The sequence below is a fragment of the Lepidochelys olivacea genome (assembly GCF_965140295.1).
Source record: "Lepidochelys olivacea isolate rLepOli2 genome assembly, chromosome: 7".
NCBI lineage: Eukaryota > Metazoa > Chordata > Testudines > Cheloniidae > Lepidochelys > Lepidochelys olivacea.
The window spans coordinates 90,832,360-91,120,717 of NC_140417.1; the positions used below are offsets into that span (position 1 = coordinate 90,832,360).

The 288,358-nt window shown below is 41.2% G+C and overlaps 3 protein-coding genes across 4 annotated transcripts; 2 read left to right on the plus strand and 1 right to left on the minus strand.

Moving 5' to 3' along the window:
- Positions 1-3,779: 3,779 nt before the first annotated feature.
- On the plus strand, positions 3,780-100,195 carry PAPSS2 (3'-phosphoadenosine 5'-phosphosulfate synthase 2). Its single transcript, XM_084634843.1, has 12 exons — positions 3,780-3,896; positions 63,179-63,293; positions 65,623-65,858; positions 69,211-69,349; positions 71,968-72,086; positions 72,207-72,320; positions 73,518-73,629; positions 77,746-77,951; positions 83,718-83,853; positions 93,278-93,546; positions 95,929-96,158; positions 96,756-100,195. The coding sequence occupies exons 1-12, from the start codon at positions 3,870-3,872 to the stop codon at positions 96,895-96,897; spliced, it is 1,845 nt and encodes a 614-aa protein (XP_084490969.1). The 5' UTR covers positions 3,780-3,869; the 3' UTR covers positions 96,898-100,195.
- Positions 100,196-104,985: 4,790 nt separating this feature from the next.
- Positions 104,986-136,000, minus strand: ATAD1 (ATPase family AAA domain containing 1). Of its 2 annotated transcripts, none has more exons than XM_084634845.1 (10): positions 135,883-136,000; positions 127,401-127,574; positions 123,460-123,558; positions 122,883-123,003; positions 120,282-120,482; positions 115,571-115,677; positions 111,123-111,212; positions 109,180-109,230; positions 106,672-106,805; positions 104,986-105,580 (listed from the first exon to the last, which is right to left on the minus strand). In XM_084634845.1, exons 2-10 carry the CDS (start codon positions 127,560-127,562, stop codon positions 105,460-105,462), a joined length of 1,086 nt encoding a protein of 361 aa, XP_084490971.1. In that variant the 5' UTR covers positions 127,563-127,574; positions 135,883-136,000; the 3' UTR covers positions 104,986-105,459. The 2 variants fall into 2 exon arrangements, with proteins under 2 accessions (XP_084490971.1, XP_084490972.1); XM_084634846.1 differs by lacking the exon at positions 135,883-136,000 and adding an exon at positions 135,523-135,722.
- Positions 136,001-158,662: 22,662 nt separating this feature from the next.
- Positions 158,663-249,642, plus strand: PTEN (phosphatase and tensin homolog; the record flags this gene model as incomplete). Its single annotated transcript, XM_084633019.1, has 9 exons — positions 158,663-159,374; positions 185,237-185,321; positions 203,442-203,486; positions 212,540-212,583; positions 217,069-217,307; positions 235,448-235,589; positions 238,474-238,640; positions 246,454-246,678; positions 248,551-249,642. Coding segments are annotated over 9 exons (1,842 nt in total), but the record flags the coding sequence as incomplete, so codon positions are not given.
- Positions 249,643-288,358: the final 38,716 nt, after the last annotated feature.

Here is a 288,358-nt window from a genome sequence, read left to right on the forward strand (position 1 = left end):
AAAAATTGGATGATATCCAGGGTTGCAAGAGGGAAATGAATCTCCCTTCCCAAGTAAGAGATCTCACAGTGACAACATATCAGATGAATAACTTTCTTTGGTTATAGAAATAGGCTATCAATATCTATAATTTATATATGTACAATTACGCCACCTTGTAGGGCACCCAATCCTGTTAGCAGAATGCCGCAGGCATCAGTAGAAATCCCATGATTGCAAGCTTGGGCCTATATCTAATAATTAAAGCAACAGCCTAACACTCTTTTCAGTGACAGAATCGCTATAGAATCATTCCATATGGTTACATGATAAAATCAGAACTGTCACATGTCTCACGCATGGCGCAAGAGCCACGCATGGCGCAAGAGCCATGCATGCCCATTCATCCACTGTCCATACTGAATGTCATGCATTTGGCTATGAGGCAGGAATGGCTTGCAGTTGCAGTCTCGCAGTCTACTGAGCTGCAGTCCAGTGGCCTCTTTCTCATTACTTCATTTGTTAGATTTGAGCTGCAAAAGAACAGCACCACAAATGGTGGCAGGGACAGAAGATAGTGGAGGACCTCTACTGGCCTCAGGCTACCTCACTCAGCAATAAGCCATCCCCCACAGATATTGCCATTTATCTAGCCCTTAGAAACCCTCCAGTTCCTACAACATTTCCCTATTCACTTTCTCCATGACATTCATGATTTCATAGACTTCCTTCATAAGCCCCTCTTCATAATCTCTTTTCCAAGCTGTGATGCTTCTGAGGGAAATCTTTGTAAAGCTCAGAATTTCGTTGAGCAATACCAAATATACTGTGAAATCACTGACAGTGGCCTTCTGCCAACTTCTAGCAATGGGAAAGGAGGCCCAAACTCAAACTTCCCTTAGGCCAACAACTGTCAAGAAGAAGGAATGCTTTAAAATCATCATTACATCATGACACTTTTTTCCATAGAGGTTTTTTTATATTATCTTTTTACTTCAAGAACAGATTTTACAATCAGACAATTAATACGAAAATTAATCAAAGGAAAATGCATGATATATTAGTGAGTGCTCATTCCTGAAAAACTTATGGTCAAATTCATCCTGAATGTAACAGCATGGACTTCACTGGAATTATATCTGGGAGGAATTTAGCCCATAGTCAGTAATACACACTAATGGGTCACACACGTTGTCGCTTCCATAAACTGAGAACATTACACACAGCAGGACTCCTTGCATTTCTCCTTTTCCCTCACAAGTGCCCTGTGTGCTACCCTCCCATCTTACTCTGTTTCAGAGACTCCCTGCAAGCTCCCCCCCCATACTCTCCCCCCGTGTCTCCCCATGCCAGGTTCACCCCTTCTTTCCCATCATACCGGGTGGGACACAGAGTCCCTATCTACCCCTTTCTCCTTCCCTCCCATACCCTCACATTCTACCCTGCCAGGGGCTGTGCACTGTGTGCCACTTCCCCCTATGTCAGAGTCCTCCATTCTCCCTCACTGCCAGAATCTGTGTGACTCCCCATTCCTCCTACTCCCCATCATTCTTATTTCTTCCCTTTCTGCTTGGGAGAAAGGTCATTCACACTTTAAACCCTATTGAGAGGACAGGCAGAGCTGAAATGGGGTGGTGGTAAAGTTGTTTAATGGTTGTCATCAACTGGTTCTTTGATCTATAGATAGTTACAAACCTGTTTGAAGCTGCTGGGTCTACTAGCTAGATGCTAGGGGCTCTGCACTTTCCCCATTTCCCCTTCCAGTTTTCTGACTTTCACTGAAATCAATAGGGTTCTATGCATTGACACCTAGAACATTCCCTGAAATTTTGAAATTGAATAGATGTGACATTCAAAAGCTACTGCATTACATCTAACCAGCCAGAGAAATGTCATCAGGTTGAGTATAGGTCCTTGGTTTGCTCAGCCAACAATGGGCCAAATTAAATTATGACTTTGAGAACAGTTGTGATTGGGTCAGAAAATGGGTGGAAATAGTAACTATACAAACATAACTTAGAAATTGCTATACTGGATCAGGCAGTGGCCAGTTTAGTCCAGTGTCTTGTCTCTGACAGCAGCCAGTACCAAACACTTCAGCAGAAGATGTCCTGACCAGGTATTCATGGAATTTCCTGCCTTTTGGGCAAATTTCTTTCTAATCAGTTAGAAGCTGGCTTTTATCATAAAGTTTAAAGGTTTATAGCCCACATTTCCTAACTTCAAATGTTCTCCTCATCCATTCAAACATCCAATCCATTTTTTAATCCAGCTAAGCTCTTGGCCTCAAGGTTTTCTAATGGAAGAGAGTTGCACAGGCTAACTGCATTGTGGAAAAGTTAGGACTCATCAGGCATGAACCGAACAGGTCCTCCATATTCCTTTGTACTAATCAGGTAGATGTCCTCAGTTGGTAGCCATTGCATACTGCTATCTGATTTCAATTTTGAGGGCATGTCACAGCCCTACATTACCAGTTTATTTGGTGTATGATCAATGAGTGAATCTCCATTTTTTCCCCCCCCTCTCAGGTGAAGGGTAAGAGCAGGAGAAAGAAAGAAGCCAAAAACTTGCTCCTTTGGTCTAACACTTTATTAGAGGGAATGGTTTCAGCCAACACAGGACCACAAACATGCCAAATACTATGGAAACCTCTAGACAGGATCTCTTGTGCAGTTGGGGCTCTGTGGTTTTGGACAGATGGGCAGGGAGCCAGGGAAGGGGACTGCTGCTCCCTGTAGTATCATTCCCTTTCAAATCTGTAGTAATTTCTTTGCAAAAGACAATTCTGACAGTCAGTATTACCTTACTTTACATAGATTTCTACTTGCAGGAGGTGGCTTGAGCCTGTAATACCTTTGCCAGTGTCTTTCATTCCTGAGGCTTAATACACATCCACAATAGTGTTTTGCAACTTTTCTTCTCCAGCCGAGGCAAATGGCAGGGCACAAAGGGAGTGCAAGGAATCCTTGTGAAAAGAGGCCTCCTTTCTTGATTTATCCAAAGAAGCACCTGGCTGTACATGTGCAGAAAGAGAACAAGCCCTAGATTATAGGTAAAGGCTCATTTTTCCAGGTCTTTTACAAACCTGCCAACTTTCAGGAGAGGCAGAGATGAATGAGGCAGTGTGGTTTAGGAGCTAGAGCAGGGCTTGGGAACAGAGAAGCTGGGGCCTCTGCCTAGCTGGCCAGTGAATGTGTGGCCCCGTGTCTTACTCATTTGTCCACTTCAGGCAGGGGTGGAGGGAGGCAAAGGGCCTGATTCTGCAACCCGCACTGGAGTGAGTAAAGAGACTCGCACGATCGGGCCCTTTATGAGTTTGGGGGGCGGGGGGCGTGAAGGGCGGGGAGCTGCAGCGAAGTGCGGGACCAAGCGCAGCGCTGGGTGGCCGGAGCTGGTTGGTTTCCACCGTGAGCTGGGCGCACGGGGGAGGAGGGGGTCTGTTTGCCTCTGTTTCCCGGGGGCCCCTCCTGCTCCCTTTGCCTGTCAGGGACTTTTTGGAGTGTTTCACTGAGCCCTGGAACGACTCCCCGCTGTCCTGGCTCCTGGACGGTCGCCGCCGCTGGGAGCAGCCCCCAGCCCTGCGCCTCGTTCCCTGCGCTGCCGCGCGGCAGGGGCCGCTCCCTCCCTGCTGCTCCGTGGGGCGGCGGCGGGGAAGCCGGGACGCAGCCCCAGCGCTCGGAGCCCCGCTCGCCTGCTTCGGCCGGGGGGCGGAGGGGAGCGGGCGGGAGGTGGAGACGGAGGAGGGGTGAGGCTTGAGGGGCCGGTCCCGGGAAGTGCTACGTGTCTCCCAAGTCTTTATAGCGCCTTGCCCCCAGCGCCAGTCCTTGGAGCGCAGCCTGCCTCGTCCCCCGCCGCCAGCGAGCAGCGCCCGGCCGAGGGCCAGCAACATGTCCGAGAGCAGGAAGCCGACGACGGTAGGAGGCTCGCCTAGCGCCCGCCCGCTCTGGAGCCAGCGTGCGCTCTGCACCCCGGGGGACGCGGAGCCTTCGCTGCCGCCCGGTCGCTCGCAGCCTCTCCCGGCGTCGCGCTGGGTCCCGCCCTCCCCGCGCGGCTGCCGGGCACCGCGCTCGGCGTTCCCGGCTGCGCCCTGGGAGCCCGACCCGCAGCGAGCGCGGGGCTGGCTGCAGGGACCCTCCCCGAGCAGACCTGCCCGCCGCCCAGAGGGATGCCTGGTCACCGGGCAGCAGCGGGACAGTCTGGTTGGGCCGGGACCTTGCTGTGAGGGGGCTTGTTATGCGCGTGGGGATTGTGACATTCCCGCCGCTCGCAGAGCTGGAGCGAGTCACCACCTCCGCTCAGCTCCCCGCGGAGGAGGGGGTTGGCCGAGCGTCTACACTGGCGCGTCTACACTGAAGCGTTTGAAAGGAGCAGCTAGGAGGAGTTAGGGGGTTCAGAGCTGTGGGATTCTCCTCTGCCCCGTCTGCATGGTTACCTTGGGGCTGGCTCCTAACTTGAGTCTGGCAGGCAGCCATCCGGCAAACGGGCTCTAGTCAATTTACTGCCCAACTCTCTGCCCCTGTTGGACACCTGAGCCCAGGAAGCTGGTGGTGGGGGCAGGGGTGCGGGAACAATTTGTACAGTGGGGAGGCTGCCGAGAGCCATTTCACCGAACTGCAAACCCTGTATATTATGGAAACCACTTCAAGCCGGAGGGTGCTGCAGGACCCCTAGTTCCAGCACCTGTGCTTGAAGACCGGTGTGCCATGGCAGAACTGAAGGTGTGCTTTGCCTCCTCTGGCCAAAGACACTTGTTACAATTTAGGCCACAGATTTTGTGGTCCTTAAAGTCAATAGAAACGCGTCATATACTTTTGTGTTTTATTTTCACTATCTCCTCACATGATTTTCTTTTACATTTGAATCATGTCTCTGTTAGACCAGAGTTGCAAACTTTCTACTTTTAGTTTTAGCATTTGGCCCTCAACTTTTTTGCATGTAGGAGATGACTAGAGGAAAAAACAATTACAAAGCTTTATTCTCTTGTATGCCTTGGATATTTACCAGTGTAATTTAAAAATGTAGCCTCTCTCAAGATAGGTGGGAGTATTCAAGGATACATTCATGCAGATATTAAAGCTACAGTGGGATCTGTTAATGCCAATAAAAGAACAGCTATTTTTCTAGCTATTGTAGCAATTTGATCTGCAATTAATAAGAAGAAATCCCTGTTGGGAGTGCCTAGTGGCCAATGTTAGCAGTTGATGATTAGCACAGTTTCCTCTATATTGGTTTTTAAAACTATACCACTTTAATTATGAGTGATTCCATAAAATATATCTTAACCTTGCTTAATTATTCTCTATTTATTTTGTTTTGGACAAATTCCACCTAGCTCATTATACACACTTCTCATTTAGTCAAACCCCTGAAGTTTCCCAGCCCATCTCAAAGCACAACTATCTTTTATAATACATTCACTAATTAATTCTCAGAAGACCTTTATATTCTGCAGAAGGAGTAGAGCAATCCAGATGACCTGCACCATGGCTGTTATTTCCCAGGCTAGAAGGGAGTACGTTGGGGGTAGCATACTTTACTCTTGAATGCAACTTAAGTTATCACTTTCAGTCCTGCTTAGCTTGAAAAATAGGAGCTCATCATAGGACTTTGAAGCTGTGAGAATGTATGGAAAAACTGGAGGGATAATAATAAAAGCACTTCTAACCTTCAGAGCTCCATATGAACATTAACCAGTCTTCATAACACTTGTGTGGTAGGTAATCAAGTATTATCCACACTTTACAGAGTAGGGAAAACGGAACAAAGTTAAATGACGTGCCTGATATTACACAGTGAGTCAATAGCAGAGATGGGATTAGAACCCAGGAGTCTGGGACTATATTACTCTGCTATCATACTGCCTCTCTGCAAATCTTCAATGCTTCTGCAAGGTCACCGACACAAAACTTCTCCCTTTCTACATTCTTCCAGAATTGTAGAAAGGAAAAACAAATGTAAACCAACTATAAAATGATAAATTAATCTACAGTACAGTACACTTGGGCAGAGGCCGGTTCTGTGAAATGATTATCCAACTGCAGTTCTGCCATGATATTTGATACCCTGGTTACAATACAGCCAAGAGGGTAAGGATTTGAAAGAAGTGATCTTTCTTAAAATTGATCATCGAAGAAAACTTTTGTATCTCATTGACTTCCACTGTAACATCAATGATGTCTACATCCTTACTAGAAAAGGGTAAGGCAGTCTGACAACTCTTGGGGTTGTTGGCATTGGAGTCAATAAAGCTACACTGATTTATACTAGCCAGGCCCTGTGCTTACAATAAATTGTAATAATTTGTGTGCTAGCATTGGACACAACAATAAGGAAAAGCAAGGATGCCTTACTAGTGAAAATGATGATCAAGGACAGCAATTTAAAAATAGAAAGGAAAAAAGAAAATGAATGTTCCCTGCTTTTAATCTATGGGCTCTTTATATGATTATGAACCTGAGTCTGAGAAGTGTTGGGCAGCCACAGCTCCTTCTAAAATCATTCGGGAGTTGCATTTCTGTTTGCCAGGTCACAGTAGTAGAAGGATGGAAGAGGGACTTGGTTGGAAAGAACCTAAAAGCAAGGCAATTCTGTATATTTTATATATGGAAATAATAATATATGTGTGCATATATATCTCTATCTATTTTTATATATATATATATATATATATATGGAAAGAAGTAAGAGTAGTGTATAGCTATCTATAATCTAGTCAATTATTCTGAACACACATTGAGAATGCAACAGTGGTACAGCAGAGGGAGTTTAGAATGTTTGATTAAATAATCCCAAGAAGTTCACATACAAAAACTAGATGTACACTGTCAAATAGGTGCTCTCAGTAGTTCCAAGACCGTTGCTAAGGAACGATGTTAGCATAATTTCTGGTCCTATTGTGTAAGCACTCCAGGCACTAAATGTAAATGTAGAAATTTAGGCACAAAGAATGCAGACCACAAAGCTCATGAAAGCTTATGCTCAAATAAATTGGTTAGTCTCTAAGGTGCCACAAGTACTCCTTTTCTACTTACAGGAAGGAGAACTCTATCCTGGGAAGCAGTGACTCTGAAAAAGTTTTTGTGGGGTTATGATGGATAATCAACTGAACATGAACTCCCAATGTGACACTGAGGCCAAAAGAGCTAATGGAGTCCTGGAATGCATAAGTAGGAGTAGAGAGGTTATTTTACCTCTGTATTTGGAACTGGTCTGACTGCTGCTAGAATATTGTGTCCGGTTCTGGTGTCCACAATTCAGGAAGGATGTTGATGAAATGGAGAAGAGCCATGAGAATGATTAAAGGATTAGAAAATATGCCTTATAGTGATAGACTCCAGGAGCTCAGGTTAAGGGTTGACTTGATCACAGTCTGTAAGCATCTACAGGGGTAACAAATATTTCAGTCCAAGATATAACACAATCCAGTGGTTGGAATTGAAGCTAGACAAACACAGATGGGAAATAAGGTGTACATTTTTGATGTTGAGGGTCATTAATCAGTGGGACAATTTACTAAGGACTGTGGTGGATTCTCCATCACTGACCATTTTTAAATCAAGATTCTATGTTTTTGTAAAAGATATGCTCCATGAATTATTTTGGGGAAATTCTGTGACCTGTGCTATACAGGAAGTCAAACTGGATGATCACAATGGTCCCTTCTGGCCTTGGAATCTATGAATCACTGATGCAGGATCAGGCCCTCAGATTTATGTTCTAGGAGCAGGGACCTTGCCATTCATTCATCTGTAGAATGCCAAGAGCATAGATGGAAAAATACAAATAAATAAGTCGATGTGTGTTTTGACTACGTGAAATGTGCTGATAATCTCAGTCTACAGTGGATAACTGTCTAGGTTACAAGACCCACAACCATAACTAGCACTAATTGCCAGCAAAGCTGTCAATCTCTGAGGAAAGGCCAAGGACTGAATTATCAAGGAGACTGAACTGCTGTCTCAAACCTGAGGTAGCCTTTTCAGAATAGGATTGAGCCATATTGACAAGGTAAGTTGGTGAAGCATTCACTGTCATCTGGCAACTTTCAACATGGTAATAAAACCATATTTTAAAAAACAAAACAAAACTGTGAACTAAATAAATAATGGATGAAATTCACAGTACAAATGTAATGGATTCTGCCTGTTCCTAGAGAAGGGCAACAAAGATGTGACAAGATTATGACTATCAACAGATGGCTCAGGCAGTGGTACTATAAGGAGGGCTTTGGGATGTATGGCCACTGGGAGGCATTCATGGACAGAGGACAGTTCTCTCGGGAAAGACTTCATCTGAGTAGGGAATGAAATAGACTTCTAGGACTGAGGCTGGCACAACTGATTAAGAAAGCTTTAAACTAGGAATCTGGGGGAGATGGCTGGGAGATGTCCAGGTAATCTCCATGCCGGATTTTAGCATTGAGAGAGAAGAAAACGAAGTAAGAAAGGATACAGCCGTGGGTAGGAGAATAGATATAAGGAGGAAGGTCAGTGTGGATACCAGTTTAATAGGTTATACTGGCTGTAGAATGACTGTGCCTAATCGGGAACAGAATGTGAGTGAGGCCAAACAGCAAAAATTAAGATGTTTGTACACGAATGCGAGGAGCCTAGGTAACAAAATGGAGGAACTAGAGCTACTGTTGCAGGAAGTGAAATCAGATATTATAGGGATAACAGAAACATGGTGGAATAGTAGTCATGACTGGACTACGGGTATTGAAGGGTATGTGCTGTTTAGGAAAGACAGAAGTAAAGGTGGTGGAGTAGCATTGTATATCAATGATGAGGTAGAATGTAAAGAAATAAGAAGCAATGGAATGGATAAGACAGAGTCCGTCTGGGCAAAAATTACATTGGGGAAGAAAACTACTAGAGCCTCCCCTGGCATAGTGCTTGGGGTGTGCTATAGATGGCCGGGATCTGATTTGGGTATGGATAGAGCCCTCTTTAATGTTTTTAATGAATTAAATACTAATGGAAACTGCGTGATCATGGGAGACTTTAACTTCCCAGATATAGACTGGAGGACGAGTGCTAGTAATAATAAGAAAAGGAGTACTTGTGGCACCTTAGAGACTAACCAATTTATTTGAGCATGAGCTTTCGTGAGCTAAAACATCCATTACAATCTACATACCACACAGACTATGCTGACAGCTTGTGCCACATGCTCTCAAAGAAACTGCGGAATCACCTGATCAACATCCTCTACAGCAAACAGGGAAAGATTAAGAATGAGCTCTCAAAAATGGATACTCTCATAAAAAACCAACCTTCCACACAAACTTCCTCGTGGCTGGATTTTACAAAAACTAGACAAGCCATTTACAATGCACACTTTGCTTCTCTACAAAAGAAAAAGGACACTAAACTTTCTAAACTACTACATGCTACAAGGGGCCACAGCAGTGGTTCCCTCAACCCACCTAGCAATATTGTTAACCTATCCAACTATACTCTCAGCCCAGCAGAAGCAGCTGTCCTATCTCGGGGCCTCTCCTTCTGCCCCTCCACCCCCACGAACATGATACAGTTCTGTGGTGACCTAGAATCCTATTTTCGATGTATCCGACTCAAGGAATATTTCCAAAATACCTCTGAACAACATACTAATCCACAGAGACCTTCCTACCAACACTACAAAAAGAAGGATTCTAGGTGGACTCCTCCTGAAGGTCGAAACAGCGGACTGGACTTCTACATAGAGTGCTTCCGCCGATGTGCACGGGCTGAAATTGTGGAAAAGCAGCATCACTTGCCCCATAACCTCAGCCATGCGGAACGCAATGCCATCCACAGCCTCAGAAAAAACTCTGACATCATAATCAAAAAGGCTGACAAAGGAGGTGCTGTTGTCATCATGAATAGGTCGGAATATGAACAAGAGGCTGCCTGGCAGCTCTCCAACATCACTTTCTACAAGCCATTACCCTATGATCCCACTGAGAGTTACCAAAAGCAACTACAGCATTTGCTCAAGAAACTTCCTGAAAAAGCACAAGATCAAATCCACACAGACACATCCCTGGAACCCCGACCTGGGATATTCTATCTACTACCCAAGATCCATAAACCTGGAAATCCTGGGCGCCCCATCATCTCAGGCATTGGCACCCTGACAGCAGGATTGTCTGGCTATGTAGACTCCCTCCTCAGGCCCTACGCTACCAGCACTCCCAGCTACCTTCGAGACACCACTGACTTCCTGAGGAAACTTCAATCCATCGGTGATCTTCCTGATAACACCATCCTGGCCACTATGGATGTAGAAGCCCTCTACACCAACATTCCACACAAAGATGGACTACAAGCTGTCAAGAACACTATCCCCGATAATGTCACGGCTAACCTGGTGGCTTAACTTTGTGACTTTGTCCTTACCCATAACTATTTTACATTTGGGGACAATGCATACCTTCAGATCAGCGGCACTGCTATGGGTACCCGCATGGCCCCACAGTATGCCAACATTTTTATGGCTGATTTAGAACAACGCTTCCTCAGCTCTCGTCCCCTTAAGCCCCTACTCTACTTGCGCTATATTGATGACATCTTCATCATCTGGACCCATGGAAAAGAAGCCCTTGAGGAATTCCACCATGATTTCAACAACTTCCATCCCACCATCAACCTCAGCCTGGTCCAGACCACACAAGAGATCCACTTCCTGGACACTACAGTGCTAATAAACAATGGTCACATAAACACCACCCTATACCGGAAACCTACTGACCGCTATTCCTACCTACATGCCTCCAGCTTTCACCCTGACCACACCACACCATCCATCGTCTATAGCCAAGCTCTGCGATACAACCGCATTTGCTCCAACCCCTCAGACAGAGACAAACACCTACAAGATCTCTGTCAAGCTTTCTTACAACTACAATACCCACCTGCGGAAGTGAAGAAACAGATTGATAGAGCCAGAAGAGTTCCCAGAAGTCACCTACTACGGGACAGGCCTAACAAAGAAAATAACAGAACGCCACTAGCCGTCACCTTCAGCCCCCAACTAAAACCCCTCCAACGCATTATTAAGGATCTACAACCTATCCTAAAGGATGACCCAACACTCTCACAAATCTTGGGAGACAGGCCAGTCCTTGCCTACAGACAGCCCCGCAACCTGAAGCAAATACTCACCAACAACTACATACCACACAACAGAACCACTAACCCAGGAACTTATCCTTGCAACAAAGCCCGTTGCCAACTGTGCCCACATATCTATTCAGGGGACACCATCACAGGGCCTAGTAACATCAGCCACACTATCAGAGGCTCGTTCAACTGCACAGCCACCAATGTGATATATGCCATCATGTGCCAGCAATGTCCCTCTGCCATTTACATTGGTCAAACTGGACAGTCTCTACGTAAAAGAATAAATGGACACAAATCAGATGTCAAGAATTAGAACATTCATAAACCAGTCGGAGAACACTTCAATCTCTCTGGTCACGCAATCACAGACATGAAGGTCGCTATCTTAAAACAAAAAAACTTCAAATCCAGACTCCAGCGAGAAACTGCTGAATTGGAATTCATTTGCAAATTGAATACTATTAATTTAGGCTTAAATAGAGACTGGGAGTGGCTAAGTCATTATGCAAGGTAGCCTATTTCCCCTTGTTTTTTCCTATCCCCCCCCCCCCCAGATGTTCTGGTTAAACTTGGATTTAAACTTGGAGAGTGGTCAGTTTGGATGAGCTATTGCCAGCAGGAGAGTGAGTTTGTGTGTGTGTGTGTGTGTCCCCGGGAAAAAAAAAGGCGGGGGGGGGTTGAGAGAGCCTGGATTTGTGCTGGACATGGCCCACCTTGATTACCATGCACATTGTAGGGAGAGTGGTCACTTTGGATGAGCTATTACCAGCAGGATAGTGAGTTTGTGTGTGTATGGGGGTGGGGGGGTGAGAAAACCTGGATTTGTGCAGGAAATGGCCCATCTTGATTATCATGCACATTGTGAAGAGAGTTGTCACTTTGGATGGGCTATTACCAGCAGGAGAGTGAGTTTGTGTGTGGGGGGGTGGAGGGTGAGAAAACCTGGATTTGTGCTGGAAATGGCCCAACTTGATGATCACTTTAGATAAGCTATTACCAGCAGGACAGTGGGGTGGGAGGAGGTATTGTTTCATGATCTCTGTGTGTATATAATGTCTGCTGCAGTTTCCACGGTATGCATCCGATGAAGTGAGCTGTAGCTCATGAAAGCTCATGCTCAAATAAATTGGTTAGTCTCTAAGGTGCCACAAGTACTCCTTTTCTTTTTCCGAATACAGACTAACACGGCTGTTACTCTGAAACCAGTAATAATAAGAGGGCTCAGATTTTCCTAGATGCGATAGCTGATGGATTCCTTCATCAAAAGGGAAGAAGGAGGATCCTGGGAACTACAGGCCAGTCAGCCTCACCTCAGTCCCTGGAAAAATCATGGAGCAGGTCCTCAAAGAATCAATCCTGAAGCACTTGCATGAGAGGAAAGTGATCAGGAACAGCCAGCATGGATTCACCAAGGGAAGGTCATGCCTGACTAATCTAATCGCCTTTTATGATGAGATTACTGGTTCTGTGGATGAAGGGAAAGCAGTGGATGTATTGTTTCTTGACTTTAGCAAAGCTTTTGACACGGTCTCCCACAGTATTCTTGTCAGCAAGTTAAGGAAGTATGGGCTGGATGAATGCACTATAAGGTGGGTAGAAAGCTGGCTAGATTGTCGGGCTCAACGGGTAGTGATCAATGGCTCCATGTCTAATTGGCAGCCGGTATCAAGTGGAGTACCCCAAGGGTCGGTCCTGGGGCCGGTTTTGTTCAATATCTTCATAAATGATCTGGAGGATGGTGTGGATTGCACTCTCAGCAAATTTGTGGATGATACTAAACTGGGAGGAGTGGTAGATACGCTGGAGGGGAGGGATAGGATACAGAAGGACCTAGACAAATTGGAGGATTGGGCCAAAAGAAATCTGATGAGGTTCAATAAGGATAAGTGCAGGGTCCTGCACTTAGGACGGAAGAACCCAATGCACAGCTACAGACTAGGGACCGAATGGCTAGGCAGCAGTTCTGCGGAAAAGGACCTAGGGGTGACAGTGGACGAGAAGCTGGATATGAGTCAGCAGTGTGCCCTTGTTGCCAAGAAGGCCAATGGCATTTTGGGATGTATAAGTAGGGGCATAGCGAGCAGATCGAGGGACGTGATCGTTCCCCTCTATTCGACATTGGTGAGGCCTCATCTGGAGTACTGTGTCCAGTTTTGGGCCCCACACTTCAAGAAGGATGTGGATAAATTGGAGAGAGTCCAGCGAAGGGCAACAAAAATGATTAGGGGACTGGAACACATGAGTTATGAGGAGAGGCTGAGGGAGCTGGGATTGTTTAGCCTGCAGAAGAGAAGAATGAGGGGGGATTTGATAGCTGCTTTCAACTACCTGAAAGGGGGTTCCAAAGAGGATGGCTCTAGACTGTTCTCAATGGTAGCAGATGACAGAACGAGGAGTAATGGTCTCAAGTTGCAGTGGGGGAGGTTTAGATTGGATATTAGGAAAAACTTTTTCACTAAGAGGGTGGTGAAACACTGGAATGCGTTACCTAGGGAGGTGGTAGAATCTCCTTCCTTAGAGGTTTTTAAGGTCAGGCTTGACAAAGCCCTGGCTGGGATGATTTAACTGGGAATTGGTCCTGCTTCGAGCAGGGGGTTGGACTAGATGACCTTCTGGGGTCCCTTCCAACCCTGATATTCTATGATTCTGTGATTCTATGATCAAGTAGTTGCTGAACTGACTTGAGGGGATGCCATTTTAGATTTGGTTTTGGTGAGTAGTGAGGACCTCATAGAAGAAATGGTTGTAGGGGACAATCTTGGTTCAAGTGATCATGAGCTAATTCAGTTCAAACTGAACGGAAGGATTAACAAAAATAAATCTGCAACTAGAGTTTTTTATTTCAAAAGGGCTGACTTTCAAAAATTTAGGAAATTAGTTAGGGAAGTGGACTGAACAATGTATGGATCTAAAGGCAGAGGAGGCCTGGGATTACTTTAAATCAAAGCTGCAGAAGCTATCGGAAGCCTGCATCCCAAGAAAGGGGAAAAAATTCATAGGTAGGAGTTGTAGACCAAGCTGGATGAGCAAGCATCTCAGAGAGGTGATTAAGAAAAAGCAGAAAGCATACAGGGAGTGGAAGATGAGAGGGATCAGCCAGGAAAGCTACCTTATTGAGGTCAGAACATGTAGGGATAAAGTGAGACAGGCTAAAAGTCAAGTAGAGTTGGACCTTGCAAAGGGAATTAAAACCAATAGTAAAAGGTTCTATAGCCATATAAATAAGAAGAAAACAAAGAAAGAAGAAGTGGGACCGCTAAACACTGAGGATGGAGTGGAGGTCAAGGATAATCTAGGCATGGCCCAATATCTAAACAAATACTTTGCCTCAGTCTTTAATAAGGGTAAAGAGGATCTTAGGGATAATGGTAGCATGACAAATGGGAATGAGGATATGGAGGTAGATATTACAATATCTGAGGTAGAAGCAAAACTCGAACAGCTTAATGGGACTAAATCGGGAGACCCAGATAATCTTCATCCAAGAATATTAAAGGAATTGGCACATGAAATTGCAAGCCCATTAGCAAGAATTTGTAATGAATCTGTAAACTCAGGGGTTGTACCGTATGATTGGAAAATTGCTAACATCGTTCCTATTTTTATGAAAGGAAAAAAAAGCGATCCAGGCCTGTTAGTTTGACATCTGTAGTATGCAAGGTCTTGGAAAAAATTTTGAAGGAGAAAGTAGTTTAGGACATTGAGGTCAATGGTAAATGGGACAAAATACAACATGGTTTTACAAAAGGTAGATCGTGCCAAACCAACCTGATCTCCTTCTTTGAGAAAGTAACAGATTTTTTAGACAAAGGAAACGCAGTGGATCTAATTTACCTAGATTTCAGTATGGCGTTTGGTACTGTGCCACATGTGGAATTATTAGTTAAATTGGAAAAGATGGGGATCAATATGAAAATTGAAAGGTGGATAAGGAAATGGTTAACAGGGAGACTACAGCGCGTCCTACTGAAAGGTGAACTGTCAGGCTGGAGGGAGATTATCAGTGGAGTTCCTCAGGGATCAGTTTTGGGACCAACCTTATTTAATCTTTTTATTACTGACCTCGGCACAAAAAGTGGGAGTGTGCTCATAAAGTTTGCGGATGATACAAAGCTGGGAGGTATTGCCAATTTAGAGAGAGACCGGGATATCATACAGGAAGATTTGGATGACCTTGTAAACTGGAGTAATAGTAATAGGATGAAATTTAATCATGAGAAGTGTAAGGTCATGCATTTAGGGATTAATAACAAGAATTTTAGTTATAAGCTGGGGATGCATCAATTAGAAGTAATGGAGGAGGAGAAGGACCTTGGAGTATTGGTTGATCATAGGATGACTATGAGCTGCCAATGTGATATGGCCGGGAAAAAAGCTAATGCCGTCTTGGGATGCATCAGGAGAGATATTTGCAGTAGAGATAAGGAGGTTTTAGTATAGTTATACAAGGCACTGGTGAGACCTCATCTGGAATACTGTGTGCAGTTCTGGTCTCCCGTGTTTAAGAGGGATGAATTCAAACTGGAACAGGTACAGAGAAGGGCTACTAGGATGATCCGAGGAATGGAAAACCTGTCTTATGAAAGGAGACTCAAGGAGCCTGGCTTGTTTAGCCTAACCAAAAAAAGGTTGAGGGGAGATATGATTGCTCTCTATAAATATATCAGAGGGATAAATACCAGAGAGGGAGAGGAATTATTTAAGCTCAGTACCAATGTGGACACAAGAACAAATGGATATAAACTGGTCATTGGGAATTTTAGACTTGAAATTAGACGAAGGTTTCTAACCATCAGAGGAGTGAAGTTTTGGAATAGCCTTCCAAGGGAAGCAGTGGGGTCAAAAGACCTATCTGGCTTTAAGATTAAACTCGATAAGTTTATGGAGGAGATGGTATGATGGGATAACATGATTTTGGCAATTAATTGATCTTTAAATATTCATGGTAAATAGGCCCAATGGCCTGTGATGGGATGTTAGATGGGGTGGGATCTGAGTTACTACAAAGAATTCTTTCCTGGGTATCGGGCTGATGAATCTCGCCCACATGCTCAGTGTTCAGCTGATCACCATATTTGGGGTTGGGAAGGAATTTTCCTCCAGGGCAGATTGGAAGAGGCCCAGGAGGTTTTTCGCCTTCCTCTGTAGCATCGGGCACGGGTCACTTGCTGGAGGATTCTCTGCTCCTTGAAGTCTTTAAACCACGATTTGAGGACTTTAATAGCTCAGACATAGGTGAGAGGTTTTTCTCAGGAGTGGGTGCATGAAATTCTGTGGCCTGCGTTGTGCAGGAGGTCAGACTAGATGATCATAATGGTCCCTTCTGACCTTAATATCTATGAATTAAAGTTCCAATACTTATGATAAGTAAAAATCATCTTTCAATTGCCAACTGTTTTCCATTATTTCTTGGAATTTGAGGCTTGATTACAAACTGAATTTCCATATTTTTCCTGGTTTAAATCAGAACTATACGAGTCTTTAAACTAAACTCCTGTTAATTTAACTGGATGATTTCCGAGTATCTTCTCATTATTTGTCATTCTATAAACGGATTCACCATATTTTAAATGTGATGCAAGTTCATTCAGACCTTTATTAAATCAAACCCATGCACATCAAGTACAACTATATAGCAATATTAGCATTCTGTTCATATTGTAATAAAACTGGTGGTGCTCTGTTTTAAAGCTCTTCCATATGAGGTAATCCACTGCTTTGCTGTTTGCAAGCAGATAGTCACAGGGGAACTCCTTTGAGTGGAAATAAATCTCTGGAGAGGGGTCCACGTGGGAGTAGTGTAATTCTAGAGGTCATAAAATCTGGTTAGTTTATGCAATGTATATACAATTGTTTGTTTCACAGTGTTGAGATGGGCATTAAAGAAACCTAACGAAACAACATGGGCAGCGGGTATAACAGGCCAAGAAAGGCTAAGCCTTCCCTGGCGCAACGGCTGCTGACCCTCCACTGGACACCTGGGCCATGGTGGCCCTGCCTCTTGCCCAAAGCCCCAGTCCTCTACTCCAGCACCACCCTGCTCTGGAAGTCCCTGCTGCTTGCTGTGTGATGTGGCAAGCCAGAGGTGGGTAGGGGCATCTGGCAGGGGAGTGAGGCGGCTTGGCTGGACGCTGTGGGTAGGGGGCCGGTGGCTCGGCGGGGGGGGGAGGCGGGGGCAGCAGCTCGGATGGGGTGGGCCTTCAGGGGCGAGGGGAGCTGGTGGCTCGGCCTGGGGCTGGACCAGTGTTCGGGGGACCGGTGGCTTGGCCCAGTGCTGGAGCCGGCCCAGCTTGGCCAGGACCGGGGCGGGGGACCCTTTGGGGAAGGGGTGCTGTTGTCTTGGCCCAGCACTTGGCTTAGCCTGGACCAGCAGCCCAGCACTCGGGGGAGCAGCAGCTTGGCCGACATGGGGGTGATTTTGGGGCAGGGAGGGCGAGGGATCTTTTGTGACTGGGGCAGGCAGGCTGGGGCTCCTTCGGTCGAGGGGGGAGGCCTCAGAAAATTAAATATCCTAACAAGTCCCATTTAGTGTGGTAGTTGAGACTTTCCCTTCTTTTACTCCTCACTTAATCTCTTTCTCTACTTTTCCATGAGTGTGAATCCAAATTTTTCTGCTTTTTGGGCATTAATGAAATCCCGATTTCTTCCTGCTCTTCCATAAAAAGAAGCTCCTTACTGGCAAAATGATGCTTTAACTTTTCTCCAACAGACTATATCCTGTGGGGCTCTGTGAAGGCATACTCATGTAGCAGAATAGATGTTACCATGAATATGGACAGTTTGATAATGTGTCAGAAAAAGGAATGTATACATGATCTTTAGTAGTTATGAATTTTTAATCTTTTGAAATGCAGTGAGTATTAACTACATTTTGGTCAGTGAAACAAATTATTTGGTTATGTGACCCTTTTATGATAACTGGGTAGAGAGTCATATAATCCAAATATTTAAGAAAACCAAGATGTCGCTTTTGTGTTCATAAAATTCTAGCTCGGTAGTGCTTTCACTTTATACCCATTTAGCTGTGTAGGCAACAATAAGGCAATTAGAAGAACATCACTTTGACTTCTAGACTGTTAGCAGGGTCTGCACTATGTCATTCTCATTAGTAAATAATCTGTTTTAATTCAGATTAAGAACAAAATATTTTACGTACAGCAATCTGACTTTTGCTAGCTAGAATGAAAATTATTTTCTCTAGTTCTGTATATGATACTTGAGGAGGTCTGGAATTCTAATGGTAATTATACAGAGAAATGTCTCATTCAGCACATGCTCTGCTTTACTGAATTTGAAAAGACATCATTGATTTCCAGAGTTCTTTTCTAAAAGCAATAAATATTAGCTTTGAGGCGCTAAACGAGTTTTTTAGAACAGTGGTGTTTAATAATGACATTAACATTTAACCTTACTTACATAAAACTTCTGTGTTCTTATGAGTGAACTAATACTTTTGAGAACAAATATACTTGAAAATAATTGCTGTGAGTAATGTGTAACTGTAGACCTAACCTTGTTTATTATATGAGTTTTTGCACAGTGCAGCATTCATGACTAAGTAGACCTCACAACATCCACAAGCTTCAGACTTGTTCTCTATGCACCTGAGGCTTCATTGGCATTTCCTTAATTCAGTACAAAAGTTATCTTTCATAATCAAGTGGCCTTTTCATAACATGCATGAGAATACATATAATAAAATATTTTATTGAGAGAGAGCTTTTGGTAATAGATAAATATACAGATATGGAGGACCTTGCAATGGACTCCTCATTGACATGACTGTCTATAATGATCATTGGATACTGAGGGCCTGTCCTCTCATCCACAGAGATTGAAATGTCATCTCAATGAAACTAGATGACTTCATTAACAGTATCTTATTCTCTTTCAGTTACATTGAAGATACTGCATTTTTCCCCTTTATTTAAAAAGGAAATTAATATGTGACAATATGTACTGTTGGATTTTAAAAAACCTCTCCACGTTTATAAATTATTGAAAGAACACAAAAAAGTAATTGTCTAACATCTAAAGAGGCTCAGTTTCTTTGTTTAAATTACACTGATACATGAAAGAACGTTATATGGTTAACTCACATATAACTAGCTTATACAACTTCAATGTATTCTGATGTTAGAATAGCCATCTAACCATAAGAGCAGAGCTCACATGGATTGTGATATCACTTGCAGTGTGTAACAATAGCCTTAAAGGTTTTTTTATTAACTGAAGGACAACATAAAGATAAACATTTATAAAAATCCTATATAATGCATACTACTAAATCTTTTGTGTGTTCATTTTTGATAATCTTGTATTACAATACAAAAAAAGTTTTATAGGTGTATTATTTCAAGACAACTACTGGTAGCTCACTGCAGTGGAATTTTGACATCAGGGTAAATTGATTGTAGTATATTGGTGTATTGCAGTCCTGTTAGCTGAATTGCTCAAACATTTTTCTGATGTTTTATAACACTTTTAAAATAGTCATAGTTTACAACTATGATTACTTCACAGTTGTGAAATAGAGCCATCCTCTTATTGCCTCATAATGATGAAATATGACTGTTTTGCTATCTAGGAGCTGGACTTTTGCTCTTTCAAATAAAGAAATGCAGAGAATTACATCTGCATAGTTACACAGACAATAATATTGTTACAGCTGTTCCCCCAGTAAATATATCCAAATACGGCTGTTGGAACATGTAGGCATTTTTGCAGAAAGGATCTTTATAGGGGAGTATCATATTGCTTTTTAACTATTTCTTTAGAAGAGCAGTTAGTCTGTCAAGAATAACTCTTGTAAAGATGTACTTCAATTTGAAATTATACTTGGTATCCGTCAACTAGGTAGCTGTTCAGTTTGATTGTTGTCCATGTGCCCCACCCAAAATCCTTGCTATTCTCTTTCGTGGGGTTTCTTTGTTTCCCCATTTTGTAGCTTATTAACACTATCTGTTTTAAAGGGCTGCTAGCATTACATAGCTTACTGTTTGTATTTAGTGTTCTTAAATGTCAGTTATTGAAGGATAGGTTCTTGCCATCTGAAAGGAAGTGTACATGCACAAATAAATATGCATTTTTACATGATCTGGTAGACATTTTTCTGTGTCCCTACAGTTAAAATAAGAGTGGTTTTCATGTTGGTTCCATTTTTCTAAATATTCTCTCTTTCAGTGTATGATTATGGCACTCAGCTTTATAGACTTTATTGGAAGATGGATCACAGCAGAGACTAATATGAAATAAAAATTAAGGGTTTTTTTGTTGTTGTTTTTTTGGAACTCTGCGAGATTGGATGGTTCAGGGGACTGGTAACCAAACAGTTAAGTCTTTTACCTCTAAAAGAAAAGGAGTACTTGTGGCACCTTAGAGACTAATCAATTTATTTTAGCATAAGCTTTTGTGAGCCACAGCTCACTTCATCGGATGCATACTGTATGAATCCGATGAAGTGAGCTGTGGCTCACGAAAGCTTATGCTCAAATAAATTGGTTAGTCTCTAAGGTGCCACAAGTACTCCTTTTCTTTTTGTGAATACAGACTAACACGGCTGCTACTCTGAAATCTGTGTCACCAATTTAGGCCAAACCTAAGTATTTGGTTACTGGAAGTTATTGTGTAGTAGCTGTTTGGTGACCTGAGTTGGGTGGCCTTACTTCATTTCCTGGTAGACTAATGTTCACGTTATTGTGCACAAAACCCACCACATGTGGTGATAACAAGCACCCTTCTTAGCATTCTTGGCAGAGTAGGTTGGGATTGAACAGGCATGTAGACTGGCCCACCTTGATTATCACTACAAAAGGTTTCCCCCACCCCCGCTCTCCTGCTGGTAATAGCTCGCCTTACCTGATCACTCTCATTACAGTATGTATGGTAACACCCACTGTTTCATGTTCTCTGTGTATATAAATCTCTCCTCTGTATTTTCCACTGAATGCATCTGATGAAGTGAGCCATAGCTCACGAAAGCTTATGCTCAAATAAATTAGTTAGTCTCTAAGGTGCCACAAGTCCTCCTTTTCTTTTTGCGGATACGGACTAACATGGCTGCTACTCTGAAACCTTTAAACCACAGGGGACAAGTCAGGTCAGAGTTGCAGCTAGTTGCAGAAGCAGTTGCTTTTTCCTGTGTTGTACTAGATCTCTGCAGGCATGAGGCCTAGACTACACTGGAAAAGATTTTCTGGCATAGCTATACTTGCAAACTCGCCTGGTGGAGACACACCTTATACTGGCAAGAGTGTTTCTGCTGGTATAGCTTATATGAATTCCCCAAATGAAATAAGCTATACCAGCAAAAGAACTTTTTTTACCAGTATAACTGTGTCTATACTAACACTTTGGCCTGTATGGAAATGTCATTAAAAAATCACATCCTTAAGTGACATTACTATACCTGCAAAAGTTTTTAGTGTAGACCTGGCCTCGGTTTCTACACTGTCAATCCTGCACCTTTCACAAGCACTAGAGTCACACAGAAGAAACAGTCCTCAAGTTTGCTGGCATTATTAAGAATGTTTCATTGTCAATAAGATATCTATGTCAACACATTAATTTCAGGTATAGGTTTCTGCCTCTAGTTCTTGAGATGGCAGCCCCTGAAGTCAGATGTCAGGGAAGGCATGATGGTAATTAGAAGGCTATAATTGTAAGGTCTAATGTTGTATGTTGTGGCACAAAGGGAGCATGGCATGCATATGCTGCTCACCAGTGATTTCTGGTTTCATGGGTGCAGCAAAATGTGTGCCTGTCCCCAATCTTTGGTTTGCTTTGTCTTGCTCCGTACTTCCCAGGCCATACAGCATCCAGCACTGCTGATAGCAGTAATGTTGTCAGGCAGTGTCCGTTGGCATGGTGACCCCCGTGCTACTGATAGTATGGTCCTTATGGAATGGCAGTCGGGAGCCATACCACAATCACTCCAGGCAGCTGATGTGAGTGACTGTTCTGCAATGCATTGGACGTGTAAGGGGACCATTCCGAAATTGTCTTCTGTGCTAACTCAAAAGTATGACCAACCACTGTTGCATCTACAGCAGACAATGTGTAGAGAAGGGTCTCGGTTTGAAGACTACCTTCCTCCCTTGACCATGCTGACAGGCACACAGAAGCAATGGATGAATGTTGTGATTTCACAGTCTAGAACTCAGTGATTGTTTTTGAGAAACTGGAGTGTAGGCATATTTACTGTTATCACGGGGCTGATTTTGACTGTTGAAATATCTGTTTAAGTGGAAACACTGTTTCTGTCTAAAATACAGTGCTTTTGATAAGTTTGTATCTATACATCCGACAAGAAGATAATGTCACTTAACTGTCTATGTCATGAGCGTGATATTGGGTAGGATAACGTTGTTTACCTTGAACTAGTACTTCAGTAACAGTCAACAGTCCTGAAAGTGCACTGACCCTGGGTTCACTTCAGGATACTATCTGTTAATGTATTACTCCCAAGTACATGATGGGCCAAATTTATCCCTGCGGTAACTCCAAGTCATAGTTGCAGAAAGTGAAAGAGTAGTTCACTACAGCCCATGTAGTTGAATATTTTGTCTTTTAAAACTTTCTCAGAGTATAATATTAACAAAGGAAGAGCTATAGATGTTCACATTTCCGTGGTAGCATGCATTATTAGGCAGGATAACAGAAAAGTAGAAAAGTTTGTGGGGGATACCAAGCTGGGAGGAGTTGCAAGTGCTTTGGAGGATGGGATTAGAATTCAAAATGATCTTAACAAACTGGAGAAATGGTCTGAAATAAATAGGATGAAATTCAATAAGGACAAATGGAAAGTGCTACACTTAGGAAGGAATAATCACTTGCACAAATACAAAATGGGAAATGACTGCCTAAGAAGGAATACTGCAGAGACAGATCCAGGGGTTATAATGGATCAGAAACTGAATATGAGTCAACGTAATATTGTTGCAAAAAAAGCTAACATGATTCTGGGTTGATTTAACAGAAGTATTGTAAGCAAGACACAAGAAGTAATTCTTCCACTCAGGAATTGTAAGGCCTCAGCTGGAGTATTGTGTCATGTTCTGGGAATATCACTTCAGGAAAGATGTGGACAAATTGTACAAAAATGATTAAAGGTGTGGAAAAGACGACCTAGGAGGAAAGATTTTAAAAATTGGATTTGTTTAGTCTGGAGAAGAGAAGACTGAGCGAGGATTTAATAGTCTACAAGTACATAAAAAGTTGTTATAAAGATGAGGGTGATACATTGTTCTCCTTAACTACTGAGGACAGGACAATAAGTAATGGGCTTAAATTTCAGGAAGGGAGATTTAGGTTCCTAACTGTCAGGTGGTTAAGCACTGGAACAAATTACCTAGGGAGGTTGTGGATTCTCCATCACTGGCGGTTTTTAAGAACAGGTTAGACAAACACCTGTGAGTGATAGTCTAGATAATACTTATTCCGGCCTTAGTGCAGGGGACTAGATGACCTATCAAAATCCCTTCCAGTCCTACATTTCTATGATTCTATAATATTATAAGCAGGGCTGGTAGCACCACCTATTATTAAGGTTGTCTGACAGTTCCCATCATAAGACTGTGTTTTCACTTGCTTCTACCTTGCCAGACTTTAAGCATGTGGGCTGAAATGTGTCATGTGGGTGGGAGCCTCAGGCAGAGTTATTTTGGAAGATTTCAGCCAGAATGGTTAAGCTGTCTCTAAGAATGAGGCTAGGGAAAATACATTATTTGGCCCATGTTTTAAAAAATAATTCCTATGACTTTGTCTTTGACTAGATGTGTATTAACTGAGCACCATCCATCCTGTGCACTGAATGAGGCAGGGATTCTGTGCGGGGAAAATAGTATATGATCTCTGAGATATGTCTTGTCCTATGAGCAAAGGAAGACAGAAGGCAGAAGATTCTGGAAGTGAATCACTGGCAAGATAGGTTTAGTGTCTGGTGAAGGGTTTTGGTTTTGTGGAACATTGGTCCACCTTCTACAGGGAAAAGGAACCATACAGTTTGGATGGTCTCCACCTCAGAAGAAGAGGGATCAATCTCCTTGGGAATAGGCTAGTTAGAGTAGTCAGGAGGGGGTTAAACTAATAGCCAAAGGGGAGGATAAAAAGAGGAAAGATATGAGCACCCAAGATGAAATCAAGATACTGAAAACAAAATGAATCAAGAAACTAAAGGAAATGAAGAGAAGAAATTTCTGAATTGCACTATACACTAATGCTAGGAGCCTGGGTAACAATTGAGGAATTAGAATTGCTCTTTATGAGTGTAACTTTGATCTAGTTGATACTACTAAAACCTGGTGGGATGATTCACACCATTGGAATGTTAAAATCAGTGGTTATAACCTATTTAGGAAGGATTGAGCGGGCAAAGGGGGAGGGAGAGTGCTACTCTACACCAAATTACCTGATTTGACGTCACTGATAACTCAGAAGAAAGTGGTCTTGAGCACTTATGGATCAATGTCCTAACAGATAAAGCACAAGATGGGGCATTAGTTGGTGTCAGCTACAGAGCACCAAATCACACTAAGAATGACTACACCTCCTTACTCATGTATCTGTACTATATAGGAAAAAAACCTGTGAGATCATGGGGGACTTCAATTTGAGTGACATAAGCCGGAAGTCTCATGCTGCCAGTATTAAAACATCCTTGAAATTTTTAAACATCATAGCTAACAAACCTATGGACATATTCTAAATGTGGGACAATTATCCCCCCTAACCTCTCTTCTACCCTCCCCCAAACAACAAAGAACAAGCAAACAAAAAAGAGAGCCCTCTTCAAGGGTAAAAAAACAATGCAGGCAGAAGTCCAGTAGCAGAGTTGGAGCTATGCAGTTAATTGCACTGAATGCAGCATGTAGGATTACCTTCCCTGTGGGCAAGTGGCATATGTCTACATTCGGTGCAAACAACTCATGGCCCTCAGAGACTGAGTATGGGCTCTTGGTACCAGAGTGACTGAACTAGAGGAGCTAAGGGAGACAAAGAGGTACATAGATGAGACTTTCAGAAACACAGTAGAAGAGTACTACCCCCTTCTGATAGCCTGTGTGCTGTTGAGGAGGATGAAAGTCTTGGGGAAGGAGAACATCAAGCTGGAGTGAAGGGAAATGATCCCATAGTTGGGACCATCCGGATGTCATGGTATCCTTTCACATTGAGGATATCCCTCCAAGGGAGGGGAACCCAGTTATTAGCAAAAGACTGGTAATAGTAATGGGGGATATGATTATTAGAAATCTAGACAGTTGGGTTTGTGATGACTGGGAGAATTGTATGGTGAATTGCCTGCCAGGTGCAAAGGTTGCTGATCTCTCAAGACATCTAGATAGACTTATGTGCAGTGTTGTGGAGGAGCCAGTCGTCATGGTACATGTACATGCCAGTGACCTAAGGAAAGGCAGGAGAGAAGTTCTGGAGGTCAAATTTAGTCAGCGAGGTAAGAGATTAAGGTTCAAGATCTTCCATGGCAACATTGTCTGAAATATTTCCAGTTCCATGTACAGGGCCAGTTAGGCAGAACTGCAGGGTCCCAAAGAGCAGATGAGATGATAGTGGCAAGAGGAAAGATTTAGGTTTATTAGGCAATGGGATAGGAGGAGCCTATACAAGAAGGATGAGCTCTGACCTAAACCAAAATGGAACCGGATTGCTGGCATATAAAATTAAAAAGGTCAGAGAAGTATTTTTAAACGAAGGGCTGGGTAAAAGCAGAGAGTTGTGGAGAAGCACACTTTTTGGAGAGAGACATCCTCAGGGGAGGATTTATTAAAGGGGATACTCTATATCCTCAAAGAGGAGAAGAGAGGAGAGACACTGATAAAGTACAGGTAGGAAATGAAGAGAAACACTGAAGTGAAAAAGAGTCCCATTCAGTTATATCAGATGAAGCCAGACAACTAAATATTGACAAATTTTATAAGTGCATATATACAAATGCTAGAAGTCTAAATTCAAAGATTGGTGAAATTTAACACCTGGTATTAAATGAATACTTGTGGCACCTTAGAGACTAACCAATTTATTTGAGCATAAGCTTTCATGAGCTACAGCTCACGATGAAGTGAGCTGTAGCTCACGAAAGCTTATGCTCAAATAAATTGGTTAGTCTCTAAGATGCCACAAGTACTCCTTTTCTTTTGGCGAATACAGACTAACACGGCTGTTATTCTGAAACCTGGTATTAAATGAGGATCTTGATATAATAGGTATCACAGAAACTTGGTGGAATGATGATAATCAATGGGACACTGTAATACAAGTGTACAAAATATATAGGAATGACAGTAGGTGGCACTGGAGGGGGAATGGCACTATATGTAAAAGAAAGCAGAGTCAAATATAGTAAAAATCTTAAATGAATCAAACAGTACCGTAACATCTTCATGGATTGAAATTCCATGCTTGAATAATAAGAGTGTAGCAATAGGAATATAGTACCGATCACCTTATCAGGATGGTGACAGTGCTTGTGAAATGCTCAAGAAGATTAGAGATGTTACAGAAACAGAAAACTCAGTAATAACCATGATTTTTCAACAATCCCCATATTGACTGGGTACGTCACCTCAGGATAAAATGTCTACACACTATTAATGACTGATTCATGGAGCAGCTAGCCCTGGAACCCATAAGGAGAGAGGCAATTCTTGATTTAGTCCTAAGTGTCACACAGGATCTGGTCCAAGAGCTGAATATAGCTGAACAGCTCAGTAATAGCAACAATAATAATTAAATTTCACATCCTTGTAGGGGGAAAAAATACCAAAGGGAAACCCACAGTAGCATTTGACTTCAAAAAGGGAACTATGCAAAAATGAAGAAGGTAGTTACACAGAAATTAAAAGGAACAGTCATAAGTGAAATGCCTGCAAGCTGCATGGAAAATATGTATACCCCCAAATTAAAAAAAAAAAAAAGTAAGAGGACGAAAAAAGCTACAACAGAGTAAAAGAGGTGGTTAGAGACAAAAAGACATCCTTTAAAAATTCGAAGTCAAATCCTACTGAGGAAAATAGAGAGGAGCATAAACTCTGGCAAGGCAAGTGGTAAAGTATAATTAGGCAGGCAAAAAAATAATAATTTGAAGAGCAACTAGCAAAAGACAAAAAAAAAACTAACAGCAATTTTTTTTAAGTACATCAGAAGCAGGAAGCCTGCCGAACAGTCAGTGTGGCCACTGAATGATTGAGGTGCTAAAGGAACACTCAAAGAAAACAAAGGCATTGCAGAGAAGCTAAATGAATTATTTGCATCAGTCTTCACTCTAGAGAATGTGAGGGATATTCCCACACCTGAGCCATTCTTTTAGGTGAAAAATCTGAGCAACAGTCCAAGATTGAGGTGTCCATAGAGAAGTCTTTGGAACAAATTGATAAATTAAACAGTAATATGTCACCAGGGCCAGGTGGTATTCACTTAAGAGTTCTGAAGAAAGACAAATATGAAATTGCAGAACTACTACCTGTGGTTTGTAACCTATCATTTAAATTAGCTTCTGACTGGAGGATAGCTAATGGGATGATGACTTTTAAAGAAGGCTCCATAGTCGATCCTGGCAATTACAGGCCAATAAACCTAACTTACATAGCAGGCAAACTGGTTGAAACTATAGAATTATCAAGACACATCGATGAACATGATATGTTGGGGAAGAGTCCATATGGTTTTTGTAAAGGGAAAACATTCCTTGCCAATCTGTTAGAAACCTTGGAGGGAGTCAACAAGCATGTGGACAAGGGTGATCCAGTGGATACATAGTGTAGGTGGACTTTCAGAAAGCCTTTGACAAGGTCCCATACCAATGGCTCTTAAGCACTGTACGCAATCATGGGATAAGAGGGATGGTCCTCTTCTGGATCGGCAACTGTTTAAAAGATAGGAAACAAAGGGTAAGAATAAATGGTCAGTTTTCACAATGGAGAGATGTAAATAACAGAGTCCCCCAAAGATCTGTACTGGGACCTGTGTTGTTCAGCATATCCATAAGTGATCTAGACATGGGGTGAACAGTCAGGTGAAGATGGTTAAGTCCAAAGCAGACTGCAAAGAGTTAAAAAGGGATCTCACTAAACTGGATGACTGGGCAACAAAATGGCAGATGAAATTCAATGTTGATAAATGTAAAGTCATGTACACTGAAAAACATCCCAAACTATACATACAATGTAATGGGGTCTAAATTAGCTGTTACCACTCAAGAAAGATCTTGGAGTCATTGTGGATAGTATTCTGAAAACATCTGCTTAATGCGCAGCAGCAGTCCAAAAAAAAAAAAATCCCCAACACAATGTTAGGAACCATTAGAAAAGCAATAGATAAGACAGAAAATGTCATAATACCACTAAATAAATCCATGGCACACCATACCTTGAATACTGCATGCAGTTCTGATTGCTGTATTTAAAAAAATAAACTATATATTTGAATTAGAAAAGGTACAGAGAAGGGCAACAAAACTAATTGGGGTACGGGATAACTTCCATATGAGGAGATATTAAAAAGACAGGAATTGTTCAGATCAGAAAAGAGATGACTAAGAGGGGATATGACAGAAATCTATTAAATCTTGAATGGTGTGAAGAAAGTGAATAGGGGAGTGCTATTTACCCCTTCATATGCCACAAGTACCAGGGGCCACCCAATAAAATCAATAGGAAGTGGCTTTAAAACAAGGATAAGGAAGTACTACTTTATACAATGCACAGTTCACCTGTTAACCACGTGGCCAGGGGATGTTGTGAAGGCCAAAAATGTAACTGAGTTCAAAAAAGAACTAGATAAGTTCATGGAGGATAGGTTCATCCATGGCTATTAGCCAGGATTGTCAGGAATGCAACCCCATGCTCTGAGTGTACCTAAACCTCTAAATTCCAGAAGCTGGGACTGGATTACTGGGGATGGATCACTGCCAATTCTGTTCATTCATTCTAAAGTGTCTGGCGCTGGCCACTGTTGGAAGACAGGATACTGGGCCAGAAGGCCATTCTTATGTTCTTATGACAATTTCCTATCTGAACAATTGTTGCACCAACACAGGGGAATTTTATATTCGACCTTGTTGTAACTGATAAAAAGGAGCTGATCACAGCACTAAAAGTTAATGGTAGCTTAGGTACAAGTCATCATGACTTGATCACGTTTATAATGTGCAAGTAAAATAAAGTCCAGACCAGTAATTACATGGTGCCTTAACTGGGCCAATTTCACAAAGTTGAAAACAATTATAAGTCAAATCAGTAAGGGGGAAGAATTTAATCAGAAAAATGTGAATGATAATTGGGAATTATTTAAGAATACCTTCCTAGATCCCAAAAAGCCACAACCCTAAAATCAAAGATAAAGGCTGGTTAAAAAAATCAACCTGGTTTAGAGGGGAAGTGAAGTGAAGACAGCTGTAAAAATAAAAAAGTAATGTGGAATAAAAGGGGAAGTTGATAATAGTGAATATAAATCAGAATATAGGAATTGTAGAAAAGTGATAAGGGAAGCCAAGTGACACAAGGAGACATCCATGGCTAGAAGAGTTAGGGACAATCAGAGTTTTTAAAATATATTAGGGACAAAAAGAATTCTGATAATGATATTGGTTCTATACTACATGGAAATGGTAGAATTATCAATAATAATGGAGAAAAGAGGAAGTATTCAACAAATATTTCTGTTCTGTATTTGGGTAAAAACCAGATGATACAATCTCATCATGTAGTGATAACATTCTTTCCATTCCACTAGTATCTCTGGAGGATGTAAAACAGATGTTACTAAAGCTAGATATTGGCTGGAAGTTGAAGCTAGACAAATTCAGACTAGAAATAAGGTGTACATTTTAACAGTGAGAGTAATTAACCATTGGAACTATTTACCAAAAAGTCATGGTGGATTCTCTATCACTGACAATTTTTAAATCAAGATTGGATGTTTTACTAAAGTAATGCTGTAGGAATTATTGTAGGGAAATTCTATGGCCTGTGCTATACAGGAGATCAGACTAGATGATCACAATAGTCCTTTCTGGCCTTAGAATCTATGAATCATGGGATTAAAAAGTGTATTTGTATTACACTTATACAGCATACACAGAAGGGGGACATTCTGGGTGAATGAATGAAAACCTCTTGAGTGAAGACCACTGCTTTATATTTAGGCAGTAATGTGCTTAACTTCTTTTAGGCTCCTTTGAAAAATTCCATCCTTAATCAACAGGATTTCTAGCACCTTTTGACCCTTCTAGCACCCTTCACTGAGAGGCCTATTGGTTACAAAATAACACACTTAATCCCTAGAGCTGGTCCAAAGCAGACTGATTTAAAGGGCCCAGGGCTCGGCTGCCGCTACCGCCCAGGGCCCTTTAAATCACCGCCCCAGCCCCGCCGCTGCTACCCCAGGGCTCCGGCAGTGGGGCTCTGGCAGCAATTTAAAGGGCCGGGGGCTCCAACCATTGCTGGGAGCCGCAGGCCCTTTAAATTGCGCCTGGGGAAGCCGATCCACCCCGGTACGGCGCACTGGCTCTTGCCGGCTCACTTTCACCTCTGAGACTGTCCCTATAAAATTGGGACATCTGGTCACCCTAGACCCAGTTGAAGAAAATTGTTGATGCCCGCAACCCAACGGAGCTGGGGATGGAGGGTTTGGGGTGTGGGAGGGGCTCAGGGCTGGGGCAGAGGGTTGTAATGCGGAGGTGAGGGATGCAGGGTGGTGCCAGGAATGAGGGTTTCAGGGTGTGGGAGGGGGCTCTTGGCTGGGGCAGGTATTAGGGTGTGGGAGGGGGTCAGGGCTCTGGGGTAGTTCAGGGGATGAGGGGTTTGGGGTGCAGGAAGGGGTTCTGGGTTTTGGGGGTACTCAGGGCTGGGGCAGGGAGTTGGGCTGTCGGAGGGGGTCAGGGCTCTGGCCTGGGGGTGCAGGCTCTGGGGTGGGGCTGGGGATGAGGGGTTTGGGGTGAGGAAGAGGTCGCAGGTTTGGGAGGGCTCAGAGCTGGGGCAGGGGATTGGGGCATGAGGTTGGGTCACGAAGTTACCTCTGGCGGCTCCTGGTCAGCAGCTCAGCTGGGGTACAGAGCCAGGCTTCCTGCCTGTCCTGGCACCATGGACTGCACTGCACCCTGGAAGCAGCCAGCAGCGAGTCCTGCTCCTAGGCAGAGGTGCACAAGTGGCTTTGCACAACTCTCACCCGCAGGCATCACCCCTCCAGCTCCCATTGGCAAGTTTCTGGCCAATGGGAGTGTGGAGCCGGTGCTCAGGATGGGGGCAGCGCATGGAGCCCCGTGGCCCCCCTGCCTAGTCAGACCTGCTGCTGGCCACTTCTGGGGCGCAGCGTGGTGTCAGAACACGTAGGCACTAGCCTGCCTTAGCTGGGCAGCACTGCCAACAGGACTTTTAACGTCCTGGTCAGCAGTGCTGACCAGAGCAAGGTGATCCAGTGCCTTATATGGTGCGACCCAGTACTGGGTTGCGACCCATGGTTTGAAAAACACTGAGCTAAAGCATGCAGCCAACATTTACTTGTTTTGGGCAGTTCCATAAGATGTTTAAGAATGTACTACTTCCCCATATGCAGTCCCTCCAGTAAGCATCAGAGCTATCTGGGGACTATTTTGTTAAAGCAGTTATTTAATCATCGTCATTACTCTCTTGCTCATCTTCATCCTCTAATCCAGTGTTTCTCAAACTGGGGGTCCTGACCCAAAAGGGAATAGCAAGGCTATTGTAAGGGGGTTGCAAGATCACAAAAAATATTGCCTGAGAGAAGGGGATCTGGGTACAACAGCTGCCATTCTCCAGGCACCCAGCTCTGTAGGCAGCACCATTGCCAGCAGCAGCGCATAAGTAAGGGTGGCAATACCATGAGTATGCTCCTATGAGTATGTACAATAATTTGCTATCACTTTTTTTATGGGGGAGGTTGTCACAGACTGAAATATTTTCACAGGGAACCCAGCAAAAATATTTGAATCTGCTCTAAGCTATGAATTGGAACAGCAAATATACGATCTGAAATGTTTTTCTGATTCATCTTTGAAACAGTGAAGCATTGGAATTGGGGGATAAAGGTTCTATATGTAACAATGAACCAGTCAGAAAGAAAGCTTTTAATATTTTAAACATGGTCGCAGGGCTGTTCCTGTATTAATATCTTAAGCAGCCAAACTAAAAATAAAATAAAATCCAAAATAACGTTCCTCACAGGAAAGTATTTACTGTAAGAATTAACTAAAATCAGTTGTCCAAAAAGATGCAAAAAATTAACATATATCTTTAAATTTGTCTATAGAAACTCCTTCATAATAAGAATCCCTTTTGATCAAGTTTCTTTTTAACTGTCTACCTTCAGAAAAATAATAAGTTTCATTTACTTATTTCAGCAAATCCAAATCCTGTATTGGACATTTTTTTTTAAACTATCTTCTATACCAAGAGTTTAAGCTAGTCAAGACTCAGAATCTAACTTTCTTCCTCATCCAGCATGTTTACTGTCCTGGAGATGGGAAGGGAACTCTCTCTTGGAGCTCCCAGAATGAGGCTGTTAGAGCTTCTAGCTGAATTATGGGTAAGGCTCAGGAGCCCACAGGTACACCCAGTTTTCCTACATTGACCCACTCCAATTAGACTTAACAGAATCACCTGTCCCCCAAGTAAATCAAGATGAGTGTAGCAGGAGGGAAATACTTTTATTCATGCTCTGTACATCTGAAAATATCCAAAGTTTTTGTTTATTCTTCTTGATCTGAAGCATCTTAGTGGCTTGCAATAAGAATTTTCCTTGCTCATCTATTAACTGACCTCTGTAGTTTTGCTTTATGTTTTGAGGAACAAAGTAACATCATGCAATGATGATATTGGGTCAGATGCTGGTTTCATTGAAGTCAACAGCAAAACGGTCATCCATTTCAGTAGAAGGATTTGACTCCTTTTCAATACAGATTTGCCCCTTGTCTGCACTTGAGTTTTGGGCAAAATTTCCATTAACTTCCTTGGGAATTCTGCCTGTGAAATAAGGGTAGGATATGTCACAAAGATGGAGTGTCAGCTGTGCTTGGTGCACAATTCTGATTTTTAAACACAAAGGGCTAATTCTTCTCTCAATTATGATAGTGTAGTCCAATTGAGGTTAATTCCATTGAATTAAATTATTCTCTTTTAAATTATTGTTCCTACTCCAGAGAGTAAAGTTCAATCCTAAAGCTAGATATAGGAGAATATCCCTATACAGGGCCAGATTTTGTAACCTGACTCACGCTAAGTTGGTATCTTATTCCATAAGTAGCCCCCATTGAAATCCATGGTTCTTAATGTAAGCAAGAGTTGTACAGTCTGGCCCCCTTCTGAGTAGAATCCAAACTGTTCAGGGTACCGATGCTGTAATGGTTATTTACAATGTGTTATAGTGTAGTAAAATCAGAGAGATAAAAATACAACATGGAAACAAATATAATAATCTTAGCAATGCAACAAGCTTAGCTTGTACTTTTAAAAGTAATTTGTTTTATTTGAGAAAAAGCATATGTATTCTTCTTTTGTATGGACAGCAACTTTTACAAGTTAATAGAAAGGATGAAATCCATTCCAGGGCTTCAAGAGGCACAGAGTGCACCTTTGCTATGCCTAACGAAAAGATGGGATATATGTAGTGTAAAATGCAGATTAATGCTCAGACCATATGCTGAAAATGACCAGGGCAATTTCACACCTCACAAAAGGAGTAAAGTATTCCTGTATTTCAAACTGAATTATGATCGAGGAAACAAATGGTAGACTGACAGAAATCTGCTCTATGCAGTGTAGTTGTAGCCATGTTGATTCCAGGATATTGGTCCAATAAAAGATATTACATCACCCACCTTGTCTCTCTAGAAATCTGCTCTGTCATGCTACCTAGGAGAATCCCATATTAATAGTTAACCATGATATCGCATTTTCTTCTGATCTCTCAAGTAGTTTTGATTTGATTGCTTACCTGAATGTTGTCATAAAAAAGTTAATCAACTAACCACAAACATGCTGCCAAACTGATGTAGCCTTGGAATAATAGTTTGTTTGCAAATAATACATAGTGCTATGATTAAAGATGGACCAATCCATTGGCATGCTGAACCTCCCTCACTCAGCACTAAAATCAACAGGAGGGCAGTTAGCAGGATCAGGCCCTGCCTCTTTCCACTGAAGTACATAGGCTTCATTTACCTGCTTCTGTTTTTTTTTTTAGAGAAAAAAGATCCTTGATTAACAACTTGATACAACTGCTGCAAATAATAAAAAGAAAACTAAAAGTCATAACTGCTCTGATAAATAGCTGATCTATTCAGAGTGCTCATCGCTCAGCTCTGTTCCCAGAGGTGATATTATGAAGGTCGAAAAAGAATCTGCCTCTTGTCCATAACCCTAAAATACGAAAGAGCAAGTATAGAAACCCCAAGCATTTTAAACAGAAATTACATTTAAAATAAAAATAAAAAGCTCACCCCAGAACATTAAGGTTGCAAAGTCAAGCAGTTGGAATTTAGGAAATGCTACATTTCAGACTGCATGAGCAACTTAATTCTGTCCCATTGTGCATCCATTCTGACCACTGAATGAGGCAGGAGTTCTGTGGAAAAAAACAGAACGTGATTATGTAGTTACACTGTCATGATGCATGTGCTCCGGGGAGCTTAATTAAGTTTGCCCAGGCAACCATCATTTCTGAGGGCTTGACTTGCCAACCTAAATAATGTTCTTCTAACTCTTTTTTGTATCTAATTTCTTAAGGTTTTTTTTTTAATATGTGCTGAGTCTAATGGGTTCTTTCCATGGATCCTGCCCCCATGTTGCGCTTCCAGAAGTGGGAAATGGGCCACTGGGACCATGTGTCAGATCCTGGATGGGTGGAAAGTGCTGGGTACGGAGGAAGAATCCAGCCCCGCTCTCCCCACTCTGCTGCTGCAGCAGCTGCTCTCTGGATTCCCAGGATTCCCAAGGCAGTGTCTGCTGCTGCTCAGGAGGCAATGTGAGCTTGGCGCATTAGAATGTTCCCAGGCAGTTATTCTGGCAGGCTGTCAACGTTTACCTGAGGAATGCATGTGAGAGAAGGGAAATAGTTATTTTGAAAGTTTTTAACGCACCCAAAACTGGACAAATCTGGACCCTTGTCCTTGGGGCAAGTGATATGTACATCTTTAGCCCCATCGTTTTTTCCCTGCCAAATTTCAAAGACCTGCTGCAAACAATGAAAGTGTTAGAAACTTCTTGAAAAAAAGTTGCAGGAATCTTTTTATAATGAAAAGTATTAGGCAACCTAAATACAGGAATAGCTATTGGCTCCCCCTGTAATGACACTCCTTCCCATTTCTGCTTTTTTAACCTTTTTTCTGCTTCTCTCTCCATCCCCGCTCGAGCCATCCTTTACTAGTGCAGAATCTAACCGCCAGACAGAGTGGATGAATGGCTGCCATGCAGAACCAGTGACAAAGCTACTCTTACGTACTGAATAACAAGGCGGTGCATCTGTTTCCAGGATTCTTACACTTACAGGGTTCTGTGTTTGGCAAAATATTCACTGGACAAATCTTTCTATAATCTTCTTTCACACAGCCGCCTGTCATATTTTTGGGAAGAGAACAGAGTGTATTTATTAAATGACATCTGTCCATTTAATCCAGCCTTGTAAAATCATCCTGAAAATGAGAGTCCAAAATTTAGCCTTTGAAAAAGATTCAGGCCTGCTATTTTGCACAATGCAGAGTTGCTATCTCGCCTGCACAGTTCGGTTTTTAAACTAGGGGCCAGCTTGCTTTGCTGTAAAGCCACTAACATGAATGGAGTCACCTTGAAGCTGAATTTGGCCCTTTGTTTTTTGTGTTGGTGATATTGGCAAGGCAAGTTAAAAAAAAAATAAGTCAAATGACAGTAGTGAGCGTTCAAAACTTCGCATATTCAGCTGTGCCTGCTCCTCTGCTTTCTGAATTTCCGAATACTTGACCTCTGTTTTATGTTTCTGGTCTCATTGTTCTTCATGGGACTCATCTGTAATTCTCCTCCAAAAATCCGTTTTTGTAAATAAATAAAAGAAGGTAGTTGACCATGTTAGAATGGAGTGCATATTGCTCACTCCTTTAAATAGGCTGGTGCCAGGACAGACAGGTCAGAGTGTGCTGGTATAACTACACTGGGTTCTACAGCAGATACCTGTGGAGAGAATATAGAGCCTACCCTACCAGAACAGGAATATCAGGTTTTTGGTAAGAACAAGTGAACAATCCTAACCATATAGCTTGCCGCCATGTCATAGTAATCAAAATCCTTTAGTGTATTTCTTCATAGTTCAGGCTTTTGAAGACTTCAGATTTCCTTCAGATTTGGGTGGGTAACCTTACGGTATGTCTACACTACGAAATTAGGTCGAATTTATAGAAGTCGGTTTTTTAGAAATCGGTTTTATGTATTCGAGTGTGTGTGTCCCCACAAAAATGCTCTAAGTGCATTAAGTGCATTAACTCGGTGGAATGTTTCCACAGTACCGAGGCAAGCGTTGACTTCCGGAGCGTTGCACTGTGGGTGGCTATCCCACAGTTCCCGCAGTCTCCGCTGCCCATTGGAATTCTGGGTTGAGATCCCAATGCCTGATGGGGCTAAAACATTGTCGCGGGTGGTTCTGGGTACATATCGTCAGGCCCCCGTTCCCTCCTTCCCTCCGTGAAAGCAAGGGCAGACAATCATTTTGCGCCTTTTTTCCTGAGTTACCTGTGCAGACGCTATACCACAGCAAGCATGGAGCCCGCTCAGGTAACCGTCACCGTATGTCTCCTGGGTGCTGGCAGACGCGGTACGGCATTGCTACACAGTAGCAGCAACCCCTTGCCTTGTGGCAGCAGATGGTATAATAGGACTGGTAGCCGTCATCATCATGTCCAAGGTGCTCCTGGCCACGTCTGCCAGGAGCGCCTGGGCAGACATGGGTGCAGGGACTACATTAGAAGTGACTTGACCAGGTCATTCTCTTTAGTCCTGCAGTCAGTCCTATTGAACCATCTTATGGTGAGCAGGCAGGCGATATGGATTGCTAGCAGTCCTATTGTACCATCTTCTGCCGGGCAGGCAAGAGATGAGGATGGCTAGCAGTCCTATTGTACCATCTTCTGCTGAGCAGCCATGAGATGTGCATGGCTTGCAGTCCTTCTGCACCGTCTGCTGCCAGCCAAAGATGTAAAAGATAGATGGAGTGGATCAAAACAAGAAATAGACCAGATTTGTTTTGTACTCATGTCACGGTTCCTCCCCCACTCTGAACTCTAGGGTACAGATGTGGGGACCTGCATGAAAAACCTCCTAAGCTTATCTTTACCAGCTTAGGTCAAAACTTCCCCAAGGTACAAAATATTACCCCCGTTATCCTTGGAATGGCCGCTACCACCACCAAACTAATACTGGTTACTGGGGAAGAGCTGTTTGGACGCGTCCTTCCCCCCAAAATACTTCCCAAAACCTTGCACCCCACTTCCTGGACAAGGTTTGGTAAAAAGCCTCACCAATTTGTCTAGGTGACTACAGACCCAGACCCTTGGATCTTAAGAACAATGAACAATCCTCCCAACACTTGCACCCCCCCCTTTCCTGGGAAATGTTGGATAAAAAGCCTCACCAATTTGCATAGGTGACCACAAACCCAAACCCTTGGATCTGAGAACAATGAAAAAGCATTCAGTGTTTTACAAGAAGACTTTTAATAAAAAATAGAAGTAAATAGAAATAAAGAAATTCCCCCTGTAAAATCAGGATGGTATATATCTTACAGGGTAATTAGATTAAAAAAACATAGAGAACCCCTCTAGGCAAAACCTTAAGTTACAAAAAAGATACACAGACAGAAATAGTTATTCTATTCAGCACAATTCTTTTCTCAGCCATTTAAAGAAATCATAATCTAACACATACCTAGCTAGATTACTTACTAAAAGTTCTAAGACTCCATTCCTGTTCTGTCCCCGGCCAAGACGACTACAGACAGACACACAAACCCTTTGTTTCTCTCCCTCCTCCCAGCTTTTGAAAGTATCTTGTCTCCTCATTGGTCATTTTGGTCAGGTGCCAGCGAGGTTACCTTTAGCTTCTTAACCCTTTACAGGTGAGAGGAGCTTCCCCTGGCCAGGAGGGATTTCAAAGGGGTTTACCCTTCCCTTTATATTTATGACACGCCCCCCAAATCTCAGCTAGGGTGAAACACTGGCTGGGATTTCTTCCTGGAGCTCTAGGAAAACAGAGTTAATAAGACACATGCATCTCTAAATATACTACCAAGTACATAAAGACTAACAATATTTTCCACATCTCAAGGACAATTTTAACCAGTTGATTCTGGGAAACTTTCACGGGAGAGTGCATCAGCCACTTTGTTAGAAGCTCCTGAGATGTGTTGGATCTCAAAATCAAAATCTTGGAGAGCTAAACTCCACCGAAGAAGTTTTCTGTTAGTTTCTTTGACGGTGTGAAGCCACTTTAGTGCAGCATGGTCGGTTTGCAGGTGGAAACGCCGTCCCCAAACATATGGGCGTAGCTTTTCCAGAGCGTAGACAATGGCATAACATTCTTTTTCAGTGACTGACCAGTTGCTTTCCCTCTCAGACAGTTTTTTGCTGAGAAACACTACAGGGTGGAATTCTTGATCAGGTCCTTTCTGCATTAAAACTGCTCCCACACCACGCTCGGATGCATCTGTGGTTACTAGGAACGGTTTGTCAAAGTCTGGGGCCCTTAGTACGGGGTCAGACATGAGTGTCGCTTTAAGCTTGTTAAAGGCCTTCTGACACTTTCCGGTCCACTGAACAGCATTTGGCTGTTTCTTTTTGGTTAGGTCTGTCAGTGGGGCAGCGATTTGGCTGTAGTGCGGTACAAATCGTCTGTAATAACCGGCCAAGCCTAAGAAGGATTGAACCTGTTTCTTTGACTTTGGGACAGGCCACTTTTGGATAGCATCCACTTTGGCCTGTAGGGGGCTGATAGTTCCTTGACCCACCTGGTGTCCAAGGTAAGTCACTCTGTTTAGGCCTATTTGACACTTCTTAGCCTTAACAGTTAGTCCTGCCTCCCTTATGCGCTCAAGGACTTTTTGTAGATGTTCCAGGTGGTCTGCCCAGGAATCCGAAAATATGGCCACATCGTCAAGGTAGGCGACTGCATATTCTCCTAATCCCGCTAGGAGACCATCTACAAGTCTTTGGAAAGTGGCGGGTGCATTTCGCAGCCCGAAAGGGAGTACATTAAATTCATACAGCCCGAGATGTGTGATGAAGGCTGACCTTTCCTTGGCAGATTCATCTAGCGGTACCTGCCAGTACCCCTTGGTTAAGTCCAAGGTAGAGATGAACTGGGCCCTTCCCAGTTTCTCTAATAGTTCATCTGTGCGTGGCATGGGATAGTTGTCTGGGCGAGTTACAGCATTTAGCTTACGGTAGTCCACGCAAAAACGTATTTCCCCATCTGGTTTGGGAACTAGAACCACTGGAGATGCCCATGCACTTTCAGAGGGGCGGATTACACCCATCTGTAACATATCCTGGATCTCCCGTTCTATAGCAGTTTTAGCTTGAGGAGACACCCGGTAAGGTTGGACCCTAATTGGGTGAGCATTACCTGTGTCAATGGAGTGGTATGCCCGTTCAGTCAGTCCTGGGGTGGCTGAGAACGTTGGCGCGTAGCTAGTGCACAGCTCCTGGATCTGCTGTCGCTGCATACGCCCAAGGGTCATGGAGAGGTTCACCTCTTCCACACCACCAGCACATTTCCCTTCGTAATAGACACCTTCAGGCCACTCAGCGTCGTCTCCTCCCTGGGCTGTAAACTGACAAACCTTTAATTCTCTGGAATAAAAGGGCTTTAGAGAATTAATATGATACACCTTAGGCTTTCGGTTGGAGGTGGGGAATGCTATGAGATAATTAACAGCTCCCAGGCGCTCCTGGACCATGAATGGCCCTTCCCACGATGCTTCCATTTTATGGGCCTGGAGCGCCTTTAAGACCATGACCTGGTCTCCTACTTTGAAGGAACGCTCTCTGGCATGTTTATCATACCAGGCTTTTTGCTCTTTTTGAGCATCCTGTAAGTTTTCTCTAGCAAGGGCTAAAGAGGTTCGGAGGGTGTTTTGTAGGTTGGTTACAAAGTCCAGAATGTTAGTTCCTGGAGAAGGTGTAAATCCCTCCCATTGCTGCTTCACCAACTGCAATGGCCCCTTAACCTCACGGCCATATACAAGTTCAAATGGGGAAAACCCTAAACTGGGATGTGGTACAGCTCTGTAGGCAAAGAGCAACTGCTGCAATACTAGGTCCCAATCATTGGAGTGCTCATTTACGAATTTACGTATCATGGCCCCCAAAGTTCCATTAAACTTCTCCACCATGCCATTTGTTTGATGATGGTAAGGAGTGGCAACCAAGTGATTTACCCCATGAGCTTCCCAAAGGTTTTTCATAGTTCCTGCCAGGAAATTAGTCCCTGCATCTGTGAGGATGTCGGAGGGCCAACCTACCCTGGCAAAAATGTCTGCTAGTGCCTGGCACACACTTTTAGCCCTGGTGTTGCTTAGAGCTACTGCTTCCGGCCATCGGGTGGCAAAATCCATGAAAGTCAGTATGTACTGCTTTCCTCTGGGTGTCTTTTTCGGAAAAGGACCCAGAATATCCACAGCTACTCGCTGAAATGGAACTTCAATGATGGGGAGTGGCTGGAGAGGAGCTTTGACCTGGTCTTGGGGTTTTCCCACTCTTTGGCACACCTCACAAGACTGGACATAGGTAGAAACATCCTTGCCCATTCCCTCCCAGTGGAATGACCCCCCCAAACGGTCTTTGGTCCTGTTCACCCCAGCATGGCCACTAGGGTGATCATGGGCTAAGCTCAAGAGCTTGGCCCGGTATTTAGTTGGAACTACCAACTGTCTCTGAGGATGCCAGTCTTCCTGGTGTCCCCCAGAAAGAGTTTCCTTGTATAAAAGTCCTCTTTCTACAACAAACCTGGATCGATTAGAAGAGCTGAGAGGCGGTGGGTTGCTCCGTGCCGCCGTCCAAGCTCTCTGGAGGCTGTCATCTGCTTCCTGTTCGGTCTGGAACTGTTCCCTTGATGCTGGAGACATCAGTTCCTCATGGGATTGTGGACCTAGGCTTGGTCCCTCTGGAAGCGATATAGGGGGTGGAGCTGTTTCTGTTGACTGTGAACCGCTCTCCGCTGGTGCACTATGTTGGGATTCAGGCTCCGGCTGAGCCTCTTGTGTAGGGTTATCGGCTGCTGCCAGTTCAGGTTCGGTGGGGCCCTCTGGTGTTGAGGTTGCAAGTACTGGATTCAGTGCTGACACGGGGTCTGGTGTTGGTTGTTTGGCTGGTTCCGGTTCTGGGACTGGTTCCGTCTGGGTCTCTGGGACTGGATCCACTACTGCTGTTGCAGACATTGGCCTGGGGTCCAGGTCCATCACCTCTGACTGGGTCCTGATAGAAGTTTCCGGAACAGAGCTAGGCCTCACGGCTTGTTTAGCCTGGTTGCGGGTGACCATTCCCACCCTCTTGGCCTGCTTCACATGATTGGCCAAGTCTTCCCCCAACAGCATGGGGATGGGATAATCATCATAGACTGCAAAAGTCCACATTCCTGACCAGCCCTTGTACTGGACAGGCAACTTGGCTGTAGGCAAATTGAAAGAGTTGGACTTGAAGGGTTGAATCGTCACTTGGATCTCTGGGTTGATTAAATTGGGGTCCACTAAGGAAGCATGGATAGCTGACACTTGTGCTCCGGTGTCCCTCCACGCGGTGACCTTCTTCCCACCCACACTCACAGTTTCCCTCCGCTCCAAGGGTATCTGGGAGGTATCTGGGCCTGTGGACCTCTGGTGTGATTCCGGTGCAATGAACTGTAATCTGTTGGGGTTCTTGGGGCAGTTGGCCTTTACATGCCCCAGCTCATTACACTTAAAACATCGTCCAGCTGACGGGTCACTGGGGCGAGGAGGGTTGCTGGAGAACGGGGTGGTGGGACGATAAGGGGTCTGGAGGGTTCTTTGGGAGGTAGGTGGGGCTTTGGGCGGCCCCCGGTAATAGGGTGTGGTCTGGGGTGGTCCCTTCTGGTCTCCGCTCCAACTGCGACCAGTTTTCTTCTTCTCTGCCACCTCCACCCATCTGGCTCCAATCTCTCCGGCCTCAATTACAGTTTTGGGTTTCCCATCTAGGATGTATCTTTCTATTTCCTCAGGAACACCCTCTAAGAATTGTTCCATTTGCATTAGGAAGGGCAAATTTACTGGAGATTCAACACTTGCTCCTGATATCCAGGCATCCCAATGTTTTACAATGTGGTAGGCATGTCGGGTAAATGACATGTCTGGTTTCCACCTTAGGGCTCTGAACCTCCGACGAGACTGCTCGGGTGTTATCCCCATTCTGACTCTCGCCTTGGATTTAAACAGTTCATACTTGTTCATGTGTTCTTTAGGCATTTCAGCTGCCACCTCAGCTAAGGGTCCACTGAGCTGCGGCCTCAGCTCTACCATGTATTGGTCAGTAGAGATGTTGTACCCAAGGCAGGCCCTTTCGAAGTTTTCTAAGAAGGCCTCAGTATCATCACCTGCCTTGTAGGTGGGGAACTTTCTGGGATGGGAAGTGGTACCTGGAGAAGGATTGCTAGGGTTTGTTGGTATATTCTGCTGGGCCTTTATCCTCTCCATCTCCTCCACATGCTTCCTCTCTTTTTCCTTCTCCTCCTCCTTCAGCCGCATGAGTTCTATCTGTCTTTCATGTTCCCTTTGTTTTTCCTCAGCCTGAAATTTGGCTAATTCCAGCTGTAGTCGAGCTGAGGATTTGGCCATTCTAACCTCTCTGTTTTTAACTAACTTTACACCCGAGGTTTAGAAATAAACAAACAAAACTTGGCTGTAAAATTTTGCTGTGCTGGAATAGAATACCTATTCTCTGATAGTGATTGTCAGCCTACAGAAAAAGACAATTCCCTTGTCTCTGCTCTGGGCCCAAATTAAAGCAAAAAACCTCCAACTACTTGGAAAACTGCTTACCCAGCCCAAAGAAAAAAAAAAATTTCTTTTCAAACCTGTGCTCCTTGTAAAACAAAAAAAAATCAAAATCCTAAAAAAAAAACCCTGCCACTTTTGTCTCCAGGCAAATGGGTAGAGCACACACCCCCTATTTACTTTTAGGAAGAAAAGAAAAAAAAAAACCTCTGGGTTGGAAGACTGTGAATTTCCCTGCAGGAGTTAAGTACCCTGCCTCTAGGCAAAGAAAACCTGCAATTCACAAGATAATCCCCTTTTGTCTCTGCTTGGCCACAAAGCAGAGAGAAACCAAGCTGCTTTCAGTTTCAAAGCTGCCTTCTGGACTTCCTAAAAATTCCTTTTTAAAATCTGTATTTCTAGTTCAAAAAATCTCAACTGGATCTCAAAATGATTTCAGGTTAATCCCACCACTGTGCCACCATGTCACGGTTCCTCCCCCACTCTGAACTCTAGGGTACAGATGTGGGGACCTGCATGAAAAACCTCCTAAGCTTATCTTTACCAGCTTAGGTCAAAACTTCCCCAAGGTACAAAATATTACCCCCGTTATCCTTGGAATGGCCGCTACCACCACCAAACTAATACTGGTTACTGGGGAAGAGCTGTTTGGACGCGTCCTTCCCCCCAAAATACTTCCCAAAACCTTGCACCCCACTTCCTGGACAAGGTTTGGTAAAAAGCCTCACCAATTTGTCTAGGTGACTACAGACCCAGACCCTTGGATCTTAAGAACAATGAACAATCCTCCCAACACTTGCACCCCCCCCTTTCCTGGGAAATGTTGGATAAAAAGCCTCACCAATTTGCATAGGTGACCACAAACCCAAACCCTTGGATCTGAGAACAATGAAAAAGCATTCAGTGTTTTACAAGAAGACTTTTAATAAAAATAGAAGTAAATAGAAATAAAGAAATTCCCCCTGTAAAATCAGGATGGTATATATCTTACAGGGTAATTAGATTAAAAAAACATAGAGAACCCCTCTAGGCAAAACCTTAAGTTACAAAAAAGATACACAGACAGAAATAGTTATTCTATTCAGCACAATTCTTTTCTCAGCCATTTAAAGAAATCATAATCTAACACATACCTAGCTAGATTACTTACTAAAAGTTCTAAGACTCCATTCCTGTTCTGTCCCCGGCCAAGACGACTACAGACAGACACACAAACCCTTTGTTTCTCTCCCTCCTCCCAGCTTTTGAAAGTATCTTGTCTCCTCATTGGTCATTTTGGTCAGGTGCCAGCGAGGTTACCTTTAGCTTCTTAACCCTTTACAGGTGAGAGGAGCTTCCCCTGGCCAGGAGGGATTTCAAAGGGGTTTACCCTTCCCTTTATATTTATGACAACTCATTTTCTGCCCCCCCCCCCCCACACCGTCTAGGGGACTCATTCCTCTAGGTCACACTGCAGTCACTCACAGAGAAGGTGCAGCGAGGTAAATCTAGCCATGTATCAATCAGAGGCCAGACCAACCTGCTTGTTCCAATAAGAACAATTACTTAGGTGCACCATTTCTTATTGGAACCCTCCGTGAAGTCCTGCCTGAAATACTCCTTGATGTAAAGCCACCCGCTTTGTTGACTTTAGCTCCCTGTAAGCCAACCCTGTAAGCTATGTCGTCAGTCGCCCCTCCTTCCGTCAGAGCAACGGCAGACAATCGTTCCGCGCCTTTTTTCTGTGCGGACGCCATACCAAGGCAAGCATGGAGGCTGCTCAGCTCACTTTGGCAATTAGGAGCACATTAAACACGACACGCATTATCCAGCAGTATATGCAGCACCAGAACCTGGCAGAGCGATACCGGGCGAGGAGGCAACGTCAGCGCGGTCATGTGAGTGATTAGGACATGGACACAGATTTCTCTGAAAGCATGGGCCCTGCCAATGCATGCATCATGGTGCTAATGGGGCAGGTTTATGCCGTGGAATACCAATTCTGGGCTCGGGAAACAAGCACAGAATGGTGGGACCGCATAGTGTTGCAGGTCTGGGACGATTCGCAGTGGCTACAAAACTTTCGCATGCGTAAGGGCACTTTCATGGAACTTTGTGACTTGCTTTCCCCTGCCCTGAAGCGCATGAATACCAAGATGAGAGCAGCCCTCACAGCTGAGAAGCGAGTGGCGATAGCCGTGTGGAAGCTTGCAACGCCAGACAGCTACCGGTCAGTTGGGAATCAATTTGGAGTGGGCAAATCTGCTGTGGGGGCTGCTGTGATGCAATCAAAGATCTGCTGATATCAAGGGTAGTGACCCTGGGAAATGTGCAGGTCATAGTGGATGGCTTTGCTGCAATGGGATTCCCTAACTGTGGTGGGGCCATAGACGGAACCCATATCCCTATCTTGGCACCGGAGAACCAAGCTGGCGAGTACATAAACCGCAAGGGGTACTTTTCAATAGTGCTGCAAGCTCTGGTGGATCACAAGGGACGTTTCACCAACATTAACGTGGGATGGCCGGGAAAGGTACACGACGCTCGCATCTTCAGGAACTCTGATCTGTTTCAAAAGCTGCAGGAAGGGACTTTCTTCCCAGACCAGAAAATAACCATTGGGGATGTTGAACTGCCCATAGTTATCCTTGGGGACCCAGCCTACCCCTTAATGCCATGGCTCATGAAGCCGTACACAAGCAGCCTGGACAGTAGTCAGGAGCTGTTCAACTACAGGCTGAGCAAGTGCAGAAAGGTGGTAGAATGTGCATTTGGATGTTTAAAGGCGCGCTGGCGCAGCTTACTGAATCGCTTAGACCTCAGCGAAACCAATATTCCCACTGTTATTACTGCTTGCTGTGCGCGCCCCAATATATGTGAGAGTAAGGGGGAGACGTTTATGGCGGGGTGGGAGGTTGAGGCAAATCGCCTGGCTGCTGGTTACGCGCAGCCAGACACCAGGGCGGTTAGAAGAGCACAGGAGGATCAGAGAAGCTTTGAAAACCAGTTTCATGACTGACCAGGCTACGGTATGAAAGTTCTGTTTGTTTCTCCTTGATGAAACCCCCCGCCCCTTGGTTCACTCTACTTCCCTGTAAGCTAACCGCCCTCCCCATCTCCCTTCAATCCCTGCTTGCAGAGTCAATAAAGTCATTGTTGCTTCACATTCATGCATTCTTTATTCATTCATCACACAAACAGGGGGATGACTACCAAGGTAGCCCAGGCGGGGTGGTGGAGGAGGGAAGGAAAATGCCACACAGCACTTTAAAAGTTTACAATTTTAAAATGTATTGAATGCCAGCCTTCTGTTTTTTGGGCAATCCTCTGTGGTGGAGTGGCTGGTTGGCCGGTGCCCCCCCCCCCCACCGCGTTCTTGGGTGTCTGGGTGTGGAGGCTATGGAACTTGGGGAGGAGGGTGGTTGGTTACACAGGGGCTGTAGTGGCAGTCTGTGCTCCAGCTGCCTTTGCTGCAGCTCAACCATACACTGGAGCATATTGGTTTGATCCTCCAGCAGCCTCAGCATTGAATCCTGCCTCCTCTCATCACGCTGCTGCCACATTTGAGCTTCAGCCCTCTCTTCAGCCCACCACTTACTCTCTTCAGCCCGCCACCTCTCCTCCCAGTCATTTTGTGCTTTCCTGCACTCTGACATTATTTGCCTCCACGCATTCGTCTGTGCTCTGTCAGTGTGGGAGGACAGCATGAGCTCAGAGAACATTTCATCACGAGTGTGGTTTTTTTTCTTTCTAATCTTCACTAGCCTCTGGGAAGGAGAAGATCCTGTGATCATTGAAACACATGCAGCTGGTGGAGAAAAAAAAAGGGACAGCAGTATTTAAAAAGACACATTTTATAAAACAGTGGCTACAGTCTTTCAGGGTAAACCTTGCTGTTAACATTACATACATAGCACATGTGCTTTCGTTACAAGGTCGCATTTTGCCTCCCCCCACTGCGTGGCTACCCTCTCAACCTTCCCCCCTCCCTGTGGCTAACAGTGGGGAACATTTCTGTTCAGCCACAGGCAAACAGCCCAGCAGGAACGGGCACCTCTGAGTGTCCCCTGAAGAAAAGCACCTTATTTCAACCAGGTGACCATGAATGATATCTCACTCTCCTGAGGATAACACAGAGAGATAAAGAACGGATGTTGTTTGAACTCCAGCAAGCATACACTGCAATGCTTTGTTGTACAATGATTCCCTAGTACGTGCAGCTGGCCTGGAGTGGTAAAGTGTCCTACCATGGAGGACGCAATAAGGCTGCCCTCCCCAGAAACCTTTTGCAAAGGCTTTGGGAGTACATCCAGGAGAGCCGCGAATGCCAGGGCAAATGAATCCTTTCACATGCTTGCTTTTAAACCATGTATAGTATTTTAAAAGGTACACTCACCGGAGGTCCCTTCTCCGCTTGCCGGGTCCAGGAGGCAGCCTTGGGTGGGTTTGGGGGATACTGGCTCCAGGTCCAGGGTGAGAAACAGTTCCTGGCTGTCGGGAAAACCGGTTTCTCCGCTTGCTTGCTGTGAGCTATCTACAACCTCACCATCATCATCATCTTCTTCGTCCCCAAAACATGCTTCCGTGTTGCTCCATCTCCATTGAAGGAGTCAGACAACATGGCTGGTGTAATGGTGGCTGAACCCCCTAAAATGGCATGCAGCTCATCATAGAAGCGGCATGTTTGGGGCTCTGACCCGGAGTGGCCGTTCACCTCTCTGGTTTTCTGGAAGGCTTGCCTCAGCTCCTGAAGTTTCACGCGGCACTACTTCAGGTCCCTGTTATGGCCTCTGTCCTTCATGCCCTGGGAGATTTTGACAAAGGTTTTGGCATTTCGAAAACTGGAACGGAGTTCTGATAGCACGGATTCCTCTCCCCATACAGCGATCAGATCCCGTACCTCCCGTTCGGTCCATGCTGGAGCTCTTTTGCAATTTTGGGACTCCATCACGGTCACCTCTGCTGATGAACTCTGCATGGTCACCTGCAGCTTGCCACGCTGGCCAAACAGGAAATGAGATTCAAAAGTTCGCAGTTCTTTTCCTTTCTACCTGGCCAGTGCACCTGAGTTGAGAGTGCTGTCCATAGCGGTCACAATGGAGCACTCTGGGATAGCTCTCAGAGGCCAATACCGTCAAATTGTGTCCACAGTACCCCAAATTCGACCCGGCAAGGCCGATTTAAGCGCTAATCCACTTGTCAGGGGTGAAGTAAGGAAATCGATTTTAAGAGCCCTTTAAATCGGGGAAAAAAAGGGCTTCATTGTGTGGATGGGTGCAGGTTTACATCGATTTAACGCTGCTAAATTCATCCTAAAGTCCTAGTGTAGACCAGGGCTTATAGTAAGGGATATAGGAATTAGGCATAGAAAATAATGAGGAACCACAAAAACTAGAAGCTGTAATTCAAATCTTTGGATGGATATAAAGGTTCAAACTTGAAATTCCAGTTTAAGTATGTATGTAAATTCAGCTTCCCCTTTCCTCTACTTGGCGTGTAAGGTAACTCTGAAGTTAAAGCTTAGAAAGGGGAATAGCAAACAGTAAACTTACTACCTCTTGTAATTAAAGAAGGTGTAACCTTGTTTAGCTGCAAGGCATTTATCTTAATCTCACAATGTATTATAAATTAAATGATCTTTAAGGGACATTTGATGCAGGGCCAAATTCTATGCTGTCTGTTCTAAACAAAGCATTGCGTGCATTGCTATGATAAGAGATATCAGTGGTTTGTTTACAGTGGAATTGTGTAAGTCAAATGTTATAACTTTACATTAAGGGAAAGGTCATTACATACATTAACCTCATTGTCTTAAAATCCTTAAGGTACCAGAATCACTTTTTTTCTGTCTGATCCCTGACCCAAGACTACCCCTATTAGAGCTGAAATGCAGACCTTCCAAGTGCAGAGGGCACTTTTTTTTTAAAGTTCTCACTAGAGTTTTTTTTAAAACCAAAAATTAACAAATAGCTCAAGTTAAAGTTAAAATTTGTACCTCTATCTTATTTATTTTTCCTACTAAATTGTAAAAGACTGATGCACCATTTGCCGCTTTCCTAAGGAGATGTTTTTCTTTTGGATACACTATAACAGCTCAGTGACAAAGTTAGTTTTATCACTTTTAAATTTTAAATTTGTTTTCTTTCATTTACATTGGAAGGCCCCTTACTCCTGTATTATGTGAAATGTTAAATAGAAGTGCTTGACCGACCTTCTCTATTCTATTCTATTTTTTATAGATTCTTATACCAAGCTCATCACCACACAATCTGAGCACTTTTCACTAGTGTATTAAGCAGCTTGACTAACATGTCCCCTCTTACTATGCAATCACCAACTTTAACATTGTCACTTGTCCCTCTGGACCAGCAGGGACTTATTGAAACTGATCCAGAATATAACACATTCCAGACCTTAGACCACAGCAGGTTTCAATTCCTGAGATAAAATCTGTTATTTATATGAAGGACATGGGGTAACTATCAAAGTAGAGTTATTTGCAGAGCTAATTTAAAAGTGTTGCTTTTAATGAATAAGAAAAAAGTGACCCCATCAGAATTTGCTGTGGAATTTGTCAAACACTTACAGGGTTCTGTGTTTGGCAAAATATTCACTGGACAAATCTTTCTATAATCTTCTTTCACACAGCCGCCTGTCGTATTTTTGGGAAGAGAACAGAGTGTATTTATTAAATGACAATCTGTCCATTTAATCCAGCCTTGTAAAATCATCCTGAAAATAAGCGTCCAAGCACAAAAGTTACTCCCAATTTTACCACATTAATGAAAAAAGTAGTGTTATTACTGTCTCATAAGTAAAAAGTTCTGTGACTTGGGAGGGTGAGATTTAGCAAGGCTGATTTTAATCTCCTTTATTAGTCGATTTCAAGAAAACCCCACAATATGCTTTTGATTTGCAAGGTGACTGGAACACGAGGAGGTACTTTTTTCTTTCTTTCTTATAGAAATTAATTGTGGATGCATGAACACGATATAAGAATTCTTGTTACATTCAAAATTCGTGCCATGCTACAGGATCAGAAATTCTCGAAGACTAAAATATTGGAGAACACTGATACGAAAAACCCATGTGTTAGTACAGTAATTTTGGCATTTCAAACTGTCTGTGTTTAAGCTGAAAGGCTTCTTATTTCAGGTAACCAGGATGTCTTTGTTGGTCTCTTTAAAAGCCTTAGTGTTATGTTCTTGGTAGAGGAAAGAGATTGGTGTAGTAGTGCCAAAATTAACAAGCATAAAAAGTTAAACTGTGCCAAAGAACAAGTGTGGTTCCACTCAGTTCAGAGCATTGAATAAAAAAATAGGATCCCAGTTTAGCAGTTTACCTTGCTGTTGATGAGTAATGCTAACTGAGCCCCTAGAATCAATAAGTCCTTATGTAGAATGTGCTGTGGCATATCACTGTGTGGCTCAGTTAACTGTAAGGCAGCCTTTTAGCCCAGAAGTGATTGACAAGTAATATGTCCAAATTATCCCCTCCTCGTTTAGGAGTGGAGGGAATGAGAGGTGCACATATACTAGCCGAAAATGATCTGTAAATGTGTTAGGGAAGCAGAGATTGGAAGAATCTGTGCTGCTAGGGATGAGAGAGAAGGTCCTGGTAGGAACCAGGAAGAGCCTGTGCTCTTCAGGGCTTCCCCGTCCGTTGTAAGTGTCCTGAGGTAAATGGGATTTCCCCACAAATATTGGAACAGCTGTGTATTTGGAGGATCATGCCCTCTGGACCTGCAACTCCTGCCCCACTGGTAATGATGGAGCTCTGTGAACTGAAATTTGCAAACTTTTCAGTGTAATTTCATCCCTTCCCTAGGTTGTTTCCATGGGAGAGAATAAGTTTGATCTTGAAACGCTTACTTGCTTGTGTAGTCCTTACATATTCAGGTAGTCCCGTTGATGCTAGTGTTTTGAGAAAACAAACTTTTGGGTTGTCAGAACCATACTGAGTCTCCAGGGTCTGAGGTTTGGCCATAGTGACTGATTACTAGAGAAAGATTCAGTTTACAGTTGCAACAAGCAGAATTTACCCTTTGAATTTTAGCGCTTGTCACACCCTTTGCTGAAATATGTTTTATTTCAGCAGCACAGAGACATTTTGATTCAGCTTTGCAATTCAAAATTGCGCAAATGCATGGGCAGATGGCATTTGTTTTTTTGGGTTTTTTTTTTTTTGACATCGTGTAAATTTTTCAAAAAGCCAGAACTAGTTTCATTTTCTGAGCAAAACTTCTGATACAGCTCATTTTTGGAAAGTATTTATTGGATGGGCTTGTAGAGCTTGGAGCAGATTTCAGAAGGATAAAAAACTAACTTGGTACTTCACAAGAAACTATGGACTCAATCTTGAAACCCTGGTTCCTGTGGGTGTGAGCACTTGAGATAAAGTGCATCTCCTGGGAGATGCTGAGCACTCTCTTTTCACTGAAGTCAATGGGACCACTCACAAGACAAGGGCTGAAGGAGCGGCCCTGTTATGTTCTTAAAAGAAAATTATTTGCTTATTAAAATGTTTTTTTATTAATTTAATTGTGGGTTTTATTGGTTCTTGGATATGTGTGCAACATTATGAACACTCAAAGCTGCAAATAGTTCTTGATTAAAAATAAATTTAAATAGTTTCTTGATATATTTTTATGTTTAGTTTCCTTTTAGCCATAAATGTTTAAAATTGTATCTAATTAAATGGCTGTTTTTATTATTTTTCATTCAATACTGATTTGCTCAAACTGTTTTAAACTTTCTTTTTAAGTTTAAGACTGAAATGTGGAAAGGAGCCAAATGTAAAGTGCTTAACTGGAAAAAAAAAGTAGTCTTCTTATTAAATAACCCTTAAAGAAAAGATGCTTTTATGCCTAAACATTTATGAATAAAAATGCATCTTTCTCCAGTGGGGGGAAATCCAGTATGGGTCTGATTCTGTAAGCTTTCTGTATTCCTGTTAAAGACCATGCCAATTTCAAATGTCCACAAATTAAAGGAAATGAATCATTGTGGGCTTAATCCCGCTCCTATTGAATTCAGTGGAAATATTGTCTTTATCTCCAATGGGAGTTGGATCAGGATCTGTCTGCAATATCTCATCCATTGTGCTTTATCAGTTTGTTCTTGAATAACATTGCAAAATTAGGCCCAGATCCTGCAAAGACTAACACATATGCATATCTTTATGCATTCTCAATAGCTCTCACACACACTTGACCGTGTGCACTGTGAGTAGACCCATTGAAGTCAGTGGGGCTACATAATGTGCACAAAGTTAAGGATGAATATAGGTCTTTGCAGGATTGGGACCTTAAAATGTAGTTTTGCTTCTCTAATAAAAAGGCCACACAGTCAATGTTTGCACTGGAAAGTTTGCCTTTCAGTTTGCTCACAATTATGCGCTGTGACAGAGTCAGGCCAGATGGCTTCTTTGGTTTTTTTTTTAAACTGGAAAAAAATCCTTTATTTTAGTCTCTGAAACACAACTTTCCTCTTCTCTAAATCAAGCGGAGTAGGTATGAACTGTTGCTTCTTCATTACAGGAAGTCAGAAATGGTAGTCACATCAGGCTTGCCATCCAGCTGCAGCATAGATCAGCATAATCGCCTTGCTTCACGATCAGATTCCAGCAGCATCAGGACATCCCCCTCATGGACAGGCCCCTTTACGTTAGAAGGCAGAAACATTAGTCCCAGATTAAGCAGGTCCACTGCTAGAATCAGTTAGGGCAGGCTGGCTAATCAGGGCACCTGAGTTTAAAAAGGACCTCACTTCAGTTTGACGTGTGTGTGCGAGGAGCTGGGAGCAAGAGGCACTAGGAGCTGAGAGTGAGAAGGTGTACTGCTGGAAGACTGAGGAGTACAAGCATTATCAGACACCAGGAGGAAGATCCTGTGGTGAGGGTAAAGAAGGTGTTGGGAGGAGGCCATGGGGAAGTAGCCCAGGGAGTTGTAGCTGTTGCGCAGCTGTTCCAGGAGGCACTCTAGACATCTGCAATCCACAGGGCCCTGGGCTGGAACCCGGAGTAGAGGGTGGGCCTGGGTTCCCCCCAAACCTCCCAACTCCTGATCAGACACAGGAGAAGTTGACCTGGACTATGGGTTCCACCAGAAGGGCAGGTCTCTGGGGTGTTCCCCTACCCACATGGTGGATCAGCAGAGACTGCAGGGATTGTTCTCCTTCCTTTTCCCCATGCTGGCCAGTGATGAGGTTAGCTGAGTGAACGGCAGGTTTGAGCCACTAGCAAAAGTGGCCAAACTGAGGGCTGCCGTGAATCTCTGATCCGCCAATAAGCGCAGGACCCACTAAGGCAGAGGAGGAACTTTGTCACAGTGCATTACCAGTTACCAATTATGTGTAAAATGTATTCTTGCAAGGTTGATACTTTTTTCCCCTGAGATAGATGCACAACTAATGTGGTATTAATATTATGCTGCAAAGAATATTTCTCTGCTGGCCTAGTTCTGGGACAGCTGTGTAACAGATTTTCATGAGGGAGAGCTTATTTGGAATAGATTTTCTTAGACTGCCACTATTGTCTGGCTCCTTTCCAGGCCCTGCACATGAGCCAGATATAACATGCTGATATATGCAGAGGGGTATTACTGTTGGAATGAGGGAAATTATAGAACTGTTATACATTTTTTAAAAAACCCTATCTCTGAAAACTAATGAAAAAAACGTTTTCTAATTACAAATATTTTCCTTCCAAGATTAAAAGGATTTTTTCCACGGAAACACTTGTACTTTTTAGGTAACTAAACCAATATTGGATCTAGGATTTTGCAATGGGGATGGTGGACAGAGAGAGATGGGCTCACTATGAGCCCAGTTATTTCTGACACTCTGACTCCCATCGAATAGTATCTTTTTTTGAGATGGGACTTCTCATGAAGTAAGGTACTATTCAATGTGATTAAGGATGGCAGAAGTGGGCCCTATGCAGATTAGTTTATGAAAGACGAACTGTGCATCTAATGCTTCAGATCAGTGATAAGCTTCCAGGTCCAGACTGCCTTGCAAAGCAGCTAGTACATTTTCTTATGCATCAGGTCAACTCTCAATAAATATCAGAGGACTTGTTCAAAGATCCTCAGATATTGTAGGTGTATTAATCATTTGTCAGTGAAGAGTAGAATATTATTCCATTTGCCCTACTCATATGTCAAGTAGAAATTATCCTTAGCAGTATATGGATATTGAAAAAAAAAATACCCAACAACTCAGGAATGTTACCTCTTTTAACCATTTTGTTAAGAAGAGCTGGCAGTTTGCTTTGGGGACATGAGTTAAGAAAAAAAGATTCAAAATAATCAGTCTGAAATCAGCCAACTCTCAACTGGCAAACTAGCAAGTTCACTTTTAAAATCTAAGCCCCCCAGACATTTGAAACTTTGACATCATACAGTTTCTGCCATTGGCTTCTTGTAAATGTTAAATAGAATGGGAGGAGAAAACGGATCCTTATGGGTCTCCCCAAGTAAGCAGTTTGGTGGCAAAAGAGAATTTGCCTATTGGCACTCTGCAGCCTAACAAACGCACCATGAAACCAACGATACACCTGAGATACATCAATGATATTTTCATCCTCTGGACAAATGACTTATACTCTGTCATAAATTTCCACCACAACTTCACCAACCATTCATTAAATTCTGTCTAGAAAGCTCCCACACCAGCATCAACTTCCAGGACACCATGTTCAGGTTCAGCAATGGGACCCTGCACAAAACTATATTTAAGAAATCCACAGATCATCACACCTACTTTCATAGGTCCAGTAACCACTCCAAATATACAATGAAATTTGTTCTCTACAACCAGGCACTCAGGTACCACAGAATATGCTCTGAGGAGAAAGTCCAGGATATACACTGTAACACACTCAAAACTGCCTTCACCAAGCAAGGACACTCCACCAGAGAAGTAGATCACATCATGGAATGGACTACCCCATGAGAGAACCTGCTTCAAAACAGAAATAAAATCTTCTCCGACCACACACTCTTAGTTGTCACTTACCACTGGAACCTATTCAGGGTACATCAAACAGCTACAGCCCATACTTGATGGGGACCTCATCGTAGAAGAAATCTTTCCTCAACCCCCTCTTCTGGCCTTCAACACCCCCCAGCCTCTCCAAACTCATCATGGAAGCAAACTCCCCACAGACCAGGACACACCAACTCAAAGCGGCACTAGATCCTTCCAGAATAACAGATCCAAAACCAGCAGAAATATCTCCACTGCTACAATGATGAACACCCCCTACAACACACCTTTCAAGATCCATGGGTCCTACACATGCCTATGACAACCACTGCACTAAATGCCCCAATGACAACTATGTGAGTGAAACCTATCACTACACTCTTGCATGAATTTACACAGGAAAACGATAAAAGGAAAAAATACCACATCAACTGTAGGTGAATAGTTTTCACAAAAAAATCCCTCTATATTTGACCTCTCAGCCCTCATTCTCAAGGAAACCTGCACAACGCTTTCAAAAGACAAGCCTGGGAGCTTACATTTATAACTTTGCTAGACACTAAAAGTCATGGACTGAATAGACACTGGATTTATGGCTTATTACAATAATTTATAACCCACTAACTGCTTCAGCTGCTTCCCCCCTCTCCCTACCACCCTGCTTCCTTTCCTGCCTATGACTGGCAGGGGTGTTAACAGGCCACTTTGCCTTGAATGGCCGCTTGAAATATGTTAACTCCTTACAGTAAACGATCTTTTCCACCTTGTATTTAGCTGTGGCACTCTAGTTTCCCTGACCTGAAGAAGAGCTCTGTGTAAGATCAAAAGCTTGTCTTTCACCAACAGAAGCTGATCCAGTAAAAGGCATTGTCTCACCCACCTTGTCTCTCTTAAAAGAATTGGAACCATCTGTTCTTTTCCATTAATCCCTGTTGCATCTTTGAGATAGGATTATAGTAGATTATGATCCATAGCATCATGGACAGATCTAGTTGTAGAGAATAGATATCCATGGACAGGAGGATCTAATCTGTCAGAGTGAGCACTGTTGTTTCCATTCCATGTCCTGCCTGCAAGGGTATTATCCAGAGACATGTGAAGTTGGAGGTGGCACTTGCCAGCTTTTTTATTGCCTTCCTCAAATGTATCCAAGTTAGTCCGTCTCTACACAAGAAAGTTTTGACATGTTTGGATGTTACTGGAACAGGATGAATTAGAGATAACTGACCCAGTGTTAAACACAGGTTGTCCTCATCTACACTGACTACTCAGTCATAGGCAGCATTGTGTTAGCTAACTCAGTTGTTTGCAACATTATGCAAACGTGGTAAAATTGTTTAATACAGGCTGTGTGTCTTCAGGTCCCAAGATTGGCTCCTTGTGGTCAGGTCTCCTAGGATTTGAAGTGAGCAGCTCAGGTCCTCAACCCTGCCTCCACTATCTAGACTGTGAAATAAATGTTTAACAACACTGACATAAAATTGTCCTCCTGCAGTAGTTAGAGTTCAGAGTTAACACTGCTTAGAGATGATGATTAGAAGTTCATGCCTCTCCTACAGTTATTGTTTTGGGCTCTCTCTCTCTCTCTCTGCCTCAGCCTGCACTGCATAGGTTACCTCCGAGTCACATTTAAAAGATTTACTTGGCCATTTTAAGAGCTAGAAATGAAAGTGTTTTAAAAACAGCTTAGATTCTCATTAAACTATCTCTCTTCCCCACCCCCCACTCCCAAGCTGCACCACTGACTGCAACATAAGTGTCAAGAAACCTTTTTTGTCAGTGTCCACTTTCTGTGGCTAAAAATTTGGGTTTAGAATCTTTTCAAAAATTTGTTCTCAAGATATCAATGTTTGACTTCAGGCGACGACATTCTTGGTTTTGCTCTGGTTGTTAACGTTTCAGGTCTGACTTCCCAAGGCAGTTTTAAGATGATGAATCATTCTGAATTAAATCAGTATTTCCTGGTGAACAGTCTGTCTTGTCATGTCCTCTCAATCTACCCAACTAGGAAAAGTTTTGTATTGCTTTACTGTACTTGTGCTGTATTTACCTTTTGTATGTTTGACAGCAAGAATTTTACCCTGTGTGTGTTGAAACTCCAGAGGGAGGGATTACTGGGGGGACTTCAGAAGGGGAGATGTTGAATTCTCTCAACACATAATACAGTTTCTAAAAGTTTTTTCTTCTTTTTTCTCTTTAAGAATGAGTCAGCTCAACATGAACAAAAAATATATGCAAGACAAAGTAGAACAGGATTTTGGTCTCCGGCTGGAATTTCCTGTATTTACTGTAAATGGGCTGCAGGATTTTCCAAGTACGTTTCATCGTGCTTTGGGTACACAGTTCTTACAGAATCTTGGGGAGCAAAAAAATGCTGTTTGATGGGTATGCAGTAGAGATTACTAGCTCACCAACAAGCAATTTCTCCTACTTTTTGTTGTTACTTCTGTAAGATGTCCAGGAATCTACTTTAGTTCTTGAGCCTCTGTGAAGTATAGTCACCAACAAGGTTTGTCTCGAGCAGGATCGTTCTCCCATATTAACATGTTGAAAAACTATTTTATAAAATTGTGTGTAACAGACAAGCTGTTACTGAAGAGAGTGGTACAAAATTCTGAAGAACATATTCTATTTTGCAAAGATATTCAACATATTTTTTCCTCACTTAACTTTCACATGCAAACAATCTGTCGTGTCCCCTTCAGTCTGCAAACAATCCCTCACAATAGCTGTACTCTTGTTTTGGTGTAGGAGTGTTTGAAGTCTAGGTATGTGTAACAAGCTGGCAGACTAGGGCTACGTCTGTGTGTAATTCCCTGCTCACTCACATGCTTGTGGTAGCTCTCCTCTGAGAATGCTAAGAATAGCGTAGTAGCAGTAGCATGAGCAGTGGCTCTGGGGCTAGCTGCCACAGAGTTTTTGGGGGGTTGTACTTCAGGTGGCTAACCTGTGCCACTGCCTGGGCTGACATGGCCACACTACTATTTTTAACATGCTAGCACAAGTCTGTCTGTGTGAGCTGGGAATTACATCCAGCTCCAAGTGTGGACGTAGCCTATAAGACACTGTATAGGAGTGCAGGATTTTTCTGTTGAGTGACCCTAGGCTCTGTTGCTAAGTACAGTTAGCTGCAGTGAGGATGTGCAGGTTGTGGGAATATTTCCTTTTGAGTAAGAGGAAACTAGGGTTCTAGAATGGAGGAGGTCCTGAAACAGCCTGGCTTGAGGAGGAAGCATCAGCAGAGGTTTATGTTCTGGTTTTTTTTTTTTTTTCTGGGTTACCAGAAAAGCCAACCCCCAGAAAAGGGGTTTCTTTGGACACTGAGGGTCTCTGTGCTCTGTAGGGTTAGTCATTAGCAATTTGATTCGGCATTTTTAAATTATGCTAAATCATAAATACTGCTTTTTATCTTTGGTTAATAATTCTGACAGACTTCTCTCTTGGATACCCTGATGCCATGTCCATTTAGCACTTGCTCAAATGCTGCAGCCTGAAGCTAAGGGACGACCAAAGTTGCACTGCTATGGTACATTCTCAGTACTGTCAAATGTTATATATTCACAAGTAAGGCCCCAAAAACTCATTCAACTGGATTAAAAACCAGGATTTAAAAAAATACATTGTGAGTTCTTATATTTGCCTTCTGGTTCTTGAGCCTTAATTACACTCAGGTCACATTTTCAAGCTTTTCTCCTCAACCACGAGGGCTAAGAATGTGGTTTAGAAAAATGAAAACCTGAGATTCTCATGCATTCACATGACTCCAGCAGCTGGGGCTCTAAAGAAAAAAATAACTTTTATGAGACTTGTGCTATAATCATGAGAGTTGGTGAAACTGCTGACTACAGTATTGCCAACCCCAGGTGTTCAAAAATCATGAGTCAGGCTGCCAAAAATCACGAGGTTGGCTTAGAAATCACAAGATCTTTAAAAATAAAGATTATAATTTTTTTTTTACTTCCGGTTTCTGGGCTTTTTGGGTACACTCGGATCAGCCACATCTTCATGCTTCCCTCCTCAACTGTGAGAGCTGGAAATTAACTTTCTTTTTAAATGAAAGCCTAGGTTCTCAAATAATCGCCTAATAATAGGAGTTTGGGCTTTAAGAAAAACACCTCCATATTATGAGACTCATGATAAAATTGCAAGAGTTGGCAGCACTGTGCCTGTGTTTCAAATGCTGCCTCGCCTGCCCAGCTAACAAGCTCAGAATAAATCAATCCATAACTGATTGATTTTCTTCACTGGTGCCTTTGTACCCAAAAGCTATGCTGAACTGCTACCCTGTGTTCCAGGAGATGACGCTAGGTGAGGGCCTTATTTTGGAGCAACTAATGTGTGTCAGTGTAGGGCGAACCAGTGCATTGAATTGGCCAGAAGTTGGTTCTTGTCAGATGGCGGTGCTTGCTCGTTTGTCCCTACCACGGCTACATAGTAGCAGCAAAGAACTGCTCTTAAAAATGGCAAATGTACTTAGCCTGGGTAGTAGCAACAAAAAAACAAACAAAAAAGAACCCACCCTAACCAATGACATGATTGCTGAGTCAGTCTCTGAGAACCACTCTGCCCGCAGCAGCAGCAGCAGTTAAAATGGGAAGTGGGAGTTGAGGCAGTTGGGGCTGTGGATTCCCAGAAGGGATAAAATGTATCACTTGCTGTGGTTGGAACAGGAGCCCTCAAAACTTTTTAGCTTTGGGATTTCCCATCAAGATGTGATGGTGACATGGATGCAAGAACGGGAATGTATTACTTCTTCTAAATCTGGAGGATTTTTTTTTTTTCATAATTGGGCCTGATTTCCAGCTCTGCTTACCTTGGGCTGCCCTGTGTGAGGCTGCAAATAAACTTGGGGCATTTTTAGATTCACAATGGTATAGACACTCAATTATTGTCACGGGGATATTTAAGTACCTAATAGTACATGAAAAATCAGGTACCTGGAGATCTCGGTTCCCATAAGTAACTGGGAGTGCAAACTTGCAGCCACAGTTTTTAGACACAGAAATGGACCCCAATTTTTGAAAATTTAGATCAATACTTTTAAAATTAGCATGAAACTTGGAATACAGTAAATAAGTGTTTCTCTGTGAGGATGATCTCACTGGAAAGGCTGACCTGTCCCATGGAAAGCAATAGCAAGAACAGGGTAGCATGAATAATTTTTAACTTAAAATTCTACAGAAGCCAAAACCTCAGTAGTTTGGTAAATATTGATTTGTTTTCAATACATGCTTATTTGTTTGCTGAGTCCCAAGAATGTTAATGACCCAACAAGCAGGAACAAATAGACAGACTGCCTTGCCAATATGTTTAAAATACTCTTCCCATTTTATTCTCTCTCCCATTCCTAGTTTTTTTGTCTTCACTTACAACTTTTCTGTGGCAAGTGAAATGTTATTACTTCCCTTCTCTAACTTCAGGAGAAGAGTAAATATTTTTATAGTATGGGGTGGAATGTCATGGCAAAGTTTAAGAACCCGTGATAGTTCATATACCATATGTGTATCTCTCGTAAACCCAGCTATCGTGCAGAATTTGTTTGGGCAGAAAATATTTGTACTTTTTTTCCTATCAGACTCTTGAAGCCATTTCTTCAGCTGGATCAGTAGGAAACCAACTGTTGTGAGAAGGCAAAGCTCAGTGGTATCCAGACAGTTGTTTCAAATCTATTAGTTTACAGTGAGCCAATTAATAGAACAGCAACAAAGCACGTTTATACAGAGGATAAACAAAGGCCTAGTTTCTATAATGGCTGCAACATAGCCTCTGACTTTTGGTTGAAAGATAATATATGGACAGGAAGATGTTCTGGAATCCAGAGCCCTTTTTAGTGGGAGAGACATGTATTACACACACATAAACTATGTCAAAAGACTATTATTAAGGTTGCAACGTCAAGCACTCAAATGTTAGAAAATGCCAGAACTAAGGTTGCCAGTACGACTAATTTCCCCTTTCCTCCACTTGTACCTATGCATTGTGATAGTGTCTATAAGTACATGATCAGATACTATTTTTTCTCCTCAGGCTTCTCATCCTAGTCTTAGTGTGCTTGCCCAACAAGTCCTAGTCTTCCCACTCTGGATTCCCATCCAAATCTCTGTCTCCCTCCCTTAGTCCCAGTTCCCATTTCATTACCACTCTTTCCTCTCCCTCCCACTGCCTCTTTGTCCCCAGTCCTGTTACTTTCTAGTTCCAGTTCCAGTATCACCCTCCTTTCCTCCTGGCTCCTCTCCAATCTGACTCTGACCCCTTCCTGAGCTCCAGTGTCACACCCACACAAACACACACACCCATGCCATCACCCATGTTCCTCATCTCCACTTGCTTACAATCCCAGTTTCCATCCCCAGGCTCTTTGTCCAATCTTCACCCCTCCTCTCCAGCTTCTTGTCCTAGTCTCTTTGCCTAGCTGGTCCAGGTTCTTCCCCCATACCTGTTCCTCTCAGATCTGGCTACCCTCCCACTACACCTTCTTCCCCCCCTACTCTGCTGGTTCCTATGCATGGAAAATGTGAGCCTAAGTGGTTACAGTTTGGCAAAGTTATAAGTAACTGAAAACAGATTCTTATAATAGGAAATGTCAAGCAACTTTAATAACAGGCAGTAGTATCAGCCTATAATCACTGCCAGCAAAAGGTAGTTTAGTGTGTGTGTGTGTGTGAGAGAGAGAGTGAGAGAGTGAGAGAATGGGTGATGTGAAGTGAAATGCTTTTGCAATTTAACCAAAACTTGAATGTATGAATATTTCTAAACCACAGTTTAAGTATAAATGTGATTTACGCAAAAATGAACATTGCTGTTCAAAGTAAAATCCACCCCACCCTACCCTCTGAGCATAGACGATCCTAAATGCAACACAGCCACCAATATTCCATGGTAAAGTGGGCGCAGGCTACGGAAAGGCTGAGCAAGAGAACTCTTGACAGTGGGAAAAGGGGGTAAAAGCATGGCCAGTGGTTTCAGAATTATGCAGAGACACTGGCCAAAGAAGCAGCTCCTCTAGGGCCAGGTCAAGGAGGATTCTATCCGTTGACCTTAGCACAATAAAGTATTATTTTAATTGTTTACATAATGTAAACCATTTAAGCAGTTAATTTACTGGATATAAGTGTTAACAATTTAAGCTGTTTAAGTTTAACACTCATATCAAGTAAGTTGACAGCTTTAAATGGTTCACATCAGGGGTTCTCAAACTTCATTGCACCACTACCCCCTTCTGACAACAAAAATTGCTACACAACCCCAGGAGAGGGGACCGAAGCCTGAGCCCTCCCGAGCCCTGCTGCCCTGGGCAGGGGAGCCAGGGCCAAAGCCAGAGACCCTCCACTCTTGGCGGAGGGGCCAAAGCCGAATCCCAAGGGCTTAGGTGGGGGGGTCTGTAACCTGAGCCTTCTACCACACACACATGGCTGAAGTGCTTGGGCTTTGGCCCTGAGCAGTGGGGCTCTGGCTACTGTCCTGGGCCCCAGCAAGGCTAATGCCAGGCCTTGGCGACCCCATTAAAACGGGGTAGCGACCCACAGTTCGAGAACCGCTGGTTTACGTTATGTAAACAATTACACATGTGCTTTACACATGCACAGAATTTAAGAGAACTAAGACAGAAAACATGGTGAGTGTGTAGTTTGCATCCACATTTCCTTTTTTATGCAGTGCATATGCCTGAGGGCAAGTCAGCCACCTCAGAGCGCCCTATCTACAACAATCCATATGCAGATTAAATTTCGTATCAGCTTTAACAGGAAATTCCTGCTATACTCATAGTCAGAGGCAACATATGAAAATGCACTGGTATGGTATGAGGGGATCAAAGATAAAAAGCAACTTAAAGAAGAATTGAATTACAGATCTTAGAAAAACAATTGTATTGAATTAAGTCCATCTGAAACCAAAGACAGCCATCTTATTTGGTTATTTGTCCCCCCTTAAGTTCCATGTAAAGCTATCCACTATTTATTCAGAAACAGGTAGCACTGCAAACATACTTCCTTTGTGCTTTACTGTAAATAACCTCCTTTTTTATTTTGAATCTTCTGAATTTGAATTTTCTCCTCTTCCCAGTTCCCCTTGGATTTTTCTATTCTGCAATATGAAACAAGAAAACTTTTTGTTTTGTTTTTTGTGTAGAATATCCAGAGAGCCACTAATGTCGTATATCAAGCTCATCATGTCAGCAGAAGTAAAAGAGGCCAAGTTGTGGGTACAAGAGGTGGATTTCGAGGCTGCACAGTCTGGCTAACAGGTATTTTAAGCCTTATTGAGACTGCATATGGATGTGTGAAATGTGTTGCTCACTGGTGCTGGATGAGTATAGCTCGAAATTCATTTATGTATGTCAATAATCCAAGTAGAGCTTAGTGCATGGTGTAAAGCAGGGGTGGGCAAATTACAGCCCGTGGACCAGATCCAGCCCTTCAGGGCTTTGGATCCGGCCTGCGGGACTGCCCCCCATGGTGCCTTGGGCCCCGCACCGCTCTCAGAAGCAGCTGGCACCACGTCCTGGGGGGCGGGGGAGAGGGCTCTGTGAGTTGCCCTTGCCTCCAGGCACTGCCCCCCGCAGCTCCCATTGGCCAGGAATGGGGAACCACGGCCAATGGGAGCTGCAGGGGAGGTACCTGGAGGCATGGCAAGGGCAGCTCTCGGGGCGTGGTGTCGGATTCTTCCCGGCGCGGAGCCAGGGCAGGCAGGCAGAGAGCCTGCCCTGGCCGCAGTGTCTGCCGCTGCCACCCCAGAGCCGCTTCAGGTAACCGGCGCCGGGCTGGAGCCTGCACCCCTCCTGCACCCCACCCCCCTGCCCTGAGCCCCCTGTCGCATCCCATACCCCAACCCCCGCCGCACCCCTCCTGCACCCCAACCCCCTGCCCTGAGCCCCCTGTCGCATCCCATACCCCAACCCCCGCTGCACCTCTCCTGCACCCCAACCCCCTGCCCTGAGCCCCTTCCTGCAAATCCCGCACACTATCCCGCACCCCAGCCCCCTGCCCTGGCCCTGCATACAATTTCCCCACCCAGATGTGGCCCTTGGGTCAAAAAATTTGCCCACCCCTGGTGTAAAGAGATCTATTTCAACTTGACCTGCATACACTGATACTAATGGGACCTAGGAAACTCTTCTGACGTGGATACACAGATGAAATAAAAATAGTTTCCTAGGATTTAAAATATCCGGTTAAATGATATAACAGGGTGGGCTTTGTATATATAGAGAATAAATAATGCTTACAACGTAAGTCACATTGTATTTCGTTTCATGAATCTTTGGGGAAGGGATTACTTTTCCCCCTTCCTTCCAGGTTTTTTCTCTCCAGGGCGAAACTTCCCTCACAGGTTAGGGTAAGTCACAACCACACTCTGTACACGGTTCAGTTATGTTTACACAATTCTCTTACTACTTTTAATTGTTTATCATGTATGTTTGCTTGGTAACTCTTGGTATATTTTGTTTAGCAGCTGGAATATGGGAAAACACACATTCCATAATGTTTGGAGAATCACTTTATCTTATGTTCATATCAGCTTTTGTGCTGACCATTCTATTAAAAAAAGTTTAGTTTTAAAAAAGTTACTGAATACCAATCATTTAGGTGAAAGACTAAATTAGTTTAAGGTTATTCCTGAAGCTGAAATTCATCCAGTGCTGTTTATTCCCTTTCATATATAATTTATATGTACTGTATATGAAGCATTTTAATTTCATTTTGTGATATTTCTTCTTTGAAATATACAGGGATCTTACCATAGCTTTCTATGATTTTAATTTTTAAGGATTAGGCAATAATGGAAGTACATTTGAGGGTTTCTAGATAACTTTCCTAGATTATCAGTTAGTGACTAACTTTGTTGTCGTACATAAATTGAAGTGCTCCTGTCCCTAGCTAGACCTCCTGTCCTGACTCTGTTCCTGGAGCAGTCTCCAGTGCATGGATCTGAACCCTTCTGGAAAGAAAAGGGGTTTGGATGCCTCCACAGAACTGTCTTTCCTCCAACACAGACCCCATGGACTGCTCTTTGTGCAGTCTAAGGTCCATTCAGGGGATTGGGACACAAGGTATGGCCAGTAATGGGAGTATGATCTCGGCCCTTTGATTTTTCAGAAGACAGCAGGCTCCCAGGCCCTGTATCCCACCAACTGTCACAGCCCAGCGAGGGGTCTCCACGTGATGGCCTGGCCCCCTACATATCCCCTGGGATTTGCCAGGTTTGAGTGCATCTATTTCACAGGAGAAAAGAGGGGACCAAACCCTGTGTTCTCCCCTGAGAGAGAGATGTGAGAGTCTCCATGAGGATTTCCTCATGGAATTAGTCTGCTTGCAAAAAATCCCATTCTTTAGTTTCAGTACAAGAGATTAGCAGGTCCTAGGCATGCAACTGTTCTGCTATGGCTATTGTTGTCTGTCTCATGCCTCTAATCTACCTCAAATATCTAATCTGTTTTCTCAAATCTATATTTATATTTTAGGAGCTGATGTTTAATTACTTGTAACCAGTAATTAATTGGACTACTGTTTAGTTTTCTGTTTTTTTAATACTCCGGATGAACCTCGGTATGCCTTACTTGTCCTCTCTAACAGGTCTTTCTGGTGCTGGTAAAACAACTATTGGCTTTGCTCTGGAAGAATTCCTGCTGTCTCGTGGCATGCCTTCCTACTCGCTGGATGGGGATAACATTCGGCACGGTCTGAACAAAAACCTAGGTTTCTCAGCTGATGACCGAGAAGAAAACATCCGCCGTGTTGCCGAGGTTGCCAAACTGTTTGCCGATGCTGGTCTTGTTTGCATAACTAGTTTCATTTCCCCTTTTGCAAAGGTAAACCTATTTAAGATTATTCTGATATTTACTTGGCAAAATGGGGTCTCTGCAGAGAGTCCATTGGCTCTCTCACTACAAGAATTCATGACTAGAATTTTTAGGAAAAGAGGCGCTTTTAAAGAGTGTAATATATATCTTGTGCAGGACCCGGTCGAGGAGTTATGGAGTGGACTCACCACCAGCCGTATTTCAGGGTCTGATGCCCCTGGGATGTTTATCTCTGTTCCCTGCAAGCCATCTGTCTTTGCACACCACATAGCCCTCCAGCTGAGAAGCAGCTAGTTGAACCCTTTCTGGGGGAACAGATGTCACAGTGTAATCTAAAGTCCCCAAGAATCAACCTCTCTTCTGGGTCTTGTGCGCACCCCCTTTCCCGGGGTTCCATTGCCTCTCCTCAGCTCTGGTATCAAACACTCTTGATCCCACCAAAGTCTTACTGAGGCCTCCAGCCTCCAATAGTCTCTGGCACTTCAGCCCTTCACAGGAACTTGCCTTCCTATCTGCTCCCTCTAGCTTCCTACTTCAGATTAAACTCTTCTCCCTTTTATGGGGCCTGAGTGTCCATTAATGGACCTGAGTGTCCATTAAGTTATCACCTGATGCCTCCCAATCTTGCCCCCTGTGGCTGAGAAGCAGCTAACAAGGTACTGTGACAGGGTAAGGCCAGATGGCTACAGGAGAGTGTTCCTGTTGGGATCCAGGAAGCCCGCCCACTGCTAAAGGATCCCCCCCCCAGACTAAGAGGGGGATCCACAGGGCCTGGAGAGCCAAATAATTATGGGGGCAACTAATGAAAAACAGGGACAGGTGAAAAACAGGGACAGGAGTGCGGTCAAAGGGTCAAATGAAGGGAACCGGACGGGGACACCGAGCAGAGAACTCCGGACAACGCCCACTGCTCCTCAAAGGCGTCAAGGGAGTCAGTGGACGCCGCCCAGAGGAACTCCGCTCGGAGGCGTGAACAGACGGAGGATCGGAAATAGGCCCCGCAGTCGCAGGAGACTCCATCGGCCAACCTCCTCACCCTGGTTTTATAGATGGCCGCTTTAGCCAGGGCCAGGAGGAGGTTGACCAGGAGGTCCCGCGACTTAGTGGGGCCACGGACAGGGAGTGCGTAGATGAGAAGGTGAGGAGAAAAGTGCAACCAAAACTGTAACAAAATATTCATGAGGAGCCGGAATAGGGGCTGCAGCCTGGCGCACTCCAGGTAGACGTGCACCAGGGTTTCCCTCACGCCGCAAAAGGGGCAGGCATCCAGGATTGGGGTGAACTGTGCCAAGTACACGCCCGTGCTCACGGCTCCGTGAAGGAGCCACCAACTGATATTCCTGGCGGGCCTTGGGACCAAGGTGGAATATAGGCTGGCCCACTGGGGCTCCTCACCCTCCAGAGGTGGCAGGAGATCCTGCCACTTTGTGTCGGGACGGGGCATGAGGGTGAGGGCGTGAAGGGTGTGGAGCATGAGCGTGTATAGATGTTTCCTTGGCGTGGTTTGGAAGCAGAGATGCAGCCGGCTCACAGTGAAGGGCTGAGGGGGTCGGTTGGATCCATGGGGCAGGGGCCCAATTAAAAGGACTGGTGAGACTGGGGTAGAGGGTGGGCGGGGCGCACCCTCGTGCAGGACCCAGTCAAGATAAACCCGAGCAGCGGGCAGCAAAGCGGCCTTCACCGCCTGAAGTACGCGCAGGGGAGTACGAGGTCTTGAGAGCCCCATGCGCTGAGCGAGCGTCAGGGGATCCAGCCAGTCTCCCCGGTCGTAGTCCAGGAGGTCTCCGACTCTGGCATTACAGGAGAGTGGTTGAAGGTAGATAAATTAGTTCCAGGTTAAGCAGGTCCCTTTTCCCTGGGTAAGATAACATGGGCAGTTCCAGAACAAGAAGGAACTTGCTGGAACAAATTCAGGCAGGCTGGCTAATTAGGACACCTGGAGCCAATTAAAAAGCTGCTAGAATAAATTAGGGCAGGCTGGCTAATCAGGGCACCTGAGTTTAAAAAGGACCTCACTTCAGTTTGTGGTGTGCCTGTGAGGAGCTGAGAGCAAGAGGTACTAGGAGCTGAGAATGGGAATGTTGGAGGACTGAAGAGTACAAGCATTATCAGACACCAGGAGGAAGGTCCTGTGGTGAGGATAAAGAAGGTGTTGGGAGGAGGCCATGGGGAAGTTGCCCAGGGAGTTGTAGCTGTTGCGCAGCTCTTCCAGGAGGCACTCTAGACAGCTGCATTCCACAGGGCCCTGGGCTGGAACCCGGAGTAGAGGGCGGGTCCGGGTTCCCCCCAAACCTCCCAACTCCTGATCAGACACAGGAGGAGATGACCTGGACTATGGGTTCCACCAGAGGGGAAGGTCTCTGAGCTGTTCCCTGACCCACATGGTGGATCAGCAGAGACTGCGGGGATTGTTCTCCTTCCTTTTCCCCATGCCGGCCAGTGATGAGGTTAGCTGAGTGAACAGCAGGTTTGAGCCACTAGCAAAAGTGGCCAAACTGAGGGCTGCCGTGAATCTCTGAGGCAAGCAAATCCGCCAATAAACGCAGGACCCACCGAGGCAGAGGAGGAACTTTATCACAGTACATACATTGTATCTGTTCCATAATTAATTATTAACCCCTTTCCAGCCTGTGATGGGTTTCACCCCATCACACACTCACTTTATTTTTCCCCTATTCTTTTTTCTTTAAAAATCACAAGTATATAAAATAAGTTCCTTGGTCTCTTGTTGCTCAGATGCAAATTGGCCTGACACACTGATATTCAAAAATGTGTAGAAAACTAGGTGTCAGTTAATACGTGTTAAAAGTAAAAATTTCACTCGAGAGATTCATAATCACTAGTTCCCTGAAAAATAGAAAACTGGAGGAAGGCGTATAGGGCTTTATAGTGGTATAATTAAGCTGATATATGCTGTTCTAATAAGTTTTGATATCCTGTTATACTTATGATTTGGTTTGCTTCATAATAATGACCGTAATCTGCTAATATCAGGTCAATACAATTGATTATCAATAATTTTTGTTTTAAAGCAAGGATTAGTTAATAAATAGTCATTCAAAGTATAAGATTCTGCCAGCCTGCTAAGTGAAGATAGATGTTCTAAACTGCTGTTAAAAAGCTGAATCTAGATCAAACTAGTAATTTTTATTAAACATTATGTGAAAAGGAACTTCTTTTTCTTAGTAAGAATATATTTAGAATAGATAACATTTTACAATGGATGAATATGGCCTGTACCCTTCTTTTGGAAAAATCCAACTCTAGGCAGGTGTTGGTGACCAGATAAAACATTTTAGCAACACCCCACTGAGAATTCAATTGTGGAATTGCTTATGATTTCTCCCCTTGCTTCTTATAGGATCGTCAAAATGCAAGGGAAATTCATGAAATGGCTGGTCTTCCTTTCTTTGAAATCTTTGTAGATGCTCCTCTAAATATTTGTGAAAGCAGAGATGTGAAAGGCCTTTACAAAAAAGCAAGGGCTGGAGAAATCAAAGGTGAGGTAAACAGTTTGTTTAATGATATCTCAGTATCTTCTTTTTATCTGCCTCCCTTTTCTCTTCTCATCAACAGTGAACAGTGCTAATGAGAGCCAGCATTCCTACCTCTTTAAATAAAAGGAAAAAAACCCAGTCATCTCTTGGAAGGTGGTGGAAACAAGGGGCATAGAAACAGACTAATTTCTGCACTCTTAAATGGTACAAACCCCTTGAGTACGTTTGCATTATTAATGCTAGCAGTATTCACTTACACAGAAACTTATTATTATAAGTAACAATTTCAAAACTGTCAAAGTGACTTAGGGGCTAGATACACAAAGGGGACTTAGACTCAGCATCACAATGCCTAAGGTTTAGCCACCCTGCTGCCTTGGAGCACCCAGAGTCCCGAGTTAATCACCCAGGCTCCCTATACAATGGGAGAGTTAGGCACCTAAGAATGGGATCCACCACCCTAGTCATCCTGTGTGAGAACTGATCCATCAGTTCAGGTGACATAGGTGGGGAAACACCTAGTGTGAGGATCTCTTTGAGGTTTAGGTGTGAGCTAGCCACCTGAGTGTCAGAGGTTGGTGGCTGTGTTTGTGCCCAATGGCAGATGCTTAGGCCCCACGGGGACTTCACTAGCGGAAATGTAGGTCCTTACAGGGTTGGCAGCAGCAGATCAGGGGTTAGGGGGATCTAAATTTTGGACTTTGCCACTAAAAGTGGCAGTTAGGCACATAAATCCCTTTGTGGATCTAGCCTTTAGGAACCTAAGTCCCATTTTCAGAAGTTACCCAGGCACTTACACACATATGTCTCTTTAAACTGAATGGGACTTAGTCCTCTAAGTGCCCAAGTCACTTTCAAAAATGGGACTTAGGTTCCTGAGTCACTTAGGTGCTTTTTAAATTTTCCACTTTTAAAATTTACAATCCATTCAAGCATGCCTGCTAGATTTGATAATGACACTTTGGAAGAAAAATATGGACACATCCTTTAACTATTGAAATCTACTGAGCTAGAAGAGGTGCTTTTTTTAATTTTTAATGAAGAAACTGGTAAATATTTCACTGAAATATGTGTTTTGGGGAGTTCCTTTCACCTTAATTCATCTAGTCAATGTTAAAATCTTTACTTACCAATGTACTTATTCCTATGTTCTTTTAATGCTGGGTGAAGTCACACAAGATGCATTATAGCTAGTGTGGTTGGGAATCTGCAATATTCTGATAAACTAATCGAACATTTTTAAAGTCTCAAAGTTCTAACTTTCTTTTTGAACTCAACCCCTCTGTGCAGGGTAAGGGAGAAGCTCCAGAGCATAGATGCTGGAACTAGAGGTGCTGCCGCACCCCCTGGCTTGAAGTGATTTCCGTTATATCCAGGGTTTACAGTTTGGTTCAATGGCTCCTAGCACCCCACTATACAAATTGTTCCGGCACCCCTGCTCCTGAATGGAGTAAAAAGGGGGAAAAGACAATAAACCTCTCCCCAAAAGGAGCGATTCTCTTAAAGTGTGAGGTTTTCCATAGCAGGACAAGAAATCACATAATATATAATATCATACCCTACGTAACATCTGTGCTTAGAGTGAGGTTACGTTTTTTTGTGGCAAAGAGACTATTGTTGAATTGCCCAACAATAACATGCTGAGGAATGGAAACGTAGGCATGAGAAGGGTGAACAGGGGGTGAAACGTAGAACATCCGAATTGGGAAACAGACTAGTACTGAAAACAGGTGGAATTTCTACCTTGTACTGAAGAGAATATCCACATAGTCCAAACTTAACCTCTTTCTGGGGTTTGATTTTATTGCTATCTCAAATAAAAACCAAATGTAAACCTCAGCCTTAGCTTTCTCCCTAAGTTTGGTTGTTACTACAGTTTTCCCTCCAGGAAATTTCTGTCCAAAGAAGGATACTCCAACCTCTCTTCTTCCTTGATTTGAACTAATAAGATCCACCTGCTAGTATGATTCAGTTACACTTGTACTGCCCTATCATTCAGCGTTCAGGTATATGACATGAAGATTATTCAAAACAGGAGTTGTGCATCTCTATGCAGCTTGCTAGTCTTCCACCCAGTTACAACTATGTATTACAAGCCAGCTGAATCTTCTCTGCAACAACACTGCTTTAAGGCCTGAAAAGTAAAGCTAATGTTGACAAGTTTCTGTATAAAAGTGGGCATAATAATTTTCCCTTTTTTGAAATGGCAAATACATTTCCTTCCTCCACTAAACAACTGCTCATGGACCCTTGTTATTTGAAGACTACCTTCTTCTTTGTTAGGCTTCTTTACCCTCGCTCTCTGATAGTAAACACATCACTTTTTTCTCTCTGGCATTAAGGGCTGTATGACTGGTATTTGCAGTGTTGCCATCAACGCATCTCCCTAGATGGGCAAAGGAAGGTTGCTCCTGTAACATACAGCATCATATTGCTATAACCCTATTGTCAAGTCCATTATTGATCAACCAAACAGGAAGTCTCAATGCCATTGCTGAGCATGGGTTCTCTGAACGAAAAAATGTTTTCTTGCCATTTGTACACGAGCTAACTATTTTATTGATCCCTAGGCTGTTGACTATTACATTCACTAAATTTGGCTTGGGTTTAATTGTATGTAGGATTCACTGGGATTGATTCAGAGTATGAAAAACCAGAATCTCCTGAACTAGTGTTGAAAACGAACATTGCTACAGTGAATGAATGTATCCAGCAGGTTGTGGAGCTGCTACAAGCACAAGTAGGTTGTTTTATACCAAAAAACGCCTGCAGTTTGTAAAGTATATTTTCAAATGTTAGCCTTTTGGTATATTTTGTTCAAAAATGAATGTGGTAACTAGGATCTTTCTTTTCTTTTTAGAACATTGTTCCCAAAACTGAGATTAAGGATGTTCTTGAACTGTTTGTACCTGAAAATAAGATTGACCGGGCCCAAGCTGATACTAACATGCTGCCTATTCTAGAGATTACCAAGGTGGGAGAATAAAGAAAATGGCATTGTGTAGTACCTTGATAAACCCTTTTATCAAAGTACTACACAAGTTACAATAAGACATCTGCAAAGTGAGTGGAACCCTGTTGCTTTCTGATTACTGCAAGCCGTATGATTAATGCAAGCCCTAATACTACACAAATGTGAACTGTTCAAGGAGTTTAAAAACAAATTAAAAAGCAACACAACCCAGCAACATATAAATTATACAGTGCTATCTGTACAACATTTTTCCATTTGTTATATTTGCTTTTTGACATTAATAAATCAGGTACCACTAATGTTACATCATTAGTGTTTAGATGCCTTGCTCCTGACTGTAGGACTCCTTGTCAGATGAAATTGAGGACTTTGAAATCCAGATTTAGTCTGTTTGTTCTGATTAGCATTATAGAAGTGATTCTTATGGTAACTGTACTCCAGTCTTAATGTTATCTTCCGAAGATTGTAAAATGTCCCAGGAGGCATGTACTATATGTAGAAATATAATTTTACATTGCCACCTAACTGCAGTAAAACCCAGTTAATTAGACTTACAAAATAAGACTTTCAAAGAACAGCATATATTTCATCCTCTAAAAGTTTAAAAATCACTCTATTAGTATTATTTATAGCCAATACTCTTACAGTCTTTCAAATAAAATAGAAAAATTGGTTGTCTGTAATAGCCCTCTCTACTAAGACTTATTTTTATACTGAAATATAACTGAGAGATTATTTTAAGGAATTTACCCAATGGACAAATATTTGTGAATAGCCTTTATCAGACCATACAACTTGTTGTGTTTGTGCTATGGCCTATGTGCAACATGAAACTTCAGTAAATACTGTGGCCAAAATTTTCATCTGGGCTCAGCTTGGTGTCTTACATTGGATGCATTTTTGTCTCTGCAAAATTGGACCCATTCCTTTTGTGACTTCAAGTGGAGTACAGGTGCAAATGTTAGCAGCATCATTTAAGGTGCAGGGATGTAAGGGAGGTGAAGATTTCTGCTTAACAATCTTAAAAAGAAAAAACACTTTGGGAATCCTTCTGAATGAAAGATGTTTATAAATGTACTATATTAAAGAAAGTGGTAGCACTTATGTACAAGATTGTTCTTAGATTTCTTTAGCCTTCAGTTCTATCTTTGAAGCATTATCTGGAAATACAAGTAATATCTGATTCTTTTTTTTCAGTTGGATCTACAGTGGGTCCAAGTCCTGAGTGAAGGCTGGGCCACACCACTGAAAGGATTTATGCGTGAGACAGAATATTTGCAAGCTATCCATTTTGGCACCCTGAGTGATGGTATGATTTCCTGCTTCCAACATTTTTTTGTTTTAAAACTTCCAAACGGACTTAAAAATTGTTTGAAACATTTAAATGAAATATGATAGTTGTCAATTATATACCAAAGATTAATCTACACTTAATGTTTGTTTTAATTCCTCTCTCTTGATGAATGTGGCACCTGAGTAACTTTATAAAGTAGCTTTATAAAGAACCTTGAGAATGGCAAGTGGATGCATTTAACTGTGTGGAAGAATATGAACTGACAGTCTATTTTATTATGAAAGGGCTCCCAATGCCACAGGCACGGATTCCATTAACTGGCAGTTCAAATATTTGAATACCATTATGTAAACTTTCCTTGTTCAATTGTACTCAATTAAATATAAATGCAATATCAAGGCCAATGCCTAAGGATATTGCCAGATTGAGTTTGTAGTCCCCTGTAGGAAAGAAGACCTGTACATTGGAAACAGAAGCCTGTATATGTTTTCAGATGATATTTTTAGGTCTTCTTTCTTAAGGCTTAAAAGCGAAACCATGGACCTGAAATTTAATCTCTCATTAGCAATATACTGAAAGGTTAACCTTCCTTGGTTTTGGAGAAGGTAATCAAAGAGATGGTGGTGAAGGAACTAGAGTTACATCTTGGCCTGGGAACAGTAGATGGTCCTGTCCCTGATTTTAGATATGGGTTTAGTAGAGTCACTTCCTAACCATGCTTGCAGTTAAGATGTCTGTGTTGATTTTGTTAGATCTTTTAGCAGCTGTTGACATAACTGACCATACGGTTTTGTTGACTTGCTTTTGGAAGCTTGAAAGAACGGCTGGAGATATTGAATTTGATCTTTCGTCTTTGAGGCCCCAAATGCTCATGTAGAGTAATAACTCACTTTCACTGACTGAGATTACTCCCAGAGTAAGGTACTGCTCAAAGTAAATAAGGAATGAAAAATCAGATCCTGACAGAGTAAAAAGGGGGCTAATTAATATTAACTCTTCCACTGTAAAAGCTTCCCTCTGTGGAGTTCAGCATTGTCACCACTCCTGTTCGACGTTTACGTACCACCAACATTTTGACATGCAGCATTGCTAACATGCAGGTGACCCTCAAAACCATGTCTCCTGTTCATCAAATCCACAACTGTGGTCCTTTTGCTGATCCCAGTGCCTGATAAGCTAATTTGGTCTCATCAATATTTATGTTCAACCTCATGAGACAAAAGTGTTGAAGCTGGGAACAGGGCAAGTGTAGCTTTGTCAATACAGTTTGTAGTCTAAAGATCACATTGCTGTAATCCCTGCTTTTGGATTCCCAGGTGGCTCTAGTGGCACCAAGCGCCTTTTGACAACTGCTGGCCTGGTGGCTGTAACTCTTTCCCTCTGATGCAGACCTCACCGCAATAATCCACACCTCTGTAACTTCCAGGTTAAACTACTGTTTTGTTGCTACACTTGAATATCACCATGAAGCACCATTTGGATCAGATTGCAGTGGCTCATCACTTGAGTGGGATGCCCCATGATGAGTTCACAGCACCAGTGCTCTGTTGCTTGTACTGAATGTCTTGTTTTGTTTTGGTTTTTTTTTCGTGTTTCATACTGTTGGTCACTATGTGTAGAGCCCTAACTGGCCTGGGACCCACTTATCGCAGCACTTGCTTTTTTCATTATGTGTGTTAACTTCTCCAAAACAGGCAGCAAAGGTATTTTCAGTTGCAGTCCCATGCCACTGGCGTCTGCTGTCCCTGGTGATCTGAGTTTGGTGGTCACTGTGTATCTGTTGGGCTGGCTTTTGACTAACATTTCGAGAGAAGGAAGTGGGGTTCTCTGACTTTCTTTCATTGCAAAGCCCTTATTTCTTTATTAGTGGTTGTATTTAGTGATGTAAAGTGGTTAGGCGCAGAGGCAGTGGACACCATTATGTTCCTAAATAAACGTTTGGGACTGGACTTTCAAAAAAAGGCAGGCAAGTCATCCTGCCTGATTAGCATAGAGTTTGAACCCTCAGCCTAGGACTGACCAAAAAATAGTTATGTCTTGAAGGATGCAATCAGAATAAAGTGAGCAGTAGAAGCATTGGCACTTACCTGTCCAAGTTCGTGTTACCAGTTTTTACTAATAATACATTTTGAGTCCCATAACCTCTCAGTAATAAGTCACACTTACATTTTAGTAATTTGGCTATGTACAAAACCCCCGTCTTAAATATGTTCCCCTGTTTCTGTAGGGTATACTGAGGTGCCTTGTAAAGTATTTAACCTCTCCTGTGAAACAAGAAGTCACGTGTGGTAGCATAAGAGAGACATTCCAAACATGTATAAATATCTAATTTCATTTTATTTACCTTCAAACGGCTCAAAAGGTATATTAATAAGATATATATTAATTAAATCCGTGCCACACAGATTTATTGAGTGGTACTGTTCTCCCCTTTAGAGATGAGAAGTAGTGTGCTCCAAAATTATTAGGATAGAGTCAGAAAATACCATGACTAATAGGGGCTGAATAAAAATTTTCTGTCAAAAGTTCTTTGACAGAAAATTGGGTTTTCAGCTAAATGAATTTTTTTGTGACAAGTGTCTGCTTTCTGTGGAAAACGGAGTTTTTTGTTGGAAAAAACAAGTTTTCAGCTGAAAATGTTTGTTTTTTTTTTTAATGCAAAACTAACCCCCTCCACTTTTCAATCAGTTCTACTAATGAATTCTTTTGAATGCATGCAGCTGGCACACAGTTTGTCTTACCTGAATGTCTTACCGTGTGTGTGTGTGTGTGTGTGTGTGTATATATATATATATATTTTTTTTTTCTGACGATTTCATTATGGAGAAACTATACACATTCAACAGTTTTGGGGTGAAATAAGTGTTATGAGAACAGGTAGCAAATTAAATAAATAGCACTGAACCATTCAGAGTAACATTTAGTTGACAGCAAAAGAGAAAAAAATTGCCTTGACAATGCAAGGAAATATCCAAACTAAAAATTATGCAATAGCTGTTTGAAGTTTCAGATTGATTTAGTTCCTGAATCTATTACTGTAAAAGTTATTTTTGGGGAAGTTAAAAACATAGGTGTTTAATTACATTTTTATTCCCCTAGGAAAGGGTAGACTTGGTAGCTCTAGTTAGTATGTATTTAATTGTTTTCCAGATACTATGGAAATAATTACAATTAGAGATTAACATAAATTATATAAAATGCCATAGAAAAATAAAATCTAAATTCGGTTACTGGAACTGGCACCAAGTTGTTTATGATCCAACCAGTTATACATAATACCAGACCTCCAATACGCTGTTAACTAGGTTCATGAGAATACTAATATGCAAATACAACTTGCATAGTTATATGATATCAAAAGTGACTGTTCTGTGTATTGTAATTAAAGCTGGAAAACCATAAACCAAAATGATTTATTTAAGAAATTATTCCATGTTTTGTTACCACATTGGCTTTACTAATTGATCTCTGAGTATTGGTTGGTATTATTTAAATAAATAGACCTGATCTGAGGTTGCACTTTTGACTTTTTAAACATGCCTCTGAATAATTTGTGAAAGCATGTTTCAGTCAGGAAGATTTAAACAAAGGGAAATTTACCTGGTTGGATCACACACGACTACATTTTAAGTACCTGATTGTGCTTGAAGCTAATCTACAACTGCTACATATAGATGAATGATAAACCATTTTATAAAAAATGAAATGAAGAATGGCAAAATCCACATAGTATTAAAATCATCACATGAAAAATCTCCAGGATGCTAAATCAGCAGAATATTGAAAATTTGTCTTAGATTGCCACGTAATCACTGTCACAGTTACAACTGATAAATTGTTTAATGATTCTTTCTTATGAATTTTAATTCTTATAAGCAAACAATAGGTCTATTTCCAAGCAAAAACAAGGAGAAAAAACCTAAGCCCAGAGTAAAATCAGTATGGTCATGTGAGTAATTGAATGAGGTCATTAGACCAATTGATCCAGCATCTATGATCATTCATTCAGTCCTGGGTTAAGACTTCCTCTTTCAGAACATTTTCATAAGAGCCGTGTGTGTGTGTGTGTGTGTGTGTGTGATGCTTTAGCCATTTTAAGTATATTAAAATATGGTGGTGTTCTCATCACAGATGGCGTTATTAACCTGAGCATTCCCATTGTGCTCCCTGTTGCTACGGAAGATAAGAAACGGCTGGATGGCTGCTCTGCATTTGCACTTCAGTATAATGGCCAAAGGGTAGCAATCCTCAGAAACCCAGAGTTCTATGAACATAGGAAGGAGGAACGCTGTGCGCGTGTGTGGGGGACAACCTGTGTGAAGCACCCACATATCAAAGTAAGTGTGTTAGTAATTTCCCTGTTTGCAATAATAAGTCTTCAGGAATTAAAAACTAAGGCAACCTGTAAAGTAGAGAGCATGGAATAGTATGTTTCCTATTAGGAATATACATGGTGTTTTCTGTACTCAAAGTAAAATGCAAGGAACCATTCGCTGGAAAAGATTGCTTTAGGATCGCAAAGGCAAATTGATTTCTTGATGTGTAAATGGTCCCTGAACATCATGTTTGTTGGTTAACGAGAGAGCAATTTATTCCATCAACCTCATGGAACTCAAAATCAAATGCATGGGGAGGGATATACAACACATATAGAGGGATATGTGGATATAGAACACCACAAAAAAGCTGGAGAGTTTTCTACAAAAGCTCATTATATACATAAGTACAGTTGCTGGGGGTTTTTTTGTTTTTGTTTTGTTTTTTAGCTAAAACATGTTCACATTGATCTAATACTTTCACTCCCTAAATTTCCATGAATCAGTGTTTTGGTTTTCTCTGTGATGCTATTCAACATTCTAGCATGGCAAATCACTGGCTGAGAGCTAGAATTGAGGCATGAAACAAAACATAATTAAAATGAACTTTGAATGGTGCTTTTTACTTCTTTCTACTAATCATAGAAGAATGTTGGGATTTTTTAAAATTTTCTGCATCTTATCTTTACCCACCTCCTCTGAACAAAAACACAAATTATAATTTTCATTAGTATGTGGTACATATTAGTTAGTGTCTTTGCTTAAAATGAGTAGCCAACTTTGACTGACTGTCTACTTTCAAAACCAGCAGTCATGTCAGTTCTGCTTATGCATAATGAAAACAATAAGGTGTTTTGATCTGATAGTGCTATGTTTTTTTTATTTGTGGGAATTGGTGTAACAATGCCAGTGGCTGTGGGGACCACTGTGAAATCGCCAGGAAGAAAAGAACCCCATGAATACTGGGCATTTAATGCAGAAAAGAGAAACAAAACATGCAGTGTGAAGGCCAAGATCCAGAACATCGGCTGATGTAAATCAGTATAGCTGTAATTGGGCCCAGTGGAGCTATGCCAGTTGGGTGGCATTTGTTAAAAGAACGACAAGATACCAGACAAATACATGCTAGATGAAAGACTACAATACAGCACAATTCCTAGGCATTTCAAAGCTGCTTCAGTGGCACTTACCGGAGTTGACTGATACTGTTGTTCGTCTTTTGAGTTAACTTCAGAGTGCTATATAGGTCACATTTTGAACTCTAAAGTCTGCCAGGAACTCCACAGGCGTCCCATTGGCAGGAGTTATTGAAAGGACCCACTGAATGGAAACATTTTGGGTCACCCTTGCAACAGCCCCTCCTCAGCTAGTGCTGTGTGCTACTTGAACTTTGCCGGAGCACTACAATTCCCCACACAGAAGAAGGAAGACTGTTTGTTTCTACTTTTTATTGCTGCTTGTTTCCTCTCCTGGCAGACTTTCTACCATCAGGTTGCATGGAGCCTGAGGTGCATTTAACCTTGTCTGTTACATTTACGTAGTGTTTTACATCCTGACTTTTCCAAAAGAAAATGTATCCAGTAATTAAAACACAAAAACAAGGAAGATTAAATATATAAGCAGAATCATGCCTAAATAAAATGTTTTTGAAAGTATCATCCAGTATTTGGGTGAAAGTGATGAGGAAATGATAGATTTCATGATCTAAGGAAAGAGTAAGAGCAGCAGAATAAAGACAATGGACTTCAAAAAGCATACTTGAACTGAACTGGTAGGTATGTTGCCATGCGAAGAAAATCTAAGGGAAAAAGGAATTCCGAAGAGCTGACAGTTTCTTAAAGAGACCATATTACAGGCACAGCAGCTAACTATCCCAATGCAAAGGAAAGATAGGAAGAATAGTAAGAGGTCAATATGGCTCTATCAGGAGCTGTTTAATGATCAGAAAATAAAAAAGCAATCCTACAAAAAGTGGAGACATAAACAAATTGCTGAGGAGGAGTACAAAAGAATAGCACAAGCATGTAGGGACAAAATCAGAAGGGCTAAGGCACAAAATGAGTTACACCAAGCAAAGGACATAAGGTGATAAGAAGAGGATCTATAAATACAATTTGAGCAAGAGAAAAATGAGGGGAAGTGTAGGTCCACAAGGACATTTAGATAGATGCATTCAAATCAGCAGGGCATGATGAAATTCTCCTAGGATACTTAAGGAACTAGCTCAGAGGTGGGCAAACTACAGCCTGCGGGCCACATCCGGCCCGGGGAACCGTCCTGCCCAGCCCCTCCCCCGCTGTTCCTCCTCCCCCACAACTTCAGCTCACTGTACCGCCAGCACAATGCTCTGGGTGGCGGGGCTGCGAGCTCCTGGGGCAGTGCAGCTGAAGAGCCACGGCCTGACCCAGTGCTCTGTGCTGCGCGGTGCAGCTGCCTGTCCTGGTGCAGCTGCGCCGCCAGCCACCAGTGCTCCAGGCAGCGCGGTAAGGGGGCAGGGGGCGTTGGATAGAGGGCAGGGGAGTTCGGGGGGGGTGATCAGGGGTGTGGGTAGGGGTCGGGGTAGTCAGAGGGCAGGGAACGGGGTTGGATGGGGGCGCAGTCAGGAGACGGGGTCTTGGGAGGGGCAGTCAGGGGACAGGGAGAAGGGGTGGTTGGATGTGGCAGGGTTCCCAGGGGGGCAGTCAGGAAGGAGAGGGGGGTTTGGATGGGCTGGCATTGGGCAGTCAGGGGACACAGAGTGGGGGCTGGATGGGGCAGGGATCCCCGGGGCGGGGCTGTCGGGAGTGAGAAGCAGGAGGGGTCAGATTGGGGGGCACAGGTCAGGCCATGCCTGGTTGTTTGGGGAGGCAAAGCCTCCCCTAACTGGCCCTCCATACAATTTCAGAAACCCGATGCAGCCCTCAGGCCAAAACATTTGCCCGCCCCTGAACTAGCTGAAGCAATACTGTAACTATTTAATATTATCTTTGCACACTCATGGAGGATGATGCAGGACCCAGACAACTGGAGAAGGACAAACATTGTACCTATTGTTAAAAAGGGGAACAAAGAGATTCCGGAATTATTAACCAGGCAGCCTAACTTCAATATCCGGAAAGATACTGAAACAAATTATTAATCAATTTGTAAGCACCTGGAGGATTATAAGGTTGTAAGGAAGAGCCAGCATGGATTTGTCAAGAACAAATCATGCCAAACCAACCTATTTCCGTCTTTGACAGGGTTACTGGTCTATGGATCAGGGGAAGCTGTAGACATGATATATTTTTATTTTAGTAAGACTTTTGACACAGTCCCACATACCATTCTCATGAGCAAACTAGGGGAATGTGGTCTAGTTGAAATGATTATAAGGTGAGCGCGTAACTGGTTGAAAGACCATAAGTAAAAAACAGTTATCAATGACTTGCTGTAAAACTGGGGGACCTATCTAGTGGGGTCCCTCAGGGGTCTGTCTTGGGTCTGGTACTATTCTATACAGTAACTCCTCACTTAAAGTAGTCCCAGTTAAAGTTGTTATGTTGCTGATCAATTAGAGAACATGCTCGTTTAAAGTTGTGCAATGATCCCTTATAATGTCGTTTAGCAACCGCCTGCTTTGTCCACTGCTTGCAGGAAGAGCAGCCCGTTGCAGCTAGCTGGTGAGGGCTTGGAACCAGGGTGGATCGACAGCCCCCCTAAGTTCCCTGTACAGCAGCTGTCCCTCCCCCACACTGCCATGTGCTGCTCCTGCCCTCTGCCTTGGAGCTGCTCTCCAGAGCCTCCTGCTTGCTGGTGGGGAGGAGAGGGGGGCTAATGTCAGGGTGTCCCCCTCCCTTCTGCTCCTGTACCCCGCTTATCCCATATCCGTAGAGCGGGGGGGACGGGGACACGACAGGGCTCAGGATGGAGGGAGCTTCCTGGCAGCAGCTGCTGCGGTCTCAGCTTGCTGATTAACTTAACAAGGTAGTGTACTTAAGAGTGGTGTCTGCGTACTTAAAGGGAAAATGCGCATCTCTCTCTCACACACAGGGTGTGTCTCTGTCTCTGCCATGCTGTCTCCCCTCCCTCCATTCGTGCTGCTTTGAAGAGTGTGAGGCAACATTAAAAACGAGTTAACCCTTGAGGGCTCAGCCAATTGCTAGTTCATCATTTAGCAGTAAGGCATTCCCTGGGAAATATCCCACCCTCTGACCCCACCACCTCAACCAAGCTTCACAATCATCATCGCTGTGTACAGTATTAAATTGCTTGTTTAAAACTTATACACTGTGTGTGTGTGTAGTCTTTTGTCTGGCAAAAAAAAAATTTCCCTGGAACCTAACCCCCCCCCATTTACATTAATTCTTATGGGGAAATTGGATTCGCTTAACATTGTTTCGCTTAAAGTTGCATTTTTCAGGAACATAACTATAACGTTAAATGAGGAGTTACTGTATTTCCATTAATGGCTTGGATAATGAAGTGTAGAGTATGTTATGAAATCCACAGATTACACCAAACTGGGAGGGGTTGTAAGCACTTTGGAGGACAGGATTAGAATTCAAAACAACTTTGACAAATTGGAAAATTGGTCTGAAATCAAGAAGATGAAATTTAGCGCTTGTCTATACTGAAAACACTGCAGCCAACACACCTGTACCACTGCATCTGCACCACTGTAGAGCTTCAGTGAAGATGCTGCCTACTCTGACAGGAGGGGTTCTCCCGTCGGTATAGATAATGTACTTCTCCAAGAGGTGGTAGCTAGTATGATGGGAGAATTCTCCCATCGACCTAGCACTGTCTAAACTCGGGGTTAGGCTGATTTAACTGCATTGCTCAGGGGTGTGGCTTTTTCACACCCCTGAGCAACGTAGTTATACCAACCTAACTTCCTAGTGTAGACCAGGCCTCGGGAAAGACAAGTGCAAAGTACTTCACTTGGAAGGAAAAATCAAATGCACAACTACAGAATAGTAAATAACAGGCTAGGCAGTAGTACTGCTGAAAAAGATCTGGGGGTTGAAGAGAATTACAAATTGAATATGAGCCAACAATGTGATGCAATTGTAAAAAAGGCTAATATTCTGAGTTCTGTTAACAAGAGTGTTGTATGTAAGGCACAGGCAGTTATTGTCCTGCTCTGCTCAGTCCTGGTGAGGCCTCGCCTGCACTACTGTGTCCAGTCTGGGCTCCACACTTTAAGAAAGATGTGGACAAATTGGAGAGAGTCCAGAGGAGAGCAACAAAAATGGTAAAAAGTTTAGAAAACCTGACCTCTGAGGAAAGGTTAAAAAAACTGGACATGTTTAGTCTTGAGAAAAGAAGTCTTGGTTTAGGGGCAGAGAAGAGGGGGACCTGATAGCCTTTAAATATGTTTAGAGTTGTTATAAAGAGGACGTATTCAATTGTTTTCCATCTCCACTCAAGGTAGGACAAGATATAATGGACTTACTCTGCAGCAAGGGAGATTTAGGTTAGATATTAGGAAAAACTTTCTAACTATATGGATAGTTAAACACTGAACTAAACGTCAAAGGGAGGTGGTGGAATCCCCATCATTCTGGAGGTTTTTAAGAACTGGTTAGACAATCACTTGTCAGGATACTTGGTCCTACCTCAGCCTAGATGACCTGACAAGGTCCCCTCTAGCCTTGCATTTCAAGGAGAGAAACACTTAGATTAGATGGAGCCACTCGGTAAGTCACTGATAGTTGTACTGTGGAGGCATTTAATGAAAGAGAAAATGAATACAAATGTTTTAGTATTTAGCAGATATCCCGTGACTAATATATATGTGTGTGTGTGTATGTTTATGATTCGTAGATGGTGATGGAAAGTGGGGATTGGTTGGCTGGTGGTGATCTTCTTGTGTTAGAGAAAATAAAATGGAATGATGGACTGGATCAATACCGCCTGACGCCACTGGAGCTCAGACAGAAGTTTAAAGAAATGAATGCTGGTAAGCATATGACTTTGTGATATTACACCCTCTTCACAGTCTCAGCCGGGCTAGTGCCTAATTATCCTTTGTCTCCCTCTAAAAGAGCCTCACTTTGAGACAAATATCACAAGACTAATTATAATAAAGTGGAGCTTAAACTAGATAATTTCCTGCTAGGTAATTTTCAGCATGCAAACTACCTTAAAAAATTCTAATAGATCTGTTCCTGTTGCACGTGTGTGATGTGAAAATTAGACATTTCACAGACTTCTTGCATTGAATTATTTTGCTGAGGTTGATCAAAAAGTATGTGAATATGTGATGTTGCGCTCTAAATGATTTTATAAAAATATGCTAATGAGTGTGAATATAATGTAACCGGAATATGCTTCATGCAAAAGGTCTCTTGTAAGGTATCATTACAAAGCTTATAATCTACTGAGTGTGGTCATCCTATTTGTATAAATGTATCACTCTTGTATCTGAAACTACAAATATGAAATATAACTCTGAGGTCCTATTGTAGTTATGCAAAGCGTGGGCCATTAATGATGGTTTGGAATCTTAATGGCTCCCATCAACCAGGACAATTGACTGTGGATGGCTCTGTTTGCTTGCAGGCCTTCCTGTGAGTCAGGCTGGGAGGAATGAAGGCTTGGGGTCTAACAGTGACATGTGATCATGTCACCTGAACTGAAATCCATCTTTAACCTGGTGTTTTTCCATTGAGAAGGAGGGATGAGAACCCAGAGGGACAAAGGATTCCCGCCTTATGCAAAAGATCTATAAGTGGGTGGAACAGAACAAAGGGGCAGCCATCATGAGGAATCCCTAGCTACCGCCTGAGCTGGAACAAGGGCTGTACCAGGGGAAAGGATTGTGCCCAGACTAGGAAGGTGTCCAGTCTGTGAAAGAAATGTATTGAAACATCTCTAAGGGTGAGATTTTATCTGTATTTAGTTTTCTGACTATACTAGACTTAGACTTGCGTGTTTTATTTTATTTTGCTTGGTAATTCACTTTGTTCTGTCAGTTACTATTTAGAACCACTTAAATCCTACTTTCTGTATTTAATAAAATCACTTTTTACTTATTAATTAACACAGAGTATGTATTAATACCTGGGGAGGGGGAGGTGCAAACATCTGTGAATACCTTTCTATCAGTGTTATAGAGGGTGAATAATTTATGATTTTACCCTGTATAAGCTTTATACAGGGTAAAATGGATTTATTTGGGGTTTGGACCCCATTGGGAGTTGGGCATCTGAGTGTTAAAGGCAGGAACACTTCTTAAATTGCTTTCAGTTAAGCCGACAGCTGTTAGGGAACGTGGTTCAGACCTGGGTCTGGGTTTGCAGCAGGCTAGTGGGTCTGGCTCAAACTAGGCAGGACACTGAAGTCCTAAGCTGACAGGGCAGGAAAGCAGGGGCAGAAGTAGTCTTGGCATATCAGGTGGCAACTCCCAGGGGGTTTCTGTGATCCAACCCGTCACAGAATAGTTAACAGTTCTCTTTATGATCAGCCCAAAAATGAAATCATATTGTAGATCTAAATATAAGACTTGGTTTAGTCTTCTCTTCTAAATTTCTGCATCTAATAATAAATAACTTCAAGGGCTTTGCAGTTTTCTCATCATAGTGTAGATAGAAAATATTCTTATTAATACAAATAATAATATTTTAGTACTATATAGTTGAGGCTTCACTGGAAATCACAGGCTTGTCATGGAAAGGCATGCTATTTGTACCAAATTCAGTCTGATTTTTCCCCTATACATGCCTCCCTGGTTAAACAGGGAGCACCATAACAGCTGACCCCACTTTCTTCCTGCCACTGAGATCTGTTGTCACCCCAAATAAAAAGGGGGAGAGGATGGAACCTGTGTGACACCCACAAGACAGAACTTTCTTGGCAGATGAAGAGTGTTGCTATATTGAAGAAAGAAAAGGAGTACTTGTGGCACCTTAGAGACTAACCAATTTATTTAAGCATAAGCTTTCGTGAGCTACAGCTCACTTCATCGGATGCATACTGTGGAAACTGCAGAAGACATTATATACACAGAGACCATGAAACAATACCTCCTCCCACCCCACTCTCCTGCTGATAATAGCTTATCTAAAGTGATCACTCTCCTTACAATGTGTATGATAATCAAGGTGGGCCATTTCCAGCATAAATCCAAGTTTAACCAGAACGTCTGGGGGGGGAGGGGGGGAAGGAAAAAACAAGGGAAAATAGGCTACCTTGCATAATGACTTAGCCACTCCCAGTCTCTATTTAAGCCTAAATTAATAGTATCCAATTTGCAAATGAATTCCAATTCAGCAGTTTCTCGCTGGAGTCTGGATTTGAAGTTTTTTTGTTGTAAGATAGCGACCTCCATAGTGGCCAGGATGCCACTATGTAGAAGCCCTCTACACCAACATTCCACACACAGATGGACTACAAGCCATCAGGAACACTATCCCCGATAATGTCACGGCAAATATGGTGGCTGAACTTTGTGACTTTGTCCTTACCCATAACTATTTTACATTTGGGGACAATGTATACCTTCAGATCAGCGGCACTGCTATGGGTACCCGCATGGCCCCACAGTATGCCAACATTTTTATAGCTGACTTAGAACAACGCTTCCTCAGCTCTCATTCCCTAATGCCCCTACTCTACTTGCACTACACTGATGACATCTTCATCATCTGGACCCATGGAAAAGAAGCCCTTGAGGAATTCCACCATGATTTCAACAATTTCCATCCAACCATCAACCTCAGCCTGCACCAGTCCACACAAGAGATCCACTTCCTGGACACTACAGTGCTAATAAGCGATGGTCACATAAACACCTCCCTATACCGGAAACCTACTGTCCACTATTCCTACCTACATGCCTCCAGCTTTCACCCAGACCACACCACACGATCCATTGTCTACAGCCAAGCTCTACGATACAACTGCATTTGCTCCAACCCCTCAGAGAGAGACAAACACCTACAAGATCTCTATCAAGCATTCTTACAACTACAATACCCACCTGCTGAAGTTAAGAAACAAATTGACAGAGCCAGAAGAGTACCCAGAAGTCACCTACTACAGGACAGGCCCAACAAAGAAAATAATAGAACGCCACTAGCTGTCACCTTCAGCCCCCAACTAAAACCTCTCCAACGCATTATGAAGGATCTACAACCTATCCTGAAGGACGACCCATCACTCTCACAAATCTTGGGAGACAGGCTAGTCCTTGCCTACAGACAGCCCCCCAACCTGAAGCAAATACTCACCAGCAACCACACACCACACAACAGAACCACTAACCCAGGAACCTATCCTTGAAACAAAGCCTGTTGCCAACTGTGCCCACATATCTATTCAGGGGACACCATCATAGGGCCTAATCACATCAGCCACACTATCAGAGGCTCTTTCACCTGCACATCTACCAATGTGATATATGCCATCATGTGCCAGCAATGCCCCTCTGCCATGTACATAGGGCAAACTGGACAGTCTCTACGTAAAGGAATAAATGGATACAAATCAGATGTCAAGAATTATAACATTCATAAACCAGTCGGAGAACACTTCAATCTCTCTGGTCACGCAATTACAGACATGAAGGTTGCTATCTTACAACAAAAAAACTTCAAATCCAGACTCCAGCGAGAAACTGCTGAATTGGAATTCATTTGCAAATTGGATACTATTAATTTAGGCTTAAATAGAGACTGGGAGTGGCTAAGTCATTATGCAAGGTAGCCTATTTCCCCTTGTTTTTTCCTCCCCCTCCTTTCCCCCCCCCACCCCCAGACGTTCTGGTTAAACTTGGATTTATGCTGGAAATGGCCCACCTTGATTATCATATACATTGTAAGGAGAGTGATCACTTTAGATAAGCTATTACCAGCAGGAGAGTGGGGTGGGAGGAGGTATTGTTTCATGGTCTCTGTGTATATAATGTCTTCTGCAGTTTCCACAGTATGCATCCGATGAAGTGAGCTGTAGCTCACGAAAGCTTATGCTCAAATAAATTGGTTAGTCTCTAAGGTGCCACAAGTACTCTTTTGCTTTTTGTTATAATTCTTGACATGTGATTGGTGTCCATTTATTCTTTTACGTAGAGACTGTCCAGTTTGACCAATGTACATGGCAGAGGGGCATTGCTGGCACATGATGGTATATATCACATTGGTAGATGTGCAGGTGAAAGAGCCTCTGATAGTGTGGCTGATGTGATTAGGCCCTATGATGGTGTCCCCTGAATAGATATGTGGGTACAGTTGGCAACGGGCTTTGTTTCAAGGATAGGTTCCTGGGTTAGTGGTTCTGTTGTGTGGTGTGTGGTTGCTGGTGAGTATTTGCTTCAGGTTGGGGGGCTGTCTGTAGGCAAGGACTAGCCTGTCTCCCAAGATTTGTGAGAGTGATGCGTCGTCCTTCAGGATAGGTTGTAGATCCTTCATAATGTGTTGGAGAGGTTTTAGTTGGGGGCTGAAGGTGACAGCTAGTGGTGTTCTGTTATTTTCTTTGTTGGGCCTGTCCTGTAGTAGGTGACTTCTGGGTACTCTTCTGGCTCTGTCAATTTGTTTCTTCACTTCAGCAGGTGGGTATTGTAGTTGTAAGAACGCTTGATAGAGATCTTGTAGATGTTTGTCTCTCTCTGAGGGGTTGGAGCAAATGCGGTTGTATCGTAGAGCTTGGCTGTAGACAATGGATCGTGTGGTGTGGTCTGGGTGAAAGCTGGAGGCATGTAGGTAGGAATAGTGGACAGTAGGTTTCCGGTATAGGGAGGTGTTTATGTGACCATCGCTTATTAGCACTGTAGTGTCCAGGAAGTGGATCTCTTGTGTGGACTGGTCCAGGCTGAGGTTGATGGTTGGATGGAAATTGTTGAAATCATGGTGGAATTCCTCAAGGGCTTCTTTTCCATGGGTCCAGATGATGAAGATGTCATCAGTATAGTGCAAGTAGAGTAGGGGCATTAGGGGACGAGAGCTGAGGAAGCGTTGTTCTAAATCAGCCATAAAAATGTTGGCATACTGTGGGGCCATGCGGGTACCCATAGCAGTGCCGCTGATCTGAAGGTATACATTGTCCCCAAATGTAAAATAGTTATGGGTAAGGACAAAGTCCAGCCACCAGATTTGCCGTGACATTATCGGGGATAGTGTTCTTGACGGCTTGTAGTCCATCTTTGTGTGGAACGTTGGTGTAGAGGGCTTCTACATCCATAGTGGCCAGGATGGTGTTTTCAGGAAGATCACTGATGGATTGTAGTTTCCTCAGGAAGTCAGTGGTGTCTCAAAGATAGCTGGGAGTGCTGGTAGCGTAGGGCCTGAGGAGGGAGTCTACATAGCCAGACAATCCTGCTGTCAGGGTGCCAATGCCTGAGATGATGGGGCGCCCAGGATTTATGGATCCAGGTTTATGGATCTTGGGTAGCAGATAGAATACCCCAGGTCGGGGTTCCAGGGGTGTGTCTGTGCGGATTTGTTCTTGTACTTTTTCAGGGAGTTTCTTGAGCAAATGCTATAGTTTCTTTTGGTACCCTCAGTGGGATCAGAGGGTAATGGCCTGTAGAAAGTGGTGTTGGAGAGCTGCTGAGCAGCCTCGTGTTCGTCTTCCGACCTATTCATGATGATGACAGCACCTCCTTTGTCAGCCTTTTTGATTATGATGTCAGAGTTGTTTCTGAGGCTGTGGATGGCATTGTGTTCTGCACGGCTGAGGTTATGGGGCAAGTGATGCTGCTTTTCCACAATTTCAGCCCGTGCACGTCAGCGGAAGCACTCTATGTAGAAGTCCAGTCTGCTGTTTCGACCTTCAGAAGGAGTCCACCTAGAATCCTTCTTTTTGTAGTGTTGGTAGGAAGGTCTCTGTGGATTAGTATGTTGTTCAGAGGTGTGTTGGAAATATTCCTTGAGTCGGAGACGTCAAAAATAGGATTCTAGGTCACCACAGAACTGTATCATGTTCGTGGGGGTGGAGGGACAGAAGGAGAGGCCCCGTGTCATAAATATAAAGGGAAGGGTAAACCCCTTTGAAATCCTTCCTGGCCAGGGGAAAGCTCCTCTCACCTGTAAAGGGTTAAGAAGCTAAAGGTAACCTCGCTGGCACCTGACCAAAATGACCAATGAGGAGACAAGATACTTTCAAAAGCTGGGAGGAGGGAGAGAAACAAAGGGTCTGTGTGTCTGTCTTTGTCGGGGATAGACCAGGAATGGAGTCTTAGAACTTTTAGTAAGTAATCTAGCTAGGTATGTGTTAGATTATGATTTCTTTAAATGGCTGAGAAAAGAATTGTGCTGAATAGAATAACTATTTCTGTCTGTGTATCTTTTTTGTAACTTAAGGTTTTGCCTAGAGGGGTTCTCTATGTTTTTGAAGCTAATTACCCTGTAAGCTATCTACCATCCTGATTTTACAGGGGGGATTTCTTCATTTCTATTTACTTCTATTTTTATTAAAAGTCTTCTTGTAAGAAACTGAATGCTTTTTCATTGTTCTTAGATCCAAGGGTTTGGGTCTGTGGTCACCTATGCAAATTGGTGAGGCTTTTTATCCAACATTTCCCAGGAAAGGAGGGGTGCAAGTGTTGGGAGGATTGTTCATTGTTCTTAAGATCCAAGGGTCTGGGTCTGTAGTCACCTAGGCAAATTGGTGAGGCTTTTTACCAAACCTTGTCCAGGAAGTGGGGTGCAAGGTTTTGGGAAGTATTTTGGGGGGAAGGACGCGTCCAAACAGCTCTTCCCCAGTAACCAGTATTAGTTTGGTGGTGGTAGCGGCCAGTCCAAGGACAACGGGTGGAATATTTTGTACCTTGGGGAAGTTTTGACCTAAGCTGGTAAAGATAAGCTTAGGAGGTTTTTCATGCAGGTCCCCACATCTGTACCCCAGAGTTCAGAGTGGGGGAGGAACCTTGACACCCCGAGATAGGACAAATTCTTCTGCTGGGTTAAGAGTATAGTTGGATAGATTAACAATATTGCTGGGTGGGTTGAGGGAACCATTGCTGTGGCCTCTTGTGGCATGTAGTAGTTTAGATAATTTAGTGCCCTTTTTCTTTGGTAGAGAAGCAAAGTGTGTGTTGTAAATGGCTTGTTTATTCCCCCCCCCACCACCAGTGTTCCTCAGACGTTCTTGTTAACTCCTGGAAATGTGCTGGAAATGGCCCACCTTGATTATCACTTCAAAAGGTTTTCTCTCCCCCAACCCCACTCTCCTGCTGGTAATAGCTCATCTTAAGTGATCACTCTCCTTACAATGTGTATTTTTTCATGGTCTGTGTGTATATATAAAATCTGCTCACTGTACTTTCCACTTTATGCATCCAATGAAGTGAGCTGTAGCTCACGAAGGCTTATGCTCAAATAAATTGGTTAGTCTCTAAGGTGCCACAAGTACTCCTTTTCTTTTTGCGAATACAGACTAACATGGCTGCTACTCTGAAACCTGTCGCTATATTGAAGCTTCATTGTGTTAGTTCCTGGAAGGCTTCACCAACATTAGAGAGACTAGATGGGTGAGGTAATGTCTTTATTGGACCAACTTCTGTTAGTGTAAGAGACAAGCTTTCGAGCTACACAGAGCTCTTCATCGGGTCTGGGAAAGGTACTCAGAGGATATGTCTACAGTGCAGTGACGCACCCGTGGCTGTTCCTGGCTGGCTTGGGCTCACAGGGCTGTTTAATTGCAGTGTAGATGTTCAGGCTCGGGCTGCATCCTGAGTTCTGGAACTCTCCCACCTCGCAGGGCCCTAGAGCCTGAGCTGCAGCCCAAACCCAAATACCCACATCACAATTAAATAGTCCCTTTGCCCAAGCCCCACGAGCCGGGGTCAACTGGCATGGGCCAGCTGTGGGTTTTTAATTGCAGTGTAGACATACTCAGAGTGTCACAGCTAAATACAAGGTGGAACAGATTATTTAGCCTAAGTAGTTAACACATATTTTAAGGGGCCATTCAAGATGAAGTGGCCCATTAACACCTCTGCAGTCGTAGGACAAAAAATAGGGATTAGTAGGTTACGGATGGTTGTAATAAGCCACAAATCTGGTGTCTCTCTTCAGTCTGTGATTTTTAGTGTTTACCAAAATTATTTAGGCTCCCAGGCTCATCTTTTGAAAATGTTGGGCAGATTTGAGAGGGCAGATATGGAGTGATCATTTTGTGAAAAGAGTTCACCCATGAGTGATAGTGTTTTTGTCTTTTAACATTTTTCTGTGTGAGTTCATTTGAGAGTGTAGTGTTTGTCTCATTTCACCCACATAGTTATTACTGGGGCATTTAGTTCTATGGATGAGGCACATCACGTGTTGTGATATGCATGTGTAGAACCCACGGAACTTGAAAGGTGTGTTGCGGGGGGTGGGGGGGGATCGATCATCATAGCAGTGAAGATATGTCAGCAGGTTTTGCATCTGTTGTTCTGGCAGGGTGTGGTGCTGCTTTGGGTTGTGTCCTGGTTGGTGGGGAACTTGCATCTTATGAAATGCTTGTTGAGGTTCGGGGGTTGTTTGAAGGCCAAAAGAGGAGGTTCAGGAAACATTTTTCAGGATGTAGTCCCCATCAAGTGTGGGTTGTAGTTGTTTAATTACAGTGTGGGGTACAGTTCCAGTGTGGGGGTACCAAGTGACAAGTTGGGGTGTGTGGTTGGGGGAGCTTTTTCTTCACTTTATTGAAGCAGGTTCTCTTGGGGTATTTGGGTGGCCTGTTCCATGATGCAATCTACTTCTCTGGTGGTGTGTCCTTGTTTGATGAAGGCAGGTTTAAGTTTCTTAAGGTGCATATCTTGGGCTTTTATCCTGGGACCAATCACCAAAACATGTCCACACTGGGGAGAGAAGTTCCACAAGTCACCTACAACTCTGCATAACAAATTTGACCTTGTTTTAGAAGGTGGGTGCTTTTATTGTAGATTTTCCAAACTCCCTAAGCATTTTATTGAACTTTGAAAACAAACAAACAAATATTTTCAGAAGTGAAGTTCAGAGGATGATTGGAAATACACTTTCTAATGAGAAGGTGAAAAATACATTGGCCAGAGTAGGATGATATAACCAAGATCAACCTCAGAGAAAATGAGCACAATGAAAAGATTTCGCAGAGCACTTAAGAGGAATAATACATATGTAATTTAAATATTGTAGCAACCATTCCACGTGAAGATAAAGTTGCTTATTTTGTTTCCTTGTTCTGTGTTTGTGCAGCACCTAGCACAATGGGATCCTGGTCCATAACTAGGGCTCCTAGGCACGATGGTAATACAGATCATTCATACAAATAATAATATCAGGGAACATAAACAGTAGAGGTTGTCATAATTTGATGCTCATAACTTACAGAGTGTATAAATGTACTTCCTGTTAGGTGTTCCGGTTAGTGCCGTTGTTAATCATCTTATCAGACTTATGACACTGTTCTGAATCTTTCTTGATTAGATGCCGTATTCGCATTTCAGCTGCGCAACCCTGTCCACAATGGTCATGCTCTGCTCATGCAGGACACCAAAAGCCATCTGCTGGAAAGAGGTTACAAACATCCTGTGCTTCTGCTTCACCCTCTGGGAGGCTGGACCAAAGAGGATGATGTGCCACTAGCGTGGCGAATGAAGCAGCATGCAGCCGTGCTTGAGGAACATGTCCTGGACCCAAAGTCAACTGTTGTTGCAATCTTCCCCTCTCCCATGTTGTATGCTGGTCCAACAGAGGTAATGTATTTCTTAAGTAACAACCAACACCTTGAAGTATTCACAGAATTTTAAATCCATAAATATGGCTTTATTCAGAAAACTGACACAGTAAGTGACATCTGAGGTACCCTATTCATTCTTCATCAGTAGCTTCCATATCAACTCTGCTTACAGTACAAGTCCGATAAGATTTGCTAATTGACAGGATTAAAAGATCAGACCAATATCTGAAAAAGTCCAGCTGTAAATTTTGCTTCATACATCATCAGATTAGATTTTGCTGTACTGGGTCTGCAACCTGGTAATCTGGACATAATCTAAACACACATGACTGAAAAACAAGGAGTACATAAGAGCCATTTTTATTGAGCTATGTTTCAGGCAATCATTTTCATATAGTTACTTACATTTTTCCCCGCTTGTGCCAGTCTATGTTGTAGCTTAATTTGATACAAATATAAATACAACTTTTTAGCAAAGTAATCTAAAAGCAGACTTCCTAAATGATAAAACTGTCCCACTCATCTTTGAGAACCTGTGCTATCCCCCAAAGCATCAGTGAATGAGGGACTTTTTAATAGTCATACAATATGTTTACATATTTCCTTCAGTGTTCACCACATGAATGCACCTTTGTTTTATCATCACATTAGCCAGGGGTTCAAATTTTAAAAAGGCTAGACCTCACAGAAATACCAAGGTCTGCCATCTGGGCCTCCAGTACTGGCAACTTGTTAAGTCTCCCATGAGTTTTCCCTCCTTCTACCCTGAGCCATCTGAATTCCCCCAATAGGTCTATTCTCATTCCTACCCGCTTGCAGGGTGTAAATTCTTTACTTTGTAGTGCCCACCACTCAGTCTATCTGCCTTCCGTTCCTGCTTCGTCCCTCTACTCATTTTGTGCTGGACACTTTATTTGGAGGCAGTGGAACTGCTATAGATAAACCCATGGCACTATCTCCTGAGAGGTCTACGTTGGCAGTGACAGCTTATAGAACTGGCCTGTGCTGAAGGTGAAGGCTACACAAGGCATGGTGGAGATGTAATAGGTAACTGGGCTTTTGACTCCTTATTAATTTCCACTCCTTTGGGAGTTTCTGGTCATGGACAGTCATTACTTCAATTTTCCCCAGTAATTCTTTCCCTAAAGCTAAGGAATAAATATCCTGAGGTAGGCAAATGTGGAGGTTAGGGTAAAAGCACGAAGGAATCAGAACTTTCCTCACAGTTTCATATGCTTGTGCAGCATATACCTGTCTCAGCTGGGCAGTCACTTGGCTGCAGTGTAGGAACCTTCAGCCTCTTCCTTTCACATGAGCTTTTACAAAAGTTTGTGCCTCGTGGCTATTAAATAACTAGGAAATAGAACTACAGTATTATATAAATCCTGAGAGAAAGGAATAGTAATTTATTTGGGGGGGAATTACTTAGCCTTTTAAACTAGTAATTTCAGTAATACTAGCATTATTTACACAGCACCCCAGGGGTGCAGGACGTTTGGTGGTTATACATTTTTTACTGAAGATGGACTGTCTCAATTTCTATTTAAATATTGAGAGGGTGACAAAAGGGAAGGGAATATAGCTGAGCAGAGACAGTGTACAGATTGTGAGGCACAGAGAGTATATATATATCCAGCCACATTCTGTGCTGCCCCTTGCAGGGGAGACAACTCAAGAGAGGTCTGAGGTGCAAAGGTGGCTTTACTTTACCTTTGCATCGCTGGGATTCTAGGCCTAGCTGGGGTGCTCTGTCTGGCCTCCTGGAGAGGCTGGGGCAACTCTCATACGTAATCAGGACTATGGCAGTCAGTTCTTGGTGGTCCCAATAAAGAGAGGAATTAATATTAAAGTAATTAAGGATGCCCTAGTCTTTCCCATTTCACAAGAGGCCCCAATTATCCAGCCAGCCATACTTAAGTTATGGCATATATTCAACTATTAGTAAATAGAGAGACTTGTAAAGTGTTCACTCTTCAGCATTTTCCAGTTATGGCCTCTCAGTTTTCATGCATCATTTCATTTAAGGAGTTCTGTGATCAGACAGAGAGAGAACAAATGATCTCATGTACTCTTACAGCCGTAAAAAACAGAACAAGATCAGTTTCTCTCTGTACAATTTCCACTAGATGCATCCTTTGCAGAAATTTAATTTTAGACCAGTTTCATTTTATTTAAGTAGAGGAAGTGAAAGCAGTGGTAGATGAAAGTGAAGTGGGTAAATCTATAACCAGAAACAACAAATAGCCTGCTGAAGAGTGTCATTCTTTTCATGCTTGTCCAAATAAAGACATTGCCTAGCTTTTAAACATTTTTTATTAAAGCAAGACAAAAATATTGATGTGCTATGTCAAGTGTTGGCCTGCATTTAAATAATGGTATTTGTGTTGCACCTTCACAGGTTCAGTGGCACTGTAGGGCTCGAATGATTGCTGGAGCCAATTTCTACATTGTGGGCCGAGACCCTGCAGGCATGCCCCATCCAGAGACCAAGAAAGATTTGTATGAGCCCACACAAGGAGGGAAGGTCCTTAGCATGGCACCAGGCTTGGCCTCTGTGGAAATCATTCCCTTCAGAGTTGCAGCATACAATAAAGTAAAAAAGGCCATGATTTTTTACAATCCAGAAAGGTAACACAGTGAATGATGATCTGCTTTAAAGTAGCCCATATTATATTTAAATAATATTTAATATTTAAAGGATTTCTTAAGGGTTGAAGTTTAGCAGAAGAAAGGAAAAATTTTGTAGTATTTTAGATAACTTGGCTGTAAATGAAATAAAAGAACTAAGGGATGAAAACACCTATGTGAGGAGTCTGTTTGCCTGCCAGCACAGGACACAACACCCAGACGAAGGAGTTAGCACATATGAAACTAATGCTATGCTTGATCTTCACCAAAAAGGTTAAGGAACAACAACATTTAGGAAACAGTAGAAATACTTCTCCTTATTTTTAGAAAAGTATTTTATATTTAATAATATAATGTAATAGTGAAAATAGAGGTCCTTTATTTAATAGAGGTCCCGTTGCTTCTTATTGCTGCTGGTAAATTTGCACATGTAGATAAAAATTTGTGCCATTAGTGCTTACAGAGTTAGTGAAGACATTGCAATTTTCAGATTAAATTCTGAGGATAGCAGAAAAAATAAATTTGAAAAGATTTGGCTTTGATGCACTTAAGGAGACTAAATTTACTGATTTCATCCATATATCTGTTCTGTGGTAGGCACGATGAATTTGACTTCATCTCTGGAACACGCATGAGAAAGCTTGCTCGAGAAGGCGAAAATCCACCTGATGGGTTCATGGCTCCAAAAGCTTGGAAAGTCTTAACTGAATACTACAAATCACTGGAAAAAAAATATTAATTCTACTTTTCCTCAGAAATATGGGTATTAAGAGTGAGCTCTTGATTGATTGATTTACTGTATTACAGATCACTTAGTTTGCATTTTCAATATCCTAATGGTAGGTTAGAACATTTTCTAATAGGGTCAAATTGTTTTTGAATGTATGTATTTTGGGCCTGGCCCTTCTCCCACTAAATTATTGGTAATTTTCCTTTCAACCTCAAAGGGACCAGCAGCCAGTCTGTTATTTATTTGGATGATTGTCCAAAGCCATATTAGGACTGACCAGTTGGACATCTTTAGTGATGTCCTAGTGGTACACCAACCCCCAAAGGTACACAGTTTGACCTTATAGCCATGATGTAGTTACATATCCCTTATGCTCTTTAAATCAGTTACAAACTGGAAATAGGAAAGAAATGATTTACTATATTTCCCTTATTCCTTAAGAAGCCCATCTTCTGCAATGGGCAGAAGGATTTTCTTTCGCACATATCTGGGTTTCTCTTGTCCACCACACACCCCTCTCTTTCTAATGCCTCCTACTTAAACTTGGACGTTTCAGTCAAGAAACTGAACTAAGCTTTATTGCAGCTCCAAGTTTAGCTTTCTACATAAAAGACACAATTTAAAGCAGCCCAGCTTGAGTGCCAGTGTGAGGTTGGGAGAAGTGGTGCTTTAACTTTTGAGTCCTGCATTGAGGGCTCACAGTGGCACTTTCCCTCCCCACCAAGAACTGCAGGGGAGCTGGCCTGCTTTGACTGCAGGAAGCTGTACTAGGAGATGCATGAGGCCCTTAGACTACTCTCACTTCATCTGTTTTGTACCAGTGTAATGCCACTGACCACAGTGGAGTTATTTCTGATTTACACTGGTGTGTATGATTTACACTGTATGTGATTTGAGAATCAGGATCCGAGTTCAGCTTATTGAATAAAGAGGCCAAGTTTAGGAGGGGACAGTTTAAAATAGTCTCTTGACACCCTAGAATGTCAAGCTAGCGCCTCTTTCTTGCCACTTTCTACCCTCTTTTCTATAATAAAAGCTAATTTAGTCGAATATAATGCTTCCAGTTTCCAATAGAAAAAGGAAACAAACTGGCCACAACCTGTTTTGGAAAGGCCATTTTGGCTCCAGGAGGTTTGGGAAAGGTGTAATTGAGAGAGCTAGAAAAATTGATTTTGCTATACAGTAAAAATTTTAGATGTAGTGTTTAACACATGTTCCCTTGCTTATGCTTTCCATATAGGGAGGATAGCCCCCCCTCCCCTTCCCTCCCCTCCCCCACACACTTTGTCCTTCTGAAAGATTAGCTTTAAACATTTGTTTTTCAAATTATGCATATTTACTGTAACTGCAGTAAACCCCTCCAGGCTGTGCATTAACAGAGTATGAAAGAAGACACTCTCCCATCAGTTTCATGCCCATAATGTACAAAAGTCATGGATCAACAGCCTATTAATGCCCATCATGTTGCAGCTTACTGCTGTTCTAAAGAGAGGAAAGAAATAAGGCCCATTCGTTTTATCACTGTCTGCCAGAGATTGGGGTGTGGGTGAGGAACAGCTGGCTGAAGCTCTATCTAGAAAAAACAGGAATGCAAATGGCAGATGGGAAAATATGGTGAATTGTACATGCCTCCTTAATGGAGAGTGTATGTTGCCTGTTGTTGCTTCAGGTGGTAAGCTGGAGGCTAGGATCTCCAGGTGCTATTAGACTGGGATGTTGATGGTTTTTTCCCCCCAATCTGTATCTGGCCAGGAGGTTGCAACAAGTTTCTTTTGGACATGAGTCTGGCTTCTGTGATCACTTCTCGTTTGCCACCTTGTGATTACTAAAGTGAACTCTTCCTTGAGCTGCAGCATAAATCCACCTGGAAATGTAAGGTGGTGCAGGATGTGGCTGATCACTGGGGAAGCAGGCTCACCATGCACAGACTGTACTAGTCTTCCAATCTGCATTAGGTGCCATTGTGTTTTTGGGTGATATTGAGGTTGTTGGCTTTCATCTTCCTTGCACCTGCCATATTTGTAGTCAGCAGAGGCATTGTGTACACTGGAGACCCCTCAGTCTAGAAGAGAAGGAACTGTTAGCAGGTTGTCCGTGTGGGGACCCAGGCCTAGACTTTGTAACTCACTGTAGTAACTCCTCACTTAAAGTCGTCCTGGTTAACATTGTTATGTTGCAGATCAATTAGGGAACATGCTCGTTTAAAGTTGCTCAATCCTCCCTTATAACTTTGTTTGGCAGCCGCCTGTTTTGTCCACTCTGGCAGGAAGAGCAGCTCGTTGGCGCTAGCTGGTGGGGGCTTGGAACCAGGGTGGACTGGCAGTCCCCTTATCAGCTCCCCGCTCCCCTAAGTTCCCTGTGTGGCAGCTGCCCAGCAGGCTATCAATTGCCAGCAGTTCAGCTGTCCTGCCCCCCACTGTTGTGTGCTGCTCCTGCCCTCTGCCTTGGAGCTGCTCTCCAGAGCCTCCTGCTTGCTGGTGGGGAGGAGAGGGGGACTAATGTCAGGGTGTCCCCCTCCCCCTGCACCCCACTTACCCCATCTCCCTTAAGCAGGGCTGGGGGGGGGGGGTGAAGACACTGCAGGGCTCAGGACAGAGGAAGCTTCCTGGCAGTAGCTGCTGCAGTCTCAGCTTGCTGATTAACTTAACAAGGTAGTGTATTTAAGAGTGGTGTCAGCATACTTAAAGGGGCAATGCACATCTCTCTCTCTCTCACACACACACAGGGTGTGTCTCTGTCTGCCAGGCTGTCTCCCCTCCCTCCATTTGTGCTGCCTTGTAGAGTGTGAGGCTACGTTAACAACCATGGGTTAAGCCTTGAGGGCTCAGCCAATTGCTAGTTCATCATTTAGCAGTAAGGCAATATCCCACCCTCTGACTCCACCACCTCAACCAAGCTTGGATTTGCTTAACATTGTTTCACTTAAAGTCGCATTTTTCAGGAACATAACTACAATGTTAAGTGAGGAGTTACTGTACTTCCCTAGTGGCTCAAAAGCCCAAATCTGTTGACTTAGGCTTTGGAGGTGTGTTCTATCTACTTTCATGGGCTTCTAGGAAGAAGAAAGCATATGAGAGCTGCTGAAGTAATGGTTGGTATTTACTGGAGACTTGTAGGAGCTTATTACCTCCATGAACATGATATTGTGTTATTCATTTTCTAGGGAAAATATACACAGTTATTGTAGGAATTAATGTGAGTGATTTCAGTCTCTGATCTTGCAGATTTATTTTTATATATCTCAGAATACTTTAATGGGTGTCCAAAAACTGGTTAAAAGGTGTTGAAAATGAAATTAGCATTCTTCTCATTTTGCAGTTTTAAATGTAAAAAGATCTATATATTGTAAAACAATCATGCTTCTGCTTGTAATTTAGTTTAGTAAAATATATAATTAAGTGAAATTGTTTTGCTGTGCCCATTGTGCAATGCACATAATTACAGAAGCAATTCAAAATGTTATTTTAAAACATTTTACTTTTCAAATATTTCCAGCTTCTTATTGCTTTTAAAAATCTAGAGTAAGGAATCAAAAGTTGCATTATACCTCAAGAAATTAAATACTACAAATGTAACACAGGAAGCTAAAAATATATTAAACAATAGTGCCTTTTATATTCAGGCCCTCTGGCAGGGACCTGAAAGAGAAAAGTAATACTGTGACTTTTAATTAATATTTGATATTTTTAAAAGTGGTGTTGCATTTTTTTTAACCTTAAAACAAAGAAGTGGTCTGTGAAAAAGCAGTAAACCCAAACGGTTACAGCAAAACAATTTACTACACTATTTTAAAGGAATAATTTGAGTCCATTCGCTAGTATTTTTATAGTATATTTATTAAAGACAAGACTGGAATTTGTTCCTTGACTGATGCATCTCATGAGTCATAATATATTCTGAACTCGATACTCTGTTATTAAACATTCACTTTTAGTACAAATATATATTTCTATGTCTAAATATTTGCTTGTCATTTTGTGAAATTTTTTACAACCTTTTTTTGCTTTCTGAAATGTATTCACATCAAGACTTACCTGTAAGGGAATGCAGACTGTCAGCACTGAATTTACATGAGTTCTCCACTGCCATGCTACTCCTGGCCTTCTAATCTCCAGGGGTTTGGCAAGCATGGGAGAGTAGCCACTGAAACTGTGCTAGAAACTTATTGGATCAATACCAGCAGAACCTATTACAGCCAGTTTCCTGAACTATCCATGCCTTCTTATTACTTTCTTATAGCATGGTTCCAGCATGAGGATTAACATAGGTATGCAGGCATTTTATTTAAAAAATACCCCACACATAGGCCACACTATTTCCAACTTTTTAGTAACTACGTCAACCCCACATCACATATAAAAAGCAATTTGGGGCTATCTGGTTTGCTTAGTTTTCAGACTCTAACCTATGGGCACCTACATGCTGCTGGGATCCACTTCCCTATAAAGCAAGAATAAAATGGAGCAGTGGAAATCTTCACTCCCGTCTTGTAGAAGCGGTTGATGTGAAAAAAAATTGCTACCAGCAAGGTAAAGGAATCAAGTAATTGGGATTCAAGTGAGGGTCTTATACCACCCTCCTCACTGTTCCAAGCACCTTCCTGTAATAAGTTAAATAATGTAACCAATATCTGTCACATGTGGTTTGTTCTTGCTCTCATCCTTTACCGAGCGGTTGGGCAAAATTGTGTGTGTGCAGTGTAGTGTTATGGCACTTTAACGTTTTACTTTTTTTAATGTGCACGTTAGTGTGTCTAAGAGGAGGCAGGTCAAAGAAGGTAGCTTGAAATAGTGCACCTTGCCGTGGTGAGGTTTGTGATGGTCATTAGTACTTATGAAAGTTCATTCTAGTCTAGGACTAGCCCCTGAGAAAGTTTAGTCTCCTGCATGCATGCACTTTACCCTTATGGTGGACAACTCCATTATGGCCAAGGAACAGTTGTAGACTACAGTTCTCCTGAAGCTTTGGGCACCTTTAGATATCCAGGCCCAAGCCAGAGTATATTGAAGAAAAGGACAAAAACCTTCAACTTAATATTTTATGGGAAGGCACTGTAGAGAGCAGAGGCCAGGTTTGATGGGCTTAGAATAGCCAGCATTACTGAGGAGATGCCCTGCAGCATTGTGTACTAGTTGGAGTTTCCTAAGAGCTTCATGGCCGGCTACAGTGTATTGCAGTAACCCAGACAGGAAGTGATGATGTAACTGAGGCCAGGTCATCATCTGCTAGGAGAGGATAGATTCTTCTGGCCCACCAGGTATGGTAGAAAGCATTATGCACAGATGCTGGTGTGAGTTTAGAAGTGGTGAAGAAACCCAAAGTACCCCTACCCTGAAACTGACCAGCTGCAACCTTCACCTAATAAAGGCTGAATGGTGGCTGCAAGAGTATCATCGGTCATGGCCACACAAGAGAAAGCTATAATCTCAGAACTCTACTTTCTTCCCAAACAGACACACAAAGACATAGAATTGCTCCAGTCAGGATGCCAAGTGGCATTTTGCCCTCAGAGCCGCGTGAGGAAAAATCCCACCATGAAGGGCTCCCCTCTAGGTCACTGAGAAGTGCAAATTTGTGGGAAAGTTGCTCATGGCTAGATGGTGAAGCACTCAGCACCAACCACAGGGACTAAATTTTCGAAAGTCCTGGTAAGTGAACGGTTAAGAGTAAACCACTTTCTGCTCAGAGGATGAGCTGATACACTTCAGGCACCATGATCCCCTGCTTATTTGTGTACCTAGTTTGGGTGAACTGTTGTCCCTACTCTTACTCCCAAGTACAGGACGAAAAAGCTGAAGTTCAAGCATACTCTGAAAGAGAATCTTAAATAGCAGAAGGGCAATTCAAGTGGTGTTCTCCAGAGATCTATATCAGTGGTTTTCACTCTGTGATCGATGGAGCCTTGGGGGTCCATAGACTGTTTAAGACTTCCAAAGGTGTCCACACCTCCATTTGAAATTTTTTAGGGATCTGCAAATGGAAAAAGAAAAGTTGAAAACCACTGATCTATATGAATCCTTCACTGAATAGCAGGGTCCTTGTGAAAAGAAGACAACAGGATTTCTTCCTAGACTAGATCATTTGATCAGTCTTTTAGCTACAGACTACTACTGAAGCTATGATGGTTACTGAGTGGAGTAGGAAGAGACCTAAATGAAATCAAACACACATCACACAGTATCACGTTCAAGGGGACAGGGAAAAACAAACCATTGGGTCCAAAAGGGCCTGGTTCAGCAAAAGCATATAATCGTGCTTAACTTTAATTAAAATCAATGGGACTGCTCAGCTATTTAGAGTACCCCGAGGTTTAAGGTTAAGCATGTATTTATTTAAGTGCTTTGCTGAACTGATTCTAAAACCACAGAAGTTAATTTTAATATGCTGAGTGTTACTGTATGTAAGGTAATGGGGGAGGGGGGGAATCACAGTACCTAATGCTTCACTAAAACTATATTACTTCTGCTGCATTTTCCTCATCCACAAATTTAATCAAAATTCAAGAACAACTAAATTTGCCTGTCATTTGTTCCTTATAAATCCCTGCTGCTTTTCCTCTAGATGTTTACAAATTCTCTCACTGCTGGTTCTGTTTTTTTTTTCCTAAGGACTCGAGAGCTCCCCTTCCCGTAGGAGGAATTCTTTTAAAAAGGATAGAATTCTCTGTTATTGGATCTCCTCAACTATTGTTTGAGGTTTCTATAGTTGAAATACTTGAGATTAAAATGCCAAATACCCCAAATTAGCGTTCTTTACTGTGGCATAATCTCATTTCCCTTTCCCACTATGATTGAAAGCTATGTGCATTTACCCTAGAGCTTTCCAGTGTCAAAAAAGGAAACCAACATTAGACTGGAGAAACACAATCTTTGAGAGGAGGGGGTGGGAAAATGAGTTGCTGAGTCAAAATAACATCTTTTGAACAGCTGATATGTAACAGAGTTCACTGAAGAAGTTCTCAGAGAAAAGGGACTTTTTACATATTATAAAATACAGTGGTGATAAACTTGATGGAATTTCCATTTTTAGCCCTTTATCTCCTAGGGTGGCTGGTTCAAATTTCTTTATCTTATTTTTAACTTGTTTTCATGCTTATTTAACTTTCCTCTTATCAGTAGCATATGCTGGTTGTCCGTAACGTACTTAGGTCTGAACATCCTGGCTGTCAGGTTAGGAAGTATATATGCACGTAATTAGTGCACAGTTCATAGTGCTGCTATAAAAAATAAAGGTACACTTTGTTTAAACAATATTAAGCTTGGAAAAGTTTTACATCTTACATTATCGATCTCATAAATTTGTTCTACTGTACTTGTTGGCAACAGTTTAACATTGCTAATTCACAATGACTGGGAGACCCAGGTCGAGTTTCTCAGCTTTGCAAATTAGTGTATGAGGAAACAAAGAAAACCACCACAAAATATACTTCCCTCTCCAAGTTAAAATAATGCTTGTGATAATTCATAGCATCTTGTAAAGATGTTGAAATATTTTCTCTAAAAAAGAAAAGGAGTACTAGTGGCACCTTAGAAACTAACCAATTTTTTTGAGCATAAGCTTTCATGAGCTACAGCTCACTTCATCAGATGCATTTGAGTTATGCTCAAATAAATTGGTTAGTCTCTAAGGTGCCACAAGTACTCCTTTTCTTTTTGCGAATACAGACTAACACGGCTGCTACTCTGAAACCTGTCATATTTTCTAAAGAAAATGAAGTCATAACAACAGAACCCCTGACTAGTGTATAATAAATCAGAGCCATATTTTTTAGGGAATTAGAACATGGAGGGTTTAATGAAAGACCAGTTAGCAAGGTTATTCACTCAACTCAGAGAGTAAAAATGTAAAAAAAAAAAAAAAAAAAAGCCTAATAGCAGGATTTCATAAAAAATGAAAAATATTCAAACATTTACTCATTAGTTTGCTACCTCTACTGAATGTAGACTTAAAACATCAATGTGAAAGTCACCAATACTTCAAAGTTGTAAAATAAAATTTGAATTCAAACAGAATTTCTGCCTTTTGTATAAGTTTCTAAAAGTAAAAAAGGTAAATGTGCATTGAATACAATAGAGTCTTTTAATCTATACATCTGATTTAATTTCATTCAGTAATTAAGTAAAAAAAGATTTTCCATATTCAACTTATCTACAGATTATGTCTATATATAAAAAATGTGTGGATATATACACTTAATATAAACACACACACGTTCATACATATATACATGAACTGGTATTCAATCATTTTCCACTTCCCCTCAAAAACATGCATCAGCTTAGAACCTACTTTAAGGCCACTACAACATATTGGTAATTGGACAAAACACAAGCATTCACTCTTGGACTGGACTATATTGTTCCACTTCATGAGCTGTAGACCACATCTATTTCTGTAAGATTACCAGATTTCAATAATTTAGAATTCAGTGTATAAAACCCTTCTGGAAATGAAACATTTAACTCCCTTATTGAAAGAATATCCCTCCCCCCACACTCGTTTTAACTAACTGATTACAGCGCAAGTCACCAAACTAGGCCACATCAGAAACTGCAAACACACTGTTTAGTCTTAGTCTAAACTAACATGCATCAAAACATTCTGAAGTGTTGCATCTTTTGACTTCCTCATCTTCTCAATTGCCCTGTGCAGATCCAGCTGTTGCACTGGCCGAATTTCATCTTCATCATTGCTTTAAAAAAAAACAAAAAACCCAACAGTGATTCAAATGTTACATAATTAATCTGATTTACATGCTGTAAAATAATCCTCAGCTATACATACAGTGCCAGAAACTACAGAACACTCAATAGATAATGTCTGGCTATATCAACGGATGTAACTGACCTAACCAGGGGTAGGAGAGAAGTGTTCACAAGAGCTATTACTTGCTGCAAAGTTCTGGAATTACATAATGTAACACAGGATCAAGGTCTATGCAACACAAGGGTGTGTGGGTTCCTCTTTAGGTACCTTACTGTATTGTTAAAAAAAGTTCTGAAGTTGTGAACACTAAAATAAGGAACTCATTCAACAGGAAAGAAACCTATTTGACAGTCTAGTTTGGCTCTTTATAAAATGTTGTTTAGCTGTAATTTTTTAAGGAAACTCTGGACTACTTACTGTTCACTAATTTCTGGTTTTTATATATATATATGGAGAATTAGTTCTCCAACTAAACACATCAAATGTCTTTTGTTCACTTTTCAGTACTAAACCATGAAATGTAGCACTCAAGCTCACCTTGGATTTGGATTTAAGGACATACAAAAGTAAGCCTGAGGGCAGTGATTCTGTAACAGAGGCAACGGAACCTTTACATTAGAATGTATAGTTTAGTGCTTTGAGAAATGCAGGGGGTGCATGACTGGAACCTGTATAATTCAAGTAGCCACATTTACAGCCTATGATTACACACAGGGACCGATCCTCCAAACATTATACACAGTGTAACTTTATGCACATGAACAGTCCCATTAAAATCAATAAAGTTATGCCCCATCTTGTGTGTTCATCTTTTACCATAATATTTCCCAATAGTACTGAAGTAATTTTCATACTGATTTATTACATCCATAACCAAAATGAAGTGATTTATTCACTGAATTTGTGTGTGTGGAGTGAGGATTGGTGTAGAGAAAAACCACCACTGGTTTCCATCATTTGTTTTGTTTTTAAAGCTCCTTCTTAACATTAAAACTGAAGACACAATTATTTGTAGTGTCTAGCACAAAGGGGGCTTAGTCTCAGTCTCGCAGCCATAATACAAACACCAAGAAGCACCTTTCTTCACATGTAGAATTAACATATTCCCTGACGCACAGGAGTGCTGCATCACGACACATTTCTTTCAAATCACTTCCTGAAAATCCATCTGTTTCTTTAGCAATTTGCAGGAGGTCCACATGCCTGTCCACCTACCAGAAAATAAAGAAATGGGCATGAAAACTTCAAAGTCAGTAAGATATTTTACAAAATATAGAAAAGAAAGTCACTATTAGAGACTTACTGTCTTTAGATTTTATTAGGGTTTTGCCTTTGAGGAACTAAAAGGAAATGTTAGCAAAGTATAATCACAACATAAAACAATTACTTTCTACCTGGGAAGCAACGACATGATCAGTAAAACTAAAGTTTCACTAACAAAACTTTATAGTTATTAAAAAACTGGCAGCCACTGGAAGGCAGTAATTACCTTATTATTTCTCCTGTACAAATTTAGAGTGCTGATAGCTGAAGAGGACAGGATCCCCCTGACACAAAGTCTTGAAGAGCTTTTATGACCCTTTTTAGGGCTTGTCTTTACTAGCAAATTATGTCATGTTAGAACACAACTGTGAAGAGTTATAAGTATCAGCTCAGTGTTAAATATGACACAGCATGCAATATAGACAACATCCGGTAACTACCAGTGGATACAACGGAATCACAGAAATGGTGATCCAATTCTTCTACACCCACACTCCAACATTAGCCTTTCTTTACAAGGGGCTGATCCTACAAGGTACTTAGTGCACTCAGGTCCATATATATATATATATATATATATATATATATATATATATATATATATATATGTGTGTGTGTGTGTGTGTGTGTGTGTGTGTAATACAAAACAAGACCTAGGCATAGGCCTATAAGTATTATTTTATTTTATTACATGTCTACCAACACACAAATTTATTTCTCAGACATTGTTAGAAAGTGTACATTTAGCATTCACTTTTCATTTTAATGAACATTTTTGCCACTTCACACACTAAGTCTGAAAAATCAACTGACATATTAATATTTTCTGTTGGCACCTTTCATCACAGAATATCAAAACACATTAAAACCAATTAATTTTAATAGTGCTATTCTGAGGTGGTGAAGAATTATACCCATGTTACAAATAAGAGAGCTGAACCGTTGACAGGCAACATAACTCGTCCAAGTTCATGCACCAAGTCAAGCAGAACCCAAAAGCAACCCAGGAGTCTTGACTCCCTCTTGATAGTTCTAATCCAGATCTCCCAACTTTAAACAAATATTTTCCATCAGAAAATGGCGTCTTCTAGAAGCTAATCTTTTTACATAGATGCATCAGAAAAGCAAGTGGAATGTTTTTTTAAATTTCTTTATAGACAAATTAAAACTACAATGCTTCAAGTACATAAAAAAAGATCAACATTAAGGAACATGTTCAAATAAAAGGAAAAAATATTTCCTGAAAAAGGAACAATCTGCGTCTAGAAGATTAGCCTGCTCTAAGTCTAGAGGCTTTGATATGACCCATCACATTCCTTTCAGTCCTAATGTCTATAATTCTATGGATTTCCCAATACTAAATCCATCAAACTTAAAATCATCAAGTTTCAGCCTTCCTCTAGGACTCATTTATGTTGACACTTTTCTTTTAAATATCAATTCTGTTTTCATATCTCTAGTGCTCACTTATTTTGCTGGAAGGACCTTATATTCCAACTATCACCTGCAAGCAATCCTGACAGTTTATGAAATGTTTTCCTTCTTAATACTTAGCCATTCATAGCGATCAACTCCCATATTATACCACTAAAATTGATGAGATTTAAAATTAGTTTTACTTCTGAAATGTATTTGTTTTATTGTGCAGTCATTAATCTAGGATGTTTTGTAAACTAATATGGGAATTACTAATATGGTGGGTCTAAATCCTGAAAGTTCTCCATGCTAGGAACCATGATCTTAAAAGGGAGTTCCACACAGAAGGCTGGCAGGACGAGGCTGTACGTTTTGTCAACAGCAACAGTGGTAAAATTGTGTAAAAATACACAGATGTTCCAAGTCTCCTTGTTCCTTCTCTAGTCTGTGACATGAGCCCCATATAAAGTACTGAAGATAAATGTGAGGCAACACTTTTTCTTCCCGATGAACAAGCAGGAGGTAAAAGCAGCACTGTCACACATTGCCACTTCCCAGCTCAACTAGAGAGAATGCCCTTGACAGAGAGATTGTATAATTTGCCCTAAACCACAGTGAATCGTTGTCAAAACTGATATTAGAAATCTAATTTCTCTAAAGACAGTTTCATGCTTAATCTATTAAACTACTCTACCTCTGAAATCTGAGGTCACACCCAAATCCAGAAGCTTCCCAGTCATAAATACACTGCACTCAAACACTGTCTACCAGCATGTTTCTGATTATAATCCATACAATGGTCAAAGATGATTGGTTCGAAAGCATGTTTTTCAACTGCCCTGAAGGTTTCCACCCACGGCCATGATAATGCATAGAAATATTTTTTCAAACGAATATGTTACTTACATTTTCATTTTTCAAAATCAGTTTCAAAATCGCCTCTCTCTGTTTCAGAGCCTTTAAACAGAAACAAGATTTCAGTCATTATGGAACAAAAAGAGACTGATAGAGAGTGTGACATTTCTTTACCTATTAAAATAATTCAACTGTACATATTTATTTTGCATCTTCCATGCCCTCCAGAAACACAGGTTGATCCCTTGAAATGAGAGGTCAGTTTCCTAGCATGTATGCTACTGATGGCAATGGTGCTATTCAGCACCAAGATATCAAGTCTACTTTTTATCCCTTGAGTCCAGCAACACTGTTTACATTAATTATAGGGAAAGAGAAAAAAACTAGCTGACGAATACTTAAAATCTTACTCTTCCCTGAATGGGACTTGTACCCATGTAACTATCTTAGGGTTTTCTGCACCCATCATCCATAACAGAGGACTGGTCCCGCTGGATCTAAAATGGACATTATATATTTAATATACTTTGTTAATCACATAAGCAACAGGACAATCACCATTGCTGCAAATGCTGTTTTCAAAAGTCGCGTTGATTCTAAAGATCATACTTGAGAAACTTCCTTAAGCAATATTAGTAATGCATTGCAATGAAGTTATTGACAGAAGATGGGTAAACACTGAGCATAGTTTTACTGAGACCAAGATTGCAAAATGTAAGTGTTGAAAAAACTGATTCATATCTGCCAATGAACAAGTTTATGCCATTTAAAAATCCGCTTCCATTTATAAAAATTGAATTGATTAAATGTAAATTGCAGAATACTTTATTATAAGCTTCAATGCCTACCTAGGAGTTTCTGGCTGCTGCATCCCCAAGCCCTGCAAACACCTTTTTCTTACCTACGGAGTGGCCTTGGGTATTCACAGCTGCCAATTCCCCTTGTTTATTTTGGATTAATAAGCTACCCTGAGGGAAAATAATTACTTGGCATAGTAACTGTGGTGCTCAGAGATGACTGTCCATACTGAACCCCACTCTTGAGATAAATGTACTCTGGAGAAAGAACCTGGAATTTCCAGAGTACACTCCACTGTGGTTCACACATCCCAAACAGCATTCTGAGGGAATCAAAGGGGAAAACGCCCCAAACATCCTTTGGTTTCTTTCATTAATTAAAAGAATCCTTCTACAAAAGACTGAGATGATTGGCCACATGGATCCACACTCCCTATTCACCTTTCCCACTTCAGAGAACCACAGTTACCACGGTAAGTAACTTATTTCTGTTTCAAGAATCACCTGTAAGGATCCCCTCTCTGAGGTTAATGGGTAGTAGTAACTTTCCAGGTTGGGCATCAGATGAAGAAACCGAGTTAAACTATGTGAGTACAGAGAACACAAGAGCCTTATTTATATCAGTAACAGGAACACTGAGTAGGCATCTGGTAGAATTTGAGCATTCTCTGATAGCTTTAGGTGGCTGAACAGCTGCCAAGTCTAACCATGATGGAAAGATAGTCTGATATATTTTGACGACCCCTGAGCTAAGATATGCTGACCTTTGGTCTTATAGTCAAAGATAACTGCCAACAACTTCAAGAAAAATTGAACAGAAGTGTACATAAATTTACATGCAGGGGTATCAGTGCTTTTAGTTGCTCTCCCCTTGGTGTGGACGAGCAGAATGGAAAGTATGCACCAACTCCATTGTACAGGATGAGTGCAGGAAATGGGTTTTGAAGCTGCTGGTGGCACAATGAGTTCGTTCCAGCTAAAATGTGTACATCTCGAGTTTCTCATGGGAAATTTCACCCTAAAAAGCAAAAATTATCTGTACTTGTGAGAAACTGAAAACAAGCCTTAACAATACTCTCTGGTGCAGTTTGCCCGGGCAGTGAAGACGTAGGTCTCTCATTTGATACAGTACAAACCTATTGCTAATCCACTAGGCAAACGACCCAACATTATTTAAGACAATTTGCTCTGACTTACTGGTTGGTTAATGTGAAACCTCGTAGGCATTCTTCTCATAATGGCAGAGTCAAGATCCTGAGGGCGATTGGTAGCTCCCATCACTATCACCTTAATACAGAAAAACAGAATGATTAAATAGCAGAGAGAAATTATTTCAAGAATCATCATAACGGGGATTCACAAAACAAACAAGCCAAATTGGGTAGCTGTTCTACATTCCATCAAGCAAATCAGCCTACAGAGAAGTTGTGTCAAGCTTTCTGACATTTGCTCTAGCAGCAGGATTTAAACAAACATATTATGAGGTTATTTTAAACAGCTGGAAGCAGACTAGTTAGTTCAAAGTATTTTGAACCTTTCACCTCTAGTTTGCAAATTCAACTTCAGTCCAAATCAACAGGCAGAATGTAACAATTTTTGGTCACTAACATTTGGACTCTGTGGACAAGTTCTCTCCAGAACTAACAATGGGGAGGCATTTTGGTAAGCACTCTCTCTTTTCCTATGTAAATAAAAAGCAGATTGGATTCCAGGACTAGCAATATAGCATTTTTCACAAGCATTAAATTCACTAAAAAGAATGTCTGATTTTTAAAAAACCTAAACAGCTGAAAAGCCAAAATAAACTAACTGCTTTTGTATTATTAACTGGATGTGAAGCTACAGGAAGCTTTACAAAGGTTTCATTTAATGTAATATGAATGGTTTCAGAGTAACAGCCGTGTTAGTCTGTATTCGCAAAAAGAAAAGGAGTACTTGTGGCACCTTAGAGACTAACCAATTTATTTGAGCATAAGCTTTCGTGAGCTAAGTGAGCTGTAGCTCACGAAAGCTTATGCTCAAATAAATTGGTTAGTCTCTAAGGTGCCACAAGTTCTCCTTTTCTTTTTGTAATATGAATGCATTTTATTTTATAATCCATATTTAAGACAGGAACAATATTTACATCATTGGACTACACCTCAACTGTCATTTTAAGAGCAAAGTTACCTACAGTGTACACATCTCATTTTCTCTAAATTATGTTATTCTAAATGATGTACATTGCAAATGCTCAGTCACAAAACACATGAATGTCAAAGAAATTAATTCCATATAATTTTAGATTCCTAAAAGCATGTTGTTTTTAGCTCTCTCATTTTGGATCTTTGCCCCACAACTGGCCTTGGCAAGTTGAGAGCTATGCATCAGAGCTATGTTGCTTTCATGGGCTAGAGTGATGCTGCCATCTAGAGGCACAAAGTTGTGGCTCAAGTTACCAGACAGTAACATGGTAAGCAGACATTAAAAAAATTATTTTACGTTCAACAAAATATTGTAAGCGAAAGGTTCATTTAATAAATGGTCCAACGATATTTATTAGACCACATATAGAAGTAGTTAAGGGGTCAGATTCTCTGGTCTGTACATGACACAGCATCAGGAGGTGAAAACCACACTTATCCCTTGCTCCTGGGGCCAGCCAGATGGCAGGCCGTACCTTTGCAAAAGTCAGAGAAGCTTGAAGTTTGATCCAACAATTCTCTCTGCTGGTGGCTCCAGGGGTCTTTTTGGCAGCAGGCAAATCACCTGGGCATACAGGTGCCCTGGCCACATCACCTTTCCTCTGGGAACACAGCAGATGCACAACATAGCCACTAAATCAGCTCTATGGCATCTGGATATTTTCCTTACACAAGACAAAAAGATGACCAGATCTGGCTGCTTTTTTCTGAGGCCAAAATCTAGCCTCATATTCTAAGTATGAATATAAACATATCACCATTCATGCAAAGGGAAGCTTGGGGACAGGCTGAAATCAATTTAGACTTTTTTAAAAAAAAGTAAAGATAATTAGAGATTACATTGTAAAGTTCAATAACTACTCTTCTCTCTTCTGTGTCCCTAGAGAAACTCTGCCCCTTTCTTACAACATAGCAGATGAACATCTGTTGTAACAGCAGGAATGACAAAAACAGACTTCCCTCCACTTTCAAGATAGGGAATGTGATGTCATCTGCAGTCACACCCTCATCTAAGGATTCCCTCTCCCCCTCAGAGGAGTTCTAGGGCACGGGGCACTGAGGAAGACAGGCTGCAAGGGGATCCTTCTTGTTCTGTACTGAACCACCAGACGTCAGCACAGGGAGAAACTGTTTCGGTGCAATCCAACCTACACCAATTTTGGAGCCCTAATAATTCTTTGCCATCCACCTTCCCCTTCCTGCTTCCTCATGCAAGTGGCACAATGCATAGCTTCCTAACTCCTAAAGGGAGTTTTAGATCACCACTACTGCTTGTATCTCCATCAGCAAGGGAAAACGCACAGACAATTTGCTACACACAAAACTCTCAAAATTTCAAAACTAATTTCTGAAATAAGTCTATAATTTAAAAACTATTTAATTTAGACACAACAGGCTGTACATTGTGCACAATACTGTTCCTTCTCAGGTGCACTTGAAGCAGGAGGCAACTAACAGGGTCTACATGTTGCCCATCGCGTCCAACTGTTTAAGTTACTGAGACTTCAGTACATTTTCCTCAGAATGTTAAGAATTTTACAGCAATAATAAAAGCTGGAATGAATCCTTACTATCAGAGGGAATTTTGTTTAGATCCAGACACAGCATAACACTCCCAACTAAATATTTACCAATAAAACATTTTGAAGAAATTGTAACGGTCAGCTCTCAAAAAATATGGGGCAGTCTTTAAAAGTGCTTTGGACATTTCAAAATCATTGTTTAAAGAAAGATTTTTCTGAACAGTATGAAGTGCAATATGGGAAGAGCCTGAAAATGGACATGTCCAATAATTCTCAAAAATATTTAGATATATTTTCACAACCAACTCCCAAAACTCTCCAACCAGGTGCTTTGTACTATATTTTACTTTAATGGGGCTCCCACTGTGCCAAGAAGTATGAGTGAGGGGCCACAATGACTTCTTCAGGCTCAGGAGTGGAAGCACAAGATCAGATATATGTTTTACTGAAGGAAAGGAATGCTTCATTTCACTGTTTCCAAGACACTTTCACAATGTTTAAAGAGGCATTGTGTTAAAAACACTGGGAAGAATCTGTGCCTTAGCGAACATCAGGTTACTCACCCTTAACTTCAAGTTCTGTGCGGTGTAGTTATTAGCACTAACATCCTATTGACAAATTGTATAGTTCTGTTCCTTGCAAAGCAGCTGGTCAACAGCTATACTTAGCCTATATGTCTTTGAATCATAGTATGAAACCTCTGCGATAAAGTTACTGGTTGTATTCAAGATGCATGAGAAGCTGGACTTCAATTTGACTGCCATTTTGACAGATTTTAAAGTTATAAACTATAAAAAGATATAGTTAAAACCAGCAGTGAAACAGAGAAAAGAAAGCTTGTCTAATCGGGAAAAGAGTACTCTTAGGCATTGGATGGTTCAGGGTCCTTTTTATGGGATACAAACACTTTCAGTTCTAGAATGCCAAATTAAGTGCAGTCTGATTGTGATTACCATCCAATGACTGCTTGGTGGTCTATGTGAAACAAGTACTGTCATCTGTTCAGTTCCTAGTGGATTAATTTCTACATGTAAAACTATCACTTCACTCTGAGTACAGAAGTCAAGCATTTAACAGACACGGAGAGAGAACTGCCCTCTCAGCCTTACAAGGAGGTTTCTCTGAGTAAAATTTGAGAAATGTTGATAGGATGGTGTGGGGTCAGGCTGCCCTCTCTCTCTCCAAGTGCTCTAAATGACAGAATTTCAGACTCTCACAAGTACTTTTTACAAGCAGCACCAACTATTATTTTCTAATTTGATATTGTTACCAAAAGTTAGATGAGAAAGGAAGGGTTGGATAAATGAGGCAAAATTCCTGCTCTGGTAATATCAGCTTCCTGAACTTTTAAGTTTAGCCCAGTAAGCGTAAAGATTATGCTTCTGTTGGAGAAGCAGCTGGGCTGGTGGAGGGAGGATGTCTAGGCTTTTCTATAGTGAGTATTGAAATAATTGGGATTAATATTCAAATCTTTCAATAAGGGTCCTGGCGTCTAAGATTTAGGAGTCATGCAAGCGAATTTCAAAAGGAACAGTGTGGGTTTATTTCCTTGCCAGTTAGACAGGCCAAGAGTGGTTTGTATTTGTCTTAGCTGTTACGTTTACCCTGAAACAACTGTTCATGTGATTTTGTTTCAAATAATAAAGCTTAAAATTTAAATAATCTCAAATATTGTGGTTATATTATTGGGGGGAAAAAAACACTTTTTTAAAGTGTCTATAATTTACTATTGTCCACAGTAACATGAATGCATGAAGTGATTATTAGCATAGGATTCTTGTTCCGACATATTCTGCCATCCAGCAACAAAACAGAGAAATTCTTCTGCCAGCTACTATGTTCAACAGACTATTTTTAACTAGTTCCTAAATGGAGAAAAAAATGTATTAAGTTTCTCAGTGAGAATTATGGTAGGTTTTGTCTTATTTTTTTAACTCACTTGGCAACTATAGTCAGTGTCCAGACCATCCCACAGACTCATGAACTGAGCTTTCATCATAGCTGTAGCTTCATGATCAGAACTTGAACGGCTTCGTAGAAAGGAATCTAAATGAAAAAGATTCAATGAGCATTATTTACCTTCACATTCAACCATAGCAACTATTATATTTCTCAAGGGCAAATTTATAAGATTGTAAGATTGTAATCACAAAAGAAAAATAATTTAGGACCAAGGAGAGAGATGCTGAATATCACTGAAATTTTAGTCAGATCTTCTCAGTTACATTATTTAAGCACTATGTAAGTACATGAAATATCACATGAAACTGTCTCAGATTTTGTGAAATAATCCCAAAATATTGCAGAAAACCTAGAGGAGAAAAATCTGCATTTGCCAATGTTTTACTTTCTCAGGTATCTTACTAGCACTTCCTATATATAATTGGTATCTTAGGCAGCTTCTATTCCTAGATATGTGAAAAAATGAATTTTCATCCTTGCTCCTCCTGAAGACTATTACGCTCCCTCTGAGAATACGACAACCTAAGAAGCTATCAAAGGAGACTATTACAGCATAGTTGCATGTTTAATGTAAAGCGGCCCACCCACTTTTCATGCAGCGTTCTAGCTCTACTAATCAACTCCAGAAGCATATACTGTTGTTAAAAAAGAGTTAATAAGAGCGCTTCCAGAAGGAAAACAGATTGTCTTTGGAAAAAGACTCCACCATAAAATGAAGTTGGAGAAAAGTGGAAGTTTCACTACATGTTTCACAGTGAATCTTGTTTCTCAGTGTCCCATTTTAAGAAGTGCTTGGTGAAAAAGAGAATGAGCAATTTTAAATGAAGTGTTCTTGTTTCACTTTGGTATGGATTCATGACTTCGAAGTTAAAAAGACAAATCCTCATGCTCCTAATAACTAGCACTTCTGCTTTCTCCCTAATCCTTATATAGATTTTTGTTTGTTTTAAATTTTCTTCTTCCTTCCACCCCATTCTCATTTGTCCTCTTAATTCTTTAAACTTTATTTTTATTGTTTTATATATAAAAAAAAATACATAAATACATGCACAGGATGGAAATAGCATATAAATAACAAAATTCAGCGTTCATTATTTGCAAAACTTGGAACAAACAAAATCACAAACCAAAACTGAACCCCTAGAGGTCATGTAGGGCATAACGTAGGAGTATCAGGAACTAATACATACTAAACTGCAAAAGTATTCCATAGTTTCATGTTTAGCATATCTTGCATGTAAATACCTTGCAATGCCGGCTACAAAAGTGCCATGCAAATGCCTGTTTTCACTTTCAGGTGACATTGTAAATAAGAAGTGGGCAGGATTATCTCCCATAAATTGTAAACAAACTTGTTTGTCTTACTGCCTGACTGAACAAGAAGTAGGACTGAGTGGACTTGTAGGCACTAAAGTTTTACTTTGTTTTGTTTTTGAGTGCAGTTACGTAACAGCAACAACAACAAAATCTACATTTTTAAGTTGTACTTTCATGATATAGAGACTGCATTACGAGTATGGTATGAGGTGAATGGAAAAATATTTCTTGTTTATCATTTTTACAGTGCAAATATTTGTAATAAAAATAATTATATATAGTGAGAACAATACACTATGTATTCTGAGTTGTAAGTTAAGTCAATATATTTGAAAATGTAGAAAAACATCCAAAAATATTTAATAAATTTCAATTGGGATTCTATTGCTTAACCGTGTGATTAAAATTGCAATTAATTTTTTATTTGCAATTAATTTTTTTGAGTTAATTGCGTGAGTTAACTGTGATTAATTGACAACCCTAATTTTAAGATGTATAACCTTACTCTAAAGATACGCATGTCCCCACTGATATTGTAATACCACATCTCTAGGCTATCATCTGTGTTTATACATATTAGATATTGGTTAGTTTTGAATGAATTTTTGCCTTCAATTGAACCTAAGTGCGTCAGGTATACAAAAAGATCTAGAGTTAAATATGTGTCTTCCAAAGTATATTTGTAACAGAAAACAAAAAACCCCACAGACTTAAAACAAGCCAATGTGGGCATGTTCAGATCCCTGACTGCTTCAGTTCCCTCTGCTCCTGCCTATCCTATATTATCTAATAATATTCTAAACACAAATATATTTAAGTAATTTGCTAAATCAAATATAAATTAGTACAAAACCTAAATAAATATAAAAAAAAGTTTCATATTAATTGTATGTCAGATGCCCTGCACACATTGAATTACTAGTGCTCTTTAAGATTACATATCAGGAGTATGGATTGTTCCAAAGGATTTGTGGTTACCATAACGTGATCCATCAGAGGTTCTAGTGAAGAGGTTCTGTCTAGCTGTGCAAGTTGTGATGATCAGTGCAGATAATACTATAATCAGTAGATAGTTCTATATCACCCAGTTTAGTGTTAATCTGTTACTCTCTGTAGTGCTACACAGTTGTTACTGCTCAGTTCCAAAAGGTGGTCAACAGAAGAGTTCAGCCTAGCTGGTTATCTGCTCCAAGTTGGAAGATTATATAAGTGAATATTACCATATTCACAAGGATACATAGGAAAACAAACTGATTTCTAAATTTGTTGAGGTACGCTTTTCATGATAAAAAAAAATCTGCTATTTTTGGTCAAATCTGGTTTCAGTCCACCAGACTTGAAGTGTCTGCCAAGTTTCAGAGGGGCGTTTGCAAAATCTTGTGAAGCCTGCTAAATCCACAGTGAAGGTGAATGGGTACTTGATGCTGCATCTGACAGTGCTCCCCCATAGGATCTACTGTATGCCACTGAATGCAGGGCTCTTTTTACTAAGATCAGAGGAGAAGTCAGAAAAGAGAGAAATTCTGTGGCCCTTATAATAAGGTTTTAGCTTTTCTGGCGCATTCATTAACATTATTTTAACCTTGAACTTCAGCAGCTTGAAGATGATGGGTCTGGGCCTGTCAGACTCCTGCCTTTTAGTACTAGGCATCTGATGGGCCCTTTCAATATCTAATGGCAGCTAGGGTCCATGGTGATGTCCACCCCCCACAAAGCAGAGCAGGTTAAGTGAGGTCAATTAACCTGATAGGCTGCACCTGGGGGAGAGCCAGTGCTTGAAAGGCTCGTTGATGATGGAGCCCCGCTGACAAGGAACATGCAGGGCAGATATAAAGTCAGGAAGTTGGCAGTGAAAAGGGGCTGAAAGTGAAGTGAGGTGTTTTGAAGCTATAGAGCTAGGTAGTCTACAGTTAATGCCTGGAAGGAGGGAGTCTGGGTTCCAGTCCCAGGACTATGTCAGCAACTATGGTCTGCTTGCTATTTACCTGTTGCTTTTTTCCTGGACTCCTTCCTACTTCTCTTGTGACTCCCCTGCTCTCTGGGTTTACTAGACCAGAGTAGCAGGCTGGGCCAGGTTCCTCTATCAGCCATTGGGAAAGTGACACAGAACCTGGCCGTGGATTGGAAGACTATCTGGAGCAGATGAAGACAGCTGATCCAGTGGGGCTTTGATAGCCTGGAAGGGAAGGACTACATAGTGACCTGGCCAGATGGCTGAGTCACAAAGAGGGAACACCTGAGTTCCAGAGACAGTGAGAACAAGAGGGGAAACAGTGTGAGCCACTATCGAGAGGGGGGCAACAGACCTGGAGCTAATCCCCAGAGCAGCCAAGAAACCATGGAGCTAATCCCCAGAGCAGCCTCATGGTGAGTGAACCCCATTACAGGGGCCAATTTAAATATGGTATGGAGCAGCTTCTGAAGTGGATACTATCTTTCTCCTGAGTGAATCATTTGGGATTTTACATCCCATACATCTTTAGAGAGGACACAAATATCCTTTGACATAGAATTTATCAGACAGACAGGATTCATTCAGTGCCATGATATCCTGGGCTAGATCTTGTTTTGCTTCCCTCTTCAGCTGCTTAGGTGATTCAGGCTTAAGTCTTTCGTTGCTTCTCACTTTTTCATTGGAAGCACTTTGAAGTTTATTCAGGAAATTAATTTACATTTATGACCAACTTATTCCCAATTTGCTAGGAAAGTAATTACAAGAGATGAACGGATATGTGGGGAGGTCTGGGACGAGGCAGCTGTCTTTCTCATGGGTACCATACAACTGTTCTGTTAATTCTAACCACCCATTTCTTTGCAGTCTTCTAATTCCAAGCCCTTAGCTTCCTCAACATTCTACCAGCAGAAGGGCTAGTTTAATCTGCCCAGGCCTTTCAGAGATAACTACGTATTTCAGGAAAGCCTTTCTTCTCTAAACATGAGCTTCCTAAAAGGTCCAACTTAGCTCCGTGGAGAGAGAAAGAACAGTGGTGCTGTACCCCACCAACATATATTTCCAGAACTGACACTCAAACTGGGAACTTCCATTCACTGTGTTTCTCCTATAACTAACCCCAGGTGTAAATTCACAAACAGTAACTACTACTGCTGGAAAAGCTTTTAAGAAAGACATTTATAGGGATAACTTAACTTAAAATTTAACTCTTATCATAGGACTTCTGCAATATGAGACATGCTACTTTGACATGGATGCTCTTCAATACTATTTACGCTATTAAATCTTGTTTTATTACCATTTTGTTCTGTATGCTAATACAAATGTTTTCTCAGAATTAGTGTTATCAGACACATCAACTCACATTTAAAGTTTAATGTTGCATTTCTGTGACTAAGAAAAAAAGCAGGTATGTTACCTATTTCATCGATAAAAATGATGGAAGGTTGCAGTTTTATAGCAAGGGAGAAGACAGCAGCAGCCAGTTTCTGAGACTCCCCATACCATTTATCAGTCAATGTTGAAGGCTGGAGATTAATAAATCGACAACCGGCTTCCTTTGCTGTAGCTTTGGCAATCAGAGTTTTACCACAACCTGGAGGGCCATAGAGAAGTACTCCTGAAAAAGAACAGTATTAACGTTTTAGGGTCACTGGAAGGAAGGAAAGACCCCAGTGTGACTAACATAGCGATATATGAACTCCTATTCTATCTAGATTTCCCTAAGGCTAGCATCTGAGTACCTTTCAGTAACTACCACCAAACTCCATGTACACAATTGTACTGCAATTATTGTATTGCCTTAATATAAAAAAGCAATAATTTCAAATTATTCGAGACTGCTTTACCTTCTTTTCTTAGAGAAGAGCTAATACAGAACAGCTCATTTTAAACTTAAGAAACATCTGAAGCTTTGATTTGTGCCTATTAGTTATAAGTAACACTCTACATTACTGACAAGTTAGTGGGCAAAAAAAAATCTTTTTCAGTTTGCTTACTTGGGGCATTTGCTAGGGGTTTATAGTCACTCTACCTTCCTGAAAAGTCTTATGAAAAAAAAATTTGTAATGAGGTAAGGAAATCCATATAAGTTATTTTAAAAGCATTTTTAAAAAATTCCATGCATATTATTTAGTAGTACATACATTCTCATTTTTCCCCCTAAAATTAGTCAATTCACTACAGTTTCCTGTAGTGAATACCTTTTCTTATTTTGTTAGACTTAAATGGGTGTTCTCTATAAACACAGCTGCAGAAACTGGTGAGTTAGTTTTTTCTTAATTTAAATGTTTTTGAGGCTATCTACATAAGGACAATTACTTAAGAGATGCATCTCCCATCTTCATGATTTAAATAACTGATAAAATTGAGGAGCGTGGTCTGTTTGGAAGTTCTACATAAATAGTCCTTTCTTCATCTTATTAAAGCATATGACCAAACACCAATTTTCCAGCCAAGATGAATTCCTAACAAGCGGACAATATTTTGTATAAAACTGAAACATTTATTACCGAACAGAACAGAACTGAATGTTTTAAGGGGACAACTGATAGATGTACACAGTAATTTATTATACAAAGAAGGCTTTCATATAATACAAAGAAAAGATGGAAGAGATCTTGTCAATAGAAAATAAGCCTTATACTCTTGTCCTCCTATCTAACTACTTAGGTCCAAAGTTTGCTTTCATGTACATGAGTATAAAGCAATTGTGACTAAGAACTTCAGTGGAGACACTTCAAATTTACAATACTATAAATAAGAGCAGATTTGACCTTTTCTCTCTCAGGTTGTGTTGAGTTGGCAGTGAACTTATCTAGCTAAACACCAGAGAAGGAGGGATGAAGGATCTATATATTCACACTTGCATTCCCTTACTGGAGATCTGGGTCCAGAACAGCCAAAAGGGACCTGCAAAATTAGCTTGCAGTAAGTCTTCACATTTAAGGGCTTTGTTTCTATCAGTGCACTGGTATCCTTATCGAAGTGTGGAAACATTTCCTAGCATATAACAGAGCTATATCTGATCTCCTCAAAAAGAACAAAATGAAATGTAAAAGAAAAAAAAACAACCAGAAATCCAGAATTAATGCACAAGTTGGATGTCTCCTGGAAATGCGTATTTGGATTGGTAGAACATGCATGGATATGACTTCAATAAAAATTGACATTATACCAGCGTTTCCCAAACTTTTTTGGCCATGGAACACTTTTTAGCCTATTACAGAACACTTATAATATTATTTCGTAGTCGTTTGGTTTTTTAAAAAAAATTGCATTTATGCTCAAACGTATTTTATAAAACAAAGCAAAAATACAAATTTAAAATAACTTGAACTGACAATTTCTAACTGGAAAGCGCATTCAAAGTAGTACAAAAATCAATTCTAGATTCTTTCATGGAACATCTATTCACATTGTGCGGAACACAGTTTGGGAAATGCTGCATCATACAATAACGAAGAAGACTGTTTATGAAGTAGTGCAAAGATCTTGGCCGTTTGTTTGTTTTTAGTCTCTCACAAAATTGCAATAAGGTCATTCTATAATGTCAATCCTCATAATTAAAGTAATAGAAAAATACCATTCTGAGGAATTAAACTTTAAATATCAGGTTGCGATTTGACTCTTCTCCTTAACACGAGGTACATCATTTCTAATACCCAACTTGTCTGGAACAGTCCTCTTGAAAGCATAAAAGTAAAAATTTTTTTTTGGTACTAGTCATTACAATTTTTTTAATAAAAGAAACCACGGACAAATTATATCTAGAACAGTGGTTCTTAAACTTTTGTACTGGTGACCCCTTTCACATAGCAAGCCTCTGAGTGCGACACCCCTCCCCCCCAAATTAAAAACACTTCTTAATATATTTAACACCATTACAAATGCTGAAGGCAAAGCAGGGTTTGGGGTGGAGGCTGACAGCTCACAACCCCCCATATAATAACCTCCCAACCCCCTGAGGGATCCCAACCCCCAGTTTGAGAACCCCTGATCTAGAATGCTTTCTCCTTACCTTTTGGTGGCTGCAAGAGTCTGGAATTCTCAAACAAATGTTTCTTCTTGATAGGTAAAATGACTGTGTCCTTCAGATCTGTAATGACATCATCTAAACCTGCAATATCACTCCAGGTTACCTGATGTACAAAAACAGTATTGGGGTGGGGGTGGGGAAGAAGTTAATGAATGTATCATACCCACAGCCAGCAAACATAACCCTGATTCCCAGATGGCCTCCAGAGAATCTTTTTAAGAAAAAAAAAAAAAGGCAGTATGAAATCTCAGATTCAAGACCATGTAAATTTCATTATTTTTATGAATAATGTAACAAAATGCAAGTTTCTCTCTATGATGCAGTTAAGATTTCTTGGTAGAAAATTATTTTCCACTTGGATACATTCTGACAATGATGAGCTTTTAAAGTTTCAAAGTTCTACATTTATGAAAATATAATTCCTAGTTGAAGGACAGATTTGACTACTAATGACACTATTAAGAGCTTCCATGTTTCACTCTGTTTTATACACATATAAAGTACCATATTTATTATAGGAATAATAGGGGGAAAATGAACCATGAATATAGTGTCTTACATGCATGCTAAGAGGGTCTACTAGATGTGCGGCAATGCTCATTTCATATTCAGTAAGCTTGACATTTTTCACCCCAATTTGCTTCATTAGCTTTTCTGCCTAGAAAGAGAGAACAGAAGCCATGAACATTAGAAAAAGAAAATGGTTAAATAGTTTAAGATCTGTTTTTAAAAAGTTGCTATTTTGGGGGTTGGAAGTTAGGAGCTAGAAATGAGATAGGAAGTCATTTGTTGAATATGGCTTGAGTCCTTTGCAATAAAAAGGCATTACTGTCTATCTACTCAGTGGCCTATATGAAGCTAATTCATGGTCTCAATTTCTGACAAATGTCACATCAAAAAATTACATTAAAAATATTCTGAGTGCCAGTCACAGCAGACACATTGAAGACTGAAAAGGCATAAAGATCCTGCTCTGTCTCAGTCCTTAAGAACAGGGCTGAGGCACATTAATGGGTGGTGGTCTCCGCTCCCCACAGCTCCCATTGGCCGGGAACAGGGAACCATGGCCACTGGGAGCTGTAGGGAGTCATGCCTGCAGACAGTCAACCTAAACAAAATGTCTTGCAGCCCACCTTCAGATTACCCTGATGGGCCACATGCTGAAGGTTACCGACCTCTGCAGTAGGGGGTACTCCTCCCTCTGTCTGTATAAAAGCACTGCCCCAGCATAGGACTATAAAGAACATTGCATTAAAGATGAAGTCTGTCAAATTATGCTGGAGAGTGGTCCTGACCACTTGTTATCAAACAGAACCCACGAAGGGAGTTAACTCTAATTAGTTTGGTCAAGATGCTGGGGTAAATATACTCCATTTATCTAGATGTCCTTTGCATGAAGGCAGTATGTAAAATACAGAGTTTCAGTTGGATATGCTAGTGTTCACTTCCTGTCTTAAACCAGGGCTTGAAAAATTTACCCACTTACTAATCAAAAGACTAAACTTTAGATAGGTGCAAGAGACTTAGGAGGGAGGGAATGAAATAGCCAGGTCCAGGGCCAACACCTTGGTGAGAAACCAAAATCCACTGCTTCTCAGAAGTACTGGGAATGGGGGAGGATGTGAGACTGCTACTAGGGTGCTATCCACAGATTCTGTTTGAAGACCTTCAGCCTCTGGTTAGTAGGTAACTGAAATTTAAAACTCCAACCACTCTACTCACTGAGAAGGCTTTTGTGTCTCTCTTCCCCTCTTGTCCAGAGCATCTTAGCTGCTCTAGAGAATCATAGAAATGTAAGGCTAGAAGAAACTTCAAGAAGTCTTCAAGTCCAGCCCTCTGAGCTGTGGCAGAACCAAGTAAACTCAGACCATCCCTGACAGGTGTTTGTCCAACCTGTTCTTAAAAAATTTCCAATCGTGGGGATTCCACAACCTCCCTTGGAAGCTTATTCCAGATCTTAACTACCCATTTGGTTAGCACGTTTTTCCTAATATCTAACCTAAGTCTCTCTTGCTGCTGAGTAAGCTCAGTACTACTAATCCTAACTTCAGTGGAGATGAACAATTTATCACTGTCCTCTTTATAACAGCTTTTAATATACTTGGAAGACTTATCAGATCCACTTACCCCCTCCTCCCCCCCAAAACTTCTTTTCTCAAGACTAAACATGCTCAGGTTTTTAACCTTTCCTCAAAGGAAACCTGACCTAAAGCTTTTATCATTTTTGTTGCTCTCCTCCTGATTCTCTCCTAAAGTGTGGTGCCCAGAATTGGACAATACTCCAGCCAAGGTCTCACCAGTGCTGAGTAGAGCAGGACAATTACCTCCCATGTCTTTTATATGACACTCCTGTTAATACACCCCAAAAACAGATTGGTTCGCAGCTGCATCACAACGTTGTGATGCAATCTGTGATTCACTATAACCCCCTGATCCCTTTCAGCAGTACTTCCAGCTAGCCAGTTATTCCCCATTTTGGAGTTGTGCATTTGAGTTTTTTCCTTCGTAAGTGAACTACTTTGCACTTGTCTTTATTGAATTTCATCTTGTTGATTTCAGAACAATTCTCCAATTTGTCAAGATCATTTTGAATTATAATCCTGTCCTCCAACGTGCTTGCAACCACTCCCAGACTGGTGTTATCTGCAAATTGTATAAGCATACTCTCCACTCCATTATCTAAGTCATTCATGGAAATACTGAGCCAGAACTGACCCCCTGCGGGACACTACTAGATATGCCGTGCCTCCTCCCCCCATTTGACAGCAAACCACTGATTAATAATAAAAAAAGTTAAGTATAGTCTTTCAGCCAGTTGTGCACCCACCTTGAAATCATTTCATCTGGACCACATTTCCCTAGCTTGCTTATGAGAACGTCATGAGGGACTGCGTCAAAAGCCTTACTAAAATCAAGACCTATCACAGGCAGCTTCCTCCTTATCTACCAGGCAATAAACTTGTCAACAAAATTAGGTTGGGTTTGGCATGGCATGATTTGTTGACAAATCCATGCTAGTTATTCCTTATCCCTATTATCTTCCAGGCGCTTATGAATTAATTGTTTAATAATTTGTTCCAGTGTCTTTCCAGGTATCGAAGTAAGGCTGTCATTCCCTGGGCCCTCTTTGTTCCCCTTTTTAAAAGATAGGTACTGTTTGCCCTTCTCCAGTCTTCTGGGACCTCACCCGTCCCCTAGAAGTTCTCACATGTAATTGCTAAGGGCTCTTAGATTGCTTCAGCTAGTTCCTTAAGAACCCTAGGATGTATTCAAGTCGGCAGAGCCTAATGAAATTCATCTACCATATCTAAATAGTCTTTAATCTGGTCTTTTCTATTTTGGCTTGCATCCAGTCTCCCTTGTTGTTAATATTTCTTGTGTTGAGTATCTGCTCACCATTAACCTTTTGGGGAAGACTGAAGCAAAGTCAGCATTAAACACCTCCACCTTCTTGATGTCGTCTGTTATTAGCTCTTCTTTCCCGCTAAGTAGAGGACTTACACTTTCCTCCTCCTTTCTCGTGCTCCTATTATTTAAAGAACCTCTTCTTATTGCCTTCTGTCACTTGATAGGTGTAACTCATTTTGTGCCTTAGCCTTTCTGATTTCATTCCTACGTGTTTGTGCTATTCTTTTGTACCCCTCCTTAGCAATTTGTCCATGACTCCACTTTTTTGTAGGATTTGTTTTTGATTTTTTTCAGGTAATTAAAGCGCTCCTGATGGAGCCATACTGGCCTCTTATTATTCTTGCTATAGATCCTACATCTGCTAATCTGCTAGGACTGCCTATATTAACTCAAATTCCCCAAAAGCTGCAGCAGTAGCATAGAATTAAACTGTTTCTTTAGTTTTTACAGCTGCCCACAAAGTTTTAAACAGCAGCAGTAAGACTGATGAGCATATTAATTTCACCCTGCTGATAACTAAGCAAAGCTATTATCAGCATAAGAGGTACAGGTGCTGTCTGCAGTCTTGAGGAAGACAACATTGCATCACTTTACATTTGGAAGGTTTTCACAACCATATGAGCTAGAAACTTTATTTTAAACTAAAGTTTAAATTTTGCAGAGACTGACAGCTTAGGACACGGGTTCTCAAACTGGGGGGGTCCGGACCCCACAGGGGGTCACAAGGTTATTACATTGGGGGGGAGGGGTTTGCAAGCTGTCAACTTCCACCCCAAACCTCACACTGCCTCCAGCATTTATAATGGTGTTAAATATATTAAAAGTGTTTTTAAATTTATAAGGTGGGCAGGGGGAATCACACTGAGGCTTGCTATGTGAAAGGGGTCACCAGTAAAAAAGTTTGGGAGCTACTGGCTAAGGCCCAGATACCTGCCAGAGAAATGTTCCCACGCATTTCTACTGAGTGGGTTCTTTCAATCCCTGTCCTAAATGTGCTTCAGCAATTGGTGAACTGGCTTCTGGGCCCATACAGAGTGGTTTGTATAAAAGTGTTCTTAGAAAGTAAAAAAATATTTGAAAGTTTGGTCTTACCTGTTTCTGGGCTTCTATTTTTTGCTTCCTGGTTGGATCAATTGCATCTACCATCCATTTAATGGTAAAATAAGTTACCGCACCAAATATCGTCAAACGGAAAATTAAACCAACAACTTCATTCCGACTCAGGGGGCGAGAAAAGGCTTCAGCATGAACCATTTTGATTTAACACTAAACAGAAGTCAGAGGAAAAAAGCTTTAGACTTGCAAAATATGCACTTTATTTTCTTTTAAAAAACATTTGAGAAATATTTATCCACTTACTTAGCAGTTACACTATTTTCTATTTTTACAGTGGTGGCACAAGCTCATATGTAACTTCTTGCTAAACTAATTAACTAGTTGAATCTGGAACCTAACAACTAAAGGACACATTTATAATTGATCATATGTAAACTTATGATTCTCAAACTGGAAACAGAAGCACAAAAATTAGAGTGGAAAGGGTTAAATGCTTAGTCAACATCTGGTTTCATTTTCACCTCTGTTAGAGTACAAAAGGCAACCAGTTGAATCCTTGCTTCTATATTTTAATGTATTCAACAAGGTCCTAATTTCAGAACAGTTGTTCACTAAAAAATTTGCCTTCCTTTCAACCATACAATACCTTACTAATAGGAACATGCCATATTTTAGTTCCAAGTTTAGCGCATTCCTGTTCAGGCCTGCTGCTTTATTGCTGTGATTTAAGATTTAACAATATCAAAAATGTTGACTCAAAAAGACAAGGAAAAAGAACTACCTGTTAAAGAAAGATATAACAATATTTCAAACTTCTCCCTCTACTACTTTTGTATGTGTCTCATTGTCACGTTTTTAAGACCTGTATTCCACATTTGGGTATTAGAAAGTAGAGAATTGTAGTCTGGATCCATTACAAGACATCGGTAGTCTCGATCTGTAGACTTCCCCAGAAGGCTGTAAATGCTGGCTTTGTAGCGGACTTAACTATTTTCTATCCTTGGCTTCTCTTATCCCTTTATCAAGGGATAAGCCAACCCTTATTCCTTGATAAAATTCCTTTAGGCCATCCAGCCTCCCTAGATGTGACCCCATATGGAGAAGTAATAAATTCTCCTGGTCCTAAAATCTAAAAAAATCAGATTAGGAATCTGGGGGTCAGTGGAAGGATACAATCGATGGGTATGTCTACATTACAGCAGCACAGCTATGGTTCAGCAGCTTTGCCGGTGTAGTGTGGACTCCTCCTGCACAAACAGAAGGGGTTTTTCCATAGATGTAGGTAATTCACCTCTGAGAGGTGGTAGCTAGGTGAGTGAAAGAATTCTTCTGTTGACCTAGCTGCTTCTCCAGTGAAGGAAATCTCAACCTAATGGCATCACACAGGTTGAAAAATTTTTCACAGCCCTGAGCAAGGTAGCTTGGTCAATCTAATTTTTAGGTGTAGACCAGGACTATGTGCTACTGAACAAGGAGGGTCTCAAGTCTGAAAAGTTTGAGCAGCCTCATTGAACCACTGACTGCCTTCCTTTTTAGGTCTAGGGAAGTGGTCACCAACCCGTCGATCCTGGGGACTCTCCCAGGCAATTAGAAAAGGAGGACTTGTGGCACCTTAGAGACTAACAAATTTATTTGGGCATAAGCTTTCGTGAGCTACAGCTCACTTCATCGAATGCATGCAGTGGAAAATACAGGGGGGAGATTTACATACACAGACAACATGAAACAATGGGTGTTACCATACACACTGTAACAAGAGTGATCAGGTAAGGTGAGCTATTACCAGCAGGAGGGCGGGGGGGAGAACACCTTTTGTAGCGATAATCAAGGTGGGCCATTTCCAGCAGTTGACAAGAATGTGTGAGGAACAGTGGGGGTGGGGTAGGGGGGAATAAACATGGGGAAATAGTTTTACTTTGTGTAATGACCCATTCACTCCCAGTCTTTATTCAAGCCTAAATTAATTGCATTCAGTTTGCACATTAATGCCAATTCAGCAGTCTCTCCTTGGAGTCTGTTTTTGAAGTTTTTTTTGTTGAAGAATTGCCACTTTTAGGTCCGTAATCAAGTGACCAAAGAGGCTGAAGTGTTCTCCGACTGGTTTTTGAATGTTATAATTCTTGACATCTGATTTGTGTCCATTGATCCTTTTACGTAGAGACTGTCCAGTTTGGCCAGTGTACATGACAGAGGGGCACTCCTGGCACATGATGGCATATATCACATTGGTAGATGTGCAGGTGAACGAGCCTCTCATAGTGTGGCTGATGTGATTAGGCCCTATGATGGTGTCCCCTGAATAGGTATGTGGACACAGTTGGCATCGAGCTTTGTTGCCAGGATAGGTTCCTGGGTTAGTGGTTCTGTTGTGTGGTGTGTGGTTGCTGGTGAGTATTTGCTTCAGTTTGGGGGGGCGCTGTCGGTAAGCAATGACTGGCCTGTCTCCCAAGATCTGTGAGGGATGGGTCGTCCTTCAGGATAGGTTGTAGATCCTTGATGATGTGTTGGAGAGGTTTTAGTTGGGGGCTGAAGGTGATGGCTAGTGGCGTTCTGTTATTTTCTTTATTGGGCCTGTCCTGTAGTGGGTAACTTCTGGGTACTCTTCTGGCTCTGTCAATCTGTTTCTTCACTTCAGCAGATGGGTATTGTAGTTTTAAGAATGCTTGATAGAGATCTTGTAGGTGTTTGTCTTTGAGGGGTTGGAGCAAATGAGGTTGTATTGTAGAGCTTGGCTGTAGACAATGGATCGTGTGGTGTGGTCTGGATGAAAGCTGGAGGCATATAGGTAGGCATAGCGGTCAGTAAGTTTCTGGTATAGGGTGGGGTTTATGTGACCATCACTTATTAGCACTGTAGTGTCCAGGAAGTGGATCTCTTGTGTGGACTGGTCCAGGCTGAGGTTGATGGTGGGATAGAAATTGTTGAAATCATGGTGGAATTCCTCAAGGGCTTTTCCATTGGTCCAGATGATGAAGATTTCATCAATGTAGCGCAAGTAGAGTTAAGGGCATTAGGGGATGAGAGCTGAGGAAGCGTTGTTCTAAGTCAGCCATAAAAATGTTGGCATGCTGTGGGGCCATGCGGATACCCATAGCAGTGCCGCTGATTTGAAGGTATACATTGTCCCCAAATGTGAAATAGTTATGGGTGAGGACAAAGTTCAGCCACCAGGCTTGCCGTGACATCATCGGGGATACTGTTCCTGACGGCTTGTAGTCCATCTTTGTGTGGAATGTTGGTGTAGAGGGCTTCTACATCCATAGTGGCTAGGATGGTGTTTTCAGGAAGATCACCGATGGATTGTAGTTTCCTCAGGAAGTCAGTGGTGTCTCGAAGGTAGCTGGGAGTGCTGGTAGTGTAGGGCCTGAGGAGGGAGTCTACATAGCCAGACAATCCGCCACTGTGGCACAGCAGGGCTGCCTGCTGCAGCCCCACACCGCTCCTGGAAGTGGCCCTGCCTGCAAGCACTGCCCCCACAGCTCCCATTGGCTGGGAACAGAGAACTGTGGCCAATGGGAGTTTTGGAGGCAGCGCCTGCAGAGAGGGGCAGTGCGCAGAGCCACGTGCCTCCTGCCCCAACCCAGGGGCTGCAGGGGCACGGTGGCCCCTTCTGGGAGTGGTGTGGAGCCTGCCTTAGCCTCACTGCACCGCTGACGGAGGTAAGTGCCACCCAGTAGGAGGCTGTACCCCAACCCCCAGCCCTGAGCCCCTCCCGGAGCCAGCACCCTGAGCCCCCTCCCAGAGCTTGCACCCCCACCCCTCCTGCATGCCAATCCATGCCCCAGGCTCAGCCCAGAGTCCCCTCCCACACTGTGAACCCCTCGTCCCCAGCCCAGAGCCCACACCCCCTCCCAAACCCCAACCCTCCGCCCTCTGAAAGTGAGTGAGGGTGGGGGAGAGCAAGCAATGAGGGAGTCGGGGGGCCTTTGGGAAAGGGGTGGGGTAGATCCTTAAATTCAGAAGTGATCTTGGGTGTAAAAAGGTTGGAGACCACTGGTCTAGAGTGACTGAGTAAGAGATCCTTTGGCAACATGAACCATTTCTCCTCCATGGCTGACTTCCACACTGAGCTGACAGCCAGGGCCAAGCTGGATGATTTAGAATCTAAGTACCCTTAATTTTTTCCCCTCTTTTGGCTAACTGCTATTCAGTCATAAATGCAAAGATCCTGCAGTGATGTTAAGACAGTGATGCCATTCTGTTCTGCCTGAATGCCATACATGGATTGAGCAGACTGGAATAAAAGAGCACTACAGTTCAGTGCCTACCAGAGGACTGCTAAAGCTGGCTAACACGTTCTAAGACTGATCACTAAAAACTTTTCTTTTAAAATCATCTTTATTTTTAGGAATATATTGTACTCTTAAATTTCCAATATATACTTACACATTAGATAAAGCCTGCCTTTTTAGGAGCTCAATTAACTAATTAGAATTATGCAGACAGTTTGCTGATTTTGTTAAACCTGGTTTGTTGAAGCAAAGGGAATAAAAATATTCACCCAACACCAAAGAATCGTCAATAAGATGCTTATTTAGCAATCCCTGCGTGATCAAATCACTTGCAGTGAAATACTACACTATAAAAAAAGCTTTTAAGCTGAAAACTGGCTCTTTTGTTAATTTTTCTAAACTATTTTAAGACTTTTTGCTCAACGTATTTTAATGAATTTTTCTATCAGTTCACTGAGAAAGAGTTGAGCCTTTGATTAACTGCCCTAAGAAAGTTTTGTCTGACCAATGGCTGCATTTTAATTTTTTTTTGTTGTTGCACCATTTTCTACCTGCTTGTACAATAGCCCTCCACAAGCATACAAAACTGGGCAGCTGTTCTGGTTTCTCTTCCACTCCCAAGACATACTTTGCTTATTGGATCATTAAAAAATTCTTGACTCTCCACAGATATCCAAGCAAGAGCAAATACTACTCTTTTCAATATGTAAGCATAGATAATAGCTGAGTGCTTTTATTCAGGTACCTTCTCTTTCTTCCATTTGCTATATTTTCCTGGTAAATTATAAACACTTTAGCTCAGGGACCGTCTTTTTGTTGTATTGGTACAGTACCTAATACAACAGGGACCTGATCCATAACTGTGGCCTCTGAGCTGCTACCACAAAACAAAGCATACTGGCAAGCACCTCACCTCAAACCCTTTTAGGCATTTCCTCCTCCTCCTAACATGGCTCCAGTGCACACCATGGATTAAATGAGGGGGCTCAAATATCTGTACTTCACAACCTTCTCTTGGAATTCCATCATCCTCTCTTAAATGAGCATGTATGAGTGCCAAAATCATTGGTAATCAAGTCTTCAGAATCTGTCACAGTAATACCAATCACCTCAATACAGCCCCTGGCTATCCTAAATTCTAATCCCTAAACAGGCCCCCCGGCTCGCTTATAATTCTTCTTTAAGTTACACATAGTTTATCACTTATATAAAGGTAAAAATGGTACTAAGAAAGTGAGTCATTTCTCCTTCCGATTGTAGTTTCATTTGCTATAAATAGCACTGTTTTTATTGTGGCAATATTGTCTGAAAAGAGTCAGAGACCACACCAAGGACATCAGGAGGTCACAAGATTAAAGGAGAGGTTGCAGCATGCCTTCTCTGCTTTTAAAACATCCAGTATGTCTCATGGGACTCTCCCCAAATAATCGGCCCAATGTCAAATGCATATAAAGACTATTGGATATATACTAGAGGGGAGGTACAGTAGCACAAACTAACATTCCATGCAAAGAACCACTGCTTTTTGCATGAGCACTTTAGTCAGTGAGGAAAGGGTTTAATGTCATAGAAAACTCTGCCAATACATGTTAAAAATGTGCTCCACAGGAGAACTGCTTCATTCAGCATGCCCCGTTTGGAAGCATCCATGCGCATTAAACAGTTAAATTAGCTATAACAATTCTGCTTAGACTGTCAGTAAAACGTGCTAAAAACCTTGTACACCCCCAAAAATAGTACAGTACATGAGACCATGTTGAATTTTGATCCTAAAAACTCAATCAAATCAAAACATTTTTCACCTGAATCTTTACAAACATTTTTAAGTAAAGCCTATTTTCCTGCCAATTTCAGCTTTCTATCCCCCAGCTGTTATGGCACACTTTTTTAAAAACAACCCAGAGAAAGAGAGATTTGTTTTTATAATTGGTAAATTTGTTTTCCCTCACCTCTCCTCATCTAGAAACTGTCAAACCACTTTTTGTTATTATTTTACACATGCCCAAGACCACCAGTTCACCTTCAACCAAAGTCTAAACCCAGAATATTTTGACCTAATACAAGAAAGCTTGACAGTGTTAAACGGGGGGTTTATAACTTGGAAACAGATGTAACCCAACGTACATACAACAATAGTAGTCCTAACGTTTGAGCTACGGTACAGAACACAAAGTCAAATAGTTGTTGGGATACTGGACTTCATTTCTCTATGAGGGCAGATGGCATCAATTATATATGGTTTAGTCCCTATTGCAGGTTAATCCAAAAACCATGCTATAAATTTGCTAGAAGCTCAGAGGCAAACCGTTTAAAAAAAAAAAAAAAAAAAAAGGAAGAGCTCACACCAACCCCTTTCTTTAGTATTTGGGTGAGCTAAAGGATTCTCACAAGCAACATGTAGCTCTTCCCATCAGGGTGGATTTGATTTAAATCACTTGTCAGGAAGACTCGATTTAATCATGGATTTCTACCTAAAAGTGTATTCTTGTTGTTTGTTATAACCTTAATACATATTCTTCAAAACTCAGAGATAGATGAGACCCAAACAGGGTCTCTTTTAGGGCCTCCTGTCATTATAGGTTTTCCTTTCTATTGAGATCTACCATACCATTCTCTCACATCAATGAAGGCTACACTCAAAGACCTCAAGACTTCTGGAATATGTGACTCAAACAGTTTCACTCTTGTTTCTACTGCCTGTCCCTCCCTTCTCACATTTATCTTCAGACTGCTTCTCCTTGTCCAGATATAGTCCACCTCCAACAATCTTCTAGTCATTGAACTTTTTGAAACTTTTCACTTTTAGAGAGAGGTAAGGGATTCACTCTGTGTACACAAATTGGCAAACGGACAACAGAGTTGAGGTCTGTTTTTCTCACCTCTCTTTTTTTTTTATTTAAAAACATTTTTGCTGTTAACAAGCATATTATCTCTGGAGACACAAATCCACAGTTTGAGAACTGCAAAACTAAGCGTCTCTGATGGGATCTTCTAGACCAGGGTCAGCAATCTTTCAGAAGTGGTGTACCGAATCTTCATTTATTCACTCTAATTTAAGGTTTCGTGTGCCAGTAACACATTTTAACATTTTTAGAAGGTCTCTTTCTATAAGTCTATAATAACTAAACTATTGTTGTATGTAAAGTAAATAACGTTTTTTTAAATATTTAAGAAGCTACATTTTAAAATTAAGTTAAAATGCAGAGCCCCCGGGACCAGTGGCCAAGGCCCAGGCAGTGTGAATGCCACTGAAAATCAGCTCACTTGCCATAGGTTGCCTCCCCCGTTCTAGACTGAGCCCCATTGGGTAAATAGAAAGATTAATTTAAATAATGTATACAGAAGCCCCAGGAACCCCATAAGATATGGTCCCTAATCCATGAACTATTGGAACTCATTTACAAAACTTTTCTTAAACATGACATGAATATATTGTCTCATCCTACAGAATTAGAATTTATAATCCCTATTCCATGATGAGATCTTTGAGCTACAATGTATCTATCTTTAGATAGGTTTTTCTCTCAAAAAGCATTTTATCAAAAAAAATCCAATTTAAATAAAAAATCCGATTCTTCTTCTTTTTTTTTTAATCCACCCTGTTTCCCATCAAGTGTGAGCATCATCGGCTGATCACGAATGTGGGCCTATGCTGTCCATGCACACCAAAATCGGTAAACTAGGAAAACACAGAAGTGGCACAGTCGGGAGACGTCAGGTCAATTCCTCGCTCAGCTGCAGACCTCCTCTGCAAGCCTGTGCAAGTCATTAAATATCTACAGGCTTCAATTCCCCACCGGCAAAACAGCAGTGACATGGGGTATTGGGACGATTCAACCATATAAAGCGCCTTAAAAACTGAAGCTCGAGGAGACTAGAGGGGCACAACATTGTCGCCAGTCACTGAAGGGCAACAGCGCGGGTACCTCTGGAGCAAGGCGGCTGCTCACTCAGGAAGCGGCGCGGACGGGCCCCCCGGGGCTGCCGCAGGGGCAGGAGAGGGCGCGGAACTGCCGCTGGAGGCCCGGCGGGGGCAACGGCGGGCGAGAAATGACGCAGTAGGAGGGCAGGGACTGGAGCACCCCGGCCCAGCGGCGCAGTGGCGGGGGCAGCCCCGGCGATGGTGCGACGGTGGCTGGCGAGCAGGAAGCACCGCCCCTCTCTTCCCCACGCCCCCGCCCCCGAGGCGCCGGCTGCTCCCCAGTCAGAGCCGCGGGTCAACAGGAAGCGCGAGCAAGTGCGGGAATCCTCGCCTGTGACCGGCCCGCTCCGCACGGGACACTCACCCCGAGCCAGGCGGCAGCGTGAGGCGGCGGGTCATGGGCAGCGCGCGCTGGAAGGAAGGAAGGAAGGAAGTTAGCAGCCGGCCCCGGCGGCGAGTCCCTGTTAACTCCCTCCCCCAGCCCTGCAGCAGGAAGCCCCGCACAAAGGTTCCGCCTTGGCCGCGCACGGCGGGTAGCCGGCGTAGCTTCCCTCCCTCCGCTGGAAGCTCACGCAGACCCGGCTGCTGCCCATGGAGGGCTGCCGGCCTCAGGGATCCCGCCAGCTGAGCGCCGCCCGGCCCGGCAATCACCCACGGCCGGATGGGCCCGCCGCTGCGGGGCTCGGCGCGACAACCTCGGACTGCGAAACGATGCCTGTCGCCTCCCCGCCAAGTCACTCTGCAGCCAGCGCAGAGCCGCCGCGCTGAGGGTGGAGCCGCCCCGCCGTGGCAGCCTGGGGCTGTTACACATTTGTACAGGTCTATGCACCAGGATCGCCGTTCCGCTGCAGGTCACCGTGACTGCCCCTCAAATCCGTACTGCCTGCTGTGCCTTCTGAGGTGCCCAAGTCTTCCTGCTCCCAGTTACCCATTTTTTAATACAAAAATCATTTAAATCTAAAACTTATGGTCAAATTTAAATAGGACAAATGCTGCTGTAATAAGTAAATAATTCATTTTCATATGTAATTTTAAGTGGTACCTGGAACTGGTGCAGAATTTAGCTCTGACTTGCTGCAGAACACACCCGGCCTTGATTACTATCCATATTGTACAGATTAAAAAATGTAGGCACAGAGAGGTAAAACTAGTTGTTGAAGGTCACACAGGAAGTAACTGACAGGACTGGGAATGTTCTTTCCCAACAATTCTTTCCTAGTCCTTAGTTCTAGCATCTATATACCAACATACTACTTTCCTAATGCAATACAGATGTTTTCATACAGCCAAGTGCAAGTTACTTGATATAGATCAATTAATCTACTGAGAACAAGCAGTTAGAGGTATATAAATTATTAATGATTATGTCTCTGATCCTGCAGCACTTATACACATGCTTAACTTTATGCACAAGTACTCTCATTGACTTCATTGGTGTTCCTCATGCTCATAATGTTAAGCAAAGACATCTTTTTAAGACTGGGACCTATTATATTTGAGTTGTGTCTTATCACATGGAGAAAGATGGATTCCATAAGCATGTTTCAGCTAACTCGCTTCCCAAATAATATGGGATAGATCCTTAGCTCATGTATCTTGTCTTAGCACCACATCACAATTTACACCAGCTGAGGATTTTTTCCTATTTAACTTCTAATTTAAAATTAACTGAAATGTTATTCCAAGTGAAGATATAGTAGCTTTATGCTAACAGTACAATAATTGTATTATTACAAACATAAACTATAATAACCCAATAAATAAAAAGTTTAAAATGTTATTCCAAGTACAGAAAATTTGTATTTTAGTTTGTCACCAACTTCACTTCTAAGGTTTGACAGTCATCTGTCAGATTCTTCTAACATTACTCTCCCATCTTTCAAAAACATCAAATTGTTTTGATTCTCCTTCCACCCAAAAAGTAGTGTGTCCATATGGTTCACTCCCAAATCCATCAGTGGCACTTTTAGGAGTGGCACCGACAGGAGTGGCACCTGTTTCAAGTATTAGGCGTGATGAGGTGGGGTTGCTTGTCAAGAGCAAGATTATCCCCAGGGGAGAAGCATTCTGCTCCCAAAGTATTTCTCTCTCCTGCTGGCTCAGAACCCAAATTCACATCGCCTAATTGATAATGTAATTCCAGGCTGGGCACATTTGTTGTTGTTAATATTATCCTCATTTCTCTGGTTTTGATAAAGGGAAGAGACTTGAAAAATATATCTTCAGTTTTCTGACAATAAAAAAGGACATAGTTTTTTATAGAAAAAAACAGCATCAAATCTGTGTAAGATTTTATATAGCTATTGATATATAAAATTTAAGGAAACTACTTAATCAAGAAACATTTATTATTTGTTTTTCAGTTTACTGCCTCAGCTGTCTGATTACTGCAGGACCATCCACTAGTTTAAAAAAAGTAAGGGTAAAAAGTTAAGATTTTACTACACTTACCTTCTGTGTTAGTAATATATGCTAAATAAACCTAAAAAGAAAGGTCTAAGTAGGTCTTGCCTTGAGTAAAAACTATCCATGCCTTTTAGATACAGTTGCTGTGCAATACTTTGTGAAGTCTGAAAGATGAACTAGTGAAAATCATTTGTTTTCCTTCACTCGCCTTCATATCCCTACCCCACCCCAGGCTTTTCTTCTGGTCCAAATGTTAAATTTTGTACAATTGTTACATATTGTATGTCTAGCCAACAGCCACATAAATACAACAGGTGTAAAATCAACAAAGTGCACATATTAAACAATAGGTGCCTGACCAGCAGACGCATAATAATAATACAATAGCTATCTGACTAGCAAAGCCATAATAAAATAGTTGTGTGACCAGAATGCATATCAAAAACAGTTTAACGCTTCAAACACCTTATTAGTCCAAAAACATTTCTAAGCCTTAAGTGGGATACTCAATACCACATATGTAAACAATTCTATTTTGGTAATACAAAGCTATTTTTCTAGCAGAGAACAAATAATATTTAATATCATAATGAACGAACAAACTTGTGTTATAGCTTATGTATCTCAAAACTTACTTACTTGGTTTTATGCAAAGTTTCCAGAAAAAATATTCACCTTTGTTCAGACACACACTATGAGAAGTATCAGTTCAAAAGCATTTTTGACAGAAGCTGAGAGGCGGAAACAGGGACTTGCAATATAATGTTTCTTACAACCTTAACAATATATATTTCATTATTACCTTTTAATTGAAAAGACAACATAAGTGAGAGTTATCAAAGATTCTTTAGTGTGACCTTCACAAATATCTCTCCATATTGCTTTGGGGGTGGAATAATGACCTCAGATCTGGGATTCATCAGTCATGAAGTAAGGAAGTGTGGTTTGAAATGTTAATTCTCAATTCCCGTAAGTGCAGATTGATAGATGAGGCAAAAAATGGTTCCAGATGCTACAGTTTCCAAACTATTCATCTGTGCTCACTTTTCTCTATCTCTATAACCTGGAGCAATTTTACTGTAAGTAGGCCACCTGCATTCTCAGATTTATCTGAATATGGAAAAATGCCCTTGAATGTGTTTGGAAAATGGTGGGTTGACACTTATCCTCATTTCTAAAAATCTGAAAAAAGCTGGGTTTCTAACCCAAATAAGCAAGCAGCTTGACTACGTGATTCATACAAATATCTATGAAAAAATATTTTTGGAAAATACCTCATTAAATAAAATTGTCATGACAAGTTACAGGATCTCCACTCTTCCATTTCACAAGTACTCTGTTCGAAGGCAGACTGGAACCCTTCCAGTGTAATTTAAATAAAGGAAAAAATGGTCTTGCAGCAAAAGCACAGAACAGTGAGCCAAGAGATTTTGGTTCTTTTCCTGGTTCTGACCTGATGTCTTGTGTGACCTTAGGCAAGTCAGTAATCATCTTTTCAGCTTTAGCCTCATCTGCAAAGTGGTGATGAAGAGATCTAACTTAGGGGTCTTGTGATGCTTAACTCATTAATGTTTGTAAAATACTTTGAGATTCTCAGATGGAAAATGCTATATAAATATGTGGAAAGTATATTTATTAACTACACTGGGAGAAAGCTTTTCCTTTAGGAGTTCATTTAAAAAAAAAAATGAAATAACCATGAGAATACTTACCCCCTAATGTCTCTGTCTCTCATGGAGCCCTGAGGACCTTCTGATTTATTACTGTGCTTTTCACCGACCTTCTACTTTCAGTGCCTTATGTCATAATTCTTCTGCTCAAAGAGAAGTATATGGAACTTCCTTTAGAACTGCAGCTGCGGTAAGGTGCTCCTCAGGACTGGATCAGCACCCAGTGGCCCAAGGAGCCATAAAAATGTCGCTTACAGCTTTCTTTGCAGCCTCTTCTCTTCCCAATCTACACTGGGCATCAGACAGCCAGTCCTGAAAATGTGGACCACTATTCCTCAGTTGTTATCTGCAGTCAAACACCTGTTAGAAATTCAGATCTTTTTCCTTGGTTTCCTAGGTCTTTAAGATATTCAAACATTATTCATCCACCAAGAAGCTATAGCGGCAGTTCCTGCTATTTATTCTTGGATCTTATTCTTGGGTATTATTTTCCCTGTTGACTCCAAATTAATTATTAAATTTCCTTTCTTACTTATATTTTTTCTTCATGTGACCTGACTCTGCAATTAGCTCTTAATTCTTTTACTTTACTTTACTTGTGGTTACTTTGTGTCCTTTTCATGTCCACTGTATCTCTCATCTTCACACACTGCCCCAATGACTCTCCTCGAGCTCCTTCCCCACCCCCTCGGCCCCCACATCTAAATGTTGTTTTCCAAAAGACTTTTCCCAACAAATACTTAGTTGCCATGGTGCATCCTGATGGAATGTTGCCAGAAGCCCCAGCCACCTAGCTCAGAATCTTGTTTTAAAGGAAAATCATACACTTTACTACTAAACTTTTCAAACTTTTTCATATTGTGTACCACTAATAGACTGTCTCATGTATCACTTTTTCTCATTCGCAACTGCTTGAACCACCTCCCCTTCATGATCGTGTAGACCACTTCCCCTCCATTTCCAGATCACATCACATCCCTATGGCAACTACAGCAATTGTTTACATAGAAATGTAATATTAGGAAAATATTTAATGTAATTGTAGCTGTCTTTTCATATAATTTAGCAGCTGTGAACAGGCAGGAGAACCAAAGCCATTTGACCAGTTAGCTCTTGATGGACAACTAGGAAATGCTCTGTGGACCACAGTTTGAGAACTGTCATGATATTTTTCACTTCTTGTCCTAAATTACTATATAGCGTTTCTATGTGCTGATAAACAGTTGGCCCAATTCATCTCCAAAGTGGTCAGTAATGCAATTCAGAGGTGAATAATGCAATTTCTGAAAATAGAGAAGTTTGCAAATCCCATTGGGATATCTCATGATGAAAGTCACATAAATTGAAGAATTAAAATTTTGCTCCCTCTGAGACAGAGGCAATTCTCTTTAAATCCCATCTTCCTGTTTTCTTTCATTTTATATTATTTCAACAACAATAATACAAAATAGAAGAAGTTAAAGGAGAATCTTTGTAATGAATACAAACTCTGAGGTTTTGAGCCACTTATCTGATATTGTCTTCAATAAGTCTATCCTTGCATCAGTTTAATTTGTTTTCTTCAGTGTTTTAAAACTAGCCTGTCTCTGAGATAGAGCTGTGCAGCTCCATTTTGTCCCTACCTAGAATTTCTCATGTGCTGGAAAGGGGGTTGTACCTCAGTCAAAACAGCCACTGACTGACTTGGGATTTTATTTCACTTTGGCTATGAAAAGATAGGTAGATTATTACAAAGTTAATAGTTTTATTATTAGATATTATTAAAAATCATCCACTGCACAGCAGTATCCGAAGCTGGAGGATTCATCCAACCTCTCCCTTTTATTAAGGGTATATCTACATTGCAAGTGAAGTTGTGATTGTAGCTAGCTAGCACGGGTAACAATAGCAGTATAGATGTGGTGGCATGAGCTTCGGCATAGCAACCAGAGTACCCAAGCGTCTCTAAGGGGTATGTCTACACTACAAAGAAAACCTGGGCTTAGACTCAGGTTTAAGCCCAAACCTGCCTACTGTCCCCACATGAAGCCTTCTGAAATGCACCAGAAACCTCTGAAGACTCAGGCCTGCAGACTTGCCCAGGGGTATGGGTCCAAGCCTGAGTCCTGTTGTGGAGCAGATTTGAGCCCACTCGTTTTGCAGTGGAGATGTATTGGGAGCCCAGGTCACCAAGCTCATGTTCAGAGAGTCCACCAATGCTGTCCCATGATCTCCTAGGCCTGTGTTTCCTGGCCCTTCTTTGTCCAAATTTCCCACTCTATTCCCAGGAACTGGAAACAACCTCCTAGCCAAAATATAGCTGCTAAGCATTTTAACCCTTCCCTTCCACATGGACTGCTCAACTGTAAACATAGTTAACCCTATTGTGTGTTAGCTATGGCCAGCACTAAGAAGAAGCCCTAAGCTAAGCATGCTGCTAGCTGGCCAGAGGAATACAGCCAGACTCTGGTAAATCTGTGATGTGAAGAGAATAAGAGCCATGACTTCAGCAAGAGCATAAAAAAGACCACCTGTACACAAGAATCTTGGAGAGGCTGGTGGCAATGGGGATCTACCAGACTCCCAATCAATGCTAGGAGCGGGTCAAGCACCTCAAGACTGCCTACTGCCAAACCATGGATGATAACCACACCTCAGGGAACTCCCCATCTACCTACCTCTTCTACAAGGAATTTGATCAAGTGCTGGGAACTGCCCCCCCCACAGAGATCACAGTGCTGCATGACAATCTCCTGAGCAGGTTTATAGCCCCAGAATCAGAGGCACCACTGATAGCCTGCAGCCTCTGGATGAACCCCCGCCCCCCAAAATAACTCTGTTGCTGGTACTTGTCCTGGATCAGGCTATGCCACTGGAGCAGCTTCAGCACATCCTGGGGCCATATTCAGAGAACCTCTTTGGGGACGGTCCTGAGGAACAGCCCATTGCACAAGAAGCACTAGCACCTGTAACATGCTCCTGGGAATACCCAGAGTTGTGAGCCACTGTGTTACCTCTCTGCCTCAGGAGGAGTGAACTTTGCTGGAGATTAGACTTTGTGTCAGCTCCCTGCCATTCTGGTCTGTCTTCCTCACCCGCAAACTCCTTGAGACTCTGTCAGTCTTAACCTTGCCTAGCAGGTAACAATCAATGAACTCTGGTCTCCAAGGTTCTCAGAGATGTCTCTCTGCAACGCACAGCACATATCACTCACAGTGTTTCTCAAATGTGGCCAGTGGCCACATGCAACCACCAAAGCCTTTTCTTCTGGCCACAGCCTTCAGGGTGGTTATTTGGGGGAGTAGGGGCAAAGCAGTGGCCCTTCTCTCTGGAGACACAAAAGCTGGAGGAGCAGGCAGCCAGTGAATTCCCCACCTTCCCGGGGACAGTGGGGTCTGGCTTTCGCCCTGGGGTGGCAGATGGCAGGCTCCAGCCATGGGGCTTTGTGCTCTGTTCCCTGAGCTCACCACCCCTCCCATCACTCCTGGCTCCTGCTGCCTTCCGTACTGCCCCTGGCTCCCGCTGACTCTGTACCCACCTCCCAATCCAGGGCTAAATTTGTCCCTGGGATTGCCAAGGCTGAGTAAGTCTGCTGTGAAAAGTGATATTTGTGTGTTTGTTAATATCACTTTTCACAGCAGACTGAATAGCTAGCAAAACTAAAAAAAAAGGCAACAAAAAAAGCAAAAGAAACAATAAGAAAAAAGACAAGAGCTGGTGGCCGCACACTGAGGCCACCAAAATTTTTTTTGTGAGAACCACTGCTCTACATTCACAGAAGATACTAAGTTTGCTGCTCTTTTAAAGAGTCAGTATATTACAGCTTATTAACTTAACACCCTTCCCTTCAAACACAGCACTTAATTAGTTTATTGATCCCCTGGGGTTCAGTCTCCTCTCTCCCTTGGCTGGGGATGAAAAGATGCTGGATGTGTTGACCAAGGCCATTGAACAGCTTGGCTATCAGAGAAAGAAGGACAGAAGACTAAAATGAGAAAGAGGCTGCCCAGCATGAGTAGAAATTGGCAGCAAAATTCCTGGAGCACGATCCTAGGAAGACAGAGCACAGCAGCAGGAGTTTTTTGAGAGGTTGATTGCTCTCATTGCCACCAGGCTGCAAGCTCTAGCTCCAATCCCTTCACACTAAGTCTCTTAATGCTACCAAGTCCCGCAGCCTATGCAGCTTTTGGACAATCGAGGGGCTGTCTGGTTGATGGCCCAAGCAATGAACACGACATGAAACAGTCAAATATAGCTTGTTCATTCCTCCTTACCTGTTCAGCCACAATCCACGTGTGCAAAACACACCAGAAGGGCCAAGGAGAATGGGAACACAGGGAGGACACAATTCCAGCAACAGTGAAACTGCTGTGGTGGCAGTGTTTGTAGTTGGGCTGTTTTGCACTTTTGTTTGTTTCCTTTCTTAATATGCACTGTTTTTGTTTACTGTCTTTTACATCTTGATGACAGTTGGTCTGCCTATAAAGGTTTTGAAATTATAATTTTTATGTACGTGCATGTTTCAAAGAAAGTATCTAATTTGCAAACAAGGCTACATGAGCAGGTTCTATTAAATTAATTAAAATGAAACTTCATCAGAGTAATCCACAAACTGTGCATTGAGGTATATAAACAGTTTTAATAAAATGCATAATAAAATTCATTAAAAAAATCTTCCTGAGCTGCCCCATCCTCAGCAATTGTGGGATGAATGGGCATAATTTAAGTGTGGAATAATTATACTATGTCATTCACCTTCATCCATGTCACCCTGCAAACATATTATGTGGGCACACAAAGCATCTCTGATTTCCCTTATGTGTGTGGATCCTACCCCAGTAATGACAAGTGCACTTTCTGATTGCTTGCACCATTACAGCAATTCAGCAGTGTCTTGAGCCCACTTCTGGTGAAATGGCTCACCTTTGGCCTCACAGATGTTGTGCAGTGCATCACAGGCCACAGTAATGCACAAGACATTGACAGCATTGACATCCAAATGGTTCTGAAGGCACTGCCATGTGGATTTCAGTCTGCCAAATGCACACTCCATCACCATCCTACAACTACTGAGCATGTTGTTAAACCTTCTTTGGCCAGGCCCTCTGAGATCAGGATACAGTTTCATAAGCCATGTGTAGAAGGAAATACCTGGTGTCCCCTAGAATAACAGTGGGAACAGTGACTTCATTTATAACAATGTCCGTTGGAGGAAATAATGTGTGAAGCTTGTCTATAAAGGTGAAGTCATGATTTCTAGGAAACCCTGGCATCATGCACCTCGCTAGTACATCACACATTGGTGCCCATGAACCTGCTTTGTGGGCGACCAGGGCCTGCATAATGATGGAATAGTACTCTTTGTGGTTTATGTTCTTGTGCTCCTTACAAAGGGCAAACTATGGTCATTGATAGCCCCAGTGCAGCTTGGGAAGCCCTTGTCTCAAAAACAGCAATTATTTCAGGGACATAGTTTATGTCCCCAATCTTTGGAAAAAACACAGTCCTGATTGCCTCACAAACCTCCACCACCACAATCCTCATAGTTGACTTGCCAACACCAAACTGGGTAGTCCTGTAGCAGTCTGGGATATCCAGCTTCCAGGTGCAATAGAGGTCCACTTCTGGACTAGCATGGCCTCTCTCTGTGTGTGGCTTGATGCTGGCGGATCAGGGCAAGCTGTTCACACAGCTCTGAGAATGTCTGCTTCCTCATGCGAAAGTTCTGGAGCCATTGCTGGTCATCCCAGGTCCCTGTGATCCCATCAGTCTATGCTCATGTCAGTCATCCAAAAGTTCAAGTCTGTATATGGGGAATCTGCACTTATGCCAGAGCCACATCAGCTGGGTCATGGATGCTATCTGTGCCCCCATTTGAGGTGTGCCTTTGATAGGACAAATACTGTTGCCAAATTGTCCACCAGCGCCTTACAGATGTTCTTCCTGATTCCCAAAACAGGAATGAAAGCATGAGCAGAAGTTCTTCATTGGCACTGGGGCCATGTTGCTAGCTCCAGTTGCAGGGAGTGTGCACACCTAAAAAATGTCCTGGCTGATTGTGTTGATGGCCTAAGAGCACTTCCGGTCAAGTACTGTGGAATGGACAGACAGGTTTCCCACAATACACCATGAACCAAACCCTAGAGCAGCTTTAGCTAGTAAGGGTGCAACGATCCCTGAGATATGCCCCAAGAAACCACAGCATCTGCCTCGGGTGCACATACTGCAGTATGGATGCATCAGCACAGATATGAGGCTCATGTATCAATGCTATGTGGATGTTCAAGTGCGAGCTTGGAAAGAGTGGGTCTGTAAGTGGGTCTGGCAACATAGACCTGGATTTAGTATACAGTGTTGGGCTTGTACTCAGGTTCCTAACCTATGCTGAAGCCCATGCCACCACATCTACATTGCTGTTGTTACCTATGCAAGCTAGATTAAAGTTGTGCTGCAGTCACACCTTCATTTGCAGCCCAGAAATACCCTAAAGGTGAGACACGCAGAGGCTACTTTGGCTATTGGATTACAGTAAACTCTGAAGAGCAGGTCTGTTACTGCTCCATGATCTGTGTGGGAGTATTCCTCTCCACTTCCTCCAGTGACTCTGCCCAGCCTCCACCTTCACTACTCAAGCCCAGAGTTGGATTCAGAATTTGCCTGATATACCTCCCATTGAAAGAAATGGAATCCTTTCCATTGACCTTAATGGACTTTGGATTTGTTAATGGGCATGATTTTAATAAAACAGATTGTGATTAATGAATTCTACCACTAAATTCGTGCACTAATAATTATTCAAGTTCTCAAAATTAGTGTAAGTATGAAAATATGTATTGCACTTGGTAGCTGATTTGGCTCCATCTGTCCAATAAATATTACATACATAAAACTCCCTGTAATAGTTGTCTCTGTCAAAACTACAGACTGATTCCTTCAGAGCTATTATAGTTTATCACTTTATATTTTGTTGCATACTTTTATAGCACTAAACAATAAAAATGTATTTAACTAGGAAAATAAGTACTACATAATGTCTGTAGTGAGGCAGAGTGGCATCCCTCCGAGACTGACAGAGAGGGACCACTACACTCCCCCTGGTGGGCGGAACCAAACCAGCCCTGCCTCTGCTGGAAGTGCAGGGGCGGGACAGAAAATATAAAGAGAGCGTCCCACAATTCAGTTAGGATGGAGGCCAATGTCTCAAGCCCTCCAGGACTCCGGACCAGGTCCTGAGCCACCCCCCATGCCCTGCCACCGAAGGGGACCGAGGATGGAGAGGAGTTACTGGGACTACTGTTGGCTGCCTACCTAGAAGCCGCTGAGGACATGTGGCCAATGGAGCCATGCCAATGAACTGCAGTAAGAAGTAGCCCAGAGGAACCAGACAGTCTGGTTGTGCTGCCTGGAAGCGAGTCAGTGTGTTTCAGTGGGATCCCTGCTGACCCAGTGGCAAAACTACCTGCCACTGTTAAGGCCCTGGGCTGGGACCCGGTGGAGTAGGCGGGCCAAGGTTCCCCCACCCCCGGGGTGGTGGCTTACTCACCCCAGGCCGGAAGACCTGTGCCTGGTTTGTGGACTGCCCCAGCCAGGAGGCTGCAGGCCCCTAGACTAGAATTGCTGTCTGGCCCTTCCAGGAGGCTCTGGGCTAAAGACTGTGTTGTGTGGCCCCACACAGAAGGCTGGAGCCTCTAGACCGCTGATGGACTGTTTGCTGTCTGACGCAGTGAGGCAGAGTGGCCCTCCTCTGAGCCTGACAGGGAGAGACCATGACAGCCTAAATATGCATACACAAGACCATCCTTTTTCAGAACCGCTGCTGTCTCTAAGGGCAAATAAACTTATAATCTAGACGTTTTCTTTCCTGTTTCTTTTTAAAAACCTCAAAGAGCACTGTCAAGAGAATCAGCATAAACTAAAAAAATGTGATGCTAACAGCTTGCATTACTAATTTACTCCACTTATCCTATTTACTTTTTGTACTTGCTCATCTTGAACAGTGAAACTAAACCGATCAGTTTACTTTCTATGTTTTGTGCACTAGCATAATGGCTGTTGTGTTTGGGTTACCAGCACGCAGGAGAATGTTTAGGACTCTTTCCTGCTTCACCTCTCTCCCTCTCCCCTCCAAAAAAAAGAATCTGTTTGCTGAAATTAAGAATAAATTAAATTCAAACATACACATTTAAAAAGCAAACAAAAAAAAATTAACTCTAAAATCCAAATCTAAAATCCAAGTGGCACTAAACTGTTTGGCCACTTTGGCACTAAACTTCACAGACAAAGAAAAATTTTGGAAGAAGTACACAAAGAAAAATGATAGAATTCTTTCACAAGCCAACAAATGTCAGTTCAAAGTTAAGGTTGATGCTAATGTTTTATGCCACACAAAATTGGGTTGTGTGTTGATTTCTGCCACAAACTAAACATTATTAATAACATTGTTGTTTGTACAAATATTTGCTGCCTTACTGAAGCAAAATCAGTTTAATGCTTTCTATATCCTTGGAGGTTCAACACAGGACTTTACAATTTTAGGCTCTGATACTGCGAGTGACTGCATAAGGACTGGTCCCTAAAATCAGTGAATCTCTGCAGATCCACCAACAGATCAGCATGATCAGGGCCTTAGATTTAAATCAATATCTTCAAGTAAAATTCTCCTGCAGAAAGGGATAAGGAATATATTTGCTGGTAAACACTGATTTATACAGAAAGAAAAGTTGTTTATAGACTCTGCACTCTCATCCCTTAGTTTCTCACTGTTCTTAGCTACCATTATGCCAAGGATACAGTGAATATAAAGGTACAAACTAGGGCTGTCGATTAATCGCAGTTAACTCATGCAATTAACTAAAAAAAATTAATCGCAATAAAAATTAATTGTGATTAATTTCAGTTTTAATCACACTGTTAAACAATAGAATACCAATTGAAACATATTAAATATTTTTTGATGTTTTCCTACATTTTCAAATATATTGATTTCAATTACAACAGAATACGAAGTATACACTGCTCACTTTGTATTATTATTTTTTATTACAAATAGTTGCACTGTAAAAATGATAAACAAAAGAAATAGTATTTTTCAATTCATCTCATACAAATACTGTAGTGCAATCTCTTTATCGTGAAAGTGCAACTTAAAAATGTAATTTTTTTTGTCACATAACTGCACTCAAAAACAGAACAATGTAAAACTTTAGAGCCTACAAGTCCACTCAGTCCTATTTCTTGTTTAATCAACTGCAAAGACAAACAAGTTTGTTTACATTTATGGGAGATAATGTTGTCCACTTCTTATTTACAGTGTCACCAGAAAGTGAGAATAGGCATTTGCATGGCACTTTTGTAACTGGCATTGCAAGGTATTTACATGCCACATATGCAGGGCCGGTGCAACCACTAGACGAACTAGGCGGTCGCCTAGGGCACCAAGTGGTTGGGGGCGGCCAAAAACATGCTCCGGGGAGCTGGTGGAGCAGAGGTGAGCTGTGCAGGGGGGGTGTGGGGAGGGCCGCCTGCAGCAAGTAACGGGGGCGGCGGCGCGCAGGGAAACCGCTCCCCGCCCCTACTCACCTCTGCTCCCCCTCCTCCCCTGAGCACGCTGCCCTGCTCTGCTTCTCTCCATCCCAGGCTTGCACGCCAAACAGCTGATTGGCGCTGCAAGCCTGGGAGGTGGGAGAAGTAACGGCGGCGGTGTGCTCCGGGAGGAGCCGGAGCAGAGGTGAGCTGCCGCAGAGGGGTGCCGAGGGGGGGGCCAAGGGGAGCTGCCGCAGGGGGGGGCGCCGAGGGGAGCTGCTGCAGGGGGTCGCTGAGGAGAGGGAGAGGCAGAGGGAGGGGGCTGAGGGAGCTGGGAGGGGCGGGGAAGGCGCCTCAGGGCGGAGGGGGGGTGGGGTGCTGCTGCAGGGCTCCTGGAGGTGGGGGGGGGCGCAAGGTGGAAGTTTCCCCTAGGGCGCGAAACAACCTTGCACCAGCCCTGCAGATATGCTAAACATTCATATGTCCCTTCATGCTTCGGCTACCATTCCAGAGGACATGCTTCCATGCTGATGACGCTCGTTAAAAAAATAATGCATTAAGTAAATTTGTGACTGAACTCCTTGGGGGAGAATTGTATGTCCCCTATTCTGTTTAACCTTCATTGTGCCATATATTTCATGTTCTAGCAGTCTCGGATGATGACTCAGCACGTTGTTTGTGTTAAGAACACTTTCGCTGCAGATTTGACAAAACACAAAGAAGGTACCAATGTGAGATTTCTAAAGATAGCTAGAACACTCGACCCAAGGTTTAATAATCTGAAGTGCCTTCCAAAATCTGAGCGGGACAAGGTGTGGAGCATGCTTTCAGAAGTCTTAAAAGAGCAACACTCCGATGCAGAAACTACAGAACCCGAACCACCAAAAAAGAAAATCAACCTTCTGCTGGTGGCATCTGACTCAGATGATGAAAATGAACATGCATCTGTCTGCACTGTTTTGGATTGTTATAGAGCAGAACCCATCATCAGCATGGATGCATGTCCTCTGGAATGGTGGTTGAAGCATGAAGGGACATATGAATTTTTAGTGCATCTGGCATGTAAATATCTTGCGACGTTGGCTACAACAGTACCATGCGAACGCCTGTTCTCACTTTCAGGTGACATTATGAACAAGAAGCAGGCAGCATTATTTCCTGCAAATGTAAACAAACTTGTTTGTCTGAGCAATGGGCTGAACAAGAAATAGGACTGAGTGGACTTGTAGGCTCTAAAGTTTTACATTGTTTTATTTTTGAATGCAGGTTTCTTTGTACATAATTCTACATTTGGAAGTTCAACTTTCATGACAAAGAGATTGCACTACAGTACTTGTATTATGTGAATTGACAAATACTATTTCTTTTATTTTTTACAGTGCAAATACTTGTAATCAAAAATGAATATAAAGTGATCCCTGTACATTTTGTAATTGAAATCAATATATTTGAAAATGTATAAAACATCCAAAAATATTTTAAAAAATGGTGTTCTATTATTGTTTAACAGTGCAATTAATCGCACGATTAATTGTGATTAATTTTTTAAATTGCATGATTAATCGCTTGACAGCCCTAGTACAAACATTAGAAAATTTAGTTTTTCAGTTTTAATTTTTTTCCCTAAAAGACCCACATCATAACCCCAAATTTTGACAAACAAATGTCCAAAATATGATTCTCCAATCCTGCAAACATGGATATGTTTAACTTTACTCACATGAGTAGTCCCATTGAAGTCAATGTCTTTGCTGCATTATATTATAGCTTTCTAAACACATAGGGTCCAATTTCTAGGACCACTCTACCTGTTTGGTGCCATTCACAAAGCAACCAGAAAGTTGGATTATCCAGGTCTGTAAAGACTTAATTTGTTTAAGGGGAACCCACACATTACACAGAGCTAGCATAAGTGGCTCTATCAAAGTGCCCAACATAACCCCATGGAAGAAAAGAAGTGTAAGTCAGGTCATCACCAAGCTAGTGGCAAGCCATGGCTGTTAGAATATACCCTTTGTGTTGTGGGCAGTTAGGAGTAACTGAAAGCAACATCCATGTTACTCCAGGGCCCAGACATGCCCTTGGCCAATGGCAAGATCAGGGGAATGCAAAGGTGGCTAAGAGACACCCCAATTGCTGTCACCCCAAATGTGCTGACCGTATGTCAGCCCATATGGTATACTTCCTGGTGAAAGATGTGTTTAGAAACCAGTAGTATAAATGGAAACTGATTTGGAACACTTGTTGGGTTATGTTTGTTTGTTTGTTTACAGTGGAGAGAGGGAGCATTTCTGAAAAATAAATATAGTACATGCAATAAATGTAAGTGCTGATTTTGAGCACTTGCATTGAACAACAATGGGGAGGGCATTTTTCACAACTGATCAGTTGTTTGGATTAAAAAATCCTAGTGGAAGAGGTACAAGTGATCTGACCTCTCATTAAACAAGAGTAGAGTACACATGGCATGATACTGTTTCCCCTTCTACTACTAGTACATTGTTATGTGTGATGTCTCTGATGGGCTTGATTCTGCAACCACTGAAGACAATTGGGGCTTTACTAGTGATTTCTACAGGAGCAGGGAATTGGATCCAGCAGTAGAAGGGGGATGGAATGGTGAAAGAAGGTTCCATAGGAGTTGGAAATGGGAAATCAGCAAGGACCCAGAGGGAGGGAACAGATAGAGAAGGAAGATTAATAGAAAGCAAGACACAGTGTGTGAGAAGGGGAGAAGAAGCTGAAGACAGACTAATCAGCAGTTCAAAAGAATAACTGGCAGAGGTGAGAAGAGCAGTGGAAGCATCAAAGAAAGAAAAATGGATTGAAAAACTCATCTGATGTCTCAGTTACTACGAGTCTGGTAGTAAAAATTTTCCTGGCTCAGCAGGTTGCTGTGTGGAACACGCTAGCTAAGTAGGATTAGTCAAATAGCTGCTGGTAGCATGTCTGCATTCACACAAGTGTTGATTAATCTTGATTTCTTAAGGTTTGTAGTCATCATGAAGATCACCATCACAATTCTGGCTATAAGATGGCCTCAGGGTCTTGCTGAGATGATAGTCATCCATAGTCATTCTTTAGTTTAGACTGGTTTTCAGTATCCATCTGACCTGGGATCAGGAGCCCAGGACAGGGACTCTGTGCTAAGGCACATGGTCTTTCCTGGAACAACAGCTGTTAAAAAATATGCATCGTCCTGAATACTTAAAGGAACTACAGAAATCTCACTCTGAAAGATGATCTTGATTTGTTTACTATGGTTACATACACAAAAAAGTGTCAGGGGGGAGGGGCAGTCTCATGATTTCTGTGAGTCTGCATGTGGACCCTTGTCATGAAAAGTGTTCACTCTGTCTGTTCATAAAAATGTATAGATTTTAAGGTCAAAAGGAACCACAATGACCAATTAGTATGACCCCCTGCATAATGAAGGCTACAGCATTTAATCTGGTGAATTCTGAATATAAACCAAGAACATGTAGTTGAACTAGAAGTAAGACTTTTAGAAAGTCATCTAATTTTTATGAAAATACTCTAAATGATGGAGAATTTAACACATCTCTTGGAGTCTCTAAAAACATATTAATTTCTGATTTCTATTCCTTAGAAAGGGAAGGAAAGAATAATTTCAGGCAGTCTCTGTCAATCACTACTAGTTCCCTTTAGGCAAGTGGATCAGAATGCAGGGGATCAGATCTTTTTTTGGTGGGGAAGAAAGGAAAAAGGAAGAAGAAAAGAGGGTATTCACCTAGTGATATTGGGGAAAATGTTTTGTGAAAGATGCTTTTACAATCCACTGAAAAAGGAAACTTCTGTAAGTGTTTCTGCTATTAATTTAGGTGCCTATGCTCCTGCTTAGACTCAGGAGAGGGAACAATTCTTGATCCTGATAGCATTATTTTGGCCCAAGCAGATACAGTACTTTAGTTCTTTTACAGACATGGCCAGCGATATTCCCTCTGAACCAAGACACCTCACTCTCTCATCTTGGGAATTCTCTCAGCTACAATGTGCCTCTCTTCAAGCAACAATCCATAGGAAAGGTGTTGACAGACAGGTGTTCTCAGTCCTCCTGGCTTTCAAGGAATTTATCAGAAGGACATACCATTTTAAAGGGAAAGGTTTATGGTGTGGTGCACACAAGGCCTTATATGCCCCTACATCAACAATGTTTCAATCTCCTTTCCATTTGACATCTACTTTAAAGTCTGACTCCATGTTCATTTGGTAGCTAAAAGAAGGCAGAACAATGTTTTGCAACTGTTTGCATCACATTATGTAGGGCTTAATGAATTTGGCCCCTCCCCTACATTATTAAGCCACTGGTGTCATGGTATATAAATGTAGTCCTGACAAAGCTGCTTTTGAGCCATTCACTACCTGTGAGTTCAAGTTTCCTGATGATGGCTCATTTCTAGAAGACAGTGATTTCACCTGCTAGGATAACAGAGATTGAAGCTCTTGACTGATACATATTATACCAAATTTTACAAAAATAAGCAGAATTAGGAATCATCAACAATCCTTTTTGTAAATGTTGACAGACTTCCTTTTATCAGCATATTGTCCATGATGTATGTTCAGACGTGAGGGTCCTTAAGGTTTTCCTTGAAATGTACTAGAGGCCTCAGAGAACCAGCTCATCTTCAACTGTAAGATACCAATTTCTTCATCGATGAAGTCAATAAGTGGACGTGGCCGAGGAGCTTCTGATTGTATTCCTCACTGGTTGTGTCCTACCTTGCTTGTAGTTTGAAGGTCTTATGTAGGTCTGTGGTCTCTGAGGTTTTCATTGCCAGCCTCAGGAACATTACAGGCAATGCACTAGATTTTGGATTCAGCCTTTCTAGGGAGAAATCAAGCTTCCATCTTTCAGGCCTATGTTATCTATTTTTCAGACTGGGGGGATGCCCAGGGCCAAGCTCTTCTATTATGATTGATTTGGTCCTTTCAAGAAGTCCCTACTTTGGCTAACTTGGATGTATTTTCTTTTTCGAGTCCATATGGAGTCTCTCAAGGACTCTTGTATTTATGCTTCATTGTTGTTGGTATCTACTGCAGCCTTTTATTTAAGAAAAAGCAAAATAACATAGCTGTTATTTTTCAATAGCTCTGTGTTAAGAGAGGCCTATTGTGTAGCCTATTTTATTTTATTTGCACTATCCTTCAAGCTACTGACTGTCCTTACAGGATTCTTATGTTTAGAGAGTATCTTTAAAGAAGAGAAAATTACTTATCTTGTAATTCTGCTTCTTTGAAGATATTATCTCAGGATTCTCATTCTCCCACCTAGCTCCCCTAAGTTTGGAGGATGCTGTTTTCAAATAGCGTTTCCATTCGTGGTGCTCAACATTAGAATATCCTCAAGAGTTTGTTTTTGTATACCATCCCTAGTGTTAGGAAATGTATTTTAGTATTTCCTAACACATGAAGTATTTAGTACTTCACCTTTCTGTTAAAAAAGAAACTGATAATTGATGGTATCAATTTGCTTTCCAAGTAAAAAGGCAGAAGTTACATCTGCTGGTGCAAAAAGAAAAGGAGTACTTGTGGCACCTTAGAGACTAACCAATTTATTTAATAACAATTTAATAGCTTTCGTGAGCTACAGCTCATGCTCAAATAAATTGGTTAGTCTCTAAGGTGCCACAAGTCCTCCTTTTCTTTTTGCGAATACAGACTAACACGGCTGTTACTCTGAAATCTGCTGGTGCGTGTGTGATTGTGAGAGAACTCTCTCTCTGCAACTTGTCGGCTTTGGGGATTCTAGCTAACCTCATGATGGAAGCCTCTCTCATCTTAATCTGATGCAAAATTAATCCTCCCATCCTCACCCATTTATAGACTCTGGGGTACCTGCTTCTTTTTGTTCTGCCTTTTGGTAACTTTTCACTGCTTCCATCAGACAAGAGGAGGAAGTGTTTTCTCCCAGCAAGAGCAAACCCATTGTCCGAAGGTGTGTTACTTTGAATAGACGATCAGTTAAGTACTGATCACTCACCATTGTCTCTGGCCTGGCAGAGAGTGACATAGTCCTGCTATCTCATGGTGGATCCACATACATGTATAGGCTTCTCATGACACAGTAATTTCATGATTCAGTTTAATAAAATCTCAGACAATTCAGAAGTGATATGGAGAAAACCCCCAAATCGTCATGCAAAGTAAGTAATTTTCCTATTCAGATGAGGCACAGTTTGGTTCATAGGGGCAATTCCTAAGAACTATCAGAAGTGGAGTAAAAGTATTTGAAGCAGCAGATATGAGAGATTTTTGTAATCTACACACTATACTCTAAAAGAAAAGGAGGACTTGTGGCACCTTAGAGACTAACCAATTTATTAGAGCATAAGCTTTCGTGAGCTACAGCTCACTTCCTCAGATGCATATCGTGGAAACTGCAGCAGGCTTTATATATACACAGAGAATATGAAACATGAAATATGGTTCTGTGTATATATAAAGCCTGCTGCAGTTTCCACGATATGCATCTGAGGAAGTGAGCTGTAGCTCACGAAAGCTTATGCTCTAATAAATTGGTTAGTCTCTAAGGTGCCACAAGTCCTCCTTTTCTTTTTGCGAATACAGACTAACACGGCTGTTACTCTGAACACTATACTCTGTCTCCAATGCTCTTTAGCTATATGTATGGTAGGAATGGAGCAAAAACAAGAAGTACAACTGTGTTGAGTATGGAAGAGATGAGAAAGAAACAGATGGTGAATTGCAGTTGTTAATGTACTGCTACTGTGCTCTCTATAGAAGGCGCTCATTCCTGCTCTCTGTTCCTACTGTCTGGTTGGATTGACTCTTCTGGGACCTATGAGGCTGCAGGGGGCAGTAGGTGCCCATATACTAGTTCAGAAACCACTTCTATGCTAGAGGTTATTGTTTAGAAAATTCAAACTAATTGGCATGATAAGTTATAGAAGTATTGCCAAAATGTAAAGGAAAAGAGACCTCAGCTCTTTATCAGAGGTAGATACAACACATTGTTTTGGTGGTTTAATCTCATATACATTTCTCACTAAGTATCAGGTTGTTGTATAGATTTCATGCTATATTCACCATTATCCTTGTGCACAGGTTTTTCGTTGTTATTGTTTGAAGTCTTTGATCATTTCTCATAATTGATGAAATATCTCCTTCTTCCCTCCTATTTGAGACAACAGAGTAAACAAAATCTCTCCGCTTCAGTCTTTTCTGTTATGCTGATTACACAATCATTCCGTTGGGTTTGTGTGTTTCCACTTCTTGTTAGTTATCGTTGTATATGTGTGGACAGCATACCTTATCTTTACACATATCTGCATTGTGAGATATCCGTTATGGTCATGTGACTATCCTGCTTGTGGTTATTTTTACCTTTCTTCTCAGTGTCTCATATATCATGCTGTTAGGTTTTGGTCTAATGTTTTTAGCATCACTCTGTTAGGCTATGTCTACACTGTGTACCTTACAGCAGCCTAGCTGTGCCGCTACAGCCATGCCATTGTAAGGTACACAGCGTAGCCTCTCTTTGCTGGCTGGAACTCTCCTGCTGGCAAAATAAAACTACCCCCAATGAAGCGCACTAACTTTGTCGGAGGGAGAGCATCTCCCACTGACAAAGTGCTGTCCACACTGGCGCTTTTTGTCCTTAAAACTTATTTGGTCAGGGGTATGTTTTTCTCACTCCTGACTGACAAAAGTTTTAACGACAAAAGGACAATGTAGACATGAGTTGCATGCCTTGTGTAAGAAGGGTGTTACAGACAGCAACTATGACCCTAAATTTTTTGGAGGAGAAATTGTGCCTTGTTTATAGGTGTTCTCTGCTCTTAGAGAACAGATGGTGCTATAACCCATGCTGCAGACTGACAACTTACTCACCCTAACTGGAAATGACAACTCTGTTTCACACCAACTTAAAACAATTGTTTTCCTTCTACATTTTCATGAAAACATGTATCGGAGGAAAGAGGTAGGTGAGTGTCTCGCTCTAGCCTGGTGCTTAAGAGTACTGGCCTGGACTACATGAGCCACAATTTCGAGTTCCTGCTCCGTTTGATTCAGAGCAAGAACATGAACCTAGGTCTCCCCCACATCCCAGCTAAATATCCTAACCCACCCACCTATAGAGCCTCTGCCCAGAACCCAAAAAATTTCCAAATGAAAGTTACATTTAATCTTTGCCAAGACAGCATATTTTGCCAAAACATTTCAGCCAGCTGTTCTCACTGCAGCTATTCCTAATATTACGGGGCTTAATACAAAACTATCTACCTGCCACATATGGTTCCTGCTTCTCCCACACCTGATGCAGCACCCAGGACCACCACATTTGGGGATTGCTCTACTCCCTGCACTCAGCTATCCTGCAGTTTTTCTTCTATAGCACTTGTTCCTCTTTGGAAACAGCTCTCCACTGTAGCCAGTACCTGGGAAAATGCTGCACACTCTAGCGGTTCTCACATTTCCAGTCTCTACATGGTGTTCCCAGCAACCGGGAGCAGCATCTGCATTCAAAGCAGGAACCAATGGACACTGATGACATCATCAGTATTTTCTACAGTTTTGAAGAGCCATTCTCTCCTCCATTCTGATTACGTTTGCTCCAGTCTCTTCACCTTGGCTTCACTCCTCACCTACTCAGTCACCTTCTCCCACTTTCTTTCACTTATCCCCACTCACTATAACCCCTTAAACACCTCCCCCAGAATAAAAGGAACAGACATGCTATTTGCTACTATTGGATTGTTCACAACGCTTCCTCTAGCCCCTCAGGTTACATCATATAGCCTTGGGGGCAGGGACCATCTGCTTTGTTTGAGCAGCGCCTAGCACAGTGGAGCTTCCCCCTTCTCGCCCGCTCCCTCATACTAGGGAAACAACATAAACGATAGAGGTAGCCTGTAGCGCCAGCACCGCATGGGCCATACCTGGCCCTACTCCCCTGTGTGAGTGGGGGGGGGGAGTGCAAAGGGCAGATGCCCCTGCACCCACCCCTCCGTGGGGCAGCCAGGCCCCATGGGTCCAAGGCCCGGTTCTGCCCCAGCCGCACAGCTGAACGCCCCGGAGTAGCCCGGCTACAGCCCCGGCGACCAGCTCCGGGACGGGCAGGGCACCGCGCCGCACGGCGCCCCCTAGATGGAGGTGGGGGGAGCGCCGCAGGCAGAAAAGGGCCCCGACGCGGCCCACGTGACTCCACAGGGAAGTAGCTCCGTCGCGGCGGTAGCGTGAACATATCGTTCCGCTTCCCTGTGGCCGGCTCACCGTTTGCTTCCCGGGACGGATCTCCCACCCTGTCTACGATCAGAGCGTTTCCCCGGGTGCAGGAGCGCGCCGAGGAGCGGGCGGGGCAGCGGAAAGAGGAACAGCGGTAGTGGGCGGCAGCGGGACGCTGATGTGGCGGGACTATTTCTCCTTGGCGGCGGAGGAGGCGGGGGCGGAGCCAGGCTCGTCTCTCCTCGGAAGCTGCAGCCATGATGGAAATTTGAGGCGCTCAGTGTCGCTCGGGCGCGGAGGAGGCCGGGGCCGATGAGAGCGGGCGGCCTGCAGCCCCGCACGCACCGCAGCGCCTGAGCCCGCGCACACTCGCTTCTCCGTGCGAGCTGCAGCCGGACGCGCCGCCTTCTCCTCCCGCGAGGCAGGGAGCGCCCGCCCGCCCGGCTGCGCGGCCCCATCGCGCGGGCTGCGCCGCCGCCCCGGGCGGGGAGCGGAGCGGAGCGGGACGGGGGGGCCCGACCCGCTGTCACCATTTCTGGGGCCCGGCGCGCTGGAGAGTTCCCCTCTCCGCCTTCATCGCCTCAAAGACGGCGGCGGCGGCGGCGGCACATTCAGGGACCTGGGCCGACTCTAAACCCTTCCGCCGCCGCCGCCGCCGCTCCAGCGCCGATTGGGGCAGCTGGAGAAGGAGGGAGCCGCCGCCGCCGCCGGGAGCAGCCGCCGCCGCAGGGGGAGGAGGGTTCGCTGCTTCCCCTGTCCGCCGCCTGCGGGCCTCGGGCTGAGCCGCAGAGGCAGGCCCTGTCCACGGTGCCATCCAGCAGTAACAGCAGCCATTACCCGGTCGCCGTCCAGAGCCCAGCGGCCCCCGATACAGCAGCGGGGAGAGGGGAACCCGCCTCAACCAAGGCCAGGGCCATCTGCATCCTGCAGAAACCGTCACCGCTGCCCTGCCTGTCCTCGCTGTTTCTGAGCAGCCCCCGGCTCCCAGACATGACCGCCATCATCAAAGAGATCGTCAGCAGGAACAAAAGGAGATACCAGGAGGATGGTTTCGACTTAGATTTGACCTGTATCCTTGTCCGACCCGCTCTGGCTCTTTGCTCGCCGTTCCTCTGGGAGCCGTGATCATCTCCCCAGCGACCTGTCGTGTTAATGCTGAGCAGGGATGCGTGTCTGGTCTCCTCCCCTCCCCCTTCCCCAGTGCTGCCATGTTCCTGACTGAATCTGCTTGTTCCCCAGTGCAGCCAGAGCCCAGTCGGGCAGGCTGAGTGCTCGGCCTAGGTAGGCCCTGCACCCAGGATAGAAATGAGATTAAAATGAAAATGAGTGCTACACCTACAGCTATTGCATCAGACGTGTATAGCAATTACCTAGTGTGTCTGCCTGTGTTGTTTGTATAGCTATGGTCGGCATAATTATTTCAAGCAAAATCAAATTAAAAAGTCAAATGTGTGGCTAGGTCTGTGCAGTTATTGTGATTGTAAATTGGTCAGTTTTTAGCAACTGTATTACTTTGTTTTGTGAAAAATTGATGCAGTCTGTTACAGAAAAAGCATATCCCAGGTCGAATGTTGTCTATCTTCCAGTTGGGTAATGTAGGATTAGGCATGAACATTACCTGTTCTATAGTTGTGTTTTAGGTTCTGTTTCTTATATAGCTCAAAATAGAGATTGAGTAGCTATTTGGTCTGTAATGATAATGTCATGCAGATTATTGGGCATTATATTTAGCAAATGGTGATTGCAGAGATTAACACTGGTGCTCATTTGAAATTAAAGCATTTTAGTGTGGCCTGTATTGACATTTCTCTTACTTAGGTGTCCTGTCCCATTTGCAGTGATTTCATTGCTCATGTTCAGAATAGTGCCTCTTATCTTGATGTTTGATTTTAGTTCAAATATAAAACGTAATTGTCCTATTGTGCTGCATGTAGTGATGCCTTTTTCAATTAGTAACTTGACTACTTGAATCGGAGACATAATTTTAGTGGATGTGTAGGTTTGATTTGCTGTTACCTGGGTCTTTGTGTAAATACAAAATATGTACTGACAGTGAACAAAGCATATGGTTCCAGTTTTTGACTAAAAATAAGTTCGTTTGAATATAAGAACATAAATAACTATCCATATTAATTTAAAAATTACTCTTTAAAAAACACTAATTTGTCCATTCAGTGATATTACATACTGTGCATTAATGTACCTATGCCTATGTGTGTGAGGACATTTCACAAATGAAAATAGGGGATGAGGTTCTTTTTGTCAGCTGACTGATATGTTTTGAATACATAGGACTCTGAGAAATGTATTCAGGGATATGTAATCTAACTCTATTAGGACTAAGAAGTCAAACCATGAAACATTAGAACTGCATAGTCCTTTGAACAGATGTAGTATACTAGCAGCGGTGGACATGTTTGGCTTTGAATGTGTGTTGCAAAGTTAATAGTATATAAGGTTGTATTGTAATAAACTATCAGAATTAAGTTCTGTTTATCACATTAACTAAAAGTAGAATTTGCTATTATGAAGTACCTTTAGTCAAGCACTATAACTGTCTTAAGTATTGAAAATGGTATTCATTTTCAGAAGAAGGTTTGAGTTTACAATGAGTTTACAGTAACATCAAGATAAACTTACTGCTCTTCAGAATGTGAGCTGAGTTGCATCACAGATACTAGATTTCTTCTTTATGGAGAGAGCAAAGTGTCTGTAGAAACCTGAGAATATGTACTGTTACATTATTTGGGTCTCAGCCTAAAATTTTGAAGACTATTAAAAAAAACAAAACGTGTGATCCCAAGAAGTGACCATTTAGATTTTTAAAACACTAGCTGCTACTTAGTAAAGCATTTGTGTTTTTTAGTCAATATTTTTCATTCTGTTTTGGGAACATACTGATTGATTAAAGAATTGCTGTTATTTCAGACTTCCATTTTAAGTTCTTTAAACTTCTTATTTCTCTGTGATGTAGATAGTAATACAGACCTGGATTTTCAAGATATAGGTTAATATTATAAAACCTGCAAGACTAATTTCTTGCTCTAAAATAAAGCTTACAGATTTCAATGTTATTGCTACACTAAATAGTGTACGTAGTTATGACTTCTATAATGATGGTAAAAAATGGAAAACCAATAACAAGAAACCTGATTTCATACTTCTCAGGTTTAGGGTTTGTCTTTAAAACATGTTTTCTAAAATGTGTGTCATAAGGACATACTATAACAAAACAGAACTTTCTTTTAACTATTCATCTGCATATGCTTATTTTTGGCTTCTTGGCAAGAAGATTCTTGAATTTTAGTTAATGATTTTCTCACTTATCCGGCTCAGAGTTTTGTATGATACATTCAATATTGTTACAAAATTTGTCTACTTTGTACTTTGCAGACTTAAAAAAATTCAGACCTATTTTTTTTTAGGTTTACATTAGCAGTTTGTGAGAAGACAAAGTAATTTGACATTAAAACCAGAAGTTGGCTATTGGTTATTTAAGTTTATGGAAAGATTGGTTTTAGAAATAGTTCAGAATATTTCACGGAGGAGTTACTATCAAAATAATATGAAATGCTATTTTTAATAAGATTCTGTGTTCACTGTAGAAGATTCTGAACAGATAATGAAGAAGGCTCCATGTACTGAATGACAAAATATAATTGGATGTATTAGAATGCTAAACCTGATAAAGGTGAGCCTTTAATTTTTTTATCACTTTTGTGAAGGCTTCACAAGGAAGCCCTTTGACAAAGTTGTTAATGGGGTAGCTAGTCCTATCCAGTACCTCAAAAGTTATACTAAGTTGTTCTCTCTATAACTTAATCATTCTTTATTCATGTAATCTGCAAATTAATCTTTTTTTGTGTCTTTTGTGGGTAGAGTTTGCTCATAACTTTGAGAAGGAAAGACTAGATTTTAAATGTAGCACAGAAGGAGGTGTACGATCATATGATCTAAGCCGGAGCAGGCAAACTTTTTGGCCCGAGGGCTACATCAGGGTTGCGAAACGGTATGGAGGGCTGGGTAGGGAAGGCTGTGCCTCCCCAAACAGCCTGGCCCCCTCCCACTTCGCGCCCCTGACTGCTCCCCTCAGAGCTTCCAAACCCCCATTTTCCTTGTCCCCTGACTGCCCCCTCCCAGGACACTGCCCCGCCTCCTATCCACACTCCCTGCCCCCTGACAGGCCCCCCCTGGACTCCCAAGCCCTATCCAATCCCCTCCCCCCCCGACCACCCTCCTCCCGAATCTCCACCCTATCCAACTGCTCCCTGCACCTTATTCAACCCCTTGGCTCCCCGCCCCCTTACCATGCTGCTCAAAGCGGCAGGACTGGCTTATTAGAAAGCCTGGGAGGTGGGCGGGGAGGTGCAAGTCGTGCTGCCCGGCAGGAACGGAAGGCCAGAGTGCTCTCTGCGGGGGAGGGGCCAAGGGCTAGCCTCCCCGGCTGGGAGCTCAGGGGCCAGGCAGGATGGTCCCACCTGCTGGATATGGCCCATGGGCCATAGTTTGCCCACCTCTGATCTAAAGACTGTCAGCTTTTTGGATTTTGACTTTTCTTGTGTTTTTAATGTCAGAAGTCAGGATGTGTCTTTTTTCTTTAAAAATGAACATAGATTTACATAGGTTACACATTCCTAAACTCATTTTACAGGCCGTAAAAAGTCCCTTTTAACTACAAAATGTTCTTTTGGGGCTGGGTTGAAATTGTGTATGGTAGTGGTATTAATCCTGGGATGTGACCAGAGATGTTTTTATATGTAGATCTTGCATTATATGATCAAAAGTTCATAAACTAATCAGTTAACAAGTGCCATACTATAAAATCAGTTTAAATTATTCATGCAGAAAGAAGATTTTAACTTGATTACACTGATTTGTACACATTACACAGGCTGAACTGCTAAACAAATTTCTTGTATGTCACATTTCAACATGTACCATTTGTGAAAGTTTTTATACATCCTGGGAATAGCGGTAGAAAGGGATGTCTTAAACATTATATCCATTCATTTTAAAAAAAGTAATATATCATATTTTCACGTGCCTCTGATTCAGTCTACCATATTTATCTCTCCTTCAGCTTGAACAGTGTTAAGTATGCTTTGTGAAATAGGTGGGGGGCAAGGGGTAAATGTAACTTTTTTTATATTCCTGGTTTCCCTTTAACATACAGTGACACCTTTTTACAATGCTTAATAATTTTACTAAGCTTGAATACCTGCTACTTCTGACACTATGTACTTTCATCAACCACACAAATAATAAAAAAAAATTTAAGTGGTAACAATTGGATAGAACGGTCTCATGTAACTTTGAATGCATGTGTTTTAGATGTCGTCTGTAGAAAGTTACTTTTGTGGAGTTTTTAGTCAGTTAAGAAGTCTAAAAAATAACAACATAGTTGGTTGGTACCTATATTACATACCAGTTCACAACTTTAGGCAGGCAAATTATGATTACTGCATTTTAAAGTGTTCATTTCACACCAAAGTTCCATCCTGCATTGAGATCAGCTGGCAAGGACACCTGTATTGATCCTGAAGCCGGACTAGGGTCCCAGTTGTGTGGATAGTGACTTTTATCCATATTAACAGGTTTCAGAGTAACAGCCGTTTTAGTCTGTATTCGCAAAAAGAAAAGGAGTACAGTTAGTCTCTAAGGTGCCACAAGTACTCTTTTCTTTTTATCCATATTAGTATCAATGAACTCCTATAAAAGTTCTTACTATTATTACATTTAAAAATAATTGTGCATATATTAGTTATTTAAATCAAAATTCTGAACAGAAGTTTCACAATGTAATTAACTAATTTTTTCCTGTTAGTACTGTCAGAGCAGTGTGCGTTTTTGAATGAAATCTTAAAATGATCATATAACTTCACCATAAACTGTTGCGTCTTGGTTTTAGGAAAATCTGAAGTAATGGTGTGATGTCTTTATCGAATATTTAAAAATCTAATATTCCATTAAAAAAGAACAACTATTTGTTCAGTCTTTATAACTGAGGCACAATATATGAAATATTGTTGTTAAATATTTTTTGTAATAGAAGGTTTTAATTTATATGAAAGTACTCAAATCCCCTATATTATTCAGGACTCTAAGTGTACTCGTAAATCATTGCGTTTACTTAATTTACTGGTGAAAAAATATATTCCTGTGTTTAGGTATGTATTATGTTGCTTAGCAATATTAAAAGCTTGACCTGTTGGAATTGCTCTCGGAGAGTTATCTAGGAAGTTGCATTTTGATCATGAAATACTAATTTTGATATCACTGTGAATTACTCATATATCCTCTTGTAGTATTGTACCTAATGGCTTTTATTTTTAAATGTGCACCAGAAGAGTGCCAGGTCACTAGCCTGGGGCACGGGAAACCCATCTTCAGTTTCCTGGTCCACCGCGGACTTCTTGTGTGAACTTTGAGCGAATCACTGCCTCCTTTTCCCCATCTGTAAAATGTGTTAATAGTACTTCCCTACTTCACAGTAGTGTGTGTTGAGGATAAAAAGATTTTGACATGTCCAGGTACTATGGTAATTAGAGGCCATATAAGTACCTAAGATAGAAAACAAAGTGCTGTTGGATGTAGAATTTTTAAAAAAAAAACCAAAAAACACTGATTAGGTGAGCCCTTACTTTTTGTGAGGAAGATTTAACTTTGCCGCTTTTGTATTATGTATTTGTGGATAGCACTGTTTTGGTAACTAAAACCCATACAAAATATGTACTTCAGTAATTGCTTTTGAAAATGCACTTTTGAGCTCAGCATTTTTGTGCTGTATTAAAGGGGAGACTTAGTATATTTTCATTCAAATTATAGCTTGGCTCGTAGTATTTTCCTGTTCTATAAATGGTATGATAGTGCCAACTTCATGAGGAAATGCTTGATTTCTGCATTATCTCACCGTTTTAGTCAGTGTGCAGCTTTTCTGAAGACTGTTTGCACAAACTAAACATAAAGTTAAAAAATTAACCAATTACCTGTGTACATTTTTAAATGGACAGAAGCTGCCAACTCTTCCATGTGTTCACTTGTAGCTACTAGTCAAGTGATGGCTACATGTTCTATTTGAATTCTTCTGCTTAAGTAGGAGAGAGACATGAATACTGAAAAAGAGTGAATAACTTGTAAATGTCTCTCAAAATGAATAATGATTTTAAAAAAAAAAAAAAATAAAATTGTCTAGTGAAATTGTATGCTCTGAAATAGTTAAAACAATCTTAGTTTAACAAGTAGTTCTGGAATATGTAATGGATTTGTCTAATGTATTAAAATGGGTACTGTTCTGTAATGTGTAAAATATTGCAGGATTTAGTAGAGCAAATGTATATTAAAATTGAAATTTGGTTTAAACAGACTAAGGAAATTTAAGCTCAAGGCTGCAACTGTTAACCAAACATTAACTGTATATTCTAGTGCTCTGTACAAAATTATGAACTCCTTGGAGATAGTTGCAATACCATTTGAGCTGTACAACTAGCTGTCTTAATTCTGACTCTACTTGCTTTTGAACGGTTATTAAAATCATATTACTTTATAGTAGAATTTTTAGAAGTGCTGACTATTGGTGTTTGATCATTTACTTCAGTGGGAGTACAGTCAGGCCAGTGCTGAACACTTCTGAAAATCCTACCCTTTAAACCTTTGTTTTAAGGTAAAATGTCAGTGGGTGGGTTAAACATCAGTCTTGAGAGTGTTGTCATCTTGATGGATGTGTACCCTATCTAGCTATTTGTGGCCATCACACTAATGTCCGAACATTAAGGCCTTAGTTCTGTCCTCAGATAGTCACATGTAACTACTCTTGTTGACCTCAAAGAGAGTATATTACCCATGTGTCTTGGGGAAGAATATAGCCCTGTATATGGAGCTTGTGAAACATTTGAGCTGGTTAGTATTGCTGCAGCATGGCATATATAGAAATACGAGCGAGGTCTCTTCATATCTGTTGATTGTTGACTAATAGCTTTCTTAGTAAAGTTTTTTGTCATTGCACAGTTGGTTATTCTCAATACACTTAATGATTATATAGTAACTCTGTTGAAAATTTCCAAAGTGTAATGTTTGCTGTGTGGGTAATAGTTATTTTATTTAGAAAAACTTGGTAGTTCTTATTGTGTGTGAAATAATTTTCAGAAGCATCTAAGTACCTTTGATTTATACTGGAGGAAGGCACAATTATATATGTGTTTCTGTATTATCTTGATCTGTGGCAATTTGGGTACAGAAATTCCTCTTGTCTCGATGGGAATATACTAATTTATGGAAGTGGCCTATGTGAATTAATGTATTTCAGGAAGCAAAAAATATTTGAAAAAGGAAAACTTTCAGCATATGAGCTAAAACCATATAGAATATATTGCCCTTCAAAACATGATAAATTAATATTATTCTTAGGCAGAACTTTTGTATATGAAGTTTCTGCCTAGAATGTAGTTTTGGTTTGGTACATACTGCTGAACTTAGTCTTTAAAATGAAATGACAGAATTTGCCTGAATCAGTGTTACCAGACACCACGTTAATGCAGCACAAAAAAAAGTGAAATTAAACCACCTGCCGATAAATCTAAAGTTAGTATTTGTAGTCCCTTTGCACTATGTGTAAAGTTACCACATAAGAAATTTTAACAGTAATAGATTGTATCCCTGACCAGTGCAAGGGAATAACAGGTAAGTGGTGGGGTTTTTTTTAAACACCTTATGAACACTCCTGAGGTCCGTTTCATAACCCACCCCTTCGTTCTCAGTGTAGTGTGTTGGTTGCTCAGAATTCTAACCTGGTTTATTGGTTTTATATATATAATACATATATATAAAATCTGCCTTTGTATACTGTTGGTGTTTCTTAATTACATTGAGTGAAGTTCTGTACTTGTTTTTATCAGTGAGTGTAAATGATTCAATAACTAATTGCAAATAGTGGCTGCAAGATGTTTTTCTGTAATGTTTAGGAAGTTATGTAGAGGTGGTCCATTAACTCTGATTTGGTATTGTCATAAATATAAAGGGAAACCTTTCTGTATACAGTGCTATAAAATCCCTCCTGGCCAGAGGCAACAGCCTGTTATCTGTAAAGGGTTAGAAGCTCGGCTAACCTGGCTGGCACCTGACCCAAAGGACCAATAAGGGGACAAGATACTTTCAAATCTTGTGGAGGGGGGTAAGGCTTTTGTTTGTGCTCTTTGTTTATGTGGTCGTTCTCTCTTGGGACTGAGAGGCCAGACAGAAATCCATCTTCTCCAACCCATCCTAATCCAAGTCTCCAGTACTGCAACCAGTAGAGGTAAGCCAGGCAAGGTGGATTAGTTTCTTTTGTTTTATGTGAATTTTCCCTGTGTTAAGAGGGAGGTTTATTCCTGTTTTCTGTAACTTTAAGGTTTTGCCTTAGAGGGGTATCCTCTGTTTTGAATCTGAATACCCTGTAAAGTATTTTCCATTCTGATTTTAGAGGTGATTTTTACTTTTTTTTAAATTTTAATTTTTTTTAAGTAGAATCCTTGTTTTAAGAACCTGACTTATTTTTCCATTGTTCCAAGATCCAGGGGTTTGGGTCTTTGATTTTGTAACCAATTGGTTAGGATACTATTCTCAAGCCTCCCCAGGAAAGGGGGTGTGTAGGGATTGGGAGGGATATTTTGGGGGAAGACCTCTCCAAGTGGTCTCTTTTCCTGTTCTTTGTTTAAAACGCTTGGTGGTGGCAGCATACTGTTCAAAGACAAGGCAGAGTTTGTACCTTGGGGAAGTTTTTAACCTAAGCTGGTAAGAATAAGCTTAGGAGGTCTTCCATGTGGGTCCCCACATCTGTACTCTAGAGTTCAGAGTGGGGAAGGAACCTTGACAGGTATTTATACATAGAAATTGCAGAATTGAAACCTGTGCGTGTATGCAAATAGAATGAAGGTTGTACATTAGTGTTTGAGTATAGAGATATGTAGACTATGCAAGAGTGATAGTTGAGATCAAGAAGAGGAACTAGTTAATAGAGTGTAGCTGGGATGTTGAATGACTTAATTATTTCCTTGTTTTTCATGGTACGTGTTGGTGGGGTACGCACCTTAGATTATTTTTTTTTCCTGTGTGGGGAATTTTCCATAGTTTTTAATCTCTGTATATCAGTATGGATATTTATGTAGTTGGGTATTAACATTAATATGTATTGTATTAAACATAAATGCCAGCATTAGGTTTGCTTTTTCCTGTGCAATCTTAATTCAGTACCTTTTGTGTGTATGCATTATCCTAGTCCTGCCTAACATCACATATGAAGTCCTGAGGTAGAGCCCCAGCAATAGAACCCATTTCTCCTGCGTTTTAGAGCTTGTCTGTGGCCTGGTCTACACTAGGACATTAAGTCATTATAACTACATCATTCAGGGGTGTGAAAAATCTACAACCCTGAGCAACTCAGATGAAACAGGCCCCCCCCCCCCCATTCACCCGTGTAAACAGCACTAGGCTGATGGGAGAATTCTCCCTTTGACCTAGCTGCCACCTCTTGGGGAGGTGGAGTATCTATACCAACAGGCCGCCTCTCATTGACATAGGCCGCCTCTTCAGTGAAGTGCTACGGTGGTGTTGCTGCAGTGTTGTAAGTGTAGATAAACCCTACAAATGAAGTTTTTCCAGAATAGCTATTGTTCAGTAACTGCATATGTAGGCACGTTTTTATTTGGCAATAAGAGTGCCTTGTTCTGGTTTCGGTTAATCTGCTTTGGTAGTGGATTCAGGAATAGTTTCTGTGCTTTAAATTCACACCATACCTTAATCTGTATTAACTTCCAAGACCTTCCTTAGTCGATTGTAACATAAGTTAACACTGTTTCTGTTCTTACAATAGTCTGCTTCCTTCACTGCCTATCCTATGAAGTCAGTGGATGAGGTTCAGTAGGAAAAAAGGACATGATCATGCAATTAAACATTAGCAGAATGCATATATGCAGGCGATTTGAATAAAGGTCACACGGACAGTTTTTACTGTAGGGTAGCCCTGCGACTCAAGTGGTACAAATCTGTGCTGCGACGTGAAAGTGCAATTTTCAGACCCTACTAATGTGTGATGGGGAGGAGGGTGTAATTTTTTCATCTTTCCTTTAAAAAACGCATGTGAAAGGAAAACTTGTTAAAAGAATGTTGTTTAGGTTTCAAGGTAAAGTGCAGAAAAGTTAAATACCAGAGTTATGGCTGTCCATGCATTCTTAATTCTGCTCTCTTGAACATACGTAGTACAATACAGTTTTTAATTACAGGTTCGCATTTTTTTTCTTGCAAGATCCCTATATCATTGACTGCACTAGATGGATGCATAAAGTTGCAGAGAATTGTAAATCCTGCATTTCCTAAATTGAGTGCTTGATTGAGCAGCTAAGATACGGTTTTTGATCTAGTATTACAAATATATCAAAAATAATAAGTCAGACTTCATTGGGAGAAAGCAAGTGTATTCTATCCCCAATCTGGTATTGAAGATTGTTTTGCATTCCTGCTTTTGTCTATGTATTGGTGATCTCCCGGAGGAAGTTATGGTTGCGGTTGTTAATAGTAGAAAATTCTTTTAAATCCCTACATTAGATTTCACAGAACTCTTTAGTACAAAATGTCTGTGTCCTCCAAGCTGATATGCTTTTGTATTTTTCCCTATTTGTGGAAGTTTGGGATGTCTTGGGACTTCGATAAAATGATCTGTTTTCTAGTCCTTGCTAAGAACAGTAATTCAAAGTGTGACTACATTAACTTGAAAGCAGCCATCAGAAAGATGCAACTCTCTAGCCTAGAAATCCTTTTTGGTTAAGAAGGAATAGAATTTAGATCACTCTTAGCTTTGCTGGTCTTGCAGGCTAAAATGAGTAAAGAGAAGTAGAACATATTGTTCTTGAATATGACCTGAAGAGATTCACATTCTTGACTGTACATATGCTCTTTTTGTCAGAAACATTTACACAGACTTTGTTGTTGGGACCACATGCATGTTTCCTTGTGGAACTGAACACTTAGATCTGAAGTTAGCTAGAAGGATATGTGCTTTTATGTTAGCTGGTTTTCCTTGTTGAACTATATTTTCCTATAGTTGCTTGGTTTGTTAGGCCCTTTTTATTTTAATTTCTTATTGCTTGTTCCTTTTGGTGAGAGAATCTCATTCACATTCTGTAACATCAGCAATTACTTTTTAGGGAATTTATCAGCCTTCCAGAGGAACGCGTGCCATCTTTTTTGTTACCCAAATTTGTGTCCATGAGTCTGCGAAGCATGTTGCAATTGAGAAATCCAGCACACCTTTTTCTTCCAAATCTTTCTCTAGCATCTCTTCTGGAGTAAATCTGACCCCATGCATGTAGTACTTAAAGTGAAGAAACTGTTGTTGAAATTATGGTTTCCTAATTACTATAAAATAGAACTTGCTTATAGCCTTTGTACTCCAATTAGACATTTTTATTGTTTGCATGAAGTTTTGTAAATAGAGGATTTTCTTCCATGCTCATAGTATAGATAAACGGAATTGCTCACTGTGCTTAAATTACATGCTACAAGTTTAAGTTTAAAATATAAAAAGAATTTGAACTGAAAACATCCGATATTAAAAGGTTAAAATGTTACTCCTAAATTGCAAAATTGTCCTATCAGTAAACCACATCTGAGACTCTTCTTGTTCTTTAAGTCACAGATGGTAGAGCTGGTAAAGTGCAGCTGGTTGGCTACAAGGAATCCTCCTTTACTATCTGAAGAACTTTCTTCCTGTTCATTTCCGTTCTACTTCCTGACCATCCAGAGTCACAGAAAAATAGCAAGCTGATTGTGTCCCAGACAAGCTAATGGGAATGCAGACTGTATCTAAATAGGGAGTTTGTGTACAGGATAGTACTGCCAACTGGCAAATGTCACGTGTGCCAACAGGCTTCTGTAGATGCATGCTCAGTGCATTTTTTTTAATTAGGAACAGCCAAGAAAACTACACAAAAGTTAGTTGACTCTTGAGATACAGCCAAGCTTCTTTAAGTCTGCTTCAGAGAATGCTTGTAAATGACACTTTAGGGGTGAATCCTGTTCCACATCTGTCACTGCTCTTGAATCAGTAGGATTTAGTGGTGCAGAGGTTGAGATAAAATTTTGGTAGCTCATGTAGAGGATTTGCACACTTCATGTACCGTTGAGGTCCAGATATGCAACCCTGTGCACCTCAAACAGCTAGGATTTGGTGGTAGTCATGGAATCTAATGCCCATTTCCTTTACACAGTGGAGCAAAAGAGACATTGAGACTATTTCAGCAAATGAGGAATGGTGACTCTGCTGCTGCAGAGAGGTGGCATGGGGATTGACCCCAGCGCACACTTGATTTGCTTAGGATATGGACTCTGCCTAAGATTTGGGTCTTTGGCATATTATAGCTCTAGTTTCAGTCTGTCTGCAGACTCAGGAAGACAGCACAGCATTGATTACACCAGTTTCATGTTTGAAATCATGAAGGCTAAGAATGTAATTCTTTTTCTAAATAGAAGTTTAAGATCTGCAGGACTTAGTGAGAGATGGCTTTCACTTGTCAGAAAGTTGCCTACTCTCCATTGGTGATTTGCCAAGTGGATTTGTCAAGACCTGTATCTATCTTAGGATATTTCTGCACAGTAGCTGGGAGGTGTAATTCCCAGTATGGGTAAACATACCCATGTTAGCACTTCTCAAGCTAGTGCCTAAAAATAGCAGTGTGGCAGCAGCAGCACAGGTGGCAACTTGGGCGCCTCCCCTGTGTTACATGCTTGGGCAGTAAGCCAGAGGCTCTGGCTGTGCCAGTATCACCATGCCAGTATTTTTAGGTGCTAGCTTGAGCAGAACTAGCATGTGAGTGACTTTCCACACTGGGAATTATACTTCTCAGCTGCTGTGTAGACATACCTTTAGTTACTTCTAGAATGTGCTTCCTGTGTGTATATATAGAGACTGAACAAAACTTAGGAATCTAGAAAGAATGATGGATTTTCTTTGTTACCCCATATTCTAAGGAGCATGTGTTGTGTTGGAGGATTTTCTGTATATGGACATTTGTAAATTGACAATTTTTTAAAAAAAGTCTATTTAGAATCTCAGGGTTGGAAGGGACCTCAGGAGGTCATCTAGTCCAACCCCCTGCTCAAAGCAGGACCAATCCCCAATTTGCCCCAGGTCCTTAAATTGCCCCCTCAAGGACTGAACTCACAACCCTGGGTTTAGCAGGCAAATGCTCGAACTACTGAGCTATTTAGAAAGTAAACTTTCTATGGGCTCTCTCGTATGGTTTATAAATACCATGCAGAACTTGCCATTTGGTTGTCACTTGTGTCCATAGGTAATTGTTACCTGTGAAGGAAAATGTTTAATAGTGTCTTTTGTATAAAAAAAAAACATACACCATATTCTTTAGGTTACCTAGTGATTTAAAGCTCTAATTTTGTTGATTAAAAGAGAATGTTCTCTGTTTGACAAGTAAGGCTTTAGTTGTGTATGTTTACAACTCTCTTTTGGAGTGGATTTAAGAGCATCTTAATTGGAAAATATGTCAGGGTAACTTATTAGGCCTACTTCCATTATTTACTGTTCCATAACATAAGAATTCTATTTAGTAACTTCATCTGTGTGTTTTCTGATTAAGTTATAGTAAAACACCGACACACACTAAATAGAACTCCTTAAATATATTCAAATACTTGAAAGAAAAAAATAAATAAAATTATACTGTAAGCCCTTTAATTGTTGACTTGTACTCAAATGTAACTATAAAGAAAAACGACCACTTTTTGAATGAATTATAAATGCTCCTAATTGTTACATTATTTACCGTTTGTTCCTCTTGAAATAGCACAAATCTCAACTTTTTAAATATGAAGAATTTTCTTTCCATTTTGGGAATTATTTCAGGGTTATGGAATAAAGAAATCTACTGTCAAATTCAGAAATACAATTACAAAAGAGTACACTGTGAGATACAAATAACTCACTTGTATGTTTTTTTTCTTCACACTTTATCTTCTCTTTGTCTTACTGTCAGGGAAGCATCACTTTTTCATTGTAATATTTTCTGTTATTGTCAGTATAATTCTATTGTACTGTCAGTTTTGATTTACATGTGTCAAATGCTCTCCTGTTCATTCAGGTGATAGTTTGATGTACATTTTGAACTTGCAGTATATATCAGTTTTTATACAAAGAAATATGTAAATACTAGGGCTGTCAAGTGCTTAAAAAATTCCAATTAATCAGTTTCAGTTGCATTGTTAATAATAGAATGCCATTCATTTAAATATTTTTGGAGGTTTTCTATATTTTCAAATAGGGGCTATGGCCCAGGTTCCAGCCTCCGTTGGAGTGCAGGGCTCCAATCCTCCCTCCCTCCCCTGCAGTGAGCATAGCCTTTGTTGCCCGCAGAGCTCCTGAGCTGGGGCTGCTGCTGCTGCCTCCTTCCCCACCTGGAGGTATGCAGTTAATGTGTTTAAAAACAAAACAATGCATTAATTTTGTTTTCTGTTAATCACAGGCGTTAACTGTGATTAATTGACAGCCCTGGTAAATACAGTTGTCAAAGCTGAATTCATTGCTTTTGTAGGTTTGTCAGCGCTATCGTTAGAGAAATACTTTACTCTTCAAAGTCTTTATCAGGTAGCGGATTAGGAGAATCTTTTAGTTATGTAGAGAAGCTTTTATTGATGTGTTAGAAACTTAACTTGAGGCCTACACTACTAATTTTTTTCCAAGGTATCCTGATGTTAAGTAGCCGGTGTTGAACTGGAAATGAGAAGAGAAAGCTATGAAAATGTTAGTGTTTAATACGTCAATATTGATAGTTCTATTGCTTTTAAGTCCTGATTCTGCAAACAGTTGCACCAGAACGGATTTCTGTTCTCGTGCTGAGTCCCACTGAAACATGAAATAGTGCACTGGGGCCTTTGTTGGCACAAAAAATGAATGTTAAAACCAACATGAGCAAAACCATATGTGGTATACAGGGAAAAATTCCTTTAAAAAGGAATAGGGATTTCAGTTTTAATTTAAATGGGTTTGACTGTGATAATCTCTTCAGCTTTGTGTCTGATTTTAAATCCAGTGTAAGCTACCAATTCATTAATAATGTAAGTGAGTTGGACAGAATCTCCAGGTGTTGGAGAGGTAGCTCAAGATGAAAACAAGAAGATTCAAATATTGCTGTGGTAATTTTGGATTCTCTCATCACAGAGCCACACAAAGTGAGTCGTGTACATTTGTTGGAAAAGACTACAGCCGTTCGAAAATCAGTCCCGACACCAGGATTTTTAGCTCTGTGCATGACAACATATCTCTTCTCTCCCCCCCCCATTGTGTGTGTGTGTGTGTATGTTTTCTTTGGGGTTTTTGTTTGGGGGTGGGGGAGAAGGGGAGAGGAGTGGAAGCGGGCAAATGGGCCAAAACCAGAATTTCCGTAAAAGCTACCTTCAAAATAACTTCAGCTGTTGGTTTAAGGCATATTATTTGCCTTCACATTTGTAGCTAAACAAAGTTCCCGATGTTTCTTCTCTCCATGCCATCTGAAAAATACAATCTATCTAGCCCACAGTTAATCTTGAGGATCCAGTAATTTTGCTTTTCAAAGTGGTAACTTCTGTCTGTCTGTCTTTTTAATGCATTTAAACTCAGTTTAGGCCTGAAACTTAGAATCTCACTGCAGCCAACAATTTTAGAAAATCTTTTCTCTTTTTTTTTTTTCTTGAGAGTAAGAGTAAGGAATGTATATGGTGGGTTCAGGAGAGATTTTAAAAGCTTTAAAACAAATTGGGTACTCTTTTATATTAATGCATGCAATTTAACTGTTATGCCTTTGAAAAGGAGTCTCAGTAAGATGAAGTATATGAATTTTGGTCTCTGCACTATTGCCATATTATTTCAAAATAGTCTCTTGTAATATGAGGATGCATTTGTCCAAGGCTATTTGACTGTAACTTTGGCCAGGTTTATTTACTTGTATTGGTCATGTTAAAAAATAGTTGGGTTCTTTAGTATGATGATTTTTTCTTATGGAGGCATTTCCAGAAATAATAATAATCAGTATTTGAAATGTGTGAAAGCTTAGTTTCTACATCTTTAGATTCATAGTTTCTCTTCTCAGTTTCTTAGCTTCAGAATTCAAATGGTACTTGGATTGCAATGAATTTCACTAATTTCAAGATTTTTTAGGTTTATCAAATCACTTTGGCATGGAATTCTGGCATGGTTTCCCTATGGTGCTGTGGTTGGAAAAGTGTCTAAGTTGTTGAGTATAACTGAAGTTTTAGTAAAATCGGTGATCAGTAATACTCTGCTCATTATGGGCCTGATTCAAATACTTACGTTACTCCACAAATAACCCACTTCGCTTCCATGGGGCTACTTGCACAGTGAAGTGTGTTCAACATGAGTAAAGATGGTGGCATTTAGCCTAGAAATGAAAAACTCTGATGTAACTTTTTAAACTTCAGCCATCTTTGCTGCTTAAAAATTGGTTTGTGGCACATACAGTCCATAGTCTTAAAATAAAGGAGTGTTAGATTTGACCATAGTTAATAATGTAAACATCTGTAACTATCTTGAATACTGAAGAAACTTGTACTGCTTGGAAACTGACTGACCTCACCGCATGGGAGGGTTTTTTAAGTAATGGTGTAGGACAGTAGGGGCAGAGTTTGTGTAAACTGGAAATCTGTAAATGAACTAGTTCAGTTTACAACTCTTTCCTGCCTGTACCTTTGTTTGACCATGTACTGTGTGAAACAATATATCCATTAGCTTGCACATTTTAAATATCATTGCTTGGATGCTCTGTTTGGATTGTTTGGTCTGTCCTCTTTATGGCCTATAATAAGGCTGGGAGTCTGTCACAGAAGTCACAGATTCCATGACTTTCTGTGACCTCCATGACTTCTGCAGCTGCTGGAGCTGGCTCAGGGCAGCAGCAGCAATTTGGGTGTGGGGGAGGGGGCTTGGGGCTCAGGGCTACGGGTGGGGGGGTGCTTACCTTGGGGTGGAGGACTCCTTGGCTCCAACTTGCATGGCCTCCCTGCAGCTCCTAGGCGGTGCAGGGTTGGGGGTCTCCGTGTTGCCTGCACTCCCAGGCCCCATCCCTGGAGCTCCCATTGGCTGCGGTTCCCGGCCAATGGGAGCTGCGGCAGCCGGCGCTTGTGGCAGGAGCAGTGGAGCCTTTGTCCTGGCCCCTGGGTCCACCACTTAGGAGATGCAGGGATGCAGAGCCAGATAGGAAGCCCCACCAACCTCCCAGCACCGGCAGGGTCCCGGGCCACCTCCCCCATCACCCGCAGCACCCCTGAACCGACCCTCCCCACCCCAAGTTTTAGTCAGGGTGGGTATTTTTAGTTAGTCATGGACAGGTCACAGGCCCGTGAATTTTTGTTTGTGGCCCATGACCTGTCCGTGACTTTTACTAAACATACCCATAACTAAAACATAACCTTACCTGTAATCTGTTTCATCTGCAGATTACTCCATATAGAAATCCTGGAAAGTATTTGATTTGTTAATGTAGTTGCATAGACTGAGAGAAGGGTAGTTTTCATTGTTTGGGATATTTTTCCATCTTGAGAATTATGGCATCATGATTGTGTGGACGTATAGTCTCAAATGTGTTTTGGAGTAGCAAAAACTAGATTTAAAAGGGGGGAAAATGAATTATTTTGCAAACTATCTGGAAGGGAAATTACTGTTTATGTACAGTGTTTATTCCCAGTTGTAGATGCAGAGGAATTGCTGTATTGAAAGTTGTTTCATGCAATATATTGCAGCATTGGATTTACTGAATATTTTTATAATATTGTGAAATGCTTGTATATACTCGTGAGCTGCAGAAATAGTTCTTTAATTGAAAGCTTTGCTTTTAGTTATGATGTAGCAAAATGACACATACTAATTTGATTTTGCATGTGTTTCCAGTGCATATTGGGGTAGATTTGGTTTAAATCACTAATCAGGAAGACTCTATTTAATCATGGATTTCTACATAAAAGTGCATTTTTGTTGGTTATTATAACCTTAATACATATTCTTCACAACTCTGAGATAGATGAGACCCAAACTGGGTCACTTTTACGGCCTGCTGCCATTATTGGTTTTCCCTTCCAGTAGATCTCAAATCAGTGAAGGCTACATTCAGAAAGACCTCAAGACTTATGAAATATGCTGCTCAGTTTCATTTTTGTTTCTACTGCCTGTTCCTCCCTTCTCCCATTTATCAACAGACTTCTCCTTGTCCAGAGATATTCTGCCCCCAACAATCTTCTATTCATTGAACTTTTTGAAACTTTGCACTTCTAGCGAGAGGCAAGGGATTGACTGTGTACACAAATTTAGAGGGACAATAGGGTTGAGGTCTGTTATTTCTCACCTCTGTATATTTTACTTAAACATTTTTGCTGTTAACCATGTACTCTCTGGAGACACAAATCCACAGTTTGAGAATTGCAAAACTAAGCATCTCTGATGGTATCTTCTAGACTAAGCACTGAGTCCCATTGGGTAGATAGAAAGATTAACCTAAATAATCTATACAGAAGGTCCTGGAACCCCATAAGATTGGGTCCCTAATTCATAAATTACTGGAACTCATTTACAAAACTTTTCTTAAACATTACATGAATATATTTTCTCATACTATAGAATTAGAATTTATAATCTCTATTCCATGATGAGATATCTTTGAGCTATAATGTATCTTTATCTTTAGATAGGTTTTTCCTCAAAGCATTTTATCAAAAAAATTCAATTTAAATGAAAAAATCCATTTGTTTTGCAGGGGGAGGGGGCGGTTAAATCATTGATTTTTATCCACTCTGGTGCATATGCTTAGTCTTTTTATAAAGGCAGGTGTGTTATATGTTTACATATTGGCTGGTTTTGGAACAGTGGTTTGTTATAGGTGAACTTTTTAGTGCAGGATGCAGGCTATAAGCATTTTTGTGAACAAAACGTAGTTCTCTGACAGGAATCTGGTTTTTATCAGATGCTTCTGAAACCTAGGAAGGAAGGTAATTGATACTAATTACTATACTAATTTAAAAGATAGGTAGTTGAGTAACTTACTGTTAACTGCTCAAACTATGTCCCTAAACCACTTATCTTATTACATAATTATTAGCCTCTAATTGCTGTAGAGTAAAAATTTAGTAATTACTAACATAGGAGTAAATACAAAGCAGTAGCTAGTTTTTTTTGTGACTATACTAATTGAACACAGCTTATTACTACTTTTAATAGAAAGCTGTAGACTGCATGCATTTTAATGCTCAAGACAGCATGTATTTTGGAGTTTCACATGGTATCCGACCATGTAAATCTGTCATTGTCTTGAAAGAAGAAGAGCTTACTGACTTAAATATTAAAATGATAAAATTTATTTTTTAACTTTGGCTAAAACTTGAGGTTTAATAAAAGAAAAATTTAACTAATACATTGCCTATTATACAAGATGGTTAAATTCCAGAATAAATTAGAAAGCATTTTAAAAATTATTGGGCATATATTTAACAGTAGATGTCTTGACTATAGTATATTTTTATTAGTACCTGGGAATAAAATTGTTTAATTAAAATAGATACTGTTCTGTAATATTAGGATTACTATGTATTAAATGTTTGTGGTTTTTGTTGAAAGTTTAACACATTAAATTCTTGTCAGCTGTTTTAAGACTTTAGTGTACTTTCCACAACTTGTTCAGTATTTTGGTTAACACAGTTTGTAAATACAGAGATCTCAAATGTATTACTTCAGTACAAGGCACATAGACTGCAAACAGATTTGTGGGGAGTTTGGAATGGTTAACTAAAACTACTTAACTGTTACCTTGTAGCTCATGACAGTCTAATCTTTGAGAAATACTGGATAATTTGTGTAAACATATTCATATCTTCAGAAGATGTGGCAAATTGCCATCTCAGTGGTTTCTTCAGCTTTTTTCATTTTTGTATGAGGTTAGTGCTTAGTTGTTTTAAAAAAATCATTTATTGTATTTATAGTTAGCTTGATTGTCTACTCTCATATCTTTCTATATTTAGCCTAATAACTGAAGGACTACAGGAATATTCAGAAATTAGGAAAATGTGAAGACACATCTGTGAAATTCGTGGTTTAAATTACAGTTCAGTAATGTCTCACTTAACATTGTCCTGGTTAATGTTTTCTTACGTCGCTGATCGATTAGAGAACATGCTTGTTTAAAGTTGCGTGATGCTTCCTTATAATGTTTAGCAGCCACCTGCTTTGTCCACTGCTGGCAGAAAGAGCAACCTTTTGGGACCTAAGTGGTGGGGGCTTGGAACCAGGGCAGACTGGCAGCCCCCCATCAGCTCCCCTAAGTTCCCAGTGCTGCAGCTGCCCAGCAGGCTGTCAGTTGCTGGCAGTTCAGCTGTCCCTCCCTGCACTGCCGTGTGTTGCTCCTGCCCTCTGCCTTGGAGCTGCTCCCGGGAGCCTCCTGCTTTCTGTACAGAGGGCGGGGGAAGAGGGGTGCTAATGTCGGGGTGTCCCTGTACCTCATCTCTACAGGGAGGGCAGGGGATGGGACAGAACAGTGCTTAGAACAGAGGGAGCTTGCTGGCAGCAGCTGTTGCCTCACCTTGCTGATCTACTTAAAAAGGCAGTGTACTTAAAGGGGCAATGCGCCTACATCTCTCTCTCACACGTCTCTCTCTCGCTCTCTCACACATGCTGTCGTGCTCTCAGACACAGTGTGTCTGTCTCACTCCGCCATGCTGTCACCTCCCTCCATTCGTGCTGCTTTGTAGAGTGTGAGGCTACATTAACAGTGTGTTAACCCTTGAGGGCTCAGCTTAGTGCTAATTCATCTTTTGGCAGTAAGGCATTTCCTGGGAAATATCCCACCCTCTTTCACCCTCTGACTTCACCACCTCAACTAAGCTTCACAATCATCATTGCTGTGTATAGTACTACATTATTTGTTTAAAACTGTGTGTGTATTAGTCAGTCAGTCTTTGGTGAAGAAAATTTCCCTGTAACTTCTTTCCCACTCCCCCCCCTTACATTAATTCTTAGGGGAAATTGGATTGCTTAACATCATTTTGCTTAAAGTTGCATTTTTTTTAGGAACATAACTACAATGTTAAGTAAGGAGTTACTGTAATTTAAAGTTTAATTAGTGGATTACTGTTTAACCCTACATTCATCTAATCAACATCCAGTGAGGGTTCATCTTTAAATAGCGCATCTTAAATTTTGTTCAGCCAGGCTTTCTGTACTCAAATTCACTGTTCCTTTTCTAAGCTCTTTTGGTTTCATGTATGCATATTATCTCTATCTTTATTGTAGAACTTATTTTTTTCCCTCAGACTAAGATACTGATTAGAAATAGGTAAGTGAGCTGTAGCTCACGAAAGCTTATGCTCAAATAAATTTGTTAGTCTCTAAGGTGCCACAAGTACTCTGATTAGAAATATTAATCAATATCTGGAACTTCAGTGCAGATGTTGAGCACTGTTACGGTATGTAGCTGCTCATGCTTAAACATTTAATTTTTCTTACAAACATTTTATTTACACATAAGAACGGACATACTGGGTCATACCATGGTCCATTTAACCCAATGTTCTGTCTTCTGACCGTGGCCAATGCCAGGTGTTTCAGAGGGAATGAACAGAACAGATAATAGTGATTCATCCCCTGTCATCTACTCCCAGCTTCTAGCATCAGAAGCTGGGGGCACCCAGAGCATGGGGTTGCATCCCTGACCATTTTGGCTAATAATCATTGATGTACCTATTTTCCATGAACTTCTCTAATTCTTTTTTGAACCCCATTATAATTTTGGCCTTCAACAGCCCCTGGCAACGAGTTCCACAAGTTCACTGTGCATTGTGTAAAGAAGTCCTTATGTATGTTTTTAAACCGGCTGCCTATTAACTTCATTGGGTTGACCCATGTTCCTTGTGTTATCTGAAGGAGTAAATGACTCGTACTTTTTCGCTTTCTCCACACCATTCTTGATATTACAGACCTCTCATATCCCCTCCCCCCTTAGCCCTCTCTTTTCTGGCTGAACAGTCCCAGCCTTTTTAATCTCTCCTATATGAAAGCTGTTGCATATCTCTAATGGTTTTTGTTTTCTTCTCTGCACCTTTTTCAATTCTAATCTTTTTTGAGATGGTCTGACCAGACCTGATCACAATATTCAAGGTGTGGGTGTAACCATGGATTTATATAGTGGCATATGATCTTTTTTGTCGTCTTACTTATTCCTAATGGTTCCTAACACTTCTAGCTTTTTTGACTGGCACTGCACATTGAGCAGATGTTTTCAGAGAACTATCTATGATGACTCCAAGATCTCTTGCTTGAATGGCAACGGCCAATTTAGTTCCCATCATTCTGTATGTATAGTTCAAATTGTTTTCCAATATGCATTACTTTGCATTTATCAACACTGAATTTCATCTGCCATTTTGTTACTTAGCCAGTTTTTTGTAAGATCCCTTGGTAACTCTTTGCAGTCAGTTTTGGACTGAACTAATGAGTAATTTTGTATCCTCTCCAAATTTTGCCATTCCACTGATAAGCCTTTTTTCCTGATCATTTATGAATCACACTGGTCCCGGTACAGATCCCTGTGAGAGACACCACTGTTTACTTATTTCCCTTCTGAAAACTGATAATTTATTCCTATCCTTTTGTTGCCTGTCTTTTAACCAGTTCCTGATCCATGAGAGGACCTTCCCTTTTATCCCATGATAAGCTTACTTTGCTTAAGAGCTTTTGTTGTGGGACTTTGTCAAAGGCTTTCTGAAAATCTAAGTACACTGGATCCCTCTTGTCCGCATGTTTGTTTGCCTCCCCTCAAAGAATTCTAATTGGTGAGGCATGATTTCCCATTACAAAAACCATGTTCTCTTCCCGCCCCCCCCCACCCAACAAATCGTGTTCATCTGTGTCTAATAATTCTGATTTTTATGATTGCTTCAACCAGTTTGCCTATTACTGAAGTTAGGTTTACTTGCGTATAATTCTCAATCGCCTCTGGAGACTTTATTTGAAAACTGGTATCAAGTTAGCTACTTTCCAGTCACCTAGTACAGAAGCTGAGTTAAATGATAGGTTACATAGCACAGTTAATAGTTCTGCAATTTCATATTTGAGTTCCATTAGACCCCTTGGGTGAATATCATCTGGTCCTGGTAACTTATTACTGTTTAGTTCCAAAACCACCTCTGACACCTCAAGCTGGGACAGTTCCTCAGATTTTTCACCTCGAAAGAATGGCTCAGGTGTGGGAATCTCCCTCACATCCTCTGCAGTGAAGATGGCTGGAGAAAATTGATTTAATTTTTCTACAATAGCCTTATCTTCCTTGAGTGTCCCTTTAGCACCTCAGTCATCCAGTGGTGACTCCACAATGTTTGGCAGGCTTCCTCCTTTTGATGTATGTAAAAAATGGTTTGCTGTTAGCTTTTGAGTTTCTTGGCTACTTCCTCTTCAGTCTTTTTTGTCCTGCGTTGTTGTTCTTCTACATTTGACTTGCCAACATTTATGCTCCTTTCTATTTTCCTCAGTAGGATTTAACTTTGAATCTTAAAGGATGCCTTTTACCTCTAAACACTTTTCACTTTGTTTATCTATGGTTGCACTTCTTTGGTCCTCTTACCATGTTTTTTAATTTGTGGTATACAGTTAATTTGAACCTCTATTATGGTGTTTTTAGTAAGTTTCCATGCAGTTTTCAGGTATTTTACTTTTGTGACTGTACCTTTTAATTTCCGTTTAACTAGCTTCCTCATTTTTGTATAGTCTCCTTTTTTAAATTGAAAGCTACTGTGATGGGCTTCTTTCATGTCTTCTCCCCCTCGCCCCACATTAGAATGTTAAATTTAAATTATAGTCGTTATTATCAAGTGGTTCAGCTATATTCACCTCTTGGACCAGATCCCTGTGCTCCATTTAGGAATATATCAAGAATTGCCTCTCCTCTTGTGGGTTCCAGCAGTAGCTGCTCCAAGAAGCAGTCAACTTTTTTGAAAGAGGATGCTTATGTTCTTTCCTCCGATTATATGTGTGACTCAGGAGCAGTTCAGACAGAATAGTTTAATGCTGGGGCCAAAAATGGGGAAATTGGGCTTTCCCCATCTATACCAAAAAGAAATAACTTCATAATCCTTCCGAGATGCTGTAAATGCACATCTGCTGAATGTTGCGTATTTAGGACTTCAGACGTACTGCGGATAGAATACCACCTCAACCATTAGCTCTGAGTGATAGGTTGCATTATTTGTGCAGGGTTGCCAGTTCCTCCTTACCTGAGACATGTATTTCAGTATCTTAAAGTGCAATGTTGCTGTCTAATACTCAGCTGCCTACTTTAGGATCTTGCTAATGGCTTAAGGTAGCTTTTAGTTTGGAATGTTTTTGTAATTTAAAACTGTGTAACACTTTTATTTTTAAAATAGACTTTTATAGGTGTGGATACTATAAGCGTGAAGAAGTATAGCACTTTTTCCTCAACGTTTTTGTTGTTTTGGTTCTGACAACAAAATGGTTTGTTTTTTCTAGTGTTGTCCAACTGTAAATGTTTCTGATAGACAAAATTAATCCGGGTTTGCAACACTTTGTGGTAGACTTTCAGTTCGCTCTGGGATTATACTCCTGGGGGAATTCTGTGCCACTGTGCATGTGCAGAATTTGTCCCCCATGTATTTCTTTGCTTCCCCACAGAAAAATGACTTTCTGACTGGGAAGCTAAGAAAGCCACAAGAGCGGTCATGCAGCTCTCCCCATTAATGTATTTCGGGTGCCTAGGGCAGCCGGCAGAGAGGAAAATCACTGTGGGGCAGGAGGCAGGACTGGGGAAGATCTGGCTGGTGGCTCCTACCCTGTGTCAGGCTCAGCTGCTAGTCCCAACTGGGCTGGGGAGGATGGGACTTCCTCTTCCCTTGAAAGAGATCTGGTGCCGGGTCAGACCAACCCCAGATTTCTCCCCCAGCTGAAGGAAGCTCTGCAAGCTCCCCCTCCCGCTTACTGCACCCATTGCTCCTCAGCTGCAAGAGGGAGGGATCCCTGTACAGGGTGCTGCTCCCCCATCCACCCAACCCATGTGCATACAGAACCCCTCATATTCAGACCCTCCCTCCAAGCCTCATCCCCCTGCACTCAGTACCCCACCCACCCAATGAGCCCTATTCCCCCTGCACCTGGATCACCCCGACGAGCCACCCGGATCCCAACCCCGATGAGCCTCAGTCAGCTGCATCTGGACCAACTGTGCCCCCGACACCCAGACCCCCCCACCTCTGAGCTCTGTTCCCTCCACACCCAACCCCCCCCCCCGCTGAGCCCCAACCACCTTCACCTAGACCCCCCTATAGAATTCCATTACCTTTACACTCAGAGCCCCTTGCTGAGCCTGCCTGTCCACTCCTAGTGCACCTGGCACAGAGGGGCCTGGTCCTTGCGCTGTATCAGGGTTGGGTGCTGCCTTACCACTGAGCCCATGTCCCGGGGGGAGCTGCACAGTGATCTCCCACTCTGCAGCCAGTGGCCTGTGCTCCCCATTGCCATGTTAGAGCCTCCACATTTATTTGACAAATAAAATTTGCAGAATTTTAAAATTTTGGGACAGAATTTTTAATGTTTTGGTGCAGAATGCCCTCTGGAGTAGGGATTAGTCTGTTATGCAATACCTCTCAACCCAACCCCCCCCCCGGACACACACATTCTGGAAAGAATCATCGCTTTCATGCATTTATTGCTTAATTTATTTTTGTTCCTTAATAATTAACAACCATGTTTCCTTATTAAAGTAATTTTGAACTGTTGAACTTAATTCTCTTTGGTAATGAAGTGGTTTGGTCATTACTCTTTACCTTTTATTAGAACCTATTTAATACTAGTATTGCAATTTTGTGTACTTTACCAATTTATTTTCCAAATATTTCCTTAACTTGGATATTCAGATATTTATCCAAACATAATTGCTATGGGTTTTCCTGCAGACAGACTTGAAGGAGTATACCGAAACAACATTGATGATGTAGTAAGGTAAGATTTATATTTTTGCTGACACACTGAATTATTTGCTTATCTATTTTTTTTGCAATACTCCTAATTCATGCTGTAGTTTTAACCTTTAATGCCTATAATAAGTAGGTTGGGTAGAGTACACATGATCTTCTGCTTAGAGGTACTTAGGGGAGGGGAAATTTGGTGTAAAAGTGGTCCTTGGTTCTATTTCTGTAAAATTAAGTGTATTTCTAGGGATTGTATTCAAGGTCATTGATCTATGTACAGATCAAATTCATACAGTTAGCTTTACAGGTGCAACACTGAGCTGGTCTAATTGTGTTGGAAAAGTGCTTAAATGACTTAAGAGCATGACCCCTAACTCATATAGATATTTTGAAAATCTCACTGAGTTTTCCAGAGCAGCTAACCTTAAATTTTTAATGTAAAATACCAAGCAGAAAAACTTGCCGGAAATATAAGTGAGTTAAGAGCACAAATCCCATTTAAAAGTTGATGGAACTCATGTTTATAAGTCACTTCAGGTGCTTTTGAAAATTCTACCCTCTGTGGCAACTGGAGAATAAATGAAATTATGATCTCACAAGGGTTAAAGCTAAGAAATTGAGAGCGAAGCACAATTACTTAAAGTAATTTTTTGTTTGTCTAACTCCAGTGTCTAAAAAACACTTTGTTGAAAAATGTTCATTAAAGTTCCAGCATCGTTCCCTCTTTGTCTGAGGGGGGAATATTTAAGCAAAACCATGGAAGACCTGTTTCAGAGTAACAGCCGTGTTAGTCTGTATTCGCAAAAAGAAAAGGAGTACTTGTGGCACCTTAGAGACTAACCAATTTATTTGAGCATAAGCTTTCATGAGCTACAGCTCACTTCATCGGATGCATACTGTGGAAACTGCAGAAGACATTATATACACAGAGACCATGAAACAATACCTCCTCCCACCCCACTCTCCTGCTGGTAATAGCTTATCTAAAGTGATCACTCTCCTTACAATGTGTATGATAATCAAGTTGGGCCATTTCCAGCACAAATCCAGGTTTTCTCACCCTCCGCCCCCTCACACACAAACTCACTCTCCTGCTGGTAATAGCCCATCCAAAGTGACCACTCTCTTTAAAATGTGTATGATAATCAAGGTGGGCCATTTCCAGCACAAATACAGGTTTTCTCACCCCCCCCCACCCCGTCCTTTTTTTTTTTCTTCAAAAAAACACACACAAAAACTCACTCTCCTGCTGGTAATAGCTTATCCAAAGCGACCACTCTCCCTACAATGTGCATGATAATCAAGGTGGGCCATTTCCAGCACAAATTCAGTTTTCTTACCCCCCCCCCCACACACAAACTCTGATATTCCTGGTATTTCCAAGGTGTAAATGGCATTAAAGAAAACAACCTAAAACCCCAGTGCCAGGTCACCTGCAGTAAACAAAAATTCATAGCCCATGACCTGTCCATGACTTATACTATATACTCCTGACTAAATCTTGGGGGGAGGGTCTGGGGCTGTCATGGGAGTTTGGGGTGGGGGTGGCCTGTGGGTGCTGCAGGTGCTCTCGGGGGAGCAGCCCAGGATCCCTACTGGTGCTGGGGGGAGGAGGGTTGGCGGGGTTGGCAGGCTTCTTCCCTGGTTCCATTCAACTCGCTGGAAGCAGCACATGTCACTCCCTCAGCTCCTAGGTGGAAGCGCAGCCATGCAGCTCTGTGTGCTGCCTCCACAGCTCCCATTGGCCGGGAACCACAGCCAATGGGAGCTGCAGGGCATTGCCTGTTTGTGGAGGCATTGCTTGGAGCTGTCTGGCTGCAGTGCCACCTAGGAGCTGAGGGAGGGACATGTTACAGCTTCCGGGGAGCTCCTGAGGTAAGCACTGCCCAAAGCCCTCACCCCTTCCTGTGCCCCAACCCCCAATCCTGAGGGCACACCCAAACTCCTGCTGCTGCTGGGGGAAGGGGCTGCAGTGGCCCGAGACTGCCCCAGCAGTGGTCAGTGCGACTGGTCCAGGGGTTTCTTGAGCTGCTCGGGCCAGCTGAACAGGCTGCTGTAGAAGTCACGGAATCTGTGACTTCATGACAATCTCGCAGCCTTATCTGTAATATAAACAATTAAGGGGTAACTGATGTCATTAAATGGGTAATATATTGCATCGTTATCAGTTGAATGGTGTAAACTTCAGGCATAGTCACTTATTTAATAAACATTTATCATGATAGGAAATAAAACTCTGTCCTTGTGCTGCCTGCCATTTGAGGATCTTAAAGTATTTTTTACACACATTCATGAATTTAGACTCCACAAGTGAAAGGTTGATGCCATTGATATCAATGGTAAAACGCCCATTCACTTCAGCAGGACCAAGATTTCATCCTATGCTCTTGTAGCATAGGCCCCTATTTTTACAGATGAGGAAGTCTGAGGCATTGAGATATTAAGTTGTCCAAGGTCGTACCATAGGTCTGTTGCAGAGCTGGGAATAGAAAGCAGATCTTCTGATGCCCGGTTCGAGGCCTTAACAAGACCATCCTTCCTATTTTAGAACTCCTTTTTTAGTAACCATTTTATTTCTGAACTACTAAACATTTTCTCGTATTCAGAAATATTCTGTTTTTGATTTAACATTGCAAATACTTCCCGTTCTGATTGAGCAATGAGCCTGGATAGTTGGGTTCTACTCCTATTACTGTTAGCCAAGAGAGGCATCCCTCTTAAAGACCAAGCTACCAAAACTTGTCCCAAGGTTTTGGTCTGATTTGCTTGAATCTGTTACTGGAAGGTCTTTTTAAGCTCTGTCTCAAATTCTCTGGTGATCGGGACTCCTGTTTCATGGCACAGTTTCCAGGAGATGCGCTCTGAAACCAGTCCCCACCAAGATCTGGAACTGCCATTAGTAAGGAGTTGGCTTGCTTCTTCAGTACCACCACAGCTGTGGTATTCAATCTTCAAGGTAGGTCACTTGGAGACCTACGGTGACTCTAGGGACAAGTGACTTTGCTTGGTATAGAGTAATAACTGTCTTGAGAACTTCAAACCAACAAGAGAACTAATGGAATCTCCATTTAAGTCTTCAAATCAAGACTAGATGTTTTTCTAGGAGACATGCTTCAGTTAAACACAAGTAATGGGCTGAGTGAAGAGATAACTGGATGACATTCTGTGCTGTAGAGGTGGACAGACTAGATGATCTAATAGTCCCATCTAGCCTTAATCTGAATCTAGGGAGTTAAGTCTGTGCTGAGATCATGGGTCTGGCCAGTCAAAATCCTTGGTAGCTGTACCCCAGCTTGGAGTACTACCATCTGCAACAGCATTAGTACTGTTCTTCACCAGGAATCATAGTCACCAAGGAGATGGCTTCCTCTAAGACTGAGTGCTTTTCACTGTTGCTGAGCAGAGAAACAGCTTTTGTCTTCCCTCATTCTCTCTCTCTCTCCCCTCAACCATGTGCAGCAGTTATTTGGTTCCAGAGAATGCCAGTCAAACTGCTACTAGGAATGAAGGTTAGAGGTTCATACTGGGCTCCATTGGTTCCAGGATTCCCATGTTTATCCTGTCTCAGCAGCTTTCTTATTGCCTTCCATTTCCTGGGCTCCCTTAGGTTTTGTCTCATTGTATTTTTAGGGGTATCTTCAGGACTGTACTTAAGATGACTCAGGTGAATACAACAGTTGAGGCTCTTCCTTTTGAGGGACCAGAGTTGAGCTCCAATGTGGATGACTTTCTCCTTCCATGCCCTAAAGGACTCAAGCAGCTTGAGATCTTTGACCATTACCAAGAAGTTGTAAAAGGGTCATGTGACTTCTGGTGGAGTCTTTCTGGGACTTTCTATGGACTTCTTCCTCCTCTTCCCCTCCCCCCCCATCCCCCCCGGTACTGCTAGGGGAAAAACTTCCTGCACTGGTGCACATGGCGAGCACGCAAACCTATTGTGGAATAGACATGAGCAACAGATCTCGAAGATCCCCAGTTATGGAAAAGGTAACTCTCTTCTCTGATCTGAAAGTTGAGAAGTGGCATGACTGGCAGGTCCATCCCCCTTGGAGAATCACAAAGAACAGCAGTGATGCCAGAAAACAAAGTGTGAAGTAGGTGGACTTACAGTTAATATCTAGCCAGAAATGTGGGCAACAGTTGGCAACTCTGAAAAGTTTGGAGAAGGGTAAAACAAAAGAGGATAATATACAAGTTAAAGAGCTGGAGTGGAAGAAGACTTAGCAGTTCTGCGGATGGCTCAATAGTGCCACAGATTACTGCTAATTTAACTCTGGTGCTAAAACCCGTTTGAGCAAGCTTGAGGAAAAATTAAATGACAGCTGGACAATGAATAGTCAGATGAAGTAGTAGTATCCATTACAGAGATGGACTCTAGAATTACCACAGTGAGGATGACATGGAGGGTCAGGAGGAGAGATGTATGATCCTAGTGTCTCCTATCAAAACATTGACTGAAAAGGTGGAAGACTTGGAAAATGGGGGACCTAGAAAAAATACTAGGATTCTAGGTCTGCTAGAAGGGACCAAAGGCAAATAACCTATAAATACTTTGAAACTTGGAGTCTGAAAGTCTTGAATCAGTTGGTCAGATCAGATAAAATTAAGATTGAAAGAGCACACTGGATTGAGGAATCACTGCACAACAGAAATGTGACTAGACCACATCCTGTCATAGTACGGCTACAGAACTTGAGGTCAAGTTTTGGTTCTCAACACAGCTGGGAAGTTGAAAGAAAAAATGGAGGGCAACCGAGTCAACTCGTATCAAGACCCTTTTATCGGTGCACAGAGGAAGAATGTTGTTTACACAAGTCTGCACACAGCTCCATAGGAAAAAGCTTCAGTCTGCATTGTGTCTGACCCACCTGGTATATTTTCAGGCTTGCTGCGGGGAGAGAGAGAGGATTGTAATCTCCCACTCTTTTTATACTAGAAGCATAAAAGCTCCTGAACTCAGTCCTGGAACCAAATTCAGGAGACCAAGAACTGGGAATTAATTAAACTAATTAGATTAACATTAAATAGAGCATAATCAGGGGCCCTGTAAGTGTCTGAAAAGTGGAATTGGGACAACTTTTGACTATAACAAAACAAAATGGTTTTGCGTGTTCAGGAAAATACTGCCTCAGTGGCAGAAATCTTTAGAATGATTTTATATTGTGTTAGGAATATTAAGTGTCCATAAATCATGGCACAGAAATTAAAGTTAGGAAAATATGTAAGTATTAAGGATATTAGCAAATATCAAGTATAAGAAGGAAATGAAAATAGAATGTTTGTCTGAAATACATGGTTTAAGGTTTCAGAGTAGCAGCCGTGTTAGTCTGTATTCGCAAAAAGAAAAGGAGTACTTGTGGAACCTTAGAGACTAACCAATTTATTTGAGCATGAGCTTTCGTGAGCTACAGCTCACTTCATCGGATGCATACCGTGATATTGAATGTGTATGCAGGGAATCTGATAATAGGAAGGACTTCAGGTTTTTTCCTCCAAAACTGCCAAAGGGCATACTAAGATGCATTTAATTTTGATATCAAAAGTTCTTTTCCATTAAATTCTTAATGTTAGAGTTTGATTAATACGTATCTTGGACCAGGCACCCATCTTCATTAAAATAGTCTAATGAACGAATAAGGGAAAAGAGGAAACTTAGCTATATTTTGTTAAAAGACACAAACTTGGTGAATAAAATGGAAAAAACACTGATAATTATATACATCATATATCCACGAGAACTAGGTGGGAGGCCTTTTAAGCTATAATTATCTCATAAAGTAGTTGTAGGGAAAAAGAAAAGCAAAAATAAGTGGACATAGAGGAATAAATTTACAATTTGCAGAAGCCTTATTATTTGACTAATGATACAAAGTTAAAACCAAGAGATGAAAAACAGAGCATTAGAAGCACTGGTAATACGAAAAAAAACCCAAACAGCTCTCATTTGTAAGACAAAGGCTTTATGAATGGAGGAACAAGTCTCGCAGATTGAGCCAGACTTATTTCCAGCCGGAGACTCAGAGCAGCTATGCAGTACCTTAAGGACAGAATGGAATACACCAAAAAGCAAACAAAGGAATTTACAAATTACTAATGAAATGTGTGTGAGAGAGAGACACTAGCAAATATGTATAAATGGAAGAATTGGGAACTAGTATATTGCAGTATATTAACATGCCCAGTCTGACACCTAATGAAAGTCATACTAGTTAGCCCACTAACACAAGAAGAAATAGAAATGGTGTAGTCATCACTAAGATTGGGGAAAAGTCCTGTTCCAGATGGATATGCTTCTGAAGTCTCAAGTTTTAAAACACAGGTAATGCCCTTGTTAGCAAATGTATTTCAATTTTCTTGGGAAACTGAGTGCTTACTAAATACCTTCTATCAAGCAGAGAGATTTTTGATGCCTAAACCAAATAAAAACATAACAGATCCAGGATTTCATAGGCCCAGCTCATTAATAAATATAAATAGTAAGATTTTTCTTTTTACTACCATAGTGTCATCCAGATTAGAGAGGACAATGCCTAAATTAATGGACCAAAGTCCAACTGGATTTATAAAAGGAGGAAGCCCCTGAAATAATATAAGAGAACTCCTACGTGTGCTGCAGCATTCCACAAGCACTATTAAAGAGGCCTGCGTTCTTATGATGAATGCAGAAAAGGCTTTTGACTCGGTAGAATGTCCTTTTTTATTTAGAATGTTAGAGATGTATAGGTTTGGGGAATCTTTCGAAGTGGATTTAAAATCTACAGAAATCCTTTGACCTGTATTTGGTGAAATGTTACAAAGACCGAGCCTGTACCTTCATACAAAGAAACAAGACACAAGTGTCACTTATTTGATTTGATTATTGAACCTTTAGCACAAAAGAACTAAGACCCTGAATTCAGGGAACTAAGTATATTGGGATTAGAAAGTTCAATTATACACGAATGATCTTATTCTTTTGATAAAAGATATAAATAAAAGCTGGCCTGTATTACAGGAAATAATTGAAACCTTATGGTAAAGGAATATAGACTGAATTACTCTAAATTAGAGATACTATGCCTGGGCTCCAAAAGATGCTTAATATCGTCTGAAAGTAGTTGATAAAATTAGATATTTAGGCATTAATATATTTGAAGTGGGGGAGCTGTTTAATTTAAATATTGAGCCGTTAGTGAAAAATACTTACAATGAGTTGAGAAGGTTAACATACCTATGTTTTGACTTTGTTAGGTAGAATTCATGTACTTCAAAATGAATGTCTTCTCCAGGGGCTATTTCTATGGTTCTCTTTAAGAAATTTTCAGGGGGTATAAAGAAATTTAATGTTTGGTTTCTTATGGTCCATTTGGAACACAAGAATCAAAAGGGAATGGCTGGAATCTCCAGTTGAAACAGGAGGTTAGGTGCTACCAAACTTCAGAGATACTCTAGGTAGATAAAATTAGATCAGTACTGGAATGGATGTCTAACTGAGACTTCCTCATGCATACAGATAGAACATAAACTGACAAACTCAGTATCATTGTATAATTGTGTACCAAACTTGTATCCCAAAATTCTAGCGTCCATGAAACATCACCTACTACTAAAAAGTTTAGTGCTTTCAAACCCCAAAAATGGACGGCTTCCTTTAGGGATGGGCAACGCTTAAACAGATATATCTCATATTTAAAAAGAAAAGAATGCACAATTTGAGTTTGTACAGATAGTTTACTTTATTAAAACACTTTCCGAGAAGGAAGGAACCAACAAAGCAATTTGTATTAAAAAATGTTATGAGGTCTCAAAGTTTCAGCACTCAAGATTGTCTAGAATGTATAATCTCATGACTGTTTTTAAAGACGAAATTACACAAAGCTATTAAGTTATGAAGTGCACACTGTAAATGTGAAATAACAGCAAAAGAATGGAATGAAATAATGTAGATGGTAAATATTGGCTCTAAGACTAACCAAATAGTACAAATTCAGTACTATTCAGTTTATAGCAGGGATCATCACTACGCGTACCACAGGACAAATCCAGACTGCCAGACACTTTTGAATGGACCCCAAAATCTTTCTATTTATTTACTAACATTTTTATTTTTCTTTAGCCTGGACCTTGACTATACCTTGACAAAGAAATGTGGACCTTGACAAAAAATAAACTACCCCTGGTTTACAGAACGTTGGTTTTTCCATCTCAGTATTTATTTTATTATATAGCCACAGGTGTCTGTCTGAAATGTAAAACAGTTAAGCCCTCTTTCATATATATGTTGTGGTACTGCTGGATGGTGAAACACTTTTGGAAAACCATCATGAAATAAAAAAACCAAAAAACAAATCAGTGCTAAACTTGAACTGGATTTACAAGATGTGTTGGGAGTTAGCCTGTTAAAAAGATTCAAACCAGGAATAAAGAAGCTATCCTGTTCGTGCTACTTCTATTTTTTGTTTACAAAAAATAGAGCTTTCTTAAATTTGTGGACCCAGGATTCCTGCTGTAGATACCTGAAATAAAATATTAATAACTATCTTATACCGAAATTCTTTTTCGTGAGCATAGTGCCAAGTGGATTTCACCAAAAAAGTGGATAAAGGAAATAGTATACCTTTCACTGGAAAACATTATAATAGAAATATTGAAATCACTGAGATGCTTTGATAGACACAGTAATTCTATACTTAAGCAAGAAGGCTATTCAGAGGATGATTGAACTAAATACGCGTCCCGTCCCCTCCCCCCCCCCACGCACCTTCACTTTCCTTTCTTTCTGTTCTCCTGAGACTTTCCCCCTTGACCCCAGAAAACATTGTTTCCTAAAAAAGTTAATATGAACGGTTAAGTATTACTGACCCAGTGTATTCTTTTTTAAAAAGAAAATGTTAATGATATAATGTATGGTAAATATATAATGTTGCTTAATATTAACTTGATATTAAGATATGTACCTATACATGTCAAGACAATGTCATTTTAATGTCTTGTTGTAAATGACCCAAAATATCAATACATACAATCTCTTCCCAACTAAAAAACAGCTTTAAAAAGAACAAAATGCCCTGATATTGGGTTGTTCCTAGGTATCAACCCACTCAGAAACTTTACCATTGGTATAGAAGCCCTCCCAGAAAGAGTCGAAGCACAGCCACATATTGTGCTTAGAAGCATGGTTGATTATGCTGCTTGGTAACTTTTTGGGGATCTGTACCCTTCTTGGCAACCACCTTTTGTACTTCCTTGTGGTACAAAGTGAAATTACTTTCAGCAAACTAGTCCTGGAAAGAGTGGATCAAGGATGCACCCTCTAATTCTGCTCTTGCATTCCTATTTTTCCCCTCACAAGACAGTACTAAGCAAATAGATTGCATCCTTCGTCTAGATGGTGTAATAGAGATGGTCCCTAATGTGTTAATGGCAGGAGTGTTCATTGTTATTACTTCCTATTACCAAGACAGGGAAGGGGTTTCATCCCATTGTGGACTTCAGATGACTCAACAAATTTGTCATGCCTTAGAAATTCTGCTTGGTGACAAACCTCTTCATAATCCAGTGCCTTCTACAGGAGTTTCTCAACCTTTCAAGACTACTGAACCCCTTTCAGGAGTCTAAAGTGAGGTGTAACTTGTGGGTACACAAGACAAATCAAACTGTTTGCTTACAAGATCAGACATAAAAATACAGAGAAGTGTCGCAACACATTATTACTGAAAAATTGCTTGCTTTCTCATTTTTACCATATAAAATAAAATCAATTGGAATATAAATATCGTACTTACATTTCAGTGTATAGTATATGGAGAAGTATAAACAAGTCGTATGAAATTTTAGTTTGTACTGACTTCGCTGTTGCTTTTTATGTAGCATGTTGTAAAACTAGGCGAATATCTAGATGAGTTAATGTACCCCTTGGAAGACCTCTCCGTACCCCCAGGGGTACAATGTTCTCCTGGTTGAGAACCACTGATCTACAGAATTGGTTTCTGGCTCCCAACTAGAAGGACACATTTAGACTTACTTTCCATGAGCTTCCTGGTTTACTATACTCCGTTCACTCTAGTTGATCAACAGTATCAGTTGCCCATGGTCTTCAGTGTCTAGCAGTGGTGGTAACTATTTTGAGACTGGACTCTTGCACTTACCTTGGTTAATATGGGATAAGTCACTTCAGGCCTTGGAGAACCCTTTCAGACCAAGAATTAGTTTAAAAAACGTCCATCTTGATGCCTGCTGAGACACTAGAGTTGATGGGGCAGTCCTGCAATATAAATCAGTGAAAGCTTATTTTCTGCAGAGCCAGTGCTAACGGTGGTTAGATGAGATGGGCTTGTGAGCTTATGTAGGTTCAGGTTTTAGAGTAGCAGCTGTTAGTCTGTATTCGCAAAAAGAAAAGGAGTACTTGTGGCACCTTAGAGACTAACCAATTTATATGAGCATAAGCTTTCGTGAGCTACAGCTCACTTCAAGCCACAAGTACTCCTTTCCTTTTTATGTAGGTTCAGTTACATCCTCAGTAAGGATGGTTAAGGGCTGTGTACTGACTTTGTTGGGATGACATCAACTATCATCTGTGGAACAATGGCATCACTTTATTATGCTGATGGACAAAACTTTGCCAAGGCTGGAAAGGTGTCCCATTCTAGATGTTGCTGCCTACAGTACTACACCTCTACCCTGATATAATGCAGTCAGATATAATATGAATTCAGATATAACGTAGTAAAGCAGTGCTCCGGGGAGTGGGGCTGCTTTACCTTGTTATATTCGAATTCGTGTTATCGCAAGCTGTTCCTCTGAGCCTCCCCCCAATACTTGCTGCGGTCTCTGCCCCAGCTTACCTCCGCTCTGCCTCCCACCCCCGCGCCCTCCCACGAGCACGCACCAAATTGGTGTAGCAAGCCTGGGAGGGTGGAGAAGCGGAACTGCAGCATGTTCGTGGGAGGGGGCGGAGCAGAGGTGAGCTGGGGCCAGGGGGCCGCAGCAAGTAAGAGGGGTGTGTGCAGAGGGTGAGACTTCATTATATTGGGGTAGGGAGAGGAACCGCTCCCCGCCCCAGCTCACCTCCGCTCCGCCGCCTCTACTGAGTGTGCCACCGCCGCTCTGCTTCTCCCCCCCAACCCCCCCCCCCCGGACCTTCCAGGCTTCCTGCGCCAAATAGCTGACTGGTGTGCCAAGCCTGGAAGGGAGCAAGGGAGAAGCGCAGCAGCAGCGCGGTTCCTATCCCTACCCCGATATAAAGCGGTCTCACCTATAAGACGGTAAGATTTTTTGATTCCCAAGGACCCCGTTATATCTGGGTAGAGGTGTACTCATGGATGCCTCCACTTGGGGAGATGGGGAGATCACCATATATTAACTTAGGTGCTCTGGACTCAAGGGGAGTCCAGCCTTACTGCTTTGCAGGAGCAAAGAGCAATTAGCTTGACATGTGAAGCATGCCTACCTCAATCTATGCATTCCTCTCTCAAAATGCTCACAAATACTACCCCTCTACCTTGTGTGTCATCTCTCATTATGGTTGGTTGAATTCTTCTAGAGTCATAGATTCTAAGGCCAGAAGGGATCATTATGATCATCTAGTCTGACCTCCTGTATAGCACAGGCCATAGGAATTATTTTGGGAAATTTCTAGAGCATATGTTTTACAAAAACATCCAATCTTGATTTAAAAATTCAGTGATGGAGAAGCCACTACAACCCTTGAAAACCACTGGAAAAATTTACCATTGTTAAAAATTTACGCCTTATTTCCAGTCTGAATTTGTCTAGCTTCAACTTATAGCCATTTGATTGTTTTACCTTTCTCTCTAGACTGAAGAGCCCATTATTAAATATTTATTCCCCATGTAGGTAATTATAGACTGTAATCAAGTCATCCATTAACCTTCTCTTTAAGCTAAATAGATTAAGCTATGAGTCTGTAGCTATAAGGCCAGGGAAACATTCAGGTCAGTGTCTTCAACTGAAAGTGCAGTGCTCAGCATAAGTGATCCCTGAAGGAAATCGTCTTTGGATTTCCAGAAGGGAAGAAATTGTTGGGTAGATCTGTGTGCCACCATTGGAACAAGAAATAATACCAGCTTTTCTCTGAGGGAAGGCAAAAAAAAAAATCATGGCTGACAGTTGTCCATCTTGTGAACTGGTCTCAAATCTCCTTATGCATTTATAGAATCATAGAATATCAGGGTTGGAAGGGACCCCAGAAGGTCATCTAGTCCAACCCCCTGCTCGAAGCAGGACCAATTCCCAGTTAAATCATCCCAGCCAGGGCTTTGTCAAGCCTGACCTTAAAAACCTCTAAGGAAGGAGATTCTACCACCTCCCTAGGTAACGCATTCCAGTGTTTCACCACCCTCCTAGTGAAAAAGTTTTTCCTAATATCCAATCTAAACCTCCCCCACTGCAACTTGAGACCATTACTCCTCGTTCTGTCATCTGCTACCATTGAGAACAGTCTAGAGCCATCCTCTTTGGAACCCCCTTTCAGGTAGTTGAAAGCAGCTATCAAATCCCCCCTCATTCTTCTCTTCTGCAGGCTAAACAATCCCAGTTCCCTCAGCCTCTCCTCATAAGTCATGTGTTCCAGACCCCTAATCATTTTTGTTGCCCTTCGCTGGACTCTCTCCAATTTATCCACATCCTTCTTGTAGTGTGGGGCCCAAAACTGGACACAGTACTCCAGATGAGGCCTCACCAATGTCGAATAGAGGGGAACGATCACGTCCCTCGATCTGCTCGCTATGCCCCTACTTATACATCCCAAAATGCCATTGGCCTTCTTGGCAACAAGGGCACACTGCTGACTCATATCCAGCTTCTCGTCCACTGTCACCCCTAGGTCCTTTTCCGCAGAACAGCTGCCTAGCCATTCGGTCCCTAGTCTGTAGCTGTGCATTGGGTTCTTCCGTCCTAAGTGCAGGACCCTGCACTTATCCTTATTGAACCTCATCAGATTTCTTTTGGCCCAATCCTCCAATTTGCCTAGGTCCTTCTGTATCCTATCCCTCCCCTCCAGCGTATCTACCACTCCTCCCAGTTTAGTATCATCCGCAAATTTGCTGAGAGTGCAATCCACACCATCCTCCAGATCATTTATGAAGATATTGAACAAAACCAGCCCCAGGACCGACCCTTGGGGCACTCCACTTGATACCGGCTGCCAACTAGACATGGAGCCATTGATCACTACCTGTTGAGCCCGACAATCTAGCCAGCTTTCTACCCACCTTATTTCTTCTAATCCCTTTCATACCCAGACTGATAAGTGTAGGCAGGAGAGGAACACTGTTAAGCAGCCCCAGCCTGGGCAAAGCACTTTGGTGATCAGACCAAGGATTTTTTACTGGATCTATAAGTTCCACTGTCTGGTATTCCAGATCTGATGTCTCAGAGCTGAAGCTGGATTCTCTATCCTGTCTCTGTATTTGACAGCTTGAATGTGGAGAAGCAAAACAGAAGATTCTCTGTTGAAAGCAGAAAATCTTCTGCTATGAAGCAGTTTTCTGTACAGCCATGATAAAACAGAAGTGATCTTTAAATCTATCCTTTTCATTATAGTTTTTCTGTATTTTAAGCAGAGAAGTCTTTCCTCTGCTCAGTGAGTTCAACTTGCCATAGTCTTTCAACTACCTAGTGCTAAAATGATTACTCCATATGCTTTGCCTTTGAGTCACCTTCATCTTAAGTTATCAATATGGTGCTCACATCTCTCATCAGATTACTTTATGTCCATTGCATCAACCTACAGTGGTAGAGATACAGATGCTACTGGCTGACCCATTTTACATTGTGCTGGTGCTACACCCTTACTCCCAAATTCCTATCCTAAGTGATTTCTGGCTTCCAGTGAATCCAGTCAGCCTGCCTGTGTTTTGTCCTAAGCCCCGCTTACATCCTTTGTTGAATATGGGTTCTAGACATAAAAGGTCAAAAAGGGTGGGAAATCTTACCCAACCTGGTGGTCCAACCCAAATTAATATTGCAAGTGTAGTTTTGGCTGTCTGCCTGCCACAGTTACAAATATTTAATTCTAATTGCTTTACAATTTAGAAGAGATGTACTTGGTTTTGAGAATACTGTGCATTATCTGCAAGTCATAGACTTTAAATAAAAGTTAGATGAGCAAAATAGCATTTCCATAAAGTTAGGTGACTAAAGGAGAACTTTTCATTTTGCAAAGCCATATCATAGGTATATAATCAATGTCATTTAGATATTTTAAAATATGCAAATTAAATGACTGCAAGGGACCTGCATGTGACCTGGGTTATGTTACCTTGAGTTCCTTGTTGTCAAACATGAAGCATGACACTACAAAAGTATAACCATGCAATACCCCAGCGGCAGTAACCATTTTTTCATTTTATGAAAAATTTTTGAGTTTACTAATGCTTTACACACAATCCATATACATTTACTCAAGGTCCGGGAGAAATTAGTATCTAGTTTTTTTGACTAGTCAATGTCAAATGTGGTGTCAAATTAATTAATGACATTATTGTATTGGAAATACTCTGTTTCTAGAAAGCTACTATTACTCTTCATCTTTTAAAATGCAAGCAGTTACTTTTAAGTTTGTTGTAGTGCTGCGTTGAGGCTTTTTAACTTTTTGTGAGGGCTTAGAAAAATGCCTTATTTGACAACCCTAGAAACTAAAACTCATCCACAAAGCCAGTAAACTACTGGCAGAAACCAGAGAGAGTGCCAGTTTTGCCCCTCCCCCTTCCATGTATTCCAACTCTAATCTTGTGGGGCCATCTCTAGGGATGAATCTGTTCATTAAGCCATTTGAACCCTCTGAAACGGCCTACAAGGGTGCCAGTCGTAACTGTGTTCTTGCAGTCTAGGATTCAGTGCTATACTCACATCTGTTCTTATTTTAACACATCAGTTTAACCACAGAGGTTCTTCTGGAGTATTATGACTGATAACTAGAGCTTGTTTTTGCTTGAGCTTTCCAGGATTTTAGCAGCTCATGTTTCTTTTCAATGTGAACAGCATGTACTGCCATGGCTAATTTAATTCATGCTGGCTGATGTGCAAACACTCTTTGATAAGTGTAAACACTTGTATGTTGTTTCTTATTGAACATTACCAGGTGACACATCATATATAATCATGGCACTTTTGGTGTATCATGGTTATAATTCAGCTCTTAAAGCTGCTACATGAAGTGTAGAAGAGACTTTTTTTCCTCTTCCCCTTCCCCTTCCCCACCATTAAGGGGGAGGAAGGGAGTTTGCACAGTACTTTAGCTGACCTGAACAAAGCAGGGAAAACTTGACCTTGTTCCTACTTAGTTCAGAAAATTTATCACTTATAATTCTGTGGGTTCTGTTCCTCTATTTCCCGTTGACTGACTGACTGGTAAGTGAGGGACACTTAGAGGGAAACTATTCAGATTAAATTTGACGTCAAATTTAGACTTTTATTTAAATAAACTTTTACAAAATCCAAGATTAATAGGAAAAAATACCAGTACTGTTTTAAAAACAGATCAAAATTCCTGTTAAGTTCTGCAACTCAAACATTCCAAACTAGTGCTAGTGCATGAGAAGATAAAATTGAAATGGGAAACAAAGTGAAATTCATTAGTCTACCTAAACTTTGGTCTATAAAAAGATTAATTTTATTTTTTTAAAATTTCCAGTTTCATTAATTTATGGTGCTTTCTGTAAAATAGGTAAGAACCCTTTAAAAAAGCCCCACCCAAAATAAGCAATTAAAAAAGACTGTTCTCGTTCGGACAGTGTACCTCTGACTTCTGTGCCTTGCTCATCTTTAAAATGAGTGTACTCTCCACCTCAAGGGGATGTGATTAAACAGGTTTGAAGGGCTTTGAGGATTTTGATTGTACCACATTATAAAAACACAGTGGTCTAACATTGGCACTCACTTAAGTCAGTGTAAGTATCAAATTTAGCCCAAAGTATTCTTATCTTCATGTTGCTGTATCAAATTTAGCCCAAAGTATTCTTATCTTCATGTTGCTGTATCAAATTTTAGTAACATTGTAGAGAATTATATTGAAAATGATCACTAGAGTTTTAGCATTGGAAAAAACATTAATCTGTTTTTAGAGATTGATAGCTGTTTAAGTGATGCTGGTTCAAATAATTAGAAAATAATGTTCTTCCTCCCTCTCTGTGTGCCGAAAATACTAATTGGAATGCCTAATGCAGTGCGTTAATGGCTAATAATGGCTATTTAGATCCATTTTGGAATTTGATTTTTAATTGCACTGGTGGAATTAAGATCATCAATGCGACACAGTAATACCAGGGGACAGAATAGGTCGTACTGGTGGGGGAGTGACAGAAATGTGTCTGTTTGTGAAAGAAAGTGTAGAATCAAATGAAGTAAATATCTTAAATGAACCAAACAGTACCATAGAATCTCTATGGATAGTAATTCCATGCTCTAATAAGAATATAGCAATAGGGATATATTACCAACCACCTGACCAGGATGGTGATAGTGACTCTGAAATGTGCAGGGAGATTAGAAAGGCTATAAAAATAAACTCCATAATAATGGGGGATTTCAGCTATCCCCATATTGCCTGAGTACATGTCACCTCATGGGATGGGATGCACAGAGAGTTTCTTGACACCTTAAATGACTGCTTCTTGGAGTAGATAGGCCTGAAACCCCCAAGTGGAAAGGCAGTTCTTGATTTAGTCCTAAGTGGAGCACAGGATCCTGTTCAGGAGGTTAATATAGCTGAACTGGTGACCATAACATAATAAAATGTAACCTCCCTGTGACGGGGGAGGGAATACCAAAGCAGGCCACCATGGTAGCATTTAATTTCAGTAAGGGGAACTATACAAAAATTAGGAAGTTTAGTTAAACAGAAATTAAAAGGTACAGTTCCAAAAGTGAAATCCTTGCAAGCTGCGTGGAAACTTTTTAAAGGCACCGTAACAGAGGCTCAATTTAAATATATACCCCAAATTAAAAAAACATAAGAGGACCAAAAAAATTCCATTGTGGCTAAACAACAAAGTAAAAGAAGCAGTGAGAGGCAAAAAGGCATCCTTTAAGAAGTAGAAGTTAAATCCTACTGAGAAAAATAGAAAAGAACATAAACTCTGGCAAGTGAAGTGTAAAAATATAATTAGGAAGGCCAAAAAAGAATTTGAAGAACAGCTAGCCCAAGATTTAAAAGAAAAAAAAGGGCAAGAAATGTAACTACATCACAAGTAGGAAGCCTGCTAAACAACCGATGGGGCCACTGGATGACTGAGATGCTAAAGGAGCACTTAAGGAAGATTAGGCCATTGCGGAGACACTAAATGAATCCTTTGCATCGGTCTTCATGGCTGAGTGTGAGGGAGGTTCCCAAGCCTGAGCCGTTCTGTAGGTGATCAATCTGAGGAACTGTCCCAGATTGAGATGTCATTAGAGGAGGTTTGGAACAAATTTATAAACTAAACACTAATAAATCACCAAAAACAGATGGTATTCTAAAGTGTCCCTACCCTCTGTTTGCCAGAATCTGGGAATGGACTATGGGCTGTTTATCTGTTCTGTTCACTCCCTCTGAAACACCTGGCGTTGGCCACTGTAGGAAGACCGGATACTGGGCTGGATGGAGCATTGGTCTGACCCAGTATGGAGGCTGTTGTTGTGTTCTTATGATATGTGATTGGCCTATAAGTACAGGTGCATCAGTAAACTTTGCAGAGAAGCTCATAAGATAAAATGTTTCTGGTAAACATTCTGTGTTTATGATTACATTGGAAGTAATTATTATACCAATTATTTTTATTGAATTAGTTAACTAGACATCCTTTTGGTAAACAATTTCAAACTAAAGCGCAGTAATAGAAGTTTTAAAAAGATTCTGTATTGTTGACAAATGGAGCATGAATATTAAAAGTACATTTTGTAATTAACTATATGGGCCTAAAACCTGCTGCCTTCACTTATACAAGTAGTCCTGTTGATGCTAGTGAGGCTACTTGTATGAGCGAGGCATGCAGGATTGGGTCCCATCACTGTGTGTTGAGATACTGTGGGGGAGTAGCCTGCATTTCGGATTCAAAACTGCTTAGTTTGAAATTAATCTGAAAACATTTTGTCGTCTAGTAAATATATTAAAATATCTTTGAAACAGTAGTAGCCAAAATACATGTATGTAAATTGCCTTTTCTCTTTTAAGGTTTTTGGATTCAAAACATAAAAACCATTACAAGATATACAATCTGTAAGTATGCTTTTATATCTATGCCTTTCAAAACAATGTTGTAATCATAGCTCATGAGTGAAAATGGTTTCTTTTTATGCTTGGACAGAACTGAACATATTGTTTTACAAATTTCTTAAAACAATTATTTCAAGACAACTAATTGAGAGCACTGTTACTTCATTTTAGTAAAGTGTAATGAAGATATTAAACGGCATGCTGGTATGGGCTCTTGTTACTTGATCTACTCTAAATTGCATGGTGTACAGCCCATTTTAGATCCTTTAACCATGTGGTAAATTCAGAAGTAATTCACATCATGGTTTCTGGTAATACATTAATGGCATCTTCAGTGATGGAACTGCAAAATAGATATTTTCTGTTGTTCTGAATCTCTATTTCTATAGCACTGCATCAGTATTATACACTGTATTTAAACAGCTTTTTTGCATCTACATGAACTCTTTGCTATCCCCATGTGCAATTTTGAATAAGTTATTGCAACTGTTGGTGGAGTTGAGCTTGCCTTAGTTTTATAGGTATAATGCTTGCTTCTGTGGATTGAGTAGTTATGCATACGTTTATCTATTATCAAAATATTTTGTAGGATTTTGTTAATTATTTCCTTTGTCTTCATTTTCCTTTTGTTTTAAACGTGATCCTGAGCTGCATTCTGAAATGTACAGTAATGTTATGTTGATTTCAGCTGAAGTTTGTGAATGTACATGTTTCAAAAATGCAGTGCAGGAAAAAATAAACTTAATAGGAGTTACCTTGGAGGTTGGTTGGTCTATTTTGAGCCTCTCAAAGCTTTATTTTGCTTAATTCTGTATATTTTTTCTTCCTTTTTGTTACAGAAAAATCAACAGTAAATAATTAAAAATAGTGTAAATGTACCTCAGATTTAGTAAAAATAGGTCCCTGATGGATTATCTTTATATAGTTGACAGTTTTAAGACTCCAGATACACGTAAATGAATGAGAAATGGAATGCTTTTTTAAAAGTTGCCATAAGGTTGCTCTTAAAAGATGGGAGGAGGGAAATGTATTGATGTTAACCAAACTGTATATTAAAATAATACAACTTTGACAATTTTGAAAGCAGTTGATCATACAGTCCAGTAATGAGATTTTCTTGTGCCTGTAAATTGTTCAGAAGGCAACCTAATCGGAATATAACCTCCCACTGAAAGAGGTGCCAGCTCTGTTCACAGCTAAAAGTGACAGTATTTCTAAAAGCACTTGATAAGTCATTTGAATATACTCTTCCTGCCTTAAAGAGCTAACTAGGTATTTATTGGGTGTCTGTCACCATTTCACTCCTTCTGCAGTTCAGCCTGGTCACCCAAAGCTAGAGGGCTTTAGTGAATGTTCTGATATTTTTAAATTATAATTATCAAGGGGAGGGCTTATCATAGTCATCAGGTTGCATTTCAAGTTTTTTTGATATAGTTATTTTAAAAAGGTAATTCGTTGAATAGCTCTTAAACCGGAATTAGAGCCCTTTGCAGATACGAAAAGGTATCAACATCCGATCCACGAGCCGCAGATATCCACAGATTTGCAGGGCTCTAAACAGCTCCTCAGGTCGCTGTGCAGCAGTGACGCAGGGCTGTGTCAAGCCCCCGACCATGCGCCTACCTTCCAGCTCACTTCTCCCTAGAGACCTGCTGCCCCCTCTGCCTCTGTACTTCCTTCGCTGCTCCAGCCAGGGAGGCTACAATTCTGGGTCCTTCTATGCAGCGCCACCCTCCCCCTGGGGGGCTCGGACACCCCAACGCAGTTACGACAGCTCTAATGCACGCAGCCATTGCTGCCTATCTGTTTAAAGAACCCCACCTTCAAAATGACACTTAGCTCACTACTTTTTGGGAGCTGTAGTTTACCTTCTCTTTCCGAGCAAGCTGGGGACTACAACTCCCAGAATGTACAACACACTGTTGCGTGATTCAGAGAGCTGAGCTGGAGCCTTCAGGCTGGATGACAGCCGCTATGTTTAGGTGAGTGTGTGCTGCAGAGCCCTATGCGGATACAAAATTTATATCTACATCCGTACTGAAATCCATAAAAATGGTCTGTGGATATTCACATCCCTGGATACGCAATGGATATCTGCAGGTTTCTAACCAGAACGGTCAAGATTGAGTGAAGGATTTTTTATCCTTCCATCCCTTCTGCCCCCCGAATCCTATTTGTAGGAGCCAATTTTTTTCTGGAAAAATGTGAAATAGAATAACTTCTTCTTGCTTCTTAGGACTGTCAGTTTTAGTGAAATGTGGCTTTGATATTATTCACAAGATCAGGGAGTGTTGAATTGCTCAGTACTGAGTGTGTCATTTGAAACTGGCACAAATAGTGACAGGTTAAAAACAGGTGAGTAAAAACACTAAATGTGTTATAATTTCTAAATCAGGTCAGCATATAAGAATTTGTAAGGAAGAGGTGAGGAAAAACTTTAAATGTGTAGATTAAAATAAAGTTGGAGGCACAGAGCTTGTGGATGGTAAAGAGGAGTAAAGGATTACTCTTTAAAAACTTTGGGGTTAAAAATGAGGAGGAAGTGATAAGAGCCATTGTATTCAGGGCACAAGAGCCTTTGAGATATGTATATTGCCAATACACCATTCCAGATTTTCTAATATTATCTATTGTATTTATGAACCAAATTTGTCAATGTGTCAAGGCTTTTTTCAACTTCATGGCAAGTTTTTAAGTTGAAATGTAAGTCTTTCAGTTATGAGTACAAAACAAAGTCTTGTTTTTGTGTCCTTACAAGACATATATTTCACTTGTTCCCTGCTTGGTTAACTCGAGACTGATGTAGGTGACTTAATAATGTCCCAGAATCACCAAATTTGCTCTTTGGATGAGGCTTTCATGTGAAAAATGTGCCTAAAGAGTTTTGGGTTTTTTCAAGAAGTGGATCGATTGGGAACAGGTTCAGAATAAAATGACTCTACAGCCATGGTAAACCTAGTTTGTAAATGCCACTCATTTGTGTAGAGAATCCAGGAAATTTCTTAATTCTTATGTGGGCAAAGTCTGTACAAACACTTACACTAGGTAATCATAAATTTAACTAGGATTATAAAGGGGGTAATTCAGCACAATATTTGGCCCAAGATAGGAAAAGGATCAAATGCTAGCTTTAGGGCACCATTGAGGAGCAGCACGTTAGTTATGGCATCTATGTATGATATCAGTCCCCAAGACATTGCTTCCCATTGTAGTTACTAACTTTTAATTTAAAAATGAGCAAAGTTGTTGACATTACTAATTTTCTTACATGAATATTGGGGGGAAAAAAATGAGCTGGGGTCCTGTGGAAAAAATTTGATCATGTAATTAAACTCATAACAATAGTATATCTGAACTTTGAGCGCTTGACTTTTCAACCTCAAAGTTGTTTTAATGTAGTTTGTTGTTTGAAATCTCAAATAGTATCTACATTAGACAGTTGCATCAATTTAACTTATAGTTTCTAAATCATTTTAGTTAAATTGGTGTTCAAACTGTGCAGATAAAGCCTATTGTAACAATTTGGCATTTCAATTATTAGAAATATTTGTAAATGTAACTGTTTCCTTCATTTTTATTTTCTTTCCTGTCCTTTTACTCTTTCTTGATCAGACATCTTAAACCACTTGCTCTCAGTTCCAGTATTCTTATTTAACCCAGTTTTCAGTTTTATCTTCTATTTTCATACACCCCAAAATTGTAATCTTTTTATTCCCTATCTCTCCTTTGTTCCCAATCCTCTTTAGTATACCTCTTTTGTACTTGTGTACAACTTCTTGCAGTCGTCTTCTTTGAATAATTAGTTGTGAGGCTATTCCTTTGTGTGCTCTCTTACTTCTATGCAAAGTTCCTCAACATGGGGAAGGCGGAGGTTTAGTTGCCTCTGGCATGAAGCCACATGCTGAAAACAGGCTGTTGCCTTCTCTTTGGCCTTGAGACCTGTCAGTCAAGTTGATGGATAATCTCTCATGTTTGTATGATAGCCGGGAAGGTGCAGATTGGTTGCATGTTAAATCGTGGCCATTTTCAAGCTTAAGTGGCTTTTCAAAATTTTGAAGCCACTGAAGCTGCTAGGGATTCCCGATGTCAGGATTGGCTACAAAAACACATCTGTAGCTTGGATGAATCAAAAATAAATAAATAAATAAATTGAAGTCTCAGAGGCTTGTTTACTGTCTTACATTTGATTAGTTCTAATTGGATTTTTAAATAGAAACGTAAAATTCTAAATGAGGAAAGAATAGGTAAGATTTACTACTTTGAGTGTCAGTGTGCCTCCTGTGTGAGATTGAAATCTTGCATAACAGTGTCTGAGGCTGTCTGCCTGGTGCAGCAGGCAGACACTTTTTGTACTCCTGTGCAACTGCATAAAAGATGGAGCAGCCGTGGCCCTCCCACCATTCCCTCTTATCAAGTATGACTGCAAGATGGAATCTAGCGACTGTCTAACCCACTACTCTGAGAGCTTCAAAACTTGTGCTTTTAACAACAAACTGTGAAGAACTTTTGTCGTCTCCACTTCTTCAAATTAGATGTTTCCTTAAAACAACAAAAAAAAAAAAAAACATGCTGGCAATTTCTCAGTATATCTTCCCCCGCCCTCCCGAGCGAGATGTAGATGGCATTAAGCTGGCCAACCTCAACATGACTAGTACCCTTAGAGAATGCTTCACTGGCCATGTTTGGTACCATCATTGCATGTGTACTGGAGCAGATCCCCCTCCCACATGTTGAGGAAGAGAAGATCTCACTCTACAGTGGCATCATTAGCCAGGCCACTCACTCGTGTCAGACTTTGATCTCCAGGAGCATGTGACAATGGAGGTACAGCAGCCATCTCAATCTGTACCTAAGGGAACCATCATCACCACTAGTTGGGTCAGTGGACTTCAAGGCTTCCTGTCCTGGATTACAGAGACCCTGGATACTGAAATCACAGTAATCCAGTAGAAGTCCCAAAAGCTATTTGAAATACTAAGCTTTACAACCATTGCTAGGAACACCCTCCCAATCAATGAGGGCATACTTGAGCTGTCAAAGGTATTATGGCAGACCTTGACAGCTTTGCCCTATACATGTATATGAGTGGAAAGGAGATACTGGGTGATTTCAGAAGGCTTTGAACACTTCTAAACTCTGGGGTCTCTGGTGGTATCAGCAGTACAAGAAAAGTCTGGGCCCACAAAAGACATGTAAAAGAAAAGGACTTTAAAAAAACAAAAAACAAAACAAACCCCAAAAAACCCCTCCAAATCCAAAAACCTGTACCTCTTCAGACACAACACGTATTCTTCCACCTCATTGCAGCTCTGCACTGTGAACTACCAAGCCCTGTTCACAAAATGTAACTTCCTTAGCTGGGAAAGATAAATTATTTCTGTCTGAAATTCTCCAGGAGAAAGGGGTGGAACTGAAATGGATTATAAAAGGGCTAGGTGGTGGTCAGAACAGCATTGCAAATGACCATGGATGTGTCCAAATATGGTTTGAGATCAGTCACCATGGCTGTCACCATGAAGAAAACCTTATGATTGCTAGTATCAGTCATTCTAAAATGGCTGCTAGCATTCAGGCTTCCCAAAAGAGGTGCAAGCCACCAGAGAGGGACTTGCCTTTTGGGGGGGGAGCTCTTTTAGGCGCAGAACAGACAAAGCACTCCATTTAATGAAGGACTCCTGGGCCACATTAAGCTTCGTAGGGATCTGTACGCTAGCTTCTATCAAACAATACAAATAGTAAGCTCAGCAAGAGGCACCTTCCTTCTCCTAGAGCAGACAACCTAACTATCTGCCAAGTAAAAGACCATTATACTAGAGGAGCTGCCTGTTGTAGTCCTTTGGTTTAGTTCTAGTATAACAGGCAAATCGGTATTGATCACCAACAGCTACCCTGTTCATTTCCACACCGTATTCCCTACCTGTCCCCTTCCCCGTTCCTCAAGAGACTTTTCATGAGAGCCTATTCAAAAAACAAAAAAGTTGGCCTTTTTGCTTCATCTAGGAGCAGAGCAGGAGATACCTCAGAAGTAGAGGAAGAGACTCACTTTTGGTACTTCCTTATCCTGAAGAGGAAAGGGATCCTATCCTTGACCTGAGGAGACTGAACAGATATATATGCTGCCTCAGATTCAGGATGGTAACCCTTGCCTCCATCATCTCATCTTTTCAGACTCAAGACTGAATCTGGCTGTCCTCACAAGACATGTACTTCCACATAGCTATCAGCCTGGCCCACAGGAAGTCCTTGAGGTTCACAGTGGGGCCAAATCACTACTAGTACAAGGTACTGCCATTCAGACTCTACATGGTATCGAGAATCTCCACAGAATACCTAGTGGATGTTGGTCGTGGAGAAGACAGGATCTGAGAAGACAAGATCCACGTTTACTCTTACACTTGGTTGATCAGAAGCAGATCCCAGCAGGAGACAGCAACAAGCCTAGAATATATACATGCACGTGCTTTCTCTCCCCCTTTTTGCGTGACTTAGATCTCATGGTGAGCTTTGAAAAAACTCTCATCCCATCACAGATTATAGAGTTTGTAGGAGCTATGATCTGTTCCAAGCCAGAGAGAGCATATCTGCACAAAGACAAGTACCTATTTTTGTGAGGGCTGCTACCAAGATAAAATAAAACCAGCCTATGACCTACAGGCTTGCCTTGGGGTATTGGACCACTTGTTGGCCTGTGTATACATGACAGTACTTGTCAGATTTCACCTGTGGCCCTTATAATTCTGGCTCAGATCAGTCTACTCTGCCAAAACTCCAGAAGGTCTGAGTACCACCTCATGTTCTTGCAGAACTTGGATGTTAGAACCCAAGAACATGTAGGGGCATAGTACTGTTCTGTAGCTCCCTCCCTGACTAGAACACTAATCATGGGTATTTAAGCGACAGCTTGGGAAACCCAGCGGGACCACCTGCAAGTACAATGGTGTTGGTCCCCATGAGACCTGAGACTTAACTCAGAGCCATCATATTAGGTATGAATGACATAGAGGCTGTCCTTCAAAATTCCAGTGCAGCTCCTGACAGACTGCCTCAGCAGTGCACTATATGAACAAGCCATGAATTGCCAACTCCTCACCCTTCTGTAAGTCATCAATACAAGATCACCCTGATGGCTCTCCACAACTAAAGTGTCCACAACAGTCTGGTGGATTTCTTCAGTAAACAGTAACAATCGTAAGTGGTCACTGAAGAGGTCCATCATAGAACAGATACTTCGTTGTTGGGGGAGAGAACTGTTTGTCGCCAAGGACAACACCAAGTGTCAGAACTTTTGTTCCAGAGGATCCATGAGCTTGCGGTCTTTGCCAGACATCTTCATTCTGAGTGGAATTGAGGTGTGCCTTTTCTTTGATTCTCCTGGTCCCCCACGGTGATATCTGAAATCAAATGAGAGAACTATCATCATTTGCGTAGTCCCCTACTGGCGAGGGTAGTTTTGGCTGACAGATGTGCTACAGATGTCTGTTCAGTTGCTTGCTCGGTTCCCAGATTGCCTGGACTTGATATTGCAGTGCCACAGTCATATACTTCAGACCTGAAGTTACTACGTCTGACAGACTGGATGTTGGCTGGCTAAGTACCATGGATAGCAAGTTCAGGGTATCCTTCTACAAAGCAAGATGACCTCTACCAGAAACACTTACTTGTCTTAAGGTTTTTGATGTGTGGCCCAACATAGCTTTCACCCTTCAGGCTATACCATCAAAGATCCTCTACCCTTTGCTGTGTACCTTTTTAAAATGCTGTGGCCTAGAGTTCAGTTCCATTAAGGTCCCCCTTGCCTCAATCTCTGCTACCCATCCACCGGTACAGTTATGCTTGGTCATCCTCTTGAGTCATGGTCATGGGCCATCTCTTTTGAACCTATCAGAATGCTCTTTCCTTCATCTCACTCTGAAGACTTTATTCCTACTTGCTGTATTCCTTTGGTTAGGAGAGCAACTCTGAACACTTATGGCTGATTCTTCCTATATAATCTTTCATAGAGACAAGGTGGTGTTGAAAGTTTACGCAAAGTTCATCCCCAAAATGGCCTCCAATTCAGATGCAACTCAATTAACTAACCTTTTTTCCAAAGTCCCACTCTACACTGGAAGAGAAGTTACACACTGGATGTTTCCAGAGCATTGTTTTACTACATCGATTGTCTGCCCACTTATTTCTGTCAATAACTGGCTATTCCAAAGGCCAAGCCATTTCAGCTCAGAGAATGTCTGTGTATTTCATATTTTCAGTTGGCTGGTATGTGTGTCTTTCACAGCATCAGGGCTCAGTCCACCAAAGCTCAAGTGACATTCTCCACCTGCTTCAGAAGTGTGCCAGTTTTTGAAACGTGCAAGGCAGTGACATAGAGTAACCACTGATCTTCACCAAATATTTGTGCATTGGACTTAGCCACAAGGGCATATGCCAAGTTCAGGACAGCATGATTCAACTGATGCAGCTGGTACTCTCTATCTCACCCTCCAGAAGGAGTACTACTTACCTGTCACCTGCAGTGAGATCCACACTGACATGCTTGAACAGTTTTTCTTACCCTGCAGTTCTTCGAGATGAGGATGTCTGTATGAACCCTATAATCCATCCTCCTTCCCTGCTTTCAGTGTCTTCAGCTAACGCAAGTTTCAAAATGTGAGGCAGCTGAAGGAGAGTCACAGCCACTCTGTCCTTTATGCCCTTGTACGGGAGCAAAAGAGAACCGGGTGCATGCATGACCTTGATGAACACAGCTATTCCAAAAAGTCTGATCTTGCTCATGAAGCATATGCATACTTCAAGGGAGATTTACACTGACTACAGTATCTCAAAGAACCACAGTTACTGTGGGGTAACCATTGTTTCAGCAAGATCTTTTAAGTTTGCCATATTCTGAATTTCATGGATCAAGTTTAGCTGTGGTGTTGAGCTATAAAAGTGATGTGAATGTAGGGTGTGTTTTGGGGGGGGGAGGCTTTCATATGCTGATCCTTACATACCAAAGTGTGATAGAACCTTAGACTTACCTAATGTACTTATGTTGAACTTTAATCTTTTCTTTTTAGATGTGCTGAAAGACATTATGACACCGCCAAATTTAACTGCAGAGGTATGTTTGTGCTGCCTAGGATCTAGGCTATTAGCTTTTTTCCCCCCTCCAATTTCTCCTTTTATTTTTCTGAACTAAGGAACAAAATAAAACTGTCAAATATTAATATAGTGTTTAGGGGAAGAGAGAAGAACAGTATTAGCTTAAGATTCCTTCATGAGACGTTTCAGAGTAACAGCCATGTTAGTCTGTATTCGCAAAAAGCAAAAGAGTACTTGTGGCACCTTAGAGACTAACCAATTTATTTGAGCATAAGCTTTTGTGAGCTACAGCTCTGCATCCGATGAAGTGAGCTGTAGCTCATGAAAGCTTGTGCTCAAATAAATTGGTTAGTCTCTAAGGTGCCACAAGTACTCCTTTTCTTCATGAGAAGCTTACTGTGGTGCTTGACACTGCGTAGAAAGTATATTCTTAGCAATTATCTATGAAGGGCTAACGACACAAATAGTTAAAATTTCAGTGTGTACGCCTGAGATTGACTCAAAGCTAATTTTAAAACAAACTATGAAGTACTCCATTTAATTTGATCAACACTTAATTCCCCAAAAATGGGGACTTTTATGGAAATTGGGAGACGGGTCCTTTCTTATATACAAGAGTCCATAGAATGAAAATGGAGAATACTAGGTTAAGCCATGCTTATTGGTCAGAAGGTACATAACTACGCTGCAGTAAATAACCCGTGGCACCAAGTCACACAGCCCAGGTCAGCTGACTTTGGTTTGCAGGGCTTGGGCTGCGAGGCTAAAAATTGCAGTGTAAACGTTCCTGCTTGGGCTGGAGCCTGGGCTCTGAGACCCTCTTCTCCCCCCTCGCCCAGCCCCAGTGGGGTTTGAGTCTGGGCTCTAGCCTGAGCCCGAAAGTCTATGCAGCAATTCTTAACCCTGCAACCCGAGCCTCATCAGCCCGAGTCAGCTGTCTTGGGCCAGCCACAGCCATGCCGTTAGTCTTTTATTGCAGTGTAGATGTATCCACAGGCAAATTTGCTAGAAAGTTGTGGAATCAAGGCTTCCCCTGCATAAGGAATTGAAACTACATCACACTTCAGTATTCTGTCTTTGTTTAAATGGGGCTGCTCAGTGTCACTCTGACTTGGAGCTTTTCCACTTACTGAGGAGATGTTTTGGGTGCTACTGAGAATTCTGCCTCTTGACCCGCAGTTAACTAAAGTCTTTTGGCAGGACATCTGCTGAAAGTAAATTAATGTTGCTGCTTCATGTCTGCACTTTTCTCCAGTGGTGGCTCTAGATTCCTGCATGGTAGTACTGGCAGAGGAATGTCTCTGGACACAGTGCATTAGTAGTTCACTTTCATACCATGATTCAGAATGGGTGGATAGATAAACAGAGGCTCTTCAGTATGGATGATCTAAGAGTGTCTGAAGGAGCTTGCTTTGCTTCAGATGGAGCTCTAAAGGGAAGCACCTCCAGCATGTTATCTAACAGAGTGGATTTTAGCATTAATGGGCCATGCTACAGCTGTAATCCTTGGGACTCCAGTCTAAATTCACTAGGCTCTCCAGTGCCCTTTTTCTTATCTAGTCAGTGGTATAGTCTCCTTCAGTATTTGTTCAAAATTTTCCAAAGTGTGGGGTGTGTGCCCCAACTGAGGAGCATGGACAGAACTCTCAATCATTTTCCTGAGTCTGTTTAAATGTTTTTAGTAGAAGCTAAATCTCTAGCTGTTATGGTTGCAAAGGAAACCTTCAAAACACAATCAGAGGTTAACTGATTCTACAGTATCTGCCAGGGTTTACAGAGAGGTAGAAAACAATAGATTAGCGGTTTAAACTGCCCCATTCATTTCAATGGGTGTTAACTCAGATGTCAGTTATGATGCTTTAAATGTCATCATTCTTAACTATTTCACTGTTTGTCAAAGCATGTATGTAAAGAGAGGAAGCATCCTATTAAGATCAATTCCAGGACTTCCAAGAGTAGGAGGGAGAGATGCATAAATGAAGTTGTGTGGGCCTTTAACAACACATGACCAGATGTCATGATTGCTTTCTTTTTTATTTTTCATTATGAAGAAGGAGCTTAGATTTCAGAAATCACTGATTTACTGAAATCCTTTTAGTCTAGAATATGACGAAGTGTCCTTAACACAGTTGAATGTGTATGTATCATCCCAATTGCTCTATTCTGCCTTAGCTGAGGTTGCTCAGAGTTGCATTACTTTTTGTATTTTTGTCTTTCCTTTCATCACAAAAACAATAGTCCACCTTTGATATCTGAGAAAGTGACTCTTAAACTCCCCTTTTATACACCTTGCCTGCCCCGAGGAGAAGAGGAAGCTTTAGTAATTAAGGCACTCAGAAATGAGAAGTGATTTTGGGTGCCCAACATGAAGCATCTCTAAGGTGTCTGATATTCAGAGGGTGGGTTGTCAGCCAAATCAAGTATCTTCCTTGTGGGGCAAACTAAGTCCAAAACAAAATGAAAAACTATCCAGAACAAGACCATGACCCTCTGTGGACCATAGCCCTTTGCCTAGGGTTTGTGTAACCTTTAAGCCTTTCCTCTCAGGATTCTCTCCCCTTATTTCAGAGATCAAGCTGTTTTTCACCTGTCTTATGCTTCAGCTTCCCTCAGTTCATGCCAGTGTGTAGGGATTTTCCCACAATCTTTAGGTAGGTGGTATAGAGGAGCCTGGGTCCTCCCAACTACTTCAGGATCTAGCCCTTGCCCTGGGTCCCTGAACAGGGAAATCACCTGGCCATCCCAAACTCTAGACTGTTTTGCTCCACTTTTCCTAGGGCCATTTTATACATTTCCCTAACTCACTTAAGTGTTCTGTGGAAGCTTCAGCTGAGCCCTTCCTAGGCCCATTGTTCCTTCTCGACAAGGAACCATGACAGCCTTGATTCAGATCTAGTCCCTGGAAAGCTTCCACAACAAGCTGCTTTTCTTTTGGAACTTTCTTCCAGGACTTCCTCTGTGACTCCCTCTCTGGAGGGAACCTTGGCTGGTTCCCATCTAAAATGGAATCTACCTCCAAATTTTGGTGGCAATATTCTGAGAGATATCTCAGAATATTGTCTCCCTTATCAGTGCCATGTTGGTAGTGGCTAAAGGACTGCTTCAGTTTCCTTCTATACAGCTGTCTAAAGGGTCTAAGACTGTAATCTTCACCTGGAGGTGGCCATTTTAGGAATACTTGCTCTTCCATGTGAAAGGAACCATGGTGGTGCATTTTTATATTGGAGTAGTTTGCAAGACTAGCACTCATTTTTGCTGCCTTGATGGAATCTGAATGTAGTTGTGAAGTGTCTTGGATCCTCCTTTTAAAGCCATGTCAAACTTGGTTCATTTTTGTCAGTTATTTGGGGTTTTTTTGCTCTTCCAGAGGACCAAGTGAATGGCCTGTGCTGTGAGCCTATAAGCCGTCCTTGCAGTTTTTTCCAGACAAAATGGTACTCTGCACTGCACCAGAATTTTCTGCTAAAATAATCTCATGATTCAACCATAATAGTCATCTCTCTTCTGCTCTCATGACCTAAACTGTCTCTTCCAAAGGAATTTACATAACCTGAATGTATGGCAAGCCAGTAAAAAAGACTTTCCCAAAATTGGATGCTTTATTCATTCTTTGTTGGCCAAAAACTAGAGAGAGCGCTTCTAAGGTGACAATTTCTGACTAGATCTGAGTGGCGATTTGTGCAGGAGCCGGTCTGTCCTCAAAGTCAGTGAGGGAACCTGTTGGGCAGAGAAAATACAGCTTTGTGTGACTAAATATACTGAGCAGCAATATGGGTATTATCTATTTTTGCTTGACACTGTAAGATAAGTGTGTTTTGTTTTTTGGATGCTGCAGTCTCCTGGTTATCACTTATTTCTCTTCTGTTTTCAGAGTCGTCCCCTCCTCTTCCCAATTCTAAGTAGTTGCCATCTGATATTGATGTATATGAGTAAAGAAGAAAAATGGTTGTTTTTTTAAAAGTAAAACCCAGACATTTCAAAGGCCTGGGTGTGTGTGTTTTTTTGTTTACAGTTAGCAGTTATGGTTACGTATTACGCATATTTTAGAGTCTCTTGGACCTAATTACGTGAACATGACCAGTTCAGTCCCTGGGTGAATTGTAATATCTTCAAATGAGGCAATTCTGCTGATCAGTGGGCATGGCTTAACCCTATATTCTTGTAACAATAGGTTCTGGTATAAGATCACTTCTGGAATGATGGATTGTTATAAGACAAATTGTCAGATATGAGCAAAATTGCTCTATTGAGTAAGACATTGTGTGAAGAATTGGGAATTTGCTGGAATTTGAGGGGCCAAGCTATTGGCATGTGCTCCACATCTTGTATACCACCTTTCTGGAATTGATCATTACAGTACTTGTCAGACCACTAAACCTATTCAGTTACTTCTTTAGACTGTTAATTACATGATATGCATTTTGTAAAGTTAACCTCTCTGATTAAACTAGTTAAAATGCATTAAATTTGAGACTTCATTGTAAATCTTATCTTCCTATCACAGTTGCACAGTATCCTTTTGAAGACCATAACCCACCACAGCTAGAGCTTATCAAACCTTTTTGTGAAGATCTTGACCAATGGCTGAGTGAAGATGACAATCATGTTGCAGCAATCCACTGTAAAGCTGGAAAGGGACGAACTGGTGTAATGATTTGTGCATATTTGTTACATCGAGGCAAGTTTTTAAAGGCTCAAGAAGCTCTAGATTTTTATGGGGAAGTAAGGACCAGAGACAAGAAGGTGAGTTATTGTACTGTGCTTTTTTACACCCTATCACCCATTCCTTGGTACTTTTTCTAATTAAGATAAATTTAGATGGGATAGGCTTCCAACAGAAGGTATGATTGTGTTTGACTTACTAGTTTAACTTTCAGTTTAAAGAAACGACACCATCCGTGTTTTTGATTAGATTCTATTAAAACTTGTCTCTTCCTTGTTTCTCTTATGTCCAAGAAGATTCTAAATATTTATGCTAGCCATAGGAATTTCAGACCACCTCTTCAAAGGGTGTTTTACTTCATATTACATCAAGTTGGTGGTGCATGGTGAATTTTCCCATTCACCTATACGGACAGCAGCTTCAACCAACTGAAAGATAGGACTATTGTAGTTTTGGTCCCTTTAGTGGATGAGCTGTCCAGCTCCTCTATTGCCTTTATTCTTCTGTATTCTTCTGAGGCATTCTGCTACTCCTTTACTTCAGGTACTTGCTAAGGCTGAAATGCGATGAGCCACTGTAATGTATCTGGATTGCCTTAACTATTCAGCAGAACTTTCTGCTTCCACTTTACTTGGCTTCTGTTCTGCAGGGATGAAACTTTCAGGGTAATAGGCAAGGCAGAAGCTGCCGTCAGCATCCCTTTATAGCATGCCTTCATTGAGAGCATCACCTTTTCAGTTCCTATACCAGCCTCTCAATCAGAGGAATCTGTCAGTCCCTGAACTGAGAATGGTAGAAGGCTTTTAGGGCCTTTAACTCCTTGCTAGTAGACTTAGTGGCAGCCCTGCAAAGGCTGTCTGGCACAGGCAGGTCTTCACATGCTGTGGCTACAGCTTGCTGATGGTAACCTCTAGTGCCTCAGAACCTCAGAGTATTATTTTCTCACTTCTGCATCCTAGTCAAAATATTTTCCAGCTACATTGGGGTCTGTCTTTCAAATTCAGATCATCAGTCTCCCTCCTTTTTCCCAATTTCATCTGTAGTGTTACAGCAATTCAGACACCTACATTGGAAAGGACTGGAGTTGGTGTGTGTGTGTCAGCCCCAGCCCTTTTCAGGGTAGGTCTCTTTGAATTGCTCTAGCACTGCACAAAAATTATGTCTGAGAGAGTTGGACTGCATTTAGGTTTTTATACATTTCGTAGCATCTAGATCTCTATACAGGTTGACATGTTGAAAGGCTCTTGGTTGTGGAAGCATCAGTTGAGCAACTGGATAGAAAGGTGGATAGAAAGCTGGCTAGATTGTCGGGCTCAACGGGTAGTGATCAATAGCTCCATGTCTAGTTGGCAGCCAGTATCAAGTGGAGTGCCCCAGGGGTCGGTCCTGGGGCCGGTTTTGTTCAATACCTTCATAAATGATCTGGAGGATGGTGTGGATTGCACCCTCAGCAGGTTTGCAGATGACACTAAACTGGGAGGAGTGGTAGATACACTGGAGGGTAGGGTTAGGATACAGAGGGACCTAGACAAATTGGAGGATTGGGCCAAAAGAAATCTGATGAGGTTCAACAAGGACAAGTGCAGAGTCCTGCACTTAGGACGGAAGAATCCCATCCACCGCTACAGACTATGGGACCGAATGGCTAGGCAGCAGTTCTGCAGAAAAGGACCTAGGGGTTACAGTGGACAAGAAGGTGGATATGAGTCAACAGTGTGCCCTTGTTGCCAAGAAGGCCAATGGCATTTTGGGATGTATAAGTAGGGGCATTGCCAGCAGATCGAGGGATGTGATCGTTCCTCTCTATTTGACATTGGTGAGGCCTCATCTGGAGTACTGTGTCCAGTTTTGGGCCCCACACTACAAGAAGGATGTGGAAAAATTGGAAAGAGTCCAGCGGTGGGCAACAAAAATGATTAGGGGACTGGAACACATGACTTACGAGGAGAGGCTGAGGGAACTGGGGATGTTTAGTCTACAGAAGAGAAGAATGAGGGGGGATTTGATAGCTGCTTTCAACTACCTGAAAGGGGGTTCCAAAGAGGATGGCTCTAGACTGTTCTCAGTGGTAGCAGATGACAGAACAAGGAGTAATGGTCTCAAGTTGCAGTGGGGGAGATTTAGGTTGGATATTAGAAAAACCTTTTTCACTAGGAGGGTGGTGAAACACTGGAATGCGTTACCTAGGGAGGTGGTGGAATCTCCTTCCCTAGAAGTTTTTAAGGTCAGGCTTGACAAAGCCCTGGCTGGGATGATATAGTTGGGGATCGGTCCTGCTTTGAGCAGGGGGTTGGACTAGATGACCCCCTGAGGTCCCTTCCAACCCTGATACTCTATGATTTCAACTGAAGAGATTGTCTGCTGATATGTTAGAGGGAGCAAATTAAAACGGTCTTATGCAGATAGCCACTTTAGCCAGTCATAAGAGAGATGAGACCATTAGTCCATATATCTCCATACTGACACAGTACTGTACAGAAAAAAAAACTAACAATTTCTATAATTACATGCGTTCTGTGCTGAAAACCAGTCTTTGACAAAATAAATAAATAATGATTAAATGAACTGAGATGAAGAGGCAGATTGATCCTTAAGCAAGATGGTTGTATTTCTCTAGAGTACCCAAGAACAGAGCAATTCTTGAACTTTTGGATGCCTTTAAAACTTTATCCTCCAATTTGAAGACTATGCCAGAATCATAGGACTGGAAGGGACCTCGAGAGGTCTTCTAGTCCAGTTCCCTGCACTCATGGCAGGACTAAGTAGTTATCTAGACCATCCCTTACAGGTGTTTTGTCTAATGTGCTCTTAAAAATCTCCAATGTCTACAGTGTCCCTAGGCAACTTATTCCAGTGCTTAACTACTGACAGGAAGTTTTTTCCCTCCCCAAACTGCCTTTGTTGCAATTTAAGTCCATTGCTTCTTGCCCTATCCTCCATGGTTAAGGAGAACAATTTTTGTCCCTCCTCCTTGTAACAACCTTTTCTCTATTTTAAAACTGTCATGTGCCCCATCGGTTTTCTCTTCTCCAGACTAAACAAACCCAGTTTTTTTCAAATCTACCCTCATTGATCATGTTTTCTAGAGCTTTAATCATTTTTCTTGATCTTCTCTGCACTTCCTTAAATTTGTCCACATCTTTCCTGAAGTGTGGCTTGCAGACTGGACACACTACTCTAGTTGAGGCCTAATCAGCATAGAGCGGAAGAATTACTTTTCATACCTTGCTTACAACACTCCTGCTAATACATCCCAAAATGATGCTTTCTTTTTTTCCAACAGTGTTACACTGTTGACTCATATTTAGCTTGTGATCCACTATGACCTCCAGATCCAGTAGTACTCCTTCCTAGGCAGTCATTTCCCATTTTGTGTGTGTGCAACTGATTGTTCCTTCCTAAGTGTAGAACTTTGCGTTTGTCCTTATTTAATTTCACGCTATTTTCTTCTGACCATTTCTTCAGTTTGTCCAGATCATTTTGAATTTTAATCTTATCCTCCAAAGCACTTGCAACACCTCCCAGCTTAGTATCTGCAAACTTTATAAGTGTACTTTCTATGCCATTATCTAAATCATTGATGAAGATATTGAACAGAACCATACACAGAACTGATCCCTGTGAGACCCCACTTGATATGCCCTTCCAGCTTGACTGGGAAACCCCTGATAACTACACTCGAACGGTTTTTCAACCAGTTGTGCATTTATCTTATAGTAGCTCGATCTAGGTTGTATTTCCTTCGTTTGTTTATGGGAATTTCATTGAGACCGTTTCAAACGCCTTACTAAAGTCAGGGTACACCACATCTACTCATTTCCCTTATCCACAAGACTTGTTACACTGTCAAAGAAAGCTTATTAGGTTGCTTGAACATGATTTGTTCTTGATAAATCCATGCTGACTGTTACTTATCACCTTATCTTCTACGTGTCTACAAATTGATTGCTCTATCTTTCTGGGTACTGAAGTTAAGCGGACTGGTATAATTCCCTGGGTTGTCCTTATTCCTCTCTTTATAGATCGGCATTATATTTGCCCTTTTCTAGTCCTCTGGAATCTCACTCTTCTTCCTTGACTTTTCGAAGATAGTCGCTACTGGCTCAGATATAGCCTCAGTCAGCTCCTTGAGTATTCTAGGATGTATTTCATCAGGCTCTGGTGACATGAAAACATTTAGCTTGTCTAAGTAATTTTTAACTTCTTTCCCTATTTTAGCCTCTGGTCCTACCTCATTTTCAATGGTATTCATTAAGTTAGATGTCCAATTGCTACTAAACGTTTTGGTGACAACTGAAACTAAAGTCATTTAGCACTTTTTGCCATTTCCACATTTTGTTATCTCTCCCCCCCCCCCCCTTCATTTGAGTAATAGGCCTACCCTGTCCTTGGTCTTCCTCTTGCTTCTGATGTATTTGTAGAATGTTTTCTAGTTCCCTTTATGTCTCTAGCTAATTTAATCTCATTTTGTGCCTTGCCCTTTCTAGTGTTGTTCCTACATACTCATGTTTATTTTCATCCTTTGTAATTTGACCCAGCTTCCATTTTTTGTAGGATTCTTAAATTTTGAGTTTCAGATAATTGAAGATGTCCTGGTTCAACCTGGTGGTTTCATACTTCTTATCTTTCCTATGTAGTGGGATAGTTTGCTCTTGTGCCCTTAATTATGTCTCTTTGGAAAAACTGCCAACTCTCTTGAACTGTTTTTTCCATTAGGCTTGCTTCCCATGCGATCTTACCTACGAACTCCCTGAGTTTGCTGAAGTCTACCTTATTGAAATCCATTTTCTTTATTGTGCTGTTTTCACTCCTACTATTCCTTAGAATCATGAACTCATAATTTCATGATTACTTTCACCTAAGCTGCCTTCCTTTTTCAAATTTTCAACTAGTTCATCCCTATTAGTCAAAATCAAATCTGGAACAGCCTCTTCCCTAGTGGCTTTCTTCTCTGTCTGAATAATAAATGGTCTCCAATACATTCCAAGACTGGTTTGATAATCTCTCTCTCGCGCGCGCGCACACACATGGACGTCTGGGTAGTTGACTGTTATGGAGGACATTGTCCTGCTTTGGATGATCTTGTTAGTTTGTAAAAAGATTCATCCACCTCCTCTTTCTTGTTAGGTGGTCTATAGTAGACCCCTACATGACATCACCCTTGTTTTTCACCCCTCTTATCCTTACCCAGAGACTTTCAACAAGTCTGTCTCCTATTTCCATCTCAGCCTCAGTCCAAGTGTATACATTTTTTATGTAGTAGGCAACACCACGTCCCGTTTTTCCCTGCCTGTTGTTCCTGATCTAGCTGTTCCCTTCTATACCAATATTCCAGTCATGTGTATTATCCCACCAAGTCTTTGTGATGCCAGCTGTCAGTTATATTTATTAACTAGGATTTCTAGTTCTTCAAGAGATGTCCCTGTGGGTGCTCCACTCCTGGTGTTGGTGCACCCTTGTGCCTTTGCTCAGAGATTTTTACAGCAGCATTTGCACGGGCCACACATGCACGGTGCCTGCCTCATGCACTGAATGTGCCTCAATTACATGCTTGTGGCCTGGGCTCCTCTGTTCCTTCTCTACCGTCCCCGTCCTGAGACAGAGCTCAGCAGTCTCGCTCAATTATTTCTCACTTTAGATAGTAAGCTAGTTTTTTTTAGTCAGATAAGTTTCATTTCCCCCTTCTCTTTTTTTAAAAAAAAAAAAAATTCCTTCCTAGTTTTTTTTCTGTCTGACAGTTTATACAATGCCTGGCTTGCCATGTTTTAAGACAGGTTTCAGAGTAGCAGCTGTGTTAGTCTGTATCCGCAAAAAGAAAAGGAGGACTTGTGGCACCTTAGACTAACAAATTTATTAGAGCATAAGCTTTCGTGAGCTACAGCTCACTTCATCGTATGCTCTATGTGCAGAGAGGCCATCCCTATCTGATGGCCATTCTCAATGTTAACTGTTCGGGGGAGTCGCACGTTCCCCAAAAATGTGCCCACTGCAATAAACTGAAGGCTAGGGCACAAAAGGATAGAGACCTGAGACTCAAGTTAATTCTAATGGAGAAGTGCCTCACACCTGCCTCTGACCCAGGTCAGAAGTCCTATTTTAGACAGAGCCCTCCTAAGTCCACTCAGTACAAGAAAAGAACAAAAAACAGCTAGCTTCATCACCTCACAGAGACCAGCCAGCATCCAAACAGTCTCCAACCAGGTCTGTTTCGTTGGTGCAGACCGTTCTGCAGCTTAGCACATATGATGCTCTGGGCACCTCTGGCACTGTCTGTACCTCAGTTGCCAGTACGCACTGCTCCGGTGCCGAAGCTACGGGCTTAAAGTTGCCTGCCTCTTCTAATATGGTATCACACAGCACTGCAAAGGAGTCTGTGCCTTCTCAGCTGAGCCCATCTGTGCTGCACGCAAAGATGGTTGCTATCTTGGCACTGACACACCTACCACCTATGACTCCGAATACAGTGCTGCACCAGTCGGCACTGGCTGACCCTACGGCACCGCCATTGCATCCAGTGCTATATATTCTGGCTCCTTCAACCTCGGGACCACAATTTATTCATTCCAGCGATTAGCTAATCTCGCCAACTCCAGATTCCTCATTATTTGGTACCGATCTCTCACCGGACCGTTGGCATGGCACCGACAGCTATCCCCTAATCCCTCTCACTTCCTCCACTTTGTCGTCCTCATCACTAGAAAAGTTTATTCACCATACCATTTCTCCCCACTTCACACTCCTACCTGCATGGGACCATGGAGATCAAGGTCATCATATTCCAGGGACTTACCACCCTGTTATGGACATCTGTGGATGGGACCACCCATGCCCTTCCCCGGACAGTGGCATTATTGGAACCCATAGGGGTCCTACAGCAGGTACCACAGTAGCCAGTATAGCCCACGTAGAGGCGACATTAGGTCTCCTCCTGTACCCGTTCACGCTTCTGCAATGGACGGACAGGAGCAACCTGCAACAGTGCACGCAGACGAGGAGGCACCTGAAGCCACCCCAAACCCTCCTCCACCTCACCAGAAGACTATTATGTCCACACCCCCAGCAACAGTGGATGATTTTACTCGTTTTCAGGACCTCTTCAAAAGAGTGGCTAATGAGCTCAAGATCACTCTGGAGGAGGTATTGGAGACTCAGCATGAGCTGATCGACATATTACAACCTTAGACGTCCTCCAAGATCGCCCTACCTGTTAAGGGAGCCATTATGGACCCTGCCAAGAATATCTGGCAAACCACAGCCAGCAAACCCCCTACCTGCAAAAGGGCAGACTGGAAATACTATGTCTCCTCCTCCTGCTCAGAATTCCTTTTCACACACCCAGCACCAAATTCACTGGCGGTAGAAGCAGCCAACCAAAAGAACAACCAGCAGCATTTCTGGTCCACTCCCTCTGACAAGGACAGCAAAAGAATGGACCTACTCGGCCACAAAGTTTATGCATCATCTTTGCTACAATTTAGAGTGGCAGACTATGCGGCCCTACTGGCCAAATATGATCACTGAAATTACAGGAAACTCATGGACTTTATTAATGACATCCTAGAGGACAAGAGAACAATTCAAAGCAGTAGTCTCTGAAGGGCAGATTATTTCCCGCATTGCATTGCAGGCTGCCTTTGATGCTGTGGACACAGCTGCTGGGTCTACTGCAACAGCCATAGTAATGCACCGGGCTTCATGGTTTACCTCTTCTTCTTTCCCATGCGAGATACAAAACACCATGGAGGATCTCCCCTTTGATGGTGAGAAGTTATTTGCAGCAAAAACCAGTGAGGTGCTGCACACTGTGAAGAATTCCAGAGACACACTCAGATCCCGAGGCATCCATACACCGGCAACTAGAAGAAGATAATACAGGTATCAGTCTTTCCAATGCCCATGACATCCAGCCTATACACAACAGAGGCCATACGACCACCAGCAGCAACGCCACCAGAGACCCAGGCATCAACGACGCCTTATAACCTCAGCACCGTCCCAACCCCCTCCATCTAATAAGCAAATTTGAAGCCTTGGTCCAGGATATAGAAGAGCTCCCACCCATTCCAGCGCTTATATTTCCCATCCAACCCCTTTGGTCACAGTTTACTCCCATTCTACCACAACTGGTGAGTCATCACTATGGACAGATGGGCCCTAGAGGTCATCCGATTGGGCTATTCCACCCCCCCTCCTATCCATACCCCCTACCCTGTCCCTCTTCAGGGACTCCTCTCACGACAACTTGCTCCACCAAGAGGTGCAACATCTTCTACAAATAGGAGCAGTTGCAACAATGCCTGATCAGCACGGGGGAAAGGGTTTTTATTCCCACTACTACTTTTTGAAAAAGAAAAGTGGAGGATGGCGACCCATCCTTGACCTCAGGCGACTCAAGTTCATCAAAAAGCAAAAATTCAAAATGGTTACCCTCACAACCATAATTCCAGCGCTGGAGCAGGGAGATTGGTTTTCAGCCCTTCACCTGTAGGATGCTTATTTTCACATAACTACACACCTCCACCCACAGGTGTTTTCTCAGATTTGTTATGGGCTCAAATCACTACCAATTACAGGGTTCTGCCCTTTGGCTTCTCAACAGCACACCGCATCTTTTCTAAGATTCTCACAATGGCAACGATGCACCTACAGAAAGGAGGAGTCAATTTTTCTTTACTTGGACGATTGCCTGCTCAAGGCACAGACTCTCGGGGAGGCCATGCAAGCCACGCAGATGACCATCCACTGCTTCCAGGGTCTTGGCCTGCAAATAAAATAAATAACAAATGCACATGAACTCTAGTAGTTAAGTAGGAGTTAATAGGTGCTCATCTCGATTCCATCTCTCCCACCTGACAGATTCAACATCATAAAGAATCTTATCGCCAAGTTGCAAAATAGGTCACTGTCCGGGACTGTCTGCAACTTCTCGGCCATATGGCCTCTTGTACTTTTGTGGTCAAAAATTCACACCTCTACATGCGGAGCCTGCAGGGTTGGATGACCACTGTCTACAGACCGCGAACGTGCATGGCCTGAACAGACTTCTGTCCATACCTTCCAAAATCAAGGACTCACTCACATGGTGGACTCTTCCACACAACCTCTGCTCCGGAGTCCCCTTCGTGCAGGAGTCCCCATCTGTTATTACAACGGATGCTTCCCTCCCGGACTGCGGAGCACCCATGACACACCACACCACTCAGGGACTCTAGTCACCTAGAGAAGCTTCACTACACACAAATCTTTTAGAGCTTCGAGTGGCCCGCAATGTCTGCCTCCAATTTCTCCCACACAACCAGAACCAACGTCACCTACATGTTTTATATAAACAGACGAGGAGTTAAATCTCACTTGTTCTGCACAGGGGCTATGAAACTTTGGAATTGGTGCGTCCATCATGATATCCAAATTTCAGCCTCCTATCTATCTGGTTCACTAAACGCCACTGTGGACAAGCTCAGCAGATCTTTTCCCCTAGATCATGAATGGGAGATAAATGATACCATCCTACACAATATATTCAAAATATGGGGCTACCTGCCACTGGATCTTTTTGCAATTCTGACCAACAAAAAATGCCCGGAATTCTGCTCCAGAGCAGGCCTAGGAAAACACTCAATGGGAGACGCATTCATCATCAAATGGAGCGACAATTTCCTATACGCATTCTACCTCATACCACTTTTTCACAAAAAATACAAGCGGAGAGGGCCAGGGTAATACTAATAGCTCCTATGTGGCCCAGACAGGCATGGTACCCATTTTTAATGAGGATGTCAGTTTGCCAATCGGTTCTTCTCTTCTCTCCCCCTGCCATTGCCCCAACCTATTACCACAACACAGGTGTCAACTACACCACCCCAATGTAACGATGCTGCACCTGAAAGCATGGCTCATAAGTGGTTCTCTAATGAGGAACTAGACTGCTCTGAATGGGTACAGAGAGTACTATTACATAGGTGGCATGTGTGGATTGTGTTCTGCTATCTCCAAAAATGGACTAAGTTCACTCACTGGTGCTCCACCAAGCCAACCACTCCTGCTTCCGCTCGTCTTTCACTAATATTAGACTATCTTTTAGAACTTAAACTATCTGGGGTCTCTGCTGCTAGATGTATCTTTATGGAGCTAAAAATTACGGCGTTTCACAATAAGACTGGAGACACTACTATCTTTGCTTATCCCATCACTAAGCAGTTCCTCAAGGGACTCCAGACTGTATACCCGGAGATTAGACCACCCAATCAACCCTGGGATCTACACTTGGTCCTCACATGCTTGAGGCTCTATCCATTTGAGCCACTTGCAACATGCTCCCTCCTACATCTATCCATAAAAACTCTGGTTTTAGTTGCCATTGCATCTTCCAGACTTGTAGGAGAATTGGAGCGCTTATGGCTGGCCCACAGTAGACCATATTTTTTTTAAGGACAAAGTCATGCTTCAAAAGCATCCTAACCTTCTCCTGAAGGTGCATTCTTCCTTCCACCTCAATGAACCTATCCATCTACCGACCTCCTTTCCTAAACCACATGCGAACACTTTTGAATCAGCAGTGCATACACTTGACGTGCGCAGAGCATTGTCCTTTTATTTAGATTGGACTAAGCCCCTTAAGGCTTCCCCTAAACTTTTTCATTTCAATCGCAGAACGATCCAGAGGCTAATCCATGTCTGCGCAGAGACTATCCAATTCAATAGCAAACTGCATCTGCCTGTGCTACCAACTAAAGAAGGTGAATCCTCCAGCTTCTGTTAGAACACGCTCCACCAGTTCTGTGTCAACGTCTGTGGCATTCTTATGTAATATTCCCCTCACAGATATTTGCAAAGCCGCCACCTGAGCTTCAGAGCATACCTTTGCTAAACATTATGCTCTTACTCAGGGACCCCCCTGACTGACATTTGAATAGGCTGAACTGTGCTGTCTACAGCTTTCTTACCAGATGTTAACTCCGTACCTCCTTAAGAGACGCTGCTTTTTCAGTCACCTGGAGTGGAGCACCCACCGGGACATCTCTCGAAGAAGAGGTTACTCACCTGTGCAGTAACGGACGTTCTTCAAGATGAGGCCCTGTGGGTGCTCCACTACCTCCCCCCCCCTCCCCCCCCCGTTTCGGAGTTTGGAGCAGTCTCCATTGTGGAGAAGGAACTGAGGAGCCCAAGCCCCACACGTTGTTGAGGCAGGCACTGTGCAAGTACTGCTGTAAAAGTATCCGAGTGAAAGCACCAAGGGCCGCACCAACACCTGGAGTGGAGCACCCACAGGGACACTCATCTCGAAGAACGTGAGTTACTGCACTGATGAGTAACCTCCTCTTCTACTACTTATTCCCCATGCTTCTCTCATTAAGATACAGATTTGATTTCCCTCCATGTTCTCTCATCTCTTCCTTATCCCTGCTGTAGCTGCCTATGCTCTCCCCAGATTCTGACCCTTCTCCCATGTCTCCATAATGATGACAATGACCAAATCTAGTCCTTTCTCAGCAAACCCCAACATCAATTACCGATTCCAGCTTAGATTTCACTCAACTATAATGAAGGTTTTAACCAATCAATTAATACTAGATAGTCTCTTCCCATCCCCGCCCCGCCACATACATTGGTCTTACTGAGCAAATAGACAAACAATAATTTAACCCTAGACATTTGGACAGCAGAATTAATGGGTATAGTATAGGTCTCTCTGAATGGGAAGATGAGAATGACTTGTATTCTGAAATGATACTTCAGAATGGTCACAATTGAACAAGATCAGATATCTAAACAGTGTACTGACTGTTCCAGCAAAACCTGGCAAAGGTAACTAACAAATATCTGTAGAATAGAGATGACAGTCTGCAAACAATATGAAAAATGTGAATCTTCAGTAGGTTTTATTAATCTCCATTAATAGTCAAATGGGTAGATGCTGATTGTTGAAGCTGTCATCGTACAGTATGTATGATTAAGCACTGTACAGTAGGAAGGTGACCATCTACATATTCTAGGGACAAGCTATGGTTCAGTGTTCTCCTTTGACGGAGAGTAATGATGAAATCCCTATGGAGGTTCTAGTTGGAAAAAAGAAACACTTGTTAATTTGTATTTATTAGTGATATTTTGTTCTGATCTGTTAACTAAATATTCTTGTTACCTCAGATTGCGTGTATGATTTGAGTCAGTCCTTAAGATCCCTGTCTGTTGTCCCACCCTCTGTTTTTTTTTTAAAGGGCCGGGGGCCGGATAATGTTTATCCACACCAAGGATGGTTTTTAGGGTAAATAGTGAGGTCCTCAGATATGTGATTTGAACCATAAGTACATATCAATGTTCTTATGAAAATCATATAACTTTAAACAAAGGGTCAGAGCCCTATTTAAAGTCTCATGGTAAATACCTAAATATCATGTTGATGATGATAGACAGTCTCTGTTCTCTAAGATCTGCTGTCTCCCCTCCACTTTGATCTGATTATTTGCTTGAGGATAATATGCACTAAGTAATTTTAGGAATACTGTTTATAGACAAGTATAATTTTAAAATGTAGTTTCTAAGAGTTTTTGTACTTCCCTGAATGTCCATTATTATAACTTAATGTTGTATTTCAAGTGCTGTTCTTTGAAGATTTATAGTTCCTGATAATTAAAATCCTAAGTGACTTACTGAGAATTGGGCTCAAAAGAACAAACTCTGGCCCAAGACAACCAACTGCCTTTTTCTGTTGGGGCAAAGACCAAAAATTGGCTTTAATTTGATGCTAAATTCTCTCCCCAAAGCAACCCACAATGTGCATATAGCCTGCTTAGAGGGGTTCAAATCCCAGGGGACAGTAACCAGGGAGAGTTTTGAAGTTAACAAGCAAGGCAAATTAATTCTCTCAAGAGTCTTGTGGCACTTAAAGACAATGTAGACAGGAAGTATGAATCCAATTGCAAGAGGAAGTATGACTAATTGAAGAATACAGCTGCCAGTATTTTTATGGCTCACTTTTCCAGTGTGTCTGTATGGAAGAAGTTTCCCAAAGGCCTTTGCAGCACCAGATGGGTAAGAGAAGCTGAGGCTACTCTTGAATTTCCCAGGCAAAGGAACCGTATCTGTCCTACTCTTGGCCAAAATAATGGGAGGACAAGGCAGTTACTACCTCTGGCAGGAGCCATTTCAGATTCTGTCAGTTATCTGGGACAGAACTTTGTTATTAGATACTTTTGGCTCCAAAGACAGTAGAATGTGTCTAAGCCCACTAAAGAAAACTTGATGCCAGAAGTACAGGCTGTCAGCCCTTTCCACCTTGAAGTCAAAGTTTGACTCCCCCCACCCCTCCAAAAAAAATAAAAATAAAAAAATGGACAGACGAAAGATTAGAAGTGAGTGTTTGAAGTATTGGATAGAAGGTAGCACAGTAGTTCTGTTACCCTGGAAAAGAGGTTTATCATGTATCCTCTACTCTTAGACCTAAGATACCCGAATATAATGCTTTCTAAAATTCAGCATAAAAAATGTATTCATACAAACAATACTTTTCAGCATCAATAATTATTTCAGGAGATCTACTTCCTCCTTATTGCAGGTACAAAGAGATTTGGAGTGCTTCAACCAGTGGTTGATCTGGGAATAGCTAGCTTTATTGCACATGGTGATTTTAAGATGGACATTAAAGCACCATTGTGACAGTGAAGCCAGGGAACTTTCCTGCATGTTCCCATAAAAAGAGGCACTGGCATCCACATCTAGTGCCTCCTCAGAGGTGGTTCTGATAGTAGCTATGGCACTACTAGTAGGTTCAGGCTTGGTCCCAGATTGAAGCAACCGTGGCAGTGTTATAGTTTGGGTTGTTTCATACAAGGGCCCCTTTTAACATCTGTCCACGTCTTGATGTTCCTGTCTTTGGAGGAACCGCTCTTTGAGCCAGTGGAGTTGATGTCAAGATTGTTCTGTCTGAATAGATCAATGGGTATGAGTTATGTTCTGAAATGGTGTCTCAGAATGGCTATAATTGGAGATCTGACTTTGTTCAAATCATGTCCATCGTGTCATATCTGAATGATTTATGTCTGACCTAAGAGGCTGATTTAACATATTGTACTCAATATTTGGGTGATATCCTGTGTTTAAAATCTTGCAATGCTTCCAGCTTTTGATGTTGGTAGTGTTACCCCAGTGGAGCATTTACTAGAGGGACAGTGTTAGAAAAAACTTTTGGGTTCTGCTTTTCATGACATACTGTCCATGTTACGGTGCAAAAGTAAAGGGGGAGGGAGCATCAGCACATTTAGAGTCCGCTCAGGAACACCATCCTGGAAGAAATGCTCCATATCCATGTTTTGAAACGTTGGGTCTTTGCATTCAAGTCTCAGTTTATTTTTCCTTCTGGTACTGATGTAGAAAGACCATATCAGTGAATTCAAAACTCTGGCACACGTTTCAGTAGATCTAATTCTGTGGGCATACACTTGCCTAGCATCCATACAATAAGCTAGTCTACTGGGAAAACACCAGCTTCTCTAAGGAATGATATATCAAGGTGGATTAAAAAAATTTTTTAAATCAAATTTTAAAATTTAAATTGGATTTTTTATTTAAATCTTAGTTTATTTTTAAAACTAACTTATTTATAATTAAATTTGAATTGATAACCTATGTTAAGGCTTGAATTTATTGTAATCTGTTAGTCATTTGAATTAATTAAAAATATTTTGTACATATTTGTTGCCAATCTTTAAAGAAAGTCAAACCACTGCATTGGTGTAAGTCACTAGCTAAGCACCTGGTACCAGGGATTGTTGAAGTGCTAAACTAGCTTTTTTTTTATATCAGTAGCCTCATCTGCAGGTGCAAAGAGAATATTTTCTTTTTCAGTTTATTCAACTAGTTCAGCTTGCTCACTAGTTCAATAAAAGTTAAGAAACCATTTGGGAGTTGAAAAGGCAGGAAAGCTTGTTTTCCTCTTCCACTCTCTGAATAAAAACCAGGTGTGAGAGAAGATCTCCTAGTTCTGAAATTTTTGAAGGGCACAGTGACCAGAAACAGTTCAATTCATTCACTACAGATTCTTTTGTTTAATAATTGTTAGTTTTAAATGCAAAACATATTTTTGATAAACATTTTTCTAATGTATCCAGCACATAAAGCTAGTTTTATTTAATTAATAAAAATACTTTTTATGCACTTTTAATTACATTTTAATTTCTAGCCAAATAGAGCTTAACAAAAAATACAAATAAAAATAGTAAATAAGAAATGCTTCATTTACCATGTTCTAACCAACGTAAAAATTTAAGAATCTGAATAAATGGGGGTTAATTACTTAACGGCATAGATGTAGTGTGTTCTCTTGGTTAGCAAACAGAAGCGATAAATTTAGTGCAAAGGCTCTATTTAGTTGCAAATCAACATGTTGTAATTATCAACCTTTCTTTAGGAAAATAACTCAAATACAAATGCAAAATCTATTTAAATCAAGGTTTCCCTGTTTGCTAATTGAAATCATGATTAAAATTAATTCACCCTAATAGATTTCTCCTCTTTTTTGTCATAACTCTTTCTTCAATAAGGATAAGCAGACATACCATGGACTTGATTAAAACTCTCAAGTATTTTTTTTTTCCATAAAACTATACCACTTAAGCAAATCTCTGCTTTTTCCTTCTGCTTTAAGGTCCTCAGGAAAGCAAAAAAATGTGATATTCCACTTTAGCGTAGTGTACCTATCAGTGTGTTTAGGACTAGAGGCATAAAGACCCTGTCCTTTGGAAATAAGAGCCTAGTTGATTTGAGGCATAATTGCTGTCTGTTCTGAAAGCAAATTGGTCATTGTTTCCGAGATGTGCCAAGCTGCCACTTGGCAAGATTGGAGGGTTCACCATCTACTTCAACAAGTGTGTTTCTGCCTAAGTTGATACAGCATTCAGAGTATAAGCTGTTACCATATAACTATTTCTCCCTCAATCTGGTCTTAATGTCAGCAGACTTGGTAAGGATTGGAGAGATTCCTGTACAAAGTGTGTGTTCCAGAGTGGAGATGTTATAAGTAGAAGAGGAAACTTTTTCCTATCTGTATCTGTTTTCCTATGTAGCTCCCCCCTTCTGAAGTCCTGTCAAGCTGCACGTTAGTCATTTTTAGGCTAAGGGCTATGTTTCTGAATTTAAACAAAGTCCAGATTTGTATTAGGAAAATACTTAAGCTCCTTTAAGAAATGGATCTGCTGAAGCAGCTGTTGAGATGATGCCCGAAGTCAAAACCTTTTCATCAGACTGAGTTGTCTGACAGCTACTTGTAGACATCCATTGTACAGGTACCATAGGGGAAAAAAACTATTGTATGTAATACAGAAACATTTCGAGTTGTAAAAGGCCTTATTTTTGCTGCATTTTTATAAAGGCAAAAATTAAGGCTGTCAAACAATTAAAAAAATCATGATTGTGGTTTTAATCACACTATTAAACAATAATAGAATACCATTTATTTAAATATTTTTGAATGTTTCATACATTTTCAAATATATTTCAATTACAACACAATACAAAGTGTACAGTACTCACTTTATATTTTTCTTACAAATATTTGCACTTTAAAATAAAGAAATATTTTTCAATTTACCTCATACAATTACTGTAGTGCAATCTCTTTATTGTGAAAGTGCAACTTACAAATGTAGAATTTTTTTTTGTATAACTGCACTCAAAAACAACAGTGTGAAACTTCAAAGATTACAAGTCCACTTAGTCCTACTTCTTGTTCAGCCAATCGCTAAGACAAACACCTTTGTTTACATTTATGGGAGGTCATGCTGCCCGCTTCTTATTTACAATGTCACCTGAAAGTGAGAACAGGCATTCGCATGGCACTGTTGTAGCTGGCATTGCAAGGTATTTACGTGCCAGATATGCTAAACATTTGAATGCCCCTTCATGCTTTGAACACCATTCCAGAGGACATGCTTCTCTGCTGCTGATGGCTTCTGTTCAGTACTGATCCAAAGTAGTATGGACTGACGCATGTTCATTTTCATCATCTGAGTCAGATGCCACCGAAGAATGTTGATGATCTCATATTGGTACCTTCTTTTGCGTTTTGTCAAATCTGCAATTAAAGTATTGTATTGAATCTGTATACTGAATCTGTATACTGTAAGTTACATACTATATTGTAGATTGTTTTGAACTGTATAATTCTCGAGGAAAAATACTGACCATGTTTTGTCACTAATTTTGTTCTGAAAATAACAAATAAGCCAGGATATTTTTTGATTAACTTATTGCTGCATTCAAATTGTAAAATAGTTAAATCAGTTTAGGGAAGTTATTCTTCAACTGTAGTTTCTCAAAACAAGTATTTAATGCAGTGTAGTTGAACAATCTTATAGTGTGACAGGGAGTTGGGCTAGCTGGCCTAATCTAATAGATCTTTCCACTTCTAATTTCTGTGAAACCTCTAGCAATGGGTTTCATAATGGAAATAGTAGTAGCACTATAATTTTATAGGTGGTGTTAGCAAGCATGGCTACAACATAATACAGACTTGAAATCTTGTAGGAGCATAAATCCTGTAAAGACTTTTTAAAAATACAGGTGGTTCATATGTCCTTCTTACGAAATATATGCTGCTACTAATTGAAATCTGTTTTTCTAAAAAGCAACGTCATGTTGTAGATTGCTTTGTGGACCTTAAAGCCTTTTGAGTTTTTGTATTAATTTAGTATATAAAATTGAGGGTAGCATTCCATAATACTTTTTGCCTCGTATCACCTGTAGAACTTATATGTACATGAGTTGAAAAATCCTTTAGCACAATGTAAGAGAAGCTGGACCCTGTGCTGTTATGCTGTTTCGCTGCCTCTCCTGTGGTCTGCCTGCATTTGAAGATTTTGCAGGAAAGGTAAAGCAAGTGTGTGGCTGTGTGTGGAAAGAGGGGAAAAAAAATGTATAGAGGAAGCCTTCACCTCTCCTTATCCCTCACCCCAAACCAGGAAATTGCTTTCGAGGCAGTTTTTCCCCTTGGCTAGTGGGTTTAGGCTTTGGACTAACGGGTTTGAGGTAACTTTTTTCCAGCCCCTGATTTCCAGCAATGAAGATGGTATTACCACTAAAATGCATAAATGTTGAACTTGTGTCCACTGTGACTTTATACTTAGAACTGATTTTATTAGCTTGACTTTAGTTACAGGCAGGAACCACTTAATGTGAATACTAATTAATGGTTTGGATTGTTTTTGAAGTTTGGCTTCTCTTTATTTAGGGAGTAACTATTCCCAGTCAGAGACGCTATGTATATTACTATAGTTACCTGTTAAAGAATCACCTGGATTATAGACCAGTGGCACTGCTGTTTCATAAGATGATGTTTGAAACAATTCCAATGTTCAGTGGCGGAACTTGCAGTAAGTACCCTTTACTCCATATTAATGGATCTTATCTTCTAAAATGTATAGGTAATTGAATTTGTGTATAGTTACTTATGTAGCTCCTTGCGATTGAGGCAACATACTAAAGCCATTACATAGCAGGACCAACTTACCTTTTTAAGCCGTAAGATGTCTTAGCAGTATAAAGAATCCTGTTTAGAGTCTTGGACTCTGTTGGGCTCAAATCCTGTCAGGAGGGGGCTATGGACTCTTTCATCCTTGTAAGACTTCTGTGTAGCCTGTGTGGGATTTAACAAACCTTACAAACAGGTGCTGTTTCATTAAACTTTAAATTGGGAAACATTTAAAGTGGTTGAGAAGTTAAAAGTACATTTGTTTGGTTATTCAAAAGTCAGTTAAAAACACAGCAACATTATTGAAATAATACTGCTGAAAAATAGTTTTGGTTCTGTGAGTGGTACATAGACTCTCAAAGGCAACAAAATCCCCATGATTGTTGAACCAACTCATGACTTTTTTTTAATCATTGGACTCTAAAATACGTGATTCTGCTGGATATGTTATGTCTATATGCTTCTTTCTGAAGGAAAGTCTTATTTCAGAGGCTTATAAAGTAACATATCTAGCTCGATGTAAGTCTGTCTGGTTTGCGAGTATGCTGTATATTGGAAAGCAAATTGTCAGCTGACTTGAGTTGTTTAATGAAAATCTGTATTCACCTTTGTCTTTGTGAGACTGAATTTCAAAGTAATTGCATGGTAGCATGCATTCCTATTCTGTTAATGTACAAAAATGTTGCTTTCCATCATTTTGGAATTACTGTAAGGGGCAATATACTGAAACTAATGCCATTGCAATATACAACCTGAACATACATAGACTTAAAAGCAACCGACTGCAGGTTTTTATAGAGATACATAAAAACTAGCTTGATTTGCAGGAACAGGAAGGGAGGAGGCTGTCTGCAAACAAAAAAGAGAAACCACCAAAATGGTAAAGTGAAGATTGCACAGATATATTTGCAAATATCTGTTCAGCACAATTCAGGCCTCATTGTACAAAAAGTCAATGCTTAGTTTTTTTAAAATTCTCCTCGGATGGCTTTCTACATTACCAATCTGCATATAGGTTTAAACATGTACTTTTTGATAAGCTTCTCTGTTACTTCTACTCCTGGTGAGTTAATGAATTATTAGACAAATGCATTGAAATACCACAATGTGTTTTTCATCACAAAAGTGTGGTTTCTATGAGGTTTTAAATGCCATTTCAGGTAGCAAACCTGTAATTGACTACTTCTTGAATCTGTGTTCAGTTTGTACTTGTTGTGATGGTATTAACTTCAACAGACATAAAGAGCTAAATATTATCACCCCTTCTGTGAGTTCTGAGGCCCCTGACTCAACAGGATCAATGTGGCTTTTCTTCAGAAAGGGGAGTGGTGGCAGGATTTGAAGACCCTGTATATGAGGGTTTGAGCAAGGAGATGCAGTTGTAAGTGTTATGCTATTCAGTCCTGTAGCTAGAGTGCTCTGGCTGTAGACTCTACAATTCTGAGGCTGCAATAATAGATTCAAAGTTGCTTCACAGTCAAGGGCAAGATTAATTCCCCAATCCCAGGGGTGGCCAACCTGAGCCTGAGAAGAAGCCAGAATTTACCAGCGTACATTGCCAAAGAGCCACAGTAATATGTCAGCAGCCCCCCATTAGCTCCTCCAACCTGCTCCCAGTGCCTCCCACCCACTGGAAGCTCAGCACCTCCCCCTCCCTCCCTGCACCTCCTGATCAGGTGTTCCATGGCATGCAGGAGGCTGGAGGGGGAGGAGCGATGGCACTTTAGGCTCAGGGGAGGGGGCAGGAATAAGGGGAGGGCCTGTGGCAGAGCCAGGGGTTGAGCAGTGAGCACCCCCCGGCACATTGGAAAGTTGGTGTCTGTAGCTCCAGCCCTGGAATCGGTGCCTAGACAAGGAGCCGCATATTAACTTTTGAAGAGCTGCATGTGGCTCCGGAGCCACAGGTTGGCCACCCCTGCCCAATCCCTTAGATGCCCAGTGAACAGCCTGGATTAGATATTAACAGATAGGATTTGACCTAAAGTGTGTTTCTAGTCTTAAAAGTGATTGTGATAAAGTTGCTGAATTTTGTTTTCTTTCAGTAATTTCTAGATCAAATATGCTTAGTTTACAAGCGTAAAAGCTTTTCTAACTCCTATCCCTGCAGACTTAACTTGAGTTAAAAGTTAAATTGCTAATGTTTTATGGATCATCGCTAGCAGTAAAGTTTCTGTGGGCCGGATTAATTGAGATTCGATAGCCCTGTTATTGTCAGTGTCTGTACATTTGTTGAGATTCACATTTTTGACACAGTAATTGGGATTTAGTTAACAGTTCTGTTTACATGTAAATCATAATAGAATCCAGTTTATTCTGGCACAACTGTCGTGGCTCTACAGTGCAAACAGGATTAAAAAGTAGAAAATTTACGTACAGTAGTGTCTGCTTTTTTTTAATGACAAAAGTGTTTTGAATATGCAAAGGGATCAAACTATTAAGAAGTTGTCATTTTTACAGTCGCTTCTTACTATAATTTTATTATAAATTAGAATGTAGAATAAACATCTAAGCATCTTACTATGGTATCATAGGTGGAAATTCTGACATTACGAGAGTTACAGGATTCTGCTAAGCAGTGTTTTTATGCTTTAATGTTTTAAAAGATCTTTCAGAAAAGTGGTTTATTTTCTTGTTTACCATATCACATTGGATAGTTCTAAATACATACTTTTAAAATTTGTTGTACATATTGCAAATGATAACCCTTTGTGAGTCCGTTAACCCAGGTTTTGACAGTTAAAAGGTATTACTTGTGAAATGATACTCTTCTGTGTTTCACCATGCAGATCCTCAGTTCGTGGTATACCAACTAAAGGTAAAGATATTTACCTCCCCTTCAGGACCCCCAAGACGAGAAGACAAATACATGTACTTTGAATTCCCTCAACCATTGCCGGTGTGTGGTGATATCAAAGTAGAATTCTTCCACAAACAGAACAAGATGTTGAAAAAGGTTTGTTCTCTCCATTGAAGAAAATACTGTAAAGGTGCTGTGCAAGTGGGAACTGGGTGCTTCTGTTGTAGGGCTTGGGTCTATTAGGAGTTATTTTCAGTGGTGAGGGTAGCTGCAGAGATGAAGCCTATGACATCTTGTTGGCCAAAATCCTGACTTTAGCCAGTATTAATTTTGTGGCAGGTCTGAGAACCCTTTTGAAAGACGAAGAATGTTGTGTGTGGAAGGTAGGTAGAAATTGTGCTAGAGAGGTATGCATGCAGTAGCGTAGATATGGGGTATCTAACTGAAAGAGGGAGTCGTGTTCTTCAAAAAAAAAAAAAAAAAAAAAAAAAAATTAAAAAATGCCTGTACACTCTTATGTGGTGAATTAGCTTTCAGATAAGCTATGGAGAGGCATCTAAAGTGCTAACTTATTTTACCTCTGTCTCCTGATAAGCATAAACTAAGGGGTTTTTTAACCTGTAGGGGGAGGGAGCAGTTGAGAGAAAAAGGTAAAGTTTAGATTAGCTTGGAACACCTTTCATTCTTTTATAACCAATTCTATATTTAATAGCCATTATTACAATGCCACAATACACGGGCAAGATTTGCTGTCCAGCGGACCTTAGATTCGGAGTTAAGACAAAACATAAACTATTCCAGTATTATCTTGTTCTTAGGAGACAAGAAGGCAAGAGATTGTAAAGCAAGAAGATGCCATCATTTTCTAGCCAAATGCATACATCTCATGTCTTTGAATAACGTGTATGCAATACGTTGTGGTGGGATGTAAAGGTTTTATCAGCTAAATTTGTGGATGACTAAATTACTGACAATTAGCAAAGCTACGAACAAATTATGCATGTCATTCCAAACAAATGTAGTTAACCTGTGTACTACTCCACCATGTATCCTGTATTCACTCTTACTGTTTTTTGCAAATAGTTGTGAATTTTAACCTTTTGTATTTAATTGGGACAATTTCTTATTCGTCACCAGTTAAACCAGGTACCTTAGTTCAGGAGATGCTATAGAGAGCTCAGAGAGCTATCGACATTTTCTAGAAATGTTTAAAATTCCTTTTCTGAACGTAAAAATTAATGAATATAAGGCACAGTGGTAGGTGTGGGGAAAGTAGCATCAAGGGGACTTCCAGTTGTATAGCCTAGACTAAGAAAGGTGGTCATAAGGGAAATAAAGAAAACAGAGATAGGAAGGAGCAGTATCCTTGTCTTACTAGGTTTATCTTGTGATTTCCTCTTACACTTTTAAGACTCTATTTTAAATGTAAACTTTAAAAAAAAATCTTATCTGTACACCGTGCCCTGATATTCTATGATTCTATGTAATAACCGTTCTCATGCCTGAATCTAAACCTTTGAGAGTATTGGGTGAAGGTTTAAATGTAAGCCAGGCCCCCTACTGGTCATTTCATGCCAGCTCCTCCCTGGTATAATTGCTGTCCTTCCAAACTGATGTGACTGTTTATATTGCCTCTGGTCAGCCAAGGTGCTCCCCACGAGGTCCAGTATGTCATTTGCTATTGCTTCAGGATTCTAGTGATTCTTGTTGGGTAACTTGTTAATCTTTTGTGCTTTCTTCCAGCACAGTCAATTACAGTACTAAATTTGTAGTTTCCATGGCACACTTATCAGTGCTTAGATATTTGTTTTCTCAGCACTCTTTTCAGCACAGACCAGGAACCCTTTTCTGCCCTCCTTTGCAGCATGGGGCACGGGTCACTTGCAGGCTTAAACTAGTGTAAATGATGAATTCTTGGTAAATTAAACTCTTGAAACCATGATTTGAGGACTTCAATAATTCAGCCAGAGGTTAGGGGTTTATTAGAGGAGTGTGTGTGTGAGGTCCAGAGGAGCTTAGATTCGGAGTTAAGACAAAAGGCTTGCAATGTGCAGGAGGTCAGACTAAAGGATCATAGTGGTCCCTTCTGACCTTAAACTCTGAGTCTGAGAACCAAGAAGGACAAAACTCTATGCCAAGAAATACGACCCACTTCCCTGGTCAGACTGCTTCCTGCATCTGGCAGAAAACCTCTCCTCGTTGCACTACAAGGAGAAATCACCAGGGTCTGCTCTCAGAAACTCTCGTCCCCGCTTCTTGATTGCTCTACGCCTTGTGTAGCCGTTAACACCAGTGCAAAGTGGGTGTGAAGCACTACCATTCTTTATTTTGGTAGCATTTTGCACCTTTGTGGCATGGTGTAAATGACACCGTTGTATAGGGCAATGGAGACTTAGGGCTTGCCTACACTGGAAATTTGCAGCGCTGTAACTTCCTCGCTCGGGTGTGAAAAAACACCCCCCTGAGCACAGCAAGTTTCAGCGCTGTAAAGCACTAGTGTAGACAGTGCACCAGCACTGGGAGCCCCTCGTGGAGGTGGTATTTTTAGAGCGCTAGGAGAGCTCTCTCCCAGCACTGCGCCGTGACCACACAAGGCATGTTAACGTTGCCAGTGAAGATGTGCCCTCAGACTACAGCACCTCCCACTGAGAGGATTTCTCTTCCTTTAGAGAAAATACCTGTATTCATGATGTCATAGGCTTCCAGAAATAAACCAAGAGCAGAACTTAAAAATAAACACTTTCCTTCCAAGATTCTGGCTTATTCACACAGGCAGTCATGGAACCATTGAGGGGAATTGGGGCTGTCATCTCTGACATCTGCCCTTCCTGGGTATTAAAAAGAGAGTAAGGAACACCTCAGATTCCTAAGACTGTCAAAACCTCCTTTTTACCAACCTAAAACAGTCTCTGCTAGAGACCCTCCCAGTGTTTTTATCTCTTTCCTAAACATGCTAATCAAGAAGCTAACGAACTCAATACTGTTTGGTTTCAGAGTAGCAGCCGTGTTAGTCTGTATTAGCGAAAAGAAAAGGAGTACTTGTAGCACCTTAGAGACTAACAAATTTATTTGAGCATAAGCTTTCGTGAGCTACAGCTCACTTCATCGGATGCATTCATGAAGTGAGCTGTAGCTCACGAAAGCTTATGCTCAAATAAATTTGTTAGTCTCTAAGGTGCCACAAGTACTCCTTTTCTTTTTGTCAATACTGCTTGTTAACTGCTATTGACCTGAATCCCCTCTAAGGCTTCAGGGAAGGGTAGTGAGATAGTAGTAGTATTTTTTGCCTTGGTTGATAACCACCTCCTCTCCATGGTCAAGGAAGTACACCTGTGCTTGTTCTCGATCTGTGATATTTGATACTACTGATTACCAGATACTCCTGTCCCAGGTCTAAGAAACTGCTGTGTTTGCAGAAGACCCCTGAAATGGCTCATATCCTTCCTTACAAACCAAACTCCATTAGTCATGGCAACAGTTCCTTCAACTCCAGAGTTCTGTAACTCTCCGTTACCTGGAGTCCCATAAAGCTCAGTAATCTTCCACTTATTATTCAGATCTCAACAGTCCACTGAGAGTTGGTGAAACACAAGCTGAAGTGCCAGCAGTATGCAGACACCCGGCAGAGCAACTTGTATGTCGGATGTAGATAGCAAACTCCCAGTTTTCTCAGTACTTAGCTAAATTCAGCAGCTGGCTAAAACAGAACCCACACAAGTTAAGGAGATAGCAAAGAGGGAAAGACTTTGAACACCTTGTAGCCTCTCTAGCATTCTCCATTATCAAGAGCATCAGCTCTGATTACTAAATCAGTCCTCAGCCTTTCATTTCTTCTGTGCTATTGGATGCCTAAATAGCATGATATAAATGCCCACTTTCATCTTTCATTGTCCATGCTATTTGAAAAAAAGCTGGCCACAGTATTGAACACAAGCTTTATTGTTGCAACCAATTTTTATATAGATAGATATAAAGCAAAACAACCTGAAACGGCTCCAACAGGTACAAAAGTCAGCAACACAGGTTGCTGTTAACTCTTCATTGGTACTCTCCTTTCAGCCCTGGCTTCCCATTAAAACAATGCAGTTTAAGCCCTCTGTTGCTGATATTCATAATCCTCTGTGGGATTTTACCCTTACTAAATCACAGGTTACCTCTCTTCATGGCCATGATCTCCCATGAAACTGTCATCCAGTTGGTGAGTGCAGGACACTGACCTTTAATAGAAGCTTGCACTTAGACTGTGGAACTCCCAGAAGCGGTAACAGTGGCCATAAAACTGACAGCTTTGAGAGAAATACAAAATTTGTGTCATCTTAGCCTTTCCTCAGTTTCTTTGCACACACATTTAATATTTATGAACACACAAATGCATATGTATACACAAGACCCTGTAAAGCTAGCTAATATAGTTCTATTCCTGCAGATAGAAACTAAGAGTAAGTGCTCAGATACTAAAGATGTGGGATGGTGCTAGGTGGGCAGCAAACAAAGGGAGAGAAGGAAGGCAAGCATTTTCCATTGCTTACAACCCCACTTGCCTTAAACTAAAAACCATGTAAAGTCTTGATCACTAGCAAGACCTCTACCATTGCCTGCTTCAAGAATGCTTCCATCAGTTTTTTCAGAGTTCTGTAGTCTTGTAACCACAGATTTAGAAAGCATCACTGCTGACATTTGGCCTCCAAAAAAAATTCCAGTTCAGACTGTCCATGCTTTAGATCTTGTTTTCAAGGTAGTGGAGGCCACTCTCCCTTCACCCAAGAAGATTTTTTTCACAATGTCCCTTTTTTATCAACTGAAAATTTTTCCATGGTGTTTTGCCCCTACTTTCTGTTTTCAAGTACATTAGAATCTCACAGTTATGAACTGACCAGTCAACCGCACCTCATTTGTAACCAGAAGTATGCAATCGGGCAGCAGCAGAGAAGAAAAAAAGCAAATACAGTACAGTACTGCTAAATGTACACTACTTTAAAAAAAAAAAAGGGAGCAGCATTTTTCTTCAAAGTAAAGTTTCAAATCTGTATTAAGTCAATGTTCCGTTGTAAACTTTTGAAAGAATAACCATAACGTTGTGTTCAGAGTTACAAACAATCTCAGTTTCTGAGGTGTTCATAACTCTGAGATTCTACTGTATATTGGAAGTAGGAAGCCTGCAAAAGGTGGGTCTGTTGCATCCAGGGCTTAAATGGACCAATTAAGGAAGATAAGGTCACTGCTGAGATACTAAATGACTTCTTTGCATCAATTTTCCTCAGGGTGTTTGGGAGATACCTACCCCAGACCTGGTCTTGTTCATTTTTCAGGCATATGTTTTTATTGGCCTTACCTTTGCCTTATCTTTCTGGGAGCATTGCCTTCTGTGCAGCTGAAGAAATGGAAGTGGGTGACACTTGAAGGCCAGTAGGGGATTTGGCTCACAGTCTACTGCAGTTGCTTTTGTAAGGGTTAAAATAAATGTTACAAATTAAGGTAGTTCTACCACTTTGTGCTATGGTGCTAAAGCTTGAGAATCCTGAAAGGTATTGTCAAAGAAGTAGAAAAATCCAAGGTGAGTACATTTTCCTTATTTGAACACAGTAAGATACTAAAAATAAGTTTCACTTGTTCTGATAGACTTTGGTTAACTTTCTCCTTGATGTGTCTGAAGAGCATTTTCAGTAACTTGGAAGACTTAATTTAGCTCCAGTACCGCTGAATATTGTCTACATCAAGGACAGCGTATTTTAATATGAAATGATACTTTGTAGGTTTTCCTGTCAAGTTATGTGACTGTTAAATAATCCCTTAAAAGAATAGGGATTGCTAAATGACCCTAGCTTTAAAAGTGGTGGAAACATAGCACTCTTAATCTTTCAAGAGTACTGTGTAGACACTGAATGTCAAAATATTTTTACATCCGCAATTCTGGAAAGAAGACTACATTTTTTTTTTTTTAAATTTGCCTATTTTAAAAGCTCCAAGGACATGTACAGGATAAAAAGTTTAAAAAAACATCCTTTTCTTTTTATTGAAAACTAACAAGTCAAATGGACACTTTCCTTGAATAGCCCTACCACCCACAGAGGCAAAGGATTAAAGATGTGATAAATTGGAGTTGGCCATCAGTAGAGCCCATGAAAATCTGCCGACATCAGCTTTATACCCACTTATATCTGCAGGTCATTTTTGTGGCTCGGGTGCAGATACAAATTCTGTATCTGCACAGCACACACTCACCCAAACAGAGCAACTGTCACCCAGGCCTCAAGCTCCAGCTCAGCTTTCTGAATTGTGCTGCAGCAACCATAGCCCACTGGGCATTCTGGGAGTTGTAGTCCCCTGCTTGCTTGGACGGAGGAGGTAAACTACCACTCCCAGAAGGGAGGGTGAGCCAAGCGCAGCTGTGTGTTAAAGCAACTGCAGCGGCTTAGGGGTGTCTGAGCCCCCCCAGTGGGAGGGTGGTGCTGCACACAAGGGCCCAGGATACAGCCTCCCTGCCTGGAGCAGGGAAGATGGTACGCCAGGGGTTTTTGGGGAGAAGTGGGCAGTGGTTGGGGGTTTGGCTTAGCCCTGCGTTACTGGTGTGGGGTGACCTGTGGTGCTGTTAGCAGAGCCTTGCAAATCCGCAAATATCTGCGGATATTTGCATCCACGGACAATTTATGTGGATCATGGATCAGATGCAGATACAAATGTTTGTATCTGCACAGGGCTCTAGCCATCAGGGCATAACATAAAGCCTGATTCAGTAGATTTGAGCTCAGAGTGACTATCAGGGGAGTGGACCTAGTTTCCAAGTTCCAAGAGTGATGTGCCCCCAGTTTACACATCTTAATCGAGTGATTGTTCACAACCACCTCAGCTAATCTAAAATGTTGGCCATGTAGGAGAGTTTCTGACCAGGATCCAGACAACACGTGACTTTCAGGTTGTGGATTTCTGTATGTAATTTCACCTGGAAACTAAAGAAAATTAATGCAGCCTTTGGATGATGTATACTTGTTTGATATTGTTGACTGAGTGGGGGATCCATGTTCTGCAATATATTGAGTCTTCAAGGCTAACTCCACTTACAATGCATTCCAATAATCCAGTTGGGAGATCCACAAAGGCATGGATGATGTCAGTGAGGTACATATTAGAGGATAGTGGTAAATCTCTAGCTAATTATACATAAAGGCAATTTTGACCATCATTGCCACCTGTCTCCCAGTTAGGGATTTGCAAATATGCCCTTGATTTCAAATTTCCTTGAAGGTGGGTATATTCTCTCAATAATGACAGGGATATACACATATGCACGGGAGGTTGTGTTTATGCATATGTATATGTAAAATAGTAATGAAGCAGTTGCAGAGATGAAATACAAAGCCTGTGAAGAATTCTTGCAGGATGAGGAATGCTGAGTTGGTGTAGAGCCACCGCAGCTTCTGTGCCACCCCCAAATCATCAGCACTGTGGTGTGGTTTGGAAGGAAGGGTTGGGCGTTTTTGTTCTTGTTGTTAGAAACACATCTGAGTCCATCATGTTATATGGGCACTAATAAAAATACATAGGGTAGGTCTACACTACCCGCTGGATCGGCAGGTAGCGATCGATATATCGGGGGGTCGATTTATAGAGTCATCGATCCTCGAGCGCTCTCCTGTCGACTCCAGAACTAAGTTTTTAATCTCCCATTTTGTAGATTTGGCCATTTAATTTATTGAATCCTTTTTGGTTTATGAAGGACCCTTTAAAAAAATTTATTTGATTACCATGTGGCGATTAACATAGATAAGATCTGTGTGTTACGTAAGAAGACTAATGAAAATCTACTTCCTGACAGTTGATGTGCCAATGATGTAGTATGATCTAGATTTTTATGCCTTTCATAGTTTGGTATTGTTAAACTCATCAATTTTTAAAAACCAGATAATGCTTGTATTCAAATAAGATAATATACCATCTGTAAATACTAAAGCAAGCTTGCTTTTTCCCGCAGGAAAAAATGTTTCACTTTTGGGTAAATACATTCTTCATAGGACTGGATGAAAATTCAGACAAAGTAGAAAATGGAAGTCTAGTTGGAGATCAGGAACTTGATGGTATTTTCAGCACAGAACGCTCAGATAATGACAAGGAATATCTAATCCTTACATTAACAAAAAATGATCTAGACAAGGCAAATAAAGACAAAGCCAACAGATATTTCTCTCCAAACTTCAAGGTCAGTATTTTTTTTAAAGAGCATAGAATAAACAGAATTTTGAAGAGCTACATGTAGCATGTCGTTATTTAATATATTACATATACACACACACACCCCACAGTATCAAAACATGTTTATCTAGGAACCATTTGTTATATAACTTTCTGGACTGAGGCAAGTAATATATCTGGATATGTCATTTCTTAAAAACAGATAAACTTAAACATTCAGTAACTGATATTGGAATTATTGCAAAAGAAGGTGATAGATTTTCAGGAGTTAAGTTACAATTTTAAAAATGATGTTTTATCTTTAATTCTGAAGAGTTTCGTTCATAATTTATGCTGTGTAAGTTTATCAATATGTTCATGGTCTGAAAAATTAACACGCAAACTTGACCGATCCACTCTAGCAGCAAGTAGGAAACCTCAAGGATATAATAGTCTCTATGCTGCTTATATTTCCTCTTCATGGGCTGACAAGTGGATCCACCATCTCTACCCCAAATATTTGATGAGTTGAGTTCCTTGGTGTGCAGGATTGCATACTCCCTGTTTCAGCATTGTTCCATAATCTGATTCTGTTCATGTCACTCGGAATCTTGTGTTTTAATTCCTTGTCTCCACTAAAGAAATGTCTGGTTCCAAGTACCCTTACCTTGCTTATAAAACTTTTGTCCCCTCACACATGCGCTCTCTGCAAATGACCCACAAGTGAAGGAATAGGAAAATTATGGGGGATCACAGAACAATGTGTACCAAATATTGTTTGGATTTACTTGCTTTTAGCAAAGTCTTCTGGAATCTACTGCTCTGGGAGCTGTTTGAAACCAAGGAGGTATTGCAGCCGAAAAGGTTTAGAAGAGTGCTAAAGAATGGTGGTGATACGGCTAACTGCAGTGATTCAGAATACAAATGATTAATGCACGTACAGAACCACTTGTACTTAAACCAAGTCTAGTAAATTAATTCATTTCAGTTCCCAAGTGTAAACATAACTGTAATTATATTAACACTGTCTACTTCAGAGTCTTCAACCTTGTTTTAAGTGAACAGACATGACTGAATCCACGTGGGGAGTGTATTTGTGGAAGAAGGTGCCATTTCTATATACCATTTTTCTGGCCATAAGTCTACTTTTAATTGAGGATGCTTCTGCTATTTGGAAACATCACTACAATATCCATCTGTTTTTACAATATCCATCAGTATTTAATACCCACTGATACATAAATTGTATAAAGGTGGGTAAAGGAAAAAAGGATAATTGGTAGCGAGTAATTAATAGTGCCACAAAGGGCATAATAGTGATTGTTGTTGGGTGTTTCTTAATTCTTAGGAAGATGTTGGGAGCTCCTAAAGGTCCCTTCCTAAGGTACTTGTTTATTGACATAGGTTCATGACTCTTACCATTTGTGCTACTGAAAAATTTGTAGGTGTTTTAGATTTGGGACTTGGAATTTTGTATGCCAGATGTTTAAGGTTGATAGAGGTTTTTAAACAAATGTACGTGGTGGAATGATTTTGAAGTACCTATATGATTTGGCAATCTCTAAAGCCAATACTATCATCAAGATTACACTACAAACTTGCTATTATATCTGTGTTGATTAGGGGTATGATTTGTGACTGACATAGCCATGCTGACAAAAAACCCCAGTGTAGATGCAGTTTTGCCAGCAATACTGTGCTTTTGTTGGCTTAACTTATTTCACTAGACAGAGCCCGGAATAAGCTCTCCGGTGTAAACTATGTCCACACTAGGAGCACTTTGTCGGTATAGCTATACAAGCAAAGCCTTCCAAGTGTAGGCTTGGCCTGTATTGTCACCACTACTTTAAGAAAGAAAAGTTCAGACTATATTAACTTTTTTGTTTTCTTCCTTTCCTAGGTGAAGCTATTTTTCACAAAAACAGAGGAGCCATCAAATCCAGAGGCTAGCAGTTCTGCTTCAGTAACACCGGATGTTAGTGACAATGAACCTGATCATTATAGATATTCTGACACCACTGACTCTGATCCAGAGAATGAACCTTTTGATGAAGATCAACATACACAGATTACAAAAGTCTGAATATTTTTTTTATCTGGGAAAAAAAACCACAAAGAGACAAACTTGAATAAACTGAAAAAGGACCTTTTCAAATGGCAATAGAACATTGTGTCAGATTACCAATTATAGGAACAATTCTTTCCTGACCAATCTTATTTTGCCCTATAAATCTACAGGGTTTGACATTTGTTGTCCAGTTGAAAAAGGTTACGTAGCTATGTTATGTATATACCTTTTTGTGTCAAAAGGACATTAAAATTTCAATTAGGAAATATAAAGATGGCACTTTCCCATTTTATTCCAGTTTTATAAAAGTGGAGACAGATCTGATGTGTATGCGTAGGAATTTTTCCTTTTGTGTTCTGTCACCAACTGCAGTTGGGGAAAAAAAAGCTTTCTGGTATACAGGTTCACATCCTGCCCCTTTCTTTGCACTTAAGTGGCAACAGATAAGTCTGCAGTTGGCTAAGAGAAGTTTTTAAAGGGTTGTACTACATTCTAATGCATGTATTCTGGATAGGGGAATGGAAAGAAATGCTCTGAAAGGAATATATTATGCTGGACCCTGGACTATGTACCGTATCCGGCTACTTACATGCACCTTTCTTTAGCATGCTGCAGTAATTAATCCTGGACATTTGAGGAATTGGCCGCTGTCACTGCTTGTTGTTTGTGCATTTTATTTTTTTAAGCATAATGGTGCTAGAAAAGGCAGCTAGAGGGAGTGATTCCATATAGGGGTACAGGAATGAACCTTCCACAACATCTAAAGACCCACAGATGAAGGGATATGAAAATAATGGGGTCACAGATAAGAAACACAGCAACAATGACTTAACCATACAAATGTGGAGGCTATCAACCTAAAATGGGCTTGAAACAATGTTCTAAAAAAGACAATGATTTATTAAATGTTTTTCTCAATTGTAATGGCTGCTCCATCTCCTGTGTAATCAAGGCCAGTGCTGAAAGTCGGATGCTATTAGTACACACATCAGTCAACATCTTACACTTATTTTATTAGTTTTTCAATTATATACCTGCTGTGAATGCTTCATGTGCTGCATTGCGAGCTTTTTTCTCATTAAATATAAAATATATTATAACGGTGCACGAGAAACTTCAATTTGAGATTCTACAGGTTAGTGTTTGTTTTGAAGATTTGTGGATGCATTTATTCAATCAAACAGCTGTCAGCCCTTCCACCCCTTTGACCTTACACATTCTATTACATTCATTACAATGAGTTTTGCAGTTTTGCACACATTTTTTTTTAAATGTCATTAACTGTTAGGGAATTTTACTTGAATACTTAGTACCTACAATGTTTAATAAGAGACATTACACATGGAAACCAGTCTTGCAATAAATTCTCAACACTGCACAGATATAAAGATGTGTACTTTTTAAAAGTAGAACATGTCCCAAATATTCTATCTGTTGTTTGCTATTAAAAGAATTAGATATCCAAACTGGCAGTGTTGTATCATTCCTTCATAGGGATATAGCCAGGACGAGGGATGAGCTTCACTTCTGAATATTATGATGACTGACATGCCCAGACTGCAGATAATTTAAGAGTACAACTACTGTTGAATACAGATATGAAGAATTTTTTTAAAATTCTATTCACTATAAAATACACCATGACCTTCAAACTTTTGGAATATCTACCCCAAAATTTACACTTTATGGTAATCTTAATTTTAATTAAGTTACTGGCGCCAACGTTGTTTATTAGCTGTGTTCTTATCTAGTTAACAAATGAATCTGGGATCCATAGGACCCAGTACAACAGCACTAACAGAGAATATGAATTGTAAAAAGACGAATTTTAGTAAACAAAGGTGTCACATGCTTTTTCAATATTTATTGGTTAATTTTGCATGTCAAATTCATGATCTAAACTTATAACAAAGCTATTATAGGATTTTCTGATTTATAAGTTAACAGAACAAAAATGCTGATCCAGCACTCATAATTCCCATTGTTAAATTGGCCAGCAGGCAATGGCTACCTGAAGACCAGACCCTTAACTTTATGCCTTGATACATGTTTCACCTTATGTCTGCTTTTAGCAATTGAAAGTCATGTTGGCTAATAAACAAAAATATTAATGCTTTAAAATACTTTGATTTTGACACTGTTCTATGTCCCACTTTTGGGCTCATGATATCAAAATTAAATTTGTGCGGTTCCAGTATGTAACACTGATGGCCAGAATGGAAATAATGACATTATAATGGGCTTTTGCACTGTTGTTGTTTTTCCTTTGGAATGTGAAGGTCTGAATGAGGGTTTTGATTATGAATGTTTCATTGTTTTTGTGAAGCCTTGCTTACATTTTATGGTGTAGTCATTGGAAATGGAAAATGGCATTTTATATATATATTATATATATATATATATATATATATATATTTATATATATAAAAATATATATTATACGTACTCTCCTATACTTTATTTCAGTTACCATCCCCATAGAACTTGACAAGAATTACTATGACTGAAAGGTTTTTGAGTCCTTATTAAAACTTTATTTATGACAGTATTCATAATTCGCTTGAAATGCATTCGGTAGGTAATCTCCGAGTTTCTGGACTGTATACTTAAACTCTTGGATGTGCAGCAGCTTACATGTCTGAAATTACTTGAAGGCATCACTTTCATAAGAGCTTACTGTTAGGCCCTGTACCATCCGTAGTCATCTGTAGCCCCACTTGAAATGTTTTGCCACAGTTATTTAAGGGCGGTTGTATAAATAGCATCAGGATTCTTTGCTGTGGCACAAATTGTAAACTAAAGTGGAGTTTACATACAGCATCAAATGTTTCAGCTTTAAAAAATAAAAATAGGGTGCCAGTGTGCAAGTTCCATGTTTAGTTACAGCAAATTTGTGCAATATGTTAACGATGCCTGTGGTTGCCACAAAGTGCCTCGTTTACCTTTTAAATACTGTTAAATGTGTCATGCATGCAGATGAAAGGGGTGGAACTGTGTGCTAAAAGGGGCTTTAACTGCAGTTTGGCAGAGCTGCCTTTCACCCTGCCAGTTCAAATTTTCAGTCTGTTTTCATATAGCGCGTGTGTGTAATTATATATGTATATATACATACACACACACTCAAAAAAATTGAGTTTGTCAAGCAGCCTTACTCTGATTCAGCCTCTTCAGATACTATTGTGCTGTGCAAAAGTGGCTCTGTGTGTAATGCTATGCACTGAGGATACACAAAAACAACAAAATATGACATGTACAGGATAATGCCTCATACAAATCAGATGTCCATTTGTTATTGTGTTTAACAACCCTTTATCTCTTAGTGTTAAAACTCCACTTAAAACTGATTAAAGTCTCATTCTTGTCACAGTGTGGGTGTTTTATTAAAGTATTTTGGGTGTAAACTGCTCAGATTATATTTTGCTATTAAGAAATGAAGAATCAAGTGTGATCCTGGGAGTAAGGGACATTTCTCTAAAAGGAGAATTTCAGGAAAACTGCTAGTTAAAATCCTTTGAGATTAACTCTTAACAAATTAATGTTGGAATAGGAAATGTGGGTTTGCTTGCACTGATTTTCAAAAACTATAGAATAAATAAAAGTAGGTGAGCCTTTCATTTTGACGCTCTCCAACCTATGAAATATAATACAGCACTTTGATTTCTTGAATTAAATCAGATTAATGGCTTTCAGGTAAATTTGTGTTACAGCAATACATATTCTTTTTCTTTCAGATAACGTTGAGCTTCCCATGCAAACAAGCTAAACTTTTCAGGAAATATAATGCAGATCACTGAGATACAATTTATTTTTTTTTCTAATCTTAAACCACCAATGGCTTACTCAAGTCTGCAAGATGCTTTTTCCAGTGGGACTAGTATAATGTATGCATATCCTAAAATAAGCTTGAATCTTTTTCAGGACTGCTGATCTCTCTGAAATTGATTTTTAAAATAGATTTTGTACATCTCTTAATGAAGAAATACTGTATCCTGTTACTTTTTCAGCTTGTCTTACCATTTGAGCCTTAAGGAAGAAAGAAGCCACTTGATTTGTGCTTAAATTCAATGAGGTTGCTACAGATTCAGTGGCTCTGTAAAAGTGGAAAGAAAATGTTTTGTTTTTGCATTTGGTGATGGTTTAGCAGGATTTGAATTATGAAAATTATACATATGACTACTTCATTTCTACATGCTCTATTCCTGCCTCTTTACTGAAGCTTTTTCATTTAAAAATGGCTTAACATAGGTGTTCGGCTGAGAGAGTCTTCAAAATGATTCCCATACTGCTTTGTGAATCAATTCACAATATGTATACTCAGGGCTCTAGCCATTTCCATATGGTAATTTAAATGAAAAACATGTTGCTGCTTTAATATTGCTTGATTTCTCCAACTTGGGTGGAATCTTTCACCTAATTGATGTTTGTCACAACCAAACTGAATTTGTTAATAACTGTTGCATTTCAGTAAACAATAAGACAAATATTGTTTAGAGTTAATCCTGTACATCTTTCTTCCTGTATTTATTTTTATGGTAATAGTTCTTTTACATTCTGGAAGCAAAAGTTTTTAAAAGGCTTAATTGTTTGGGGACTGGGAAGTGGGGGGCTGTTTGGTATGAAGAATATCAGAGTGATTAGAAACTTTTAGGAAGTCCATTCAGCACTCTGTTCAATGAGTGGCTTCTAACAGAATATTAGAAAAGAATCTACAGGAAGAGGTTCTGGTGTTAGGACAGTTGTCACGATTTTTGTGTGTTTGTATGAGCTAGTGGTGTATAGTTTTACTTCAGTGCAGAGTAGGATCCTGGTGTGGTAGTCTAATAGGCTGCTTCAATTGCTTTTTATCTCCAATAGAAAGCTACAATATAATAGTTCTAACTTGTACTTGGAGGCCTTCTGTTGGAATCCATTCTGGGTTTCATGTCTTTCAAATTGAATGCTACTTGCTCTTGACACGAGTCTTGAGACGGCTTTAGTTTAACCCTTTTTTTTTTAGTAATTTGTTACTTTTTCTCAAACGAAATTTTTGGAATGTATTACCATTTAGCTCTGCATATGAGCTGTAATCCCTACTCCTTTTCTTTAAGCTTTTGTCTACTGAAGCCAAATGCTACGTTGCTTTTCATGCCTTTCATTTTTTTCCAAGGGTGCACCAGTGCTTACTAAAATGTCAATTCCATAGCATCCTGTTTATAATTCGTGTATGTTTGTGCATGGTGGAGCATGGGCAGCAACAATGCAAACATTCTGCACAGTGTACTTTAATTGTGATTCTCCATGTCCATCCTGTCTGTCGACCTCTACTTGGCTGCTATCCCATGAAGGTTTTATCTTGGTTTTATGTGAACACTTTTTCCATGCAAAACTGTTCCAGAATACCAGCTCAATTTATGTAGGCCTCTTCAGCCATAAATGGGTAGATTTTAAAAAGCATTTTTAAAAATTGTGGCCATAAAACTGACAACATAAAAATGTCTTGATAAAAATAGTGCAATAGGTCATTTTAAAATAAGAGCTTTGAAAATAGTCTTGATGGCGATACACTAAGTATGTTTAAGAAGTAGCATGCTAAAGAGTTGCATATTGGGTCTCATAATACAATATTTGGTATTGGGTGGGAGCCAACAGTAGAGAAAAGATTTGCTCAGGGTCCCAGAGGGAGCAAACAAAGATATGGAAGGATCTTTGTAAGGAAGATATTTGTAGAGAGGAACACAAGCAACATTTTAAAAAGCCAGTCCAGAAGCCTGGGAAATGAAGATGGGATTGAATCACAGTCAGGTGGGAGAATGTATTTTTGTTTTTGTTCTTCATCCTTGGCCTAATTCCCTTACTGTTTTATTACTGTGTGTGCATTATGCTAGGACAAATTGCTTTAGAACGTCTCATCCATTCCCCTATATAACTATTTTTCTCTCAACCTTTTGTGCCAGTCAAGATAGTGGCTAAATGTATCCCTCCTTTTAGCAGAAGAGAGAACTAACTCCTCCTCCTCCTCCTCCCCCCAAAATATAACAGGATTGCTGAAAGTATCCTACCTGAAAAATCTAATAAGTCTTAGCCACCCTACTGGAAAGTAGGGGGGGGAAATGCAATAGTTGAACCAACTCTTAACGAAGGGAACTCTGTGCTTGCATAAAAGAATGCATGAATCTAATTGCCAAGCAAAATATCATTGGTCTCTGCCAGCCCTGACTGCCAAATCAGTACTGAAATAAAATATGTAGCTCTGCCTAGAGAGAGCATGAAACACCTGGATAAATTACCCCTGACTGCACTGGAATAAGATGCACATAACCCTAAATATCGAGTGAGAAAATTATTCATGATGCTGAAGCGTGCTAGTACTTTACCGCCAAATAAGGAGAGAAGTTCCAGCCCAGTGGAACTTCCCGTTTATATTACACAAAAATAGTAGCTAATTACTATATCTCAATTTTATACAAGCTATATGTAAAATAAGCATTTTTCCAAAACTATTTCATTGCCTTTTTTCCTACAATTGTGGACATATTATACATGGATGTGTGCACTAAAGAAAGAGCAAGGAAGAACAGAGAGCATGCCAAGGTAATAATGGTGTGATGTCCTGATCTGCATGGATTTAAATCTTGAAACTAGCATGGCATTAATAAAGCTTTACAATGAATGACAAAAACTTTCATTTACAAAAATAAATTAATGCAAAAGGTGATAAAATAGCTCAGGAGTATGTTAATTGATATAGTAAAGGTCAAATGTTCAGCACTGGCTTTTAATTTTGTGCTTGAGCACCTGCAAAATTAGAAATAACGTGGGATTCTTAAAAATATTTTAATTTTCTTAACACTGACTTCCCCTTCATTTTCCTGTCAGACACACCCAATTCTCCCTTCTCTGTCTTTCATCTATCACCCATATTTATTGTAATGGAAAATATCATGCGAAAGCAAAGCAGTTTTTATTATAAATCTGAGTATTGGAATTATAGTCAATGTTCTCCTTTTCACATATTTCCCTCTGTGTGTTCTGATTTTGGGGGCATTCTTTATCTGACTTGATTCTAATGCTTTCTGTCCCCTCTTACACTTGCTACTTTTTTATAACTGCAAAGGGTAACTTTCTATTTTCTCTTTTGGATTTTAAGTCTTCTATTTTTTTAGATAATGCCTTCAGAATAAATCCTTTCTGCTCCACTTTCTGGCAGCTTTTCCACTTTTCCATTGAGGAATGACTTCAGGAGACTGTCAGGATTGTATGGGTTAAACAAATCCAAGCTGCAGTTATACATGCCTGAGTTAATTTCTGGTGCACTATAAACAAGCTGGTGTGTAGACAATATAATAGGAAATGGTGTACATGTGTACTGAATTTGTTCAGTGAGCTGAATGCTAACTTTAATGTTTGCTGTTAACACACACAATTATTTAATCTGGACCATGTTTTTCAGCACTACATTTTGTGGATTATGCTGGTTTTATGGCACAAAGGAAAGGGTGGTGGTTTTTTTTTTTTTTTTCCATTTTTGACGGAGACTGTTCCTCTCAACTCCGGTGCACGCTCCCACTGGTGAAAATGTGGTGGCTTCCCTTCTTTCCTTTCTGGGAAGATCCTCCTGCTGCATGCCAAATTCTGTACTTGGTCATGTTGCATGTGATTCTCATTAAATCTAGTGGAAGCCAGACAAAAGAATGTCCATACTGGGTCAGACCAATGGTCCATCTAGCCTTGTATCCTGTCTTCTGATAGTGGCCAGTGCCAGATGCTTCGGAGGGGATGAAGAGAACAGGGCAATTTGAGTGATCCAGCTTCTGGTAATCACACATCACAGGCCAAAATTTGGCCCTTAAAAACTCCGATAAGTCAAACAATGCAGGCTTTGCTCAAGAGGTCTGTTTAGTGCCTTGCTAAGTAATTCTTTTGAGCTGCAGTAAAGGAATTTGCTTAAAGAAATTAGCTTAAGCCAGGATCATGTGGGGCTTGGAAGGTGAAGAGCCTCCCCTGGAAGGGCTGTGAACAAGTAAGGAACTTCAAGTCTCTCGCTTTCTTGAATCTCTTCACTGTCTTAATCAGTTTCAAAAAGGATGTTTCTTCTCTAGGTAAAACAGGAGGAGAGGGATGATTTTGAGAAGAAAGTAAGCCAGGGAGGAAAGTTTCCCCAATGGAAACAATATCAAAGTGTAGACAAGTCTTTTTTGCAATGGGGGTAGTGAAGAAGAGGATAGGTTTGGTAACAGAAAAGAAGCTACAGGTCTTATGTGAAACTGTATATGGGAATGCAGATGACAATTGAGTCTTGGTGTGTGAAGGGTGGTGGAATTGACCACTGTCATAGAGGAAGTATGCAAGGGAGAGGGTTTAGAAGGATAGATTAGTTCAGTTTTGGAGAGACTGAGGTTGAGATGATGGAAAACATCCAAGTAGAGTTGTTTGGGAGGCAGCTGGAGAGAAGCAGATAAAGGGGAAGTGGTTATGGCTGCAGGGGAAGACTTGGGAATTATTTGCATAAGGGTGGTAGTTGAAACTAAGGGAGCAGATGATGTTGCAGAAGTTGTAATTGGAGAAGGAGGGGATTGAGGACAGAACTTGGAGAGATGCCAAGGAAGAGGGATGATGAGGAGCCATTAAACAAAATGCTGAAGTGGTTAGTAAGAGGAGAGAACCAGCCAAGTACAGTCATAGGAGCCAAGAGGGAATTCTATAAATTGTTATGAAGTATCACAAGATAATGACATGTCACACTTCAAATAGTGATGTCTTAAGCGAAAAGATGAGGGTAGTTCCCAACTTTTCACTCCCTCTATCAAGTTATTTAAGAAACTGTTTTCTCCAATGCTAAGTAGTGCTTAAGTGTTGAAAATAATACAGGATATATGTATGCTATCATTTGATTTATCTGCTGCCGCAATCCTTTTGTTAATTTTGCATGTTTACACTTCCACCTTGGGAGCTGTATGCTTGTGGAGATCTATTTCATATTTGTAATATTTCTAGAAGTTTTTATTTCTTTAACTGGGCTGTTAGAAGAAACAACGAAAGAAGTTTGGGCTAGTTTTCCTAATAAAGAATTAGATTTATGAAAGTTATTAATTTTCAGTCTCCAAGGCTTACAAATAAATATAACTCAACTTTTTAAAATCAACTGCTATTTTTTTATTTTTATAGAAAGGGTATATTGTTATGAACTGATTTACTATTTTATACAAATATTAACTTATACTATTTATAACAATATAGATTAATTTGACTCAGATTTTAGTGATAACATGCCATAAATTTGTTTTTGTGTATTATAAATTGAACTAAAGAATGATCTTAGCAGGTTGGTTATGTAGGAAAGCACTTGTGAAATGGGAATTTCAGTGCTTGACTTGTTTGTTACTAAAACTCTCAGGTAGCCTAATTGATCTGCTTCCTGTAACACCTAAACATGCTGGTTGGTTGTTATACAATTGCAAAGGGAGAGAAAGTTGGAAATCAATTGATCTATTTGTATTCCTTATCTTACACAACACATACTAATGAATGTAATTTTTCATTACTCACCTTATACCTACAATCTTTAACAATTCCCAATCTGAAGTTTGCTAGTAAAAGTAACCCATAGGGGAGAGGTCAGGGCAGAATGTAATGGATGGTAGTGTGGCTTTTGAATTGCCAAAAGATGCCCATCAGCACTGTGTTGGGGATGAGTGTACCTGTGTTTAAGTTATTTGTTTGCATGTATATAATCAAACTGGAGTAATTTCTTTAAATCATACACCCTTGACCACAGTGAAGCTTCCAAGTGGCCATCTATCTTCTCCATGCAAATTATTATTATGGAGAGAGAACTTAAAAGCCCTTCTGGAGAAGATACAACATAGTGATGGAAATATTTATCCCAAACAAATTTGATAAGCTACTTGTGACCTCTTTGTAGGGAAAAAAAAATGAAGCACTCCTGTTAAAATGGACTTACTGTGGCTGGGGAGAAGGGGCTGGAATGGAAATAAAAGGGAGGTGTGGGAAAATGAGATGGGGGGGGGTAACTACAGGTGAGGTGGAAAGGAAGGAAGATATCACCAAATATATTGTGTAATATTTTAGATGTGTTGAATAAAGGCTTGGAGATTGTATTTGGAAGGAACAGACTACTTCAGATCTTGGCTGAATGCAAGTCGTGTCTGTCTCAGCACTTGCAGAAAGAAGCAACAGGAAAGTTTTCTACAACTGAGAAGGGGGGATGACCAAAATGTGGTTTGCTTTCAACAGGTTGGGGCGGGGAGGGTGCATTTTGTAACCCATTATGAATGACCACACTGGCAGAAAATCATCATCCTGGTGTATTGAGTATATCGGCACAAAACTCAGACTGATACTGCTCTGCTTGCACGATCATTGTCTGGATGTTTTCACAGGGCTAGTCTTTTAAAGGTTTCCTGCTCATCTTTCCTACTAAAACACATACTTTCTCCTGATCTCTTATGTGCAGCTGGAGAAGATGGTTAAATGTGTTTTCAGAAGCACAACCCTTACCATCTTCTTTTGAACACATTGCACTATAATGGTCTTAATTCATCTGACCCTCTAATGGCAATCAGAAAAAAATGTCAGTAAATTGCAGGAAGTTTGGCATGTCTGTGGTTTGAAAAATGCTGAGTCTGAGTGTATTTTCCATTCTCTCCTCTCCCATACACCCCCCCTTTCCCCCCCCCCCCGCCCCTTGTTTGATTATGGTCTTAATCCAGGTCTTTAAAAATACAGATGTCTAAAAGTTTCTTATGATTATTTTTTGTAAGCACTTCAGATACGAATGTATAGAGAGCAGATTGATTAGATTTTGTCCTAAGAAATGTCCCTTGATAAGACCAAACAGTAACAGGTGGAAAAGTTTCAATTTGGTCCAAAGTTTGTCAATAGGGGTGAAAAGATAAAGTAAACATTATTTAAAGTAGGTAGTTACATTAGAGTTCAAGCCAGCAATAGTCAATTAACTTCTTATGGATCAGTCTGAAGTAAATGGAAGATAGTGAAATGAGAGGTGAAGGTAATGTTAGGATATGGGAAGGAGAGGAACCTGAGTGTAGAAGGTGCCAGATGAGGAACCACTAGTCTGTAAATTGTGGATTTACAATGCGAGATCATAGAAAATTAGGGTTGGAAGAGACCTCAGGAAGTCATCTAGTCGAACCCCCTGCTCAAAGCAGGATGAATCCCAATTAAATCATCCCAGCCAGGGCTTTGTCAAGCTGGGCCTTAAAAACCTCCAGGGGTGGAGATTGGTTCACCTCCCTAGGTAACGCATTCCAGTGCTTCACCACCCTCCTAGTGAAATAGTGTTTCCTAATATCCAACCTAGACCTCCCCCACTGCAACTTGAGACCATTCTCAGTGATGGCAGATGACAGAACAGCCTAGCTCCATCCTCTTTGGAACCCTCCTTCAGGTAGTTGAAGGCTGCTATCAAATCCCCCCTCACTCTTCTGCAGACTAAATAAGCCCAGTTCCCTCAGCCTCTCCTCATAAGTCATGTGCCCCAGTCCCCTAATAATTTTCATTGCACTCTGCTGGACTCTCTCCAATTTGTCCACATCTTTTCTGTAGTGGGGGACCCAAAACTGGATGCAGATGTGTCCTCACCAGTGCTGAATAGAGGAGAATAATCACTTCTCTCGATCTGCTGGCAATGCTCCTACTAATGTGCTCAATATGCCATTAGCCTTCTTGGCAACAAAGGCACACTGTTGACTCAGATCCAGCTTCTTGTCCACTGTAATTGCTAGGTCCTTTTCTTTCAAACTGCTGCTTAGCCAGTCGGTCCCCAGCCTGTAGCACTGCATGGGATTCTTCTGTCCTAAGTGCAGGACTCTGCACTTGTCCTTGTTGAACCTCATCTGATTTCTTTTGGCCCAATCCTCCAATTTGTTTAGGTCGCTCTGGACCCTATCCCTACCCTCCAGCGTATCTACCTCTCCCCCCAGTTTAGTGTCATCCTCAAACTGACAGTGCAATCCATCCCATCATCCAGATAATTAATGAAGATGTTGAACAAAACTGGCCCCATGACTGACCTCTGGGGCACTTCACTTGATAACGGCTGCTAACTAAACATCAAGCTGTTGATCGCTACCTGTTGAGCCCGATGATCTAGCCAGATTTCTATCCACTTTATAGTCCATTCATCCAATCCATACTGTTTTAACTTGCTGTCAAGAATATACTGTGGGATACCATATCAAAAGCTTTGCTAAAGTCAAGGTATATCACATCAGCTGCTTTCCCCATATCCACAGTGCCATTTCTCATCATAGAAGGCAATCAGGTTGGTCAAGCATGACTTGCCCTTGGTGAATCCATGCTGACTGTTCCTGATCATCTTCCTTTCCTCCAAGTGCTTCAAAATGGATTCCTTGGGGAGCTGCTCCATGATTTTTCTGGGGACAGAGGTGAAGCTAATGGGTCTGTAGTTCCCCGGATTCTCCTTCTTCCCTTTTTTAAAGATGGGCACTATATTTGCCTTTTTCCAACTGTCTGGGCTTTCCCCCGATCGCCACAAGTTTTTAAAGATAATGCAATCACTTTAGCCAACTCCCTCAGCACCCTCGGATGCATTGCATCCAGCCCCATGGACTTGGGCATATCCACCTTTTTTTAAATAGTCCTTAACCTGTTCTGTCGCCACTGAGGGCTGCTTAGCTCCTCTCCATATTGTCCTGCCCAGTGCAGCAGTTTGGGAGCTGACCTTGTCTGTGAAGACTGAGGCAAAAAAAGCATTGAGTACTTCAGCTTTTTCCACATCATCTGTCACTAGGCTGCCTCCCCCATTCAGTAAGGGTCCCACATTTTCCCTGACCACTACCTTATTGCTAACGTACCTGTAGAAACCCTTCTAGTTACCCTTCACATTCCTTGCTAGCTGCAACTCCCAGTTGTGCTTTGGCCTTCCTGATTACACTCCTGCATGCTCAAGCAATGTTTTTATACTCCTCCCTAGTCATCTGTCCAAATTTCCATTTCTTGTAAGCTTCCTTTTTGTGTTTAAGCTCACCGAAGATTTCTCTGTTAAGCCAAGCTGATAGCCCACCATATTTCTATTCTTTCTGCACATCAGGATGGTTTGTTCCTGTGCCCTTAATAAGGCTTCTTTAAAATACAGCCAGCTCCCCTGGACTCCTTTCCCCCTCATATTAGTCTCCCAGGGGATTCTGCTCGTCGGTTCCCTGTGGGAGTCAGTCTACTTTTCTGAAGTCCAGGGTTTGTATTCTGCTGCTCTCCTTTCTTGCTTTTGTCAGGATCCTGAACTTGACCATCTCCTGATCACTGCTGCCCAGGTTCCTCCCCACTTCTACTTCCCCTACCAATTCTTCCATATAGATGACTATATCGGGGTCTTTTCTGCATGGAAATATGTTCCAGTCCAAAAGACACAATGGCGGGGGGAGTCCAGGCTGACTCCTAAAGTTTTTTTCTCTGTTCTGAAGGTAGGTGCTGGATGTGATTTGCACTCTAAGATTCGGGGAGGATGTAGAAGTTTTCATAGTCTTAGTGAAACTTGTGTATGGTAAGAGCTATGAAGACTTTCTCCCTTTAGACTGGATTGCCTGGGTTATCCTCCTCATGGCAGAACAGACCTAATTTAACAGGTGGCTAATGGGTCAACTCAGCACTGAGCGGTGACTGCAGATGGTTGCCCATATGGGCCTGTTGTGGTAGATCCTAGGCACATAGGTTTCTGAATCTCCACTAGGCTGTGTAGATACTGAGAAACATTCTGCCTGTCATCTGGCTGGTGTCCAGCTCAATCTTTGGCATTTTGTTAATGAAGTGCATTTGAAATTTGCACTCCTAGTGTTGAATTTAAAAATGTGAGTGCATAATCAGGTTCTACTCTTGCGCATCTTAATTTTTCTTATTACTAGCATCTTACAGCCTATTATGTAGTTTTCATGAGACTGTTGCTTGCCATTTTTGTCACTTCTTGTATTGTATATACCTGTAGTACACTTGTGACTGTCCTGCTAGTTAGTACAGGTTCAAAGCTTGTCTTGCCACACCACCTTCGCTGTGATGCCATCTATTCCGGCAAGCTAAGCAGTCCTGCTAATGCAGCATTTGGAGGGGAGCATTCCAATAAATCACTTTTAATCACATGAGTCAATGATGGTCACTCTCTTCTGTTTGAACCAGTACTCAATGTAAGCCTCAAGTATGGTGCTAGAGTGTCCCCTTCTAATGAACAAGGACATGTTTCATGCTAGACCAGAGGTATTCACTGGAGGTAATTTAAAGATCCCCCAATGTTTTTGCAAGCAGAAGGAGAATTAAACTTGGCAACACAGCTGAATTACAGCTTTCAGATAACCTACAACCCTCTGCAGTTTCAACTGCTTAAAGGATGTTTGGATCCTGTTCTGTTGCTGTACAGCAACAACCGACTGCTTCATTTCACCACTGGATGAAATGATCCCTGCTTATAATACAGTTTAAATTGTAAAATATTTTGGGCTTCTTTGGGATGAAAGGTCTTCTATAAACACAGCATATTGTCTCTGCACTTATGAGGAAAGTTAATTTTAAAGAAGAGAAGCTTACTCCAGCTTTTGCAAAGAGTTTTCTTTGCAAATTTACGTTTTCTTTATTGTAAACTTTTCTTCCATCTTCTTTTCCTCCATACAGAAAGCTTCCTAGATCTTTAAGTCCAGAAGACACTATTCCAGTCATCTAGTCTGACTTTCTGCATAACACAGGCCATAGAATTTCACCAAGTGAATCCTGGATCAGGTTCATATGCTGTAGCTCAACCACAGATAATCTTTTAAAGCAATTACAACCTACTTTATGCTAACAAACAGGAGTGGTTAACCGGAGTTTTGTGGGGGAGTTTAGAGGGAGAGTGTGAGTGGGGGTTAGATACACTTAACATTCTTCAAACTTAAAGCCCAAAACACCCCCTGATAAAAACTAAACATCAACAAAGGAACAAGCTGCAGGAGTAAAAAGAGAATGCAGGCAGAAGTCCAGCAACAGAGAGGGGGCTATCCAGTTTATTGCACCCAATGCAGCATGTATGATTGCCTGTCCTATGGGCAGGTGGCATATGTGTGCATTTGGTGCAAGGAGCTCCTGGCCTTCTGAGACCATATATGGGCTTTGTAGCCAAGAGTGGCTGAATTGGAGGAGCTAAGGGAGACACGGTAGAATGATCCCACCTCCGGTCTGACCGCCTCTGTGCTGTTGAGGAGGATGAAAGTCTCAGGGAAGGAGAACATCCAACTGGAGCAGAGGGAAATGGTCTCATAGTCTCCCAGATGATGTCATGGTATACCTATACAGGAACAATGGGCTCCACCTAAACCAAAATGGAACCAGATTGCTGGCACTTAAAATTAAAAATGTTGTAGAACAGTTTTTAAACTAAGGGCTGGGGGAAAGTCAACAGGTGTGGAGGATCTATTAATGGAGATTCTCTATGTCCTAGTAAGGAGGAGAAGATGGAAGATGATAAAATACGGGTAGGATCTGATGAGAGACAGTCAAATGAAAGAGTCCCATTCAATGACATCATGTAAGGGCAGACAGCTAAAAAGTGACAAGTGTTTAAAGTGCTTGTATACAAATGCTAGAAGTCTAAATAATATGGGTGAACTAGAGCGCCTTGTATTAAATGAGGATATTGATATAATAGGCATCACAGAAACTTGGTGGAATGAGGATAATCAATGGGACACTCATACCAGGGTACAAAATATATTGGAAGGACAGAAAGAGGTCATGCTGGTGGGGGAGTGGCACTATATGTGAAAAACATAGAATCAGATGAAGTAAAAATAATAAATGAACCAAACTGTAGCATAGATTCTCTATGGATAGGAATTTGATGCTCTAATAATAAGAATATAGCAGTAGGGATATCCTGACCAGGATGGTGATAGTGACTGTGAAATGCTCAAGGAGATTAGAAAGGCTATAAAAATAAACTCAATAATGGGGATTTCAAGTATCCCCATATTGACTGGGTACATGTCCCCTCAGGACGGTATGCAGAGAGTTTATTGACACCTTAAATGACTGCTTCTTGAAGTAGCTAGTCCTGGAATCCACAAGAGGAAAGGCCATTCTTGATTTAGGCCTAAGTGGAGCACAGGATCTGGTCCAAGAGGTGCCTATAGCTGGACCGCTTGGTAATAGTGACCATAATATTATTATGTTTAACATCCCTGTGATGTGGAAAACACTGTAGCACTTAATTTCAGAAAGGGAACTACACAAAAATGAGGAAGTTAGTTAAACAGAAATTAAAAAATACAGCATCAAAAGCGAAATCCCTGCAAGCTGCATACAAATTTTTTTTAGACACCATAATAGAGGCTCAACTTAAATGTATACCCCAAATTAAAAAACAGAGAGACCCAAAAAAGTGACACCATGGCTAAACAACAAAGTAAAAGAAGCAGGGAGAGACAAGGCATCCTTTAAAAAGTGAAAGTTAAAATAGTGAGGAAAATAGAAAAGCATAAACTCTGGCAAATGAAGTGTAAAAATATAATTAGGAAGATCAAAAAAGAATTTGAAGAACAGCTAGCCAAAGATTCAAAAAGTAATAGCAATTTTTTTTTATGTACATCAAAAGTAGGAAGCCTGCTAAACAACCAGTGGGGCCAATGGATGATCGAGATGCTGAATCACAGAATATCAAGGTTGGAAGGGACCTCAGGAGCATAGGCGCAGACTTCGTGGGTGCTCCAGGGCTAGAGCACCCATGGAGAAAAATTAGTGGGTGCTTTGCACCCACCGGCAGCCAAGCTCCCCTCCCTGCCCCATCTCACAGCCTCCTTCACCTCCTCCCCTGAGTGCGCCGCGTTCCCGATTCTCTGCCTCCCTCCCAGTGCTTGCCACTGCCAAACAGCTATTTGATGCCATAGCAAGCTCTGGGAGGGAGTGGGGAGGAGCGGGAATGTGGCGAGCTCAAGGGAGGATGGGGGGCTGGGGCCAGGATTTGGGGAAGGAGTCGGTATAGGGGCAGGGAAGAAGCGGAGTTGGGGCAGGGACTTTGGGGAAGGGGTTGGAATGGGGGGGGTGGAGTCGGGGTGGGGGCAAAAGGGGGTGTGAGTAGAAGTCAGTGCCTATGCTCAGGGTCACCTAGTCCAATCCTCTGCTCAAAGCAGGACCAATCCCCAACTAAATCATCTCAGCTAGGATGCACTCAAAGGATAAGGCCATTGTGGAGAAACTACGTGAATTCTTTGCCGTGGTCTTCATGGCTGAGGATGTGAGGGAGAATCCCAAACCTGAGCCATTCTTTTTAGGTGACAAATCTGAGGAACTGCCTCAGATAGAGGTGCCATCAGAAGAGGTTTTGGAACAAATTGATAAACTAAACAATAATAAGTCACTGGGACCAGATGGTTTTCTCCTAAGAGTTCTGAAGGAACTCAAATGTGAAATTGCAAAACCACTAACTCTGGACACTATGGTGCTAATAAGTGATGGTCACATAAACACCACCCTATACCGGAAACCTACTGACCGCTATTCCTACCTACATGCCTCCAGCATTCTTACAACCACAATACCCAGCTGCTGAAGTGAAGAAACAGATTGACAGAGCCAGAAGAGTACCCAGAAGTTACCTACTACAGGACAGGCCCAACAAAGAAAATAACAGAACACCACTAGCCATCACCTTCAGCCCCCAACTAAAACCTCTTCAAAGCATCATCAAGGATCTACAACCTATCCTGAAGGACGACCCATCACTCTCACAGATCTTGGAAGACAGGCCAGTCCTTGCTTATAGACAGCCCCGCAACCTAAAGCAAATACTCACCAGCAACCACACACCACACAACAGAACCACTAGCCCAGGAACCTATCCTTGCAACAAAGCCTGATGCCAACTGTGTCCACATATCTATTCAGGGGACATCATCATAGGGCCTAATCACATCAGCTACACTATCAGAGGTTCGTTCACCTGCACATCTACCAATGTGATATATGCCATCATGTGCCAGCAATGCCCCTCTGCCATGTACATTGGTCAAACTGGACAGTCTCTACGTAAAAGAATAAATGGACACATCAGATGTCAAGAATTATAACATTCAAAAACCAGTCGGAGAACACTTCAATCTCTTTGGTCACTCGATTACAGACCTAAAAGTGGCAATTCTTTGACAAAAAAACTTCAAAAACAGACTCCAACAAGAGACTGCTGCATTGGAATTAATTTGCAAACTGGATACAATTAACTTAGGCTTGAATATAAATCTCCCCACTGTATTTTCCACTGAATGCATCCGATGAAGTGAGCTGTAGCTCAGGAAAGCTTATGCTCCAGTAAATTTGTTAGTCTCTAAGGTGCCACAAGGACTCCCTTTTCTTTTTGCGAATACAAACTAACATGGCTGCTACTCTGAAACCTAACTCTAGTTTGTAACCTATCATTTAAGTCAGCTTCTGTACCAAATGACTGGAGGATAGCCAATATGATGCCACTTTTTAAAAAGGGCTCCAAAGGTGATCCCGGCAATTACAGACTGGTAAGCCTGACTTCAGTACTGGGAGAACTTTTTGAAACTATAGTTAAGAACAAAATTGTCAGACACTTAACACAATTTGTTGGCGAAGAGTCACCGTGGTTTTTGTAAAGGGAAATCATGCCTTGCCAATCTACCATGTGGTCAAGGGGAATCCAGTAAATAAAGTGTACCTAGATTTTCAGAAAGCCTTTGACAAGGCCCCTCACCAAAGGCTCTTAAGCAAAGTAAGCTGCCATGGGATAAGTAGAAAGGTCCTCTCGTGGATTGGTAACTGGTTAAAAGATGGGAAACAAAGGGTAGGAATAAATGGTCAGTTCTCAGAATGGAGAGAGGTAAATAGTGGTGTTCCCCAGGGGTCTGTTCTGGGACCAGTCCTATTCAACATATTTATAAATGATCTGGAAAAAGGGGTAGACAGTGAGGTGGCAAAATTTGCAGGTGGTACAAAACTACTCAAGATAGTTAAGTCCAAAGGAGACTGTGAAGAGCGACAAAAGGATGTCTCAAAACTGGGTGCCTGGGCAACAAAATGGCAGGTGAAATTCAAAGTTGATAAATGCAAAGTAATGCATATTGGCAGACATAATGCAAACTGTGCATATAAAATGATGGGATCTAAATTAGGGTTACCACACGAGAAAGAAATCTTGGAGTCATTGTGGATAGTTCTCTGTGGATAGTTCACTGTGCAGCGGCAGTCAAAAAAGCGAACAGAATGTTGGGAATCATAAAGAAAGGGATAGAAAATAAGACAGAAAATATCCCGTTGACTCTATATAAATCCATGGTATGCCCACATCTTGAATATTGCATGCAGATGTGGTTGCCCCATCTCAACAAAGATATATGGGAACTGGAAAAGGTTCAGAAAAGGGCAACAAAAATGACTGGGTTATGGAACAGCTTATGTGTGAGGAGAGATTAATAAGACTTTGACTTTTCAGCTTGGAAAAGAGTCGACTAAGGGGGGATATGATAGAGGTCTATAAAATCATGACTGGTGTGGAGAAAGTAAATAAGGAAGTGTTATTTACTCCTAACACAAAAACTAGGGGTCACAAAATGAAATTAATAGGCAGCAGGTTTAAGACAAACAAAAGGAAGGTTTTTTTCACACAATGCACTGTCAACCTGTGGAACTCCTTGCAAGAGGATATTGTGAAGGCCAAGACAATAACAGGGTTCAAAAAAGAACTAGGTGAGTTCATGGAGGATAGGTCTATCAATGGCTATTAGCCAGGATGGGCAGGGATGGTATCCCTAGCTTCTGTTTGCCAGAAGCTGGGAATGAGTCACAGGGCATGGATTACTTGATGCTTATGCAGATTACTGTTCTGTTAATTCCCTCTGGGGCACCTGGCATTGGCATTGTTGGAAGACAGCATACTGGGCTAGATGGACCTTTGGTCTGATCCAGTATGGCTGCTCTTATGTTCTTAACGTTGGACCACCCTACCCACAATGTGATACTGGGCGAAGTGGCAGTCTGAAGTTCACTGACGCTTTTTCAAAATAGCATAATTACAGCAAAGTCTGCTAAAACTTCCATGCTTGTGCTCCAAGGTAAATATTAGTATACAGGCCTCAATTTCTTACTACTTAGTCTGGTGCCATTAATATAATGGTTGCACGTTGCCCTAGAAAGTAAAATATAAACTCTCTGAAGAGGTCTCAAAAGACTCTTTTTTTTTTTTTTGATGTGCAAGATTCAGCTGTCTTAAATTTAAATGCAGAAGCAGAGGGAGACATTGCAATAAAATTAAACCCATTCAAATAAGATAACGAACTTCTCAAGATACATTAGCCCAACAGTGACTCAGAGCTGTAGCCAATCTGCACACTGTACATCCCTGAAGTAGTATTGTAAGTTTACTGTTGATTTCCCACCTACACAAATCTTTTTGCTATCTTGCTGTTAAGGAGCCCAGATTTATGCTCTGTATAAATTTTCAGTCCTTTCTTCCTCACTATTGTCCCATTGTCAGTGAGTTCCCTGATTCCCCACCTGATACATTTGGGTTGGTATTGTTTTATTCATACTAAACATGTTCTTTATCTTGGGCTATGTTGTCAAATTTTTGTGCAGCAGCTACTTACTATATGAAAATTCATAATATAAGTGGAGAAGAAATAAAAGGAGGCACACCAGATTGTATAGATGTAATTGGCTAATCCTGACACTTGTAAGAAAAGAGAGCCAGGCATTCTCTGGGGGAAACAATTCATGCAAGAGACAAAGTCTAAAGGGCCTGTACTGAACCTGGAATTTCATCCAGCAACCAAGTACTTTTGCCAGTGTTTCTAGATGTTCACCACAAAAGCAGGTGGAGAAAGAGTATGCAAGAACCAACAGATCTGTGCTGGAATTTGTTAATATTTTTATTCGGATTTTCTGTGCTTGATATTTGTTTTGCTGCCCTTATAATGGGAACTGCAGCCAGTTTAAAAGTAAATGCAAAGGTATTTTAGTTTCTCTACCTCAAAAGTATAATATTGAAATGCCTTTTCCCCAAGCTGTGCAGGAAAAATGAACAAGAAAATAGTGGGACCATGCTGGCATGATATTTAAATGAGCTATATCCATATCCAACGTTTCCTTCCCTATAAAATTAATCTTTCTAGCTACCAGTTGTTAATGTTTTGTCTAGAAAAAACTTATGCTCAGTTTTTCTAAGCTATAGGGTTTGCACATCCATGTTCTTCACAGTTCTTTTTCGTATAGCTTTTGTTTAAAAAAATACCTTTCTCCTTCCTCAGTCCCTCTGAGTCTTACTCCAAATACAAATCTTTGTACAAATCAGCACCTACTTCTATGTTGTCTGTGCTGTTGGGGGCGTTATATGAGGAAGTTGAATATTTGCCATCACCTTGGCTTGTCCAAAGATTAGAATCTCTGTTACATATAGTCCATCTCGTTTATAGATTTCATTCTTATTTGTTTAGTAATTTGAGGACTTTGTTAAAATTTTCAAAAGCACCTAAGTCCCATTTTCTAGAGTAATATATGCAATTAGCAGCCTAGATGTCACTGAAAGTCAATGGGACTTAAGTTGCTTGCTGTCTAAGTCACTTTTGAAAATGAAAATCAGGCTTTAGTAAGTTTTTGGTACTTTGGAAATTTGTATTCCTTTTGTGTATACACAATTTGCACAGATTTAACTAAAATCTGTTTTTAAATTGATTTTAATTAAGGGGCTGTCCTTGGTGGATACTTCTCAACTGACTTACATTAGTCATTATTGATTACGCTTAACTTGGCAAATTACTGCAGACTACAATATTGAGTAGGCCAGCAATTAAATGGTATATGGGTTTGTGAAATTTTTTTTGGTAACTTAAGAAACAAACCACCACTATCAACAACAAAAAAGCCTACGTGCACAAAAGGAACCTTTCCTGTCTCATCTGACAATCCATTATCATCACCATAATGCTATCTATTGCAATGTGAAGAATTCCTTGATTCCTAGTAAGATGCTCTTTAACTGTCTAAAAATTCAGGCCTCATTGAAGATATCAGTGCTAATTATATTACACACACTGACAGCAGAATACAAGGCTTGGGCTCTGATTTTAGAAGAAATGTCTTTACAGTTATCCCTCTGGTGAGCAATAACACTTTCCCCAGTGTTGAGAAGGACATGGGGGTGGCACATAAGAACAATATTATGAATTCCATGCTGTGATTAGTGTCTTATTTAGTTTGGCTGCAAATTAAAATAGGGACATTCACCATTGCAACTACACCAAGCAAATGTAATGTTTGTAAGCTTGTAGGAGTCTCTGTCAGAAATTTTCTGGACAGGCCAACATCATTGCCTGAATTCCCATGGATGTTGCTTGTTTGTCACAATGGAAAAAGTTCTATTTTTGGCCTTGCCATTTTTTGGAAAAAAATTATAGCATAGCAAGAGTTTGTGCGTAGCCTTTACTAGTGTATTTGGGGGACTGAGACAGGCCTAACAAATGTAAGCATTCTAAACAGCTACATGAGTTGTTAAAGTTCTACTGCATATTCAAGGCTGAGAAAATAAATGCATTAACCAAGTGGGATGATCAAGGGAGCACTGGCATGAGGGTTTGTAGTGGAGGCAGATTTGGGGGTATGAGAATTCCTTTTTTGACCAGAAAAGATGAAAACAAATGGATAAATACATGAGCATGTGTCTCAAGACCCGAAGAATGTACTATAGATCAAAGGAGAGCATCGTTCATGAAAACAAGGAAGCCCCTAGTAAGCAAAGAAGCGATCAGCCACCAAAATGACAAGCCCCAGGAGTGATTTAAAGTTGGCAGCTTATCTGTTAAATAGCCAGTTTCAGCCTGGAATCTGGCTCTCAGTGTTAGTATCCAGAGGGTGAGCACAATGTGGTAAACTTCAGTTGTGTCCAACTAAGCTCATGTTTAACGAACAATGACTTGTTTAATATAAACTGCTTTAAAAAAACAAGAAGTCTGCCTTTTCCTGCCACATGGAAAATTAGGACAACAGCTAAGGGTACAATTAACTCAGTGAACTTTCACTACCATTTTGATCAAATATCCGATTAAATGTGCATCTTCATTTGAGACACAGGGCTAGATCTTAACATCTAGTACAAATACAATTCTATCATTGGCGTTTGGGCTGTAATATTTCCCTGTCAAGTCACCAAGAAGGAAGGCTTAAAAACTATGGTTAGGAAAACTGGAACCACTACCCTTCCCTTAAGCTAATGATTTTTTTGGGGTGGATTTCTGTTCCTGAAAATGGTTCCAAGTTGATTATTTCACTAGGCAGCAAAGTGCTGGGAACACTTCTCTGCTCCTTCCTCCTGCACCTGAACTCACTTTAACTCTGCCCGTTCTCCCACCAGGAGACCACCGTCCCAGTCAACAATGTAGTAGACAGGGACTGGGCTGGGAGTGTGGGGCATTCAGATCCCTTCAGTGCTGCTCCTCAAAACTGTCAGTTGTCCTAATCACAGTTCTGAGCTGAGGCATTCTAGGTCAAATCCTGGGCCCATTTAAATTAATGTCAAAGTGCCTATTGACTTCAGTGAACTAGGATTACACCGTCCTAGAAGCTGGGGTTGAAGTCCTGGCTCTGTTGAAGTCAATGAGTTTGACGACGACAGGATTTCACTGTGAGCATCCAGCCATTGCAATATTCACAGCCCAAACAGCATGGGCAGCTAAAGACCAAAACTAGGAATCAAGACTCAGACTGTATGTGGCTGCAGAAAGGCCACCACGCTGATTCCACTTATTTTATTTTTTAATCAAAAAGTGGGCGTTAAAATCAAACCTTTCTGGTTTGTGTGTTGTCTCTCTTACCCTTTAATGAATAGTGAAGGCTTCTATGCTGTCGAAACATGTCTACATTGCACAGAAAAACCCACAGTGCTGAGTCTCGGAGCCTGTGGCAGTTGACTTGGGCCCACGGGGCTCTGGCTGTGGGACTAAAAACAGTGATGTAGACGTTTGGGCTCATACTCTGAGACCTTTCCCCCATGGCCAGGTTTCAGAGCCCTGGCTCCAGCCTGAGCCCAAACTTCTATACTTCTGTTTTTAGCCCCGCAGCCCTGGGTCAATTGACCCAGGCTCTGAGACTCAGCGCTGAGGGTTTTTCTTTGTAGTGTAGACACACCCAATAAGTCCTTCTTTGTTCAAGCAAAGAACACCACCTCAACTCAATCAATTTAAAAAACACTGATCCAGTTAAACTGGTGCATGCTCTTAGTGTAGACTCACTTAAACAGGTTTAACCCTTGCTGGTAACTTAGACCTGAGCTAAATTAATAGAGAGCAGGATTAAGGTGGCTTAAGTGTGTCTGCATTATGGTTTGCACAAGTTTAAGTAGATCTCTCTTTAATTCCAATTTTCACTGGTGTACTTTTTAAAATATAGATCGTGCCAAAGAGCCAGGAAATTCATTAGGAAAATATACTGTTGACCTTGTTTTTTAAATGAAAATGCTAATTTGGGGAATTCTAAATATATATAAATTTTAAAAGTCTTGGATAAACAAGTCTGCAACTATTTTTTCAAATTAACTACAAAAGTACTGTTTAAAATCTTTCAGGAATACTTTGAAGTTCTAGTAAAGCAGGAAGTTAATTACAGCGACTGATATCTTACAGCATGTTTTAACAGCTGCTTAAGAGCCAATTCAAACAATAAGAACTAATGTGGTTTGGGACAGGCTTGTGAAAGTCTGCATTGTCCACACTGAAATGTCTATGCATGTTAGAGCAACAGCAGTTTGTTTTAACTGTAAAAAGAATTCAAACTAGCTTATTTTCAAACCTATAATAGAGGAACTTTTAAGAAGGAAAGTGGCCAAATATGAATGTAACATTAAGACTACTAAAAAAACGAGGCGTACTTGTGGCACCTTAGAGACTAACAAATTTATTTGGGCATAAGCTTTTGTGGGCTAGAACCCACTTCCTCGGATGCATGCAGTGGAAAATACAGTAGGAAGACTACTGTATCCAGTGACTGAATGAAACACTTTAGAACAGAACTAACGGTAGCATTGCAGCTACAGTGCTAAATGCTAAAGTCCTATTTTCAGTCACTGACTTTTTCAAATTTTTTGTGGGCTAAAACTTCCCAAGTTTGGTGACCGCACAGAAGTGACACTTCCTCGAAAGGTTTCAGAGTAGCAGCCGTGTTAGTCTGTATTCGCAAAAAGCAAAGGAGTACTTGTGGCACCTTAGAGACTAACCAATTTATTTGAGCATAAGCTTTCGTGAGCTAAAGCTCACTTCATCAGATGCATACTGATGTGCGTCCGATGAAGTGAGCTGTAGCTCATGAAAGCTTATGCTCAAATTGGTTAGTCTCTAAGGTGCCACAAGTACTCCTTTTCTTTTTACTTCCTCGAAAAAATTTGAATGAAACCCAAATAGCTTTTAATTGCAGCTCAGTTTTAGTTTTCAGTTCTTCAGTAAGAAAATTATTCATATTCCTTTTTCCACTGGGAGAATATGTATTAAAAATTAAAACTTCAAACTTACTTTGCTTTCAGTTGTTGATCAGGTTCCTGATAATCATAGTAAGTCCATCTGTGTGAAGGGTTTTTAATGCAATTTAATACTGCAGAAATTCTCTGTACAATGGAAAGAAGCACATCTCTGAGAACTTTTATCCTCCTTTGTTTTTGTGTGATTAGGGTTGTTAGACTTTGAGGAAAACCAAGCTAATTTTTATAATTTTGTTTTTGCTGAATAATCTACTGTTTTCAATAAATATAGAATCAAACTCTGCAGGTGTGTAGCTCTGCTTAGTTAATACAACATCATTAGTCTTCAGCCATGGGTATCTTGCATGGTTAATCCAGATTGGTATTTTAGTGGGAGATGTGCAAGTGCGGCAAAGTCTAGGACACATGCACACTTTTTGGTGCAAAATATTGCAGCCAAGGCCCTATTTCTCTGGGAACTTTTCTTGTTGGTCTCCCTGCCTACTCTTACTTATGTGTACTGTTTAATTAAATGAACCCAGTAAGGTTGAGATTTCAATTGTACAAAAGGTCTGTCCTTGTGCATTACAATAAAGCCTTTCATTATGGTTGCATAATACTGGGCAATGTGACAGTCTTTGTCATAACATAAAGGAAAGGGACTGCACCTTTTCCTAGAACTGTGGCCGTTTATAAGTAGCGTTTTGTAGTACTTACATATATGTTGCTCTGGGAATCTTAACTCTGAATTTCCTAACTTGAGTTTAAAACGTCATCAGCTTTAATAGTGTCCTAACACAGTCTCTGTATGATTATATCCAGTGTAAACTAATAGGTGCCTAAGTATTGACGAGAGAGCCTAACCTGAGGCAGCCAGGTTGAAGATTTTGGCCATAATGACATCAAAGTCTGACTAATTTATTAGGCTTACAGTCCTTCCAAGACCAGGGAAAAGCCTACTGCAGGCAAACATATTTCTTATTTTCAATTGCTACATACTGAACTGAAGCTAAAGTAGTGCTAAGCATTTCTTACACACTTGCAATCGATACACCATTTACAAAACCTTCAGCTTTGTTAGCATAGGATAAATAGTCAAATTGGCAGCCAGCTGAGGCCAGATTGTCAAGAGGCAGTTCCATTTTGTACGCAGCTGAACACTTTTGGATAGGAAGCGATGATTGGAGCTTAACTGTGGAATGGGGAAAATGTTGTGGAAGTATTTGGGCTTTTTTAACTTAAGAATATACTGTATCAGTCCTCTGGCTTTTGGCTTTATGTAGGCTGCAGTATACACTTTAGTGTCAGAAAAAAACCCAGTACTAGAAGGCACATAATTCATGAACACTTTGGAGCAGAGTCTCAGCTGGTGTAAATCAGCACAGCCCCATCAAAGTCAATGGAACGAAGCCAATTTATAGCAGCAGCAGAGCTGGTTTGTAGAAATTTCCCATAAATACTACTGAAGAGATGCTACTAGGGAAGTGCATGTATAAATTTTGGGAGACAGAGCAGTCTGACTAACTGTGTTTTAGCTAATGCACTAGATGTTTGTCAGGAGTAATAAGTACTTTAATGAGATGGAAGACATGAGCATTGGAGGGAGTGAGCATTATATTTTTTTCCAGTCATCTACCAAAATCCAGCTTCAATACCAGTACTTATTGCACAAAACTCCATTTTTTAAAAACTTCTCTGCTTTATCCGTTCAGAAGGCCAGATCAACATCACTCGTGCAACCCTTGGCCATCAGCCCATCTAACTTTTGCAACGAGTTTAGCAACATCTGCTTTGCCCATTAAAGTGATTTTCCTTATATTGGCCTCGAGCCTGTGTGCTCACAGCAATTGATTAATAGCAATTTCCTTCCATACCTGTGAGTTCACTGAACTCCTGCAGGATTGTCATCTACTGGTCGTCATGAAATTTCGTGTGTGTGTGTGTGTGTGTGTGTGTGTGTGTGTGTACGCACAGAGATATATAATGACCTTGTTTCTCTGCTGAAAATCATTTCAGCAATTGTTTGTCATGTCTAAAGTTCCCATAAAATACTTGCAAGGCTATCTTCCAACAGCGTGAATGTAGCTTACTTTAAGCCACTTGATTTTAACTCTAGTATCAATTATGTCTTGAGTGACATGTGCCTTACATTTTTACTTTTTCTCACTAAACTTTAACAGTTACATAGAAGCAAAATGAGTCATTTGGCAGTTTTCATTGCCTCTAAGGAGCTTGTGCCCAATGAATAGAAAAGTCTTTTGAGGAACTCACAATTTGCTCATAGGCAGTAACAAGTTATTTTTAATATGGTAAATAATAACCAAATTAAATTATGATGATTCCAGGACAGTGTTATGGTGTTAATTAAATTTTGCCAACAGGTGGGTAAGACCTATGAAGTTGGAAGATGCAGTAATAGAATTTTTATCCTTTGGCACGGCTGACCTTTGGTAAGGCAGCACAGTATCTCTCTAGTCCACTCTGTACAGGTGCCATTCTCAGAGAGAATGGATGGTTTATTTAGGGGAATGAAAAATCACAAGCATTCTTCATCAGGTACTTTTCTTAAAAGAATCAAATGATCCCATTACACACCAGACTGCTGCAGATGTGACCCTGGTTTTTGCAGCTGTTAACACAGTGCTATGTGTGTGAAAATAATAGGTAGGTAATTGAAGTGACCAGCTCTTACAGCAAGGTGCTGATTGCCTGAAGTAGTTTGTCATTGCATTTTCTATATTTTGTATTGTATTATAAGTTCCTAAGGAAACATCTTCTATTTCTGTGGACATGAAAAATCATACCTAACTGTTACAACTTGTGAAATTCTCCAGGGGAGGCTGTTTAAAATCCATTCTTATAATGTTGGTTTTAGATAATTGAAGTATACTTATGATGTAAGATTTTTGTTACATATTTTCAGAACAACTCAGGTCTGTGCCTCTCGAAGGCATTTTATTGTCACTTGTACGCAAAAGTAGCAGGGTGTGAAATATATCCTATCTGTGGCTCTGGGCCATGTCTTGGGGCACTCTAAGAATTAATAAAATAACACCCCTGCCCCACAGACTTTCCAAGAAATAGCACAATACACTATAGAGCGATTGAGAAACATAAAATTGCAGAGCCTCATTTCTTGCTTACAAAAAAAAAAACCCACCTCAGTGAGGAAAACATTAGACAAACTTCCAAACTGCCTGCATTTGTTCTTTGCAGGTTATGAATCAAACATTATTTAACATTACAGCCCCCAAATAAACAAGAGCAATGGATCAATTAACTAAGGCTGCAGTGCACTGAAATGAGCTCACTCATTCTGTTTCAGTTCTTCTGCCAGTTCCCCTTGTAGCTGGGATTTAAAAGATATCTCTCTTCTTTCCACAGCTTGGTAGAAGCCCCCAAGTGATAGCTCTATTGCTGAAGCATCTTGCAGAGGTCCCTCTAATGTTCATCTTTCTTCCCTTCCCATGGTGCTCTGGACAAGCTATGTAGGTTACCTGCACTGCACTTTTCTTAGTGAGCAAACAATTAATAAAACAGTTCCTTTGTGCACAGACATTGGTAGTGCATTAATCACCAAAATGGCATCTCAGCAGAGAGGGATAGTCTAACAGTGGTTCTCAAACTGTGGGTCGGGACCCCAAAGTGGGTCATGACCCCATTTTAACGGGGTCACCAGGGTTGGTGTTAAGTTTGCTGGGGCTTGGGCCCAAAGCTGAAGCCAGAGCCCATTGCCTGGGGCTGAAGCCCAAGGGCTTTGGCTTGCCCCTGAGTTGTGGGGCTCAGGTTACACGCCTCCTGCTTGGGGCTGAAGTCCTTGGGCTTTGGCTTGCCCCCCCCCCCAAGGCAGCGGGGCTTAGGCTTTGGCACCCCTGCCCAGCGTGGTGAGGCTCGGGCAGGCTCAGACCTTGATCATCTCTTCTGGGGTCATGTAGTAATTTTTGTTGTCATAAGGGAGTTTGAGAAGCCCTTCACTATCAAGAAGAGATGAGGGAAAAAAAATAGGGTCTGATTCTCCATGGTCTGGCAGTCTTGGGTATTTACTATGGGGACCTGTGAGAGTGAAATGCTACCAGTTCAGAGTGGGTAAATGGCCCAAGGAATAAGGAAGGGGAACAGCAGGCCCATATTCTACTTTATGTAAATACTCATTAAGTGAGGTGGATTAACTGGTTCAGATTATACAGTATTAACATGTTCAGAAACAGGCCTCATTTCATAACAGCTACCATCCACAAGGCTGCAAAAAATTATTTCAATCTTCCACAAGAATGAGCACTATATGCTCACGTTGAACCCTGCTTTTAGTGAGTATTAGGGGTGGGGTTGTAGCCACATGATCTATAATTACCTGAACTTTAAACCAAAACGCAAATTTAGCTCAAATTTAACCTTTTTTTTGAGGTTTGGAAGGGTTCAAGGTAATAACTTTTTTCTAATCATATTACAACCATATGCAATATCTTTGGGGACCATATTTAAAGTTTATGTATTGCTGTGTGCTAGGGATTGTATGCAACTTCATGTGGGAGGGTTACCACAGCCCCTACAAGAACTAAAAACAGGGTGTGCGGGGCAGGGGAGGGTGATGAAGGCAAGTCACTGAGACTAATCCATGCTAGAGAGGTATTAACCTGCTGGAGTAGGGGGCATATACTGGTTCAAGCTGGGTTTTCCAGAGACTAGGAGTTAAAGGAGGGCATTTGGTATAAAAAGATGAGCATGGACTGATGCAGGGCCATCTTTCTCATGCAAATAGACAGGACCTTCTGTCCAGGGTTCCTCAATCCTTGAGGAAGTGTTGGAAAAACTTTGGCCTAGTAAGGCCCCATAAGACTGATGGGTGACTCCTGTTTATGTTTTAGTGTGTGTTTTGAATTGGTTTATTGTTTTCTCTGTAATGCTTTTACCTTAAGAATAAATGTGCTTGCTGAGAAGGAGCTGTGTGGTAATTTGTAACTGCTGGCAATACACTGGTCATAGTCATTGGAGAGAGAGCCTGGTACAGGTGCTGGCCTTATTAGGCAGTCTGGCTTGCTTGTGGATACTGCAGTGTAAGGCAGGGAGCTGTACATCTTTAAAACCCTGATAAGGTGGGAGAGAGATGTGAGTCTTCACCCAAGAGAGGTTACGGCTCAGCGCTGGACACTTTTATAATGGGTACCCTCATGGGACTCCAGAAGGGGAATACTGGTGCAGTTACCCCAAAACTGTGACACTATTTGTGTTTCTTCACTTTCTGGTTTGGGTTGAGATGTCTGTAGTGCATTACGTTCTTGCAGCACTGAAATTGTTAACTAATTTGTAAAACACTCTGTGAAGTTACATCAGGTATTTTTCTCTCCCTATTTCTTATAGGAGGGGGCACAGTAAGTTTAATGACTGGCCCAAGGCCACACAGTGAGTTAGAAGGTAAAACTGGGGTTTGAATTCAGGAGCTCCTCATTCATTGCTCAGTCTGCTAGATCACTTTGTCTTGCTTAGTCTCTGAAGTGTGTGGACCGGCAAATAGCCATGCTCTACAGAGATGATACCGAGGCAACTACTGGATGGGTTGTAATGCAGACAAGACATTTTGTTGATGCCGCAGACCCGAGTGAATGCTGGTGAGGCCTCTCCAACCCAGACACACAAGCTAAAATCACTGTAGTTGGATTAGGTGGAGGAGCCTCAAGACAGGACCAGATAGCGCTCTCAAAGGGGCTGGACAGCCTGCCAGAGAGCACTTCAGGACTCTGGGACTGCGCTACCCACTGACTCCAAACCACGAGTGGGGTTTAGCTGATGGGGAAGGGAGCAGTGATGTGGTAAAGGGACATTTGCTGATTGGATGTTCACGAGTGGGGTATCAGGGAACCATTAATGGAGTACTGCCAAAGTTTATCACTCATTTAGCTATATTGTTGCTAGCTGATTTTGTGTTCCCTTTCCCTGAATAAAGTTATCCTTGTTTCATACACAGACTCAGTGCTTGCAAATGGAAAAATATTGCCTGTTAAGGTTATGTAGGGGGAAGGCATTTAATGATTCCAGAAATTCTGGGATTGAGCTCCAGTCGATGGTATTTTAGTTTTAAGAGGGTAACTATTTGAACCTGACCTTTTTTGCTACGGACAACACTAGGCAGAAATATTATGTTATATTTCGTAGTGAATCCTGTGCTTCCTTTAGCTGTGAAAGTTTAGATAGCAGGACAAACGTTCCACTACAGACTTAAGTAATTTTGAACTGTCCTCAGTTTTATTATAACACAGGAACAAATCTTGTCCCTATAGCACTAAATTTACATATTTGATAATTATTTGGAAGGATTTACTTCATGAATGTGCTTGCAAAGTGTCTGGGTTAAACATGCCCTTTAAAATAATAGATGCGCATGAAGATATTGCAGGGACTAAAACCCTGATTCAGCAAGGAATTGAATCACATATCTAACCTTAAGCATGTGCTTAGTTACCTTACTAAACTGGGGTCTAAGTAAGTAAGAGAGAGAGAGAATATAGACATGGAGCCACGCCTTACTATCTACCAAGAGGAGATGCAGTTAGTTTTCTGGGTTTTATGCAATTTCTTTCTTATTTATTTTGTTAAATAAAGTAATAGAATAATATAAGAAGTGAATAAGGCATTTAATTCACTCCCTGCAAAGAGTGGGACTGTACCTATCAAGTAGTCACATATGCTTCGTTCACCATGTCTTTTAAATATTTCAAGCAATAGAGCTCTACAAATTGCTCACGGTGGCACCTACCTAGGAAATTATTCCTTATTCAAACCATTTTTACCAATTCAGTGTCTGAATTCTCCCTTATAGGATGTCATGTGACTTCTTCTAGGTATCACACCTGGTATCATTCTGAGTAATTTCTCCCCAATGCTTTGTTTTGACCCTTTTCAGACAGGGTATGGGCCCCTCATGCCACTTTCCATTCTGGACTCAAAACAGTCCGAAAGGGTTTGATAGAAAACTACTAAATAGAATATTGGCTACAAGGCCACCCATCTACCTTCACATAAAACTGAGTTGAATTCTTTTAAATGCAGGGAGCACCTTAAACTTGGACCTCTTAATTTGACATAATTGTTTCATAGCATAATCTTGATGTCTTTGATACCAGGCAATAGTGAATTACTGTTTGAATACTTGTTTCAGAGTAACAGCCGTGTTAGTCTGTATTCGCAAAAAGAAAAGGAGTACTTGTGGCATCTTAGAGACTAACCAATTTATTAGAGCATAAGCTTTCGTGAGCTACAGCTCACTTCATCAGATGCATATCGTGGAAACTGCAGCAGACTTTATATATACACAGAGAATATGAACCAATACCTCCTCCCACCCCACTGTCCTGCTGGTAATAGCTTATCTAAAGTGATCATCAGGTGGGCCATTTCCAGCACAAATCCAGGTTTTCTCACCCTCCACCCCCCCCCCCCCACAAATTCACTCTCCTGCTGGTGATAGCCCATCCAAAGTGACAACTCTTTACACAATGTGCATGACAATCAAGTTGGGCTATTTCCTGCACAAATCCAGGTTTTCTCACATCCCCCCCACCCCCATACACACACAAACTCTCTCTCCTGCTGGTAATAGCTCATCCAAACTGACCACTCTTCAAGTTTAAATCCAAGTTAAACCAGAACATCTGGGGGGGGGGGTAGGAAAAAACAAGAGGAAACAGGCTACCTTGCATAATGACTTAGCCACTCCAAGTCTCTATTTAAGCCTAAATTAATAGTATCCAATTTGCAAATGAATTCCAATTCAGCAGTTTCTCGCTGGAGTCTGGATTTGAAGTTTTTTTGTTTTAAGATAGCGACCTTCATGTCTGTGATTGCGTGACCAGAGAGATTGAAGTGTTCTCCGACTGGTTTATGAATGTTATAATTCTTGACATCTGATTTGTGTCCATTTATTCTTTTACGTAGAGACTGTCCAGTTTGAACAATGTACATGGCAGAGGGGCATTGCTGGCACATGATTGCATATATCACATTGGTGGATGTGCAGGTGAACGAGCCTCTGATAGTGTGGCTGATGTTATTAGGCCCTGTGATGGTGTCCCCTGAATAGATATGTGGGCACAATTGGCAACGGGCTGTGTTGCAAGGATAAGTTCCTGGGTTAGTGGTTCTGTTGTGTGGTATGTGGTTGTTGGTGAGTATTTGCTTCAGGTTGCGGGGCTGTCTGTAGGCAAGGACTGGCCTGTCTCCCAAGATTTGTGAGAGTGTTGGGTCATCCTTTAGGATAGGTTGTAGATCCTTAATGCGTTGGAGGGGTTTTAGTTGGGGGCTGAAGGTGACGGCTAGTGGCGTTCTGTTATTTTCTTTGTTAGGCCTGTCCTCTAGTAGGTAACTTCTGGGAACTCTTCTGGCTCTATCAATCTGTTTCTTTACTTCTGCAGGTGGGTATTGTAGTTGTAAGAAAGCTTGACAGAGATCTTGTAGGTGTTTGTCTCTGTCTGAGGGGTTGGAGCAAATGCGGTTGTATCGCAGAGCTTGGCTGTAGACGATGGATCGTGTGGTGTGGTCAGGGTGAAAGCTGGAGGCATGCAGGTAGGAATAGCGGTCAGTAGGTTTCCGGTATAGGGTGGTGTTTATGTGACCATTGTTTATTAGCACTGTAGTGTCCAGGAAGTGGATCTCTTGTGTGGACTGGACCAGGCTGAGGTTGGTGGTGGGATGGAAATTGTTGAAATCATGGTGGAATTCCTCAAGGGCTTCTTTTCCATGGGTCCAGATGATGAAGATGTCATCAATATAGCGCAAGTAGAGTAGGGGCTTAAGGGGACGAGAGCTGAGGAAGCGTTGTTCTAAATCAGCCATAAAAATGTTGGCATACTGTGGGGCCATGTGGGTACCCATAGCAGTGCCGCTGATCTGAAGGTATACATTGTCCCCAAATGTGAAGTAGTTATGGGTAAGGACAAAGTCACAAAGTTCAGCCACCAGGTTAGCCGTGACATTATCGGGGATAGTGTTCTTGACGGCTTGTAGTCCATCTTTACAAAGATGGACTCAGCTCTCGTCCCCTAAAGCCTAAAGGGGGGGTGGAGGGTGAGAAAACCTGGATTTGTGCTGGAAATGGCCCACCTGATGATCACTTTAGATAAGCTATTACCAGCAGGACAGTGGGGTGGGAGGAGGTATTGGTTCATATTCTCTGTGTATATATAAAGTCTGCTGCAGTTTCCACGATATGCATCTGATGAAGTGAGCTGTAGCTCACGAAAGCTTATGCTCTAATAAATTGGTTAGTCTCTAAGGTGCCACAAGTACTCCTTTTCTCTTTGAATACTGGGTTTTGTGACTTTACATGTTGGTATTGCTATGGTAAAACTGTTCTCCAACTAAAAGCAATCTTTTTACAGATTACCTTTGATTTTTCCACCACTGCTTGATGGGCAGTCATCAAGGTAATATATCTCACTAGCCAAACAAACTTTTTGGGAAAACTTTCTACCATGCAGATAGAGGTAGAAAGAATATGCTTCTGTAACTCTCTAACTGTTAAACACTACATCCAGCTGCATTTACTTGATTCTTCAAGAGTCTCATGATTTTGGAACTAGGCTCTTTTGAAGTCAATAGCAAAACTCCAATTGACTTCAATAGAACCAAGATTTCATCCCATGGATTTTAAGTTGCCAGGCTATGTTTCCTCTGGGATTCCCAAGTTGGGTATATTGGTCAGTTTTCTCATTATTGTTGGATCAGTTCTAGTCTATTGATAACAGAATTCTTTCCAGTGGATAGTGAGAAGTCTTTAAAATGTTTTGATTAATTTAGGGCAATGTATATCTGTAAAATAATACATTACTGTTGCTGAAATAACCATCTGAGGATCTTTCCAGGGATTCCCCCATTTGGGGTTAATAGGTTCAAAAACTGAGCTACTCATTTTCTAACCTGTTAGAAAAGGTCATAAATTATGGAGGGTCTTTTCCCACCCAAGAATCAATGCTCCAGGATTGTTTTTCTAAAAATGAATAATTCAGTCTAGGCACCCTAATTGTCCAGCATTGAGTAATTCTACCATAACAAAATCTGTATCTCACCCATAATGGAAGAAAAACAAATTAGATGAGGAAAAAAGGATCAACAATAAGATGATAGAAAACTATTGCTGCCCAGGGCAATATCCCTATAGATATTTTTCTTCCAGGGCATCATAAATAATGTATCTGTTGTGTGACTCCTGCAATAGGCTACATCCTCAGCTGTGTTTCCTGTCAATGTTTTCAGGATCATCTTCAGGAGACTACTTCTGTGCTACTGGTGGAAGATGGCATCACACTTTGGAGGCAGGTGCTTCTGTAAGTTACTATGCTTTTCTTTTTGCTTTAGTACTCAAGCTCTGAAACGTGTGATGTGGCCCAGGACAAGAATTTCATCAGTAATCTAAGCAGATGTCTAGTTCCAATTCATTCCTATAACTAATGGGGAGAGAAAATGATTTCCCCTTCCCCCGCCTACTCCTACCAATCACAGCATTTCACAATATATTTTTTTCTATGCTATTCCACTACCCTGGCGTAACACATTTCGTGAGCATTTAGAGAATAGATAATTTCACATTCAAACACCCACTTCTAAATATGAACATGCTTCAATACAATTGATTTGTCTGAACAAAATTTTGAATAGCCTCTGAATTCCAAAATTGAAAAAATACCAAGATTGTCGCTTGAAAATGCAGTAAATGGACCTACCTAAATTTAGTGAGGAACAACATGCACTAGTACAGCATCTCCGTGCTGACACATGATAAACACAGCAGTGGATAGACAGTTAATTATTAGGGCTGTCAAGCTATTATAAAAATTAATCGTGATTAATCGCACTGTTAAACAATAATAGAGTACCATATATTTAAATATTTTTGGATGTTTTCTAAATTTTCAAATATATTGATTTCAATTACAACACAGAATACAAAGTGTACAGTGCTCACTTTATATTTATTTTTGATTACAAGTATCTCCACTGTAAAAAATAAATAAATAAATGTATTAGGTGAACTCAAAAATACTAGGTACTGTAGTACAATCTCTTTATCATGAAAGTTGAACTTCCAGATGTAGATGTACAAAAAAACCTGCATTCAAAAATAAAACAATGTAAAACTTTAGAGCCTACAAGTCCACTCAGTCCTATTTCTTGTTCAACCAGTTGCTCAGACAAAAAAGTTTTACATTTGCAGGAGATAATCCTGCCTGCTTCTTGTTCATAATGTCACCTGAAAGTGATAACAGGCATTCACATGGCACTGTTGTAGCCAGCGTCGCAAGATATTTATGTGCCAGATACTCTAAAGATTCATATGTCCCTTCATGCTTCAACCACCATTCCAGAGGACATGCATCCATGCTGGTGATGGGTTCTGCTCTATAACAATCCAAAGCAGTGCAGACCGACGCATGTTCATTTTCATTATCGGAGTCAGATGCCACCAGCAGAAGGTTGATTTTCTTTTTTGGTGGTTCAGGTTCTGCAGTTTCTGCATTGGAGTGTTGCTCTTTTCAGACTTCTGAAAGCATGCTCCACACCTCGTCCCGCTCAGATTTTGGAAGGCACTTCAGATTATTAAACCTTGGGTCGAGTGCTCTAGCTATGTTTAGAAATCTCACATTGGAACCTTCTTTGCGTTTTGTCAAATCTGCAATGAAAGTGTTCTTAAAATGAACAACATGTGCTGGGTCATCATCCGAGACTGCTAGAACATGAAATGTATGGCAGAATGAAGGTTAAACAGAACAGGGGACATACAATTCTCCCCCAAGGAGTTCAGTCACAAATTTAATTAACACATTCTATTTTTTTAACAAGCACCATCAGCATGGAAGCATGTCCTCTGGAATGGTAGCCAAAGCATGAAGGGACATACGAATGTTTAGCATATCTGGCACATAAATACTATGCTATGCCATGCAAAAGTGTCATGCAAATGCCTGTACTCACTTTCTAGTGACATTGTAAATAAGAAAAGGGAAGCATTATCTCCTGTAAACGTAAACAAATTTGTTTGTCTTAGCGATTGGCTGAACAAGAAGTAGGACTGAGTGGATTTCTAGGTTCTGAAGATTTACATTGTTTTGTTTTTTGAGTCCAGTCATGTAACAAAAAATTGACATTTGTAAGTTGCACTTTCATGACAGAGATTGCACTACAGTACTTGTATGCGGTGAATTGAAAAATACTATTTTTTATCATTTTTATACAGTGCAAATATTTGAAATAAAAATAATATATGCTTTGATTTCAATTACAGCACAGATTACAATATACATGAAAATATAGAAAAACATCAAAAATATTTAATACATTTCAATTGGTATTCTATTTAACTGTGCGATTAAAACCGCGATTTAATTGCGATTTAATTTTTTTGAGTTGATGGTGTGAGTTAACTGCGATGAATTGACAACTATTAATTATAGTTCTAGACTCCTCTCTGCTTTGAATTAAATGCTTCACATGTTCCTCTTTTGGATTAGAAATCTAGATTTGAATTTGGTTGCTTGGACCTATCTTTAATTTGAATAATTAACTTGGCTTGGTTTAATAAAAATATATTTAATCCCTACAATCCAAAGCAGTGTGGATGCACACATGTTCATTTTTAATTTAATTTGCATATCTGATTTTTTTAACACTTTCTATGCTGTGGAAAAAGACCATATTTGAAACTTGCCTATTTGAGCAAGTTCTAGAGAGTTTACCTTTTGTTCTTGGATGTAGCCTGAGCTGTATGGGGACCTATAACAAAGCAGTAAACCAGTTTTGCATAATAGAACAAGAGAGACACTTTCCTCATTCCAGTTTAGAGTGACCAGATGTCCCGATTTTATAGGGACAGTCCCGATTTTTGGGTCTTTTTCTTATATAGGCTCCTATTACCCCCGCACCCCATCCCGATTTTTCACATTTGCTGTCTGATCACCCTATTCCAGTTATACAAAGAGGAAGATGTGTGGGGAGTAAATGAAGGCAGAATAAGGACCTTGATATATTTTTTCCTTTAAAATGTACTGTATTTCTCACTGCTCAAAATATGTTATAATTGATCAATAATAATAATAAATGCTATTAAAATGTATAACTCTTCCATATGCTGAAAGCCAGAGTTCTGCTGAAATATGGATTAGCCTACAGCCCGTGGGTTGGGTGGTAGATCTACTCTACCACTATATCAATCATTAATAATATTAGAATGTTTTCCTTTAATCTTGTTTAATTTTATGGTTGTACAATGAATAAACCTTCCTTGAGTAGAATAATTTGAGGTTTATACAGAGCAAGAGTAGGAATAGACATAATTCATGTTGGAAAGAGGCACAGATATTGATTCCTCATTCATTTCACTCTATCATCTAATGCAGAGGTGGGCAAACTATGGCCCGCGGGACCGTCCAGCCTGGCTCTTGAGCTCCTCCCCCGTAGCCATGCTGCCATGCCGCCAATGCTCTGGCCTGCCACTCCTGCTTGGCAGCATGGCTGCGAGCTCCTGCCGCTCTGAGCGGCATGGTAAGGGAGCAGGGAGGTTGGATAAGGGGCAGGGGGGCAGTCGGGAAAGGGAGCAGTTGGATGGGGTAGGGTGGTTGGGGACGGGGAGCAGGAAGGGTTGGATGGGGGTGGGGTTCTGGGACAGGGGGTCCCAGGAGGGGGAGGTCAGGGGACATGGAGCGGGGGGGGAGGGTGGATGGGTCGGGAGTTCTGAGGGGGGGAAGTCGGGGGAGGGGGTGGATAGCGGGTGGGGGCCAGGCTGTTTGGGGAAGCACAGCCTTCCCTACCCAGCCCTCCATACCGTTTCACACCCTGATGTGGCCCGCGGGCCAAACAGTTTGCCCACCCCGATCTAATTGATCATATATGCAACTTCAATATATGTTTGTTTTAGTTTCATGTGGTCTCATGTGACTTGTTTCCTTGCAGCCTGGCTGCCAGTTTATCCTATTAATTCAGGACATCATGCTTATTACCCAGTATTAGCAACTTCAAGTGCTAAAAATCATTAGTCAAGCCAAAAAAATTGTGAGACTGGCTTTAAAATCCATTAATTTTTTTTTAAAGTTAGGTATTTATTTGCTTTTTGGGTCCTGCAGGTAGGATGGATAAAAAAATCAATGATTTTTTTTTAAATACGATGATCACATTTTTTATTTAAATTGTATTTTGGATTTAAAT

Bases quoted from the DNA above. Each gene is read 5' to 3' on its own strand.
- PAPSS2 (XM_084634843.1), top strand. From the start codon at position 3,870: ATGTCCGAGAGCAGGAAGCCGACGACG. The intron at 73,630-77,745 runs GTATGATTTCCT...TTCTCATCACAG, and splicing joins TTTTGGCACCCTGAGTGATG to ATGGCGTTATTAACCTGAGC. The intron at 93,547-95,928 runs GTAATGTATTTC...GCACCTTCACAG, and splicing joins TGTATGCTGGTCCAACAGAG to GTTCAGTGGCACTGTAGGGC.
- ATAD1 (XM_084634845.1), bottom strand. From the start codon at position 127,562: ATGGTTCATGCTGAAGCCTTTTCTCGCCCCCTGAGTCGGAATGAAGTT. The intron at 120,483-122,882 runs GTAAGGAGAAAG...GTTCTTTTTCAG, and splicing joins ACTCTTGCAGCCACCAAAAG to GAGTACTTCTCTATGGCCCT. The intron at 111,213-115,570 runs GTGAGTTAAAAA...TTCTGTATTAAG, and splicing joins ACACTGACTATAGTTGCCAA to GTGATAGTGATGGGAGCTAC.